General features: G+C 43.9%; 1 protein-coding gene and 1 pseudogene across 4 annotated transcripts; one reads left to right on the plus strand and one right to left on the minus strand.

Moving 5' to 3' along the window:
- Positions 1-6,250: 6,250 nt before the first annotated feature.
- Positions 6,251-191,981, plus strand: MTHFD1L (methylenetetrahydrofolate dehydrogenase (NADP+ dependent) 1 like). 4 transcript variants are annotated; one of them, XM_034991005.1, is made up of 28 exons: positions 6,356-6,800; positions 14,400-14,484; positions 15,617-15,667; positions 15,757-15,810; positions 18,905-19,029; positions 20,134-20,234; positions 23,153-23,289; positions 38,601-38,712; positions 45,419-45,510; positions 47,090-47,187; positions 49,976-50,149; positions 57,666-57,802; positions 59,280-59,326; positions 63,990-64,097; positions 64,963-65,037; positions 66,490-66,592; positions 71,226-71,302; positions 76,758-76,898; positions 79,767-79,835; positions 85,532-85,643; positions 115,112-115,251; positions 121,084-121,125; positions 121,928-122,028; positions 122,573-122,750; positions 140,783-140,890; positions 143,667-143,819; positions 187,219-187,339; positions 191,614-191,981. In XM_034991005.1, exons 1-27 carry the CDS (start codon positions 6,577-6,579, stop codon positions 187,306-187,308), a joined length of 2,934 nt encoding a protein of 977 aa, XP_034846896.1. In that variant the 5' UTR covers positions 6,356-6,576; the 3' UTR covers positions 187,309-187,339; positions 191,614-191,981. The 4 variants fall into 4 exon arrangements, with proteins under 4 accessions (XP_034846899.1, XP_034846897.1, XP_034846896.1 ...); XM_034991006.1 differs by lacking the exons at positions 187,219-187,339; positions 191,614-191,981 and adding an exon at positions 146,061-147,085 and having other exon boundaries at positions 6,351-6,800; XM_034991007.1 differs by lacking the exon at positions 14,400-14,484 and having other exon boundaries at positions 6,762-6,800.
- On the minus strand, positions 182,117-183,480 carry LOC118000881 (annotated as a pseudogene).
- Positions 191,982-288,358: the final 96,377 nt, after the last annotated feature.

Below are 288,358 nucleotides of genomic sequence, written 5' to 3' on the forward strand. Positions count from 1 at the left end.
GTGCCCCAGAAGGTGCCTCTTTGTGGTACTCTTAAAAGACTTTGAACTATCATACTTGTAATTTTCCATTCACATGCCTGTGTTCTAGTGGATAGTTGTGCACGATAAACTCAGTGAGACCGGTTCACAGCTGACTCCTTAATTATGTGCCTAGCATAGAACCTGGTATAGAGCAAATGCACTCTTATGTATAAAAATTATTTTAATTTCAAGTGCATATTCCTTATGCTGAAAATGAAATTTCTTTGACTTATGTCCAAACGTCATCTCAAAGTGCACCGAAATGATCTCCATCCACTAGGGGAAGAACATTAGTGAGTGAATTTTTAAAGGCTTCAACATAATGGAGTCCCTTCCTTTGAGCGTGGTTGACTTTTGCTAAGCAGACTAATACATATTTGAGTTTTGGGTAAATGGATTCCAATGTATCTGTCAAAATGAGATAATGATCCCTATGAAACAAACCTGGGATGAAGTATCCTAAATTTAGTTTCATAAATCTTTCTCTCCTATTCTTTGGTCACACAAGTGTGCATTATGAGCATGCAAGAACCCAAATCCCTTTCTTCAGGAATGTGAGCACCTTGGGCTCAGGTTGTGTTGACTTCAGGATCAGGCTCATGAGGAAGTGAAAGTGAACAGAAGACAAGGCCTGCATATCATACACATCAGGATTCAAAGAAGTCAACGCAAATAGTTTAACTGGCTTGATCAGCACAGACATTTGTTGTCCTAGGCCTTTTAAAGAAATTTTTTTTAATTACATATTAAGGTCACAATCATAATAGATTTTTTTTTTTTTTAAGATTTTATTTATTTATTCATGACAGACAGAGAGGCAGAGGGAGAAGCAGGCTCCCAAGGAGCAGGGAGCCCGATGTGGGACTCGATCCCAGGACCCTGAGATCATGACCTGAGCCGAAGGCAGACGCTTAACCATCTGAGCCACCCAGGTGCCCTTTTTTTTTTTTTTGACAGAGAAAGAGAGCACAAGCAGACAGAGCGACAGGCAGAGAGAGATGGAGAAGCAGGCCCCCTGCTGAGCAAGAAGCCCGATGCCTAACTGACTGAGCCACCCAGGTGCCCCTAATAGAGTTTAATTAAGCAGCAACTATTATAAAGAAATCATGTGCTATTAAATGGTCCTACATGTCATATACATAATGTCCCCCCCTTGTTTTGTTTCACTATTTCACGGTCAAAGCAAAGTGGAAGATCTAACTCCTTTAATAGCACTTATTACAACTCATGGTTCTCTGATTCAAAAAGTGTTTTATTACCTCAATGTTAAAAATAGCAACTCATTTTCACCTAAAATTATTTAAGATTAGAAAGTAGAATATTAGTTCAATTCGGGGCATCTGGGTGGCTCAGTCAGTTAAACATCTGCCTTCGGCTCAGGTCATGATCCTGGGATTCTGGGATCCTGGGATCCTGGGATCGAGCCCAGCATCAGGCTCCCGGCTCAGTGGAGAGCCTGCTTCTCCCTCTCCCTCTGCTACTCCCCCTGCTTGTACTCTCTCTCTCTGTCAAATGAGTAAGTAAATAAAATCTTTAAAAAATATATTAGTTCAGTTAAAAAAAACAATGTGTCTCTAGGTACGGGACATTATGACACTTGAACATATCTACTTTACAGATACAGAGTGTCACCTCAGCGGTATGGATCGCCATAGGCTTCTTTTTTTTTTTTTTTTAAGATTTTATTTATTTATTTGAGAGAGAGAGAATGAGAGAGAGCACATGAGAGGGGGGAGGGTCAGAGGGAGAAGCAGACTCCCTGCCGAGCAGGGAGCCCGATGCGGGACTCGATCCAGGGACTCCAGGATCATGACCTGAGCCGAAGGCAGTCGCTTAACCAACTGAGCCACCCAGGCGCCCTGGATTGCCATAGGCTTCTGCTGATGACTGAGAACAGTCTCCAAAGTGCCTTATCCAAAATGGCTTTGCTGCACATACATAGAGTCTAAGTGATTTCAATATCCGGGATTTCCAATAACAAGTTAGTTTTGTGGTTCCTCATTAGTTTGGCTTCGGTGTGACCTTTTTAACTTAATCTTTTCTATTCAAATTTTCACCCATACAGATTATTTAATTAAATGTTGAGAAGTCTTCTTTGGAAATTACTGTGCCATGCGGAGCCATGGAATTCCTAAAACTGCTGTAATTTCCTTGCAATTCAGGATGATCAGGAGGGTTGCCCTTTACTATGAAGATGTTATGTTATTGTCCACTTCTCTGTACTGTACTATTTCTTTCTCAGTTTAACAACTACTAGTTCTGAGTTTTCTGAGAACTGCTTCAGCAAAGGATGACTGAGAGGTCAGTGACACCCCCCACCCTCCACCCCCTTCCTGTCAACCTTCTTCCCATTCTTCCCTAGCGCACAGAAGGATCTCATTACAGAGCTACTGACAAATGAATAAAAGGATATTCACAGCAGCACTGTCACATCGAAAACTGGAAATAATACAACCAGCAACAGGGAGAGGTAAAATAAATCATGGCCTACCCACAAAATAGGTTATAATATATAACCATTTTTTCAAATGTTCTCCTTTCTAACATCATTAAATCAGATATATAGTAAGTGAAGAAGAGACATATATATATGTATATATATATATACACACACACACACATACACATACATATACATATATATAGTATGGTTGCAATTTTATAAAATAATTTCAAATAAGATCGAAATTATTGTTATGTTTCAGTGATAGTGTTATGAGTGATTCTATTTTTTACTTTATGCTCCTCTGTAGATTATAAATAAATAGTATATTTATATATATATGTTTTAAAGATTTTTATTTTTATTTATTTGAGAAAGAGAGCGCACAAGAGGGGGTAGGGTCAGAGGGAGAAGCAGACTCCCTGACGAGCAGGGAGCCCGATGCGGGACTCGATCCCAGGACTCCGGGATCATGACCTGAGCCGAAGACAGTCGCTTAGCCACCCAGGGGCCCAATAGTATATATATTTTTAAAGACCACTCAGCTCAAGCATCAGATCCTTTGTTGTCTCCAATTCTCCTCCAGAACAGTTAAACCCCAGCACTCCCAACACCTTATCTCACAAGCCTTTTTTTTTTTTTGGGCGGGGGGGACAGCTTTATTGACATAGAATTCACATATCATACAATTCACCCATTAAAGTGTACAATTCAGGGGCGCCTGGGTGGCTCAGTCAGTTAAGCATCTGTCTTCGCATCAGGTCATGATCCCAGGGTCCTGGGATCGAGCCCTGCCTCAGGTTCCTGGCTTAGCAGGGAGCCTGCTTCTCCCTCTCCCTTTGCCCCTCTCTCCCCACTCGTATTCTCTCTTGCACGCTCTGCTCTATTTCTCAAATAAATAAATAATTTTGGGGGTTAAAGATTTTATTTATTTATTTGACACAGAGGGAGAGAGAGCACAAGCGGGGGTGGGGGAGGGGCAGAGGGAGAGGGAGAAGCAGGCTCCCTGGTGTGGGACTGGATCCCAGGACCCTGGGATCATGACCTGAGCCAAAGACAGATGCTTAACTGACTGGGCCACCCAGGCACCCCTAAAAAATCTTTTTTTTTAAGTGTACAATTCAATGATTTCAGAATATTAATGAATTTGTGCAACCATCACCACCATTAATTTTAGAACATTTTCATCAACTGTACCCATTAGCTATCACCTCCCCATTCCCCCTACTCCTAGCTCTAAGCAACCACTAATGTATTTTCTGTCTCTACAGATTTGCCTATTCTGGGCATTTCTTGTAATTAGGATCATACAATATATGGTCTCCACTGTGATTTTATTTTATTTATTTTATTTATTTTATTTTTTTTTTAATTTATTTATTAGAGAGAGAGAGAGTGAGTGTGCAAGAGGGGGAAGGGTTAGAGGGAGAAGCAGGCTCCCCGCCGAGCAGGGAGCCCGATGTGGGACTCGATCCCGGGACTCCGGGATCATGACCTGAGCCGAAGGCAGTCTCTTAACCAACTGAGCCACCCAGGCACCCTCCACTGTGATTTTAAATATCACTATTGTCAGCACTCATTAGGTGGAGTAGCTAATTGTCACTATTTTTTTTTTTTTAAGATTTTATTTATTTATTTGACAGAGAGAGACACAGCGAGAGAAGGAACACAAGCAGGGGGAGTGGGAGAGGGAGAAGCAGGCTTCCCGCTGAGCAGGGAGCCCGATGTGGGGCTCGATCCCGGGACTCCAGGATTATGACCTGAGCCGAAGGCAGACGCTTAACAATTGAGCCACCCAGGCGCCCCGCTAATTGTCACTATTGTGGCGGAGCTACCATTGGAACTTCCTGAGAACAGAGACTGGGTAATTTTTTTTAAGACTTTATTTTTTAGAGTAGTTTTAGATTCACAGCAAAATTAAGAGGAAGATGCAGATATCTCCCATATACTCCCCATGGACTGGGTGATTTTCATCTTGGTGACCAGTTGTGCATGTTCACTAGTGTCCAATGAATGTCTGCTAAATGAATGGCCGCCAATTTATAATGAGACAAGCCTCCAAAGGGTTTATGATTTGCCCAAGATCATCACTGGCAGCAGGTGAATGAACCACTCAAGTCTCCTTTCCAATATTCATATGCTTGTGCAAGGCATAACTTCTGTGATTTTGTTTCCTCCAATATAAAATGGTAGTAATACCCACCTCACAGGGTTGTGGCAATGTTAAGTATTCCTCTACCCTACAAAGTCAAATTGTGTCAAATGAGGCCATCACCCTGTAATGAAAACTGCAGGCAATAGTATAAGATTAAGAACATGACCAGGGGCGCCTAGGTGGCTCAGTTGGTTGGTTGTCTGCCTTCAGCTCAGGTCATGATCCTGGAGTCCTGGGATCAAGCCCCGAATGGGGCTCCCTGCTCAGCAGGAATCTACTTCTCTGTCTTCCCCCTGCTCATTCTCTCTCTCTCAAATAAATAAAGGGGATTTAAAAAAAAGGATTAAGAACATGATCATTTGACTCAGGCAAACCTCCATACAACTGACCTCTCTGGATCCATTTCCCCCAGGTTGAAAGTCAGGACAATATTCAACACATTACAGACAGTCTCTGACTTACAACTGTTCAACTTACGATTTTTCCACTTCATGATGGTGTGAAAGCAATAAGCATTCAGTAGATATGGAACTGCAACCAGACTTTTTCTTTTCTTGGGCTATCAATACACAGCAGTATGCTCTCCTCATTCTGGGGAGTTTTGTAGCCAGAGGAGGCTCCCAGTCAGCCACGTGGTCACAGGGGTAAACAACCCATATACTGACAACCAATCTGTACCCATATAACCACTCTTTCTTCCACTTTCAGTGCAACATTCAATAAATTACATGAGATACTCAACACTTTATTATTATTATTATTATTTTAAAGATTTTATTTATTTATTTGAGAGAGAGAGAATGAGAGAGAGAGCACATGAGAGGGGGGAGGCTCAGAGGGAGAAGCAGACTCCCCGCCAAGCAGGGTGCCCGATGTGGGACTCGATCCAGGGACTGCAGGATCATGACCTAAGCCGAAGGCAATCGCCCAACCAATTGAGCCACCCAGGCGCCCCTCAACACTTTATTATAAAACAAGCTCTGTGTTAGATGATTTTGCCCAACTATAGGCTACAGTAAGTGTTCTGAGCACTTTTAGGGTAGGCTAGGCTAACAACCTATGATGTTCAGTAGGTTAGGAGTATTCGATGCAGTTTCAATTTACATAGTTTCAATTTTAGGATCGGTTTATCAGAGGGTAACCTCATCATGACTCCAGAAAGATCTATACATTTATTAGGATTAAATGAAATGGCACTCCAGTACTTCGTACAGTGTTTAGCTACTGGAAAACCGGTGTTTGGGGTTTGCACTAGTTTTATTCCCGCTTTACTTGGGAATTATCATCCTGATAAGATTATAAACAAAGTATCGATAATCTCGTTTTAACTGTGCAGGCAGCTGAGGTTCACAGAAGATTAACTCGCCCAAGGCTACAAGTCAGCCTCTGAACTCCAAGACCCACGCATCCTTCACTGCTAGACCACCTCCAGCCTGAACAAATCCAAGCCCGGGTATCTAAGCCGGGGGTAGGCCAAGTGGCCTTCCGGGAAGCAAACTCCCACCTGGGGCAGGGTTTTTCAGCATCGTGGGCAGAGGGAGGATGTACCCTCTCTCTGGGCTGGACCAGAGGCCGCCCTGCCGCCCCACCCTCCTGCGATTTTCTTCGCTCGTCAGATTCCCAGCAGCGACGGAGGGCCCGAAAGCCTGCCTCCGAGGGCCAGGCCACTAGGAGCAGCCCGCGTCCCGCAGGCCCCCGCCCTCTTCACGTCACGGCCTCTAGGTGCAGGGCCCCCTAGGGGCTCCCGCTCCGGCTGAGGAGGAAGGTGCCGGTCCTTCCTGCCACACCGGCCCGTTACCCGCCAGCCGGTTCCCTGGCCCGGCGCCCGCCCCGCCGCCCTCCGGAGGAGCCTGCCGCCGCCGCCTCTCTGCGCTCCGCAGCCACATCCCCGCCCGGACGGAGGGCCCGCCGCCCCTCGCTCTCGCCGCCTCGCGGCGCCCGCCTGCGCCCCGGCGCCATGAGCGCGCGCCTGCCGCTCTTCCTGCGCGGGCTCCGCCGTCCGCAGCAGCCCCCGGGCCCGCCGCTCCGCCTCCGAGCGCCCTGCCGCGCCAGCAGCGGCGGCGGCGGCGGCTGTGGCGGCGGGGAGGGCCTGCTCGGGCAGCGGCGGCTGCGGGACGCCCAAGTCGGAAGCAGCCGCGGCCAGGGCAGCCGGGCGCCCCCGGCGCGGGACTCGATCGTCAGGTGAGTGTCCGGCGCTCGCCGCCGCTCCGGCGCCGGGGGGCGGCGGCCGGGGCCGCAGGAGGTGGGGCGGCCGGGGCGCTCGGGTCTCGGTGAGGTCCCGGCCCCCCCATCTCCCCGCGGGTGTTTCGCCGGGCTCCGGCTCGGAGTGCTTGGTGCTAACTTGCTAGGGGCGCCCGGCGGCTGACGGGGGGAGCGTGGGCATCGCGGGGCGGGAGTTTGTGCGGGGCGGGGGACGGCGGCGCCCGGGCCGGCGCGGGCGCGGGCATCCCCGGCGGGTGCCGCGCCCCCGGCCCGCGCGCCCCGCTCCACGTGCGCCACCCCGGCCGGCTCTGATGCAACGGCGCCGGGCGCGGCGGGGCGGGGAAGGGGCGGCGCGGCGGAGGGCGGGAGCGCGGCGGAGGCGGGGCGCCGCGGGCGGGGCCGGGCGGGGCCGGGCGGGGGACGGGAGGCGGCCCCGGGCGCGGGAGAGGCGGCCTTGGCCGGGCGCGCGCGCCTACCTGCGCGGTCCTCCGCGGCCCGCAACGCCGCAGCCTCCTGCGGGTGGGGAAGCGTGCTTTCTTGAGTTACATGATCATTTTCTGGGCGCGTTAACGTGGAGCCGGGCCCACCTGACAACAGGCAGAATGCGGCCGAGGAGTCGGGCCCACTCGTGCCCCCCATCGCTGCACGGGTGGGCCGGGAGTCCCCAGCGCAGCTGCGTATAGAAAGTTCTCGCCCGATACAGAGATGACCTGCGGGAGTTCTGGGCCCAGCCTTTTCCTGCCCGCCCCCCACCGGAGACGCCACTTGTGCCCCTCCTCCCCCCCCCCGCACCCCCTCCTTGTTCCTCAGTGGGAGAGAGGGCAGGAAGAGCCTTGAATGGCCCTTCCTGGAGAAGTGGGTTCACTGGGGAACTAAACCTGTGGAGCGAGGCACTCAGGACAAACCTGGACGTGCCGGGAAAGCCCTTACCTGCCTCTCCACCCCCAGGGAGGATTCCTGGTTCCAGGTTGCCTTGTCACTGAGTAGGCTGTTCTCCATCCATTCACATCCTCTTCCTTTTTCCTTCTGTCCCTCCTTGTGAAAGTAATTGCCTTTCCCTCCTCCGTTCCCAAAGCCCTTTATGGTGTAGCCGATGACTCTAAGGAGCCTTCTGCTTAAACTATCTTGTCTTCTTTCGGAATGTAGGAGTACTTAAGGCCTCTCTTCGGGTCATTAGAATTTCACCAGGGTACAGCTGAGCTCCCCTTAGTGGGTCAGGGTTTGAAGACCGTATGGGAGGCAGAAATCACCACCCCATCCCCCTCTTATTTTCTGGGTAGCTCTTACGGCTACCTGACACTTTCTTCTTCATTTATTGTCTGTCTCCCCCAACCTCCCCGGAATGAAAGCTCTGTGGGGCCACGGCCTTGTCTCTTGTTCACTGCTAGATGCTTCCTCCTGGAAAGAGTGCCATGTGTAGGGTGGCCACTTGGGGCATGATGGTGAATGCATCGCTCAAGATTTGGGTTCATTTGTAGATTGTATTCATGAATGTTCTTTTCATTGCCTGACTTAGAGATGAGCAGAATGGTCATTTGGGGACCTGGGTCAGGATCCTGCTGGCCCTGGCGGCAGTCTCAATTCCTGCACTCCCGTGGGGGAGTGGTAGTCTACCTCACAGGGTTCCGGAAAGGAACGCGTGAGAGAACACGTACAAAATGCATAACCCAGGAACTGTCATAGCAAGACCTCCACAAATATTGGCTATTTATTTATTTATTTTAGAGCATTCTAAGCCAGGGGTTAGCAATTCTGCCAAGGACTAGATAGTAAATAGTGTAGGTTTTGCAGGGCAGTAGGCAAAATAGAAGCTATTTATGTAGGCACTTTTATGTGAGGAAAAAAACATTTTCATAATTTTTTTAATGACAAAGGCCAATTTTATTTATGGATACTGACATTTGAATTGCACATGATATTCACATGCTACAAAATATTATTTTGATTTTTCTAACCATTTATTTATTTATTTAAAGATTTTATTTATTCATTCATGAGAGAGAGAGAGAGGCGCAGAGGGAGAAGCAGGCTCCCAAGGAGCAGGGAGCCCGATGTGGGACTCGATCCCAGGACTCTGGGATCATGACCTGAGCCGAAGGCAGACGCTTAACCATCTGAGCCACCCAGGTGCCCCTTTTCTAACCATTTAAAAGTGCAAAAAGCTGTTTTTAACCTGGTGTGTCAAAGTTTGCTGGCCCTTCTGTTCTAAACTAAGAAGAGAAAGTGTTGTACAATGAATTACTGCTTCATGGGATTATGGTTAAGGAATAGGTGCTTTGCTTTGCAATATGACTCCAGTACTTCCTAGGTGTGAGAATTGGGGCAAGCTGTTTGATCTCTGTTCATATACAAAATGGGAACCATTATCACCAGTTTCAAAAGTTGTTGTGGACATCACTATACTCTGCTAATCCTAAAAGGCATATTTTTTAATATCTCCAAAACTAGGCTTTAATTGATTGTCTGACAATTGCTGTTGGTCACGTGACAGTCATCGCCTATTTGTCATTGCCTGTACCTGTGGGAACCTGGCCGTGCATATTGTTGTAACTTAATTGACTTATGTGCATCATCTAACAAAACTTTCCTCCAAGAGATTCCCCGAGGACTGGAGGAAATAGGGAGGTGGGCCTAGCTAGGAGTCACCTAGGATAGACATCCACAAATCTGTGTATGTTAGGTTTTGTTTTGTTTTTTAATTTCATGAAATATGCCAGAAAAGTGAATGAATAAGCTCCCTCAAAAGCGTAGTGACCTCTAATTTCTCCATTAATCCCCAACATTTCCATCAACAAGTCATGGAAGGGCTATTTTAGGAAATGAAATGATTTCTGTTTTTTTCTGATAACTGCCCAGTGATACCTGGTAGAATTGAGAAAGCTCTAACAAGAAAACTTGCAGAATGGGTGTCAGGAATTTAAGGAAAACCTCAGGGACAAGAGTGATAGGGTTTTTCAAAAAATGCCACATCACTAACACCTTTGATGGCACAGAGGGTGATATTGAATGGAGGGAAAAAAAGAAACTGCCGTCAAGGACTCTTGAATCAAAAAAGTCACTTGGGGTGCCTGGCTGGCTCAGTCCAAGGAACGCACGTCTCTTGATCTCAGGGTCATGAGTTCGAGCCCCCACGCTGAGTATACAGATTACTTAAATACTTTTTTTTTTTTAAGTCACTCAGAAGAGTCATATCCTGAATGTGAAGAAGTTTTAGGAATGTTTCAGTTTGGTAGTTTTACTTTTTATGCTCATACGAGTGGTTTATGGCAAACAAAATATCTATGTCTAAATCAGTCTTAAAAATTCTTTTCATACTTACAGAATACACCATTTGTGAAGAAAAGATTGTGCCATAGTTTAACTGCCAGCTTGTTTTTCTTTCTTAGGGGTTTGTAAAACGGTGACATGTCTTTCATTCTGTATCTGAAATTGGGTGAAACACAGCAAATAAGATTCGAGCTCCCAGATCAGCCCTGTGCATGAGTAGGAAGCAGGCTAGGCTGCTTTAATCAAGATACCGCCAAGTGTTGTGGACCTTAGCGTCCAGAGGGAGGCAGACAGGGAAGGTAGGATGATGACCCTATGATGCCTGCTTACTGCTCCAGCACCTGCCTCCCAGCCAGCACGAGGGAAAGGGGGCCAGGGTGCTGGTGGATCTTTCTCTTAGCCGCACGTTCCTCGCCTCCGTCTGGCCAGTGCTCACAACCTTGTTGGCCAGCAGTTAATGTCATGAGCCCATCCAGTCACAGGTGAACCGGGAAATGCGCTCTCTAGCCGATGCCATGTGCAGCTCACGCTCTGAATTCTCTTAAAGAGGAAAATGAGTGGAAGTGTTCATAGGAAGTACCCAGTCATCCAAACCATCCTCAGTTGTGTCCATACTACTGTTACTATTATATTGAATGTATCCACGAAATTACCAGTGCTGTAGGTTTATTAAACGGCTCTGTGGTGCTTTCAGCCTGGGCTATTTCTCCGAATACTGATGGCTGTCCTTAGAAGACACTGTTTTGGAAATTTTAACCCTGTGTGTGCGCTGGTACCTCTTTTGCCTTTGAAATCAATAAAGGGGCTCTGCATTCAGGGATGTCCTTAAATTGGTAGTTTTAAATAACCTTGTCAGCGGCTGCCTCTGAGACTCTGGCGTGGCCACAGCTAGCTGCAAGGGAGACTGAGAAATGAGGTCATTATTCCAGCAGGCTTATGCCCAGTGGACACATTATTTCCCAGCCAAAGGGAGACCAACTTGTTGTAGAGTGAGTGCTAGTGTAACTTGGGCGCCGGCATGCGAGAGCACCTGCCTCTAAGGTCCCAGACCAGCAGGTTCAGCTACTCACCGCTGACAAAATCCAAAGGCAGAGAGACAAGGGGTGAGACAAGAAGGAAATTTATTTCAGTGAGGCCAACACCAGGAAGATAGTGGACTAATATCTCAAAAACTGTCTCCCAAGTGCTGAAAATACTTCTAGGTTTATATAAGGAAAATGTGGGACTCAGGTTGGTGGGTACAGGCAGGTGGGTGGTCAAGGTCGGGTCATTGTCTTGGGGTCAATCACTGGTGGGGTCTTGCTGGCCCAGGGCAGTCCTTATTGCTTGAGGGGGTGGTTTGTGTCCCCCCCCCCGCCCCCCATCTAGGGATGCTTTGCCTTCCAAGTCTTTTGCCTGAGTTAAGAGATAAGCTGGAAGAAAGAATTTCATCAATTAGAAAGTTAAAGGTCAGGGGCGCCTGGGTGGCTCAGTCGTTAAGCGTCTGCCTTCAGCTCAGGTCATGATCCCAGGATCCTGGGATCGAGCCCCGCATCGGGCTCCCTGCTGGGCAGGAAGCCTGCTTCTCCCTCTCCCGCTCCCCTTGTTTGTGTTCCCTCTCTCGCTGTCTCTCTCTCTCTCTCTGTCAAATAAATAAATAAAATCTTAAAAAAAAAAAAGTTAAAGGTCAAAATGGAGGTAATTGAAGTCTTTTCCAGTAGTAGATACTTTAATCTACCAGTTACATTATAAATTCTTAAAATCTTCTTCAGTAATGACACATGACAGCCTGGCTGGAGAGTCACACATTCCTTCTAGCTGGAAATTGACAAGGCAGCTTTTGTCCCAGGAGTGAGAAAATCTCTGATTAGAAACATTTATGCTACTTTTTAGATCTGTTAAGCCTGGTGACTGCTTTCGTGCTTACTTTACTTGTCACTGTAGGAATCATGAATAACCCCAAAGAATGAAACCTCACACTTACAAGAGGTGGGGAGAACTGGCCAGCTTTATTTGCTTTGTTGGTGACAGGTTTGTGCTTTTATAGAAGTGTTTGGTCCCTTCACGCTATTGAGGGTGGTGGTCAAGGCTATGAACAGTTTTTTGGGGAAACTGTTGGTGTCAAATGAGTATTTTTTAGTGTCCTAGGGTAGCCATAGGACACCTGTTTCACGGATGAGGCTACTGGAGTTGATTAGAGATTCAGTAAACTGATCATGCAGGTTCGTTGGAGGCCCACGTCCTGGTGCATGGCTGTTTTGCCTCTACCCAAGCCTAAGAGTCCCCTGGCTCCCTTGTTGAAAATGCACGTTCCTGGGCCTCACCCAGCCCTGTCGAATCTGACTTTCTGGGGTGAGACACAGAAACCTTGCTTCTTACAAGCTGCCCAGGTGATCCTCAAGCACATTGCCAAAAACCACTTGGGTCCTACGCTCCAGTGACTTCCAGAACCAGGCAGGAGGACCCACTCAGCCCAAATTAACAGTCATGAAAGGCAGGGCAACAGTGTGGCATGTGGCCCTCAGCCACACATTATTGGACAGGAGATTTTAGTGTTCATTTATAAGGCAATTTTTTTTTTTTTAAGATTTTATTTATTTATTTGAGAGAGAGAATGAGATAGAGAGAGCATGAGAGGGGGGAGGGTCAGAGGGAGAAGCAGACTCCCTGCCGAGCAGGGAGCCCGATGCGGGACTCGATCCCGGGACTCCAGGATCACGACCTGAGCCGAAGGCAGTCGCTTAACCGACTGAGCCACCCAGGCGCCCAAGATTTTATTTATTTATTTGAGAGAGAGAATGAGAGAGAGAGAGCATGAGAGGGAGGAGGGTAAGAGGGAGAAGCAGACTCCCTGCTGAGCAGGGAGCCCGATGCGGGACTCGATCCCGGGACTCCAGGATCATGACCTGAGCCGAAGGCAGTCGCTTCACCAACTGAGCCACCCAGGCGCCCCTATAAGGCAATTTGTAAACTTTCACATAGTCTCAGTTATTCAACACAATAATACAGTTTTTTCTTGGAGAATTAAGTTGCTTCAGCCAACTGTTTAGAAACAAAACAGATGAAAATCTTCACAGGCCACGTACAGTTGCGTGCCTCCCTATTCTGCCTCGGGTAGCCCAGTGGCAGGTGGGAAGGCTCATCCTGGTTGAGTTTTGAAGCCTTTCTGTCTCCTGAGCACCCCTCTCTTTTCCTCTGCCTACGGAAGAGCAACTTCCTCCAGGGTGCTCAGCAGCTTCTTTGACAACTGGGCGAAACTGAGCAATGCCCTTGTGCCCTCAGCCATGTACTACTGATACTGTGTGGCCGGAACGTCACCTTGTAGGTTTTGGAAGCTGTTCGGTGCACGTTAAGACCCTGTCAGACAGAAAACAAAACTTAGAGACGGTCTTAACACAGGGCCTGGGTACTGCCTCGGCTGAACCTTTTGTCTGTTATCATGAGAGAAGAAAAGCCAACTTCGTATGCAGGTGAGGACCACGTCACAGTGATGGGGGTGAAGGAGTCTGCAACCGCTCGTCCCAGAAGACTGCAGAAGGAGCATGTGACTTGTACCACATCATCTAGGGCTGCCCTGCCTAGGCTGGCACCCCTTGTCCTCCTCCCACCGGTGGTACTCAGGTGGTGATGGCACCTGCTGGGACTTTTAGGAAGTCCAAATGCAGACTTGGGTGGCGGGGCGCCCCGAGGACTGACGGGCTCTCTCCGTAAGAGGCCTGGGGAGAGTATCATATTCTGATGCAGCCCTAGTGTTTCCGTTCCCATCCACCCTTCTCTTCCCCCACTGCCCTTTTCCTCTCCCTTCCTCCAACCTCCCCCTCCCTTCCCCTCTGTTTTCTTCCCCACCCTCTCCCTTCACATTCCTTTGAATTCTGGGACCTAGGATTTATCCGTGACCCACCCGTTTATCTGACAGCAAGCCCCCTCCCCAGTCTCTGTTACCCTCCCCCCACCAATGTTTGCAGTCCCCATGGGACCCCCTAGGGATGGATGTGGGTGGAGGAAGGGGATTATTTAAAAAGAAACGCAACGGTTTTATTATAGCCAACTTGGAAAATACAAGAGAATTCACCCCTGGAAAATAATTGTTTACATCTAGTTTGCACGCCTCTGCTTATTTTTAAAATCAGATGGTCACAGTTTACTCTGTGTTGTACTTCAAGATGGTTATCCTGCCCCTCCTCGCCACACTTCCCACGCTTGGAGCGCATCCTTATGTCATCTAACTATTTTCACTTACAGGGACGAACTTTCTAGGAATATGTGTTGGATCGGTCCTTTCTAGTCATTAACAAAGACATGACTATGTGTTGGTTTTCTTTCTCAATGCAGAGAAGTCATTCAGAATTCAAAAGAGGTTCTGAATTTATTGCAAGAAAAAAACCCTACCTTTAAGCCGGTGCTTGCTATTATTCAGGTAAGCTGAGACCATGGTTCCGTACTCCTCTTTTAGGATGCCTTTCAATGTAGAAGAGAATTGTCTGCAGAAGACCAGGGCATTTCTTGTCACAAAAGTGGTCTTCACAGGGAGGAGAGGGCAGAGATGAAAATATGGTCATGTCCCTCTTCCTTTGGTCATTTTGCTTCTACCAGGTCACTGGTTAGTTACCTCCCTGCCTGAATGGGTCTTTTGTGAGTTGCTTTGAGAGGTTAGGAGGTAGGCACCCACATCAGTTGTGTTACATAGGACATTATTGTGTCCATATGTGCTCAGAGATGCTTATCAGATGTGACTTGAACGTGATAAGGGGAAAAGTTCCCCCTTTGTTTCTGTGGAAGAAGGAGGCTTGATGATCTTACTACGAAACCTGGTAAAGCCTGCCATAAGCCTGAAGGGCCACACGTCAATACATGTCAGAAGGACTTGGCATTTCATGTACATCTCTTGACTGCGGCCCCTTCGTTCCCAACTGTAGTTGGTGCTGTTTGCCCTCCTTCTTGGCACCCCTATGGGGTAACAGGTGCAGAGCAGTCAGGAGATGAGCCAAGCCTGGAAGCTCACACAGCACAGCAGGTGGGCCGCCACCTCATTTTGGCACGCATGTAATGTGTCAGAATAGCAGCCTGGAATGCCATCAGCGCTGTGATTTTCAAGACTGTGGAGCTATGCTCAAGTCACTTGCGTTCTTGGGGTCTGTCTCCACATCCCCTACAAAGCTAGGCAAGCCAGAAGGTTGAAAGAAAAGTGATCTGAGCCTGGACCTCCTGGGATTCTGCTTGCTGATGGGTTTCCAGGTACGGACAAGTCACCTAAAGCCCTGTCCGTGGTGTCCAAACACCCTTTAGAAAGGGTGCTGGCTGGGTGGCTACATGAGCCTTAGGAGGGCTATTACTTTTTAAAAGTAACATAATTTGAAAGCTGAGAATTGATATGTCAATAAATACCAGCTATTAGTCTCCTTCTGTGAGCAATAAGATTCTGCATTTCCTTCTCTTTCTAATAAATTGGATAATTTATAATCACAAAATTAGCCTCTGTATTACGTTTTGTGCTTTGTCAAGATGTTTTTGTTGCTGTTACATTCTCCTTCTTACTCCCATCTCCAAAGGCAGGTGATGATAACTTGATGCAGGAAATAAACCAGAATTTGGCAGAGGAGGTGAGGATTGTCGAATTCTACAAATTCATCTAATTTTTTGATGTTACATTCTCTCACAGTGACAGAACAACTTTGTGTTCCTTTTGCAGGCTGGTCTGAACATCACTCACATTTGCCTTCCTCCGGATAGCAGTGAAGCCGAGGTAACTACCACGGGCACTTGAACAGAGGGTGCTTTCCTCTTTAGACATAATATACCTGTTAGCATCTCTTAGTTGTCATTCGAAAAGATCAGTCTTGTCTTTGTGGCTGAATTCTTAGAGGGAAGAGTTCACTTTTCCCTCTAGTATAAATGCTTCTTGATCTGTTTGTCCCTTAATACGTGTTTCTGTTGAAGACTTGAGTTAGACTTGGTGACTTGGGTTGTGTTTTTTGGCTGCCGCAGCAGTGTCTAGTGGAAACTGTCTGGCTGTCGGGGTCTGGAGGACTAGTTCTGGTTTCGCCCTGTCGTGACGGGTTGTTGGTCCTTGGCCATTCCTTTGGCTTCCCTGTGGCGCAGTTGCCTTATTAAGAAAACAAAGGAATAGAAGGAGATAGTCATCAGCGTCCTTTCCAGGCAGATGTTCCGGGAGTAACAGCCTTTGCAATTGTCATCTCAAGCCTGGGAGAAGCAGCCACCCCCATAAGTAGTGGTGAGGAAATTGGCCCACGGGCCATGCTAGCATTTGGCCCTTCTGTGACTAGCCTTTCTTCACACGGGCTGTGGCAGTGAAGATTTGATTTGACTGTCCATGATGGAAAACGTCAAGTAACAGAATATGAAATAACACAGAAGTTTATTTTTCTCATACATAAGTAAAGTTTAGAAGCGGGCTGGTATTGTGGCATCACAGGGTCACCAGAAACTTAGGCTCCTTCGATCTTGCTGCTTTATTGTCTGTTGGACTATCTCGTATCCAAATGGCAGATTCAACTCTGCAGATCACATCCACATTCTAGCCAGTGTCAAATAAATCCAGACTTAGTAAGGAGAGACATAATTGAAAAGGATTATTGCAGTAGGGAGTATACTCTGACCATAAGATCTGTAATCCTCTGAGAGGTAGGCCAAAGGGTTTTTCTTTTACAGGGAGGGGTAGAGAAGGCCAGAAAGAACCCAGTGTGAGAAAGTGGGATGAGAGAGGACCTTGATGGGATGGCAGGTCAGAAGATGTTTTACCCTGAGGCCAGACTCTTCTCAGAAGGGATTGTCTGCTAACCAAGTGAAGGGTGGGTCAAAGTTTAGCAACCTAGGGGAAGGAAGGAAACTTAACATTTTCAGCATTTTGTTCAGATGGAGGCAAGTAGCTCACCTCATCATTTATGAGACAGTGAATGGGCATTTTTAGGGCCTGTACTTGGTTCTTTGCAGTACATAGAGGGTGGGGGTGCTTTTTTAGCCTTCCTTGTTTTCCCAGATCATGGGGCTCAGTTCAACAACTTCTTGTCACCAGCAAGAAAAAGAAAGGACAACGACAAAAGACAGGCCCCCAGTCTCTTCCCTTCAGGAGCAGTTTCCTGAAAGTCACAGTTATGCTTCAATTATGCTTCCATGCCAGTGGCCTGAGCCTCATTGCTTGGCCACGAAGCAAGGAAGGCTGGGAAATAATAGTCTTTCCACCAGGTGGAAATCATCAAATGATCTAACATCTATTACAGCGCCTAAAAACCAAGAGTCTATTGCTGAAGAAGAAGGGAAACTGTATCTGGGCAAATCGTTTCTGCCACACTTGTCTTTGTAATATATTACAGATATTGACCCCTGACGTACCAGCCTTAACAAATGCAGAGACATTTGTTGCCCCTTTGCAGAAGGACACCCATTGTCTGCATTTGGGTTGTTTGCCCCTGGTATTGCTAGCCCTTCACCTTTTTTATTCCCTGACTTATTTTTTGATGGAGTCATCTATTCCCTATTTTTCTCTGACATTCTAGTAAATGTAAATTTGTATGGTGGTGGTATTATTATGTTGGAAAAGAGTAAGGATCTTAATTTATTAATTAAGATTTCATTGTTGCGTCTGCCACATCCTAGGTACGGGTAACCACAGACCCCTCACTTCATTCTGGGCTCTCGTTCGATGTCACTCCCTCCAACCACCCCCAACCTGCCATTACTCCATTAGCCCTTTACCTTGCTTAATCTGCTTTAGTTTTCTTTACCATCATTTACCATTTCCAGAGATTATACCATTATTATTTTTCGTTTTCCCTCATGTCTTCCCCACTGGAATATAAGCTCTCGGGGGGCAGGCACTTTATTCACAACTGTATTTCCTGTCTTAGAACTGGCACAGAATAGGTACTCAAAACATGCAATATCTGTTGAATGAATGAAAGCATGGTGAATAAATGAAACAAAGTTTTTTTTCTGGTTTTTGTGTATCAAACAGCGTTTTCCTCTCTTACCAGGTAGAAATACCACAGTGATTTTTGCTGGACAGTGAAACAGAGGTGGTAACGCAATACTTCTCACAGTGAGACCCATATCCGTGGGCTGGTATCTCTTTTACTTATGAACGAATAATATTGTGAAGTGAAATGAATCCATATATTATCTCCTGGCATAAAATAGAGATAGAGAGATAGAGCATTTCTTATTGAAAGATACACCTAGCCATTCATTAGCTTTTACATTTTTACATTACCTTCCCAAGCTGCACTTTGGTCTTTTTCAGAAATAGTGAATTATTTTAGTGTTTCCTATAAAAAGGAGGTATCTGTGCTTCGAATTTATCAATCACAAGCCTTTGGAAATGCTTTCTGGGTCCATTCAGATCCAGGGAACATGAGGACTTGAGTGATGGCTTCTTGGGGTTGACAGTTGGGAAGGTTTTGTTGAACACGTTGCGTTTGAAACACAGGGTTGTCTGGGCCAGTTTGGAACTCTTGAGATTCGTGCCTCCTGGTCTCCCTGAAGCTGGCAGTGTGTTTCACTCAAGTATAATCGTGGAATTATCTTTTGCCTAACTCAACGTTTGGTTTGGTTTGGTTTGGTTCTGTTGTGGCAGGGAGTAGCGCAATAAGAAAGATTGAGAAGTCACTAAAATTCTGCGCTGCTTTTGAAAGCTTTTATAAACATGATGAGAAGAGGAAATAGACTTTCTTCATTCTGCTTTACAGCAAGTCTTCAACAAGGAGTGAAAAAGAAATGATGCATTTTTATGAATCTATTTTTTTTTTTAATGTAAAGCTTCTTCTGTTGGGTCTTATTTTTGTAATACTGATTTTAGGGTTGTTTTTTTTTTTTCTCTGTAGATTATAGATGAAATCTTGAAGATTAACGAAGACACCAGAGTACATGGCCTTGCCCTTCAGATCTCCGAGAACTCGTTTAGCAACAAAGTCCTCAATGCCTTGAAACCAGAAAAAGATGTGGATGGGTGAGAAAATATAAAAGAAAAAATCAAGTCTTATTGCTAAATGAGCTTTTCTACTGTGACTTTTTTTCCTTTTAGTTCCACTGTTTCAGCTGTGTCCGTAATTAAGAGTGGAAGAAATCCTTTAACTAGTTCAGGAATTTGAGGGCTTTTTAAATTCCGTATAAGAAAGTTACATATTTTGCAATGGGTACTTGCCCTTGGCTTGGGTGCCTTTCTGGAAGTAACGTCCTTCACATTGTCACATTCATTTCGTAACCTGCTGCCTGACTTATGGAGTCCTTGACCAGCCTTCCTCTTCTAAATAAGGTTTTCCTTGAAAATTCTGCCAGACCAAAGAAATACCCCAGAGTCCTGAGTCACCAGCAGTACCCCATGCTTCCTTAGTCCCAGGCCGGTTGAGAAAAACAAAACAAGCACTTTTATTCATAACACAAGGTTTTATTTGAAATTAGAGGGGAAGAACTATAAATATGTGGTGTGCTAATATTGTGTCTTTGATTCACATCTGGCGTGACACCTGCTTCACGAGACAAGGAGTACTGCCCATTCATGTGGGCGATTTGATGGAGAGTAAAAACCTCATTTTCCTACAAGGAAATAGGAAATGTTTTGTACTGCGACCAAAAAGAACATCAGGTATTTAGTGTTACGAGGTTATAAGCAAATTGAAAAATTAGACTCCCAATCCAGTGTGTCTCATGGGAGCTGGATTGGAAGGCTGCTGCCTGGCGGACACACCCAGGCTCCTTCCGTTACTCTAGCCTCTGTGGGCCCTCAGACCGAGGATAGACCCAAACACAGGTTGAAATGTTGTCATGAAAACCTCTGATCCAGTACTAGACTAACTAGAAAGGAGAAGAAGCCCTAATCAGTGAGAAAACATCCAGAACCTGAAGGTATCAAAGTGTAATTTCAAATCTTTTGTGAAAACTTTTCTGTCCCCATTTTGTTACTAACTTGTATTGTAATTTATATTTAATGATTTAATATAGCCTATCTGTCCAACATTGATGGGGATATTATTTGGGATTGATACTTGTGAGTTATAGATGAGTGAGTTTTGACAAAGTTTTGACTTACAACTTTCCTTTTTTTCAAATTCAGAGTAACAGACATAAACCTGGGGAGGCTGGTCCGTGGAGATGCCCATGAATGTTACATCTCACCTGTGGCCAGAGCTGTGATTGAACTTCTTGAAAAGTCAGGTATGATTGCTCCTTCAGAAATGCTGCAATTTTCTCTTTTTTGGGACTTAACTTGATTTGTTTTATTTTATTTATTTACTTATTTACTTATTTACTTATTTATTTAAAGATTTTATTTATTTATTTGACAGAGACACAGCAAGAGAGGGAACACAAGCAGGGGGAGTAGGAGAGGGAGAAGCACGCTTCCTGCTGAGCAGGGAGCCCTATGTGGGGCTCGATCCCAGGACCCTGGGATCATGACCAGAGCCGAAGGCAGTTGCTTAACCGACTGAGCCACCCAGGCGCCCTCCACCCAGGCGCCCCTTAACGTGATTTTTAAATAAGGATTTCTTTCCAGAAGATTCTAACTGAAACATAGATAATACAAGTGATACTCAACATAGAAACAAGTGATATTCACAAAGTCGGCTCTTTTTCTCATCGTCTGGGAGATACAAATGACTATGACAAATTTTTCTAACAAGATTAACTGTATTATAGTTTTAAAAAGAAACTGGTAAAAGGCGAAAGATTTATGCGATCTGAAGAGAAACCAGAGTACCTGGGATCGAGCCCCGCATCGGGCTCCCTGCTCAGCCAGGAGCCTACTTCTCCCTCTCCCACTTCCCCTGCTTGTGTTCCCTCTCTAGCTATCTCTCTCTGTGTCAAATAAATAAATAAAAAATCTTTAAAAAAGAAAAAAAGAAACTGGTAAAGATGAGTGGCCTGTTGTGAACAAAGGCTTGGCTTCTCTCAGGAAACACTCAAAATAACCACAATGAAAAATGTTCCAAGTTTCAACTTCTCAAATCTGTCAATATGTAAATGTAAATAAAACTTACATTTAACATTTAAATGAGGAAGCTGTCAGATAGAGTTCAGGGTGTGGAAACCTTGATTGGGATTTATCAGTGAGCAGTATCTCTTTCAATAATCTGTATTTAATTTCCATAATTTCCATTGTTCTCCCCTTGACCTTTCTCTTTTATGTCAGTGACATAGAAATGAACAATTTCTTTTTCTTGGTTATCAGATTGATGAGTAAATTGTTACTGTGTGTTTTATATATTTTAAGGACTTTCTAGCTGAGTATATAAAAATTTAACTAACTAAATTTTTCTCTATTCCAGCTTAGTAAAAGAGAAGCAAATGTCCCTCCTCCATACCAAAACATACAACCATCAAACAAAAATTGCAAAATATTTAATATGCCAAATATATAAAGAACTTTTACAACTCAATACCCAATAATAATAATAATAATCCAATTAAAATATTAGAAATGTCTGGGGTACCTGGCTGGCTGTCGGTTAAGCATCTGCCTTCGGCTCAGGTCATGATCCCAGGGTCCTGGGATCGAGCCCCATGTCCGGCTCCCTGCTCGGTGGGGAGCCTGCTTCTCCCTCTCCCTCTGCCTGCCGCTTCCCCTGCTTGTGCTCTCTCTCTATCTCCCTGTCAGATAAATAAATAAAATCTTTAAAAAAAAATATTAGAAATGTCTGAATAGACATTTTCCCAAAGAAGACATACAGATGGCCTACAAGCACATGAAAGAGTGCTCAATATCACTCCTCATCAGGGAAATGCAAATAAAAACCACAATGAGCTATCACCTCACACCAATCAGAATGGCTAGAATCAAAAACAAAAGAAGTAACAAGTGTTGATGAAGATGGGGAGAAAAAAGAACCCTCGTGCACTGTTGGTGGAATTGCAAACTGGTGCAGCCACTTTGGAAAACAGTATGGAGGTTCCTCAAAAAATTAAAAATAGAAATACCATATGATCCAGTAATTCCACTCCCTGGGTGTTTACCCAAAGAAAATGAAAACAGTAATTCCAAGAGATAACATGCTCCCCTATGTTTACTGCAGCATTATTTACAATAGCCAAGATATGGAAGCAAGCTAAGTATCTACTGATAGATGAATGGATAGAGAAGACGTGGTATACATATACAATGGAATATTATTCAGCTTTAAAAAAGAGTGAGGTTTTGGGGTACCTGGGTGGCTCAGTCGTTAAGCATCTGCCTTCGGCTCAGGTCATGATCCCAGGGTCCTGGGATCGAGCCCCACATCGGGCTCCCTGCTCAGCGGGAAGCCTGCTTCTCCCTCCCCCACTTCCCCTGCTTGTGTTCCCTCTCTAGCTGTGTCTCTCTCTGTCAAATAAATAAATAAGAAATCTTAAAAAAAAAAAAAATGCGGTTTTGCCATTTGTGACAACACGGATGGACCTAGAGGGTATTATGCTAAGTGAAATAAGTCAGAGAAAGACAAATATCATATGATTTCACTTATATGTGGAATCTAAAAAACAAACAAAGGCAGAAACAGACCCATAAACATAGAGAACAAACTGGTGGTTGCCATGCAGGGTTTGTGGGCAAAATGGGTGAAGGGGCATAGGAAGTACAGGCTTCTAGTTATGGAATGAATAAGTCATAGGAATAAAAGGTACAGCAAAAGGAATATAGTCAGTGGTATTGAAATAGCGTTTATGTGACAGTACCATGCTTATAGTGGGCACAGTGTGACATATAGATTCGACATATAGTCGAATCACTTTGTTGTACACCTGAAACTAATGTAACATTGTGTGTCAACTCTACTTCAGTAAAAAAACTCCTCCAAAATATATACCAAAGTTCCATTAGAAGATTAATTTTTAATACATGCCTCTAAGACATTAGCCATTAAGCTGAGATAAGCCATGTAGACACTTTCTCCATTTTGTGAATGATCAGGATGATGATTCTCAGTCACTCAGCCATAACATTCACAAAGAAAGAGTAAATCATGGCTGATAGTCATTATAGGCTCTAACTTGGCTCAGAGGGCCAAGTTTTAAAAGGTTCTTTTTCCTAACGCTAAAGCTGCATGGGAGAAAGGCTCTGAAGTTTTGATTATAATACTGAATTTCCATTTGGTGGATAGGTGTCAACTTAGATGGAAAGAAGATCTTGGTAATAGGAGCCCATGGGTCTTTGGAAGCTGCCGTGCAATGCCTATTCCAGAGGAGAGGGTCCATGACAATGAGCTCCCAGTGGAAAACACCTCAACTTCAAAGCAAGGTAAGCATCTTTCATGGGGGAAACATAATTTTAAGTGCTTATATTGGAAAAGGACTAGAAATGTATAAGCTAATCATTGAACATAAGAAGTGAGAGAAAGAACAGCAGAAAATCTCAAAGGATGAAAACAATAAAAAGCAGAGATTAATGAAATAGAAAGCAAATATATGTCAGAGATTATCAACTAAGCCAAAAGTCGGCTTTTGGAAGAGTCTAGTAAAATGGAAACACCACTAGCCCAAATAATCAAAACCAAAAGAGAACACCAACAATGTTAGGAATGAACAAAGGGACATAACTGCAGAACAAAAACTATTTTCTAAAAAGGAGGCTATGAACTATTTAGACTGGTAAATTTGAAAATTTGTATGAAATGAAAACATCTAAAAAAATGTAACTTACAAAATGGATCTAAGTAAAATTGATTAGACTTATATACATTAAAGATACTGGATCAGTCTACCCACCAAACATGCAAACAAAAGGAGTTCTACCATCATCAAAAAACAGATCATAATCTTTTCTCCAAAGAATAGAAAAAGAACACTTTCTAACCCATTTTATGAGTGTCCAAACCAGAGGACAGGATGCTTAAGGACAATTACAGACTCATTCCATCTGTGAACATAGATAAAATAATCATTATCAGAATGTTAGCAAACCAAATCCAGCACCAGGTTTGGGTCATCATAGGATTGCAAGCATGGTTTAATATCAGAAAATTCCATTAAAATCTACTGACATAATTCACAACATTATCAGATTAAAAACTATGCTGTCACCATCATAGATACAGAAAAGTCATTTGATAAAATCTTTTATGATTTTTTTCCTAAAAAACCTCTTAGTCTAGGAAATTAAAGGAATTCCTTAACCCAGTAAATATCTATAAAAAGTTAGAGCAAGTATTTCATTTAATAATGAAATATTAGATACATTTCTTTTAAAATTTGGAAAGATATAAGGGTGCCTGTTATCAGTACTCCTAATCAGCTCTGTATGGGAATTACTAGACAGTGCCATAATGTGAAGAAAGGGAGAATTTATAATGATTGGAAAGGAAGACACCAGATTGTCATCAATCCTAGATGATACCATTACCTACATTAAAAACTCAAAAGAATCTAGGGCGCCTGGGTGGCTCAGTCGGTTAAGCGACTGCCTTCGGCTCAGGTCATGATCCAGGAGTCCCGGGATCGAGTCCCACATTGGGCTCCCTGCTCAGCGGGGAGTCTGCTTCTCCCTCTGACCCTCCTCCCTCTCGTGCTGTCTCTCATTCTCTCTCGCAAATAAATAAATAAAATCTTTAAAAAAAAAAAACTCAGAAGAATCTAAAAAAATATGAGAATGAGTAAGAATTCACTTGGGTTCTTGGATATAAGATCAACATGCAAAAACCGAATGCATTTCTAAACACCACACCCGTAGTTAAAAGATTAATCATTTTTTAAAGATTTATTTCTTTGAGAGAAAGAGAGCACACGTGTGAGTAGTAGAGGGAGAGGGAGAGAAAGTCCTAAACAGACTCTGCACTGAGTACAGAGCCTGACTCGGGGCTCGGGTTCGATCTCACAACCTGGAAACCTCGACCTGAGCTCAACCAACTGTGCCACCCAGGCTCCCTGTAATTTTTTTATTAATTTTTTTAAATTAATTTTTAAATTAGAGTTTATAATAGCAATGAGAATATAAGGCCCTTAGGAATATATTTAACAGAAGTTATTTCTGATCTTTTGAAAGAAATGTAATTTTGATGAAGGTCATTAAGAAGACTCAAAAACAGAGATACCATGTTCATGGATAAGAGGACTCAATTTCAAGAGAAGCGAACATGGCAGCATGTTGGTGGCTTTGCAATAAAGAGACTTGGCCTTGTTTAAAAAAAAAAGGACTCAATATCTTAAAGATACTGATTCTGCCCAAATCAATCTGTAAATTTGAGTCAAAGTCCTGACTTTTATTGTTTTGGAGAGTTTGACAAACTGATTCTAAAATTTAACAGAAGGGGTGCCTGGGTGGCTCTGTCGGTTAAGCGTCTGCCCCTGCTTGTGCTCTCTCTCTCTCTCTGTTAAATAAATAAAATCTTTAAAAAATAAAATAGAGGGCGCCTGGGTGGCTCAGTTGGTTAGGCGACTGCCTTCGGCTCAGGTCATGATCCTGGAGTCCCTGGATCGAGTCCCGCATCGGGCTCTCTGCTCGGCAGGGAGCCTGCTTCTCCCTCTGACACTCCCCCCTCTCATGTGCTCTCTCTCTCATTCTCTCTGTCTCAAATAAATAAATAAAAATCTTTTAAAAAAATAAATAAATAAAATAAAATAAAATAGAATTTACACAGAGGTAGAAGGGCAAAAACAAGACAATGTTGAAGAGATCTTGAGCTGTAAATATCAATGTGAAAGAATCTTTTAATATAGTACTGCTGGAAAAAAACCATTTGCGAAAGGGTATATTGCATGTGACACCATTTATTTAAGGTCTAAAAGCAATACCATATATATCTATGCTTTAGGGCTACATATATAAAGTAAAAGACTAAAGAAATGTATGGTCCTTGAACCAAATCAGGAAACCATTTACCAGGACAAAGATGTGGATGTAGGTGGAAAGGATTACTAGTATTGGTCATGCCTTTTTTCTGGGCAGTGGGCTGGGTGTCCAGGTGCATTCTATCATCCTTTTACATTTTCATGGCTGGAACAGTTAATAAAGCTTTTAATTTCCAAAAATGGCAATGAATTTTTACAAATTTCATGCGAAGTGAAGTTAAATTAAAAGTGTGTTAAAGACAATAAAGTAACTGCAGAACAGCATCGAAAAATACATGTTCTCATGTTGCGCCATGAGAACAGATGCGAGCAGTTGTAGTCCTGCCCAGGGAAGGCAGGTGTCTCAACGACAGAGAAGTGTAATATTTGAGCGGCAGCTGGATCTAATCAATGTAACTCTCCCATTAAGACAGCTCAGAAACGTGGTCTCCCAACTAAGCTCAAAACCTATGTGCCTTTTTAGTGGTCACCACATGGTGGCAGCCTATTCAAGAAAATTCAAGGACTGTGCTTTGTAATTCAGAGCGAGAATTTTTGTTTTGGAAGCTTAGCAGCAGAAGAAAACAAACCCTGCTCTCAACTGAACAGCTGTGGTGAAAAAGAGAAAAATACCTTCATTGGCAACTGAATGTTTTCACAGCTGTCACAGATACTTTGCTGGTTGTATCTGTATTTTGGTAAAACAAAGACATCTTTCAAAGTACTTTTTTATTATGGAAATAAATCACCTTGACTCTTCTTTGGGATGGATAAATCTCATCCTACCTTTGAGACCGATCTAGTGGCTTTACTCTCTAGAGAATCTAGGAATTGGGTAACTTTCCTGTTTTCCAATATCCAGGAAGGTTCTCTTGAATAGTTCTAGTTCTTGTTGCACACACATTCTGCTTCCTGAGTCCTGGGTACTTACAGTGGCACCACCGTGAATCTCAGAGACTGTGGCCTTTCTCCTTATTGCTTCATCTTTGTAGCCAAAAATACGGAAAGGCAGGTTCAGGGCTCCTCATACTGGTCTTTGAAATTTATTTGGCTTCTGGCATTTGGCCCCCCCTCTACCTGGCCTACTTACTGCTTGTCGCACCGCAAGACAAAGCCTTATTCTTTCCATTTTTCATGCCACCAGCTAGCACTCCACTAGCCAACTACCTCCCTGCAGACGAGCCTCCATGCTTCTGCCTGACATTTGACTTTTCACTCCTCCTGTATTTTATTTCTAAAACACAAGCCACTGCTGGGCCTTGTTTCAAAGAATTCAGACTGCAGACCTCTGCAGACTACAGTGGTAACAGGTAATGTGGTACCAACAGCACCAGGGCACGGGGTTGGCACTCTGGGGCACCTGTCCGGGTCAGGGTGTGTGTCCACCCTTGCTTGCCACGCCCTTAGCAAACCTTCCCTGTGAAAAACAGTGAACGTGGAAGTTTAACAAGAGTTTGGGATTCTTGTTTTCTCATTTCATCAACAACGAATAGTGCAATGTAAGATTATAGTACATTTAGATTCTCCTTATCAGCAGTGCTAAGTGTTGGGGAAAGAAAAGGGAAAACAAAGGATTATGGCTATTAGGTCGAAGGGAATCATCTTTGCAAAGTATTTCTTACAGGCTGATTTGTACCTGACGTGAAGCAAGCTCCCCCTGTTGGCTGTCTGGTTGGGGATTTCCATCATGAAAGGTTTCGGGATCAGGAGGTGACCATGTAACATTAGAGACCTGCCTACCACCTCCTACACTACATGTAGGCTCTCAAGTTTGGGATGACGTGTAGACAGTCACGGCCGACTGTGACCAGTAGGAACTGCCTGGGAGCATTCGGGGTCAGACACGTTTGTGTTCTCGGTAAGCGGTAGGACGTAGGCTTTGGTGACAAACAGCTCTGGGTTCAAGCCTTAGCTGTCACTTAACTTTTCTGAACCTTGTCTCTTCATGTGTAGAGTGGGGATCATACTCCTGCCCCCCTCATAGGGCTGCTGCGGGGGGGTTCAGTCGTACAAGTGTGCTTAGCACAAAACTTGGCACCTACGAACATCCACATTAATAGCTTGGCTGCTATTAATGGTGAGTCAGGAGAGACACTGGCCAGTTTCACAATGTGGAAAAGTCAGTGGGTCAATGAAATCATAAGGAGATAAGCTAATAAAATAGCGGGACCTGGGTCCCTCACTGGAAGCCCAGTAGACATGCTTCCAATGTATGGCTGGCAGAAGGAGTCGCTGTGGGAGGGCCTTGCAACATCTGGAGGTGGAAAGGATGAAACCAAAGCAAGACTAAGGGAGAGTGTCTGGGAGAGTGGGTGCCCAGCTTTGGCCTTTATCACTCCCCCCGCCCCCGCACCAGTATTACCAACTTTAAGTAATGTGGACCTCTTCCTTCCCGCAAGCTCTGTGTCCCTCAGAAGCCACTCTACTTCAAGTCCAGTCTGGTGGGGGTTCCTTGTTTATTAATTACTTCTTATGGGAATATATTCCTTCCTACAATGTTGAGGGATGTTTACATGGAGTTAGTTGAATAGAAACGGATTCTGATTATGCATAAAATCTCCATGGAGCCTAAGCATGAAGAATTGAGATTTGCCTTTTCAGAGTTTTGTGGAAAATAGACTTCTGTAATTTTCAACTTTACCGCTTTATGCCCATCTGAGTGTGTCACTGAAAATTAAGAATAAGTTTCCTGCTTTGTTTCTGAGCTTCACTTCTGGGTTTGCTAGAAGTTACGCATTTATACGTGGGGGAGGGGAAGAATGTCTGGGCATTTGTCCAAATTAGCTGCATGCAATGGAGGATCATGGGCTGTCAGTAAGCAAAAGCACGAAGTATGATGTTTTTGGGTAGGGTTCCTTCCACCATCAGAACACAGGCCCCACACTTATCTTCCCAGGCCCCTGGAGTAGAAGGTCTCCCCAGGCGGGGACTGGACAGAGCCCCGCCCAGTGAGAACTGGCTTCTCTCTGCCTCACCTTGATGAGTTCACCCTGATGCCAAAAGCAGTTTAAGGTGAGAGAATGTTCTGCATTTAGTATTTATGAAGTGGAGTGGTGCCCCTCTCCAGGGAAGAGAGGCTCACAGATTCCTTGGGGCCCGGCGTGCACACCCCCTTACTCACACTGCTAGCAGGAGAGCCTCTTCTGAATTTGTGGTTAGACACGGCTGGAGGACGGGGTGAAATGGCCTCCAGCTGTGACAAATCGGGTCAGTCCCAGCTGTGTGTAGAAGAAATAACCCAGAAATAAGAGAACCGTTTTATTTTGTTTTTCTCAGAGGATCTCATTTCTCCTCCTTCTGAGCACAGAGACCCTCAAAACTAGTACTAACACAAGAAGGGAAAAATACAAGTCTTTCCCATTTGAAGGATCAAAGGGTGTCTTTTTTTTTTGAGCAAAGCTAAGTGATTACAAAATCATTTCCAGTTTAAATTCACTACATAGCGTGGCTTATAGAAGGCTTTTAAAAGTGAATTGGAAAATTCTAAATAGACTTGTATGGTACATATGAAATCTTGAAAAAATAATAATCTTTTTTCCAAAGATTGGGGAAAAAATTCCAGCTTTTAAACTGGATGAGATTAGTGAGTTTACATGATTGGGTTTTTTTTTTAATATATTTTAATTTTTAATGCATTTGCCTTTTAAATGCTGTGGGAAGAAAACGTATAGTTACAAACCCAAAATACAATAATACTGGTTTTTCTGGAGATCTTTATGTCTTCATAAGGCTTGGAGTTAATGTTAAGTGACTTGCCATTTCTACCCGGAGGGCTCCTTTTTGCATTTCCTGGTAGGGCAGGTCTAGTGATAATGTAGTCCTTTAGCTTTTGTTAATATGCAAATATACTAATCTCTCCCTTGTTTTTGAAGTACCTTTTTGCTGGATGGAGAATTTTCAGTTGACAGATATTTTTTCTTCAGCACTTTAAATATGTCACCCCACAGGTCTTCTGGCCTTCAAGGTTTCTGGTGAGCATAATCACTCTTTTTCACAAGAAGAGGCCACAAACCAGTGGCCTTATTATAATGGCAGGAACGGTACCTCACATTAATTGAGTCAGTGAGTCCTGTGAACCAGGCTCAGCGCTTTGCTCATGTTGTGTCCTTGATTCTGCCCAGATTTCCTGTTCGGCAAGACCCTCATTCTCCCCATCGCACAGAGGAGGAAACTGAGACTCAGAAGTAAAGAGACTTTCCAAATCTAATTTTAAAATAATGGAGGTGGCATTACAGCCTGAATTTTTAGCCACTGTCCTGAGTCAGCTCTCATTCCAGACAATCACAAAACCCAGTCTTTAAAAGTACCTTTACAGTCTTATCTTTTACACCCGAAAGCACCTGACAGCTCAGATGTGAAACGTCGGAGAGACCAAGGCCCAAGACGTTAGACTTGCGTTGAGTTCACTCTTGTTTTATTCCAACAGTTTATCACCCCACAGACATCCTTTTAAGAGAGGAAGCCGAAGTAGACTCAGTACTGTTCCCTCCCTGAGGCCTTGGACTTGTCACCAGCCCTCCAGGGAGGGTGTCCACCCTATTGAGAGGGTGTGTGGGGGCACGCTGGTCACATGTGGGGGCGCGCAGGATGGCGCCTCGACAGGGGTCTCTCTTCGCCCCCCACCTGCACCGGTTACAGGTGGCAAGGAGACTGCCCCGGGTCTCGGGGCACCACGGATCTTGTGCCAAGCAAATACCAAGGTTATTCAGTAACGTGTGACTAAGTGACCTGAGTCATGTAGGGCCCTGAGCGTTCTTTGACAGATTTGTCCATGTTCCTGGACTGAAAATGCCTTTGGATGTCACCTCCCATTCTTTTCACTCTTGCCACTCTCTGATCATTGCATTACTTAAGAACAGCAGATAAGGAGGTGAATGGGACTTTTTTAAAAGTCCCCAAATCAGGCTGATTATATCTAGCACTGGTGAGAAGAGAATTTGTGAGAGAACCTGCTGGAACTGACGGGCATGCCCTCCAGGGGACCACGTATGGTGACACACCTGTTAGTCGTACATAGTTTGAGGTGTATACTGCACAAAAGACGGGCTCCCTCCCTATGTCCTGTGGCGAACAGGCCGGTGACATCCCCTCCAGCGCACCTAGTGTTATCCCTATTGGCCCTTCTGCCCATTGGCAGAGCCTGGCTCCACCTTTCACCCCTTTTTCCCCAGTGTAAATGATGTTTAAGGAATTAAAATCTAATTTAAGGAATTAGAATACTTTAATGGGTAGGTATTAAACGTAATCCACAACAGTAAAGCACCTTACGTTTGGGTAAAGATTTCCTTCTCAAAGCTTTTTTCCTCTATCACCTCATTAATGTTACACATGCAAATGAAGTGTGGCGAGCCTAGTCACCCATGAGAAGCAGCGGAGCCTGCACTTGAACCGAGGTCTTGTAACCCCAGAGCATTCTTCCCACTGCACCTCAGTCCCCTTCCATCGAGTGCAACTTCTTCACTTTGCAGAGGAGGTGACTGAGGCCGGAGAGTGACTCGGAGGAAGTGGAATGCAAAAACGGCCCGACGTGTAATCCAAGGTTCAGAATTGGAAAATGCGAGCGTGTTGGGAAATGCAAAGTTCAATTTCCCACAGCTGCCTCACCTTGCATTAACTCCACCAGGCTGCAGCTATTGAGGTTCGGGGTTAACAAAATAAAGGTAGATCGTCCTGCCTCTGTGAGGCCTGGCTGGCCAAGTGCTGCTTTGAGAACTGTAACTTGGGCCTTTTCCTCATTTTTGTGCCATGTGGTTCTGAGTCTTTGTCATACCAGATTCTCTCTCACCACCCACAGACTCTCTTCTTTCTCTCTGTGTCTCTTAGCCATCCTTTTTAATTTTCTCCCTGGAGTGGGAGGAAGGGAATTATTTTTGATGAATCAAAGAATACCCATTACCAGATGTGAGGTTGTGTTTGCCTTCTCTCGTGTGTTATAACCCACGTCAGCAGCAGGCGCCCCTGAAGATGGAGTAACTATCTTTTCTATCATTCTGGACACAGCTGAATCTCTTTGGTATTCTTCTCAAATACGGAGCAGTTAAGTATGTCGAATGGTGAAGTAAGAGGTGAACTTAGGAACATGTAGAAAAAGGAAGGTCATTTATTATCCTTTGGGGGAAAATGTTGGTAAATGAGTGCTGTAATCATAATCCCTAGCTGTCCATTTGGCTTGTAGTCATTCTGATTTATGAAATAAGCACAAGATAGGTCTTCATTTTAAAAGCCAATGATCGGGGCGCCTGGGTGGCTCAGTCGTTGGGCGTCTGCCTTCGTCTCAGGTCATGATCCCAGAATTCTGGGATCGAGCCCCACATCGGGCTCCCTGCACAGCGGGAAGCCTGCTTCTCCCTCTCCCACTCCCCCTGCTTGTGTTCCCTCTCTTGCTGTGTCTCTCTCTGTCAAATAAATAAAATCTTTTTTTAAAAAAATAAAATAAAATAAAAGCCAATGATCTGGGTGCCTGGGTGGCTCAGTCAGTGAAGCGTCTGCCTTGGGCTCAGGTCATGATCCCAGGGTCCTGGGATTGAGCCCCGAGTCGGGCTCCCTGCTCAGCGGGGAGCTTGCTTCTGCTACTCCTGCTTCTCATGCTCTCTCTCTGTCTCAGGTAAATAAATAAAATCTTAAAAAAAAGAAAAGCCAATGATCTGTTCTGATCGCAGAGGAGAGTGGAAAAAAGACGCACACGCAATTTATGAAAGGAAAAGAATTCTCCCAGGATGAGATCACTTGGTGTGCGGGGAAGAGGGTAAGGGAATACCTTTTGCTGAAATCGTCGTTCTCTCATCTTGCCAAAGTATTACAGTATCTGAGTGAAAATGGGTTGGTGTTCTTATATCAGAGTACTTACACAATCAGTTATTTTAATATTTCTATTTGATAGCATGCTTAATATTTCGGTAAAGCGTGGATATCGATCCATAGGTACAAAGCCGTAATCCTATGGTAGAGGTTCAGTTAATTCAAATAAAAAGTTAGACGTCCTAAGTTAAAATAACGCATGAATAAACAGGGACTCTGCTCATGAGACACTCGGCCTGAATGAAGTCTCCATCTGCAGGGAACACACTTGACTCCAATGGCAGGGATTTGCCAGGCACAGGTGCGAATGCCCATTTCTACAGGAAAGTCACACATAGATTCCTAATTGCCAAAAATGGGTTTTGTTGCTTTTAGTTTGGCCATTGGGTGTCATTCAAACCTGTCTACTGTGCCCTTTCCCCTTCACCTGTCTGACTACACCACACTTCCTACGGGGCCACACCAGAGTCACCATTTGCTTCTCTTCTCTTTCCTGGAATCTGAGTTCTCCCAGGGGTGACTTAGGCCCCTTTCCTTCCCATTCTATCCGTTTCTCTCAGATCTCCAAGGTTCTGAGTCTAACTCCATCTGTCTGCTGACGAGTCCCAGCCTACCTCCCCTCCTCCCTGGCCATCCTGAGTTCCAAACCCCTGCATCCAGCTTCCCACCAAATGTCTCCTCCTCTTGCATGTTTCCCTCCCACTCCCTCCAACCCATTCTCAGTCCAGCTTCCAGAGTAACCTTCTTCCTAAAACACGTCTGGTGGCCTGAGGGCAACCAGAGTAGCCCAGTCTAACAGATACTTGTCAGTCAGCAAGAAAAGGTCAGCACATTTGGGAATTTGGCACTTACAGAAAGAAAAGTGACATTCCATTAAAACTTAAAAAAGGGGGCAATGGGGGGATGGGTTAGGAAAAAAAAAACCTTTGTTTTCTGTTTGTGGATTTCGTTAAATATCTGTGTTCCTAAAAAAAAAAGAAGAAGAAGAACCTAACTCTTTTTAGGACTTTTTTTTTTTTTTTTTAAAGATTTTATTTATTTATTTGAGAGAGAGAGAATGAGAGACAGAGAGCATGAGAGGGAGGAGGGTCAGAAGGATAAGCAGACTCCCTGCCGAGCAGGGAGCCCGATGCGGGACTCGATCCAGGGACTCCAGGATCATGACCTGAGCCGAAGGCAGTCGCTTCACCGACTGAGCCACCCAGGCGCCCTCTTTTTAGGACTTTGCCATGAGATCGTCAAGGAGCCTCTGTGCCCTGTAAGACTTCACAGACTCTCCTTGTTGTTGCAAAGCACCATGAGGAATCTGCTGTGGAAGATGTGATCTGTAAAGTCACGTGGCCGGGCTCACCCAGACGACAGTGTGTCCCAGTTCATTGAAAATGGAAGAATGAGGGGCGCCTGGGTGGCTCAGTCCGTTAAGCATCGGACTCTTGGTTTCAGCACTGGTCATGATCTCACAGGTTGTGGGATCGAGCCCCGCATCAGTCTGCACACTCAGTGCGGAGTCTGCTTGAGGTTCTCTCCCCTGCCTCTCCCACCAGTCAAATGAATCTTTTCTTTTTTTTCCCAAGGAGTAGAGAACATTTATTTGTAACTCATTTTATGAGGCCAGCATAACCCCGATACAAAAATATAACAAGAAAATTAGTCGTTCTTTTAACAGACACACAAATCAGAGCAAAATATTAGAAAACCAAACCCAGAGAATATGTTAAAAGGATAATATGTCATGATCAAATTGGCTTATTCTAGGAATTTAAAAAATGGTTTGAATCAAAGAAATTTCTTTAAAAACAAAAAGTGGAAGAACAAGCTCAGGGTACCCTTCCCTCAAGACCCCTCTCTGTACTTAGTGTGATGCCCCAGCTCGTGTGCAGAGACGGATCAAGAACGCCGATGTCCGTGTGGGCAAAATGACTAGAAATGGGGCGCTTAATCATTTCTTTCCCTCTCCCAGTGGTTTGTCCTATGCCCCCCTCCACCCCTCCATCTAGAAGATCCTAGTTCTAAAATCTTGTAAGCAGGGATGTCTTTTCTTCAGCTCCTCAGCGACCTCAGTGTCTGCCCCCAAGTAGCCCTTGAGGGTCTGAGGGGTGGCCGCTGAGGCTGTTCACTACGGAATTCTGGACCTTTTTTATTCTCTTTAAGTTACTATAATTTTAGAAGCACAGCTTTCCTGGAGAAAGGACCCATTGGTTTATTTTTCTGGAACTCTTTTCTGAACTGTGTTGATAACTTCTGAAGAATATAGAAACAGGTTGTATAGGTCTCGGGTAATATAATCACGATTCATCAAAACCTCTCTCTCGACCTTGGTTTTTTTTACTCATCCCAGCTTTTAGTATATATGTATATCTCATACCTGAGATTCCCATATGTGCCCACCCTTTCTTTCTTTTTTTTTTTTGAAAGATTTTATTTATTTGACAGAGAGAGAGAGTGAGAGAGGGAGCACAAGCAAGGGGAGTGGGAGAGGGAGAAGCAGGCTTCCCGCGGAGCAGGGAGCCCGATGCAGGGCTCGATCCCAGGACCCTGGATCATGACCTGAGCCGAAGGCAGACGCTTAACGACTGAGCCACCCAGGCGCCCCTGCCCATATGTGCCCTTTTAAAACACATTGATAGCAAAAGATAAATTCTGTCTTCTAGTCAAGTGGGGTGGGGGGGCTGTACTTCCTGTAATTTGAATTTTAAGTTGCTTTTTTTTTTTTGCTAAATACAAAACCATGATGTTCCTTATGATCTTGAAATCACATCTGTCCTCCATCTCCCTCTGTCCATTTTCTGATGCTTGCCCCCCGCTCTTAAAAATCAATGACGTAGAGAAAGATAGTTTTCATGATATCTGAACTATACGTTACTCCCACATGCCCCACATTAAACGTCAGCATTTCTGTGTCTTGCTATTGTTTTAACATTTGGTCTTCTGCCTGGGGAGTGGGCGGTGCTCTGTAAGCTGCTTCTACTCAAGCCTCAGCAGAGAAAAGCAATATTTTGTTACGAGGTAGAGTTTCAAGCCAGGCTTTGGCCAGGGTCTTTCCCATTTGGGAGGAGGAAAGTAGAAACAGCCAGCGAGACGATAATTCTCCTTGAATTTTAGCTCATTAAAATCTTCCTTGCTCCTCAGTTGAGTTACTTATTGATTTAAGCATCTAGCAGTTTTCCTCTCCAGAAAGAATTAGCATCTCCAATGTGATCATTGCTAATGGCGGAGACTTTTGTCTTTTCTCTGTGGGATCAACTGTCCTCCAGTTGCTTATTAGCACAGCCCACTTTGGGGTTGTGTTTAAACACAGAGTTGCGGAGTCGGAATGAGATCCTGAGATTTATAGGTAATGAAAAGAACAGGTTGTATCAAAGGCACCACGTGTAGGAAACTAAGTGTTCTTAGGGGACTTGTGTGAACCTCTGATCCTTGGCTTTTTCCAAAATGAATGTTTCAGTCTTGTACATATTAACTTCCTCTTTATAGAAGTTTTAACATGTTCTGTTTTTGCTGCTATTGTGCGTGAAAATGTAGCACCATGGCGTTTCTTATCTGCTGATCATTTCCAACAAGAGTTAAACACAGAGTTTCTCTTGAGGCTTAAACTGTGGTTGAGGATCTGCAGTATCAGTACATGAAGAAGTACATGTTTTTATTCAGATGTTTGAAATCCTCTTTCCTTAAGAACACTTTTCGCCCCTAAATACGACATCACCCAAAAATCTCGCTGCTTTTCACATCTGTCTGTGGAGAACGTGTGACATGAACTGCACCAGGGTGCTGGTGATGTTAGCGGTAAACTTCTGAATTCTGTTTCATAGTGTTGTGGTCCCACAGCATAAAAAAAAAGATGGTTGTTTTGGTAGGGACTTCTCTTCTTTTTAATGTGATTAGTGCAGTTGATTTACTGTGACACCATTTCAGTGTGTTCTTCCTGGGCCTTAATGAAGTACGATAGAGAAAAGCAGTGAGCACTGTTTGGCTCATTAGTGGGACCCAGCAAATGTTAATTCCCTTTTCCCTGTTGGCGTGATCAAACTGATCAGTGTTCCCGGGATGTTAACTTTAAAGGTTGGCTTCATCGGCTCTTTGAAAAAAAGCCATGCCGGGCGCCTGGGTGGCTCAGTTGGTTAAGCGACTGCCTTCGGCTCAGGTCATGAGCCTGGAGTCCTGGGATCGAGTCCCACATCGGGCTTCCGGCCCAGCGGGGAGCCTGCTTCTCCCTCTGACCCTCCCCCTTCTCATGCTGTTTCTCTCTCACTCGCTCTCTAATAAATAAATAAAATCTTTAAAAAGAAAGAAAGAAAGAAAGAAGCCAATTGTTACCATGTTCCTCTATCAGGACACTTGGAGCTTTTCTAGATCCTGGCGTTTTTTTCTTCATAATCCAGGTAGGACCGTCATGGATTTGCTTTGCCTCGCTGCCATCTCTTGTTCCGAGATTTCTAAGAGACGTTAGCTGATGCAGCCTCTTGCCCAGACTGTGTTACAGACTCTTAGGTTGAGTTGCTCACCTGGTGCTTCCCTGGGCTCTTCAGCGATCAGCCTGTCCAAGCTAAGAACGGTTGAGGGCACGTGGAGCACGTTCACTGATGGGGTGGTTGGGTGGTGGTCACGGCAGTGGGGCTGTTTTCATGTTTTGTCTGCCACTCCTTTGTCTGATTCTAAAGAATCTGCAATCAGTTGCAGGGCACTGAAGTGTATGGAAAAAGCAATGGGGGAAGGAAAGCATTGTGGGAGAGTGGAGGCCGGGCAGCTGTCTCTTTCTCCCCTGATTGAGTGTTCTAAGACTGGCTCCTCTAGGGGAAACAGGACTTACCAGAGAGGTGCTTACACTCTCTGAGCCTCAGTTTCCTTGTCTATTAAATGGGTGTAGTAGCACCAACCCACATAGCTGACAAGGGCAGTCATAGCTCTTTTCCCCCACGGAGTCTCAGATTCCTCCTTTACTTTTCTGGCTCTTCACGTATGGATCCAGTTTGTGATCGTCGGTTGCTTAGTTGGGATGGTATGGGGACAGGTGGCCATTCTTTGGTTGAGGTCAGAGCCAATCTCTTCTAAATGTTACCTTCCTACCAGACATGTTCCTCCAGCACTGTTATCAAAATTGGACAGGACGGTTGTGATGAATGTGTTTTGTGCTAATAGTTGCATTCTTTTCCTCGAAAAAACAAAAAAACAAAAACGAGCAGTTTGACAAGAGACTAAGCAGAGCCTCCAGGAAAATGAGATTCTTTCTTGAGCTCTTGAAAATCCTCCCATAGATCCAGTAAAAGTTCCATATGGGCCTAATTTGGATTGTGTAGTTGAACAAGCCAGCAGCGCCGCCCCCCGCCCCCCCCCCGACCCTGCGCCAAACTGGCCAGATCTTAGAGTGGCTCCCCTCCAACCCCCCCCGTCTTCCTCCTGAGCTGCTGCATGAATCCAGATGCCACCCACCCCATACACCTTTCAGTCTCCTGCTTCCATCTGTGCAGTTTTCGTGGCCCCATCCTTTTTCTTGATACTGCAGTTAGTGGTGAAGACGTGTGGATGGCGATAACTGCCCACGGTGGAGGCCCTGAACTGACTGCTCCTTTTCCTTTTCTTTCTGGGATGTGATAGTCACGCCCTGTGCTGATTTGTGCTGCATTAGAAAGTCAGTGATGTGGGCGCCTGGGTGGCTCAGTTGGTTGAGCGACTGCCTTCGGCTCCGGTCATGATCCTGGAGTCCCGGGATCGAGTCCCGCATCGGGCTTTCCTGCTCGGCGGGGAGTCTGCTTCTCCCTCTGACCCTCCCCCCTCTCATGCTCTCTCTATCTCATTCTCTCTGTCTCAAATAAATAAATAAAATCTTTAAAAAAAAAAAAAAGTCAGTGATGTGAGTCTGTCCATGTCATCCGTGTGGCACCAACCTCTGGATGGTCATCTACTGCATCGGAAGCTAGTTGACACGGATCGCTAGTCACGTGTCCCTGCCACAGATTAAAACGTGTGTGGTGTTCTTCTTTTTCTTTCTAGCTTCTTGAGGCTGATATTGTGGTCTTGGGCTCTCCCAAGCCAGAAGAGATTCCCCTTTCTTGGATACAACCAGGAACTACAGTTCTCAACTGTTCCAATGACTTCCTATCAGGTGGGTAAATGTCTTAAAATTGGTGTTGGGCTGCTGAAGAAAGGAGGTGAGATTGTTATGAGAAACGTGAACCTTATTCAGAAGAGAGGACATCCCTGAAAGGTTGGTCATCGTCAACATCCGTGCACAGGACAGGAAACTCAGAATGTTGATGTGCCTACCTTTTGGGTTACCTGATATTGAAACCATATTGTCAGGCAAAGAGAAGCCAAGATGCCAACCACAGTAGCCACCTCCTGCGCCCACATGCAGACGTGCCCCTGTTGGCCTCTCACGTTGAGCAGTCCAGTCACCTGTGACCTGAAGTAGATAATTTGTCCATGTGTGAGGTACACTAGAAATAGTGGTTTTCAGTCTCACACAACGAAGCAGAATCTGTTTTCCCAAAGAAACCTTAGGTGAATTTCCACATGTCAAGCAGATGAAAACAGTTGCTGGAAGGGATGGGAACGGAGACCAGCCCTTCTGCGTCTCCCCGATTGCCTCCTCAGAAACTTCCCTGGAGCCCCAGAGTTACCTCAGAGCAGTGTGAAAGTCACCATCAGAAGCAGAGGTGGGGGCACCTGGGTGGCTCAGTCGGTTAAGCGGCTGCCTTCGGCTCAGGCCATGATCCCAGGGTCCTGGGATCGAGCCCCACATCGGGCTTCTTGCTCAGCAGGGAGCCTACTTCTCCCTCTGCCTGCCACTCCCCCTGCTTGTGCCCTCTCTCTCTCTCTGTCAAATAAATAAAATCTTTAAAAAAAAGAAAAGAAAGAAACAGAGGTGGTCTGAGGATGGTATTTCACCAAGGGATCCAGGAGTGCCTGGGACCACACGAGACCCACCTTCAAAGGAGCTCAGGCCGTGCCCACAGCAGGGCGCTCAGGCGAGGGGCCAGTAGAGCGGGCCCAGAGGGATGCCCTTTTCTCACTCACTGAAAGACACTCTTGAGGCTCAGAAAGCTTTCCACTGTACCTAGCCCACCTTTACAAGTCCCTGAGTAACATGTGTGCAAGAGACCCTCCCTCCCCATTACCTGCAGCCTTCAGATTTCAGCATTGGAGAGGACTCTGCTGAGCTGGCGTGGTGTGCGGCATTTTTCCCCAAAGATGGTCAGAAGTGGAGCCAAAGTGGGTGGAGGCCTCGCCCCTCTTCCACTTCTGCCAGGACCACACTGGGGTTCTAGATCTTGAAACCTAGACTGCTCTATAGGAGAGTGAAAGAGAGAATAGTATCAGATTGTGTGTGTGTATGTAAAACTTTGATCCAGTCACCTTGAGATAACTATTTTACATTTTTCCACCAAAAATGCACTAAACTTAATTTGATTGGAATGTAATAGAAGGAAAAGAAAACAATGTGATTATAAATGTTACTGAAATTCATATAATAACTGTTTCTTCAAAAAGAAAAATAATGGACCCACCCCTCTAGGAAATGTCCCGCCTCCCATAATTAACCAATCAGATTAAAAACCCTCTGGGGCTGCAGGGGGTGGGGTGGATTGGAGGATGCAAGGGATGATGCTCAGGAATTTCCCAGAATGCTCAGGTAGTTGGCTCTTGGATGAAGAGCACACAGATGAATGAAGGAATTAGAGGTATAATATAATGTGAATATAGGATTCATTGCTCCTTTTAGCAAATAGAAGGCTTGCACTGAATGACCTCTTTGAAGTATATGTAGTTTTGGGGTATAACTTTCTTTTCCCTCCTGAAAAAACCAGTGCCTAACCCATAAATGATGGGCATGGCAGATTTGCTCCTCTGCTTAGAATTTAGATTAGGAAAGCCAGTTCTGACTTTATGTTCTTTTAAATGAACGCTTCTTTGCTGTTATATTTACTTGCTGTTTTTTTAAATTAGAGTTTATATATTTAGGACAATTTTGGCATAACCCTGGCTGGTGGGAGAAGCTACTTTTTGGAATCCCTTTGAGCCCTATGCTTCAATATATGAAGGTGACAAAATTTTTTTAGTGAAACTGCCTTATTTTAATACATTTGTTTTGAGGACCTTTAGTTTTTTAAAGGCATTCATAAAAACATTCGATTTCAATGCAGTGATCCTTCTAGGGGAACAAAAAAGACCAAGGCATTATATTTTGACAGAACAATTATGTAGACTGACTATGGTTAGTTTATTTTAAATGTGTCTGGTCCCGTACTAGTAGTTTTCTTCTTGATTTTTGAATGCCTAATGCCCAAAATAGTACGTGACACAGAGTACATGCTCAGTTAATACTGAGTGTTGAATGAATGAATAAACTTGGACTCAGAATTGTACTGTGATTGCAGTTTTAAGTTAGTTGCAAATATAGAGACATCTCCTTGAACTTGTCTCCTCAAAAATAGGGCTGAGAGGCAAAGAGAAAGATGAAAAATGCTCTACTGATGAAATAGATTAAAAATGAACATTTTACAGTCAGCATTATTCATAAGAGCACGATATTTCCTGATAGTCAGTTTTAATTTTATTTATTTTTTTTTTTTTATAGAGATTCCCCCCCCCCCCCCTTTTTTTTCAAGATTTTAGTTTTGAGTAATCTCTAAACCCAACATGGGGCTTGAATTTACAACTGTGAGATCAAAAGTCCCACACTATACGGACTGAGCCAGCCGGGTACCCCAGTCAGTTTTAATTTTAACAAGTTTGATTAGTATGAAAATTTGATCTCTAAATAGATTGAAGAAAGGCTTTTCTCCCTTCTTTTTTGCATAACCTTGCCATCTTAAACAAAGAGACTTTTTAAAGCATTATTAAAAGGAAAGGTGCTTTTATTTCAAAAGAATTCTTAATAAACTGGTGATTGGGTAAAGGCAGGGTTTATAATGAAATTTTCACACTCATCTTAATGGTACAGGGATTCCCGCCCCCCGCCCCCGCCATAAAAATAGATGGGATGCGGTGATTTATAATGAGGTAATTCTATAGAGGCATTTTATTGAATACCTAATCCAGGAGAGGTTTTTCAGGTGGCTGATATCCCAGAAGCAGTGCTCAGAAAACAATTACACCTACCTTGTTGGATCTGTTCACTCTTCTGTGGCATGAGTCTAATGTTTAGATTTAAAAGAGGGACATGTATCTTCCCCAAATAGCACTGAATGATACTATGGTGCTTTACTCTGGCATATGAAAATCTGTGAGATGCCAAAGGGAAAATCTGATCTATTGGAAGTGAGTTGAGAAAGTGAATGACTTAATGATTAGGTAATAAATCCTTACCAAGTAAAAATAACTAACTGAAGAGGGATATGTTAATGTTCAGTTTTCTAGCTATAAGAATAATATTTTATTATTAAGTTTCAAATCACAGAAGCTGTGATTTTGTAATGCTCTGCTTGCTAAAGAGCAGAATTCATCCTAAGCAAGACCATTTCACACTCTTAATATTAAGACTTATTTCCTGGGGTGCCTGGGTGGCTCAGTCGTCAGGCGTCTGCCTTCGGCTCAGGTCATGATCCCAGGGTCCTGGGATGGAGCCCCGCATCGGGCTCCCTGCTCAGTGGGAAGCCTGCTTCTCCCTCTCCCACTCCCCCTGCTTGTGTTCCCTCTCTCGCTGTGTCTCTCTCTGTCAAATAAATGAATAAAATCTTTAGAAAAAAAAACTTATTTCCTGATGTGCCAAATGGGACAAAGGAGAAGCTGGTCTTAAGTCTTGGGCCCAGAGAAGAGTATCAAAACAGCAATTTGTGGGTCAGAGTATTTGACAGCATCATTTTAAGTGAGCATAGGTGTATTTAGTGTGGGGTGCATCTCGGGGTTCATGCTAATGATCTGGGGGATCCTGGGAGGCCTCCAGCTTTCTCTCTTATGGTCCCAAAGGGAGGTAGTATAATTAATGTAGTGGGAAAAGCATGGAATTTAGGTCAGATTGATCTTACTCAAAGAGAAGAGGGAGGTTTTGGTTTTGGTTTTGGTTTTCTCTTAATTGCATCGTATTTACAAGCTGTGTGACTTTAAGCAAATAACTTAAGCTCTCTGATCTTCAGTTTCCTTGTGGGTAAGGTGGGAACAAGGCTCTTGAGAGGAATAAATGAACTTTGCCTCACAGCACCTCTTTCTTAGGATCTGCCACCCAGTGGCTCTCCTCCCCCCTCCCTCCACTTCATTGTCCTCACACCTCTAGCATACAGAATAGCTGTAGACTTCATATTAGCAAAATGTTAAGTCTGTATTTGAAAATCAAGCCCAGGGAAGGACTCTTCCCAGTGAGTTTCTGAGAATGTAAGAAGGTTAGAGACCTTAGACACGCATGTAATATGGTTGTTCTCTTCGTGCACTTGGAATAAACTAAGGGTATTTGCTTATAAATTTTGAACTCCAATTATTCTAAAATCTGTTATATCTATTACCTGTTTCCCTTACCTTTTTTTTCCAGGAAATTCTGGAAGATTTGGACTTAGATGTTATTGCCGGGTTTCATTTCAAATTTTAACTAGTTCTCAGTATAACACATTTAATGTTCTGACTTTTTAAAAAAGTCTCAAGCTGTTTAGAATATACAGCTATGTGTTCATTCCTTCCTACTTCGGTATCAGTGATTTCAAAAGGGCTGTTTATATAAGTTGATACTAATATTTTAATTATATTTCTTTTTTGGAAGATTCTTACCTTATATTCTGTTTAAAAAGTAGTAAGACATTGTTATTTGATAGTGGAATTCAGATGTTTTAAGCTAGGAGTTCAATCCTTGCGAGCATTATTACAAACATTATATTAAGATTTCATTTACTGCATTTTACTGTTATCCTGTAAGATGAATATATTTAACTTAAAACTAATGGCCAGTGATTTTGAAAGTGTTATCTGTACTGATTTGTAATTTTTTAGCTTTTCCTGTTTTCAAAATTTCACATAAAGTTTTTTTGAGTTCCTTGTTCTCCCAGAGGATGAGAAAATATTTGAGAGTTCAATCTATGGGTTCATACAGCACTTTTGTGATAAGAAGGGTACCCTGGGCCAGACTGCAGAAAGCTGAAACGTTTCCATATAGCAGAGATAGCAGGAAGACCGAAGAAGAATTTGCGTTGGTCCCTCCCATTTCATTTCTGGCAAAATTCCCAGGGTGGTCTCAAAACAGCTCCTGTCAGGGAAAGCACGGTTCTGATTTCCAGGGAAAGCAATATGACACGTTAGCCTTAAATTTTCTTGTTGTAGCAAGTTTGGTTAGCAAGAAAAAATTATAAATGAAAGGCCATCTTTTAAAGTGATTCATTGACCTGTGCTTGGAAGAACCACAAGTTAATGAGGAGTGTTTAGTGGGAAGTGAAAAGACCCATTTGGTTTGGGACGGGACCCCTGGGACCCCTGCCGGACTCGCAGGCTGAGTGCAGACAGCCTTGGCAGGCCGAGTGTAGACAGCCTCCGGGTGGAGCCCTGCCTGTACACAGGCAGAGGGGTGAGGTAATGATTTCCTTTCTAGATTCTCTTTAGCCATGAAATTTGTTAAGAATGTTATTCCTGATGCACTGAGTTACCATCTTCATTGCTTCAAGTTCTCTGGGTTCAGAACTTTTTAACCAGGTCATCCCTAATATTAATATCGTAAAATACAGTTTCTCAGTTTCTATGGAAGAATGGTCATATCACTTTGATGGCAGGGTACTTGTGATTCTGTCCTGGGAATGTGCATTGATAAATTGATACCAGCTCCTGGCATATAGCTTTTTCTTATTTCCTCATCATTTAAAGATAGAGATAAAAATGAGAGAAGCATATTTCTTTTCCATAATGGTTGGACAAGACCTTTAGATCAGATCTCTAGTGGTTCAAACAAAACAAAACAAATCTCATTCTCTAGACTCTTGGCTTTTGCCTAAATATGATTTATAAAACTGTGAAGTGTTGCTAATCTTGAAATGATACCGGAGGGATATGATTTTCCAACACCCTTAATACATTTGACTATGGAACATCGCAAAACACTTACTCTTAAGTGTTTTGTGCTCTTTCTTGCAAAGGACTGTCAGCAAAATGGATAATTTAAAAATAGCGTGGTCCAAACTAGAGGAAAACAGTTTCTTAATTCAAAAAAGTTGCTGTTAGAAATGTTTCTTTTCTCTAAGGGAGGATGTAAACTAAAGCATTTCACATGTGTGCTTACTTTTCATAACCTCTGTAAGTGCCAACTGAAGAAAGGGGTAGAATCCTTCCACATGCCTCTGTAGTTTGAAAACCAGGTCATCCCTAAAATTAATGTCCTAAAACACAATCTCTCAGTTCCTATGGAAAATTGGTCTTTTCACTTTTATGATGGGGATTTTTAAAGTTATCAAAGACAGCCTGATCTTTCACACAGCACTTTGCGATTATGCTGTGTTTGAGTCCCCCTTCCTATACTTTATATACATAAGTGAAACTGCTTTTATTTCATATGAATCATTTAAACATAGACGTTAGATGCCCAGGACTTTGGTGTCACATTCAATTCTCACAGACTTGTGTGGGGTTGTAACTACTTACAGTAGTTAACAGGCCCAAAGTCACAGTCGCCGGTTAGAAGTAGAAGCACGATTTTTACCCAGTCTTGACTCTAAAGTCAGTCAAGAGCCCCAAGGCTGTGCCGGGGACTGGTGACCCACCTGGAGCTGTGCATGACAGCCTAAGTCCCTTGGCTGAAAAGGAGAACATCACTCAGTGTGCTGGCTTTTTACTAGGAGCAACTGGTTGTAAATGACAGTATCCTGAAAGTCTGTTGTTTTTTCCCCTCAAATTTTTTCTAGGGAAGCTTGGACATGGTTCTCTTGGGGTACATCTTCATGGTCTCATTGCAGAGAATGATGTCAGTCTCCTTGCTGCAGCTCTGCGGATTCAGGTTGGTTTGACACAGCTCTTTGAGAATTTTTGAGTTGAGAACTTTGATGAATAGTTGCCAACATTTTGCAAGTGTTTTCTGTTGAGCAGACACAGTATTAAGCACCTTACACACATAATGTCATTTAATTCTTACAACAGCCCTGAAAGATAATGTCATTCCCATTTGGTAGATAAGGCCTTTGGTGACATGACAAGTGTGGGACGGGGACCCAAATCAGGGGCTGTTGTTAGTTATCGATTGCTGTGGAATAAATTATCCCTCAAATTTTGCAACCTAGGACAATAAACATTTATTATCTCACAGTGTTTGTGGATCAGAGATTTGGGAACAGCTCAGCTGTATGGTTTTGGCTCAGGGTCTCTCATGCAGTTGAAATCAGGAGGTCAGCAGAAGGCTTTACTGGGGCCAGAGCCTCCCGCTTCCAAGATGGCTCACTCACATGGCTGTTGGGAAGATGCCTTAGACCCTCACCATGCAGACTTCTCAGTAGAGCTGCTCATGATAGGAGCAGCTAACCTCCCCCAGAATGAGTGATCCAAAGGAGAAGGCAAGGAGGAAGCCGCAGTAGGTTTTATGACCTAGCTGTCAAAGTCAGCCACCACCATTTACCTGTTTCCTCTTTGCTAGAAGCGAGCCACCAATCTAGTTCACATTCAGGGGAAAGGGAATCGGGCTCACCTTTCAAAGACAGGAGTATTAAAGATTGCGGACTGCTTTTTAAACCACAACCATCTATATGACCCAAAGCCCGAGATCTCCAGCTCGCCACCGTGCGAGCTATGCATTCTGCTGGCAGTGACCTTGACTATCAGGAGAGAAACCGGAGCCTATAATTCCAGCCACACTGGAATTAAGCAAAAGCACGTTTTAGTTTCTTTCTTACGGACATGGTATATACGATGAAAACTTCTCACTTCCAGGGGCGTCTGGCTGGCTCATTCGGTAGAGCATGCGACTCTTGATCTCAGGGCCGTGAGTTCAAGCCCCACGATGGGCATGGCGCTCACTAAAAATAAAGAAATAAATAAACTGACCCCCCCCTTTAAAAAAATAAAAATAAATAAAACTTGTTACTTCCAAATGGGATATGATACCTTTCTGTAAGGACTGTGTCGCATTTCAACCTAAGCCAAATTTTATTTCTCTGGCTCTCTTTGTGTATCACCATTTAACAATTCAGTGCTCTTGTTCTATTACATCAACTGTAAAAGGATCATACTTGAAATGGTGTTGCAGAGTTTGGAAGCTGGGCATCCAAGCTGATCATTCATGCATTCTCACATTTCCCTTATTTTTTCTCTTCTGAGATGGAGAACCCACTTTTATTCTAGTACTTGACGACTTTAGTGAACACTTAACCTATTTTAAAAGTACCTATGTCTCACATTTTCCTTTTTAAGACAAACCTACAACGCTAATTACATGTGAACAAAAGTGTTCCTGATACTCACTTGGGTTATTTTGCAACTCTAATCCTTTTCATGACATAACATCCCTGAACAGTATCTTCATAGTTTAGATACATACCCTGTCAGCCTTTACTTGGATAACATGCTTTCCTTTCTGTCCCTTGAAGAACATGGTCAGCAGTGGAAGGAGATGGCTACGCGAACAGCAGCATGCAAGGTGGAGACTTCACTGCTTGAAACTCCAGCCTCTCTCCCCCGTGCCAAGGTATCCGCCAGAATTGTTTGTCGTGACATCAGGGCACCAAAGGGCCTCAGATATCCAAAGTTACCCATTGGGTGGGGGCACACTTCATGGTATTATGGCTTTGATGGTGGATAATTTTCTCTAATCACATTGCTGCACTATTTATTCTATTGTTTAAGCCCTAAAGATTAAATAGTAATGAACATGTGTACCATATTCTGTCAGTTCTAGGGTGTATATTTCTTTCATTTCTGAAGTCAGGATGTCCCTTACTGTTGATGTATCCTGCATTAAATGGCATTGTTTTTTCTTCTTAGTGGTCTATAACATAATGCTGTCTTCTATTTGACAAAATACAGTAATATGATGTTTGGAATATGCTTTCCAGTGTTAGAAATGCCCAACTCATCTGTCAGCTTGGTCTTCACAGCCACGTAGTGGGGGCATATGGGGGCATATGACCAGCCAAACCAAACCCCATTCTATGTGGGAAGTGAGTTTAGCTTTCCTCAGAACATAGTAATATCTAATATCTGACAGGGTATGCTGTGATATTCCAGATGGATATTTTCTTCAGAGTAGCATTTAATGAAGTGCAAGCTATATATTCTCTGCATAAATTTGGAAATATATACTGCAGGAATAATTCATTAGATAAGATATCAGAGCCAGAGGCAAACTGAGGGTTTTAGAGGGGAGGGGAGTGGGGGGATGGGTTAGCCTGGTGATGGGTATTAAAGAGGGCACGTCTTGAATGGAGCACTGGGTGTTATATGCAAACAATGAATCGTGGAACACTACATCAAAAACTGATGATGTAGTGTATGGTGATTAACATAATAAAATAAAATTTTTTAAAACATGCTATTAGGGCCAGAGAAATGCATTTTCTAGCCTCATCGTGGGTCCCTCTGGCTGCCCCCCACTCCAGTGAATTGGCCCCACCCTCTTCGTCCAGGCATGCACAAATGCCATTGGAAAACAATGCACTGAAAACAACACATCATCAGTAGATAAAACCTCCAGGAATTGATGAATTTTTCATTTGATAACAACTTGCTTTTTAGATTTGATCCGTTTCCTTATGCCACAGCTGAACACTCATGGTTCCATTCTACCCACCTGGCTATGTTTTCACCCCTGAAATAGACTGAACATCATAGTCCCCTTCTGTGTTCATTAATACATAAATTCTAGGGAATGTGTGTTTTGTAATGTCACCCCTCTTGTTGTGTAATCTGTTTCATCAAATATCTTAAGTTACTTACGTTGTTAAAAGACTTTAATTTTTAAAAGTAAATGAGTACGTTCTACTTACAGAGAGCGAAAAAAAAATGAGGTGGACTCTGCCAAATTGTGTACCAAAGTCTTTGCATAAATCTAAATAAATTCCACTTGGGGGAAGAAATGTTTTATTTGCTGAACCAAATTTGACTTCTGAGGTATGGGCGGGGGGGAGAAAGACAGGCTGAGTAGTTTATAAATTCCTCAAAAATCAGAACGATATCACTGTCACTCTTTAGCTAGTGAGGAGAAAACTTTGGAGGTTTTCTTAGAGTCGGCGTTTCCATTTAGGAGACTTGGGGAGGAGAGAAAGAGAAAACAGGTGTAGACAGGAAGGCAAAATGAAGTGGGAGCACAGGCAGTGAAGCAAGAGGGGGAGAACTGGAAATGAAAATGCAGGTGTAGCCGGGGAAGGAAGCATAGAGCTCAGCCGTCATCTGCATCCGGGCTGAGCTGCACTGACCCTCTCTGAGCTGCCGTACTTCGCGCACTTTAGAGAAGTTCGGGTTGGAAGTGGGTTCACCGTTACCTCGTGCCCCAGGGTCAGACTTCCGTGGGGTCGTGGAGGAGAACACAGAGCAGCGTGAGGGCCTCAAGTCGAGGATCAGCAGGAGCGAGAGAAAGAAAAATCAGAGCAGGGGGCCGCCTGCCAGTGGAGACTACGGGGCCCCCAAAAAAGGGCCCCAGCGTGAGGCAGGGCACTGCTGTCTCCCCAAGTGTCAACCCTGATGACCTGCTGTCCCCAGCTCTGTCTTGTGCCTGCTACGTCTTCCTCTCAAACAGGTGCTCAGTCCAGCAGATGGATGGCCTGAACCCCCATTAAAACAAGTAGCTGAGCTCAGGAGCCCCAAAAGACTCCTCTGAGAAGCGCCGCACCTGCCAATTTCATAGCACTCCTATAAGCTGAACAGTGGTGTTCTCATCTTGCGAGGAAAATAGAATAAACAATTTGCCCAGTGACACTCAGGAGTTCCTAAACTTAACTGTGTCTGAACTTGAGCTTCGAGTGCTAGGTCCTTTTACTGACGGTTATGCGATTAATAAAATCTTTTGAAATGTGATTTTGGATTCGACGTAGGAAAAAGAGAGGGAAAAGTATGGGCACAGATGAAACAAAATAGCATTTCCACATTTTTGAATAGCCAAGAGACACAAGCAGCTAGCCTAGTAACAGTAAGAGCATTATGCAGTGACCCATCTATTCCTGGTTAGTGAAGACGGTGATGACCCACAGAGAGCACTGTACTCTACAAGCAATATACAGTTCTCTCCTGTAGTATCGCTGTTATCTTTGTACCTGGGCGAGTTCTGCGATCTTCTTGAGTTTTTAAGAGTTGCTTCCCTAAAGAAATGTACCATTTTTTCATGCACATTAATTATTAGCACTTGTACTTCATACTGTTTGGGAGAGAGGACCACAGAGCAATTGCTTTGATTGAATTCTTGGCGCGGCGTATGACTTTTCACTCTAGCAGTGACCACCTAAGCTGAGGAGACTCTCGCCTCTTATGTGTTTCCCCCACAGTGATCTTGAGATTTCAAAAGCACAGACTCCAAAAGCCGTGGATGTCCTTGCCAAGGAGATAGGATTGCTTGCAGATGAAATTGAAATCTATGGCAAAAGCAAAGCCAAAGTACGTTTGTCCCTGCTGGAAAGGTTAAAGGATCAAGCAGATGGCAAATACGTTTTAGTAGCTGGGTAAGACTACTTTTAAAATCTATTTTACTAAGAAAGCATGTTTATAAAACTTTCTTCCCTATTTCTATCTGTCGTCACGCCCCTCACATCCGTCGTTTTCTCAAGCTTGACATTTTTGTCCATTTCACTTGGTATTCCTTCATTTGACATGAGGTAAGTTTTCATTTTCAGTGCAAAACAAATTAGTCTCCTCCACATAATATAAAGTGTAACGAGTTGCTAATCCAGTATTTTATTTTTTTGTTTCTCATATTATGTTTTGATTATCCTTGTTCTGTCTTGGATTTTTCATTTAGTTTTTCTTTGTGATAAAAATCAAAATAAGAGTTAAAAGTAAAATATTTTGAACTGAGCAGGGGGGTATTTGTGTTCTACTCAGAAATAACATCTTAATGGAAAATGTATAGGTGATTTTCCTGTTAATATCCTTAATGTTTATTTATGTATTTGCATTATAAAAGTTCATTATTTCTCTTTTCTTGCATTTTAAAATTAATATTGGGCCATTTTCATTTGTGTTGGTCATTTTATAAAAGATAAATGCAGAGCTTTTGTGAAAAGGAGTGTTTATTTTCCCTCTTTTTAAAAGAAGAAATACGTTCACGGGCTGAAAAATGATAGAAAACAAGGGATTTAAAATATTTTTTCAGTGTGACCTGAGGGAACATCAGGAGACCATATAAATTCCTTTGTTGTCTTGAAATTTCATTGTGACTTAGTGATGATATATAGGCCAAGGCTTAAGGCACAAAAACCTGTTTGTTAACAGGCAGAGACATCTCTTACAACTGGACTCGTACTTAGCGCACTTGGTTAACTTTATTTTTACAGATATTATTATTAATGTAAACGCCTTGTTTCTTTTTCCGGTTATAAAGTCACACATCCTCATAAAGCCATTCCAAAATGCAGGAAAGTATCAACAAGGAAGTAAAACATCCCAAATCCTACCACCCGGAAGAAGGGGCTGGTAACCTTTGAGATCATCTTGACACAGGGAGTCTTTCATAAATGAGCTCATCTTCCCCACGCTGTTCTGTAAACAGTGTGGTTATTCAACAGTGTGTCGTGTACCTAGCTCACTCCGTGTGGGCCAGTGTAGAGCTGGCGATCATTTTGCATGACTGTGTATCATTCCACTGCTCCCATCCTAGATTCTGGCACAGGGGGCAGTAAAAATGCCTGGGATGCGGGTGGACTCCATGTCACACATCTTCCCAGCACCGTGAAGCCCCCGGGTGGCTCAGTGGCCGACAGGTCAGCATGTTTCTAATTCCTCAAGGATATTCAGGCCAAAAAATGATTTGAAAATACCATAAGGATGTGCCACGATTTATTTAGCCCACTCTCTGTTGATGGGCACTCAAATTGTTTCCCATGTTTGGCCACTATAAATGATGATAAAATCAACAGCCCTGTGTGTGCTCACTTGTATACTTGCCTAATGACCTCCTTAGGAAAAGTCCCTAGAGGTTTTAAATTCAGTGTTTTAAAACTATTTAAAATAAAGATAAAACTACAATCTATAATTTCACCTCCTTAATGGCCAAATAATTTCTTCATATTTCTTTCCCTCCCCTTCTCTCTTCTCTTTCTCCAGCTCCTCTGTCACTCTTTTGGAAGGATAGACAGCTAGGGCTCTCAGAGTCACTCAGTGCCTGTGGTTTTAAGGAATTTATACCATGCCTGTGGCTTAAATCTCCCTCAGGCTTTCAGGCTCACTACAGTTGGACTCCCAGTCCTACCGGGGTCCTTTCCAAGCTAGGACCCCACCCCTGATGTCTCCGTAACTGAGCTGCAGGAAAGCTCCATGTTGAGAGGAAAGGCTGGCCTCACCTACAGGAGCCCCCAGGGCCAGATCTGCGAAAGGAGCCAGCTGACTTGGGGAGTGGGTTGGGGGACCACTGGGTCCCAGGGTATGGAGCACACATGGAATCAGTGTTGCTTTTCTGGAATGTGCTTGATACAAGTTTATTTTCAGAAGTAAACTCTGGGACATTCAGAACTTCAAAAGTAAATTTAGTATTTTATCCACAAATTTGCTTCCCTTTTTCCAGGCCCTGAGTGATTTTGGTAGGTGGATTTGTTGGTTTTCTCCCCGTGCTTAAGGTGAGAAGATTTGAGGAAAACCCAGGAGGATGGGCTCTCCGTATACCAAGGAAGAATCAAGCAGTAATTTTTCATATGGAGTGGCTGTGATTTACTCTTTTGGGCACTTGTTAATACTGGAAATAAAAACAAATCTATACGTGGCCCTGCCCTTAGCTGGGAACACAGAAGTGGTATTTCTGAAACAGAAGCTCTGATGGTATTGTTATCGGATTCTTAACTTGAAGCCTACCCTCAAGGGCTGGCCGCATGCTGGAGAGTGACAGCTAGCCTGGTTTCCCAGGATTATGGCTGTGTGTCGGCCCATGCCCAGTAGAACATTGCTTCTTGTCCCACCCTGTCTCTTTGCTGGCATTGGTACGTGCATCTGAGCTGAAGAAGCCAGGTTGTCGTATTGTCGATAGAAATGAAGTGAAACTTCAATTCTCAAGTACAGATTTAACCCCAAGAGATAAACAGTTCTTTTTCTGAAATTGTGGTATATGTTCCTTTTAAAACAAAGATCTATGAAGGAACAAAAATTAAATTGTGTTCCTTTCAACTGCATCAGGAAAAAAAGCTGTGGGGGTAGGAATTTGAGACGTACCTGCATCTGCAGGAAAGCCTGAAGAGTTTTAGAAAATATATACCACACTGTGTAAACCACACAAACAACGAATGATGTATTTTTTAAGTGTGTAAGCTGCCTTTTTAATCTAACTTTTTAATAGCTGGATATTTGAGATCAGTTTAAAACACCAGACAGTCATTTTATTTATAATCTAAAATGAAAAGTTCATTTGCGATAAAGGCCGCCTCCATAGTTTTACTTTTGGTCACATCAGTTATGGAAAGTGACAATTGTCAAACCATTACACATGCTGTCCCTGCTTCTTCAGAAATAGAAAGGACCCCTCCATTAAATGGAGAATTATTTCCTTCTCCTGCAAGATTTTTTTTTATATTCTGGAAATAAGACTGGCTTACAGTATAAAATATTTAACATAATGAGAAGCAAAAAGGAGAAAACAAAATCTCTCATGACTCGGAAGTGTTAAAAATTTTTTATATTTCCTTCCAGGATTTTCTCTCTATATCTATCCTTTTTACACGTTGAGATCATGCTATAAATACCATTTGGTGTCCTGCTTTTATTTCTGAATACTGTAACATGAGTCTTTCCCCACGCTTTACTCAAGTAATTCTTCAGGAAACCTAAATAATATATTCGTGGTTGCACATTTGAACTTACGCATAAATGTGATTTAAATGTGTCAACAGTAGAAATAAAATATAAAACAATGGGATTTAAAAAAATCTTCTGTTAATAACCCAAATGCAGCACAGATTAATTCGCTTTAAAAGCTATTCTTCAAACTTCAGAATTTCTCATTCCGTCAGAATCATCTGTATTCCATCAGCTACACATCGCGTGGTATTTACACCTATACGTCACTGTATTTTCTTTGCCTGACAAAATGAAAAGTATTGGGACTTGTTCAGGGAAATATGCCAAAAGAATCTTAGGGGCTCTTGAGTTTTACATATTTTCCCAGTTACACTAATGAAAAGGAATTTGTTTGAGAACTTGCCTCGGAGTGCAGCTGTAGGGCATTGGATGTGTGTGTAGGCTCGGGCTCCGTTGGCCCTTCACCGATCTCTGTGCAGAAGTTTGTAGAACTTCTCTGAATTGCTCAGACAGAGCAGGTCAAAAAGAAGCCCAAATTTGTCTGTGAACAGACTGAATTTCACATTAAAGAGTAATTAAGGGCGCCTGGGTGGCTCAGTTGGTTAAGCGACTGCCTTCAGCTCAGGTCATGATCCCAGGGTCCATGGACTGAGCCCTGCATCGGGGTCCCTGCTCTGCGGGGAGCCTGCTTCTCCCTCTCCCACTCCCCCTGCTTGTGTTCCCTCTCTCGCTGTGTCTCTCTCTGTCAAATAAATAAATAAAATCTTTAAAAAAAAAAAAAGAGTAATTAAAATCATTCGCATCACTTTCTTTCATGTGTAGCATGCCAAATACCTCATTTGATTTTTTTTTTCTTTTAATATTCCTTTTGGTAAGTGTAAAAATAACCTTTACTGACTTTTTTAAGATTTTGTTTTTCTGCCTTGGAAAGCTATTTAAATATCCGTTGAGTTTTTTGCTACATGTATTTAGAAGAAACCACTGAGGATGGGGCCTTTGAACTGCTCACATCAGTCAAGTGCAATGGGAAACACAAGCCAGTGGACTATAAAGTTTGTTGTCAGGCATAAAAGCCTTTAAAAACTTCCCAGTCAGGAAGATACCTGGGATGAGTGATATATATTCACACGCTGCTTGAGCGTGTAGTTTTGGAGTGCCTGGTTAGACCCATGGCTCATGACAATGATACTGTTCTCGAGTCTAGATTTTGAGAACCATGCAGTTTTACCACTCTAATCTGCATAAGCAGTCTCTTTGACCTTGGAGTAAATGGTAAACTTCTTTTAGTATGTGTCTAAACTGTCACGGAGTACTTCAGTACATTGTTACTGTAGTCGACAGTAAACGTATTTGTCTTAGAAAAGACATCATTGCTTTGTCAAGCGTTTTTTGCTCACGTGTGCCTGGACAGGTGACAGAAATGCAATGAGAATAGGCATAGTCCTTCCCCTCAGCAAGCTTGTGGGCTGGTAGGCAGGACATCCATGTCAGGAAGCTCGTCATGATACCCTCAGAAAATTTACATAATAAATACACAATAAATGCTGTGGGACATAGAGAGGAGCAGATAAAGCTGCAGGGAGATGTTGAGGAAGAGAATGAACAAAAACCACAGTTCCCACTCCATAAACTCTAAGCTCTTATAGAAAAAAGAAATTAGGTTAACATGGTGCTCATTGTTTTCTGAATCAACTTGATAATTTGCAGTCAGAGTTAAGGATAGTGGGACAACAATTAATAAACCCAAGTCTGCAATCAAGTGTAGGAATGAGGTAAAATAAAATTTTCATTGTAGCTCTCCTTTTATTGCTCCCAATAAATACTTCCTGCTTTTTTGATTTTCTGAATTGTATTAGTTGGCAGGAAGCTAAGCGGTCCTGTGTTTCTAATTAAGAATTGGATGGTTAGCCGAAGTTTTGAGGAGGTCACTTCTGGGTGTGTCTGCTTTGGGCGGTCTCCAGCAGCTATGTTAGCCCATCCTTGGGAATGAAAATGTAATTCTTCATGTGACACACTGAAGCCAACCACCTATTCCTTTGCAGACAGTAAATGGTCAGTACGGTGCTTAATCTACCCTGTCTTTGATACCACACTTTTTTTCAGGCTGTCATAAGATTCTGATGCCTGTGGCTGACCAACTGCTTTTTTTCCTGTTGTACTAAGAAAATTCAAAGTTTACTCAAAGTGTAAACACTCACTTGTAACGGACTTCGTGATGACCAAGTGTCGTGTGGCTTGAGGAGTTTCGAGGTTGACTTCACCCAGCGAGTTCGGGTTGGCGCCCCAGCTCCCTACCGCCAGCCTTGTCCCTACTCGCAGTGATGGCTGCCGGGCCCTCACCTGGTGTCAGGCGTCTCTGCGTCACGTGATTCTGTGCGTACTTCCGTGGTTCCCTTCAGAGACTCCCCTGTCACACCCCTGCCTCACCCTCAAGGTTTCTCTCTCCTGCTCCTTCTGAGTTTCCTTTTGCTTTCTTCTGACCGTTCCTTACGAGAACATGTTCTGGACAGTTCTGTCCTTACCCCTCTTTGTACTGTGTTTACTCTCACTGAGGGACCTTTCCTGTTGCCATGCTTTAAATTGCTAATTAGTATGGTTAACAGCAGTTAGACACTTTCTATCCATACAAGTAACCTGGAATTTCTTCTGTTTCCATAGAAGTGACCTGGGGAAGTCCGGTGGCTTGCCTGGGTTTGACGGCCCCCTGTGCTGTTTACTGTTGCGCGGCCCCGGGCGAGTTACTGAACCTTCTCATTCCTCAGTTTCCTCATCAATCAAATGAGGATAAAAAAGAACCCAATAAATGTAAAGCACAGAGCCTCACATACTACCTACCCCAAACCTACCCTCAATTTTATCTGGCTAACGTTTATTCATTTGCCGGGTCTCAGCTTCGGTGTTACTTTCTCTCTGAAGACTTCCCTAATGCTCCAATCTCATCAGATCCTCCTGCCACGTGCTCTCGTAACACAGTCTCGTTGCCAAGTTTCTGTCCTATGTGTTTATCCCTTTCATTTTAATTGCCAGTGGATCTGTCCATATGTCCCATCAGCTGTACGCTCTAGGAGGGCAGTGATGGAGTCCAACTTGGACTTGCATCCCCTGGATCTAGGGGCCTGGCACATAGTAGTACTTAATAAATGCTTAATAAAAGAAGGATTGATTGTATTGCCATGGTGGGTCTGAGGTCGTTGGGGACGGGATGATGTATCTAAGGACGTTAGTTCATTGTGGTCACATCACTAGGTTTCGTAGGTCAAAAAAACTCTGATTATCAGTTTTGTTGTGATGGAGCATCCTGGACAACCTGATTCATGCCATCTAACTCACTGAGACCAAGTTGTAAGCCACAAGGACAGTTTTTAAATCTTGGAACACTGGTTAGAGTATGCTAAGGAACAGTTTTATGGGTCCTGACTTGGGAATATAATACACGCTGGTCCTCTTACTTGATGCCGTGATGGTGTAACTGTGGTGTGATGTTTGGTTTTGTAGGGTGTTGTGGTCAACAAGCTCCTCCAGAGTAGTTCTGCTCTCCTTAGTGTGCTGAGGAGTGTTGGGCAAATTCTTTCCCAATATTTGAGGGGCTGTTGGATGAGAAGGAATGGAGTTGAGTATGTCTGACTCCAGGAGATAGGAGCTGCTGGAATGCAGACGTCTCTTCTCTAGGACCAAAAAACTCTCTAACTGTAAAAACTATCTGGAAATGAATGGGCTGCCCTAGAGGTCATGAGCCTCCATCACTGTGTTGGAACATGGCAAAGACAAGCCCTGAACACTAATATCTAGAAGGAGATGGAAGAGTGGGGACGACGGGATGCCTTCCAATCCTGAGAATCTGGCCATGGATCACTGAGTAGGCCTTGTGCCCGCCCACATTGTGCTTCCAGTAAATGGCCCTAGAAGAGAGAATGAGACACAACATTGTCTTGATTACTTAAACCATTTGATGGATAATTCTATGCCATTTCTTGAAGCTGAGAATGTTATCACTGCTGAATAACTTTTCTTTTTTGATCTCTTGCTGAAGGTGTGTCTGTATCTTGGCTTTAGCGTAAGCGTGGCCTGTGTCATGTGGGTAGACTATAAAGGTCCATGAAAATTGAAACACTTAAGTGAATTTTGGGATGATGTGTTCTCTTCCAGTCTCCTCTGATTTGGTTCTGGTACCTTAGGTTGATTTTGCATAGGTTGTTCAGGAAATATTATGAAATTCACTTTTCCTCCTCTCCAAACCAGGATCACACCCACCCCTCTTGGGGAAGGGAAAAGCACAGTGACAGTTGGGCTCGTACAAGCAATGACTGCACACCTGAACATCAACTCCTTTGCCTGTCTCAGGCAGCCTTCTCAAGGACCAACTTTTGGAGTTAAAGGTATGTGATTTAACAACTGGTACATTTTTCAGAGCAAAATTTGGGGCAGAGAAAAGTTGTGAAAGAACATTATCAACAGATAGGGAGTTAAAACTTGTCGGAGGAACTGGTACATTTCATCCCCACGGGCACCCCCCCACACACACACTCAGTACGTGGTGGTCACCCCAAGGTGTTCCTCCCGCAGACGGGGCTGCAGTGCGGGGGGTTCAGCCGAGCCCCCCAGGAAGCCCATTTCCCTGGTTCCCTGGAGCAGTCGCTGGGCCCGTGCTCACCACTCCAGCCTTGGGCAGAAGCCTTCGATCTCATCAGGACCTTCTTTGCCAAGCCATTTTGCAATTCTGCCATTCATATTGGTGTTTTATCATCCCTGCCACAGAGAAAGGCCTTTCCCTCCAAACAGTTAAAGAGCCTTTCAGTTGGGCCTGAAGGCTCATCCTGTCAAAGCTGCTGTCAGGCCTGCCGAGCTCTGGAAACTGACTGGCCATGGCCAGAGATGTGGTGAAATTTCTGCCGTCTGTGCTGGGCCCACATCCGGCACCTTCACACTCACTACTCCTCCGCTGATTTATCGTGAGGTCATCCTTCAGCTCACATTACAATAGCATTTATTGCTGCGATTACTATTTGTTCTTGGCACTTTGTGGTTTTTAACAGGATAATATTTATGTTACTGTCACAGCTGTTAATAAGCCCTAGCTCATTAAATACTGATAACTCATAGGATATCATACATTATGCGGCGGAATGAGCACTAAACTCGGAGCAAGAAGGCTGTGGTTTAAATCGTGGCTGTGTCGTTTATCGCTGTGTGGCCATTAGCCAGTTGTCACCTCTCTTGAGCCACATCTGTGATCGCGCAAAATGGTTTATAGTATCTGGCTTACTGGGTTGTGAGGACCAAATGAGAGAGCATATAAAAAACATGGCACACTGTAAAAAGGACAAGACACGGAAGGTATCACTCTTGTTTAAAGAAAGCTCAATCTTTTTAATGTAGTAACTGAACTATTTCGAGCAATAGTCAGCATACCAAACCTTACATACTATTATCTAAAATCAATTGACTGAATTTTATAATGTGTTAGTCTGAGTTCACCAGATGGATCTTTCTGAACAAGGTTTTTTGGTACTTCAAGCACGTGCAATTTAGATAACACAGAGCTGCATAGATCTGAGAATAAATGAATAAAATAATCTCATGTTTGCTGTAATGACATTTGCTGTATTATTTTTACCTTTTTTTTTTTTTTTTTAAACCAAGAAACTGAAGTCCTTCCATTGCATAGTTGGACAGTCGGGACTTTTTTCCCCTTTTATTCTGCTTTGAAAGACAGTTAATGTTTTTTACTACCTGTTGTTTCATCTTGGGGGTGGCCTTCCTGCTGGGTTTGGGGAGCTGTGTCCCTCGGACCCCGTTCATCCTGTGTCGCTGTACTTGGTAAATGATTTCAATGGTACCTGCTCTATTGTTCAGGAGGCGCTGCAGGTGGCGGATACGCCCAGGTCATCCCCATGGAGGAGGTAAGATCTCAGCGAAAAACATGTCATGTGTCATTGTTTTCCCTTCCTGGAAACTTTTTTCTGGGCCCCATAAGCCCAGGCCCACAATCCTTTATCCTCTGTCCCAGAATCCTGAAGGCTCTGAAAACCAAAAACATTTGCATGACTTACAGTGGCGAAACCTGACATTTACTGTTACGAGCTATTTATGTCTATGGCATTTGGTATAAATATTCATATATTTTGCTGCAGATTTGATTAATAGATGCGGACCTAGACCCTGCTTCGGTGTATTATTAAAAAATTAGAGGTATATCACACTATGTTTCTAAATTACCAAAAATTCTGAATCCCAAACCCCACGTGACTTCAAGGCTTCTGGGTAAGACAGTGGAGACGTATCTCCTCCTCAGTCATCAGTTATACTACCCAATTCAGGAGGACTTGGACTCCTCCCTTGGGCAAAGTGAGACTCCAAAATAGTTCTGAAGAGGGGCGCCTGGGTGGCTCAGATGGTTAAGCGTCTGCCTTCGGCTCAGGTCATCATCCCAGGGTCCTGGGATCGAGCCCCACATTGGGCTCCCTGCTCACCAGGGAGCCTGCTTCTCCCTCTCCCTCTGCTGCTCCCCCTGCTTGTGCTCTGTCTGTCTTTCTGTCTCTCTCAAATGAATAAATTTTTAAAAAATCTTTATAGAAAACAAAACAAAATAGTTCCTAAGAAAAATGGGCAAGAAGGGCCAAAGGTGTCCATTCTTGTTTCTGTAAGAACTCCAACTCCCGCATAACCACCCCCTTGTGCCCTGCATCTGACCATCTATCCAGGTCTCATCACTTCTGCTCTCTGCACTGGCCTCTAAGTTCTGGTCCCAAGAAGTCTTCCCCAAACCCGAGTCTGAGCCGGTTGCTTTCCTGTTGAGTGTATTTCAGTAGTTACTCCATCACTGTCTGCAGTATAGCGAGGCAGGTCCTCATGTGCTGCTCCAGCCTATCCCTCCAGCCTCCTGTCTCAGGTCCCCACGAGCCACCCTCCCTCTCCCCACCTCGTCAGACTCCCTGCTGACTCCTGCCCTGTTGTCTCTTGATTCCAAGCTTGGAGCGTTCTTCCCTTCCTGTCCTGCCCTCCCTGCCCCAGCCTGTCCTTCTCTAAGTTTTGTTCTACCCCCCAGGTCCCCTCCTGTTCTGTTGCTCTCATCCGGTTCAGTGGGCCATGGTGAGTTAGCGGCCGTAGACCCAGCACTCAGCCCAGCGCCCAGCGCCCAGTAGAGGCTCACCAGGAAATGTCCGTTGGTTTCGTTGAATGAATAGGAAAGGTGTTTACCTGTGAAGGCCTGAGTGTCAGGGAAGCTACAGGGAAAATCTGGACACTTTTCAAGTACTGGGGGTGGGGTGAGAAAGAATAGTGCGGGGCATTGCCGAAAAGATAGCCCCGAGCCTCCCATCTGAAAGGCGGTGAGTAATATTCACAAGCCAGGACGACCCAGAGCCAGGAGGCCAGGTTGGGGATATGGAGTACAAGGAACATGCCCAGGGGAATGGCTCGAGAATTTCTGCGCAGATATTCAAAGGGCATTGGTGTCCTCCTGTCACATGGCATCAGCTGCATGGCTCAGACTGGGGGCAAACTTGAGGCATATGATAGTTGCAACTGCCTTATGATCATTAAATAAGCCAGAAACAATCAGGCAGTTTGTTCCTTGAGTTCCAAGACCTCCCGTATCTTCTTCATCTCTCTGTCCCCAGTTCTGAGCACAATGCCCGGCACTCAGACCACATTTGTTGACCGACTGCATGAATAGACAATGTGTACCAAAAGAACTTTAATAAATAATCATGGGGAAATGTTTGAATAAATTCCAGATGGGTTGAGGAATTGAAGGTGAAAATACTAAGACTTGAAGGGTGAGAAGGAGCCAGGGTTGTGCAGAATGGTGGGGGGGAAGTATCCCAGGGAGTGGCACCTGCTCGGGGGACAGCACTGAGGGGCAGGAAGGGGTTTGGTCTCTTCAGGGAACAAGAGGCCACCAGCATGTGTCCATGGGCCAGCAGGGGTGGAGGGAGTGAGGTATAGAAATGGACGGGGACCAGCTCTTCCAGGCTACGGAGTTCATGGCCGAGAGCCTGGATATTATTTGAATATCATGGTCCGCCATGGAAGGGATCTTGACAGAGTAATAATATTGATATAAACTGAGTTTTTTAAGAAGAGGGCTGGCTTCTGTGCAGAGAATAGACTGCTAGGAGTCCAGAGCAGATGCTAGGAGTCTAGTAAGGAGGCCCAGGGGTAAGATGGTGCTGTGGCATTGAGGACAGAGAAAGGATGGTAGTGATGTAAGACATGTTTGCTGGGTTTGCAGAATTAGATGTGGGGAGTTAGAAAGGGGGAGGGCATCCAAGATAGTGGGCTGAGCAACTCCATTTATTGAATTGGAGGATGGGGGGCAGCGCGGCTGGGTGGCTTAGTCAGCTAATTGTACCACTCTTGATCTTGGCTCAGGGTCATGAGTTCAAGCCCCCCATTGGCTCCACACTGGTCATGGAGCCTACTAAAAAAAAAAGGATCAGAAATGGAGGATGGGTCAGCGGGGAGTCTGCTTCTCCCTCTGACCCTTCCCCCTCTCAGGCTCTCTCACTCTCTCTCCCTCAAATAAAAAATAAAAAACCAAAATCTTTAGGACGCCTGGGTGGCTCAGTTGTTTAAGAAATGGAGGATGGGGTGGTAATGGCCATGTGGCTGGAGATGCAGGGGCAAAGGGGTTGTGGTCAGAAGAAGAAGAGAAGCCTGTTTGGGGCCAGTGGACACCCCAGTGGATATCAAATAGGCAGCAGGGAAGAAAAACAAGCCAGTTGTAACATGACGGAGGGATTCAATAGAAACATCAGAAGAGAAATATTAACTAGCCAATGATTGTTTATTTTCACTAATAATCAAATTAATCTACATTAAAACTTCTACCAGGTATTTGACTTACCAAATTGACAGAGTTGGATTTTTTTATAATAATAATAATAATTAATAATAATAAATTTTAGCAGTGAGAGATTGAAATATACTTTCATACACTGCTGGGAAGCAGATGTTGGTAAAGCTCTCCTGGAAGGCAAGTAAAAATATGTATCAAGTGCCTTAAAAACAGTATCATACCTTCTGGCCCAAATAAATCCATTCTTAGTTTATCCTGAGCAAAAACTGGCTGTGTGTGCAAAGATTTAATTTTAAGCTATTTTCACACAGCTTGTAGCATTAAAAAAAAAATGGGGAGACAATCTTAAATGTCTAATAATAGGATATCATATTAACTATATTTTGAAGACTATTTAATGATGTAAAAATGCTAGTAATATTAACACTAAGTATAAAAGTTAAGGTGTAAGGGCACCTGGGTGGCTCAGTCTGTTGAGTGACTGACTCTTGATCTCAGCTCAGGTCTTGATCTCATGGTTGTGAGTTCGAGCCCTGTCTTGGGCTCGCACTAGGTGTGGAACCTACTTAAGGAAAAAAAAAAAAAAGCCAAGGTGTAAACTCTTATGGTGTTATGATCTTGATATTAAAAATGACAAATTTTAGGGGCTCCTGGGTGGCTCAGTCGTTAAGCTTCTGCCTTCGGCTCAGGTCATGATCCTAGGGTCCTGGGATCGAGCCCCACATTGGGCTCCCTGCTCAGCAGGAAGCCTGCTTCTCCCTCTCCCACTCCCCCTGCTTGTGTTCCTTCTCTTGCTTTGTCTCTCTCAGTCAAATAAATAAATAAAATCTTTAAAAAAAAATGACAAATTTTATAAAATATACATATGTAATTTTTCATATTTTCTACTGATCATATACTTTATTTTATAAAATGAGGTTTTAACTGATCAGCTGGTGTTTCGGGGTGGTATTTCAATTCTTTCAAAAAGCAATTTTGGTGGTATTATCAAGGTCTTTTAACCACACTGCTGGAAATATATGGCTTATTAGCAACTAATTTAAAAATATTATTTGCATGTATTCTTTGTAATTGTAGCCTTCTTTGCAAAGGTGAAAATTTGGTAGCAATTTAAATGTCTGGACATAGGAGACTGAAAACTTTTGGTACATCTACTCTATTATACAGACCCTATGAACTGTAACTACATATAAACAAGATTATTACATTAAAATACGTAGTAATAAGTTCTTAAACAAAAAGTTACCAAATGTATTATAAGTATTCTGAGTCTACAAATAATTAACATGCATGCACATAAGACTGGAAGGAAAATAACAGAATAGAGTCTCGAGGGTGATACATGTTTTTTACTTCTCAGACTGTCATATTTTATATTATTCTATTGTTACTGTTTGTTTTATTCCCTGCCTCATTTTAAAGTATATCTGATATGACACCATTTTCTAAATCATAAAAACAATGCATGAAAAACAAGGGCCACAACATACTTTATATGAGGATCATTAAGGCCATCAGAACGTCTCACCCTTAACCCAAGAACGAAAGACGAAAGAATCTGTGGTGAGCCAGTCCGCTTAAGAGTTCTCTGGTGTCAAGTGGAAAACTCTGACATTGATTTTTTTATTTAGGCTGTTTTGTGGACTTAGCTCATTATAAGGGTATGTGTAATTAGTGCAATAGTTTATTTGTTCAGAAAGTCCCTGGAATTACTGCCGTGCTTGTCGGAGACAAGTAGAAAGATGTTTTCATGTCATTTATAGTTCAACCTTCACTTGACCGGGGACATCCACGCCATCACCGCTGCCAATAACCTGCTGGCCGCCGCTGTTGACACAAGGATTCTGCATGAAAACACTCAAACCAATAAGGTGAGGAAGTTTCCTTGTTGGCCCTTCTGGGCATCTTATCCTGGGATTTCTGGATTCTTAAGAAGTTCATGGGAAAGCTTTAGAGTCTGTAAACTGCCTGAAATTGTATTAAACATTTTGTGAACTCTCTATGTCCTTATTTCTTGGGGAGAAGATCCATACTTTTGGTCGGATTCTCAAATGAGTTTATGACCCCTGCCACGTTGTTGGGTGAATTATGTTGTGCGTTTTAAGGCAAATATTCTTTGAGACAGGACTTCAGTTTTAAAGGCAGTTGGTAGGCCAGTTCTCTTCATTCCGTCCAAAGGTCCAGTCTCTGCTCTGTACTAAGGGGATTGGAAAGATACCTTTTTAAGCCTGTAATGTAGCCATTCTAGATGTGCTGTGAAAGAGATTAGACCCCCTTGTTGGGCTTCAGGTGCATGCAGCTGATGTAAACACACACCTGATGGGGATAGAGTACAAGTGCTAATTCCTCATAGACATAGGACATGGATAAAAGTGGGACTTTCTGGCCTATTTACAAGGGTCCTGACTTCCTCCAATGAAAGTAATCCCTTGTGAGTTTTGGAAGCCAAAGACAGATAAATATTAATTTGATGGTTGTGAGGCTATGTAGATAAAGAAATATTTATATTTATGCAAAGTCTTTTGCAATGTTCCTTATTTCAGATCTAGTCAGATTTATTAAAAACGATAGAACTTAAGGCTACATTGCTTATATTAGCCAAGAATTTTAATAGGGTCTCTAATCTAAACAGTTTGGTTATAAATGTAATGAACTTTGTCATATCCTGTGAATTATCCAAGTTCATAGTTGGCTCTTAAGCTTATGTGGTATTTTATTTTTGTTTTGTGTTTTTAGGCGCTGTATAATCGACTTGTTCCTTCAGTGAATGGCGTCCGAGAGTTTTCAAGCATTCAGCTTGCTCGGCTGAAAGTAAGTTTGCAGTTAGTGGCTCTTCAACAAGAAAATAATCCTAGAGACAAATAAGAAAAATGATCAAAGCCAGCAGTTTCGAACGTGATTTGATTTTTCAGACACTCTTTGGGGAGTTACACTCTAGAGACAGAACAGTGTTAACAGAAGAGAACCCAAAGCCTCAGACCTGACTATGCCAAAGAGCAGGTGGACAAATTAGTTCCCCTCTAGAGGTCCTAGTTCCTTCAACTATAAACTGAGAGGACTGCTTGCAGATCTAGAGTACCGTAGTCAATGGACAAATCAAATTTCCGAGAGTTCTTCTCTTTCATGAATTTTCTTTGATTTCTAGGAAGTAAGATCTAGCCTCCGAAAATGTATCTCTGTGAGGTTTTATTGCAGGAAGATGCAAAGGTTGTACTAGTAGAAGCTGTCTTGATTCTCACCCATATTATCATTTCCTAGTTCTGTTCGTTGCTGTCCTACTTATCACATTGACTCCCCCCTTGCTCTTTTCAGAGACTAAAAACTAACTTTAATGGTATAATAAGTAGCAGCCACTGATGAGTGATAATTGGTTTTAAAAACTCATCCCCCTGGGTGCCTGGGTGGCTCAGTCGTTAAGCGTCTGCCTTTGGCTCAGGTCATGATCCCAGGGTCCTGGGATCGAGTCCCACATCGGGCTCCCTGCTCGGCGGGAAGCCTGCTTCTCCCTCTCCCACTCCCCCTGCTTGTGTTCCTGCTCTCGCTATCTCTCTCTCTGTCAAAAAAAAAAAAAAAAAAAAAAAAAACCTCACCCCCCCCTGCTTCTTCCTGAACCACGTTTGGTTTGTTTGAGAATACTGTACAATATACCAACCTCAGCAATCACAACATACATCATTTCTGTTGGCATTTGTATTTTCAGGTTACTTTCTTACACTTCATTATGAACTTTCTTAGAATGTTTCCTTTACAGAAAGAGATGCACTGAGAGTTTTAATCCTTTTTTTTTCCCCCACAGTGAATTAGAGATAACTTGTTTTAAAAAAAAAATAGGTATCAACTTGGCCTGAGTTATTGGTATTTATGTTTCAAAGAAGAGCTAATGAGCTGGAACATCAATTATGTGGACAGCAGTCGATGTCCCTTCTGAGTAGAGCACGTGTGACCACGTCGTAGCACAGTCCCGAGAGTCTCTGTGTCCTAGCAACCATACCTCATTTTCATGTCATTTTAGGGTATATTGCAAATATCCATGTCCTCCATTTCAGGGATATTTGGGCATCTGTTTAGGAATTGGCCTAATCTACAATTTACTCAAAGTTCAGTGTAGTTTTGGTGTTTTGTTTTGTTTTTGGTTTGGTTTGGTTTTTAGTTCAGTGTAGTTTTAAAAAGACTTTCCAGTCATGGAAGAAATAAAATAAGAGGGATAATTTGGGTTACATTTTGCTTTCTCTTCCTCACATTTTTTCCCCTCTTCATCGTTAGAAACTGGGAATAAATAAGACCGATCCAAACGCACTGACGGAAGAGGAAATGGGTAAATTCGCCCGTCTCAACATCGACCCCTCCACCATCACGTGGCAGAGAGGTGGGTGCTGGCTGCGGGTCGGGATGACATTTATTCATCACTTTCCCAAGCGCCCGGTTTCATTTCTTCCCCTCGAGCTCCCAGCCTGGGATCTGGAATCCCGCCATGGGCCTCAAGCACTGCTCTCCCCTCAGCCTCACCTCCTGCTGTGGAGGCAACGTCACTGCCCATCTTGCCCCAGCTGCCCCGCCTGGCTCTGTCCCATTCACTCACCCTGACACGCATCCAAGGAAGATGACTTAGTTTTCTCCTCCGTGGCTAGGAGCGCGTGACGATGCTCAGAGTGTCTCGGGTGGGTTAGGAGGTGGCCTGGGTTCCTGACCCTTCTGTCTGTTCTCAGACCTGCCCACTTGCTTTCCTCCTTTCTGCCCGCTTCCAGAACCTTTTTTATCAGATGCCTGATGGATTGCAGTTACTTTGTAATAGAAGTTCTTGTGAGCACTGCCATCTCCCACTTCAGTAGGTTTATAACGTAGAGATGTTGTTCTGTCACCTCTTTGCTCAGAAGCCCCCAGTGTGTTGATAAGATCCTGTGTGGGGCACAAGGGCCACCACAAAACTTGTCCGGAAGCACCACCGCGGTGTGGCCCCAGGGGCTTTTCCTCCCTGTCTGCTTTCCAGACAGCTGGGCCTAGCCTCGTCCTTCCACCTGTCCTCCCACCGGACACAGCCCGGGTCCACCCCATCATGAAGCTTCCCTTCTGAGAATCCACTTCACCAGTTCATTAAGAACTTAGTGTTTTCCCGCAAGCCGTGAGGTGGAGAGACAAAGGCCAGAGACGGAGTCTTGGCTCCACCATGTATGAGCTGTGCAGCTTTTAATGAACGACTTACTCTGTCTTCTCATCTGTAAAATGGAGTAATAATTACCAGCGTCTGCCTTGCGTGGCCTCCCTGTAGCACAGAGTGCTTTGCAAATTCGCTGGCGCTGCCCAAGCCATCAGTAGGTGCCACCGAGGGAGTAGTTGCAGGAGGGGGTTTTCTGAGTGTGGGTCTCCCAAACTGAAGGAGAGTAACATCATTTTGGAAACTCAAAAACAATGTTTCATTTAGGTCCATAGGTTTTAGATCCTACCAGCTTCATTTTTAAGTAGCATGTTCCATTTAGTTGGCTCTTTGTTGTGATGGTAATTTTAAATGGATCTAGAATATTCCTTTGTGGATGAACCACAATTTCCTCTGCTATTTAACAGACATACATTAATTGTAGTAATGGATATGAACATTATCAGCATCTTATTGGGAAGCCTACTGACTTTTTTAAATAACGGAGTGGCCACTTTTATCTTTTTAAAATTTTTTAAAATTATTTATTTATTTATTTATTATTAGAGAGAGAACCAGTAGGGAGAGAGGGAGAGGGAGAGGGAGAAGCAGACTCCCCACTGAGCAGGGAGCCCAATGTGGGTGATCCCAGGACCCCAGGATCGTGACCTGAGCTGAAGGCAGATGCTTAACCAACTGAGCCAGCCAGGCGCCCCTGGAAGTGACAACTTTTAAAAAGTTATTCCAGATAAATACTAGAATTATATGATTGTTTATGGCATGAAAGTGAAGAAAATGTTATTGGTGTAGACAGGCAACCTGGATTGGAGGAGTTTAGAATGACATTTGCTAAGTAGTTTGGCTCTCACTCTCAAGAATTAATATAAAAAAATGGAACTCTTTATCATGTGAATTGAGGACATTTAATGTAGGGTCTTTTTCCTTTTTTTTTTAAGGCAGTATGAGATTTGACCTAGAAATAGTGTAACCCTTGTGATGAGGTTAGGTCCTTATATGATTTGGTAACTAGGGGGGACGCTCAGGGACAGCGTGGTGCTGAACACCTCCTCTCAGAGTATATGAATGGTGTGTATTTATGTAATGGCCACCCTTTCTGTCTCTGTAAGAAATGTAACTGGTGGTTCTTTCATCCTGTGCCTGCTATCAGACTATCAGTAGCTTATATAAGACCTCACTGGGGTGCCTGGGTGGCTCAGATGGTTAGGCGTCTGCCTTCGGCTCAGGTCATGATCCCAGGGTCCTGGGGTCGAGTCCCACATCGGGCTCCCTGCTCCTTGGGAGCCTGCTTCTCCCTCTGCCTCTCTCTCTCTCTGTCTCTCATGAATAAATAAATAAAATCTTTAAAAAAAAAAAAAAAAAGACCTCACTGCCTGGCAACCACGTGGGACCAGAGCCCATAGACTATTCCAGAAACAATTAACATAGAAAGAAGGAACAGTAGCCATCGAGTCATTTTGCGGTTCCTAGAGGAGCATGAGCCCCTGCCTGTCTGAGCACCGTCCCAACCCCAGCCTTCCCTTCCCCCTGTCTCATTGGTTCATCCACCTCCAGGCCATTAGCCAAGGTCCCGCAAGCCTCAGTCACCCTCAGTGAGGTGACATCAGTGACTGGTTCCCAGCACTGCCCGGACAGTCTTGCAGGGAATCATGACAGTTCTTCCACCGAAGCCAAAACAGCGGCCCTGCCCCTGACGGAGTACCTTGTACCGCCCAGAACCTGAACCTCTATTGTTGTTCAGGAAGCTGCTAGGCGTGCCCTGGGTGTTCCTCAAGACCCGGGCAGCATGGTAGTGCCCAAGGCCCCCTTCAGACCCACACTCCCTTGCACCTTCCTCATCTCCCCTGTGCGAGTCAACGCCTCCGATCAGAGATTGACGTCTTGTCATCTTTGCATCCCTGTCCAGCTTGCATGGGACCTGCCACAAAATTGGCCCTCAGTAACTATTCCTGGAATGAATATGTGCATTTCGCATTCCACCTTTAGGTCTATCATTGAGAGGCCAGGAATTAAGCATCACTAACTTAGGGTTCCTTTCTGGCATCTATGTTGTGTGTAGGAATTTAATTTTCATGCCTCTTCCGTAGCCCTGACACACCCACATGCCTCCCCCCAACGAACATCCGAAGCCCGCTGGACTGTGAGGCGCCCCACTCTGCCAGGACCCCACTAAATGCACACGCGGGCTTCCGATGCCCGTGCTTCGGGCGGATCCTGCCAGCCTTTTTTATTTTTTTCTTTTTGGTTTGTTTGTGTTCTCTTTGCTAAATAACAGCAGCTGCTTTTCCATTGCAAACATCATACCCATCTTATGCCAAGATTGTGTACCCCGCACATAAGAGTGGGAAGTGTTTTTATGGTGACTGCTCCATGGGTCTTGGGAATAAGTACTAGCTAGTGAGAGTTTTGGAAAGTGTTCCTTTCTCTGTATAGACTCTGCTTGGACCTTAAAATCATCAAGGCTTCTGTGTGTTTGATGCGTGATGTTTGGATGTGCGCTTGAGTGTGTTAGCGTGTCTGAGTGCGTGCGGGAGAGAGGGCGTGTTGTATGGGGAGTGGGACCAGCTGAGTCAGGGAACAATGGGTGGGCGAGGTGGGCAGGCCAGCTGGTGCTTCGTGTGTGAAAGAAAAGGTTAACATTTTTCATCCTACAGATGCTCTCAGTCCCAAAATGCAGAATTCTTGTCATCATTTTTGCCAGTGCTGTATAATGCGTTTAGGAAATTGGCTCTAAGTGTCAGGGTGGGAGCTTGTTGTTTGAAGCTACATGAATTATTAGTGAAACCTACGTCCTTCTCACTGATTTCCTGCCATCGTAATTTCGGTTTTCACTCAACAAACCTAGTCTTTACAAACAAATACAAATCAGTGCAGTTCAGACCAACCAGTGAAAGCCATACAAAGAATTAGTGCCTGCTTTGATCAGAATTGACTTCTCCCCCCCACCCCCCCACATTACTACTTTATTTATTGTATTGGGGTAAAATGTACGTATCATGACATTTTAACCATTGATGAGTGTGCAGTCCGTGGCATTAAATACGTTCACAAGGCTTATGGCGGTTGCTATACCATCCCCAGTGTCTATACCCGAAACCTTTCATCATCCCCAAGAAAAACTATGTACCCATTAAACAGTAACTCCCCACTCCCCCTCAGCCCCTGATAACCACTGTTCCACTCTCTCTCTGAATTTGGTAGTTCATCTAAGTGGGATCATACGACATTTGTCCTTCTCCATCTGGCTTATTCCACTATGCATAATATTTTCAATGTCTGTCCGTGTTGTTGTTCATTCCCTTGGTTTTGGCTGTGTAATTTCTACAGACCACATTTTGTTTATCTGTTCACCTATTGGTGGACGCTTGGTTGTCCCACCTTTGGGTGCTGGGAATAATGCTGCAGTGAACATGAATGCTCAAAGACGTGTTCAAGTCCCTGCTTTTGGTTCTGTTGGTTATATACCTAGGAGTGTCATTGCTGGATCTTAACAGTTGTTCAGTGTTTAACCCTTTCAGAAACGAATTGGCTTCTTCTTGTGACTCAGGTTCAATGTAAAATGTGACCACTCCAGAAATGGTTTTCCTTTACTACCTAGTCAAAAAATGGCACCCCACGCTGACACACTCTATCATATCACTGCCTTTATTTTCTTGCGGCACTTACCCCGGACTGATATTTTCTTGTTTATTCGATCCCTCTCTATGTCTGTTCACTGGAATGTCAGCTGCAGCATAGCCAGACCTTGTCTCTTGATCCCCACTGCCTCCTTGGCACTCAAAACAGCTCTAGACACATGGAGGCAGCCAGTCCATACTTGTGGATTGAAGACACTTTTTCTCTTTTTCAGTATTGGATACAAATGACCGATTTCTACGAAAAATAACGATTGGGCAGGCACCCACAGAGAAGGGGTATTCCCGGCAGGTATGTGACATTTCTTCATGGGAATGGCTTTGTTCTTGCTAGCATTGGTTTATACCAACCCTGAAGCTGGTTCTCTGCTTCTCTCTTCTCGGTCGTCCACCTGCAGTGGCCAGTGGGTTTCTCATCATTTCAAGGTGTTGCTTCCCATCCCTCAGCAGGACTGGGAGAGGATCAGGAGGCAGGAAGGCCATGGTATTTTCTTACCATCCTTTTCCTGGGTGACTTTAGTTGTAGTTCTGGGAAGAACCACTCAGGGTGTCTTTTGAATATAAATTTTTACATATTTTATTGCAAATCCACCAAGTTAATACTACATCTGCTTAACAGCTGAAAAAAGAAAATCTCAGGGACACCTGGGTGGCTCAGTTGGTTAAGCGGCTGCCTTTGGTTCGGGTCATGATCTCAAGGTCCTGGGATCGAGCCCCGTGTTGGGCTCCTTGCTCAGTGGGGAACCTGCTTCTCCCTCTCCCTCTGTCTGCTGCTCCCCCTGCTTGTGCTCTCTCTGTGTCAAATAAAGAAAATCTTAAAAAAAAAAAAAAAAGAAAATCTCAAACACATTACTCAAGTCTCATAAACCAAAGAATAAACACCCCATTATTTAATAGCCTGAAGTGTTTTTAAGGATTATATCTTATTACCCAAATGCAGAAAATGCAGAAGGTAAATTATGATGCTCACCTTCATTTCATGTGGAGAAGGATGCTTAGGGAACATAAAATCATTCTGTGATTTTTCAATCAGGTCCAACAAGCCTCTAGATTATAATAAACCTTATATTTTAAGATGGTATTAGATTTATGGCCTTTACGTTGTCAAATTTTTATTAGTGAAAAAATAATCACTTTTACTATAATATTCAGTTCTCATACCTAATAGACTTTTGGACCATTGGAAATTTTGAATTAAGCAGCGAATATGAGAACTGAATCAAGACAAACTAAGCCCATGTACCTTCCCTCCCTGCTCCTCTGTATCCTGGAACTTGGACCCATGAACTGATTTCCAACAGTTAGTCCAAATCCATGCTAGAAAACCAGAATCATTGCCATATAATTTCGGGAAGCTTCTGAAAGCTGGGAAGATGGAGTTGGATTCGTGGAGGAAAGCACAGCCCCAAACATGATGGGAGTGTTCTAGGGGTCTCTACATTCAAAGGCAAGAGATGTCCTACTTCTGAGTTAGAGTGGGCCCGCACATCCTTCAGCGTCAGTGGATGGGGACAGCTCCCGAGAGGGAAACAGGCACCGTTCCGTGACCCCTATGCTGGGCTGCAGCACGGGAACCTGAGTGTGGTCCTGAGGCCCGTGCCTCAGTGTACCGCCCAGCCCGGGGACCCCTCACGTCCCAGTCACAGACTTGCATGTGTACTGTGCCTCCTATAGGCAGTGAAAAGCATCTTTCTCAAAGGAAAGCAGTATATTGTGGCACTTTTTTTTTTTTTTAAGATTGATTGATTTATTCGAGAGAGAGCACGAACAGGAGGGGCAGAGGAAAAGGAAGAGAGAATTTCAGGCAGCTCCCACTGAGCCTGGAGCCTGACGTGGGGCTTGATCTCACCACCCTGAGATCACGACTGAGCCAAAACCAAGAGTTGGACGCTCAACCGACTGTGCCACCCAGGTGCCCCGATTGCAGCACTTTTTTTAAGGAAAGGGCAACCTTTTCTCACCTCGTGGATGGCATCCGAAGGACTAGCCATGTCCCTGTGAGTGTGCACAGGCCTGGTAGTGGAACATCGGCGAGTCCTGGGTCCTGCCCTCTCTGATCTCTGCAGGTAAGCTGGGGTCGTCAGAAATCAGGGTCACTGACAGGTAAAAATGAGGATCAAAGCCAGGCATCACCAGCGTCAAAAGTAAACGTGCATCACGAAACGTGACACCAAAGCCAGCAAAGGGACGCTCACGATGGCCAAGGAAAACAATATGGCAAGTCCTGTGGGAGGAGTCTTTACAAAGAATACCATCGGTATCCTCAGAAGACTGAGAGAGCCTTCATACAAGGAAAAATGCCTGCTGTGAAAAAAGAGATGAAAATCTTGGAAGGAAAACCATGATGTGAAAATAAAAATCGAGTTCGTGGACTGGATAAGAGAATAAGCCTTAAGTGAATTAGAGAGGGCAGGGCAAGCCTAGGAATTCTGTCTGAACACGGTACCAAAGGGAAAGCTGTAAGTGTAAAGAAAAAGATGGAAGACACGGGAAACCCATCAAGAAGTTCTAATATGCATCGCATAGGAGGTCCAGGTGAGAGCAAGAGAAGGGAGGGAAGAATGTGTTCAGGGAAATAATAGAAAGCAAATGCACCGGCTTGATGGAAAACATGAATTTGCACATTTGAGACTCTGACAAGGGCCACGCAGGATGAGTGTAACACTCACACCAACACTAAGGGTACAACAAAATTCCGAAGAGCTGCCGCAGACAAAGAAGTCCTGGCTGGTCCCTCAGGAGCGAGCCCCGGGTGGGCATCAGAGTGCTCACCGGCAGCACTCAATGCGAAGTGGCCCTGGGAAATGGATTCCGACTCCTGAAGGAAAAGGAGTTTTCAGACTCCTTGAGGAGAAGAAAAGCAACAACAGTCGGGCGTGCTGAGTAGAAGATGCAAAAGCATCCGGACAAGTCAGACACGTCAGCGACCGCTGCAGGTGTGGACGTCACGGACATGAAATGCAGAGCCCCGAAAAAAGAGACCACTTTGACATCGTAAAAAGTTAAGCTCTTGAACATGAGAAGTGGACACATACAAAAACATCAAAAGACCAGCAACAGAGTGGGAGGGAATGTTTGCATTGGCTATAACGGAGGAGTAATACACCAGACTTAAAAAGAGCTTCCACGATGTGCTACTCACATACTCTGCTCCCGGTGCGGCCTTCACTGCTCACCTTTGCCGCCGGGGCTGCCTGGGGGCGCCTGGGGGGCTCAGGCGGTGGGGCATCTGCCTTTGGCTGGGGTCATGATCTCAGGGTCCTGGATGGAGCCCCGCATCGGCCCCGCTCAGCGGGGAGTCTGCTGCTCCCTCTCCCTCTGCCCCTCCTCCTGCTCGTGCACATGCTCTCTGTAATAAATAAAATCTTAAAAAAGCAAAAAACCGGGACTGCGTGTCCCACAACTCCCTCTTTCCTTTGCCTGCGCTCTTTCTCTTGCATATTTTCTGCCTCTCCCTCCTCAAACGTGAGTTTTATAAGGGCAGGGGTTGTATTGTCAGAGCTGCGAACTTTGTTATAGAGCAGCATAGGTATTCAATAATTGCTAAATAAATGCATAGAATAAGAGCAGTTTGTAAACACAAATAAAATGCCAACAAGTGATCGTAAAACTGCAAGTTAAAACAATGAGGTACTATTTACCCGTGCGCTTATAAAAACAAATAAATTAGTATTGAATGTTACTGAGTTTACAAAGAAGTAGAGGCATTTATACAGTGTTCGTTGGAGTTTAAATTAAGTGTCTTGGATGATTGTTTGTACTAAGATTTGAAATGACCTAAGAATTCAGCGTTAGGATATAGAAAAAGTAAAGGTGGAGGAATTTTTGCCCATGTGCAAGAAAAAAAAAAATCTATGTATAGGGGTATTAACTGCAGCATTATTTGTAATGGTGAAATTTGAAACAGTCTAAACATCCATCAGGAGGGGCAGTTTCATATCTTCCGTACATCATTCTGTACCGTAGACATGGCAGGTCCCACATCCGGCTCCCTGCTCAGCAGGAAGTCTGCTTTTCCCTCTCCCACTCCCCCTGCTTCTTTTCCCTCTCTCGCCGTGTATCTGTCAAATAAATGAATAAAATCTTTAAAAAAATAAAATTAATAATTATTTCTTTTTTAAAGATTTTGTTTGTCAGAGAAAGAGCGAGCAGAGAGAGAGATAGCACAAGCAGGGGGAACGGCGGGTAGAGGGAGAAGCAGGCTCCCCGCTGAGCAAGGAGCCCGATGTGGGACTCGATCCCAGGACCCTGAGATCATGAACTGAGCCGAAGGCAGATGCTTAACCCACTGAGCCACCCAGGGGTCCCAATAAGTGATATTTAAATTGACCTAATTTGTTTCATTTTTGATGTTTTTCAAGGTACAAAATTTTGAAGTTATAATGACTACAAATGTAGAGCTTATGTGTGTATTATAAATGCTACTTAATTACTTACATAGTTAATATTTTAAGAGTATCTCTAGTTTCATGTTTTGCATAGAAAGCCTCAAAATTTTCAGGCATTTTTAATGTGCACCGTTTATAATGGAATAGTAGTATAGAGGATCCTAAATATCATACAATGAAAAGTCACTGATGTTTAGAATGTGTTATATTGAAAATGTAATAATTGAGCATAGTTGTATTTGACTTTCAGGTAATATTTTTTCACTACATCCGTGACTAATGAAATCTCAACCTGGAAGTAGCCAGAAAGCTCCTTATTTCCTTCATTTCCTTTCTTGTCAGTGACAGAAAGGGACAATAAAATGTTTTCAAAGGTGACCCCTGCCCATTTCCTCTCTATGTAAGCTTGCATTTGGCTGCCGCACAGGCCCCTTGGGAAGAAGAGAATTCAGGCAGAGCCGAATGAAGTGATTTTGTCCAGTGGCTGAACTATGAGGAGGAGGAAGGCATGTTCCTCGTTTCTCTTGTGGTTCCTGTTGGACCGCGTACAGCCTGCAGGGAGAGCCAGGAGAGGGACTAGCAAGGCCCAGACATATTTCACAGAAAGTTGCTTCTGTCCAGTGTTCATTGCTGGGCACTTCAAGGTCTGATGGGGCCAAGCCCCCATGGGCAGCATAAATTTGATTCTGTGTCACCTTTTGACTTGGGGGGACTATACATGATGGGGTGTCCACACTGCTGTGTGAAGCTCTAACTCTGGGAAACCGGCCCCAGCCACCATCTCTCACTGTCTGCTCCTCATCTCTTTGCTGGACAGACAAATGCCACCCCTTGGACACACCAACGATAACAGTGGAGCAGCCAGCAGGTGTTTATTTAGGGGACATGTACTGAGTGCCTGCTGGGTTTCACACCCCGTCCTCCACGCTGGGGACTCAGGAGTAAAGCCTTCCCAAGGTTCTTGCCTTCGTGGCACCACTTTCGGTCGTGGAGAGACGTGCGTCAGACAGACAGTTGCGTTAATCATTAATTACAAGTCTGAGACATGCTGCAAAAGCCAACCACAGAGTGCCACGGGTGGGGGTCGCAGCGGTCCAGCCAGGCTGAGTCCTGCTCAGCAGAACAAAATCAAAGAAGTGCCTGGTCATCAGTAGAGAGCCCGCCCCAGAGGGCACCAAGCACAAGACCGTGCATGTTTCCAGCAGTGCAAACACTTGCGAATGTGAGATTGGCGCTTTGAGGCTGGACGCCCCGCCCCCCCAGGCCTTCAGGAAATTAATTGCTGAAATACCGCTCCTGGTGCAAATGGACGTCCAGATGGCACTGTCGCTGACCAGTACTTCTGCTTTGCCTTTTCAGGCACAGTTTGACATCGCAGTGGCCAGCGAGATCATGGCGGTGCTGGCCTTGACTGACAGCCTGGCGGACATGAAGGAGCGGCTGGGAAGAATGGTGGTGGCCAGTGACAAAAATGGGCAGCCCGTGACAGCCGAAGATTTGGTGAGTGTGTCCATCTCAGGAGCTCGAGAGAGCTCGCCGTGGCCCTGTCCTGTGTTCAGGAGAATGGAGGTCTTCTTACCAGCATGTGTCATAGAAATCCCAGGCCATGTCTACACTCAGGTTTTCCCCTCACAAGCCTGTTTGTTTTACAGCGTCTATAATGTGCTCGTCCCTGGCTGCAACCAGAGCACATGACATTTATTTCCTAAGCCTTCCAGGACTTGGCAGCCCCGATCTGCGCTCTCTGCGCTGGGCGGGGCAACCTGTTAGCTCACGGCTTTTTCACAAAGGGCGATCATGCCTGCTTTAAATGGAGGACAGATTGCCTTTCCAAAGAATAAGAAGAAAGTGACTCCACCTGTATGAAAGGGAAGATAGAGTGAAAATTGGCCCTGGCTTGTTTAATTCTGTGTTTTATATTCGGGTGTCCCGTTACGACACCAGATCTTCCTCTTAATCCGTTTTACTCATCTAGCTCCCTTTTGAGTGCAATGATGCCTTCTATTAGCTTCCTGGGTATCCTGGCGCGTCACTGCGTCTTGTGAGCGCTCATTCTAATTTAGCATGCTCATCTTTTTTCCTCTTCGTAATTACTTTGCTGTTAACTTAAACCCTGTTGGTGGTATAGCTGTTTCATGTGCTTGTGCGTAGATAGGACGTAGGCATTAGGAAAGCCATTAAGCACTCTGATCTTCAGCTAACTTTCCCACATACGGCTCACGTACCGTGATGGCAGCTAAAATGCACGCTGATAGTTGGAAACGGAAAAGGCAAATTAATATTTTAATTCTGAGGGCTTAGGATGTAATTGGAATCCTTTGCCAGAGTGTCTTGATTACTTTTTGGCCACTTTTGGAGAGATGAATCTGACCGACTCATTTCGTAGGTCTTGTCAACTCAATTAGGTATTTTTATTAGCAGCCCCTAGGATGCTTCGTGTAAAGCTTGACAAGAAAACCCAAATCCAGCTTGCTGTAAAGGTACTGTTTTTTAAACATTACGAACATTGCGACATTTCTACGGAAACTAACATATTATGGTTTCTGTATCAGTATATTTCCCTGTATCCTCTTAATCTTAGGTATCAATAAATAGGCATCCGAAATAGTTTGAAACTTAATCTGCAAATATGATTTCTCTACATTTATTTTTGCGTGTGTGTGATAAAAACCTCAGATCTGAAAATAAACCCCAAGTTTACTCTTTTTAGTCATCTTTTGTGTCTCTTGTTTACAAAAAGCTCCTAACTTCTTCCGATTATGTTTTATGCAGCTGGAACTATCAATAGCTGGTCTTTCATGGAAAATTGAGGGAGGATTTTAGGAGCTTCTGTCTTTTGGTTTCACTATTTTATAATTTTTTTATATACTCTGATTTGGCCAAAAGGACTTACGTATTGCCATGAGAATTCGAGTAGATGGCTTCTAAACGTTTCTCCTACGATGATCAATTTTGGCAGCCCTTGAAGAATGTATCCAGACTCTCTCCCCCTGGACTCGGGATATGGAACAGGTGCAGGGTTCAGAGTGACCATGACAGCCTCAGAGCTACTCTCTCTTCATGGGCTCGAGGATAGTCAATGTGTTAGGAGCAACATAAGATGAGAGATGTCCCAGGAAAATAAGGAGGTGCACACTACCTGAGGCAGTCCAATCGAAATGTCCACCTTCCATCCTTCTCTAGTTTCTTGCTTATACTGGGAAGTATAAGCAAGCACAGCATCCAGAAAGCTCAGCAGACATCTACTTTTGCTGTCTGCTTTGTGTAAAGAATAGAGAACTAATTTCTTTGAGCCCTTCCTGGCCAGCAGCTCTCACAGTAAAACATCCTAATATTATTTGTAACAGGTAGGTGACATTTCTTATGCTTTGTACAGGAAAGCAGAAAATAAATTGGATTTTCCTGTAAACCTTACACCCTCAAGATTCTGCCACCTGATGTGTTGAGATCTGTGACGTGCCATGTTTATCTTTTCAAGGCGATGTTCCCACGGCGTTTACTCATGGTTGCCTTACGGTCTCGGTGTTTTGAAGGCACTTGGCCAATGTCTGTCGAAAAGGTGGAAGGGTTTTGTATTGTGGGTTTTGTTTTTCTAAAGCTTTCCTTGTGGACTTTTTTTGGCCCACTTCTTCCAACAGTTCTCAGATTTCTCCCGTTTCGTCCTTCTCCCGTCTGTCTTTTCCAGGAATGGGAAACTGGGGCGCAGCGAGAGCCCCACCCAGAGCTTTGTGGGCTTGGGAGGAGGCAGCTGCATTTTATGTGCAGGTGACATCAGCTCTGTTCCAGGCAGACAGACAGCCGGAGGCACAGAAAACGAGAAGCTTTTCCAATGTAGCCGCTTCCTGAGTGCCTTCTCTCTCTGTGGGATGATGCATTGGGAAACCAGTGGTTTCTTCGTTGCTTTTAGAAAAATGGGTGCTTTTAGACTTTCCCCTTTATCCCTCTCCGTTTCCTGCTCAGTCAACAGCCTGATTTTCCTACTTTATCTGATTTCTTCAGGCAATAGCATAATCTCTGGTAATGAAAAAATAATGTGCGTAATTGCCAGAAGACACTTTTAGGCAGACTGAAAGATCTGCTTTATGGCAAGCCTCGTAAACACCATCAAGGAAGGTTTTCTTAAAAAAGGCGAGGACTGCCAGTTCCCCATCACATCACATCTTAGAATGGTTGACATCCATTCAGGTGGGGGAGAGAAGATTCCAGCCTGTGTTCCCTGCAGCTCGGAGGTGAGCGCAGCCTGTGGGAATGCCCACCTGTGAGGCAGGCTGCTCAGAAATGGCCACAAGATTCACCTTGGCACAGATGATCTTTTGTCAGCAATCTAAAGCAGGTTTTGTTTTGTTTTGTTTTGTTTCTCTCCTTTAGGGGGTCACAGGTGCCTTGACAGTTTTGATGAAAGATGCAATAAAACCAAATCTGATGCAGACCCTAGAAGTAAGTGATTTTCTTTTTATAGAAATTGTTGACGTCAGAGAAAGACAATTATCATATGATCTCACTGATACGCGGAATTTAAGAAACAAGGCAGAGGATCATAGGGGAATAGAGGAAAAAATGAAACAAGGCGAAACCAGAGACAAAACCATAAGAGACTCTTAATCTTAGGAAACAAATTGAGGGTTGCTGGAGGGGAGAGGGGTGGGGGGATGGGGTGGCCGGGTGATGGACTTTGGGGAGGGTATGTGTTGTGGTGAGCACTGGGTGTTGTGTAAGACTGATGAACCACAGACCACTACTCCTGAAACAAACAATACATTCTATGTTAATAATTTAAAAAAATATTTATTGTGATAAAGGTCATAATAGCTGCTAGTATTGAATTAAGTCTACAATTATTTTTTACATATTAAAAAACATTTAAATGTTTAAAAAAAGAAATTGTTGACATTGCATTCATTGCATTGTGTGTGCATCCCCACACAACGTGAGCATTTCCAGCCAATGTGAGCCCACAGGGAGTATCAGAATAAGTCCTTGGACCTCCGAAAAAGTTAAAAGTGTATGTATAGGTTCTTTCCTTGGGTAATGCAGTAGAAACATAAAAATTCTGTATCTAATATGTCGGTAAGTTGTGGAGTGATGTTTACGTGATGTTTTCTGTTTTGCCTTTTTTGGACTTAGCTTCTCATAATCATTAGGTTTAGGGTTTTTTGGTTTGTTTTTCCCAAACAAAACACAGAGTGTATGCTAAGAAATGCTTCCCAGGAAAACATGCTGTACCCCCCTTTCATAAGATTTACCCTGCTCTTGCCCAGAGGACAAGTAGGTTGGAGGAAGACAAGCAGAATCTCCATCCATTTATTCATTCAGCCGATAGAAAGCTCAGTTTGAATGTACCCTCTGCCATTTACTGACTGTGACCTTGGCCAAGTGTTTACTAATCTCAGCCTCTATTTTCCCCCATGTAAAATGGTGATAGTAAGGAAGACTAACTTAGCAGGGCTATTGTGAAGATTCAGTATTCACTGAACCCATGACTTGGGCAGGCCTTGCGGTAGGAGCTTAGGACAACAAAGTCCCGCCCTCTTGGAGCTTGTCCCTTGGTGGGGGAGACAGAGGATAGAGAAATGAGTCAGTACATAGCATGTCAGCTGGTGGCGAGGACTGAATTAGAAAAATAAGAGGGAATGAGAGAACAGAGAGCAAGGTGGGTGGCGTCTGATGACCAGAGATGTGAACAAACCAGGAGACTGAGCTGCGTGTGAGGAAGAGCTTTCTGGGCAGAGGGTAACATGTAACGCAAAGGCCTGTGGGCAGGGATTTGCTCTATAGTCAGAAAGGCTCCAGTAGAGAACAAGAATCCAGATGCAAGGCAACATGACAGAAATGGCAGAACCAGCCAGACCTGGAAGGTCCGAGGTGAGGGTGCAGTGCTGAGCCGGGGGCTAAGAGCACAAGCACCTTCTTAGTGGGGCCTCTCCTTCCTGCAGCATGAGCTCCTTCCTCTCTCCTGCCAGTCCATCGGCATGCAAGCAGGCTCTGATATAAGTCATCTTAAAACAAAACAGTCCCCAAAATTCCCAGTACCCAGTGTCCCCACCTAGCTACTGCTCCATTTCTCTGCTCTCTGTCACAGTCAGATACTAATGTCTATGACCTGGGTCTCCCCTTTGTCACCTGCCTCTCCTCAGTAACTTCAGCCTGACCTGAGCTTCCACATCTCCTGGATGCTCCTGTCATGGTCACCTGCCCCTCCGTATGACCAAGTCTTTGTTTCTCTGTCCTTCTCTGTGTGGCCTCTTCACAGAGTCCGACCCAGCTGATGTTTCTTCTTTCTGGAGCCCTTGGTTCTTCTGGCTTCTGGGACACCTCGTGGCCCTGGGCCTCCCACTGTCTTCCCCTCCATCTTGTTTGCTGGCCTGGCCTTGGCTCAGCTTCTAAATGTCAGAGGGTCTGAGCCCTCACTTCTCCAGCTGTACTTACCCCCCCATCAGCCACGTGCTGACCCCCAAACTTTTTCTTTTTTTAAGATTTCATTTATTTATTTGAGAGAGAGAGAGAGAGTGAGCACCAGCAAATGGAGCAGCAGAGGGAGAGGGAAAAGCAGGCTCCCCACTGAGCAGAGAGCCCGATGTGGGGCTCCATCCCAGGACCTGGGAACACAACCTGAGCCGAAGGCAGATGCTTAACCGACTGAGCCACCCAGGCGCCCCATGACCCCTGAACTCTTGTTCTGAATCTCGTGACCTCAGAATTTCAGAGTTGTGGATGTACTTGCTGAGAGCCATTGCATATCAAACTTGGTTATAAAATAGGGTCTTTGATTTCAAACCTAGTCAGTGGTTCCAGCCAAAATCCTAGAAGTTGTCCTGGAGCCTGGTTCCCTCTCCCTGGCACCCCCCCCATCTTCATCCCTGCGGAGCCTCCCTCCCTCCCTGAAGCGTCTCCAACCTGTCCACTTCTCTCGCTGCCCTGGCCTCCAGCGTACCCTCCCACCTTGCCACAGTGGCTACTGCTAACACTCTTTCTTCCAGAATCCTTTCTCTGCTCAGCCACCCGAGAGCTCTGAAACTGAATCAGGTCCTGTTGCCCTCCTGCTTAGAGCTCTTGGGTGGTTTACCCTGATCCTCATTCTGGCTGGAAACCCTGCAGGATCTGGCCCTTCCCTGCCTCTTCCCTCATTCTCTCTCTCCCTGCCTCCCAATTTCATGTGTCTGGCTCCTTCTTGTCCATTAGGACTCATGTCCTTTAAATCTCAGCACCCTGGAGAGGCCTTCCCAGGCCACTGAGTCCAACACAGCCCCAGTCATGAGTCCTACCACTGTCTTGTCATTCTGGGCGTGGCACAGAGTATCATCCAAGAGTTTCCTACTTCTTTGTCCATCCATCCACCAGGATGGGAGCAGGACCTTTTCCACCTGGCTCACCACCAGATCGCAGCTGCTAGAAAGTGCTTCGCACATATTAGGTGCTCAGCAAACATTTGTTGAATAATTAAATGAATACTTACTATTTTTACTATATGGCTCCTAAAAATATATATTTGTTTAATAAGTAAGTGAATGAAAATAAAAAACTTATAAAGAAACATGCTTTGCTTCCTCATAACACTTCTCCCTTAAAAATGAACATGTTATTATCATCATTATTGGGGATAATCAGCTTACTGTTTTAAATACTTACCTTTCTTTTATTTTTTTAAGATTTTATTTATTTATTTGACAGAGAGAGACACAGCGAGAGGGAACACAAGCAGGGGGAGTGGGAGAGGGAGAAGCAGGCTTCCCACTGAGCAGGGAGCCCGATGCGGGACTTGATCCCAGGACCCTGGGATCAGGACCTGAGCCTAAGGCAGACGCTTAACGACTGAGCCACCCAGGAGCCTTTCTTTCTTATCTTTCTTAAATTAAAAATTACCTACACCTTGGGCACAAGCACAATCTTGTGCTCTAGTGCTCATGTTCGGATACACTTGATTATTACTCCCATAGTGGACTTTCAAGGGTTACTGTGCTGCAGGTTGCCGGGAGACTGGTAGTTCTCAGTTCTGCACGTTAAAATCTCCTGGAAAGATTTTTTTTTTTTTTAAGATGTTATTTATTTATTTTAGAGAGAGAGAGAGAGAGAGCAGGAGTGCAAGCCGGGGGAGGACCACAGGCAGAGGGAGAGGGAATCTCAAGCAGACTCCGCACTCAGTGCAGAGCCCAACACGGGGCTCGATCTCAGGACCCTACCATCATGATCTGAGCCCAAATCAAAAGAGTTGGCCACTCAGTCGACTGAGCCACCAAGATGCCCCATCATAGTTTTTTAACTAAGTACTTAACTCTGTGTACCGTATCGTAGCCATAAATATTAGGTGAGCATGTGTGTCTCTGTGTTTCAGTGTCTAATAATGATGTTCGACAAATTTGTCCATTCAGACTCCAGACTAGGAGTTTGAAAAACAGGGCTCTAATACTGCTTTAGTGACTAATTCACGGTGAGGCCGTTAATTTTAAATTAAAACGCTGCTGACCTAGTCCTTAGAGTGGTTATCTCAGGAACAGTGAGGTGTTTGTGCTGATCTGGCCACACCCTGTCACCTGTCCCTCACCAGAGACCAGTGTTTGGTGCTTCTCAGACCGAGGGCCTCACTGAATGCCACAGTGTGTAGACCCAGGGACGGAGGCTGTGACCTTGTCCTCACAATACTGTCCCCAGCTCCACTAGCTTACCACAGGCAGCCACGTTCCCGGACTGCAAGGGGAGGTGATGGAGACTTGAAGTTCTTCTAAACAGTGTTTTCTTCAGAGCTTTTAAAAGGTTTATCTGGACAGAAGTGAGAAGTTAAAGAGAGGTATACAGATCTAGACACTAGACACACACGTGAAAATATCCATAGGCACCTACGTTTGGATTTCCTATTGCCAGCTTTATTTCCACAGACATTTGTGTGACCTCATCAGGACCCTGTCATTGTGCCTCCTGAGGACTCTGGGAAGAAAAGTAAATAGAGAACTCACAGAATGGCTTTGATAAACTCTGTCTTTTTCATTCTCAGAGATGATTTTCTTTCACTGCCTTTCTTCCTGCTTTTGTTCAGCTCTCTCGTCTTTGAAATATGTTCGGTTAGCAGCCCATCATGGTTCGTGGGAATTTTCCATGGCTCCCAGCCTTCCCCCCACCCCCACTCCCTGCCTCCCCCTGTCAGTAAGAGGGCAGCCTCTGTTTTCACAGGTGGAACCAAGGCCTCACAGACACACCCCAGTGGCCCCGGCTGGGCTCGGAATAAAACCCCAACATTGCAACGCATGTGGATAAATTCCCTTAGATAGGGCTACAGTCTGTTCTCACTGATAAAGGAAAACTATAGAAATGGCATTTAAAATGAAAATATCGACCGATTTTCTTTAATGAATTAAATCTAAAAGTTTTGATAATTCCTTTATATTGAGGTTGATTTGGTGTTTTATTATTGTTTTTGCCTTTTTAGTAAGAATTACTCTAGCATTGTACCAAGAGTGAAAATTTTCTTTGCTTTTATTGTCTCAATACTTACCAGATTTTTAATATGTAAGCCAGTTAAACAATGAGAAAGACTTAAAACAGAATTTGTAAAAATCAGAAGAACAAGTTTATTATTGTAGATATAAAAACGAGCTATAATGAACGTAAACCTTATGGGATTGTCCTTCCATACTACACAGGTCATTAATTTTATTGATTTTTTTTTTTTTTTTTTTTGCTTTCTTTAGATTTTTCTTGAAGTGATTGATTTCTCAATGGAGGAAAAAAAATAAATTTAAATAAGCCTCTTAGACCATTGGGGTTCAATTCTATTCTTTAAAAAATAAATATATATAAAATGCAAAATACTGTCAAGTGAGGTAAATAGTTTACTTCATAGTCAGTGAGGCAGCTAATGAGTGCTTTATCAAAATTATAGTAGGAAATAATCAATCCTTATAGGTTTTTCTCCCTAGTTCAGCATTTAGTGTAGAATGACACTGTTGTAGAATATACCAGGAATTTGGTCCTTTGAGAGAGTCAAGGTGTTTTCTTTTTCTTTGAGAGAAGTTGCACACTGAATATGCAGTATTAATAAAAGCAGAATGGCTTCAGTGAGTCTTTAAATACCAAGACTCACCATCTTGGTTCATTCCTCCCTTTGTCTTTGAGGGTTTTAATTTGTTCTTCAATTTCTGTAGGGGACACCTGTCTTTGTGCATGCTGGCCCCTTTGCTAACATCGCCCACGGCAACTCTTCAGTGTTGGCTGATAAAATAGCCCTGAAACTGGTTGGTCAAGAAGGATTTGTAGGTAAGTCATTTCTGTTAAATTTAGTTGTAGAATATGGAAGAAATCTAAAAGTTGATGACTGAACAAGAGCGCTGTCCATTCTGACTCAAAATATATTCTTTTAGACCGACCTTTCAAAGATGGTCTCAATATTGGAAAAGCACTATGGTCTCGTCTAGACTAGTAAAATGATGTTGTGTTTGAACTGTTGATTCGATGTCAAGTACCCATGGGTTTGCATATGAGCTCGGACACTTGCTGCTAGAGTGATTTTGGACACATTTTAATGACCTCTGAGCCTCAGTCTTCTCATCTATAAAATGGTGACTACAATATTGTAGCAAACCTTATGGAGTTATTGTGAAAACCAAATGAGATTATTTATTGATTCAGCCAATATTTACTGAGGACCTACTATGCACAAGGCATGCTACTCAGAGCTGGAGATACACAGTGAGGAAAACAGACCCAGCCCTGCCTTCATGGAGCATACTGCCTAATGCTGTATGTCATTAATAGAAGAAGTGCTCGTTAACTGTTAGCTGTTATTAGCAGTCGAAATCAGTTTGCTCTTCCTCAAATTGGAGTATGTTTTTGTGTCGAATGGAGGGGAGATTCCCAGCCATTAGACTTGGAAATTTTAATTGGTAGGACTTCAGATGTTGTGCTGCAAAGGTGTCCTTTGGTGGCACCTGCTGGTCTTCGGTTTTCGATGGAAATTCCAGTCAGGAAGAAGGGGTAGCTGCCATAGAGTTTGCTCTGTCAGGGCTAGTCCCAGTCCCACCCGTGAGGTGGAAGCAACAAAGGGCAAACAAATAAGGATTCTTGGAATAACACCATCATTTGACATCATACAGACCACAGTGGCAGATTTTTCACATGCCACCAGGTAATTTCCACTCGCCACATTCGTGCCTGTAATCATCAAGTCTAGCAGTTGCTTCTTTCACACTAATCATCAGCCTTGTAATCAAACTCAGAAGTGAGTTATTTTACTAGAAAAGATTCTACTGGGCTAAAGAACTTAGCACTGCACTTTTATGCTCAGCCATTATAAAGTTCACTCAGGGTTATTGAGACCGTTTTTAAGAATTCCCTATAGACATGCAGTCAGGATCCAATGAGAATTTATGTAGTTCATTCCTCAAGGTCTGTATTGTATAGTTCTTGTGCACTTTGCTGCTTTGGTACGGAATCTCCTATGAGAGCGGCTAGACTTGCCATCTAAATGGATTTGCTCCATTGATCACAGCATAACTGTAGAGCTAATGGACCAGGAGTCTGGGAAGGGCAGGCACTGAAAAGTTGGGTGCTTATGTGAAGTGGTGGTTCTAATGCATCAACTCCACAAATGAAAGAGCTTCTAGAAGAAAACACTCTATTATGTGCTGACAGAGCTCTCTGCTCCTGTGCCAATCCTTACTTTGTCCGTATACATTTACAGAATATGTGTTATCGTGGCAAAGCATCTTTAAAGGTATAGGCTGATGATGTTTGCAAAACATACTGGCTTTCTGTGTGACCTTGGACCATCCATTAGCCTTTCTGGGAGTGTCCCTGGTAGACATTCTCATGTGAAAAAGGTGAAATGAGGAATTGCGTATGGATGGGCAGCCCTGACCCTGAGATCAAAGCTGTGGGATCATAACCCTACCTGGTAGTGTGACCTGAAGTAAGTTACCTAGCTTCTCTAGGTTTCAATTCCCTCCTTTCATAACTGCAGTATTTTAATGAGTAGTATCAAGTGAGAAATGGCTGTGTAAACCATGGCAAACCAGTCAAATGTCAGTCATTTTGCTAATGTTTTCTATGATCTCTTCTAGTCTAAGAGGGTGTAGGTGGGGGGGGATTCAGTGACAGAAGTCTGCCCACTGCTGGATGGGTTAGGGTGCTAGCTCTAGAGTCAGAGTAACTGGCTCTACTCCTTTCAAGTTGTGTGACATTAGGCAACTTAACCCTTCTTAGCCTCAATTTCCTTATCTGTAGAATGGGGCTTTAAATAGAACCCTATTTAAACCCCATAGGTTTGAATGAGGTTTGAATGAGACTGCTTGCTAAGTCCTGGCACAGCATCTGACACATGGCAAGACTTGGTGATAATTCTTAGCCACTTCTCATTATTACTCTCCCCATCATTGATCCTTGACTAATAAAGGTTAAATTTCCCCTTTTTCATTTAGGGTTTTGGGGTGGTTCTTTTTTTTGTGGGGGGAGTGATTTTATTTTTAACTGTGGTAGAATACATCGAACAAAGTTTATCATTTTAACCATTTTTAAGCACACCATTCAGTAGTCAAATACTTTTGCGTTGGTGTGCAACCATCACCACCATTCATCTTGCAAAACTGAAACTCTGTACCCATTAAACAATAACTCCCCATTCCCCATTCCCCCAGCCCCTGGCAACCACCCTTCTACTTTCTGTCTCTGAGTTTTTGACTATTCCTCATATCGGTATTTGTGCCCTCCTGTGACTGGCTTATTTCACGTAGCATAATACCCTCAGAGTTCACCCATGTTGGATCATCTGTTCAAATTTCCTTGGTTTTCAAGGCTGAATAATGCTCCAATTTATGTATGCCATGTTTTGTTTATCCACTCATCTGTCTGTGAACACTTGGGTTGCTTTCACCTTTCGGCTTTTGTGCATAATGCTGCTATGAACGTGGTACGCAAATAACTCATGTTAGTTTTAATACAACTAAAGATTGCGCTTCATTATGTATAACTGTGTGACAGCAGTGACTTGCAACATATGTGTAGACTCAAGACCCATAATGTTAAACTCTCACGAAGGAGGTACCCTAATGCCATGGCTGCACTGGAATGTGGGAAGCAAAGCCAAGGTGTTGAACTGTGGGAGCAGGGCATGCCTGGAAACAGTGCTCTTACCCCCCTTGCCTGGTCAAGCCTGGTCTGTGGGCTACATTGGATGAAATTTCAATTAATAGCTGGTTCCTCTAAACATTGTTTTAAATTCTTCTAATCACTTTCTGTCATAAGAATGGTCTCATTCTAATAAAAAATGTGGGTGTAGTCTTATATGAAATAACTCCAAATCTCATTCCAGTTTAAGTCTCTCCCATCTTGGGCCTGCATTTGGCTGATAATGAGAAGGGAACGGTAGCTTTTTCTCTGGCCCCCGTTACCGTGCACTTAGTCTGCCTCTGGCCCCTCTAGGGTTGAAGCTTGGACATTCAATGGTACCCGTCCAGCCTCTTCCAGCAGAGGACCCACACTCTTGGCAGAAACCCTCTGGGCAGTATCCCTTTGAGAAAGTCCTACTGCTAATTCAGTACCTGATCGCCAGGCACCACAGACCTTTGACCTGTGACCTTACCATTGGTGAGAGTGCAGTTACAACTCTCACCTGAGTCTCTGCTCCACTGCAGGGGCTGTTTCTCTTCAGCCTGCAGACTTGTAGTCATCCCCAACCCACCACTGTGCCCCTGCCTTAGAGGGACCTCCAGTTGTGCATTTAGAGCCTTACTCGTTAGCTCCATATCCTTTCCACTGGGATGTGGGCAGTGGGATTCTGCACATTGATAACTTGCTTTGAAGAAATCCTTTCCTGGCTTCTAACTTGATCAACGCTTTGAAAACTCAAGGTAGCTGTTGGGCTCAAGGATACAGAATCTATTTTCAAATAATGTCTTTGCAAATGCTGCTAGGTTTAGCTTCACCCTTTAGCATGAGAACAATTGACACTGTTTTAGGGCTTCAGACAAAAGTGAAACCAAAAGAGCCCCATTTTAACATCCTCCCACAGAAGTTAAATGCAGTAGACATAGGTTTATCTGAAGTCTGTGAGAGAATTTATGTCCTCAGAAAAGTCATTGTTTATAGAAGTCTGTGCCTCTTAAGATATAAAAAGCCCAAATCCAAAAGAAGATTGATAATTTGGGTTACGTTAAAAGATAAATTCTGTATGATAAAAGATACAGGATTTCAAAAACAAGTGACAGACTAGGAGAAACCTTTGTAGAGGTAACAGACAAATGACTAACATTTGGAATGTATATAAACCACCAAGAATTATGGATTGATTTTTTAAGACAAGTAAGCCAATAGAAAAATGGGCAAAGGATTTGAAAGGGTAATTTACAGAAAAAGAGCACCCTGACAGAATTTCTGGGTCAAACTGAAAATGTGCAAACAATCTAGCAACTTCAGTTCTATGTCATACCTTGGAAAAGAAGTAACTGAAGATTTATTTAAGTCCTTTGAAATAATTGACTTCAGTACACATATATTGAGCTTCTGCTGTTATGTCAAGTAATATACGGTGGGAGCTGGGAATCAAAGATACAGGACATGTTTCTTAGCCTCCAGTCATTTATAAGGTGGTGTGAGGGATAAGCCCATAAACAGAACCTCAGTGGTAAGTGCAATGCACTTATGAGATTAAGTATCCTACTGATTAACGAAGAACCTTAAGAGATGATAGGCATCTCTTAGATAGAATTTTCCCAATACTATGGGTTTTGTGAGATATATTTAGTCTAATTTTTTGTTCTATCCCAACACACACAGGGAAGGAATTATTTTGTCTACTCTGCAATAATTATTCCAAGATAATGGGATCAATATTCCGTTTAGACTAAAAATAGAGTGAAATTTATTTAATTACAGTTGACCCTTGAACAGTTTGATGGTTGGGGCACTGATCCCCATCCTGTGTAGTTGAAAATCCCCATATAACTTTTGACTCCCCCACAACTTAACTACTAATAGTCTATAGTTGATTAGAGCCCAATCAATGACATAAACAGTCAGTTAACACATATTTTGTATGTTATGTATATTATATACCGTAACCTTAAGATAAAGCAAGCTAGATAAAAGAAAATAGTATTTTTGTTTTTTAAAGATTGTGGTGGTAGAGGGAGAGAGAGAATCTCAAGCAGACTCCCCAGTGAGCGCAGAGCCGGACGTGGGGCTCCATCCCAGGACCCTGAGATCATGACCCGAGCCAAAATCAAAGAGTCAGCTACTGAACTTACTGAGCCACCCAGGAGCCCCAAGAGAATATAGTATTAAGAAAATCATAAGGAAAAGAAAATACATTTACAGTACTATACTGTATTTATCAAAAAGAAAATCTGAGGGCGCCTGGGTGCCTCAATCGGCTAAGCGTCTGCCTTCAGCTCAGGTCATGATCCCAGAGTCCAGAGAATGAGCACCGCATCAGGCTCCCTGCTCAGCAGGGAGCCTGCTTCTCCCTCTCCTCCGCACTGTGCTGTCTCGCTCTCTCTGTCTCTCTCTCTCTCTCTCTCTAATAGATAAATCTTAAAAATATATACACACACACACGTATATATAAAGAAAGAAAATTTGTATATAAGTGGACCTATCCAGTTCATACCCATGTTGTTCAGTTAACTGTAATTGCACAAATTTGTCAGTCTAGACCAAAATAGCCCCTGAGAATTTGGGGGTAAAATGCTGTGGTCCCCGTGATAGCTATTTCTATTCCTCCTTTAGCCAACAGTCCTCATGGGAGTCCACTTAACCTCCATTCACTGCTGTAAAAGCAAACATTTCTTTGGCATCAAATCCTAATCATGTGTTATTTTTTAAAAAATAAGAAGAAAGAAAAGGAAAACAACATTGAGTTTCTAGGCTTTAATAAATTATCTCATTTTTAAACTATTTGTAAGGATTTCAAACTTACACATGATCCTTGGTTTTTTAAATTTGCTTTCTGTTTTCTTAATTTGGTTTGGATTCCCATTTCAAATGAATACCTTTCCTTCACTCTGGTATTCAGCATACACTTGTACGCGTTTAAGCTAGGAGTTCTTAACTGGTAGCTACCAGCCACCCCTCCCATGATTAAATACAGAATTCTATACGTACCTATATGGTTGGTTGGTTGTGTTTTTTTTCTTTTTTTAACAAGAGAAGGGCTCCATGACTCTCGTTAGATTTTTCAAAAGGGTCCATGATCCAAAAAAGATCAAGACTCAGGGTCTCCTCATAGCCTAAGGGATGCTGTGTGGCATTTCCCCATACTTCCTTTATAGTGACCTATACGAAGCTTTGGTGGCTTTTAACGTTCCACTTACATTTGACATTTAGCATCCTCTTCCAAAGTGCTGGGCAAGACGTTGCCTGAATTGAGTGAGTCTTCTCCTTGGCATCTGCAGAGAGCGCCACTGACCTGCCCTGGGTTCTCCCCAGGCTGCCTGGGTACATAAGCAGAGCAGACTGTGGGTCAGGAGAAAATGTTAGACCAGTGCCTGGTGGTTAAATCATGCACTGAGCTTCGCCCTGAATGTTTCAGGATTAGGGTTTCGAGATCAGAATAAATAACCATGGTCATTCTAAGACAAACTGAGGGGGATTGGGATGCAAAGGCTCGTTAATATTTTCATTACAAATGCTGCCATTCTCTGAGCGGTTCCCGAGCTACAGACCTGTGTTCCAAACCAGCCATCACCTGCATTCTCACCGAAGCCTGAAACAGTTCTGGGGGGTGGGGTTGTTATCCTCGTTTTTACAGATGACCCAACTGAAGCCTAGAGAGATTACAACATGTGTCCTCTGTCACCCAGCCAGTAAGTGGCAGAGGGTGCAACCTCAGGGCCCCCTCCTGCCAAAACCTGTGCAGACGGTCAGTTGACCACTGTGCCTACAGTGATTTTCTCGTTTCTCTTTAGCTGGTTCCCACCCACTCCCATGAAAAAACACCAAGTTTCAGATGACCTGTCTACAGGGGATGGCCACAACTTAAAATCGTACCAATATAATTATACTCTGCCGAACTGTAATAATGTCTGCCAACAGTGGTGGGATACTTTTGGGTTTTCTTTCATTTCTTTTTTTTTTGTAAATTATTATTATTATTATTTTAATTTTAATTCCAGTGTAGGGGCTTTTTTTCTTCTTCTTCTTTTCTCCTGACTACTTTAAGAGATGTTTCTCCCTAATACAGTACTAATTAGAAGGTTATCTTGTTGAGTCACAACATCTTACTGCTCCCCTTACTTATCCACTGTCCTTTTGCAAAACGTTTAAATCTTGCTCCTTGGGCTTCAGGAAACCCTGCTCGCAGCTTCAACCAGTCACTGGCTTGTTGTCTGTTTCCATTTTTTATTGCCATCAAATTTTAAATATCCTTTCATTTCAGTAGAAGAGAACCAGACCAAACTAAACATTCCTACCATTTCACCCACCCTTTAAAAAAATCTGACGTCAAGTGGTCTCCCAGCTTTCTAAGCTGAAATTCTCCCAGACCGCACTCTGTTTACATTATTTAGAAGCACAGATCTCAGCCTAGGCTCTATTTTTGTTAGGATACTTCCAATTTTTTTTCCTCCAGTGATTGTATCCGTAATTAAATCAAGGACAAGAAGTGCGGAGGTGTCCGTCATGTGCTAATCTTCGGGGAAACTACTCATCGCCAGTGATGTTCTTTTTTTTTTTTTTTTTAAGATTTTATTTATTTATTTGACACAGAGAGAGAGACAGCAAGAGAGGGAACACAAGCAGGGGGAGTGGAGGAGGGAGAAGCAGGCTTCCCGCCAAGCAGGGAGCCCGATGCGAGGCTCCATCTCAGGACCCTGGGATCATGACCTGAGCCGAAGGCAGACGCTTAACAACTGAGCCACCCAGGCGCCCCACCAGTGGTGTTCTTTAAGCCTGGTATTCAGAAGCCCAGTCAGAGAAGGTGGTTTTCACTATCCTGGGAGTTCTGACATCTCTAATGTAGCTTGAGACCTGATCACATTCTCCCTCATTCTCGAGGCTGGTCCTTATTCCACCCACCTTTCTCTGCCCGTGCTTCTGTATAAAGTCACCCTCCCCTCTTTCATCAGCTAGTCTTCTGCCCTTAAAAAACGTAAGTGGGGAAAAAAAGGTGAAATATACTGAGTATACAGTTTCCAGGAAAATATGCAGATTAATATAATAAATGCCTGTATTCCCATCATTCACTGAGTTGTGTTAAAATCATAACATCGCTATGTGCGCTTTAGTTTGTTGGGGTTTTTTTGTTTTTTTTTTTTTTTAATTTTATTTATTTGTTTGAGAGAGAGAGAATGAGAGACAGAGAGCATGAGAGGGAGGAGGGTCAGAGGGAGAAGCAGACTCCCTGCCGAGCAGGGAGCCCGATGCGGGACTCGATCCCAGGACTCCAGGATCATGACCTGAGCTGAAGGCAGTCGCTTAACCAACTGAGCCACCCAGGCGCCCTGTTGTTTTGTTTTTTAAATAAAACATTCAACACAGAGTTGAGGTCCCTGTGAATCCCTCCCTGATCTCCTTCCCTTTTCTGCTTCTCTAGAGGAAGCCACTCTCCCAATTTAGGGATTATCATTTCCAGGCGTGGTTTATACTTTTATTCCATAAGTACGTATCCGCAAAAGATCTACAACAGAGATTCCTGGACCTTCTCGTTTCATGTAGTGTCTCAGCAGTTTTTTCCTAAGGCATATGAGGCCAACAGAAATACCTAACACATCCATTTATTAAGTAGTTAGGTCCAAACAACTTAATGGATATTTATGTCTTGACACCTTAGTAGCTGCCTGAAAAAAAGAATACATACAAATTGAAAGGAAAGATATTATTTCATTTTTTTTTAAAGATTTTATTTATTTATTTGAGAGAGAGAGAGAGCACATGAGAGGGGGAAGGGTCAGAGGGAGAAGCAGACTCCCCGCCGAGCAGGGAGCCCGATGCGGGACTCGATCCCGGGACTCCAGGATCATGACCTGAGCTGAAGGCAGTCGCCCAATCAAGTGAGCCACCCAGGTGCCCGATATTATTTCATTTTTAAATAGCCACCATAACTTATTATTGAGATGTGTGTCTTTGTTGGGCACTGAACAACTTCTCGGTCCTTGAGATCGGTGGACGCTTCAGAGTTCATTTCCTGTTCCCCAGTGGCTTTCACACCGTTCGTGCTCTTACTGCAGCAACAGTCAAAAATTTGGCTTCACAAACATATGTCACTGAAAGGAGTGTAGGGCGATAAAGTGGAAACCAGGAACTACCTCAGAGTAGAACTTGCAGGGCTCAACAGATGTCAAGTATTACCGAGCTTCCCTGCAAACTTGAAAACACCCCATGGCTCCTCCAAGTTCAGTGCAGTGGCTCAGGACAGCCCAGCACGTCAATTTCGGAACCGCAGATATGCAGCATGTTTCTGTAGCATTTTATAGGTTTGAAAATTTTATGCATTAATAAATCTTACTATCTGCATTGCGCTACAAGAGAGATCAGCCAACTTTTTATATAGGCTTTGTGTGTCATAGCATCTCTGTGCAAATATTCAGTTGCAAAAGGCAGCCACAGGGAGCCCCGAAAAATGCAGGAAGGAAGCCGTGTTCCAACAGATTGATTTATTCATAGACTCTGACATTTGAATTTCACCTAATTCTCACATGCAATGAAGTATTATTCCTCTTTTGGTTTTTTCCCCCAAACATTAAAAAATGTAAAAAAAAAAAAAATTGAAGACTATAAAAAAGTTGCAGGCCACCTAAAAGCAGAAGGCAGGCTATTTTTGTTCAAACTGACATTCCTGTGTTTATCCGAGTAGCTGTGATCAAAGAAGCCTCATCCAACCTGTAGTGAAGTCTTCCTTGGCATGAACATAGGCACATGCATTTGTGCGCTCTTCCTTCAGGGGCACTGAGATTCCTTTCTGGTGTTCTGTTGCAAATAATGCTACCGGGAACATTCTAGTTTGTATCTCTGAGAGTACGAACACAAGTCTCCGTGCAGCAGTCTTCGAGGGTCTGTTCCCAGGAGTGAGGTGTTAGGTCTGAATATGACCACTTGGCCATTATGTGTTACAAGTATCTTCTCCTGTCTGTGCCTTGTCTTTTAAATGTGTTCATTGTACCTTTTCTTTTTCCATCCTTTCTGTTCATGATTTCTGCTTTTGGAGTCACAAAGATCATCGATATTGGCTTATAAAATGCTGCCTCTTACATGTAGGCCTTTAAATATCTCAAGGTTTCTGTTCGTTTAGGGTGGCCCTTTTCCCGAAGTCATAACATTTGTGAAATTTTTTCCTCCTTGGTGACTCTTTCGGAGGTGGCTGTCAGCCCCAGCCCTTAAAAACAAACAAAAAAGGCCCAAGCAGGTTCCGTAGATTTAAATCAATCAGGAGCTCAGCTCCCCTCGTTCCATGCCCCCGTTCAAGGTCACTGCTGGTGGTGGGACCTGCACTTGGAACTGCTCTCTAAGCCACCTACTCTGGCCAAGTGAGGGTCTCCCTCCTACTCCGCCTCCCCAGGGAAGAGCAGCGACCAGTTAGATGGTCTCCGACACTGCTTGCCAGGCGCAGAGCCCAGGCTTTCTGCAAGGAGATCCACGCATCATCTCCCCCTCCCCCTGACTAGTCACCTCTTGATGCTGGATTTGCCTTGGCAGTGGTACCTGGTTTTTGGAGAATTGAAAAGCTATCCTACTGCCTCTTCTAATTCTATGTTGTCCAGTTCTGAACATTTGTCATAAACGGTCCCGTGGGCCTTTGAAAAGAAGGTTTAATTTTATGGCCTATTTACTTTTCTGTTTGACAAGATACTTTGAATAAAACTATCTTAACTTTTGCAATACTGTCAGTTCATCTATTTGGTTATTATTTGTATTGCTGATATGGTCTCTAAATATAAATCAATCCAAAAGTGTTTTTGAGATAAGGAAGAAATAACTTTCACTATAGAAGATGTCAAAAACTTCAGGTCTTTATGATCTAGCTCAGCAAAAAAAGGAGTATGTGATGATACCAGTTTTCTAGAATTGATTTGCAGAAGAAGAATACAAAACATTTATCCCCTTTCTTGTGGGAAAGTAGTTGAAGAGTTTTTAATTAGAAGCCTAGTTTCTGTTTGTCTTTTTCCATGGTGCACATGGGATAGTAAATTATGAGAAGTCATGCCCCCCACCCCATTTCTCTGCCTCTCCACGAAGTGCCCACCATCCTGAATTTTGTGTATTGATGATAAGACTTTTTAGTTATTGCTGCCGACTTACATATATTTTGTATGTATCAACTCTGTCATAAATTTTTTTAAAAAATTTAGAAACAGGATTTGTTAATTAACAATCACCAGATTTTACAACCTGATCTTTCAGAGTTTTGGTGGAATTAAGTTAGAGTAATATTAAGTTACACTAATATTTTTTGTTTCCTGTTTTGGCTGATAACAGTTTTTAGGTCATTTTCTGCTACATATGCTGAAAATCAAGATAATGGAGATGATTTTCCATAGAGCAGCCAAATATAATAGATTGCCAGCTCCAGCTGCCTAGGTTTTTTATTTATTTTTTATTCAAGTAGAGTTAACATACAGTGTTGTATTAATTTCAGGTGTACAATATAGCGATTCAACAATTGTACGCGTTGCTCAGTGCTCCTCAAGATAAGTGCACTTCTTAATCCCCGTCACCCATTTAACCCATCCCCCCACCCCCCTCCCCTCTGGTAACCACCAGTTTGTTCTCTATAGTTAAGAGTCTGTTTCTTTGTTTGTCTTTTTTTCCCCCCTTTGTTTTGCTTCTTAAATTCCACTTATGAGTGAAATCATATGATATTTGTCTTTCTCTGGCTTATTTCACTTAGCATTATACCCTCTAGGTCCATCCACTGTTGTTGCAAATGGCAAGATTTCATTCTTTTTTATGGCGGAGTAATATTGCATTGTATATATATCCCATCTTCTCTACCCATTCATCTATCGATGGACACTTGAGTTGCTTCCATTATCTTTGCAACTGTAAATAATGCTGCAGTAAACCTAGGGGTGCATGTATCTTTTCGATAAATATCCAAAGAAAACTAAAATACTAATCCAGCTGCCTAGGTTTGAATTGCCCTCTGCCATGTGCTGGACGTGTCCTTGGGTAGGTCACTTAACTTACCCAAATCACAGTTTCTCCAGTACCTATCACAAGGCTTATTCTGCAGATGACATGCAGTAATGTTGGAAAAAGTACAGACCCAGACCCACACGGAACAGTGGATGCCAGCTACCATTTCCACCTTAAGATGCTAAGGATCTTTACTTTTTAGATAACTCTTCACAAATACTAATTCAGTTTTCAAGTGAAGAATAGCTTTGTGAGTACACTTGATGAAACTCCTATGAAACTCATAGAGGGATTTGAGTTCTGCCAGTGGGAAACACTGTTGCTTGTATCTCTTCTTATACAAAGGCATCCAGGACTATCCACACCAGGGATCTAAGAGATCTAAGGGGATTGGATTGCTTCAAATACCCTCCTTTCGGGTTAGGGAAATCCTTCTAGAAGGCCTTGTTCAAAATACTCTGTGGTTACCAGGGAGAATGACGGATGCCCTGGAGCCCAGTGGATTCACAGGTGCATGATATCATTCCAGCATATCCCTGTCTTGCCTAAGCCTTGCACTATGGAATGCAAAAGAGCTCAAGAAACTGAAACTCAAAAATTGTTGAGAAACAATGCAGAGAGTCTTTGCAATGGCATTAAACATGAAAATTAAAAACATACGGTCTGAAATTCAACTGGCATATTTAACATCTCAAATATACTCTGGTGCCAAAAGGGATGCTAATCAAAACATGAGGGATTCAGCTTCTTATTTGGGAAAGACCATCACTGCCAAGGGGAGAGAGGCAGGAAGCAAATCATTTTGCAATCTGAAAAAATAGAGTAGCTAAGTCACGTAGGATATGCTACTTTTACCCGTCTTGCAGAGCCAATAGGTCCAATACTCTTGCTTTTATTTCCCGGTGCACTTGTGTAAGAATTTCACCTAGGGGAAATGTAAGTATCTTGGGAACATCCCACATGTATGTAATATAAAACAAGTACCTTTTGTTTGTTAAAGTAATGTTCTAATCATTATAGAGGACTCAGAAACTTTTCATAAGAAGAAAATTCAAGTCCTATCCAGTATGTCCATACAGATATTTCACATTTTGTTCTAATCCTGCCCTTCTTCTATGCAGGCTTCCTTGTAAAGGACGTTGTAATCCTACTGAGATGAGTTACTCACTTTTATCTATTTATGTAGACCTTGTAGAGTCTATAGGTCCAACACTCTTCTGAAAAAAGGCCATTCTCCAAACTGTTTCTCTCTTTCTGCTGCACCCACCCCCACCGTTCCCCACCGTGTAATCTCTTATTGGGGAATTTTCTTTCCGACATTCTGCTGGTCAGTTCTGAGTTTCATCCTGCTCAGCTCTTAGCCACATCGGGTGGGGCTTCTCTCCTCTTCCTTAAAGCTCTTTCTAAATGTCAGCCTCTCCTGGCTCTCCTCCCAGCTGCTATTTCCAGGGCTGTCCCTTTGTGGGAGCGCCCCATCTATATACAGCTGTATCCCTAGCTTCTCCATAAAAAGTCATTAAATGTCTTCCCAATTCAGAGAACTTTATAGAGGCAGGGAAGGGAACAGTTCGTAACTTTTTCATCAATATTTCAATTACATTAGAAGATGTTCCGAGTGGTCAGGTGTTTGCACACATATGTAAGACTGAGTGCACAGGGTAGGCATGAATGCAGAAGGATTAGGTGTTCTTGGCCACTCAGATGTCACAAGTGGTTATTGGCATTGGTGACATGATCTTCTGAAAAAGCACACAACTCGTGGCAAAGTTAAGGCTAACCTTTCTTCAGTGTTCACTGTTGTTTGCATTCGTTGAAAAATGGGCATATATTGATAGCTTGAAAAATATTATATTTCTATGTAAAACAAACTAGGGGGAAGGTTCTAGCCCCCTATAATCATAAGCAGGTTTTTCAACTACAAGAGTGTCTGGAGGGAAGATCCTGTGGGCAGGGGACAAATTTCTGTGGGACCACCCTGCATGTTGCAAGATGTCCAGCATCCTGGCCCCACCCACAGCTCCTCCCACTCACTAGGAGAACCAGATAGACCCCCAGGTGGTACCCCTCTGTTGGGCACTGACAATCCTTCTGCACCTCTGTTCTTTCATCTATAAAGCCAGGGAAAACCATGCATCTAAAGCACATAGAGAAGTTCCTGGCATGGATAAGTTTTACTCCTAGGGACAAGAGTTTACCTTCCTTGAGGACCTGCTGTGTGCTGGGCACCCTCCTGGGGGCTTTATAGGTGTTATATATGTTCATATGTTTTATAACAACCCTAGGAGATAGTTACCAGGATAACCTCCTGTTCTAGGAGAGGAAATGGAACATCAGGGTGAACTATTAGTTTGTCTGAAGGCAAACAGGTAGTGCAACGAGGATCAGGGATTTGAACCTAAGTCCTTGGCCCCAGAGCCTTTGCTCTTCCCGCTGTGCCTTACTGTTTCCTCAGTGGTCGCTGTCATTCCATATCATCATCATAGGGCCTATGCAGAGCTCCTAATGGGCACTAAATGTTTTTTGAATGAAAAATTATTAATGCACATGAGTTGGCTGAATGACTTACCTGCTGGTAAATGTGTCCAAATTTCCACTAGGCTTTTAATGGTGAATATGGACATATTTGCCAGGTAGTTTGTTGAAGCAGTATTTAAATAAAGAGCAATTAAATAAAAACAGTAAAATGTTTGGGGAAAGTTTTGAAAGAAGTTTTGAACTTTAGGAATATCTAACCTAACCTCAACTGTTTACATTTACAAAATGCCAGTTTATTTTCAATGAGATATCTAGCCTATCCCTCGTTAAGATTTATGCATATTCTGGGGCGCCTGAGTGGTTCAGTCCTTAAGCGTCTGCCTTCTGCTCAGGTCATGGTCCCAGGGTCCTGGGATCGAGCCCCGCATCGGGCTCCCTGCTCGGCGGGAAGCCTGCTTCTCCCTCTTCAACTCCCCCTGCTTGTGTTCTCTCTCTTGCTGTGTCTCTCTCTGTCAAATAAATAAAATAAAATCTTAAAAAAAAAAAAAAGATTTATGCATATTCTAAATAATGTTCTTAATGTAATTGTGCTTACCATCATAAAACGTGGAGTTAAAGTAGACCTTTATCAGGTTTTACGGAGATTAGTACTATGAAAGTTAACATAAAATGATTTTAAAATGTGATCAAGATTAAACTTGAGGTTTGAAATTCACAAAATGCAAGGCTTTTTAAGGAGGTTATTAAGATCCAGTGTTCAGTGAATGACTTCTAAATTTCCATTGTGTGACTGTTATTTTACCCTATCTTGGCTGAGAACTTTCAACCTAAAAAGACTCAAATTACCCTAACCTAATATGTGAATTGTAGTTTAGAAAATTATAATTCCATGAGGTTGTTTTAAACTTTTAGCAATGTTTGGTATAATTACAATATTGTACTGTTCTTATTCGAAGAAAGCAGTAGAATTTCTGGCAAGGAATATTAGGAAACTGGTAACTGTTAAAGGAACAGTGGAGCCTTTTGTGGACCTCTTTACATCTTTTGGGGGGCAGAGAAAGAAACATTAATTATTAGTGTTTTCTAAAACCCTCCTCTCTTCCCAGATTCAACCATAAAGTTGTTTGGGTTTTTTTTAAAGATTTTATTTATTTATTTGACAGAGAGAGAGAGATCACAAGTAGGCAGACAGGCAGGCAGAGGGAGAGGGAGAAGCAGGCTCCCTGCTGAGCACAGAGCCCGATGTGGGGCTCCATCCCAGGACCCTGGGATCATGACCTGAGCCGAAGGCAGATGCTTAACCATCTGAGCCACCCAGGCGTCCCAACCATAAAGTTGTTTTATCTATTAATACTTTGGGGGGGTTTTGTGGCTTTTTAAAAGATTTTATTTATTTAGGAAGAATGACAGAGCACAAGCAGGGAGAGGGAGAAGCAGGCTCTCTACTGAGGGCTTCCAGAATGATATTGTAGAATTACTGTTGCCAGGACTCCCGTGAAGATGGTGTTTCTTTCCACCCCCACCTCCCTCACATAAGTCATTCCCGCTTCCCGAAGGGGAACAGTTGGGGGGTGGGGAAGGGCAAGAATCCTATCCAAGGGTGCTCCCTCCCTAGGAAAGGGCTCTGTCAGCAGGTAAAAATGTGGGTGCTGTAAGACCTGCAAGACTATCTCCATGTATTTCCACAAACACAAGATCACAGAAATACAATGTCCAGTGAAAAAGCAGGTTGTGGGATTGTAAGTACAGTCTAGCATGTTCATAAGATACAAAAATAGCACTGTCTTTTGTTTATGCCTTTGTATGTATGTACAAGTAGGAACGCAAGACCTGGATAAGCACCAAGTTAGTAAGAGTTTCCCTCTGGGGATGTGGGGAGGAGGGAGCTCAACTGGGGGCCCAGGCACAGGAGATGGCAGGGGGACCTCAGCTCTCTCTATGTTGTTTACCTTCTTTGTAAAAGGAAAATAGGCAATTGTGGCAAGATGTTAATGTTTGTTAGTTATGCTTTGGGGGAAGGGTGGAGAGGAAATTCAGGTCTGTAATTTAGGACAGAGGCTGAGACCAGAGCCTCTGATTGGCAGTCCTCATTAGAATGTGGTCAAGTATTTAGCATTTTTGAGCTAAATCTAGATGTTAATAGTCATGCTTAGAGGGTCAGGGCTTTACATTACTTTCTAGCGGAAGTGATGGATGAATGCCAATAGCTGATGTAGTCAGGCCGGCCCAGCCAGGTGGTGAGGCTTCCTCTACACACTGAACTGGGAGAAACTGAGGCTGTGTGCGCTGCTTTCCAGGGGCATCAAGGATGGCTTATTCGGGGGCGCCTGGGTGGCTCAGTCGTTAAGCGTCTGCCTTCGGCTCAGGTCATGATCTCAGGGTCCTGGGATCGAGCCCCGCATCGGGCTCCCTGCTCAGTGGGAAGCCTGCTTCTCCCTCTCCCACTCCCCACTGCTTGTGTCCCCTCTCTTGCTGTGTCTCTGTCAAATAAATAAATAAAATATTAAAAAAAAAAAAAAAAGGATGGCTTATTCGTCCACGAAGTGCTCCTTATTCCACACTGAGATGTTCAGTTATATTCGAACGAATGAGGTTCTTAGAAAATTTTCCATATTTTCGGGGCACTTGGGTGGCTCAGTCGTTAAGCGTCTGCCTTCAGCTCAGGTCAAGATCCCGGGGTCCTGGGATCAAGCCCCGCATTGGGCTCCCTGCTCCTCGGGAAGCCTGCTTCTCCCTCTCCCACTCCCCCTGCTTGTGTTCCCTCTCTCGCTGTCTCTCTATCTCTCTCTGTCAAAATAAATAAATAAAATCTTAAAAAAAAAAGATCCTGGGATCCTGGGATCAAGCCCGCATCAGGGTCCCTGCTCAGCGGGAGTCTCCTTGCCCCTCTCCCCTTCCCCCTCCCCCCTGCTCATGCTCTCTCTCTCTCTCTCAAATGAATAAATAAAATCCTTTAAAAAATGTCCATATTTTCAAGTGTTGAGGCACACGAACATTCTGAATGTCAAACACCAACAATCTGAGTACCTTCTCTTGATTTCCCCCCATCTTGTTTAGTCCTTTTTTGTTTTATAAAATTGCATGAATGCTTTGGTTGAGTATGGATTTTTATTACTTTTTAGGGTTAGGCAATAATTTAATGATGTAACTTCTAAAAATATTCAAAACAACTACAAAAACAGTTTTTTGCCTCCAAAAAGCATTTCTTTGTTTAGTACATAACACACACAAAGGAGATAGCATTGAGAGCAAGAACTGTTCTTGAAGTCAGATGAGCAGGAAACCCTTTGGAGTTCCACATGTATAGCCTGTCCTTCTGCATCCTGGCATACATACTTGTTCCTGCTTTCCTGCCTGAATTCTGGAGCTTGTGATCAGACCCTCTTCTAACAGTTACTTTGCATCGCATAGCTGTGGGGAATTTATGGGCACATCTCAACCTCTAAAATGTCAGCTCTTTCATCAGCAAAACTTTAAACAAATCTCACACATCTTTTCTAAATTAGAAATGTAACCTTGACCGCAGTCCCAGAGTTACTATTGTGCACAGAAAGAAAACACTGCGTAATGTTGAAATAATGTGCAAACTGAAATGATAGAAATGAAAAATGCTTTAATGTTTCTGCATAGGCTTTGTTTTCACAAATGCATCAGTTATAATTAGGTTCACTCACAAATAACAGCAACAGCGAAAGAAAGGGGCCCAAAGCAAATGCAAGTTTATTTCTCTGTCACATAAAAGAAATCCAGTCGACGGGAATGGCAGCTCCTCAATCATCAGGGGCTCTATGCTACCTAGTAGTCCAAGATGGTTACCCAAGCCCCTGCCATCACATCTGTATCCCAGCCAACAGGAAGAAGGAAGAAAGGCACACACCCTTTTTAGGAGCCTTCCTGGAAGTTACACCCTACATTTCTGTTAATTAATTACCTTAGTCACGCTTAACTACAGCTAAGCCATACTTAGCTACAAGAGAAGCTAAGACATTTTCTGATTCTACATGGTCTCCTTCAAATAGAAAGGTGGGTTGATAACCCACGGTCAGCATGACATAGCTCCAGAGGTTTTCCAAACATATATAGTTGAGTTAATGCCACATCACCCATGTCACCATCTCCTTTTTGACAACACCTGCCAGGTGGCCAGGCTGGATGGAGGAGAGGCAGACTTTTGGCTTCTCTACATAACCATGCTTAGGATTATTTTTAAGTCAGCCAAACCGACCGGCTCACTTTCATTCTTAAGTACATCACAGATCATTTTTGAAGAAGAGTTTAGAACATGGCCAAAAGTAAGACCGGTTTTATAAATCATGACTCCTTATAATGGGATATTATATAATAAAATATTATCTGGCAGATGTTAATATCTGCCATAATGAAGCCTTGTATAAACGCTTACCTTTACCAGTATAATAATAATATTTCTATACACTTAGCATTTCCCTGTATAATACAAATAATCCTATTTTAATCAGCAGCTTTACCCAAGTCAGACTCACTTGTAGAGGAAAGGCCAAGCTAGGGACATACCAAAGAGAAGTAGAGGAGAAAGAAGTGGCAAATTGAGGGTTCACTCTTCGTTTATACAAAATGAGAAGTAAGGCAAACTGTGGTTTCAGCACCTTTGGGGCTTAGGGATAGGGTAGAGGTCAGGAGGTGGGAACATTAGAATTATTCCTCATTATTTGTTACCTTTTACCTAGAAAATATGCTACCAGACATCTCAAGGGTATCTTTCCTCTGTCAACAGTAGAGTGATAGCCAGGAACATAGATTCTAGTGAAAATAGTTAAAAGTGCCTGATTTGTTTTTTTTCTTCACATCAAATTTTCCAATAATGTATCACTAATAATATATCCATTTTTTTTAAAGATTTTATTTATTTATTAGAGAGAGAGAGTGAGAGAGAGAAAGAGCACAAGAGGGGGGAGCGGCAGAGGGAGAAGCACACTCCCTGCTGAGCAGGGAGCCCGATGCGGGACTCGATCCCAGGACTCCAGGATCATGACCTGAGCCGAAGGCAGTCGCTTAACCAACTGAGCCACCCAGGCGCCCAATATATCCATTTTTTAAACAGAAAAAGCCTATACTGAAAATAAGCCAAAGAAAAAATTTGTGCATGCCTCCTTTTCAAGGTTGTTTTCTTAACTTGGAGCTTTTTATAAATGTAAACATGAATTACTGGTCTTTTCAGCGTGTTCTCATTTTATTGTCTTAAAATTGGATCCTTTCAAGGTCCAGTCCTGTTGGACAGGCATGGGGTAGGGGGGGCTAGTCTTACGCTCCTGTCTGTGTCACAACTACCACAGGAAACGTAGAAAGCAGGACCGTGCGGACCATTCCTGCCTCCACGCCCAGCAGTAGAGCCTCAGGATCAGTGAGAGGAACATTGCACCTGCCATCCTAAATATAAAGATCATTGTTGATAACACTGAGCTTGCGGTCATTGTTCCTTGTGAGCTCCCTGTGCTGACTGCACGAACGCTGAGCAGAATGGAGCCAGGCTTGAATAATCATGACATTGATCTTTCAGGAAACGAGTAGGACTAGACATGAATGTAAAAACAGCAGGTCTAGCCTCCTCCCTTCTTAGATAAGAAACCTGCAAAGTAGAGTCTGGGCCAGTGACCCTTGGATGTTTTGACCAAAATTGAGAGCCTCAAGTACATTTTTTATCACACATGCATGTGCGCACACATGTGTGCATGTACAAAAAAACTGAATCACGCCTTCTGAAACAATACTACTTACTCTTGTGTGATGTATCTTAATAATTCCTATACTGTTTCTTTTTCTCTTTTTAATTCTGGGTGCAACCCCATACGTTAATTTTGTGACCCACTAATGGGTCTCTGCCTTCAGTTTGGATAATCCCAGCTCTGCCTGTTTGTTGAATACATTGTCATCTTCCAGCTTTCAAGTTTAAAATGTTTTCTTCTGTCTGTCTTAGTTTCCTCTATTAGAAGTTGCCCTGCTAGGAATGTTGATGTATTTCATTTGTTCTCAAGCTCCATGATCATAGTTTCACTTGCTGGGTTTCTTGTACTTGCAGAAAAAGCTATTACAGGTTTTTTTATGTTCCCCCCCCCCCGCCCCGGGAAGCTTTCAGATAAAATATATTTCTCTTTTGACCTCTTTACTTTTTTCCTCCTTGTGTTTGTTTTCATAAAATGCTCCATGAAAATTGTCCTATTTCATCTTTTGATTATTGTAGGGTGAGACAGGTTAGAAGCAAATCCTTTCCGAATTGGCCTCTCTTTTGAGTTATTTTCCTTGTGTCCAGTTCTTGGGAGCAGCAAGAGAACAGCTCTGCCCCCATGCAGTCATCCGAAATCCCAGGCCTCTAGCCAGAACTCTGGGACGCCATTGTTTGCTAAAAACAGAAGGGTTAAAACCCTGGTCATGGCGATGACAGTGTACAAATGCTCATGATTGCAACAAGAAGACGGGAACTATTTGGATAATGGATTCATGAATTTAATTCAGTTGGATTTTTATAAGGGAGGTAAAAATAACATGTATAATTTAATTTTCATCTTCAACATTTTTTTCCAAAATTAAATTTCACTTTGGTCAAAATTATTTTATAAAATAGGATGATTAATGACGGTTTCAAATAATGGGAACCAGCATCTGTAACTAATTAATTCCAGAGGAAGGAAATTCTGGGTCCTGACACCAAAGCGCATCTTAGTGGCATTACTGGTATTTCCAACGTTTTTTTTTTTTTGTCATTACTGAAAACTTATGGTTCAAGTTGATCTATGTCCTTTTTATACTTTGCTTATCTTTTTCTTTCCTTTCCCCAGATACATCCTCTATAACTTTCTCATGCATTCTATACTACTACCAAAATTCTCTAATATATGTATATAAGCATTGCCATCACCAAAAGGGTAAGTGGAAAGGCTCAGGCTAGTATGAATACTGTTTAATTACTGATTTCTTTATGTGGGTCTCCTAATATGTGCCTGGTTGGTTCTACATATTCTTAGGGAAATTTCACCTTAAGACATTGAATAAGGGCGCCTGGGTGGCTCAGTCGTTAAGTGTCTGCCTTCGGCTCAGGTCATGATCCCAGGGTCCTGGGATCGAGTCCCACATCGGGCGCTCTGCTCAGCGGGAAGCCTGCTTCTCCCTCTCCCACTCCCCCTGCTTGTGTTCCTGCTCTCGCTATGTCTCTCTCTGTCAAATAAATAAATAAATAATCTTTAAAAAAAAAGAGAAAAAAAAAAGACATTGAATAAAAGCAAAGAAGAACACAGATTAAATAGACAAATCCAAAAGAGCAGAAGGGATTTGATTTTTTATAAAATTTCATAGACTTAAGATGATTTGGATCCTCAAAATTAATATGTGACTTTGAATGGAGTCTTCCCTGAGTTTATCTGCAAACAGCTGCAGCTGGATAGACATGTTTACATAGGGCAGAAAGAGTCGGTTTGAAGAGTCTAGTTTCCACTTGCTTTAGCACTATTCAGGAATTACAGCCCATGATGCTTCAGAAGGAAGTCTAGTCCAGCATATTCCTTGCTTCCTCCTGTACAAAGGTTTTATTTTTATTTCTGATTTGTTGGGAGAAAATAAGTGCTGACTACATGGAGGCTACAGTTTCATTCCTCCCTCTGTTGAGAAGAAATTCTTCCGAGGATCCAGTTAGCAGAGTCGGCCCTGTGCAGACATATTTCTTACCTCAACCCCTTTTGAGCCAAGTGGATTTGCAAGGACTAGTTCTTCCATGAGCCCTCTCACAGTCCATAAACTCAAGTTCATGTCCAAAAGGAATGGGGTACTCAGTATGTCATCTATTTGATACCTATGTTTTTGCATGTATCATAAAGAAAAAAAACTATTGCCGTGATAAATTGGCTATGAAATCTGAAAGTTTTGATATTCTGAGGACACATGGAATCAAGGGCTCCTTAGTTACCCAGCAGGTGGAAATTCCACTAGTAATTCTCAGGACAGCATCAGGCATATCAAGTAGCCAGAAACTCAGGGAAAAATGGTCTTGGTGCCTCAGTTTAACTTTGTCTCAGAGCCAAGGAGGGGTTTCCCCAAGGTAAAAACAAACATGAGAATTTAGATCTAAAACAGTTGTTGCCTTTTCTCCCACTGCGTATGTGGTGATAACGGGAACATGCAAGAGAATGGGCATTGTTCGTTTCCGCAACCAGTCATGGGAAGGCAGATGCCTGGCTGGAGGAGGCTGGGAAGTCAAGTTTTGGGGGCTGACTCTCCCAGTGGAAGGGGGCCATTGGTTTTCGGGAGGCCAGGTGGCCGAGTGAGTGTTCTCTGCTGTGGCCCACTGCTGCGTTGGGTACCAAGCCCAATGGAACTGGTCTGGGGAGCTTCGTCTCTGGGAGCTCTTTCCTTGTTCTCTCGTAAACTCCCCGCTGCTGCCCAGGACTTGGCCCTGTTGGCACACAGACCAAAAAGTAAGAGAGGATTGTGATTCACAATCCCTAGATTATTTGCTCCAAAAGAGAAAACAAATTTATGGATTCCGTTTAAAAAAGAAAGAAAGGCGTATCATAATGAACAAGACTCCAGGTTACATGCTTTCTGTTACCACAGCAGACCCATATTGCAATGAGAAAACAAGTCACCAATCAGAGTTCAGGAAAAGAATTCAGAGCTACGTTTCCTGTACCAAAATATTGAAGTACATGGTATCAAGATTTTTGCTGGAAGCACCACCTACCAAGCAGTTCAGCTGGAGAAATGTGGCGTGATTAATTGGCTCGTGGACAGGACGGCAGGGCCCGGACCCTGGCATAGACCGCAGTCAGATGGGCCTTGGTTTCAGCCTGAGCTCCATCCGTCAGGGCAGTGTGAGCTTGGGAAGAATGGTTTATCCTTAGCCTTACAAGCCGTATGTGACAGGTCAAGGTCCCTCGCAGGTACTGAAGGGTGAAACGAGACAGACGCCGTCTAGTATGTTGCCTGACACACAGGCAGTGCTTAGTGAATGTTAGTCTCTGTGCTCTCTCTGTGCCCAGTCTCTAATTAGAATAGCTTTCCCCATCGTATATGTTTCTTCTTGGCAGGAAGACCGACCACTGCTCCCACCTGTGTTGTTCCATATTGATTTTGTTCTGTCCATCCTTCCTTTCTTTCTCGGTGAGGGGAGTGCAGCATCCCCCAGTGAGGCGCTCACTACTTTTCATCTCCAGGAACTGCCGTGGTGTAGTGAGCATGCAGAGATTATACTGCCATTATCCTATTTCAGGAACTTCTGGTATATACAGGTATCGTTAGCATAACAATTTTATATAATTTTTTTTATTCCGGCGTCTAATGGATTTGTAACATTCTCAGGAAGAGTATCTAGAAAGTATAAGACTCCTTCGTCATGCTTGAACCACAGCAATAACAACCTCTGTTGTTATTTTGGTAGATAATTCTAGTTTGGGGGTTTTTTTAGAAGGGGGTTGGTGAGAATGCTGTGCATTGTAGGATATCTGGCAGCATCCCTGGCCTCTACTTCCTAGATGCCAATTACGACAACCAAAAATGACTGCAGACATTACCAAATGTCTCGTGGAGGGGGAGGGGGAGGAGGTGGGCAGAATCAGCCCCATTAGAGAACTACTGATCTATCCTTAAGGTTTGTGATTCCATAGTAATGGGTTCAGTAAATGTACCAAAGCATGAGCCATTCAGAAGTCAGTGTGCTACCCCTGAAGCTAATAATGCAGCGTATGTTCACTAAATTGAGTTTAAATTTAAATTTTTTTTTTAAAAAGAAGTAAATGTGAAACAGACTTGAATTCAAATTTGCTATGTAGTGGCAAATAAATAAAAATTTTGAAATACCAGAGGGAATTCAAGCAAGAAAAAGTACAATGGGGAAAAGTCAGAAAGATGTTCCTTTTTTTAATGAGGTGATTCGTATTTCTGATCTTGGTCATGTTAAAAATGTACTCTGTTTCCTCCCTAAATGAAGACATGAGTACATACATGAGTGCTTAAGGGCCAGGCAATATAATAGAGGTTCAGTAATTGTTAGATGAGAAAAAATGGAGGTTTTTCCTTAATGCTGAGATGCATGTGTTTAATTAAAAGTGCAGAAAGCGTGTAGTGCAGAAGAGAGCTCTGAGCTGAGCATCCGAGGGACCCGGGACACCATCTCAGGAAGGTAACTGGCCAGGCACTTGGGAGCCCCGAGGAAGTTCGTTCCTCAGAACTCTAGAATTTTGTGAACCCCTAATTTTTAGGTCCCCCCTATGAGGTAGTGATGTAAATGCTTTTTTTTTTTTTTTGTAAGTTAGCTGATTGGTACTTGCTTATCTGAGTCCTCATTGTGATGAAAATCTTCAATGCATTGTGTACTGCACATTGGACACATGATAGGATAATTTGACGTAGAAAAATCATCCCTCTGCCTCATCGAAGAATTTCATGGACACGGTATGTGCCTGCCAGTCGTGTTTTATTGCCGTTTCTGTTCAGTTTGTCCGGTGTGACTTAGGGCGCCCTCGCAGAGCCTCACGGAAAGCAGGAGCCTGGTTGTGCAGGATCGGTTGTCACTTTCCACCTGAACCTTGAGCTCTGTTTCCTGCGAAAGTGCTAACAGTCTTTGTCCAAACAGCTAGTCCCTTCCCAGCGCAGACCCACCGACACTTCCTTTCTGAACAGATTATGGGTTATAAAGTTTGAGTCAAGCCTTGCTACCAAATCATGACCTAGCAGCTTCTGTGCTTACACAGAAGAGTATCAGTCAGTTTCCTGTTTTCCGTCATGTTGTAAGGTGAATAGCTGTGACCTCCGCCCCCCCCCAAAAGAGATTGCCAAGACAAATAATTGTTGTGGCACACGCAAACATTTCCCTGTGAGCCTTTTTAAATATGCAGCTTTCAGAAAAGCATATTACATGCTTTTCAAGAATGCAAAGTCATAGTAAGTACCCCTGCTTCATGACTCAAGAACAGCTAGCTGTCTATTAAAGTCAACATTAAGTAACTCTTTAGCATGTACGTCTTTTAAAATTTATCAATAGCAGCAAATAGGGTAAGTGACTAAATTGCTTATTTCAGATCACTAGGAAAACTTAACTTACAGGTTGCTCTGTTGACCATTCTCAGGAAGCGTCTGGGAACTGGAACCTGCCGGTGGGAGTGGCTTGTCCCCTGCTCACGTCAATACACAGATACACAGCAGTGCGCGCTGTCCATTTCCAAGCTGATACGTGTGGATGTCGCCTTAGGAAGTGGTGCTTCCTTGTGTGACTAGCGACTCTGCTCCAGCACACCTTTTCCACACTGTCTTCCTTAGCAGCCAGCTATTCAAAAACAAGTAACCTAGAAAATGATTCCATGCCATATTTCAGAGCCGTCTGCAAAGTGTGAGAATCTGGCACTTTCTTCTGTTTTCTACACATTATGTGCCTCCATATTTCCTTTGCATTGGGAAGCCACAGCCCCTGGACCTTTATTACTGTATCCTGTTTCCTTCCCCAACTGCAGTTCTCTTTGTTGCTGCTTTTTTTTTTTTTTTTTTCAGTTTGTCTCTTAAAATACGAAATTAAGCTTAGCTGGCCCACGTAGACATCTGCATGGTCATACCTTTATCAGATATGACATTTACACCTTTTATTAAGCCTATTTTGCTCCTGTAAGGGAAAAAGGAAGCATGATAGGGAGATATAAGAACATTGTTAATTATTTAATTTTATTTTTTGTATCTTCCTGTCTCCACTGAACAATGGCCCTGACTCGATCACCACTGGCTCTGAATCCCACCCCGCTAGTTTCTTCACATCTCTGATAACTCGTTCATTTGTGTGCGCCAGGTACCGTGACAGGTAGCAGACCTACAGAGATGAGGAGGACATGGTCCCTGTCCTCTGAGTGGGAGATGCCACCTAAGTCTAATTGGGATGCCGCATGCAGAGATAGGTATGGGCCTGGTGAAGGAGCAAACCAGAGGGCCGGGAGGGACAGGAGGGCTGACCATCTCCCCTGAGAGGATTGGGGCAAACTTCTGGAGCATCTGGGCCGAGGCTTGGACAATGAGTTAAAGAAGAGAGGTGGGAGAGAGGAACATTCCAGTTGTTCCCATCTGGAGGAGGGTCAGAGGTAACAAACATAGTATGTGTGGGCTCTGCAGGAAGCTTGATATTAGTAAAGCACAAGATTTCAGGCAGAGTGAACATGGACATAGGCGCGTGCTTGAGGTTACATCGGGGTGGCCTTAGTTTTTATGATAAGGAACTTGAATGTTTTCCTTGAGGCAGTAGTGAGCAGATGAAGGAAAGAGAGCATGGCGACTACATGGCGAAGTTGAAGGAAGAGAAGAGATGGTTTTTGAAGTGAATTTGAGCTTGCAGCTTTTCAGGGGAATGAAAGGATTATAAATGAACTGTGCTATTAATACATTTGTGACCAAGTGTTAGAAAACTGCTATTCTCCTGCTCCCTTTTTGTTTGTTTTAGAGATACACACATTCATCCAGTGCCCACTGTATGCCTTGCAGTGTCAGTCTCTCAAACAGACATGACCCCTTTCCTCTTGGAGCTTAGTCTAATAGGGGAGCATCAAGTGGAAAAGGCATCCAACTGGAAAGGCCTTGGCCAAATGCTGCACACATTCGTCTACTTCCAACTACAGGGCAACACAGAGCAGTTTTTCCAATATAACAACATTGGGAAAAAAACACACACGCCACTCTGTTACTTGTATCCCTACTCCTCAGAGCTGATCAGACCAGAGAACAGGTCATGTTGGCTGAAGTAACGGACTTCTCCGGTCATCATGGATCATTTCTCTTCATCTTCCCAAGCTGATTTCTGCTCTTGCTCTCTCCTTTACCTGTGAATCCCTACACTCCTCCCTAACCTCCCTCCACCCCCAACTCCTTACTTCTCTGCCTGGAGAAATCCTATTGTCCCCCAGAGCCTGACTCCATCATCCCCATTCTCCAACCCTACCCTGCAACATCCCCATGCACCACGTCCCCCTTCTCTGCAGTCCAATAGCAGACAGTCTCTCCCCCTCACCTCCCTGAAATGCTTGATGTTAGGGACCCTAATCCTGGGCCATTACCCTGAGCAAAATGCCTGGACGTAGCAGGAATTCAACAAATGCTTAAGAATTGAGTATGATTTCTAGCAAGTGGGAGAATTGTTCTCTTGGTAATAATGATGCGGACCATTTCTGTAAGCTCCCACTGTGCACCATAAAGCAGTAACAGAGTACTTGACATGTGCTATCTCGCTTAATTCCCCCAACAAGTCAAATGAGGACATTGAGATTCTAATAGGTTAAGTAACTCACCAGCATTCGCTTGTTGGTTGTCACTGTTCAGTTGACAGCTCATATGCACAGCTGTCCAGACTGGACACGGTCTGTCTAATACTCACCAGGAGGATGGTCACCTTTCCCCTACTGGGAGCCCACTCTGTAAGGACCACTGACAAAACTAACTGAACATTCCTCTTCTGGGGGCCACTATACCACTACCATATGCTAAAATCACCACTGCTTTTCCCAGAGGATACCACTGAGATAGGGATTGTTACTGTCCATGATCTCTCGTTTTGACCACCACTAATCAAATCACTAGAGTTGTCCCAAATAGTGGTAAAAAGGAATGTCTTTTGCTTCTTTAGCTCATTCTGCTATATTACTTATTCAAAGAAAACAAAGGACAAAGTGACTTTATAGCTAAATTCATTCCAAATTGAATATTTTTAAAGAAATACTTTTCAACTTGTCAAAAGCATATCAACAGTCATAAAAATTTTTTACATCCTCTGGCACCATGCTCTCACCCTTGGGAATTTATTCCAAGAATATGATTTGAAAGAGGTTAAATCTCATATGCACAGATATTTTGCAGCATTATTCATATTGGAAACAACCCAAATGTCTAATAACAGGGGGAACAATTTTGTAAATCTTGATACATCAACCTAACAGAATTATAAGCTGCCACTTAAGATCATAAACTTTGAAAGTTTGTAGTACAGGGAGAAAACTCTGAAAATTTTAAAGTAAAGGAGCAAACTACAAAATTCTACCTATTCTGTAAAAATTATACAGGCATATGAAGTACTTAAAACCATAAAGAATTAGAATGACGGGTTGATGTATTTAGAATTTGAAATTATATGTGACACTTCATGATTTTATTTTCTGAATTCTTGTTAAAATGTGTGCATTCAGTGACTGCTCAAAACAAATACCTTCGTTCATTCACATTTTAAATGTTTTGATTTTATCTTAGTAATTTTTTTACTGCCAATTCCTGTCTCTTCCATAAATTATGGCCTTGGTTGGACAGTCAATATATAGTGCATATTTCATAAATGTTTACTTCCTATTGCATTTAGATTATTCTTTTCCTAGAGTGTGCGTCTCAAATTTTAGTGGGCATTCATCTCACCTGGGGATCTCATTAAAATGCTTCTTCTGATTCGCTGGGTCTGGGGTACCTAAAATCTGTGTTTCTCATAAGCCCCCTGGTGGTGCTGGTGCTGGTGCTGCCCATCCCAGAGCTCTCCTCTGTGTGTGGAAATGATGCTGCTGACCACATGCCAGTCAATAGTCATATCTTGGAGGGCAATGTTAGGTATTCTCTCAGTTACATCCACAGTAACATTTCTAGCAATTTGGGGGCAGAGGAGGGGATGGCTAAAGATGAATGTCGTCTGTGCTTATGGAAGAAAGATGCTATCTTATCAAGCCTGATGATTAATCTTCTTAAGCCACTCAACTAACTTTGAATTTTGTCAATCGACAGAAATGACCAGGTGGCATTAAATAAATGATTCTATGCATGCTGTAAAAAAGTAAGAAGGGTCTTCTATGGTAATCATGCTAGCAATGTCCTTTGATGCAGTCTGGAACCCAATTAAAAAGTTGACACCATCTGTGGTAAGAAATGCTTTGCTTTGGGTGTCCATACTGGAAGAAGAATCTTGGCCTTGGCAATGAATCCTTAAGGCATGGTGGTCTAAAGCAGAGTGGAGAGCCATCTTTTTAGAGAACGGAGAGAAGAGGAACATTTTCTATGACTGTGGGAAAATCGGTGTCCCATTGCATAGGAACAAGATGCAATGTATAGGAACAAGGTGATGGGGAATTTCAGCTGTCCTTTGAACCCGAGTCATACCGACGATGGCCAGAACTTACTCTTGTTTTGAGAAGATGATAGCAAGTTTCCACCTTGATTCTCCACAGTAACTGAAGCTGGCTTTGGCGCTGATATTGGAATGGAGAAATTTTTCAACATCAAGTGCCGAGCATCTGGCTTGGTGCCCAACGCAGTCGTGCTGGTGGCCACGGTGCGTGCTCTGAAGATGCACGGAGGCGGGCCAAGCGTAAGTCTCCTACTTCCTTCCCAGCAAAACACGTTTTATGTATTTATTTTTTTTAAGATTTTATTTATTCATTTGATAGAGAGATAGAAAGCACAAGTAGGCAGAGTGGCAGGCAGAGGCAGAGGGAGAAGCAGGCTATCCGCTGAGCGGGGAGCTGGACGCAGGGCTCGATCCCAGTACCCCAGGATCATGACCTGAGCCAAAGGCAGCTGCTTAACCGACTGAGCCACCCAGGCACCCTGCAAAACACGTTTTAAAATTAAGAGGAAACAGAATTTCACATCTGAAACCTTCAAACCCGCTCCATAGCTGCGGTATTTTTATTTTTTTTTATTTTATTTTTTTTAAGATTTTATTTATTTATTTGAGAGAGAGAATGAGAGAGAGAGAGCATGAGAGGAGGGAGGGTCAGAGGGAGAAGCAGACTCCCTGCCGAGCAGGGAGCCCGATGCGGGACTCGATCCTGGGACTCCAGGATCAATAACCTGAGCCGAAGGCAGTCGCTTAACCAACTGAGCCACCCAGGCGCCCAGCTGCGGTATTTTTATACGTCTCCTTTTTCACATGTCACCATTTTGAGGCACTTACCATTTGGTAAATTCCAGTAAATGGTGACACTCACAAAGTCATTTCTAAGCAGTATTTTGGGAAGGAGCATAATGTGAGCACTTTTGAGTCCCAAGATTTATACCTGAACCTCAGGTCAACATTTTATAACCCTATGGTGATGGGAGGATGGAAGCTCTTGTTCCTGAGCAGAGAACATAAGGATTAGAGTGATTGCTTTTGTGGGTGAGGTTTTTAGTGTTTGTACAGATAGTTTCTTGGTTCACTGATGCAGTGTCTCATCAGATTTCATCTAGAACTATTTTCCTTCTGTTTCTGCTTATTCTGATTTCACTTTATAGCTCTGTTATAGCACTGAATTATTTCTAAAAGAGCTTTGCTTGGAAAAGATGCCCTATTTTAACATTTTTTACAGACTTTTGGTATTAACCTGTCATATATGTAATTCACATACATCTGAAAGAAAATTTTTTCCTTTTTCATTTTGAGGTTTCTTTCAAAGGGAGAATAAGAAATGTTATACTGAGTAACATACTTCATCTTTGAAATAAAATTAAGTTGGAGTGTCATTATCATTTATAATATTGTTATATTAGACAAACTACCAAATCTGATTGCTTAATTGGTAATACTGTGTATACAGAAATCACATAATCAATGATTATTACATAGCAAATAACATTTTTGCCATCATGAAATACATCTCTGATGGGCATTGTATAATCATGTTAGCAATTCTTTGTCCTAGGAGAGGCTGACATTATTTTATCCCATTTTATAGAGAAGGGATTTGAGGTTCAAACCAGTTTGGGGAATGTGAGCAGTGTGACCTGGCCTGCTGAGAGCCAGATCTGAAGTCTGAGGTTTAGATCCAAATTCCTTTCTCTGTCCACCAGGCAGAGCTGAGCATTAATGAAGGTTAAACATTTTCTGAATCCCAAGTCCACTAGTAAAACCAAACACTTCAGTAGTTCATTGTAGCCGAAAGCTTCATCATTAATTCAGGTATAAGACTGACACATGTATTATTAAGCAGTAGATCCTAAAGAATTCTGATTTTGTTCAAAACACCATTTGTTGCTACAATGACTCCTTAACTTTAGATTTTGAATCTGTATACCAATTTCCATTTCTCCCTCACTGTTTTGCACCCTGAACGTTATAAAATCAAAAGACTTTGATACTGGAAAGGGCTTAGAGATTGTCTGAGTCTGGCTCAGTCCTTGTAAAGATGAAATGACTAAGCTAACAGAAGGATTCAGTGATTTGCTTCCTATCATCCATCTTCTTAAGGGACTCTTGAGTTCTAGTCGAGTGTTTTTCCATAGTCTCCTTTCTGTCCCATAAAAATTCTCTATGTGATTTATAATCCTATTTTAGTTCCTCTTAATGTATGTACTTGTTTTACAGTGGTTGCTTTTCCCTCTGACCTTACTCTTGTACGTCTTCCACTTCACATCATGGTTCCAGCCCCAGTGATTGTTAACAGGGCTCACGATTGGTAGGCACAGATCTGGGTGGAGAATGATAGAAGGAAAGGATCGGGAATCCTGGGAAAGCTTAGTATCCCTCTCCTGAGCTCCAGAAGAGCCTTCCACATCACATTGGTTTATGACTGTCTCTGTGTGTCTCCCTTCTCTACTCTGAATTCTTTGAGATCAGGGACTATGTCTTATTAATGTGCGTATCCCTAATAGAGCTATAAAGTCTGTATCCAGGAAGTGTTTTCAACAACTAAATGATAAATGAACTTTCATCTTCTTAATCCTATACTCTGTATTAGCCATCTCAGTGTCTTTCCTTCTTACTTGAAACAACTCTGTGGTAATGTTTTTGATCCATTATAATTTCTACTTCCTTTGGGTATCGTTACACAAATAACCATGGCGGCCTCTTATGTTTATTCAGCTTGTTTTTTTTCCATAATCTGTGCAGTGGAAAATCCTGTCACCCTTGAACTTGCCCATTTTAGCCCCAATAATTCTAAATCATATCCTGTCTTCCAAAGTGCTGACCATTCATGCTGCAATGTAAGAACGAACATTGTTATACTTATGGATCTTGACATCCTTTACCATTAATTCTTTAAAATACATTGTATTAAGAACCAGTATGCTGTGTATTTATGCAAAAAGAGATGTATTATAAGGAATTGGCTCACACATCTTTGGAGGCTATCAAGTCCAAAATCTACAGAGTCGGTCAGCAGGCTGGAGATTTAGGAGGGCTCATGTTCCAGTTCCAGTCCCACTGTGAAGGCAGTCTGCTGGAGAATTTTTCTTGCACAGAATCTTTTTGTTCTACTAGGGCCTTCAACTGATTGGGTACAGACCACCCACATGGTGTGCGTGGAGTAGGAGGCAGGGCACGGATCTGTTTTACTCAGAGTCCACGAGTTTAAATGTTATTCTCACCCCAAAGAGACCCCACAGAAACACTCAGAATAATGTTTGACCAACTATCTGCTACCCTGTGGCACAAACTGATACCTAAAATTAACCATCACACCCATTGCTACTGATTTTCTTGCATGGTGCAATCACCAGATCTTCTTTTCTTTCTTTTTTTTTTTTTTTATATTAATAACCAATTGGTCTAGTACTATTTATTTAAATAGTCCCTCCTTCTGTCTTATCTTTAGGCCTACTTTGTGATACATGTGTAGGTTTTTTTCTGGAATCTCTCTTCGGTTCTGCTGGTCTATTTACATATAATTGTGTCTGTGCTGCCTTGATACCTTTATGGCAAACTCCACACCAGGGTGTTCTGTTTCTTCATGCGTGCCCGGCCTGGTATTGGTCCTTTTGACTTCCATATGTATTTTAGAATTAGCTCATAAAGTTCCATAAAGAATCTTTTCAGGATTTTTATTGGAAGGGCATCGTATCAATAGATCAATTTAGGGAAATTTGACAGGTTGTCGTCTAAGATGATGGGAATGCCTCTTCACTGATTTGGGTCTTTTTAAGTGTATTTTAATAACGATTTACAGTTTATTCCACAAACGGCTTCTTCATCTTTTTATGGATTTGCTACTGTGTACTTTACATTCTTGTATAGTTTAACAGGTTACTTCTGGATTCTTATATGTTACTTTTATGTCCACTGACTTTTTAAAGTATAAGGTCTAATGGACACAAAACTTTATATTAGTTTTAAGTGTGAAATAGAATGATTGGACATTTGTATACATTACAAAAGGATCACAAATCTAGTTAGCATCTGTCGCCATGCATAGTTAAAAATTTTTCTTGCAGTGAGGGCTTTTAAGATCTACTCTCGGGGTGCCTGAGTGGCTCATTGGTTAAGCATCTGCCATCAGCTCAGGTCATATCTCAGAGTCCTGGGATCAAGCCCCGCATCATCAGGTTCCCTGCTCAGCAGGGAGTCTGCTTCTCCCTCCTTCTGCCCCTCTCCCTGCTTGTGCACATGCGCACGCGCGCTCTCTCTCTCTCTATCTCAAATAAATAAATAAAATCTTTAAAAAAATCTACTCTCAGCAACTTTCAAGTATGCAATACAGTATTATTAACTACAGTCACAGGCTATACATTACATCCCTGTGACTTTAGAATTGTCTTAGTAATTGTACTAATTTATCTGTAGACATTTGAGAGTTCCATGTGGGCAGTCATGTCTGAAAATAATGACAGTTCTGTTTCTTCCTTTCTAATCTTTATACTTTTTTCTTGTCGCTAACTAGGTCTTTCTAGTTAGCAGTGCAGTTATTAGATAGGGGTGGTAATAGTAAGCCTCCTTTTATTATCCTGATCTGGAAGAGAATATGTTTAATACTTCTTCACTACATATGATTTTTCTGTAGGTTTGTAGTATATATTTTTTATCAAATTAAGGAAACTGGCTTCTATTCTTATTTTGCCAAGATTTTATTCTAAATAAATATTGAATAACTTTCTTTGTCTATTGAGATATGTTTTTTCTCTTTAATCTATTAATATTACAAATTATATTACTTACTCAACTTTAATATTTCATCTTTAAACTGCCCTTGCCACCCCCTACATTGTTGTGAGAAATAGGCCCCAAAACGGGGAAAGTAATGGCAATTACCTTAACATTATTTAGAATTACTTTAACATGATTTAGAATTTATTGAGAATGATGGTACACCTTATATAAGTCAGGTTTCACTCAAATTATAAGTTCCATTTTATGCTAGGATAATGGGCACCAGTAAGAAAGTTCTCAATGTTGGTTCAAGTTAGAATCACCTATACTGATCCTGGGTCTCACTCCCAGAAATCCTGGTTAAATTGGTCTGGACATCAGTGGGGGTTTTTTTAAAGATTTTATTTATTTATTTGACAGAAAGATAGCAAGAGCAGGAACACAAGCAGGGGGAGCGGGAGAGGGAGAAGCAGGCTTCCTGCCGAGCAGGGAGCCCGATGCGGGACTCGATCCCAGGACCCTGGGATCATGACCTGAGCCAAAGGCAGACACTTAACGACTGAGCCACCCAGGCGCCCACATCAGTGTTTTTTAAAAGCTTCCAATAAGACTTATGTTCAGCTAGGGCTGCCAGTTGTTGGTTTAAAAGCACATTTTGTGCTTTTAAATGCACCTTTTCAAAAAGTGACCATGATTTGTTTTTCCTTTAGATCTTTATCAGAGTAAGCTTTTTTTTTTTTTTTTAACAGCAACAACAACAAAAAAGGACAGGATAAAGTGGTCAAGATTCCCAGTAACAATAAATAAATCTTCCTCCCTTCAGTGTTTAGTACGATGCCAATTAACCACCATTTATTTTTTTAAAGAGAAGAAAACCAAGCCCCCAGAATGGCAAACACATTGGCAAGTTGCTGATTTCCAAGCGAGTTACCCTTGTCAAATCCACTCAAATCTTTTCAATAGATTTGGGCTTTTCAACACGCCCAGCCTGCTGGGTACAGTTAAGTAAAAGGCATTTGCTCTAAGAGTTCCCTGCTACCGTTCTGTACCCTTGTGGATGTATTTGGCTTCCATGGAAGTGGGTACAGGAGATGAAGTGGGGGTTGTGCATCTGCTGGGTGGTGGCGTGCACAGGATTGGAGGTGGGTGCAGATGTGCAGGCAAAAGGTAGGGTGGGAGAAAGGAAGTCCTTCAGCCCCTACAGAAACAAACACTGCAGTCCAGTAGGGCTCATTCGGATGCATTTTCCATGAAGCTGCTAGAAATTCAACCTACCTGGCTACTCTTAAATGCAACAAGTATCAGAATAAGCATTCTAATGGGTTTTTTCTTCATTTCTGCCTTTTCTTGTCTCAGGTAACTGCTGGTGTCCCGCTAAAGAAAGAATATACAGAGGAGGTAAGAGCAGGTGTCTTGAAGGCTTATGTGCAGAACCATTTAAATCCAGTTAACCATTGTCTAGCAACTGAATCTCAATCAGTCAATGAGTCCTCCACCAGTGGCCTCTTGGGAAACTGCTTTTCTCATGATCCCGGAGGAAATGGGTGGGGGCGAGGGATCAAGTCCATTCATTTAATTCTTCATTCTTAAGAAATGATGGATGTAGGAGTCACATATGTACTGTTTCCTACCCTCTGAGCAGCCATCAGACAGGAGCCCAGTCTCCAGCACAGAAACAAATAGGAAGCTTACACCCGTGTATTCTTCTGCTAAGGAAAAAACTGACTTTTGGAGCATATACATTTGGCTTTAATCACTCACTTGAGCTGCTTGACTCTTGGGTAAATAGACTTTGATTTACTGGCAACAGAACCTCTTAGCTCCTACAGATGGCACCTGGGATTTGAGCCGGGAATGGCCGGGCCACGCTCCCCACCCTCCCCGGGGCCTTGTACCAACCTACAAGAGAACGAGCACATTGCTTGTGCCTTGGCCACCAGTCAGCAGCAGAAATAGCCGCCTGGCTCAAGACCTCGATACACCATTGGACCCAGACTGATTTCAGAAATTATTTTGAAAATGAGCCTTCTCCTTCTGTAAGCCACCTTTTCTTGGAGGAAAAAGTGTTTTATGGGCTTGTTTAATAGCTTCTAGGACAGTAAAGGGAGCAAGATGGAAGCAAAACCCGCCAGAGTGGACTGGCCAGTTAAGTTTGGCAGCATTGGTGGGAGGCGTACATGGGGGTCTGGTTTTCTTCCAGAACATCCAGCTGGTGGCAGACGGCTGCTGTAACCTTCAGAAGCAGATTCAGATTGCTCAGCTCTTTGGGGTTCCCGTTATTGTGGCTCTGAATGTCTTCAAGTAAGTGAAGCCCCCCCACTTAAAATATGTTCCTCTTGCTGGGCCACCGTGTGAACTCTGTGTCTCGAGGGTGTTTGGTCTTTCCCGGCTTCATCTAAAACTATATAGAAATATTCTGCTCCTTCTGTTTGTTTGTTTGGTTTGGGTTGGGTTGGTTTCATTTTAACAGAAGTTTCCCAAATGTTTATGGGAAATGAAATCTATATAGTGAGTTAACATTTCCTTGGCTTTTATTTATTTATTTTTTTTAAATTCCACCCGGCATTTCTGTCTGAAAGACTATGGATGATCAAAGGGTTATGTTATGGGATTTTCTCAATAAAACCCTTAACAACTTGAAATATTTGAGTCCTGTTGGAGAGGTTTTTTTTTTCCCGCCAATGCTTTTCTTTAAGTCTGATTTATCTAAACACAATGTAACCACTTCTGATGTTGAGAATATATTCAGTGTTAGGGAGCAAAGTTCTGTATGAACGGTTAGTCTTTCTTTAAAAACATCACTAAATGAATACAGATGCAAAACCACAAATGTTTTCATCACTAGGACTGACACCCGTGCTGAGATTGACTTAGTTTGTGAGCTCGCGAAGCGGGCTGGCGCCTTTGATGCGGTCCCCTGCTATCACTGGTCCGTCGGTGGGAAAGGGACGGTGCAGCTGGCTCGGGCTGTGAGAGATGCTGCCAATAAGGGAAGCCGTTTCCGGTTCCTGTATGATGTTCAGGTAAGCTCCACCTCCCCTGTGCATCGGTCCAGTGGCGGGGTGGCGGTGGGGGAGGGGGGTGAGGCACACAGCTTGTCCCGTCCAGATATGGAAAGTGCAGGGGAAAGAGGTTGAACCACCTGACCAAGGCCCATGGCCACGGGCAGAAGCTATCCTTGCCCCAGGGCCTGTGCTCCCAAAGCTACCCTCTACTTCCCAGGAGCAGGCCTGAGTGAGGAGGGGCTTTGGGGAACAGGATTCTACAGCTGACACATTCAGGGCTTGCTCTTTTGAGCAACTTATGTTTTTTTCCTTTTTTTTTTTTTTTTTAAAGATTTTTATTTATTTGACAGAGAGACGCACAACAAGAGAGGGAACATAAGCAGGGGGAGTGGGAGAGGGAGAAGCAGGCTTCCCGCCAAGCAGGGAGCCCGATGCGGGGCTCGATCCCAGGACCCTGGGACCATGACCTGAGCCGAAGGCAGACGCTTAACAACTGAGCCACCCAGGCGCCCCATCTTTTGAGCAACTTCTTAAGGCTTGTGAAACCATGAGCAGTATCTTCCTCGTCTGTTTCTGCCATAGTTCTCATCCTTCATTGTGGTTTTCTGGAGCTATATGTATGATATTTGTGAAATATGTTTAATTGTATAATCCACATAACCTGACACTTACCATCTCTACCATGTTGGGGTGTACAGTTCAAAAGTGTTAAGGACAGGGCGCCTGGGTGGCTCAGTTGGTTAAGCGACTGCCTTCGGCTCAGGTCATGATCCTGGAGTCCCGGGATCGAGTCCCGCATCAGGCTCCCTGCTCGGCAGGGAGCCTGCTTCTCCCTCTGACCCTCCCCCCTCTCATGTGCTCTCTGTCTCTCTCATTCTCTCTGTCTCAAATAAATAAATAAATAAATAAATAAATAAATAAATAAATATCTTAAAAAAAAAAAGTGTTAAGGACATTCACATTGTGGTGCAAGCACCACCCATCTCCAGAGTTCTTTCTGTCTTCCAAAACCTAAACTCTGCACCCATTAAACCCCAGCTCCCCATTCCCACCCCCACCCCCAGCCCCACCCCTGGTAGCCACCCTTCCCCCTTCTGTCTCTACGAATCTGATTGGTCTGTATATCTCATATAAGTGAAACCATCCAGTTCTGGTCTCTTTCATGATGGGCTTATTCTCCATCTCAGCCCTTTCAGGCTGCTGGAAGGAACAGCACAGACTGGGTCGCTAATGAACAACAAAGTTCAGTTTTGGAGGCTGGGGCATCCAAGATCAGGGCTCAGGCAGGCGTCTGGTGGGGCCGGCTTCCTTTGTCATGCACGGCTGTGTTCTCATTGTATCCTCAGGTGGAAGAGAACTGGGGTCTCACTAGGGTCTGTTTTAGGAGGGCACTGATCCCATTCCTGAGGCTTCCCGTCTCCTGACCTAATCACCCTGAAAGCCCCGCCTCCTCCTAATTCCATCAACCTAGTTGTCCCCAAAGTCCCCATGTCCCCTAACACTGATCACATTGATGATTAGTCTTTAACATATGAATGGCAAGGAGAGGGTACAAACACTCGGTCTGTATCATTTACTTAGAGTAATGTCAGGGTTCATCCATGTTCTTGCATATGTCAGAATTTTCTTCCTTCCACTGTATGTATATGTCACATTTTGTTGATTCATTCATCTGTCAGTGACCATTTTGGCTAATTACACTTCCTGACTCACATAAACAATGCTGCTATGAACATGTGTATAAAAATATCTCTTTAAGACTCTGCTTTCAATTCTTTGGGGTATACACCCAGAAGTAGAGTTGCTGGGTTGTCTAATGCATTTCTTTTTTTTTTTTTTTTAAGATTTTTTATTTATTTATTTGACAGAGAGAGGGAACACAAGCAGGGAGAGTGGGAGAGGGAGAAGCAGGCTTCCCGCCGAGCGGGGAGCCCAATGTGGGGCTCGATCCCAGGACCCTGAGATCATGACCTGAGCCGAAGGCAGACGCCCAACGACTGAGCCACCCAGGCGCCCCTGTCTAATGCATCTCTAAACAGCTGGATAATGAGCCTTCAGTCAGAAAACCTGAACTTCCCAGGACCTCACTCAGTTCATCTTGACACCCAGCTGCACATCTCTATTTTGAATTCTGCGGCTTCAGCCCTGGCTACTGGATTTGTCCCCATTGATAGCCCATGATTGTCAGGGTGCTCAGCCTTTAAGCTGGTTGCTTCTTCTCCCATTCCTTCATCCCTCGCACATTCTGTGGGTCTCTCAAATGTCACAGACAGTAACATCGCTCCTCCTTCCAGATCAGATGCATAAACCAACAGTATACGTGGAGAGAGGACATAGCAGAGTCACATCATCCAAGAGCTTGACGTTAATCTTACTGCTAAGCCTCATGCTTACCTAGGGCTTTCTGTGTGCCAGGCATGCAGTCACCTCGTGCCTGTTAACTGCTTTAGTCTCGGCATCCCTGTTAGGTAGGAACTGATGGTATTCGCCCCATTTTATACACATGGAAACTAAAGTACGAGGACATTACATAGCTTCCCAGTGTCCCATATCCTGAAAGAAGCAGAGCTGGGAGAGTATCTGGAATGATGGAGGTGATCTTCCTGCTCTGTTCTTCAGAATTCAGTACTGTGTTCGAAAGTGGGGATGAGGGTGGGGAACTACTCCTTAAAGGGGGGACCCACCTACAGAGGAAGGACGGCGGTGACAGGCACAGGATGGACGTTGTGGGCCCTCCGTAAATGTGTGTGAACGGATGAATTTCAGGACCGAATTGGGATAGTTAGGCCACAAAAGGTTTGTCATGTTGAAAGGCCATGTCATGAACAAGAGACGAGCATGTTCTGGGATACAGAGTGGGTGGAGATCAGTAAAGGGAGGAGACCCAGGTTCGACATAAAGAAAAATGGTCTAGTTAGAAGAGGTGAGTTCTCTGACCCTGGAGATCTGAAACAGAAGGTAGATGCGGCCCTGTGTTCCTTGCCACACCTTCCTGCCCGGGCGAGCCTGCCCGACTGTCTGCAGCGCCTGTCCCCGCCCTGGGCCCTCTCACACAGACCACTGTCAGGGGCCTCACTCTCCCTGGCCTGCTCCAGGAGCCTCAGACCACTGCCATCTGATCTGGAACCACCCCACTCTGAGTGGCAAAGGCAGGTTCTGAATGACTGATTTCACAAAGTAGGGCTGTTTTCAAGGAAACCTTCCCAAGTAAAAAGAAGGTGGGTAAAAGAGAAGAAATGTTCCTGAGTTAACGCTGTCTCACACATGCACTACCCTAACGATGAACCCCTTTCCTTTCCGATATTTTATTTTTCTTTCTGAATTCCCATTCTTCATGGAGATAATGCTGTTAAAATGTCTGCTTCCCTATAAATAGGGGGGAGATTTATAGTACTGTGGACTAAAGTCCTGCGTTTCCTAGGATTCTTGCCTCCTTTGCCAGCATACTCTTCTCCCTTTTCTTATAACACAGAAATTAGATGTGGATTGCATAATTATTTATTAGAGAACCAACAACATCTCAGCGTATTGCCGCACAACGAGAAGAGCAGTTGCTGCTTCTGGCTCACTGCGTGCTGCCTCCCTCATCGCTGTGTTCCTCACTTTGGCAGGATGATTCTAGATAATAGAAGACCATTTACAGTCTTCTCTAGAAATCTGTATCCCTTGGTGCAGTCTAACACAGCTCAAACGTTTCTTCCCTCCTCGTTTCTTGTATATCATGTTGGTGAACCTTTACAGGCTAATTCAGGGTTTTCCTGAAACTCCATTCCCCCACAACTAACCCTTTAGCGCTTGGCAGGTTGATATGTGTGGGATTACCCTACAGGAAAAAAAGAAGTAATAAAGTACTTTGGATAAGTCACCCTGCTGCCTTTGCTTCTGAGCACAGACTGAGCTCCTGTGTGCCTTTTGCTATCTCCCCAGACTGTGTTCCACCAGGAATGCATCCCGTGCAGGGTTGATGGCGTCTCATTTCTGCCCCAGTTCTGCATTACAGAAGAAAGTCACCTGAGACCATTCAGAAGCATTTGACATAGTATAGGAGGGCAGGACATGATTGCTTTTGTATGGGAAGGAGGAATCATCTCAAAACCCTATTGGAAGGAGGAACAGCTAGGGAGCATAAGAAACACTTGACCTCAGAAACACTGTGGGGCCGGACAGCTCCCAGAGCAAGAGGCTTGACGATGGTGAGCCTGGAGTTAAAGCAGGAAACAGGCTGCACTTCTGACTTGGGGGTCTGTGCTGAACTTGATAGAAAATTGAGTTAAGCAGCCACTGTTCTTCAGAGAACAATTCTGCACCTCTTTTATCAGAGTAGCTTCTTTTTTTAAAAGATGTTCTTCTTAGGGTTAGTGGCTCAGTCGGTTAAGCGTCTGCCTTCAGCTCAGGTCATGATCTCGGGGTCCTGGGATTGAGTCCTGCATGGGGCTCCCTGCTCAGTGGGGAGTCTGCTTCTCCCTCTCTCTCTACTCCTCCCCCCACCCCCACTCATGTTCTCTGTTGCTCTCTCTCTCAAATAAATAAGTAAAATATTTTTTTAAATAAATAAAATAAAAGATTTTGTTTTTAGATTATCTCCACACCCAACATGGGGCTCTAACTCACAACCCCGAGATCAGGAGTCACACGCTCCACACACTGAGGCAGCCAGGTACCCCCAGAGTAGCCTCTAATTCAAGAGTAGACAACTTCCTTTTTTTTAAGTAGGCAACTTTTCATTATGGAACTGGGGGCAGCTGGTGATTAATTCTGAATAATAACTTTTTAGAACAGGGAATAAGAGGGGCCCCTGGCTGGCTGGCTCAGTCGGTGGAGCACGCGACTCTTGATCTCAAGGGTAGTGAGTTTCAGCCCCACATTGGGTGTAGAGATTACTTAAAAATAAAATCTTTTTAAAAAATGTTTTAATAAAAAATGGACCAGGAAATAAGATGCAGTGGCCGAATTGCTCAAAGGAAGTTTATCCGGTGAGAATAAATATGTTTAAACTTAAGTTCATGGTTTCCTTACAGCCCTTTGGGATGATCACAGTCCCCTAGAAGTCATCTTCTCTGTAACTTTTCCTTTTGTAGTAGGACTTTTGACAGATCTTTACAGTTGACCAATATCTCCATTCCCGCAAGCGCGTAGGAAAATAGTATAGCAGAAAGAAAAACGAATCTCTTTTTACGGTTCATTAGCTTTCAAATCCCTGTTCCATGCATTACCTCAAGCACATCTCACCCAGTGCCTTGGGGTGTGTGGGCTCAACTCTGCGTTTCAAACCAGAAGCAGAAGCTTGGAGAAGGTGAGGGACTTGCCCCATAGCAAATGGGCAATTGAAAACATAGTATGGTTGAAAGAAGAAAGCTTTGAGGTCATGCAGAATTAAGTTTAAATCTTGACTGGGCCTCCTACGATGGAGACAGAGTTGAGCAAGTTAACTCACCTCTCTGAGCCTCAGCTTCTTTATCTAGAAAATTGTGTCTGATATGAAATCAGCACCTGTGAGTTGCTGTGAAGACCAAATGAAAAGCCTCAGAGTAAAATGCAGGAACACAGGAAGCTGGCAGTCAAGGTCAGCTGTCCCTCTCTCCTCACACTCACTTCTGGAGGAGAGAGGGCTTCCTGAATTGACCTTCAAGAATTGTCTTGCAACGCAGGTGACTGTGTTGGGCTCTAGGATTGGTTTCCTGTTCAAGTGGGTTGAAACCAGGAATTAGAAGCCCAGTTTCCTATTGCACCAAGAATGAAAGGCGCCAAGTTAAAGGAAGATGTTCAGCATTCTTTCTGCATTAGAACTGGGAGCCATAAGGGATAGAATAAAAAGTCAGTCACTTTTGCAGAGGCCTTGGGGCCCCGAAAGTCAGCTTACAATCCGACTCTGAATCTTGTGGGTTAAATCAGGAGTTAAGGTTGAAAATCATCTTCGTATCCTTCCTCTAACCTTGCAAACATTTCGAGGTGTAACCTTGACAGCGAGAGAGGACAGTGTTTGTTTTTATTAGAAGGTCTTTCCTGTGCTTTGTGTGAAGCCACTCTCTTGATCGCAGCAGGGACTGGATGGAGGGAGATCAAAACAGACCTGCTGGGAGGGAAGACTCAGCCCAGGGCAGCCAGCGTCCCTGATTTCTGAGCTACTGCACTCTCACTGCCCACACGCGTGTTGAGGAGAGTTTGCTCTCCTGCTGGTCTGTTTAAGGCAGGGGGATTGGGAGCGTGGTATTTAGGTTGGTTATTGAGGAACTGTTTTCTCTTTCTTAACGATTCAAACTTAAACATACGTCAGTTGTTAGGGTTGCTTTGGGAGCTCTCTTCTAACTGGCCTGCAGGCATTTGCATCTAGAACCTCAAATTTGAAATAAATATATAAAGATAAGTGTAAGTACTTCCCTATATGTATATGTAGTTTTTAAAATTGTGGTACAGACACACATAATGTGAAATTTCCCATTTTAACCATTTTTAAACATACAGTTCTGGGGCATTAAGTCCATTCACATTGTATATATAGTTATAAATTTTTTTTTAAAGATTTTATTTATTTATTCATGAGAGACAGAGAGAGAGAGAGAGAGAGGCAGAGGGAGAAGCAGGCTCCCAAGGAGCAGGGAGCCCGATGCGGGACTCGATCCCAGGACCCCGGGATCACGACCTGAGCCGAAGGCAGACGCCTAACCATCTGAGCCACCCAGGCGCCCTATATAGTTATAATTAATAGGATTTTAAAACCTAAAATGATATTTATGCACATCTCTGTATGTCTTTTATATTTCCCAGTAATTGGAAAAAAAAGAAAGAAAGAAAAGAAAAGAAACCCCACTGTAAGGAGAAGGGATGTGCTTTGTTTTTGTTGCCCTGGTCCTTGTACCATTATCTCCCCCCTCAGGCCCTTTGACCTCGTCTGGCTCCTTCCTCCCTTTTTCAGACTTGCCCTTGGCCTGCCTGCTCCCAGTGTCCCTTTGAGCTCTCCCCGCTTGCTGTGCAACAGAATGCTTGGAGTATTCTATTAGAAAGCGGCCCCTTCTATTTTCCAGACAGTTCGGTATCTCATTCAGAAATCCTACACTCTCTCATGTTCTGCTTTCTATTATGATCCAGCTCTGGTCTTTTAAGTCCATCATCAGCCTCTTGTCCCTGGCCTCCTTTCCACAATTCAGCTGCAAATTCCCACATTGCCTTCCCTTAACCAAACCACACCCTTCTGCAGACACACCTCAAATCTCCATCAAACTAAGATTCTGTTTCAGCCCTGGCTTCTGTGTTTTCTGTCAAGTCTCATTTGGCCTGCAATGTATCGCTTCCTCGTCAGCCTACTAGCTGCCTCACCCTTCTGTCTTTGGTAGGTTTCATCAGATCAGAGCCTATTGTTAGAACCCGCCCAGCTTCCTCAATGCGGTCTACTCTGCCCCACGTGATTTTGGCGGGCACGTCCCAGCTTTGCTTCCTTGGTGCTAGAAATAGCACCTGACAGGAAAGAAAGCGTGGTCTGTATCTGTTTCACTTGGGCATTCCACAGCGCTTCCTGTAATTTCATTTAAATGCTCTCTTGTCACTAAGATAGAAGTTTCCAGAAATGCATTCTTGGATCTAAAATCATGGGCCAATTAAGAAAGGCTGAGGAATGTACAGTGGACCATCAGGGTCCCCCCTCATTAGCCAGCCACCTTCTACCACCACTCCATCCATTCCCCGGACATTCTGACTTAAATTTAGGTGACAGGAGACCATTGTGTAGGGACAGTATCCTTATCCACTTAAGGAACGTTACTTAATATTATCACAGATACTATCCTTAAAGGTACCACATACAACATACCACTTTAAAAGAAAAACCTTCAACTTTAGGGTTTTAGGGAAAAAACACTCAAAACAGCATAGGTTTTCAGTCACTCCAGTATCGGAGAGTTTGGGGACTTGTTTTAGGAATAATTTTTTATCAAAAAATGATTTCTGTTTCCTTTCATGAAAGGAGAGTTGACCCTTGAACAACACAGGTTTGAACCTTGCAGGTCCACTCATGCGGATCTTTTCCAGTAAATGCAGTACAGTCCTGTAAATGTATTTTCTTTCTTATGATTTTCTTAATAACATTTTCTTTTCTCTAGCTTACTTCATTGTAAGAATACAGTCTGTAAGACATGTAACATACAAAATATGTGTTAATCAACTATTTATGTTATGGGCAAGGCTTCCAGTCAGCAGTAAGCGATCAGTCGTTAGGTTGGGGGTGGGGGGGCAGTCAAAAGTTATTCATGGATTTTTGACTATGGGTGAGGGTGGTCAGTGCCCCAGCTCTCACATTGTTCAAAGGTCACCTGTAGTTTACTGTGCTCTTCAGTGAGACTGTTACACCCAGAGTTTTTTCTTTGGACGCACATCTCCAGGAGATCCATGAGGGAAATTATGACTCCTGCTGAACAGCCAAGAAAAAGAGACACTTGTAAAAACAAGGGCTCCTTGCACGTGAGAATAGAACCCAAACCACACCTTGCATTCATTTGTATTAGTCTTAGAACACATCGAGGTTTATAAGCAAGGTTTGTGGAAAGAGAATCAACACATATGCCATCAAAATACATTATGTGTTAGTTAGCAAAGCCACATGCTCAGGCCACAATCATCCTTTCCTCGTTTGGATGGGAAGAGATCATTAAAATCACCTAAAGGGGGGGGAATCGGGGGCGGGGGGAGACGAACCATGAGAGATTATGGACTCCAGGTAACAAACTGAGGGTTTTAGAGGGGAGGGGATGGGGGAATGGGTTAGCCAGGTGATGGGTATTAAGGAGGGCACGTATCGCATGGAGCACTGGGTGTTATGCTCAAACAATGAATCATGGAACACTACATCAAAAACTAATGATGTAATGTATGGTGATTAACGTAACATAATAATAAAAAAAAAAGAAAAAGGAAAAAGACTATCCCAAAATTAATAATACACTATATGTTAACTAACTTGAATCTAAATAAAACCAAAAAAAATTTAATTTAAAAAAAAAAATCACCTATTCCTAATGTTCCTTCCTTGACATTGCTGTTATGTTCTATTTGAGAATATAAAAGATCACCCATGTGAATTCCTTATGGTCCTCATTTGATGTAGACAAATAGAGATTCATTGGCGATGAGCATTTTTTCTATTCCCGGACCCCAGCTATATCCACCACACATCCCGGTTGCCTTAGGAGAACGAGATTCCTCTGGGAGTCTTCTGGGTTAACCTGTTGCTCAGAGCAAACGAGCCAGCAGGGATAGCTGCTCAGTGAGCTGGCTCATGGAAGTCAGCACGTCCACCTTTAGTAGCTCAGATGTGCTGGTTTTCAGCCAGGGACAAGCTTTTTCAAAGATACAAGGGTCCATTGTTCTCAGTAAGAGCACTGCCCCCGTGACACTGAAGTATGTTGCAATGAACCCCTGATACCTTCTGTGTGCTCGGGATAAATTAACATCGATGGTTTCACGTTATACTTTCATTTGAAGTACCAGAGAGGCTATTTATACCAAACTGCACTTGTAGATCACTTAAAATTCATGCCTCGGGCGCCTGGGTGGCTCAGTTGGTTAAGCGACTGCCTTCGGCTCAGGTCATGATCCTGGAGTCCCTGGATCGAGTCCTGCATCGGGCTCCCTGCTCGGCAGGGAGTCTGCTTCTCCCTCTGACCCTCCCCCTTCTTATGTGCTCTCTCTCTCATTCTCTCAAATAAATAAATAAAATCTTTAAAAATAAATAAATAAATAAATAAATAAATAAATAAAATTCATGCCTCATTTAAAATACAAAATAGGAATTGACATACTTACTGTGGGTCCAGAGATTTCTGTTCAACTAACAAGTTTATTAATTGATCCTTCTCTTTAAACATTTTATGGGCATTGGAATACATTTTGCTGGTATCACAGCATAGGATTGCTTAACTTAATTTTTAAATTTTTATTTAAATTCCAGTTAGTTAACAGACAGTGTAAGATTAGTTTCAGATGTATTCAGTGATTCAACACTTCCATCCAACACCCGGTGCTCATTGCAACAAATGCACTCCTTAATCCCCAGGATCGCTTAACTTGTATGAATTTCAGTCTATGGCCTTGATAAAACAATAGAACTTCCAGTGTGGCTGCAGAATGTGTTCCAGTACTTCAACAGTTGTGGGCTTGAGAAATTCTGGGTTATTGATAGTAGAGTATTATTGCTTAGTGTTTTCATGGGTCTCCTAAGAGACCCTCAGGGCTGGTGACTTTAGAACTTGACCTCCCAGTAAAATGAGATGCAACTATGTTGTAATACCTTCACACTTCATTTTCTTTGATTCTAGAAGCTTTTTAACTCTTCTTTTAAATTTTGTTCTATTTTAGTTTTATCCTGTTTCACTTTCTTCTTGTGCATTTTCTTCTTATGAAAAAATACTTTAAAAATTTAAGTAATTGCTTTTCTGGAATTTGTAGACCAATTTTATTTCACTACAAAACAGGTCTTAAATAATTTAATAGGGGCGCCTGGGTGGCTTGGTCGGTTAAGCGTCTGCCTTCAACTCCGGTCATGATCCCAGGGTCTTGGGATCAAATCCCGCATCAGGCTCCTTGCTGAGCAGGGAGCCTGCTTCTCCCTCTCCCTCTGCTGCTCCCCCTGCTCATTCTCTCTCTCTCTCAAATAAATAAAAATTTAAAAAAGAGAGAGAGAACATTCCCACCATCACAGAAAGTTGCCATTGGACACCTCTGTTCTAGAGTGCTTCCATTACTTAAATATGCATTTAAGAGGTCTGGGAGGGAATAAATGTAGAATATGTTCAGAGTTATGATCTTGGTGAAGATGAAGATTTAACATGACATTAGTTCAAAAATGATCAAAGATACTAGCATCAACACCAGACTTTGTGAAGGGGCTTATTAACATGTTAAGCAATTGTGCATAATACACGTAGAACAGTCCTATTTCCAGAAGACACTTTGTGTTGCCATTCACACCTTGACACGTGCCTTTCCCTTTGTGTAGAATCACCTTTCCTTTCCTTGCTTAATTAAAACCTTTCCCGTCCTTCAAGCGTGACTCGACTTCCTTTATACATGTCACCCACTTTTGCTGATTCCTGTGCCTTCCCCTCTGCCCTGAAATTTTCTGTCTTCTTCCGTCTTTAGTAGTAATGCTTATGCAGAGCCTTTATCACACACTCTCTTCTGTCACGTTTGTGTGATGTGTCACTGTCCCCACCCCATCAGAAGTGCTTTGTTCAAGAGGTGCCCAAAGTCCTTTGCTTATCATGACATCTTGAAAATACTTGCCCTCGGTGGTAATTTATTCATTCAGCAGATGTTTGTGGAACGCCTACTGCGTGCAAGCCACTCTCCTAGACCTTAGGGAGAGGAGGGTAAACGATGTGGTGCACAAAGAAATTAGTAAATATTTATAGAGTCGGGGAAAGCCAGGAGTGATTAATGCATAAACATTCATAATTTATTTTACCATTTTATTTGTTTTCTAAAAATTGCCATTTAGAACAAAGCAGTGTAAATGAATATCAAGTTAAGATCAAGATCATTGGAATGAGCTTGGCTCTTTTTTTTTCTTTTTCCTTTAACGGTTGCACTTCTCCCCCAAAGTGAGCAGAGGTACAACAGGAAGTCCCTTGCCTACGGACATAATATAAATAGGTTGTATGCAATGGGAACTACCTTATCAGCATGGTTTTTTGTTTTCATATTAAACCCAAAAGATATATGAACCGAGATCATCTTTTTATTTTATTTATTCACTTGTACATGTGAGTGAAAAAGAAGAATTGTAGTAGGGTCCTGGAAGGATTCTGGTCTTGGGATACATAGCTCCATCTGCTGATCACTCGATTCATTCAGCGTGGGGCTGCAGGACACACGCCAGGCAGGGGACGGGTGGGGTGAGGTGGGGGGGAGGGGGTGCATTCTCTTCGGCTCACGTTGGACAGCATTGCACGTGTCAGAGCTCTCAGGGGAGCACCCTCACCTTCTCCAGGCATAGCAAGACTGGGGGCAGGGCATCAAAAATGTGGACTTGCCGGGGGCAGGTATCAGTACTTGTTGGGAAGCATAGAGGTCTGGCATCTGAGGGTAAGGAGGGGAAATAAAGCACCCAACTAGGACTCATGCAGCTGGCCCTTTCCTGCTTTTCTACACGTTGTGTTTGGGTCATCTGTCATGTTTGGGTGGTAGCAATTTTCCTATAGGAATTTAAAAAACCGTAATTACACAACTCACAAAGTCAGTCTGGCACCTGCTTGAAATTCGCAAAATACTTTCAAGTAAACATTAGAAAGGAAGGCGGTTTAGTCGTAGACCAACAATATGTATCTCTGAATGCCCAAAAGAATTGAAAGCTGGGTGTCAAGGAGGTATTTGTCCAGCTGTGCTCATCACAGCATCATTCCCAACCGTGAAAATGTAGAAGCAACACAAGTGCCCAATGGTGGATGAATGGGTAAGAAAAAATGTGGTGGATGCATACAATGGAATAGGAAGGAAATTCAGACACAGGCTACAGCATGAATGAACCTTGAGGTTCATGCTAATTGAAATAACCCAAGTGTAAAAGGACAAGTGTTGTCTGATTCCACTTGCACGAGGTCGGTGGCATAGCCAAAATTCAGAGACGGAAGGTACAAGAGCAGTTGCCAGGAGCTGAGGGCAGGGAGTTAGTGTTTAATGGAGCCACGGTTTTAGTTTTGGAAAATGAAAATAGTTCTGGAGATTGGTTTTACAACATGAATGTACTTAATATGGAACTATGTACTTCAGAATGCTTAAGATGGGGGCGCCTGGGTGGCTCAGTGAGTTAAGTGTCTGTGTTAGGGCTCCGGTCATGATTTCGGGCGTCGGGCTCCCTGCTTAGTAGCCATGTGGGGCTGGCAGCTACTAGACTGGGAAGCATGTATATAGAACATTCCCACCATCACAGAAAGTTGCCATTGGACACCTCTGTTCTAGAGTGTTTCCATTTCTGCTTCTCCCTCTGCCCTTCACCCTGCTCGTGCTCTCTCTCTCAAATAAATAAATAAAATCTTCCTTAAAAAATAAATTAAAAAAACAAAATGGTTAAGATAGTTAACTTCCTATTATGTATATTTTACTCTCACTGAAAATTAAATATACATCTATTTCTTGAAATGACATATATTCCTGTTTAAAAACCTGTAATGCATCAGCTAAATACCCACTCACACTAATTCTTCACTAATCATCCTTCTACTATTACCCTGTTCACATGTGAGCTCTTTAATTATTATCTTAATAGAAATTGCTGACCTTTTCGGGCACCTGGGTGGCTCAGTTGGTTAAGCATCTGCCTTCGGCTCAGGTCATGGTCCCGGGGTCCTGGGATCAAGCCTCTCGTTGGGCTCCCTGCCCAGCGGGGAGTCTGCTTCTCCCTCTCCCTCTGCCTGCTGCTCTACCAGCTTGTGCGCGCGCTCTCTCTCTCTCTCTCTCAAATAAATATTCTTAAAAAAATTGGCTGACCTTTTAATTTCAAATCATAACCTAGAGCTCAGTAAACAGTGCACTGTGTTCCTTAAGTATGTTATAAGTAGTACTATCTGTTTTGTTGTCATTTTGTTTTACTTCCGGAGCAAACGTAATTCTCTTTGTCAACCCTGTGGCCCTTGCTCCATAATGATAGCGCTTAGGGTTGGTGCGGAGTGACGTGCACAGCTCCCCTTCTCCACGTTGCTTCAATGGTGGTAGCAGAACAGTACACAGGTCCTACCTGCCCATCGGAGGGAGGCGGGAACCTAAAAAGGGGCCGTGTTCTTTCTTAGGCCCCTCGCCCCGGAGAGGCCACCCAGCGGTGCTGTTGTGCCCATGGGGACACTGCCTGTGGCCCAGGACCCGCTCTTACACTACTTGGGGAACACAGTACCCTGAGATCGGACTCCCCCCGACCAAGCATGGTCATTGTGCTTGCTCTGTGTGATGCTAGAAATATTTTCCAGCATCCTCTTAACTTCTGTTTCTTAAAAAGGTTTGCTACTTGCAAAGCATTTATTGACCAGCAGAGGAGATCATATTAGCTTAAGCGCAGGGTCGAAAGCAAGCACTTCAGTGCCCATCAATATGTTATGCTAATGAGTGAGATCGGAGGTTCAGTAAAAAGTCCCTTCTCGTTGCTGTCTTCCGCACATCAGTACCTGAACTTTCTTGTAATCCTTACAAACGTTGGACCACATGGAATCCTTGTGTGGTCAACGGGTGATACTCATTCTCCAGGCGGCTGTATTACATCCCACCTCTAGCTGGTCCTTGACCTCCAAGAGTTTATGGGCTGGGCGTTCTTCCCACCTAATATGAATGTGGTGTCATTCACAGTAGAAATCACTCTAAGGCTCTCTCTGTAGCCCATCCTCAACTTTGCACTCATGCAGTAACTCTTTCTACAACATTCCTTATACTGATCTCTCCTGGAGTGGACAGGTCACTGTTTAGGGAGGCAGCTCTGGTTATTACAGCTTTTCCTTAAACATTGGGCTGAGAATGACTTCACTCTCATTTCTGCCCATACAACACATTCTGCCTTCCTGGAAAATAATGATCATTTCTTTCTGGAGTTGTTCCTACTAGAGGTGCAGATTATTTGCTGATTTCTTCCGTGACGTGGTTTACAAAAGGCCCCTTTGCCATCTAGTAGATTTCAGTGTCATAGTTTGATCCTGGGACCATTACCATCTGATGTCCATCAGTGCACCCTAAAATAGCCTGAACTTCGCCAGCAGCCCCTCACTGCCAGGCCCTATTGAACCCCTGGTCCTGTGTAGCACCCATATATGTTAAGAGCATTCCAGGGCCATCTGGACAGACGAGAAGAGAAGGCCTACATGTGCTTTGGGAGGCTCAGTAAAGGCTTCCTGGAGAAGCTGACCTTGGATATGGACCTTACAGAGCTCAGGCAGTCTTAGCCCAGACTGAGCTTGCAGGATTACAAAGAGGCTTTATGTGTAAGGGCCCAGAAGCAAGAAGACATGGGGAAAAGTTAAGAGATGCAGACCTATCCTAGGTATGCTTCAGAGCACATATTGTGCAGATCCTTAAATGTCACAACCAGATTGTGTTCTTCAGTAGGCCATGGCAAGCTGAAGATTTTTTAGTTTTTCTTAGTTAGTTACCTTCTAGGGAGGTTAGACTGTGGTAGAGTGGACGGTGTATTGAAAGGGAAGAGACGGGGCGCCTGGGTGGCTCAGTTGGTTGAGCGACTGCCTTCGGCTCAGGTCATGATCCTGGAGTCCCGGGATCGAGTCGCACCTTGGGCTCCCTGCTCAGCGGGGAGTCTGCTTCTCCCTCTGACCCTCTCCCCTCTCATGCTCTCTCTATCTCATTCTCTCTCTCAAATAAATAAATAAAATCTTTAAAAAAAAAAAAAAGAAAGGGAAGAGACCAGTTAGGAAGCTTCATGATGGGCTAGACCATGAGCATCTCAACCAAGGCAGGAGTACTTAGAAGGATTATTGCCCCCACATCCTCACCTCTACTTGATATTCTCATGCTTTTTGTTCTTGCTAATCTAATGAGTGTGAATTGGATTTTCATCACTTTAGTTTGCCTTTCATTGATTATTAATGAGATTGGGCATTTTTTCATATGGTTATTAGTCACTCCTTATGCCCAGAATTAAATATTTGTTTGTCTTTTTCTTCATTTGTAGGAGGTTTTTTTTAATTCATTCCAGTAGCTAATCTTTTTTTTTATTCTTATGTTAATCCCCATACATTACATCATTAGTTTTAGATGAAGTGTTCCATGATTCATTGTTTGTGCATAACACCCAGTGCTCCATGCAGAATGTGCCCTCCTCAATACCCACCACCAGGCTAACCCATCCTCCCACCCCCCTCCCCTCCAGAACCCTGTTTGTTTTTCAGAGTCCATCGTCTCTCATGGTTCGTCTACCCCTCCGATTTCCCCCGCTTCATTCTTCCCCTCCCACTACCTTCTTCTTCTTTTTAATCTTTTGACTTTTAAATATTTGCATGTATCTACCTTCTCCCAGACTGTTCCTTAACCCCTACCCTTATTTATGGTCTTTTTTTTAATACAAGAAATTTTAAATTTTGATGTCATATCTATAAATCATTTCTTTTAGGGTGTATCCTGTTCTTGTTTAAGAAATCCTTCCCTACCTCATGACCGTAAAGAGAGTTCCCAATGTTTTGTTCCCATTATTTAGTTTTTTAATTTCAAAAGTTTTGCCTTTGTTCTGTATTGGGTTTATTTGGGTACCAGTTGTGAGGTAGGAATCTTAATTTTATTTCTCTCCAGCCAAAAGTCAGTTGGATAGTCAGCCCTTTCCCTGTTTTGTGTCATTTCTACTATATACTATCCCACACCTGCTGTGGTATCCTTCTGGGTTCTTTCTTATCTTCCATTGATTGATTTGTCTAGTCGTGTGCCAATACCATATGGAATTAATTACCATAGTTTTGTAGTATGATTGATACCTGGAAAGGCCAGTCCCCTATCTTTCTTCTTTTTTTATTTATCTTTGAAGTTATCTTACCTAACTATGCTCTTACTCTTTGTTGTGAATTTAAGAATTGGTTGGCCAAGCATCCCAGAGTGCTCTTGGGATTTTTATTGGAATTGCATTGAGCTAATAGGTTATGTTTAAGAGAACTGACATCTTTATAGTATTAAGTCTTCTCACCAATGAACAAAGTATTCCTCTCCATTGATTCAGACCATCTTTTATTTCCTTCAGTGAAAGGGTATAATGACTTGCACCTTCATTTATTATTTGTTGAAACGTCCAATATTTCAGTTCCAGACTACAGAATAACTCTATAGTAATAAATGCTAGAATAGTGAAAAACACATTTTAAAGCAGTTTGGGGTTCTATCAGATTGAGGGGATAGAGCTAGCTTTTATTTTCTCCTGTTGGATAACTCTCCTTCCTGTGTGTATCAACAGTAATTCATACAAATGTACCATTTGCCATTGCCGAGCAAAGTTTTGGAACAGGCCATGAAAGACTTCTGCCCCTTGGTTGACATTCATTCCACCAGTGGGCACTTGGCCCAATAGCTATTCACCAGACAGTAAATCCACTAACTGCATGACGCCTGTGTATGTTCTCTGCACAGTAAAATTATGAATGATTTTGTCAAATGATTGGCGTAAATAAGGGTCACTTTATCTATAGCATATTCCTTTCCTAATGAACCATTGTTTTTTCTCCAGATCACTTTCAGTATTTTACCAGCCATCGGCATCCGAGCTTCCCATCCAGCATTATGGAAGGTTGTTTCTCTGCACCCCACACACTCATTTGCCCATACCTAGCCTTCTTGGATTCTTTCCCAGCCTCCATGATTTCCCATAATTTGCTAAACTGACACTAGTTTCAACCTCTTATTTCCCAATTAAGTGATCACATCAGCATTTAAAATATCAGCCCATTCTGGGGTGCCTGGGTGGCTCAGTCAGTTAAGCATCTGACTCTTGATTTCAGCTCAGGTCATGATCTCAGGGTCATGAGATTAAGCCCCGCATTGTGCTCCACGTCTGCTCCTCTCAAGTCTGTTTGAGAGTCCCTCTCCTCCCTCTCCCGCTGCCCCTCCCCACCCCCGCTCGTGCTCTTGCAATAAATAAATAAATAAATAAATAAATAAACAAATAAAATATTTAAAAATATGTATCAGCCCATTCCTACTCACAAAAAAACGTACTTGTTTTTAATATTGCTGTGTTCTCTGTCATATAACCTGAGTTCAGAGGCACTTAAACACCAGCATTAAGTATTTGTTCAGGAGACTCCTGTTCTGACTTATAAGACCGTAGTATAAGGTACATTTTTTTAAAACAATGCAATGGATAAAAATGATTAACTAGATAAGCAGCCTTGGTTGGCTCAAAATCTAAAGCTTATTGATGCTTCTTCATACTCTAAGGGTGATAGAGGAAAGAGTATTTGCTTCAAATGCCACGGCTCTTGAGGGGGAAATCTGGTAGGAAATTTTAGGCGACTGCAGAAAAGCTCACTCAGCTTTCCTTCAGTTCTTTAACCGGATTAACATTAACGATTTCATTGTCATTTGTGTTTCTCCAGCTTCCAATTGTAGAAAAGATAAGAACCATTGCGCAGGCTGTGTATGGAGCCAAAGATATCGAACTGTCTCCTGAGGCACAATCCAAAATAGATCGTTACACGCAACAGGTAAAAGTTACACTTTTAAGGGGAAAAAAATCCGCCTTAGGCTCTTAAAATACTCACCTTGACGTAAGGACTGTTATAAGTCTCACCAGCCGAACATGATTTAATCTACGTGGTCTACAAAAATTGAATTAATATCCGTGGGTTGTTTGTTGACTATAAACAGAACAGTCGGGCGAGGGTGTATACCCTCTGATAGATACATCATTGACTTTCGTGGTTATCAGGTGGCTGATATGGGTGGTGTCATATCTGTGATAAGAGGTGGTTAGTCCCTCCTGCTCAGCCAGAAACACTGAAACTTCTTGGATGTGTGGCTGTGTGTCAGAGCTGGATGATGTGTCGCACCCCCTCTTCATTGCAGGGCTCTTCCTATCTTAAAAATGTTACACGGTGCTAGGTAAGGCAAGTCGTCATGCAGCTTTTAAATATGGGGGTGTTTGGTGTTCCTTTTTTACGCAAGTGGTTCACTGGCTTGGTGCTGAGATTTTCCACCCAAGTTGAAGGTCCTGTCACCGTCTACCTCTAGAGAGTGACAAAGGCAAATCAGCAAGTGGCTGTGAAGGTGGTGGGGACTCAGCCGCCTGAGTCTGGTCCTAAAAATGATCATGTTTCATGGATTCCATCCACTGCAGCTCATTCAGCCACCCCGACCAAAATGACCCTAAGCCCCGGATGCCCCCTCCGGTTTGCTATGATATGATAGAAATCAAAGCACTTCCAAGAGCTTCATCATGAGCATCACGGATCTCCTTTTTTCAATTCCCAACTCCTAAATCCTATTTGTAAATCGTATTTGACATTATGCTGAATATACCAGTGCTGACCAGAGTATTCTCCCAGGTTTGGTAAGATAGTCAGCAACTTGTTTGTTCGTAGAATTTTCCAAGTATGACCTCGGCTTGTGCTTTTAAAAAATAAATAATTCCCTTGGGGCACCTGGATGGCTCAGTCGGTTAAGCGTCCAACTCTTGATTTTAGCTCAGGTCATGATCTCAGGGTCCTGGGGTCGAGTGCTGCATCAGGCTCCACGTTCAGTGGGGAGTCTGCTTGAAATTCTCTCTTTCTCCCACTGCTGCTTCCTTGCATGCTCTCTCTCTCTCTCTCAAATAAATAAATAAATCTTTAAAAAATAAATAATTCCCCAGAATTATTCTACACACCGGCATGGATCTGCAGTGAAATTTCACTAGTATATAATGAAATGAGTAAAGTGAGGTCATTGTCATGAGTCTTTTTTTTTCACAAGTTTTTAATAATATTTAAGGACTATTATTTATTCTAACATTAGTTCCTTCCCTTTTTTTCAGTCTAAAAAACTTCTTTTTTATATGAACTAATGTGGTGCTAGTATATACCATATTGGTTTTTTTCTTTTTTTAAAATATCTGTACTGGCGGGGCGCCTGGGTGGCTCAGTTGGTTAAGCAACTGCCTTCGGCTCAGGTCATGATCCTGGAGTCCCGGGATCCAGTCCCGCATCGGGCTCCCTGCTTGGCAGGGAGTCTGCTTCTCCCTCTGATCCTCCCCCTCTCATGCTCTCTGTCTCCCATTCTCTCTCAGATAAATAAATAAAAAATCTTTAAAAAAATATATATATCTGTACTGGCAAAATGTTAAATTGGAAACCTACATCAGTTCAAATTATTTCACTAGTTGAATGATCTCTAAGACCCAAAATTCCTACCAGAACAATTGTGATTGTCCCCCAGCAGAATTCTGATCATTGTATGAGAGTATTCCAGCATTTCAAAAAAGAAAGGCCCCACCCCACAAATGAAAATACCCTAAAATCGTCCAAATACTTTTAAATTGAATCATAAGAAAGTCTGCATGCGTTACCTCTGAAGACTGCATTCCTTTTATCCCTGTCTACTGAGGGAATATTCCGTAAAAGTTATGTGTTCAGTATGTGGTTGCCATTAATTAGCAAAGTCTCTAAAGGGACACTATGTACCCTTTAATCGGAACCAGGCTGCGAGGACACTGTCCTTTTTGTGAGACCCACATGTGACTTCCTGCCCTTTCACCTTTGGAACTCTGGGTCAGGCATTGCCTTTGGTCCTTAAAAATAAGAGGCTTAAAAAGTGACCTCATCTTAGTTCATATAATGTAATCGCAGATCAAATAGCCATGATTCATAAACCAACACAAAGGGACCCTTTGCTTCCTGACAGCCTCCAAGAATGAAGGAACAACAGGACTGAGAGCCTCATTACAGAGCCTTTCTCCAGATTACCTTTCTGAGCCCCAGATATTAATATCCTTGGAAATAGTTTCAACAGCTGCTATTGCTTCTACTTTGCCTGAAAATAGCCACACTTTCTCCCAAACACACACGTCATGGCGCCTTCCTTAAGGAGATTTCTCCGAGATAAATAATAGACACCCTCGGGCACCTGGGTGGCTCAGTTGGTTAAGCGGCTGCCTTCGGCTCAGGTCATGATCCTGGAGTCCCGGGATCGAGTCCCGCATCAGGCTTCCTGCTCGGCAGGGAGTCTGCTTCTCCCTCTGACCCTCCTCCCTCTCATGCTCTCTGTCTCTCATTCTCTCTCTCTCAAATAAATAAATAAAATCTTTAAAAAAAATAATAATAATAATAGACACCCTCAACCACGTGACGGTCACTTGGAAATGAGGGTTCATCCCATCTTCTTGCCCAGTGAACCGGCACCTGCCGTGTGCCTGATCTGAGCCTCGGGGATGGTGTGTAGTCAAGTTGAACACACACAGGAGCCTAATTTGTACTCAGTGAACACCTTTCCTTTCCTTTCTTACAGGGTTTTGGAAATCTGCCCATCTGCATGGCAAAGACCCACCTTTCTCTATCTCACGAACCTGACAAGAAAGGTGTACCCAGAGATTTCATTTTGCCCATTAGTGATGTTCGGGCCAGCATAGGTGCTGGGTTCATCTACCCTTTGGTTGGAACGGTGAGTAGCATTCTCCAGAAGCCTCCCCCAGGCTGTGTGTCCTGATGCCTTCAATCCTTATGTTCTGCCTACACTTTGCAAGCCAGGTGTTAGGAAATAATAGGACTTGCTATTTTTCTAAACATTCTCTTCCACCATGTAAAACTCCTCTGCCGTCATGGTTTGGATTTTTCTTTTTCTTTTCTTTAAGATCAGGTGTTCAGGATCTCTTGAGTCATAAAACTGATTCCACTCACAGAACTCGGAAGAGAGTAACTTGGTACAGTTCGGTCTGATGTTTAAACAGTGGAATGGCTTAGCATAGTGTCTCTGGACCTTTTTCACATTATTGTATTCAAAATGATAAGATTTTACTCTATTCAGATAAATGGAGGTGCCTGCTCATGCCAGGCTCATGCTATGTTAAGAATATAGATGAAAGCAGATGTTGAACAGGGGAGAAGCAAGGATAAACATGACAGAAGTGAGAAGAGGGTGAAGGACCATACTCTAGAAATGTCTACATTTACAGAGCCCTGCAAGGAGTCTGGGGGGACCCGTTGAAGGTCTGGGGGGTGTAAGGAGACCAGGGCTTCTTTATAGCCAACACAGTGATAGACCTTCCGTTGGTAACCATCAGTGGCCAAAATCCGACTTCTCATGCTTGGAGTGCTCCTGGATTAGATTTAGAACAAAAAAAGTCTAAGTCGCCATTATCCTTATTGTTGTTGTTACAGATTGATCCAAGTCCAAGCAGGAAACATTATAACAATTTTTTTAATAAGCCCATATGGCTCTGTTGTGCTGTAAATAAGCAGTGGATAGGCAAAAGTACATAAAAAATGCAAGATTTTTGCCTTGATGTTTATACATTTCATCTGATGTTGGGCAAAATGTTTTCAGTAGGCATCTCTTGAATTCTTTATTGCATCTGAGGCGTAGAGTTACCAGTAGGGGTGTCAGGAGCACAAGAGCACCTAGAAAGCGTGGAATTGGCATTCTGAATGCCCTCAGCCAGGGGTAGCAAGAGCAGCTTCCGACTGAGGTGGGTGAGAGAGGAGGGTACGTGGAAGAAGAGAGTCACGAGTACTTCACAAAAGCCGCAACCTCCGACCCGGGGAAACAGTGAATTTCAACTCAAGGGCACAATGTACATGACAGGCCCAGAGAAGTCCAGTGTGGCTGGGGTTGGACGGGATGGGGAGGCTGAGAAATGGCATTGGGATAGCAAGACGGGGCCAAGCTATTACAAAGCTTGATTACATCAACGGGAACTTGGGTTTTTCTCCTGTGCACACTGGGGAGTCACTTCAGGATGGTTTCTGCGTTTGTTTTGGGTTTTTGTATTTTTTATAAGAAGAAGAAGAAGGTGATCTGATTTTTATTTTAGAAAAAGAGCTCTGACAGCCAATGGAGAATGTTCAGAGGGCCAAGGGCCAGAGCCAGGGAAATATCAGTTGAGGCCAGAGTTCATCAAGGTCAACACTGCAATCACTGAAGCTAACGTGGAGAGAGAGGCGACTTTGAGACATATTTAAGGGTAGCCACCTACACATGGGGTCATGGGGTGGGCCACTTGCAGCTTGACTGGGATGGTGGTGCCGTCAGTCCTGGAAGGAACACGGTGGGAGGCAGATGGGCAGAGCCAGAAATGAGTCTGGCTTAGATGTGGAGGACTGCGAGGGTTAACAGGATATATAAAGTGGTCTGTGGATCTATTAGAAATACAGACACAGCACTCAGAGGGAAGGAATAGAAAGGAAGGCCTTGAGAGTTTTAAGAATATAGATGAAAGCAGATGTTGAACAGGGGAGAAGCAAGGATAAGCATGACAGAAGTGAGAAGAGGGTGAAGGACCATACTCTAGAAATGTCTACATTTACAGAGCCCTGCGAGGAGTCTGGGGGGACCCGTTGAAGGTCTGGGGGGTGTGAGGAGACCAGGGAATCCCACAGGAGTCCGCGGGAGGGTAGCAACAGTGTTGGTACAGGGAGAAGGGTTGAAATTTTATGGGTGCCGAATGACCTTTCCAGAAGGGAGGAGGGGCGTGATTGCAGAGGGGCACAAGGGAACTTTCTGGGGTGATGGAAATACTCTGTATTTTGATTATTTTGATTGTGGTGATAGTTCCATGACTATATACCTTTGTCAGAACTCATAGACCTACACAATAAAAAAGATGAATTTTATTGAGTATAACTTAACTATACCTCAATTAACAAAAATGGATAGTGAGAAGAGTTTGCTTTTTATGCTCCCTAGAATGGCCTCAATGATGGCAGCTCCTCAGTGCTAAAAGTCTCCTGAGCGTTGGTCAGTGAAGGCCTTTGCTTAGGAATAAGAGCACAGCCTGGGAGAGCAGCCCAGAGAGACTGGAAGACCGAGAGACGAGGGGCTGTGCTGCGGAGCGGGGGGCGGGGGGGCAGAACTGAGGAGAAAGTCAGCCTCCTTCAGAATCTATCCTGTCTTGCCCAGATTAAAACCCCGCAGTATCTCACCCAACAAATTCGTTCATTCATTCATTCATTCATTCAGCCAGTGTGCATAAGGCACTGTGTTCAGCGCTCTGGGTAATCCCCCAAATAAAGAAGCTTTCAGTTCTAGCAGCTTACAGCTAATAGAGGTAGATAGAACTGAATTAGAAAGACAGTGGTTTGGTATAAAAATTAGGAACCAATAATTGATAGCCTTAATAGTTCTGAGCATTTGATAGTCATTAAATAAAAATCATCATATAATCTAAAATCCTGTGGTCACTAATAAGCAAATGTATGCTATGCATCCTTGCCCGTCCCGCCACCACCACGTGTGAGAGCAGTTCTGACATCAGAATTCTAGAACCGCCGCTGCTCCACTCATAGGACAACGACTGTGTGGATTCGACCCCGGGGGGGTGGCCGTGGGCTCACTGGGTGTCCTGAGGAGAGCCTTCTGCCACCGTGTGGCGCCCCCACCTCAGGGCAAGGCGGGGAGCATCAGTGAAACAATCCAGCCTGAGGAACCAGGAAGGAAGTGGTGTCTGACTAAAGAAGTTCCTGGAAGTCAGGGAACGGTCACGGTCACATGGAGGCGGTGGCCTTAGAGGTCCGCTTTCCATGCCGGCAGGAAGTTGCGCGTGGATCAGGGCAAACGCACCGCTGGGAGGCCAGGATCGCCTAATAAGGGCTGGTATTTACTTTTACTTGATCCCATTTTGGCCCCTGCCCCAGTCTGCTGAAATGCTTCCAACATTCATCACCCTTGCAGGAGACACGGTGTAGTAATTTCCTGCCGAGATGACCGAGAGAAAGGGGAATGGGGACACCGGAGGGGCTGGTTCCTGCAGGTGGGAAAATTCTAGCATCGTGAGTCACTCTTACTCTTAATCACAAAACGTGCTTATTTGAGTACTTGTGAAACACATATCCGTCTATCCACTCCGGAAGGAAAGCCCAAACTCAGACCTCAAAAATCAGAAAGCTTCTCATTTTTTCTGCAGTGTTCATTCATTCTCTCAGTCTCTCATACAACCACGTGGAGGTGAACAAGATCAAGTCCTTCCCTAATGGGTCTTATGATGTACCCTAGTAAAAGAAAACATAACAAGTACAGAAAGCTGTGGACTTGAGAACAAAGGAGAAGCACCCTCTGACTACGTAGTAGGTCTAAAAGGGGAGAATGTCAATAAAGCAAGTCTGTCCTCAAAACAATAAACATCTCCAGCCCTGCTGACTTTGAGCAATCACGCGGTAAAATGCTGGGGAGTTCAGTTTTCCCCTCCAGATTTAGCTTTGTAAATATTTACTGCCTAACCTCCCCTCCCCCACTGTCTTTACTTATAGGCCGATGTTTTTTGCCATTTAATTTTTTCATCATGTTCTATTTACTTATTACACAATACAAAAATAATGGTAGTAAATACCATTAACTGCCGTAGACCCTTCACCAGTACATTTCACTTTTCCCCAAGCCGTTTGTATAGAAACACCCAATACAAGGATTACGCAGCTTATGGACATCTGAGGCCTTTATTACCACTCTAACGTGCATTCACAGAGTTTCCCATCTGGCTGTAGCTAATTTTTCCTTTGTAAAATAAGTCTTCATTCCTACTAAGCACCGTATGTATTCTTGTTTCTCTTTAGTGACATACTTACGTATTATTTCTGGCATATTATTGAAAGCTCCAAAATAGTACAAGATTCTTGCTCAGCTCCTCACTACTTAATGAATCTCCCTGTAAGAAACAGTTTAACAAATACAGATCTTTGATGTGGGAAGAAAAGAGCAAATTGTTTTCAAGATTTTCCTACCCTGTATTCTACAGATTACCCTGTTACGTTATGTTTCCAAAATTCTTTCAAAGCTCATGGTTTATGGTGTTCAATAAACCGAATAGCTTATAAAATTTCTCCAAAACAGTCTTGGGCCAAAAGAAATCTACTAGGTGGTCTTTGTCTTCTGGTCACATTGTTTTGATATTGTCTTTAAGTTTCTATAATTTACAAGGGCTCTTTAATCATGTGGCGTAAATTTCACGACATAAAAATATTAGCCTGTAAGTGAAGTATGTGCCATGATAGAATTGAGAAGTAAATTACACCCCACATAGAGAAAGACTATGAAAGACACCAAAATGGTAACACTGGGCTGCTATATTATAAATAGCTTTTTTTCTTTACTTTTCTGCTTACTTCAATATCTGCATGGAGCATGTGGCCCTTTTATAACATGAAAATACAATAAATAGTGGCACCTGGGTGGCTCAGTCGGTTAAGCGTCTGCCTTCAGCTCAAGTCATGATCTCAGGGTCCTGGGATCGAGCCCCGAGTCGTGCTCCCTGCTCAACAGGGAGCCTGCTTCTCCCTCTCCCTCTGCCCCTCCCCCTGTTCATGCTCTCTCTCTCTGCCTCAAATAAATAAATAAAATCTTAAAAGAAAAGAAAATACACTAAATAGGCAGGTGATTAACTAAAAGCACTTGGAAACAATGTTTATATAAGGCCAGTCGGTTGCCAGGGAGTCAGGACACATGTGCAGCAGGTGGAATCTGGCAGGTTGCATCACCTTGCCCATCGCAGCTGCCCTGCAGGGTTTAAACACCTGTAAAGTTGAGACACTGAAGGAAGCACAGAGGACTTAGGATGTTCCCATAAGAAATGCACCCCTGAGTGTGGTTCGTCTGGTTCTGTCTAATGTCTGCTGGCCCCAGATCTGCTATGGAAGCACAAGACTGTGTTTTCTCTGCTCACTTGTCCAGGGGCTCTTCTTGGCCACCGTCATGGGGTAGAGAGCAGATGAGTATGTCCTCCCTTCTCAGGCGCTCTCACACAGCTCTGCATGGAGCTCACAGCTGCATGGAGAGGTGTCCAGCTACCTGTGAATTCCACCAAAGGTCCATTTGATGTTAGTGTTCAGTGTATCTGACTATTCTCTTTCAAACACGCACCGAGCCTCCCAAAGAACTTAGAAAGAAGTCCTCATGTAGTGAGGCCCTCTTGAATCTGAAATCTTCTTTATTGACAAACATGGGGCATAAAATGAGGACATGACGACTCTCAGGGACAAGAATATGGGCTAGAATCTTGGGGTTAAGCAGCCTCCTGGTTCACACCTAAGGGATTATGTTGTCCTAGGCTGCTGATATGGGGATCACTGCCAGGTAGAGCATTTCTGGGAGGCAGAGCTGCCCCTTGAAACCGTACAGAAATAGACTGAGTGCTTTCGCCTCACAGACTGACAAGCAGAGAAAGACATCTTGGCTGGGGACTAGACAATGCAGCGGGTCAAAGCTCCCTCCTCCCTTCCCACGCCCTTCACTTTGGTCCCTGCACTCTTCCTGGAGCAGAGCAGTGTTGGTGTGTTTTTTGCTCCTGCCATGATTGGCCTGGCCTGGACCCATCATGGTGTGCGGGTCTATCCAAGGAAGAGGGGCCGAAAGATCAGTGGTAAAGCAAGCAGTTTATGGAGCGAACAAACGAACGAGCACTGGTGTGGCCTTCATTTCCACTCTGACCTGACCCGGCTCCATCTCTGCCCAGGTCTGACCTGGTCAGCCGCTGACTGCATTGCTTGGCCGGGCTCTGGAAAGCAGGAAACTGCTGGAGTGTAGTTGGGAAGTGAGTGATGTCATCCACAACTCATGCTGGGTGGAGACTTAGTGGACTGGGGGGCAGGGGGTGGGGGGAGTGAAAAAGTAGACTGTGGCCCCACCCCGCTAAGTCATGGCCGGTTTGTTCTTTCTCATGTTTTGGTTAAGCTCACTTTGTAAAAGTATGTCCTGAATGTTTAGTTTCTACTGGATCTGATTCAGGTCAGCGACGTTATTCTCAGGCTCCGTGGGGATATGTTCTCTCCTCTGTGTGCCGGCCCCACTTAGGGACATGTGGTTATAAACTTGCTTCACTCGGTTAAGCATGAAGGTGAATTAATTCAGACCTTGTAGGTTCAAATCAAATGCATCACTCCCCACATTTTCCAAAGATTTATGGCCAGTTACGTAGTGAAAAAATTAAACATTCACTCTCTGGGCTGCACTTTAAGATTTTATTTATTTATTTGACAGAAAGAGAGAGAGAGAGCACAAGTAGGCAGAGCGGCAGGCAGAGGGAGAGGGAGAAGCAGGCTCTCCGCTGAGCAGGGAGCCCGACGTGGGGCTCGATCCCAGGACCCTGGGATCATGACCTGAGCTGAAGACAGCCACTTAACCGACTGAGCCACCCAGGCGGCTCCCCCCACCGGGGGTGTACTTTAAATGCAGTGGATAAGCAGTCACGTAGTAAAGGGCTCACTGTCCCATGAGATCATGCGGAACTCCCTTGGCCATGGAGCATCCCTCAGACCCTCAGAAACTACAAAATCACCCCCTCCTTTTTACTCCTTGCCCTCCCTCTCTTGCTTTCCCTGCCTTCCCACCCCAATCCTCCCAAGTAAACAAAGAATTCTAAGCTGATTTCTTTTGAGTCCTGCGAATAGCCTTTCTGTCTCCCCTGCTCCTTGGCCCTGGTTACCCCAACCACCTGAAATGAACCAGCCTTCCGCCCTGTTCATGGCTCTCCCTCTGCAGCTGGGCTCTGTTTCTTCATACCATGTCCTTTCACTCCGTTCCTGGGGATCTGCTTGGTTTCCTCTGCCCACCCAGCTTGGGACCCCTGCCCGCTGCTCTTCCTCATCTCTGCATCAGAATTTCCTGCTTTCTCCCCAACATGCCTTCCTCTGGCTCAGGCATCCACTTGGCCCCTCCCCCCGACGTCCCTGCAGCAGGCTGCCTGGTTGCTTTGTGACCACATCTTCCTCCCCAGTGTCCAGAGGCCAGCTACACGTGTGTCTGTCCAGCAGGAGAGAAGTCGTCCCTGTCTTCCGGTGTGACATGTTTTAGGGGAAAGGAAGGTGACCAGCAGCACTCTCGAGTTCCAGAAACCGTTTATCAGATTGACGAGCCAGGGGAAGCTCTGTGACTCATGAAAATGACATTTGTTCTCTATTGCAGAAGGTTGCCTAGGTCCAAGTCCATTTGCTTACAGGATCTTTTTTCGCCCCTAGTTTGATGCTGATTTATTTTTAGCATAAATATAAAATTACTTTAAATGAAATTGGCCTTGGCTGGGGTAATAGGCTGAGAAATAACATTTTCAGATATCTCTGTCATTGAGTTTAAGTTTTCACCTATGGTTATCAATCCCCATGTGTTGGTTCTTTCTTACTTTTCTACAAACCGAGAAGAGGGTGCTTACAGTGCTTAGGCATCCAGCCCTACAATCGGTATATTGATCTTTTGTTTTCTCTAGGGATTGGTGAAGTATTGGCCCGTTTCTCCTCCACTTCCATCTACAGCCTACTTGTTTTCTCCCTGTGTTTGGTTTGGATTTAGAGCATAACATTGATAATGGAAGCATTCCCCAGTCCAGAACTTCTGAAAGACACCCATAGAATTATCTGGTACTCCTGGAGCTTCTCTTTAATTCTGTGCCTCTTTGTTGTATACTTGGATATCCCAGTCTTTAGTAATATGCATATAATCAGAAGCAGCTCAGTAATTTATGTGAGAGAAATAAAATTAATACAAACGAGAATACCGGTTTTCCCAACTAAAGGGCCCAGCAGTCCTCAGAGTCAGTTTGAGGGCGTGGTGGGAATGGATGAATAGAAAGAGAAGCTAGATTTATCGGAAAATATCACACTTTAAACCTACAATTATAATTTTTGAGGAAAATATAATTGATAATATCTGAATTCAGGGCAGTTTACAGGCCTAAATATATGTGTTCATTCATGTATCCACCCATGGATATCAGATTTTTAAATGTTAAAATACATAATTGACATATTATGTGTCTCCATAAAATATCTGCTGTATATCACTTTTGAAAGAATTGGTTGTCCTTTAGTCTTTACTAGGTATCACTGAAAATTCAAAATATTTTATACCAGTGAGTATCACAGATCTAATTTAATCAGGGAACAAATGTAAAGCTCTTAGGTATTGGGGATATAACTTATGTTAGATTAAGTGATCAAATGGAGGTATTTATTTATAAGTCCCTGGACGACCCGTAAAGAAAATTCATAGACATATTGCCAACCCCTTGTAAGAATTTGCTGGGGTGACTGCATTAAGTATTAGTAATAAAGGCACCACAGTCTGCCAACGAGGAGACCTAGGGCTGGCAACAGAAGTTGCTGCATCAATCATGGACATCATTCTTCTGTTGGAGACTCATTCCAACCCCAAGAATCAGCTCTAGAGACTGTAGGACCCATAAAACTATCTTCCTTACACTTTCCAAAATCCATCATCCCATTCCCAAATTTATCTGTGTTTCTCCTCTGAATACAGACTTCCCCAAACTCCAGACCTTCTCCCCAGGACTGGCGTTGGGGAGACGGTCCCCTGCGACACCTGCTCACGTCCAACCAGTCCATCTCTCACTTGAGTGTGCCCTTGACCTTGTGCCGCCAGCTCCACCCAGCTAAGAGGTGGGGTGTCTGTGTCTTTCCCACGCCGCCTTGCCCAGCATCTCCTGTTCATCCAGACCCTCCTGGTAAGGACCATGTCTTCAGTTCTCTTGACCTTTCCACCCTTGGAAGCCCAGTGTAGAACATACATTTTGAGCCGCCTGTGTGTGTTGGTAGCCTGCCAATTCCACAGAACTCTCTGCCGGTGTGAACTCACCCTTCGTATGATCCCAAAGTGAAGTTCCAGTTGGGAAAAGCAGTCTTCTGGGAAGTTCATAGCAGTGGCTTTAGTGCCCACCAGCCGTATCTGCTCATAACCCCAGCCTTTCCCAATCAGTGCCCTAGCCTTTCTTCTTGAGCCCGTTACTGACTATAAACCAGGTCCAAATATATATATATATATTTTAAATATTTTATTTATTTATTTGACGGAGAGAGAGAGACAGTGAGAGAGGGAGCACAAGCAGGGGGAGCGGGAGAGGGAGAAGCAGGCTTCCCGCGGAGCAGGGAGCCCGATGTGGGACTCGATCCCAGGACCCTGGGATCATGACCTGAGCCGAAGGCAGACACTTAACGGCTGAGCCACCCAGGTGCCCCTAAGCGTTCTTGATAGATGGGCTTATTAATATCTTGCAGCTCTATGTACATGTGGTGGTGGGGTCCTGTACAGTCTCTTTCTTGTAGCAGGATAACTTGCCTTTGCTACCTGAGGGTCAAACCAACTAGGATCCCCAGGCAGGAGAGCCTGCATCTCTTGAGTCATTGTTTCCTTATGTCCAAGTCTGTGCCCAGGCTCTGGCCATCTTTTTTTTTTTTTTTTTTTAAGATTTTATTTATTTGACAATGAGAGAGGGAACACAAGCAGGGAGAGTGGGAGAGGGAGACGCAGGCTTCCCGCAGAGCAGGGAGCCCGATGTGAGGCTCGATCCCAGGACCCTGGGATCATGAGCTGAGCTGAAGGCAGACGCTTAACCTACTGAGCCACCCAGGTGCCCCCCAAATATATTTTTATTACTGTGCTTACATACGGACTCGCAGACCAAGTATCCCACCAAATGGTACGGCTTGGCAGTCTGGCCATTTGTGTGGAAACTGCTTATCCACATTTTGCATGGATGTATCCAGTCCTCCTCCTGTGTGCTGCATCTTCCATCCCTCCTTCTCCTCCTCCACACAACAGTATTTTAACCACAGGTCAGACACTGTTCCCAGTGCTTTATACAGATGAGCTCATTACTCTCCATACCAGCCCTCAGAGCATGGTTGATGATAAATGGCAAGGGAGAGTGCTAGTGTTCTGAATATTAAAGCTTATGAGGTCTTTACTCAAGAATAACTTAGATTGTAAATGTCTTGATGTTTTCTTTTCGTGGATCAATCAGTGTGTTTTCATCGTGCCAGGTGTGTTAAGCCCTGACACACATAACAAAGCATAAAATGTGATGTCACCCTAAGGGGGTTGGAGAATATTTGGATTAATAAGGCGTCAACATTTTCAAAATCGCAACAAATAGCTTGTGCGTTTGCTTGCCGAACGAAAGATGTAAATGATAAATGCAATAGAACTTCAAAGAAAGCAAAGGCCACTTGGGAAGATTGGTTCAAGATGATGGCTTTGAATGACATACTGAGGTGTACTAGGGCTTTTGAGATTTTGTGGGCAGAGAACCACCCTGGTCGTGATCTCCTGAAGGAGAGACTGAGGCCAAGAGCCTTTGAGGGGCCTGTGCCAAGGTCTGAGTGAATGTCATGGGCCGGTGACGGGGAAAGGACAAGGGACGTGGAGAGGAATGTGTGTGTGCTGGGAGACCAGTAGAAGTCACAGGAGCCAACAAGGGATGGAATGTGAGGAAGGAGTGTCAGGTGCCTCCTGGGACCTAGAAGGCTATACCTGGAAAGAGCAAAGATGGCAAGCTGCTGTGGCCGTGAACGTGGAGACTTACATGTTGTCTGAGGTGCCCACTGAACTTCCTGCCGAGTCATCTGTGAGACAGAAATTAGTTTCCTGCACTGCCAGGAGTGACACTTGGAGAGTTTTTTACAATGGAGTGATGTACAATTTCTAAATTTTGTTCCAATTAAAAACATTTTTGCGTGTCCGATTTGCACGGTGCACTGAGGTTACCAAGACCAGAAACACCCAGCCCCTGCCCCAGATGCCTTATGCTAGGGGGAGGCGCTAAACACATGCATGCCAGCAACGTGCTGATGGTGCCAAGGTGCAGAGGGATACTGAGGACTCACGTCGCTTGTGAGAAGGAGCAGCAGTGCAGAGAGCCTCCCGGCTGTGCCCTCGAGGTGTCCTGAAAAAGCAATGCTTACGGGGGTGGGGGGCTCAGGTGAAGCGTTCCAGACACAGCAGTGGGCAGGAGCCCCACCATGGACGGCCTTAGTGGCCATAGCTGGGAGTTGAATACAGGGAGAGTGAGCCATCAGAAGACCTTAGCCAGTGGACTGATGTGAGCAGACCATTTCAAAAGCTAGCAGTCTCTGAATGGTGGCCCCCGGGGGGGGGTGCTGCATGCCCACAATGCGCGCTCTCCGGGCCATTCTTTATTGTCTTTTTTTTTTTTTAAGATTTTATTTATTTGACACAGAGAGAGAGCACAAGTAGGCAGAGAGGCAGACAGAGGGAGAGGGAGAAGCAGGCTCCCCGCTGAGCAGGGAGCCCGATGTGGGGCTCGATCCCAGGACTCCGGGATCACGACCTGAGCCAAAGGCAGCCGCTCAACTGACTGAGCCACCCAGGCGCCCCTCTTTATTGTCTTTAAAACAGAGAAACAAAACCTCTAGCAGTTTCCATCACCCAGGCTGTGTGAGTCCTTTTACAGGATGGATCTTGTACCAGGTAACCAAGGAGGCTCGAAGTGTCAAAACGGACAACTCCGGGCTGGGTCAGGGGACAAATGGGGTGCTTCTGCACTGTAGGGCTGCCTGTGAGGACAGTGGAGAAATACTCTTTCTATATCCATTTAGTCATTAAGCCTCAATTATCTGGTTTCTGAGTGAGCTGTTATTTGCTACGAATCAAAAGCTTTTAAAGTTGCTTCAAACTACATTACACAAATAAAGAGAATTGGCCTACAAATAAAGGAAGCAATCTCTTCTGTGAGGCGCCATGCATTATTTGTCTGACTTGCACAGATATCGCCGATCCATTAGAATCCTCCACTTCCATCTTCTTTGCTGCTCTATCACAGTTATTGTAAGTCCACTGGGACCAATAACCTGAGTTTCCCTTAGCTTTGCTCTCTTTTTTTATGGCATGGTTGAAAGCTATTTCCAAATGGCAAAGAGTTAGCTTGTCATCAAACCTATAAAATCACAATGATATGTGAAAGGCTCCCTTTGAGCAGTGAAAAATCCTGAGTACCGCTCGTATTAAGAGACAGTTTTTAGTTTGGGCCTGCAAATACTTGTTACAAGGACTGGTCTGCTAAAGGTCAGTTTGAGGATGGGCAGTCCAGCTCCCAGATCCACACTGGTATTGGCCTTCTGTCCCTAATGAATTTAGCAGATTACTCCTTTGGAGTCCTTCATGCTGATTAAAAACTATTTACTTACCAGTACTTTTCACGTGGGTAAAATCATTACATAGATGGCTGTAAGTTCTCTGTTATTTATAATAACCATCACTGACTTTTTCTTCAAGCTGTTTTGACAGCTGGAGGTCATTTTATTTTTGATAAGTTTGTCATAAAGAATGGAATGTGCTCGATTTTAGAAATGGAATCGTTTTGGCAGGAAGGCGCAGAAGAGACACCAAACCACCTAACAATGGGATTCCAACAGGACATCCATTCGGCTTCTTTGAAGCCCTTTTAGTTTTCATTCAAGGCATAAATTGGAACCTTATATCTTTCTGTTGAGTAGGAAGTATTTCAGACGGGGGGGAAAAAAGATGGCCACCACCACATCACTGGAAAAAGAACAGAAGTTTTAGGAAGAATACATTAGGTTCACAGATGACGGCTTCAGATAGATTCTTCTTCTATTTGGACAGTAGGCAGTTAATAGGACGTGGAAGCTTTGGTGGGGAATATCTGCAGCCCTGAAAGAACATTTGCCCATAAATCCTACTCTAGTGCTTCTTTGTGATCACAGATTCAGGCTCCCCAGCTTGATGGAGTGTCCAGTTCATCTCAAGTGCCCCAGCCTACTCTGCATCTCTCCCTGACACCCCAGTCCTCCCTCCTGGGTTATTATCCACATGCAGACACTGCTCCCCGTGTATCATAACTCTAAAAACAAAAACTCTGCCTACACTCGTTCAGTAAATGTTGACAGATCTGCAGTTGTTAACTCTCTTTTTTTCTGTATCTCGACAATGAGCACATGAGCAGACATCTTCCTAGCCCCAAAAGAATCCATTCTTTTCTCCTGAGTGGATTATGTAATTTTTAAAAAGATTCACTGAAGGGAGGGTTAAAGATACTAATGTCTGGATAGTTTCAGGACCAGAATGATTGTCTCTAAATATATTCCATGTTTGTATGTTTATGCTGTTTAATGACTTGGAGAAATAATTGATTTGCTTAGTGGAAAACTAAATGAGATTCATAGCCCATAATTCAACAATGTGAAAATGCATAGAAAAACAGCTAGAAAGAAAGGGATGCTTATATAAATTATAAAGGTAATAAAAATTAAAACTGTAATCAGAGCGAACATTTACTGAGCACTCGCTGGGGGTCAGGTGGTCTTTTGGGCAATTTGTATGTATTGGTTGATTTAATGCTCACAGCGCCTTTTCCAGGTAGGTAATATCATTGTCCTTGTTTTACACACAGGGAAACCAAGGCACAGAGAGGTTAAGTAACTTTCCCTGATCGAAGAGCTAGTAAGGGGCAGAACCACCATTCAACCCTCGCATTGCCCCGTAAGAAATAGTATACCATCTTTGTACTGTTTGTACTGATTATATGGTCTTATTTTCACATCCTCGGAGTTACTGAAAGTGACCCTTGGTTCTGGTAACCATCTAATTAGAAAGAGTGGTTCAAATGATCTACTCCAAAACCAATCCCATTATGGGAGCATATGGTATCCAAAACCATATTGCTTGATATTCATTAATTTCAATATAATCTTTAAAATTGTAGTAAGTCAGGATAAACTTTCTGAATAATTTTTCTACTTGGTTAGCAGAAGGCTATGTCACTCAAAAGGTGAACTTTTACTTGTGACGTGTTGAGATTTTCCTGTGACTTTCTCTAGTTGGAACCTTTGCTTTGAGTATCTTTGAATATCAGCCAGAATAACACCAGCCACTTTTTAGGGTGCAGATCTTAGCATTTCTGTCCCGCATTAATTAATGTGCTTGGAGCAGGTCCAGAACTGTTTTCAAAGCCGAGTCCTGGCCTCTGTGTCTTTGGGATGGATTGATCATCTCTTTAGGTGAGAGACTTGATTCGGTTCCCTGATTTCACAGATACATTGTCAACCCTGCCAGCCGCATGGTTGATCTGCCAGGCATAAGAACACATTGTGGTCAAAGAGATTCACTCCATGCCATTGCCAGAGATTATAATCTTGAACTATCAGCTGCCTGGCTTTTTATCAGGCCTGCTTGGAAATGGTGATTCTGAAAGACTATGAAGTCTGTCTGTCCCTCTGGAACAGTGTCCTCTTTTGAGGACTTTACCAACTTGCTAATGCGGGACACTCCTCTGACCTGGGGCCCCTTCTAGATAGCTCCCAGGAAAGGGTCCTCTGGGTTCAATAACTTCTTTGCATTCCTTTTATACCATGACTTCTGTTGCGGTGTTCACAGCTCCAAGCTATGAGACCCGTGTGCTTGTCTTTTTCTTAGAAAGTAATGGGTTGTAGTTCTGTGGTGAGTCCTGGGAGGGTGGGGACTTCCTATTTGTCCCTGAGTCTTAAATGCCAGGCCTCGCGCTTAACACACAGTAAGTTCCAGGTATTGAATGACTTTCTTCCAGTCCTAAGTGTCAATAACATTTGGAGGTTTTTTACTTTGTTTTCTCTGCTTCTTTCCCTGGAGAATGAAAATACATGTTCAAGGCACATCCTAGGCCTGAGCGTTTTCCCCTTTCTGCTTTGGTTTTTGAGAAGGTCTAAAACTATTAAACAGCTGAGCCCTAATAATTTTAGGATGTCTGGACCACACACCTACTGCCTTGACTTCTATTCAGTTTATATTTTCTGCGATCCTGATTTCTGTCAATCTAATTTTTAAATTTTATTGAAAGGTAAGCTCCCTCACGTTCTTTGCTGAAAACCTTCATCTCCTGGAACAGATATACGGAAGGTTAGGGAGCAAAACATAAGTAATGATACCACGTCAGCACGTTCTAAGACCAAAGAGATCTAGACTTAAAATAGACACATCCATACACACGAAGATGTATTGCCACCTTATCTTTCTCAATTAAAACACGCCAAGGGGGCGCCTGGGTGGCTCAGTTGGTTAAGCGTCTGCCTTCGGCTCAGGTCATGGTCCCAGGGTCCTGGGATCGAGCCCCGCATTGGGCTCCCTGCTCAGCAGAGAGTCTGCTTCTCCCTCTCCCATTCCCCCTGCTTGTGTTCCCTCTCTCGCTGTGTCTCGCTTTGTCAAATAAATAAATAAAATCTTTATTTTTTTTTAAAGATTTTATTTATTTATTTGTGTGAGAGAGAATGAGAGAGAGCACATGAGAGGGGGGAGGGTCAGAGGGAGAAGCAGACTCCCTGCGGAGCAGGGAGCCCGATGTGTGACTTGATCCCGGGACTCCAGGATCATGACCTGAGCCGAAGGCAGTCGCTCAACCAACTGAGCCACCCAGGCGCCCCAATAAATAAAATATTAAAAAAAAAAATGACATGCCAGGAAATAGTCTTCTCCTTGAGGAAAGCGGTACACAGAATCCTTACTCTCGCTGCCCTTCAGTGACAACCCATGGCTTATGTACTGAGCGTTTCACTTTCTTCTTTTCTTGTTTCATTTCGGCACCTAGTAAGAGCTTAGGCTGACTTCCCATGTTGCTATTTTGATAAAGTAGAAACAGCTTCACACAGAGAGTTAAGCAAGGCGTGCACCTGGTGCAGCTTGACCCCCTGGGAGGGTTGGGGCCATGTTAAGGTTCATGGAGGAGCAGGACGTATGGGAGCATTGAGTGTTGGGGTCTGTCGCATCTGTTTCTGGCCTGTGCACTGGTGGGGGAGGCTGCATTTCTGGTCTTCCGGAAAGCTCCTTCAGCACGCTTTGCCGAATTGTGTTTTGCTGGCTGGCTTATAAGGGTGACCTATAGGCTGACCGCCATCAAAAGTCATTCATTCCCTTATATGTTTGTAAATTTTTCAATATGATAGATGGTAATTAGCCTACAGAAACCCATTGACCCCCCCGAGATAGAGCTGTATCATGAAAGTTAGGGTTTAGGGGGAGAGGTACGATTTGTCCCCCAAGAAGGAAAGGCTGTGGCTCATGCGCACCCTTGACCCCACGCCTTCCAAAAGCCCTGGTCCCCTCCTTTCCGAGGACTCCTGACCCCACCTGCATGGCTGGGTGGGCGTGGCCTGGCCAAGCAAGTTGGGGGTGGGACATCTGCACATGTGCACCAAGGGTTGTTTTTTTTACTGTTTTAACTTATTTGATAGCAGTTCACCAATATTATACATTTCACAGTACTTCTAAAGAACGTTTATTTTTAAACCAAAAGACAGCTAATCAGTGAAGGGCAGGATGGTGCAGTGGTGAGTGCACTGAATTTGGACACCTGGACTGAAAGTCTTGCCTCTGCCACAGAGCAAGTCCCTATACCACTTAGGTGGGATCATATCCCCAGGTCCCTGGTAGCTGTAAGCCTCTGTAGTTATAAAATTTAAGAATGTTCTTCTTTTTTTATGAGAAATGACAACTACAAAAGGATGCAAATGTGTAAAACCTATCCCTGAGTACTGAGGCTCTTCTCTTACCATTTTGTTAAATAGTGTTAAATTCGTTCCTGGGAACTGTTAGAGATGTTGCGTATTTCTTGCTAACCAGACTACATGGAGATTGGCATGCCCCAGAATGGTTCCTTGGGTGTCCTTGACAGGGCATTCAGAACCCTCACCCTGGAGACTGGCAGTGCTCTGTGTCCTGTGGGCAGGTATAGATCAGCCACGAGATGGTAAGGAAAGGCTCCTCCTTGGTGTATTACATAATGCACCAGGGAATCATCCGTTTTATTTATGAGGAAGTCAGTGCTTCCAGTAGATTTTGGCTTTGCTTGGTTCCAGACTCAAATCCTTCATGTGATGTAGGGAGGGAACAGTAGAGACTTGGAGAAAGATATTAGGATTTAAATGAAGGGCAAAACAGGCCAAGGTCAGTAAGCGGACATCTCTAAGATAAACAGCTCTGAATTTGTGGGAAGCGATTCAGAAAAATCTGATCAAAACAACTCCGTTAATATTTACGTAGTGAAGAATTAAATTCATTACCCCAGGGTGGAATGTGGACAGCAGAAGGTATAAGACCACCTGGAATTGAGAAAGGGGGACCCTGAGGAATACGGTTTTATTGCTGTCACCAAGAGAATCCAGGTGACCAAGTTCTCTCATTGAAACTAATTTTCTCATTGACTAATCCACTTCCTTTAGATACACTTTAGATACTCAGGCAAACAGTGATGATTCATTAGGCCATTCTAGCTGAATGAATGCATCGCTGTGCAACCACACAAATTCCTTATTTCTGATTCACTCCTTCGATATTTATGGAAGAGTGCTGTGTACTAGGCCATGAGAAAGAACAAGACAACAAAGGCCTGGACCCTAACCTCAAGGAGTTCAAAGGCTGGTGAGGGACAGCAGTTAAATATACAGATGCTTGAAAAGCCGAGAGCTCTTCCCTTCTGAGAGACCAAGCACGTTAACATGCTCCAAAGCCCATGGGAGCAGGTGACACTGAGGGCTGGCAGGGCTAGGGAGGGCAGCAGGCAGGACACGGGGTTGCCTGATTGTGAAGGATGAGAACAAGTTAGCCAGGTGATATGGGACAGGCATATAAAGCATCAAGGCATTAGAAAGCATGGCTAAAATTCTGTGTGATAGTGATCGTGTGTGCAAGCAACAAGATTCTGAGTGAGTGTCAGCAATGACGGTGGGCAGGAAGGCAGCATCCAGGGCCAGGGGATTTTAAACAGAGCAATATCATGATTGTGTTCACATTTTAGAAAGATTCCCTCAGACAACGGTCTGGAAGGTGGAGTGGAGAGAAGAGAGATTAGAAGCATGAAAACCTAGTTAGGAGGTGGTAGTAGGGGGATACACGGGTCTAGACGGAGGCCTAGGGAGATGAGAGGAGGAGGCAGGTGTGAGAGATACGACAGGGGTCAAATAAACTGGGCTGTATGAACAGGAGAGGGGAGGAGAGAATTCAAGACGGACTCACATTTCTGACTTGTTCCTCCAGTAGGTCTGTTTGTCCTTTATTCAGATAAGCAATAAAAGAGGAACATACAGCTTTGGGGGGAAGATAGCAGAACCCAAGACTACCCCCAGGTTCAGTGAGTCACTAGAGTCACAGACTGCATATAGTCACACTCGGGGCTATGACTCTTAGAACAAAATCAGCAGAGGGAAAAGGCACGTGTGGTGAAATCCCCAGGAGGCCAGGCTCAAACTTCCAAGAGCCCTCTTCCAGGGAAGTCACACTGGACATGTTTAATCCCTCTGGCATCGAATTGTGACAACACATATGAAAGGTGGTCTGCCAGGGAAGCTCATTAGAGACTCAGCACCAAGGACTTTTCTGGGGGGGCTGATTGCGTAGGCCCCCTCTGCCTGGCACATACCAATTCCAGACTGCAAAAAACAAAGCATCCTCAGTATAAACTATGCTGCTAGGGGCGCCTGGGTGGCTCAGTCATTAAGCGTCTGCCTTCAGCTTCAGGTCATGATCGCAGGGTCCTGGGATCAAGCCCTGCATTGGGCTCCCTGCTCGGCGGGAAGCCTGCTTCCCACTCCCCCTGCTTCTCCCTCTCCCACTCCCCCTGCTTGTGTTCCCTCTCTCGCTGTATCTCTCTCTGTGTCAAATAAATAAATAAAATCTTTAAAAATAAATAAATAAATAGAATAACCTTTAAAAAATAAAATAAATAAACCATGTTGCTAGCCCCCATTGGGAGTTAGAGAATGGAAGGAACCCTCCCAGAATCCAAGTTGTAGACACCAGCCTTGCAAGCAGGTCCAAGGATAGCATTCTCGGGCCTGTTATGTTAACTCTTTTCTGCACAATAATGAATTCCGCCTCGAACATGTTGAGTGACGCATCTGTCATTAGTTCAAGTGAAGATATTCACTGGACAGCTGGGTATTGGATCTAGGGTTCGATGAAGAAATCTGTGCTATAAATTCTGGAGTCGTTAGCACCTCAAAATAGTTATTAAAACCAAAGTCAGACAGTGAGAAAGCCCAACGTTGTGTTTCTCCAGATCCTCATGCTAGAGGTCACCTGGTCCAACTGTCCCAATACATAAAAGAGAAAATGGAGGCCCTTCAACGTGCCCCTGGTTGCACGTTCTTCTGTTCCACATCTGTTGCTGTCCCATCATTCCACACTGTCTCTCAAAATGGCAAAGTCATGCATTGTCCGTAAGTGAATAAAATGGCATAGAATGGCATTTATATTACAAAACGGGCCCTTTGTAAGTTTGCTTACTGCAACTTATTTCACCAAAAGCCTGATTCTTAGAACCTGAAAAGTCAAGTTGATCACATCAAGGCCTCCACCTGGATGGAATTTCTAAGCAGCTGCTAAGCCAGTCACGATGTTCAGTCAACCTGGGGTATCAAAGGGCAATACGTGACTAAGACCTGTTTCTTCTCTTTACTCTCGTGTCTATTCATATTTTTATGTTTCCAGGCACTTTGTTAGCTACCACGAATAAAAAAATAAATCTGACAAAGTCTTTGCCATCACATTACTTATATTCTAGGGCCAGGAGCAAGATTTAAAAAATGCATTTTGTATATTTAGTGTATGTTGGGGGCAAGAGGGAGCAGGGTGACCCCTTGGATATGGGAAATGAAAATAAGTCAAACTCAAAACAAGTTAATTATTTGCTTGAAGCTCTGATAGAGGATAAGGTGGAACTTGAAGACTGTAAAATGAGGTTGCTGCATATTTATTCAGTTTTGGATTTCATTCTTGGGTGGCCTTAAGCTTAGCTAGAGCAGACAAGAAAGCAGTAAGATTGCTGTTCTGTGAGACATCATTTAGCTCAGCACATGTAATTTGGCTTTGGTTCTAGGAGGTAACCTTGGTGCCTAAACACTTAACCTTCTCTGATGGCCACTCTGGCCTTTTTGTGGCTAGACTGGGTGCATTTACCGGTGTGTGCTGCTTTCTGTGTGGTTATTAACAGGCAGTTTTGCATTATTCTCAGTTGTCTCAGGGGATATGGTAAAACATGTACAAAGTCAAACTCAATGGTAGAATGTAGATTCTAAACCAAGTTTCAATCATTTGTATCATCTGAGCGTATATACTGAAAAAGAATCAAAATACCTCCCTCTCGAATCTTTATTCCTCTCTCAGCTTCATTTACTGTCTCATTTGTCATCAGAACAGTCTTTGCTCTTTCAGCTTCCCAACATGATTAATTGACATTGTGCAGCATAGCATAGGAAAAGGGGTGAATATTTTGCAAGATGGGTAATCCAGTTAAACGCCCATCTCTCTCTTCCTTTCTGTTTTACCAACGAATATGTCTCGTATAGATGTAAGAGCAGTTTGCTTATTTCCCTGTTCAGAATTCTGTGCTTTTAGCATAGCATGTTTCCTTTCCATGAAGCAAGCCAAAAGTAATATTGACAAATTCATGAAGTCCTCCATTTGATACTGCTGCAAACTTATGCAAATGTGTTTAGACATTTAAGCAAACAGAATAATTAAACACCCAAAGCCAAGGATGGGAAGGGAGAAAGTAACGGCAGTTGTCATATTACATTACCTGGCCTCACGTTGGAAATTAACGTAGGGTTTGAAAGCATACCTTTAAAACCAAAGATCTGAATTGTGTTCCAGTTTTTGGTTTTGTTTTGTTTTGTTTTTTTCCAAGGGGGCAATAATTTGAATAGAGTACAGTGTAATATTATAGTTGCTGCAAGGAGTTGTGAGCATTTGGGGGAGTTTAAAAGATAATCAGTGTATCTTTGTCATGAATCTTTCCACTGGGACCCGGCCACTCCTGGATGAACTCACAGATTGAGAGTTCCTCAAAATATATAATCAAATTGTTTGTCTTAAAAGTACACTATCTTAAAGTCCTGGAAAATCAGAGAATGAAAATAAGGTAAATATTTGGCAAAAATAGTCAGTTTGAGGAGTTGTCTCTTAAAAACCACTGATTTCACTTACAGAGTTCACTTGCAAAGAAATTCACTTTGTTTTCGTAAATCTAAAATTTGTCTCTTTATGCCATTTCTTACATTCCTGAAACATTCCCTTAAAGTGTTAAATTTTTTTTTAACTTGTCAGAAATAGGGGTTTGATTTTTTTTTTTTGCCATTTTAATGAAGATTGGCTTAATACCATTCTTCAAAAAATATATATATATGTATAAAATATTAAACCAAATCATAGCTTATAACTTTTCAAGATTAGCAAACATGTTAATATTCTTAAACGACCTCCTGCACATTTATTTACAGTTTTGCGCCTATGGTGTGATTTAATTTAGGAGTATCTGAAATTCCACTCCAGGCTAACAGCAAGGACAGGTTAGGGAAAGGAGGAGCTTCTAAGGCAGGCAAGTGAGCATGCAAGCCTTCCTTCCCTTGTCTGTGGGAAGGAGGGCCTGCCCGGGGACTCGGGCGCCACAGCCCCACCCCCACCCCCGCCCCTGGCGGCTTCTGGCTGGGCTCCTGCCTCCCTCCAGCACCTCCCTTCCCCAGAGGCCGAGGCCCTGGGCAGGGGCCTGTGGTGGAATCATTCCTAGCCAGTGAGTCCTGATGCTCACTGTCAGAACGCTGTTCTAGTTGCAAATAAGAGAAACTCAACTCAAACTTAGACACAAAGAAGGAAGGCGTTAACCCAGAAAACAAACAAGTTCTAGGGTCATGTGGCTCTAGCCACAGCTGAGGTCAGGATTCTGTCTTTTGCTCTCCCGTTCTCAGCCCGGCCTCCCTCGGAGCAATGCCCTTCCTGTCACCGAATGACCTACTTCACACTTAAAACTCACTTATCTCGGAGGAAGAGGAACCCTCTCTGTCCTGTCATCTGCTGCATCGCAGGATTCAGGAATCCCCCGACAGGCCCTGTTTGCTTCATGTCCCAGTGCTGACCCCATCACTGCAGGCAAGGCAGGCCCACCCACACCACAGGGAGTGGCCTCTGGTTACAAGAAAACCGCGATAATCGTGCTGGGCAGGCAAGACCCCAAAGGCTGTGCCTGGTCTGTGGAGCAAATAAATCAAGCATCTCCCATAAGGCAGAAACTACGATCTGTTTAGTTACGGGCAGAGGGATAGCATACATGAACTACAAAGCATTATCACTTTAAAAGCATTAACACTCAGTGTTAACACTCAGTGTCCTTCTCATGACACATTTCCATGCTCAACGGATTCTGCCCACAGGAACTTAATTTCTACTTTGAAAAGAAGTCCCCATACTCATAAAGGTTGGATAGCATTCGGTGTTTTTTAAACATAATGATTTGGCTTAAAAAGAACCACAGGAAAAGGGGGTCGATCCTTTGTCTATGGCTGGCCCTTCCAGAAAGTCAGCGACCAGACTGCGTCCTTGTTGGGATGATTAAGGCCCCTCCCCCCGCCAGCCCCCTAAGAAGGGTCCTCTCAAACTTAAGGTTTCTCATCTTATTCCCCCAAAATTCCTACTGTTGCCCATCTCATTCCTTTCATGCTCAGTGTGAAAGCGGCGTATGCAGGTCTTTGTTGTACATATGTTAAAACCATATCCATTTCGTTATTATAAAATCAACTTCTGTTAGTTTCACCACTGAACAATATCGCAAATTATCTCATCCCTCTTTTAAATCACAATTTTTATTAGCTTCATAAGGAATAGATAACAGCTTCTTGCCTGCGAACCCTGGAAATAAGATTGCATGTGAACTATAAGTAAGGTAGATGACTGTATGTAAGCACGTATCTCTGTGCACTTGGGGAGTGAAATCTCTCAAACCCCATGACCCAGGCCCACCACGTGGTCAGTTCTCCAGGAACTGGAACAGAAGTAGCAGCCTGGCAGCTTGACATCACCATTAATTCCTTCCTTTCTGCCGATGTCCCGCGGACACGGTGTCCCACGTATTGCATGGGGCTGCAGTGCCTGTAAACCCCGGGCGGTTACTTTTGATTGCACGTTCATAGTTTTTAGCAAGGCACCAAGGGACATCCAAGATGACTTGAAAGTAGCATTTGAATAACAAGTTGACTCTCAGGCATGGCTACATGAAAGAGATGATTAATGCTAAACAGATAACACAATTCTGATTCACTCCATTGGCAGCAGAGGAGACTTCTGGGTAAACAAACCGAAATAGCAGCTAGAATACAGATCTGATAGCAGCCCTGTGTTTTGATTAAATCAAAAGATGACAAAGGGGAGTTTATGCTGCCCTCCTGTCTGCAGCCACGGAGGCATGGCTGCCTGACCGCACCGTAATAAGAAGCCACATTGTGATTTTGCGGACCACCAGTGCCTTTTGCCTAGTGACCCATTGAGAGGAACTTGAGCCAAGATCTTATCAGGGATGAAGATGGAGACACCTCAGGATTTTCCAGTATCATTTTTCACTTTTTACTCTTGGACGCGGTTAATAACACTACCGGGGCTTTCAAATCCTGAGGCATTTCCTCATGGCTCCCAGTAGCCGCTGCGGGTCAGCTTCGTCTTGAACTGAGGATTCAGTTACAACATCCATATGCTTCCCAGCCCACTCTCTGACCTTTCTTCTCTTTCAGGACTTTTGCAGGCTTTTAATGTTTCCATTCACAAATCCCAGGAGACTCTCTCGATACTCTGAGTATCCAGCCCAAATTATTTTTTTCCAAAGTTAAATAGAAATTTCTTAAGCTTCTTAGGAATCGCATAAATTTTTGAACCTAGAAATCATTTACTTACAACATAAGACAAACTTGACAGAATGTAAAAGCTAAAAATTCAAGAACTTTCTTACGTGGGCCAGAAAGGAACCATTGTCACCACACCTAGCATTGTCAACAGTGATACATTCATGGGACCGACCGTCAGTATTCTTAAGAATGGCGTCAGTACTTGTCCACAGCCTTATTTCTTTTGAACTCAGCTCATTTCTTTGAAGCAGTGGTCATGGTATCCAGCTTTGATTCCTTTCGTGTGGACTTCTGCCAGTGTGCCTGATTTCATTAAATTTTTGGAAGGGACTAAAACTATGGTATCGTTTTATTGCAGTCCGTACATCAATCATAATTTGGGACGGTCTTGGTGAAAGATGAGGAATTCAGCCTGGGATGCTGGGAAAGGCGGGTCCAGGGGCAGGGGGTTGGGGGGATGGGGTACCTTGAGTACTGACTTCATGTTTTAAGTTCAGCCACCTCTACCCTATGATATTTTAGCTGTGGCTTCATTCCAAAATGAGTGCAGTCATAAGGCCCAAACCCAGGTACACGGAGATCACAATGTTTTTAATTAGGTACTTTTTTTTTTTTTTTTTAGTGGGGTGCCCCTAGCCCTCCCGGTTATGTAGCCAAGAGGAGTAAGGGATGGTCAGAAACAAGCCAGGTGCTCTCTTGCTGGCTTGATAGGCCACAGGACTTTTGGATGTTGGCCATTCGTGGCAAAGGCTAAATACAAAATCCATCCAGTAGAGTCTAGCTTACTCTGTGCTTCTTCCCTTTACCACTCCTCACCCTCGATCAAATTCGCCACTGTATTATCCTCCTATTGCAGTCCCTTACCCGGGATTTATAACTTGGGTTTTTCATTTAGGAAAGTGCCCCTTTCCACTGTTAGCTAAACCGCTCCGCCGTAGCAGCTTCCCTTCTTCCAGCAGGCCTCGGTGTTTCTGGAGTAAGCATCGTGTCCTTGGTTCTGCTTAACTGCCTATCCAGGGATCACTTCCCTCCTAAGTTCCCTCTGGTGACCCTCCTGTCTCAGAGCCAATCCAGGCCTTTGGGCCCACTTGCCAGACAGTCCTACATGACAAAGGGCCAGGTCTAAAAGGACAGTAACAAATGCTAGATCACTCCAACTGCCATCTCAGAATTCTGAGATCATAGATCCCTCAACAATTCCCACTGATAATCTGAACACGCCATAGAACCCTTGTTTTCTATTTCAATGCAGAGTAGAACACTAACCTCTCCCACATCGAGTAAGCACTCTCTTATATTGACATAGGACCTGGTTCCATTGACTCTTAGCAAGAGTTAAGTGTCATTCTTTCAGCCTTCAGATGACACAGAGACAGATAGACTTCCCACCTCTGGCCCAGGTGGAACAGAATGTTATAGCCTTAGGTGCAAGAAGAGGTCACATCTCCAAGAAGTGAGGAGATTAAAATTAAAGAAAATCAGGTTCCAAGTAAAACTTTTATCTACAATCTACAAATCAGGTTTTATGAAGTAGATTCTAAATTTTAAAAAATGCTACACATTAATACTACCACTTATAATTAAGTATCTTTTTTTTTAAAAGATTTTATTTATTTATTTGAGACAGAGAGAATGAGAGAGAGAGAGCACATGAGAGGGGGGAGGGTCAGAGGCAGAAGCAGGCTCCCTGCCGAGCAGGGAGCCCAATGCGGGACTCGATCCAGGGACTCCAGGATCATGACCTGAGCCGAAGGCAGTCGCTTAACCAACTGAGCCACCCAGGCGCCCTATAATTAAGTATCTTTTAACTTGAGAATGATTCCACCCCACCAATCCCCTAAAACACTGAGAATATACCAGGTTAATGCCCCTTTTGAAAAATGTGTTTATTGTTCAACCAGTAATCTAGATTCTAAGACTGTCACCAGCCTGTCTCATTCAGTTGACATCTGCACTTCACTAGTTACAAAATGTTTTTGATGTCTTTAAGGAAAGTTGTAGAATACCCACATTCTTCTCAAGTTCTCTTTTAGAATGGAAGTCAACAAACATTGTCCATAAAGGGCCAGATGGTAAATACTTTAGGCTTTTCAGACTGTACAGTGTCTGTCCCGATTCATCTCTACTACCCTAGTGCCAAAGCAGCCATAGACAATATATAAACAAATGAGTGTTGCTATATTCCAATAAAACTTTATTTACAAAAATAGGAGGCCAGCTAGATTTGGCATGTGGGCCATTGTTTTTCAACCTGTGATTTATAAGAAGAGAGGTCCATGCAATTTTATGTTTGGGTAATAAATACATCATACTGTCTTAGGACCCCCTAACCTCTTTTCCATGGGGAACTATTTTTACTTTCCCAGTGTCCCCAAGTACTGGCGGGAATGAAATGAAAAGGGCCTGAGGCAGAGAGCCAGTCCTCATCCTTTCCCCTATGGAAATCCCCACTGACTGCAGGGAGGGAAGCAGCTGGTTGGGAAGCCCCCCACTAGTCCCAGTTCATTTAGGAAAATTGGAGCCCTGCTCCAGTCACTTCTGAAACATAACAGCATGTGAAACAAATCTAGGAGATGTTTGTGCTTGAAATTATATTTTCACATAAGCACCAGATTGACTTTTGGCTTCCAGAAAATTACATTACAATAGGTGTAATGGTTGGGGGGAGAGAATGAGGAAGAAGGAAAAGTGAGATTTTAGTGAAAACGAAACTAGGCTGGGAGACAGATGGTGCTGATATAACTGTTTGCTGATGGAAAGTGCATCTACATTGATAATTTGTGTTCTATATATACATACACATATATGTTACGTTACATATATGTGTATGTATATGAAATATCCAGGCTTTATTGGCTTGGTTTCTGTGGGAAAATAGCTAATGGGCTGATGGTATCACTGTACTTCAACATGCTAGTGAATTACTCAGACACTTGTCAGATGCCTGAGCCACAGATTTATTTGAGAATGTGCCATCATGAGAAGCTTTCATTCACCAAGGTCACTGAGAGGCCAGCTGACAGAGGCACACTGAACTTCAAATGGTTCTTGCGTCTTGTGTTGGTAGCAAAGCAAGAAAGTAAGGAGCTGACTTGCCAAAAAAAGAAAAGTTCAGAGAAAACCAGTTTGTTCTGATTGAGAAAAGCAGATAACTAAAGAATCCTCTTCTTTTAATATTGGTTTTCAATTTGTAAACTTAAACGTAAAAGTATGTTGCTTTATTCCTAATCATTTCTACAGTTTGCTTTTTTTTTTTTTAAAGTACACATTTTAATCTGAATCACGAGTATAGAATTTCTCATGTTCCCTTTTAAAGACTGCAAGCTTTTTACTCACACACACACAGAGAATTCCTGTATTTATTTTACATGTTAATAAATGAATGGAATTTTGGCTCTGGGTTTAAGAAAGTGATTTAATTTTTAGTCCTTTGTATTGTGCCATTGGACCTTAATTTTGTGAATATAATTTTATTCTTGGACTACATATCTTAGAGTCCAATTCTGTTATTATATGTAAAAATACCATGTTTCCAATAACCTTACCTAGTAGGTAGAGTGAGTGGCATAATAGTAACCTTTAAAACCTCCATCAGCCTATAAAATTCATACTCAACATTTATAACATAATAATATCTCCCCCAATGACATATAACAGTCTTAAAAGTAAATTGCATTCTAGTGAAGATAGAAAAAGAGGGACCAGATTTACCCTTCCATTTGAAACAACTAAAAAACTAGGCGACGTATTTGAGAAAATATCACACAAGACTTCAGACATCAGGCAGCAAAGGATATTGATCCCTGAGAAATGGGAAACAAACAAGATGAGTCCAACAAGTGGCCTCCACTGTTGTCTAGAGAAGAGAGACTCCATGCTGCTGTGTAGCAAGAGGAAACCCAGAAGGCTTCAGCTGTCTCATGGAGTTGAAGGCATGGAGCTGGGGGTCCAAAGCATCTGGAGTTTGCAGGGCAGATGGCAGAGACACAGAGAGAGAGCGAGAGCTCTGAAGTCCTGCTGAGGGTCGTCCTTGAGTTTTCAAGTGAACAGTTCCTGTGTGTAGAGAAAGCCAAGAAAGAATCACCCAAAAGAATGAGAGGTACCAGTGCATGGCTCCCACAGAGAGCCAGGAAGAGGTGCCTGCTTCCGGTGCTTTAACCTCATAATCAGGGGACCCTGGTTAGAATACTAAGGATCTTGCCTCAGTAGGGAAAAAGATAATCCTAGACTAGATACAGTTCCGGCCCCACCCAACAACACTGTAAAACAAAATTCCAGAAGATAAACTTGTTTCTAAGTAACTAAATGTGTCCCAGAACTAAATATAAAAATACAAAAATATCCTGGATCCAACGAGATCAAATATCTGACAGCCAATCCAAAATTACCAGGCATGCAAACAAGTAGGAAAATACAACCTATGATGAGAAAAGTCTATCAAAATTAACCTGTAAATGACACAGATGATAGAATTAGTAGACAGGGACATTAGAACAGTTATTATGATGGTAGTCCATATATATGTTCAAGAAACCAGAGGAAGGACTTAACATGTTAAATGGAGCCAGAAGACATAAAAATGACAAATCAGACTTCTAGAGATAAAAACTATAGTGTTTGAGGTGAAAAAAATATTCTAATTAGTAACAGATTAGATATTGCAGAAGAAAAGATTAGTCAACTTGAAGACATAACAGTAGAAACTACCTAAAATGAGACAAAAAAGGCTAAAAAAAGTGAAAAGAGCATCAGTGAACTTTGGGACAATTTCAGGTGATGAAAAATACATATGATTAGAGTCCCACAGGAGAAAAAGAAGAGGAGTGAAAATATTTTAAGAAATAATGGCCAAGGGGCGCCTAGGTGGCTTAGTCGTTAAGCATCTGCCTTCGGCTCAGGTCATGATCCCAGGGTCCTGGGATCGAGCCCCGCATCGGGCTTCCTGCTCTGCGGGAATAAAAAGGTAATGTCAAAGGATGTAGTGTACAGCATGATGATTATAATTAATACTGTATTGCACATTTGAACATTGAGAAGAGAGTAGGTCTTAAAAGTTCTCATCACAAGAAAAAATGTTTTGTAACTATTCATGGTGACAGATGTTAACTAGACTCTGTGGTGATCATTTCTCAATATATACAAATATCAAACCATTATGATGTACACCTGAAACTAATATAAAGTTATAGGGCAATTATACCTCAATAAAAAATATTTTTAATATAAAAAATTGCTTAGGGCCAATGATAAAGAGAAAATCATAAAAATAAGCAAAGGATAAAAGACACATTATGTACAGAGGAAAAAAAGATAAATTGGCAGCTGGTTTCTTGTCAGAAAAAATGCAGACCAGAAGACAGTTGGGTGACATCTTTAAAGCACTGAAAGAAAATTCTCAACCTAGGTTTCCTTACCCAGTTAAAATGTCTTTCAAATACTATGGTGAAATAAGGACCTTTATTAGATAAGCAAAAGCTGAAAGAATTGATCACCAGCCAACCTGAAGTATAAGAGATATTAAAAGAAGTCCTTCAGGCAGAATGAAAATTAGACCAGACAGGAACCTGGATTTACTCAAAGGGCTGAAGAGCACCAGAAATAGTAACCACATGGGTAAACATAAAGACTTCTGTTCTTAGTATTTAAGTCTCTTTGAAAGATAAATGACTGTATTAAACAAAAATAATAGAAATGTGGGGTTTATAAAATATATAGAAGCAAAATATATGACCACAATAGCACAAGGTCCCTATATGAAGTAGAGTAATATCACTCGATGGTGCACTGTGAAAAATTAAATGTGTGTAGCATAAACACTAAGGAAACCACTAAAATAATATAGCAAAGAGTTGGAGTTAATAAACCAACCGAAGAAGAAAATGAAATCGTTAAAAATACTCAATCCAAAGAAGGCAGAGAAAGAGGAGACAAGGAACAAAGAGCAGATGGACAAAGAGAAAAAGAATAGCAAGACAGTAGATTTAAACCGAACCATATCAATAGTCACACTAAATATAAATAGTCTAAATGACAGAGAGTTGTCAGATTGACTACAAAGGCAAGTCTCAAATATATAACAAGAAACCCACGTTAAATGTAAAGACATTAAGTAGTTTAGAAAGAAAAGAGCTGGGAAAATGCTAATAGCAATCAGAAGAAAACTAGAGTGGTATCAAAACAGAACTAGAGCAAAGAACATCTCCAAGGATATTAAGGGTGGTTTCATAATTGTAAAAGGGCCATTTCATTAGCAGGACATAATAATCCTATGTGTTTGTGTCTCTAATAACAAAGCTTCAGCACACACGGAGCAAAGCTGTAAGGGAAAATCGACAAAGCCACAAATATAGTCAGAGATTTTAAAACCCCTCAGAACAAATAAACAGAAAATTAATAAAGATATAGAGGACCTGGACAATACTACAGTCCAACTTGACCTAGCCGACATTAATAGAACACTCCATCTAACAACAGAATACACATTCTTTTCAAACATACACAGAATATTTGCCAAGATAGATCGTATCCCGGGCCACAAACTAAGTGTCAATAAATTTTAAAGGATTCAAATCATACTAAATAGGTTCTCTAACTACAATGGAATTAACTTAGAAATCAACACTGGGGGAAAAAAAAAATCGACACTGAAAGACATCTGGAAAAACCCCAAATACTTGGAAACTAAATAAGCCACAGAGGGGAGAGAACATTTGCAAATCATCTATCTGATAAGGACTTGTAGCCAGAATATAGAAAGAAGTCTCAAAACCCTATAATGAGAAATCAAACAACTCCTTTAAAAAAATGAATAAAAGATTTGAATGGATACTGCTACCCAGGCAAATATATGGGTAATAAGCACAGGAAAATTAGGGAAATGCACATGAAAGCCCCAGGGAGATACTAGTACATGGCTATCAGAATGTCTAGAATTAAAGAGACTGACTATATAGGGGAAGGAAGGGAAAACTGAATGGGAAGAAATCAGAGAGGGAGATAAACCGTAAGAGACTCTTAACTCTAGGAAACAAACTGAGGGTTCCTGTAGGGGAGGTGGGTTGGGGGGTGGGCATGAAGGAGGACACATGATGTGATGAGCACTGGGTGTTATATGCAACTGATGAATCACTGACCTCTCCATCTGAAACTAATGATGTACTATATGTTGACTAATAGAATTTAAATTAAAAAAATTTAAAAAGACTGACCATACCAAATATGGGTGAGGATGTGGAGCAACTGGAACTCTCCTAAGCTGCTAGAAGGAATTCATGACAGCACTACCCTTTAGAAAATAAGTCGATAGTTTATTAAAGTAAAATAAATAAATAAATAAATAAAGTTAAATGTACCTACCATATGACCAAAAAAAAAAAATTCCTTTCCTAATTATTTACTCAAAAGAAATGAAACCTATAAAGACCCATATAAAGATCTGTATATAAATGCTTATAGCAGCCTGTTTTGCAAATAGCATACCGTAAACTTTACCCTTGAACATGTGCAGCTTATTGTATGCCAAGTTACTAAATAATGCAGTTTTTTTTTTAAGGATTTTTATTTTTTTATTGAGAGAGAGAGAATGATAGAGAGCACGAGAGGGAGAAGGGTCAGAGGGAAAAGCAGGCTCCCTGCTGAGCAGGGAGCCCAATGCGGGACTCAATCCCAGGACTCCAGGATCATGACCTGAGCCGAAGGCAGTCGCTCAACCAACTGAGCCACCCAGGCGCCCTAAATAATGCAGTTTTTAAAATAAAGTTGCGGTGGGTCGCCTGGGTGGCTCAGTCAGTTAAGCATCCAACTCTTGATTCCGGCTCAGGTCATGATCTCTGGGTCGTGGGATCGAGCCCTTCGTAGGGCTCCATGCTGAGCATGGAGGCTGCTTGAGATTCTCTGTCTCCCTCTCCCTCTGCCCCTCACTATCCGCCCCCCACGCACACGTGCACACACACTCTCTCTCTCTAATAAATAATAATAAAATAAAAGTTGCAGTAAGTAGAAAAACAAGAGAAAAGGTGTTTAAAAGAGGAAGATACATGTGTTGATTTTCTATTTTCTATGCTGTGTAACAAATTCCCACAAATTTACCAACTGAAAATAATACACATTTGTTATGTCACGGTTGTGGATCAGGAGTCCAGGTACAGATTAGCCAAGTTTTCTCCTTCAGGCTGCAGTAATGGCTTCAGCTGGGCCTGTGGTCTCATCTGAGCGTGGCGCTCCTCTCACAGCGTTGTTGGCAGATTGGAGCTCCTTGCAGTTGTAGGACTGAAGGCCCAGCTTTTCGATGGCCATCAGCTGGAGGCTACATGTGGGTTTTGTGGCCTTCTCAGCCCGTTCATAACGTGGTACTCACTGAAAGCCAGCAGGCGGGACAGGCGAAGCGCTATCCCATCACCTCCACCATATTCTGTTGGTTAAGGGCGAGCGACAGGTCTCAGCATGAAGAAGCAGTTCCTAGAAGTCACGTGAGGGTGTATCTACCACAAGGTGGGTTCCGCAAATGGAAACAGACAATAGAAAGGACTAGCAGGGAATCCCCAGGATCGTGGCAAAGAGAGACCCCCCACACACACACACACGGTGGTTTCGTTGGGCTGCAGGAAAGGCCACAGAGGGCACTGGCAGGCTGCAGGGGGGGCTCATGTCATGCTTGGCCACAGGACGCGGGCCTGGAGTGCCGTCCCAGGGTTCTGGTGCGTGAGTGATGGGCACGCCGCAAGCTGAGCTCATGACCACGCAAGACCGTTTCTAACTCTAGGAGAGGCGGGAGCTGCACCAGAATGGCAGCGTGTTCAGAATACGTGTGGTAGCCTCACTCCGGGTCCTATTTATAGCCCGGTAAATCCTGACCTCACCGGAGGTAATGATAGGTATGTCTTTGAGAGAGGGAAAGAGGAGGGGAGGGGAGCGCGAGTGGTAGGATGTTAGAACTAAGTCCTCATCTTCGGTCAGAGAAAGCCAACAGATAATAACTGACGTTGCAAAATCCAGAGCAGCGAACAGGAAAAAGCAAAACTGGGAGTGGGGAGAGGCTTCCTCTGTGGAGTGGGAAGGCCGTCGGAGGGCCAGCGGGCAGCGGCAGGTGGGGAACTGTCCCCTCGTACGGGACGCCTTGAGGAGCCATGTACATGATTCACTTTGATAAAAATTAAATTTAAACGAAGAGCATCTGCCATCGTGCTCTGTTAGCCTGTTGCCTTGTTTTGAATGTATTCATTCTCTGTGTGAGAAACAGAAGGGGGAGGGCCGTGAATGGTGAATGATGCAGGTAAGTGGTCCACAGTGTTCTCTTTCTTCCAGGGCGTTAACCCAGAGGAAGCAGGTCTGGGCAGCTGCTGTGCCCCCAAGTGTTAGAGGCCCCGGGGATCAGGGGTGAAGAGGGAGGGGAGAAATCCAGGAGGGGTGGCTGGCTGCATCCACGCAGTCCTGTAATTATCGTCTGGCCCTGCCATGAGAAAAAAGGTTCTGTTCAGAGAAGCCTTGGCGAGGAGCGGAGTTAGGACTCTTTCAGTCCAGGCATCGGGGAAAGTGACGGAAGAAAAACATGTTCTGTTGACCTGCAGGAAAGGGTGTCGAGGGAAGGAATTACCCACATGAGGACGGTGTGTCCGCTCGCTTGGGCCACCACCACAAAGTACCACGGACCGGGGGGCTGGAGCAGCAGGGGTCATTTCCTCACAGCTCTGGAGGCCAGAAGTCCAAGACCGAGGTGTCTGAAGGGTTGGTTTCTCCTGAGGCCCCTCTCCTTGGCTTCCGGGTAGCCTCGTCCTCACTGAGCCTTCCCTATGTATGCATGCGTCTGGTGGCTCTTCCTCTTACAGGGACACCAGTCCTATCGGATCGGGGCCCAGCTCTTAGGACCTCATTTACTCAAAGCCCTGGCTCCATCTCGTCCTGTTGGAGTGGAGGACTTCACCACTTGGAGGGGGGGTGCATAATTCAGTCCATCATGTGCCTTACAGAGACCCCCGCGTCTGAGGTCCTGGGCCCTCCCCAGCATCTGATCTGAACCCCCTTACAAAAAACATTGCAGAACAAAGTAGAACTCTAGTATTTAAAATAGTTAAATTAGGTGGCATGGTAGGGCCTTGGAGGAGGCAGCTCCCACCGCTCTCCTCCTCCGGGCAGGCTCCCTGGACCACCTCTCTGCCTCGGTCCCAAGAGCAGCATAAAGGAGACATTAAAGAAATGGGTACCATTTCCCTCCAGCTTGGTGTGTGTTCCTGCTGCAGGAGCTTCTTATCCCTGGGGAGGAGCACCGCAAGGGTTGGAGGGGCCAGGCTGGGCGAAGACAAAAGGGAAAGAGTGAATGATGGGGCAGCTCTGTCGCTGTAACAAGCACCTTGGGGAGAAAGAGCAGATCAGCTAAGTAAAAGCAGTTTTCATCCCCCACTCCTGCCTTCCTCCTTCCGGTTCTCCCCTTCCCCTGCCTCTTCTCTCCCCTTTAAGTAGGTTACAGAAAAATGATTTAATTGCCATTAGGACCTTGGGATGAAATCCATGCCCAGAACATCTCAGTTAATTTTCAGATGACGAGCTTCCCAGAAACCAGAATTTGATTACTTAATATCAAGTTTCCAAACGGTGAAGCATTATTCAGTTGGTTTGTTTTGCCAGCGCTGCTGGGGGTGCTCGCGGCTTGCCATTTGTCCGGCGGCTGGCTGATGACTGAACGTGCCCCTGCCCCCCCCACACACAGGGGTCTTCATCTCCTCCCCACTCAGCCCAGGTTAGAGTCACGCCTGCTTTCCGGTCATCATCACGCTTCTAGAGGCTTCTCCTTGGAAAAGATTTGTCCTCAATAAGAGCAGTCCCTGTTTGCTTGAGTACTTGAGGGCTGGACTATTGTGGGGTTAGCTTCAGATTTGATTATCATAAGTAGGAAGACCAGAAAGCCTGGCTTTTAAAATTGTTTGTAGGGCCAGAAAAGTTACGGGAGAATCTCACCAGACCACCGAACATTTTTTTCTTAGAAAAGAAATCTATAATTCATTTTAGATCAGAATTGTTCTCAAATTTCCTTTTCCCGTGTCTACCGTAAGTAACTTACAACACACTCACTTCAAGACACGGTTACGGTTGTCCATTCTGTAATAAAATGATAGTAGCATCGATTGTGGGTGAAGTACTAAACTAGGATCCTTTCTTTACCTCGTTTGAGTTTTGAAATAGACCCTGTAATGTAGATATTTTGATACTCAGACTGTATTTCCAGGTAAGGAACCAAGGTTCAGTGAAGTAACTTACTCAAGGACACACAAGTCCTACAGGCGTGGAGCCTGTCCCACCCCAGCTTGGTCCTGAGTGGGTTACTGCCGCCCCACCCCCACACGTCCCCTGAGAGCCTTTGCACTGGTGATTCCTGTCCTCATGGGCCCCAGGGAAGGCCACACAACTGCCTAGAGCCCGTTGCTGCATCTTGTAAGTGTGGCTTTCATGGATCTTTTTGGTAATGAATAAAAACAAAGGCCTGTAAGTGACAGAGAAACCAACTGGTTGGTCCAAGGTTAGCACTGTTTTAGATTTGTCTATTTTAGATTTTGCCGTCCCTCTAAAATTAGCTACCAGAACAAATTCCAAACATAGTTATGAAATAGTTTCCCTGGAATTTTTAAGTAAAAAATTGATGTGGCTCTTCATTTATTTCAGTGGATTATGGTATTTACACATTTCAGAGGGGAGTAAATAATCCATGTCTCACAGAGGATCTTTAAAGAGTAGCAAGCCTGTTATTTTTAAGAAAAAAACTCTTGGTGTTGTTGTATGTGTATCATTTTGGAGATTTTTTTTTTTTAACAGTCATAAGGTATTTACTCACTGCTAACTGCTCTGACTAGATTTTTAAGATGTAATTTGGAAAGATACGACCCCAAGCACAAGCCATGTAACATGTCCTTAAATAAATGTTATAGTTTAGAAGGAATCCAGGCTAAAGTTGTAAAGTAGCTGAGTTTACTTTACAAATCCATGTAAATTTATTTACCTGAATGCCGTAGCTGAGAAGTCAGTAGCTTGATAAGACGGGGTGATATCCAGCCGTGGGGACACCCTCCTGCCCCTCCGGGGCTCTGGCACACTTCCTGCCACCCAGGGGCAGTGAACTCAATGCCATGACAGCGGGGGCGTAGTGCTCCGTGGGCATGGGTAGGGCCGGCTCTCGGGAGTCACACTGCATTTGAATTCCAGCTCCATCAGGTCTGGGCTGTGTGATCTGAGGCACATGATTATGCGTTTCCATGTCTTGTTTTCCTTATGTGCAAAGTGGGGATAATAGCAGCAGGATAACATTGGCCTTGGAGGGTTGTAGGAAGTACTGGGATACAGTGCATGTTAAGTGCTGGTATGTATATGTCACTAGAGGTGTTACCATTGGAGTTGCCAGGGCACCAAGTTATTAGTTTGAAATTGATAAATGAAAGAAAGAAATCCAGGAAAAAAAAGAAGAAGAAGACATCCTTACTTGCTTGGATGTCTTGGGGTATGAGTCTCTGGCCTAGAGCTGCCCACATAGCAGGAAGCCTGAGGATGAGGCCAACACCCACAGGACAGCAGAGAGAAACCTGAGGGCTGCAGGACCCAGCCAAGCCAAGCCCTCAGTGTGCCGCCCCTGAGCTTCCAGGCACGGGGACTGGAAGGACGTTGTCTTACTGAGCAAGCCAACGTGAGGGCGTTCCCGATACCCACAGATAAAAGCGGACTAAGGAGTACCATCCCTACAATCAGAACAAATAAAGGAAAAAATTCTGGAGTGGAGGGAGACTTCTCAAAGTCTTTCAACTCCAAACTGTTAGTCCTTTATAAAACATGTGAATTTTTTAGCTGATGCTTGAGGCACTGCAAAAAAGTTGCAGAATTTCTTCATTTCCTTTGTGTACGTCTGGTCAGTCAGACCCTGCATCACATTTATCTTTGTTTCTCTCTAAAAGGACTCCTGCCATCTCTCCTTTTCCAAAAGGCAGGCCCGTGGACCTCACGCATTGAATGCGTTAGTGACAACTCTTGACTCACACACGCCGGCGAGCATTCCCTTGTTTAAGGGGAGTTTTACCAGTTACCTCTTTCCAATGTTAATCTCCCTGAAAATCAGATTTCAGAATTGTCCACGTGGAATTATCCGATTTCTGTACAAAATGATAGAAGTATACGTTATAGAGACACTTGGCTTGAATAGGAAGAGAAACTTACCCAGGAGTTGACACAAGAAATTGTTTACAGGGCTTCCGTCTGGGAAGCGTATAAGGACAGGAGGACTCTGCCTTTTACTTCTACTGTTTTTTGCTTTTATGTTTAAAATATTTTTTTAAGTAGATTTTTATAAATGGAAAGAAAAGTTAGTTAGGGACTAGCTTCCTACCACTAAAAGAAAATGATAATCATCCCTCACAGAAGATGAGAAGAATAACTGTGCTTGCTCGTTCTTTCATTCAAGGCCATTGACATAAATCAGAATAATCTCAGCTGTGTAATACTGACAGGATATGTGAGCACAATATGGTAATGTTTATAATAATCGAACATGACTTAGTCTTAGAAAGTCGTAAGTTAAGAATTTATTACAGGGCGCCTGGGTGGCTCAGTTGGTTAAGCGACTGCCTTCGGCTCAGGTCATGATCCCGGAGTCTCAGGATCGAGCTCCGCATCGGGCTCCCTGCTCAGCAGGGAGTCTGCTTCTCCCTCTGACCCTCGCCCCCCTCATGTGTCCTCTCTCTCTCAAATAAATAAATAAAATCTTTAAAAAAAAAAAGTATTTATTACATAAATTCTTGTTATATAAAAATCATAGAATGAAAAAAAAATTTTTTTAACTAAAAAAGTAAGGTGACTTGGTCCAAATAGCCCAGTGGACTGCTTTATTGGTCTGTCCATCTGGAAGCGGGGACCAGGTCCTGGTCACCTTCGTGTCCCCATAGTGAGCCCTCAGCAAAGGTTGCTGAGTTGAATGAAACATCACCGCGTCCCTTCACACAGGAACAGGATCTCATCAGCCACCAGGAAAGATAAGGGCACTCCAACAGGACACACCCCCATGCTCTCAAGAGTATCGCTAGCCAGTAACCAGAGATCGCCTTTGGAATGTGGTCACAAGCTGTGCAGGTGAATGTTACCTAACTGCCCAGGTAGAAATCCCAGAACATCCCTCTCTGCTAAGTCAGGCAAATGGAAATTCCAGTGGTAGCAGCAATATCTGTTTTTATTAGAATGATTTTTCATATCCTTCTCTTTCAGTCATTGGACATCTATACTTGGCCATTTTTCCTTATACATCATCTTAGAGTAGCTTATTTTGTATTCAGAGAAGAAGGGAAGAAACAAAGAAAAAGCCCCATCCTCAAGAAAGTTTCTTTTTTTTTCTTCCACTTTCCTGAACTTTATTAAAGAAAAAGCAGTGATGGTAAATCTCGAGAACATAGTCAATTTTCTAGGATTCTTCCCTTGAAAATGTGACATTTGATTTCCAAACACATGCCAGAGCGTACATGGTTCCCAATTGTATTAAGTAGATGAGAAGCTGAAATCCTAAAATGTTCATCTTCCAACTTTCCCCAGTCTGTGGTCTGTCTTTGGATCAGCAATAAGTGCCTGAACAGCTACTATGGCTTCATGAATTTTTGTCCGTGGCTCTCTGAGCTCTTCTATGTGCAGCAATCGCAGAATTTGAGCAGCTTCATTAAGAACTGCATCTCCCGTGTCAAAACCAAGAATATGTTTGTCTAAAGCAACAGGCAAGCCCTCTTTCGTTTGATTTGCTTTAGCAACTGCATCCTGGCTCAGGCGCTCCTGGACCAAAATGCGAATTGCCTTAAGCCTTACCAGGTAATCATCATGACGCTGAATCTGAAGAAGGTCGGCCAAAGCCATTACACCAGCCTTAAAATCGGGATTATTTACATCCAAGTTGATCAATGGCTCTGCATTTTTAGCTGCATTGTCAGCATTTTTTGTATTACCAGGTACCAAGTCCTTGTATTTTTCAGCATTATCTCCATGTTCAAGTCTAACAGCTAAACCAAGAAGCCAGTCAATTGCTTCTTGTCAATCTTGAATCTTGAAAGGACAGTTAACGTCTTTGAGATACTTTTCAAAGAACTTGGATCAGTCACTGCTGTGGATGTTTCTTAAATTACCTCTGTCTTCAGTCTTGTAGTGTCTGATTTTCTGGTCCTCAAGCCAAACAATAAAGTTTCTAAATTCTGTTTCATCTTTGCAGTTGAAACCAGCTGGGTTGTGGTAGTCGAGGGCCGTCAGCTTGTGTCGACCATGGTCCCCGCGTCTTGCTCTGGTCCCCCGGGCTTCGGCCGGGAGAGGACAGACGAGAAGAAAGTTTCTTTCTGTTTGTTTCCTAATTCACTAATTATCCTAATTTCCTAATTATCCTCCATTTTTACTCATCTCTTTTAAAAAGTATTTATTGAGGCCTAATATTGCTAGGCACTGTATTTAAGCTTGATCTTAGCCAAAAGGTTGAGAAGCAGGACTATAGTTATAACTCAGAAAATACTTTCGCTTAATGAGGAATGTACATTTTTGAGTTATTATTTCATAAGAATCTTTTTATTTAAGTTATATCATAATGTAGTTAACCACTGCAGTCTTTTTCAATTCTTAGAACCAAGATGATATATATCAACTGTGCTCTATCATCTCTTGGAGGGAGGAAGGAAGTGTGCAGAGGGAGTCCACCTCGGATCATGAGCTGCAAGAATAAAGTAGTGCATAAAAATACTTGTTTCTGAACCAAAATAAAACTGGGTGATTTATTCAGTATGAAAAGTAGTAGATTGAAGGAGAAGTCAAAAAATTACACAAATACAACAAAACTACAACGATATGTTGGCTAAATAGAAATTATGATTCCATCACTTTAAGAAACAGAAGTTTTAGTAATTTTTCTACTCATGCTAAGAATATTCTTTTACTTACAATGACTACTTTGAAGTATATGAATATTTTCTCTTGAACTAGGTTTAATATATGTTTATATCATAGAACTCATCGTTTCTCCAAAATAAGCTTAACCAGAAATCAGTAAAGATTTGGAAGATTCATTGTAGTTAAAATGGGGGTCATGAAGGGCAAAAGCCCATGTTTTTCAGCCTTTGTGAAAGAATCCATTAATGCAGCGTGACAAGTAAGTACAATTTAGTGGCTCCCCTGTTATTTTAAGCAGGGGGCCTTCTTAGAGGACATACAAATAAAGTCAACACAGATCACCTCTGACCCCAGGCGTGGGGCCAGAGGTCAACTCCCAAGGGCTGTCCAAAGTCTTTCTTCCCCGTAGTGCAGTTCTGACTCTTGTCTGGGGCCACAATCCCTTGATAACAGAGTTTTTTATTGGAGAGAATTTGATGTGAGTGTATTAGGTCTTGCTACCATAATTCCATATTGTGTCTGCTCAGCAGGAGAACTTTTATTTTAAAAGGAGATTTACTGGGGGATGGCTCTCTGTCCACGGGGCAGGGAGTCCCTTGGCTCTTCAGACTCTGTGTGCTTTCCCGTCTGCTGTTGCCGGTCCTGACTCTTGGAAGTGACGATTGCATAATTGGAGAGGAACGTGGGAGTCTTCTGACGGAACTACTTTTCCCCCATTTGAGAGAAATAGGTTGAAAATAGAGGAAACACATTTCACACCTCCCAGCATTTAATATCTTGGCTCCTTTTAGTTCCCAGTTTTGCTCCGAAGGCATCGGAATGACCAAAAGATGCATGCTCGGCTCTACTGCAGCCAGTAGACCAGCTCCTGGATCGACACGAACCACACTCTCCCTTTGTCAGCCTCCGTCCTGCCTCAGCTAAAAAAGTTAATGATGAAGCGTTGAATTTTCACGTCGGTAAACTAGATAAACGAGCAGGCAGGGGAGTGGTGTTCTCTATAGTAGAAGCTGCCACCGTGGCTTTGGTCGGACGGGCCGAGATGCACAGCGTTCTTCCTCGGCCTTCTCACCGTGTGTGGAGGCAGGCCTGCCTGGCACTGAAGTCGGCTCTGGGGCCCATAGCGTGGCGGCCCCCAAAGCAGCAAAGTCTGGGTAACGTTCTTCCAACTAAATGTGCCTTCGACCCCCAAAGCTGATTCAAGGGATGGGGCAACATGGCTGTGGCTGAATGTGATCAGACATCTCTTCTACTACAAGATGCTGGTTCCTTTTCCCAAATCCACGTCCCCCCGCACACACACATTATGAAGGCATCGCCACATGCCCACGTCAGAATGTAGTCAGGCAGGGAAACTGCTATAAAGTACCACTGTGGGTTATACACAGGCAACTGGCGAAAAAATGGCAGCAGGTGCCACCACTGGCCTTGTGTTTGGGGTCCCAGGGCCAGAAGAGTAAGCGTGGGCTTCTTCCTGGGGTCCCTCGGTTATGTGCAGCCACTGTAGTAACCAGAGAAAAATGTCACTGCTCTGCTAGGAACAGAGCCTTAACAGGGCTAAGTAGGCGTCCACATAAGTGAAGTCTGAAAACACAGGAAGTCGTACCCCCCGCCCCCCCGCACAAGCAGGCTGTGTGCCGAAACTTTATTTGCAGTTAATTGTTTGGAACGCAGAGCACGTTTTCTCCAAGACACGTTACAAATGGTAGCTATATTCCAGCAGGCCTCAGAAGCCTTTTTAGCCCATAATATACCTAAAGTACCGTCCTGTGCAATTAGCAAGACAGGACCTAGCCGTGCCTCACAGTGGGAGAGCGTACCCGTGGCCCCCTCACCACACTCTTGGGGAGCAGGTGGTTAGTGAGGCCAACGGGTGGACGGATGTCCCCCACCTACGGCTGTCAGGGGTGCAGCGGGCTTTCCGGTCCCCTTCCTCCTCACCGCCTCTACCGGGCGAGCCCCCTTGCCAGTGCGAAAGGAGGCCTCCTCGGCCACGTTGTCCAAGCGGCGAGTCTCAAGCGGTCACATGCACACGAATCACGTGGGAATTGCTAAAATTGCAGATTCTGATTCAGCAGGCCTGAGGCAGGTTCTGAGATTTGAGATTTCAAACAGGCTGCCAGTGATACCGATGCTCCTGGTCCACAGACCCATGTAGGAGAAGAGCATCGTGGACGGGTCGGGGGCGGGGGGGCGGGGGGGGGGGCGGCGCACAGCAGAGGGGGAAATGCCAAGTCGGTGCCGAAGCAAGTGAGAGAGCTGAGCTCTGTTGCCAGGTGGGAAGAAGTGGGCAGACCGTGGAGCTCATAAGTGCTAGCTGTTTCACAGCCTCATCTCACTAGAGTGTTCTCTGGCCAGGACAGGCAGGAGTTTTGCAAGACACAGCACTTAATCCTCGAAGAAGAGCGAACCCAGGCACAGTCCCAGGTGTCTTTCTTCCACGCGACTGCATGCACCATTGCTTTACAAGCATCCTTTTTGTGCAAAGTGCAATATTAAAGCATAGTAGGAAATACTAAAATAATCAATAAAGAGTAGATCATCCAGGAGCCTCACAATGTAGGTCCTAGACCGTGTTTTAGTGTGTGAGTCACCGGGGGAGTCAGCAGTTTTCCCCAGGATACCAAGGGTTTCTGGTGCAAGTGGGCAGAGACGCACTTTGATAAACTGATCTGGACACACTGCAGCAAAGCAGTGAGGAGTGGGGGCCTGGTTTTAATCAGGTCTCCCCCACCGACTTGCTGGATGTCCTTGAGCACATGCCTTTGTGCCTGAATGCGCTCTGTGCTATCCAGAAAGTGGGGCTGAAATTAGTACCCACCTCTCAGGGTGGCGGGGGACTTAATTAAGTTATCCGTGTAAAACCCATAACCCCCAGAGTGCCCCAGCGGTCGTGGTGGTGGTTCAATGAGTCATTTGAGGTTATAGGCCCGGAGTCCAATTTCCCATTTTGCTACTTATTACCTGTGTGACCTTGGGCAAGTGGCTTAACCTCCGTAAACCTCCGTGTCCTTCCTCATAGCATGGAGATAATAAAAGCACCTACCTCACGGGGTTGTCGGGAGGGTCAAAAAAGGGAAACTTGGCACAGCATCTGGGGCGTAGTAAGCAGTCAGCAAACATCAGTTACTGTTCCTACGGCAGGGCAGAGCAGCTGGTTCCAGACTGTCCTCCGAGAGCTGTAGATTTTACAAAAACGTATCTTGGGGGTGAGGAAAAGGCTATTGTCCACTTCACCCACCCCCGCTGGCCCCTTCAAGCAAAGGGGCTCAACTTTTTTAAAGCTGTCATTTAGAAAGAAAGGGTTTGAAAATCAGTCTCGGAGCTATGATGTGCTGTGGGGCCGTGGAGGGAGGTAAGTGGTCTCCATTTTCAGGAAGCTGACATCTGCCTTTTCTATTTCATTTCCTAAACAAAGATTGAAATAGCAGATGGCGAATTTAGAGAGCTACAGGTATATAGGACCTAAAGTTACGGGAGGCTGAATTGAATTATGTAGGTAGTTCTGGTCATTAGATGTACCGTGTTTGGAGTGATCGCTTGGCAGCATCTGCTAATAGCTCATGTTCTGTTTTCTCCTCTAGATGAGCACCATGCCGGGACTGCCGACCCGGCCCTGCTTCTATGATATAGATCTTGATACAGAAACAGAGCAAGTTAAAGGCTTATTCTAAATGAACGCAACTTCCACAGGACCCAATTCAGGTAGGCTACTGTGCTTTCTACTGTTTTTTTCTCCCCACCCCCCCACCGCCCCCGCCCCACCAAATGTTTTTTAGTTTTATTTTGTTTTGGTTTTCTGATATGTACTACAAAATATGGCCTGATAAGTAATTTCCTGACTTGGTGGACTGTGAATTCCTACCTGATAAGGGCCTGTGGCTTGGGCCACTCCTAGACGTGGATGTACAGTTAGATGGGCTCCTGTCCAGTGAAAGTCAAATCATGTCCCCTCTGAGTATAGATTTGTCTAAGGCACCTCTTGCCACAAAAAAGGAACCCTGTGGGGGCTCTTTCCCTTGCTTGGCCCTGCCTCTCCTTCCGTAGCTGGCACGAGTCGCTTTGCCATCCCTGTCCCACGTCATGCTGGCGTCAACCCAGCGAGGTGAGCAGTTTTATTTCGGCGCCACGAAAACTCTGGCCCAGGAAGGCCAGCAGCGTGCTCAAGTCGCACGGCTAATAAACACAAATGCCGAGGCTCCACCAGGACCTGCTCACTGTCTCTCACCCCATCCTTGATGCCCAAGCCAAAGGATGCCCTTTGCATTTCAGTCACAGAGTAAGTGAACTTTGGCCCGTTCTAGAAGATGGTAACCAGTTATTTGAGCAGACCTATAATTTGGGGACCGCCGGGTGATTTTTTTTTTGTATAACAAAAGATACTTATTTGGGTATTAAAAGCTATGACTTTGTCCAAGCTCTTTTTCGTCCAGGTATAATAGGCCTATCTCTCGCTGAACTCTCTCATCGAATGTCATTTTCCCTTCCCACTCATTCATCCAAGGCTCCTTTCTGCTTCGTGAACTGCCCAATCCCGTTTCTAGGCTTGCTGGGCAGTCGTTCAAAGCCCATCACTTGACCCTTGCATGCACAACTGGAAATGGATCCGGTGTTGCAGGAGAAAACCACTATACAAAGCAAACGTTCCTTCTCGGGAACTCCTCAATGTATTTTTTGCTGTTTTGTTGTTGTTGTTGCTGTTTTTTAAGATTTTATTTATTTATATGAGAGAGAGAGCAAGACAGCACAAGCAGGGGGAGCGGCAGGCAGAGGGAGAAGCAGGCTCCCCGCTGAGCAAGGAGCCCGATGCGGGACTCGATCCCAGGACCCGAGGATCATGACCTGAGAAATTAACCGGCTGAGCCACCCAGGCCCCCCCTGGACTCCTCAGTATAATGACCCCACAAACAGTCTCTCTGTTTCCTGTGCCCTCACGCATACGGCAGTCAGGGACCAGCCAAAGGTCTGTGGTTATTAAAAGTACAAAATATAAAAATGTGAACGTTCGGATGACAGTCAACTTAGACAAATTTGGGCATCGGAAGAGGAAATGTCCCATAGCAGTCAGACTCCAGATGGTTCCGTGCACTCGGCTGCAGTGGGCTTTGTGGTACCTGCTGCCGACGCCTACCACATGGGAGACTGCACTTGCTGATGTCTGTTTCTCTCCTTTCCTGCTCACCTCACCCTCTAGGAAATCGCATGAGACTTAATATGAACAGGAGATGCCAAGAAGTCACCAGAGTTCTTGCTCCTTTCCAGGGCTCCCCTGTGGTGCTTTCACTGTTGTCAGAAAAAGGGCCTGATTCATTCTTCTGGACGGCATCAGACAGAACTAATTAGAATAAGCTCTTCAGTCTTTGGTTCTGATTTTTTCCTTCCCCTTTTGATATCTCATCCTGAACCTTTATCATACTTCTGAGTCTCAGCAGGTTTCAAGTGGACACAATAAAGTCTGGCGGATTTCCTGAAGAATTCAGATACTCCCTTCATCCCCATGTGCAGTTAGGCTGAGTACAGCATCAGACTGACTCCAGTCCTGCTCTAGATGTTAGTTATTTACCAAAAAAGCTTTTTCTTGAAGCTCATCTCTTCCTTGAACAACTGCCTTTAGAGCAGAAATGTTCGATGATATTTAATAATCATAAATTCATCTCGAGTGTGGTTGCTGCCCAGCACTTCTATGGGCAGGGTTTGTCATCCCCAGTTTATAAACCACAAGGTTTCGGGGCTCCCAAGGGGAGCACCTGGGCTCTGTGCTGTGGGTCTTTTTTTTTTTTTTTAATTTAAATTTTAGTTAGTGAACATACAATGCAATATTGGTTTCTGGAATTCAGTGATTCATCACTTACATATAACACTCAGTGCTCGTTGAAACGATCTTTCCAAGGAACCGCTCAAAAACTGTTGATCACCATTATGCTCCAAGAGAAAGGTCAGTGAGTGCATCATCCCGAGCCGTCCTTGGAGTACACAGTTGGGAGCCCAAGCCACTTAAATAAAAGCTGCTGGGGACTAGGTCCTCCATCCTGTCTTTACCATCTCATTGACATCTGTCTAGCTAAAATAGAATATTTGGAAGCTTAATAGGTGGGAAGTTCTTAACTCTTTTTGGGGACGCCTGAGTGGCTCAGTCAGTTAGCATCCAACTGGATTTCGGCTCAGGTTATGATCTCAGGGTCCTGAGATCGAGCCCCAAGTTGGGCTTCGCCCTGGGTATGGAGCCTGATTAAGATTCTCCCTCCCTTGGGTGCCTGGGTGGCTCATTCGTTAAGCGTCTCCCTTCGGCTCAGGTCATGATCCCAGGGGCCTGGGATCGAGCCCCTCATCAGGCTTCCTGCTTTGCAGGAAGCCTGCTTCTCCCTCTCCCGCTCCCCCTGCTTGTGTTCCCTCTCTCGCTGTGTCTCTCTCTGTCAAATAAATAAATAAAATCTTTAAAAAAAAAAAAAAAAAGATTCTCCCTCCCTCTGTCCCTGCTTCCGCTCACACACTGTCTCTCTCTCTCTCTCTCGCACGCTCCTCCCCCACGCCCCAAAAAAAGAAGAAGAAAAGAAACTTGTCTGGGCACTCTTTGATTACTTATCAGTCCCATACCAAGATAGAATGTTTCATATATTCTGTCTTCATAAAATTCTGAAACTGGTTTTGGTTTTCTGAATAACAGGATAACACTGAATAGCTGATTCCGTTTTAAATTCTCACCGTAGCTATTGCCTTTCCAATTCGTAAAATCTATATTCAGACTTTCTGTACTTCTGCCAACACTCTCCCTTTTCTTAAAACATGGAACCACCTACTCTAAGCCCCTTTAAACACAAAACCACTGGATACTGAGGTCACGTGGCTAATCAGCTGGTCTTCCACCACGCATCTCAAGTTTGGAAGGTCTTTCCAGACTTGCCCTTCTTGGGTTATTTCCAGTCCATGGAGCACCCCCCCCCCACCTTCCTCCACAGGAGTCACTGAACCTCAGGTAAAGGAGCAGCACCAAAGTGACTGAATGAGGCCGGCCCCCTCTCTGGGTGGGGGGGGTTGGGGGCTACACCAGGCAAACCTCCCTTCCTCACCTCAAAAATATTTCCTTTTTGTTAATGATGATTATGCTTGCAGTACTTGTTTTCTGTTTACTTCCCTGACTTGAGTCAGATGCTAGGGGGGTATTCCAAGTTCCTGGTCCCCTGTCTTCATCCCTGTCTTCTCTTCTGAAGCTAAGCAAGCATCCTTTCTGGCTCCAGACCCCTCCCTCATCTGTGGGAGGCCTACTCGCTATATTCCAGCCAAGTGTGAACTCCTGGCCCCACAGATAAATTCTTGCATGTATAAATTCAGATTAAAGGCCCAATACCTGCCTTTACATTTCTTCTGCAGTGGTGGCCACGTATTTTCTGGAACTGAGGTGTTTGCTTTGTTTGTTCTCTCTAAAATGTAGTTTGATCACTTCTATTTCAGAAAAGATGGCAGGCTCCAGCAGCATCCGAGAGTCTTAATATTCTTTGAGAGAAAACAGCAAAGCTTTAACATCAGTAAGAAGGGCCAGATCTCCTCCCTTCCATTCACGCCCTAAATGCATTTTTCAGACCTCGCTTTCTGTGCCGACCAGAAAAGAGAAACCGAAATCCGAGGCGACAGGATCCCTAATCTAAAATCCTGAGCGTTCTCACTCAGCAGGATCTTAGAGACTGTAGAGCCCAAATTTAGAATTTTGGGGTTTCTGCCTGATCTTCTAGGGGGTTCCGATCGCTGCCTGCGGTATTTACGCGGACTCGGTCACAGGGCGGTGCAGCATCCGATTTTCCACGGCTCTCAGGTAAAAAGATTCCAAACAGGGATTCCAGCCTCGGCCTCGTCTTGTGAAGAGAATCACTTATCTGCTGTTGAATTTTCTTTCGGTCTCCGGCTTTTTAGAGCCCTATTAACAGTTTAACACCACAGGGTAAAGAGCTGTTCTTCAACCCCGGAAACATGTTTTTGTCTTCCAGGCTCGGGAAACAGACTACTCCTTGCCTTTTTGCTGCCGTTGGAGAAGAAAGTGAACTTGAAATATGCCTCTTACGCAACGTGGGAGAAATGGGGAAATAGGCCAAAGATTTTTTCTTTGTTCAAGACTGAATTCTGTGTGCAACCGAGGACAGTGTCCAGTAAAAAGGACCTCCACCGAGTTTGAAAGAAACTAATTTATTTTCCGTTTCTGCAGAGTTTACATTATTTCCCACTGCTTACACTTCAGAAAGTTTATTTTATGGGGATGGAAGGATTAAAAGAGTGTGAACTAAAAGGTAGCATTTTCCACTCTGGAGTTTTCTATTTTGTCTTTGGACTGCAAATAAACATGTATCTAGAAAACCAACCAGCAAGTTTTCCATGCCAGATAAAACTCTGCTCTCTAGAGGTAACTGTTCACGCTGGGGTTGTGACCTGACACCAATCTTCTGGAAAATTGGGACTACAACCAGGGCTTTGGAAACCTAACAAAGAAATCACACACACACACTCACACGCACACAGAAATATCTGGTCTGTTGTAAAATCTTCTGACTGCCAGAGAGTTGTAATACCCTGGAAAACAAAGTACATTTTATATCCAGAACTGTTCTCAGTGCCAGTGAAGTTTGCATCACTTACCTAAAAACTAATAGGTTGATGCTTATTTCTTCCCCCAGCGAAGGAATCTCAATGGCCATTAAGCTCTCCAGGCCCATAGGGCAAAGGAAGGCGACTCTTAAAGGTCAGGTGTTTGGCAAATGTTTGTCCATTTGTCCAACCCTTCATTTGTAGGAAAGAATGTTCTATGGCCTGGACCCCCTTCCCGGGAGTTGCTGACCCTTTTTTGTTTCCATGTCTCCCTACAATAACATAAAATTACATAAAAGTTAAGACAAAACCAAGGATTCAGGAGCAAACAAGAAGTGATTGTCCTCGAAGCAGTATAAGTAAAATAGTCACCATAAATGTCTTACATGTCCTGCAGGCACATCCTGCAGGAGACCTTGCCATCGGATCTTTCCTGCGTCTTCTTGCACTACACCCTTCAGTGACCCTGCTCAGTAGTTGCTCTGCCCATAATGTGTCTTTATGCACAATTTAATTTGTTCCAAAACATAGCTTAATAACTAGAAAGCCTCGGGGCACCTGGGTGGCTCAGTTGGTTAAGCGTCTGCCTTCGGCTGGGGTCATGATCCCAGGGTCCTGGGATCGAGCCCCACATTGGGCTCCCTGCTCAGCGGGGAAGTCTGCTTCTCCCTCTCCCTCTGCCGCTCCCCCTGCTTATACTCTCTTGCTCACTCTCTCTCAAATAAATAAAATAAATCTTAAAAATTAAAAAATAAATTTAAAAAATAAGAAAGCCTCCCCACACCAAGCCTGTGTCTCAAGAACGATTTTGCTGGTTCCGAAGGGTGTGTGTGGCGCTCCCCGTCCCCGTCCTTTATCAGGGAGTACACCTCTGCAAACATACAACCAACTCGTCTAACACTTTGAAGGTCTGAAGGGTCCACAGTAAACTTGTTCTCCATGGGATGCCCTCAGGAAGCAGTCTTGCTCAGAAATTCATTTTTAAGCAGTCGCCTTCTGTTATTTGACTTTTCATAATTTTCCTCTGCTATTCAGTTTCATTTTCTGTTTTTTAAAGTGTTTTTACAAAACATTTTTAGAAATCTATATTCCACGGGCTTTAGACCAGAGACTTCTTCCCTTACCTCCTTTCACCAGGCAGTTGGCCAATAAATAAACAAACAAACAAATAAATAAAAGCATCCTGAACACAGATGTGGGAGAGCTTTTCAAACGCTCACGATGAACGGCCTGTAGCCCAGGTGTTGCTGGGCATCCCAAACTGTTTTCCGCTTGTGTGGCCTCATTTACCTCCCCTAGCTGTCCTAAGGCGAGCTCTGATGGATTTGTTTTCTCCCATTCACTAACCTGCTACAATACACTCCTGCCAAGTGATAAGGAAGGTCTCTAGCAGGTTCATCAACGGGCTTATCAACTCAATGACTTGAGGCCTTCTTAGACTGGAGAAGGTGTTATTTTAGGGAAGAGCTCGTTATCTACCATCTCTTCGGAGGCCAAGGCCTAAGGGAAAGAAATCATACAACCTTGGACATGGTGGGTTGTTTTGGTTTTTTTTTAAGATTTTATTTATTTGAGAGAGAGAGAATGAGAGACAGAGAGCATGAGAGGGAGGAGGGTCAGAGGGAGAAGCAGACTCCCTGCTGAGCAGGGAGCCCGATGCGGGACTCGATCCCGGGACTCCAGGATCATGACCTGAGCCGAAGACACTCGCTTAACCAACTGAGCCACCCAGGCGCCCCGACATGGTGGTTTTAAGTGAGAAATCTTCCCAAGAAGTGTAGATCCTGATCTCTCTCGGCCTCTATAATTGAAATGGGAGAAAGCACCAACAGACCCAAAATGGCGGGGGACCCCGGTGACCCACCCCCCCACCCTCGATGAGTGGGGGCTTGCTCCCACCCTGCTCGCAGTCCTGTAGCATCCACCCTGGCAAAGGTTAAGACCCAGACCAGAAGAAGCCTCTGAGAGCTCCCAGGGAAACACACCATGGGGATTAACTGATAACAAGGGAGAGATGAATGCAGACTCAGGAAAGTAGCAGTCAGGCCCTTAGCCAACCCATTCATTACTATTCTTTTTATTCTTCTATTTCTGGGGTTATTTTGTTTGTTTTAACTGGAATGTGCTGACCCCGTTAAAACAATATTTGAGTATTCTTCACACTAGATATTTAAAAAGAATCCTCAGGTCTGACATTAGCCAGGTGGGTTGGTTGGTCTGTTTATAATTTGCACATTCCCATAAATAAGAGGATATACGAAACTTACCTTATTTATTCCAGAAAAATCTGCATACACATATTCATCCATTGCTTTTGTATAAATGTGTATGTACGTGGGGGTACAAGTTAACTAATAATAATAAGTGCATTTTTGTAGCATTTGTTACAAACCTATAATACATATCCATTGAAGAAGTTAACTACTGTGGCAGACCAGTTGGTTAGTAAACAGACCTTCATGTGGTTCCTTAAACTCTAATAGACAGACTGACCAGCCCCTCCCCAAAAAGCTCTTCTATAGCTACACTTCAAACAAGGGAGAATACACTAGCATTCAGGAGTCCATGAACTTGAATGGGGGGGGGGAACTCCCATTTTTGTTTTTAGTAACCTCTAACCGTAATGTAGCAATTCCTTCAATTATGTATGTCAGCAACAAACCACAGCAGTAAAACAGTCCCTGGGTCTGCCACCGAAAGAAACCACTGGTGTGTTTTTTTTAATTTCTAAATTTTTCATTGTTATGTTAATCCCCATACATTACATCATTAGTTCTAGATGAAGTGTTCCATGATTCATTGTTTGTGCATAACACCCAGTGCTCCATGCACAATGTGCCCTCCTCAATACCCACCACCAGGCTAACCCATCCTCCCACCGCCTCCCCTCCAGAACCCTCAGTTTGTTTTTCAGAGTCCATCGTCTCTCATGGTTCGTCTCCCCCTCCGATTTCCCCCCCTTCATTCTTCCCCTCCTGCTATCTTCTTCTTTTTTTTTTTCTTAACATATATTACATTATTTGTTTCAGAGGTACAGATCTGAAACAGTCTTGCAAAATTCACAGCGCTTACCAGAGCACATATCCTCCCCAGTGTCTATCACCCAGTCACCCCATCCCTCCCACCCCACCCCCCACTCCAGCAACCCTCAGTTTGTTTCCTGCGATTAAGAATTCCTCATATCAGTGAGGTCAGATGATACATGTCTTTCTCTGTTTGACTTATTTCGCTCAGCATAATACCCTCCAGTTCCATCCACGTCGTTGCAAATGAAACCACTGGCATTTTAATAGGACATTGCAGTTTCTGCAGCGATTCTGAGTAGCACTGATGCGCATCATGGCCTCAAAAGGACAGCTATTAGACCAGCCACCTCGTCACCTCACCTGCAAGGAAAGAGCCACGTATATTGCTATCATCAAATTTGATTACCTTTCAGTATTTTAATAATCACATTCCACTCTCACATTGGCTTGCTTTAAATTCATACGTGGCATTTAAAAACCTGATTCCAGGGAGCAGTGTACAGATTTCACCACACTGGGAATGGGATCCGTGGCACAAAAAAGGTTATGGTGGAATTCTAGCAGCCTACATCCTGCTTCTGTGGTAGCATTGCGTGGCTCTGGGGTGTTGGCATGTCTACATTTGTGCCCCAGGTCACTCCTGAGGGTCCCTGCTCCATCCAGGGCTCCTGCTCTGAATCTTAAGATTCTTGTTCTGGGAGAAGCACAGGCAGGCAACATAAAAGAAGCCTAACTCAGACGGTATGAGAGAAGCTCTGGAAAGTGCAGAGTGTGTCAGTGTAGGGAAAGGAAATCAACCTATGGGTTCCATGACTGAAGGGCTCGTGTTGAGGTGTTCCCCACTGAACCCCCAACCCCCAGAATGGTGGACGGGAGAGGGTGGCCGTTGATCGTAGGTATTTTCTGAGCGCATTCACCCATCCATTCGTTGAGCCTATGTCAGCCCACTTGAGACTGGCGTCAGAAGTGAGGCAGAGGCAGTCTTGTTGGGGACCCTGCCCTTTAATCTGTGGGGTCCCCACTAACTCCATGTAGTGGGTGTCAGGACTGAATTGAATTGAGTCGCAGGAAACCCAGCCAGGTGGTGTAGGAGACTTGGTGTCAGACCGTACACCGATGGAGGAATTCAAAACAAAAGGTCTCAGTTCATGTCATGAGAAAATATTGAGATACAGAAGCGTCAAAAGTGTCAGGGGGAGGGGCGCCTGGGTGGCTCAGTTGGTTAAGCGACTGCCTTTGGCTCAGGTCATGATCCTGGAGTCCCGGGATCGAGTCCCACATCGGGCTCCCTGCTCGGCAGGGAGTCTGCTTCTCCCTCTGACCCTCCTCCCTCTCAGGCTCTCTGTCTCTCATTCTCTCTGTCTCAAATAAATAAATAAAATCTTTAAAAAAAAAAAAAGTGTCAGGGGGAAAAAAAAGTTTCAGAAATCATGGGGCAGATTTCATGGCCTCAAAGGATTGCCCTGAGACCCCAGATCACACTTAGAACCACTCTTAAAGGGAGGCCTTCATTTTCAGATTTGGTGAATTGGTCAGTTAAGTTTGGTTTGACTTCAAGCCCTTATCCAACAAGAGACTGGCAACATTTCTGCTAAAGCTTCCTGAGAGCAAGCCAGTGTCTAGAACCCTGGGCGGATACCATTGGTGATTGGAGATGAGACAGAGCTAAATAGCCAGTGTCCCCCTATTGGGCAGTTTTTCATGCAATATGAACTACAGATGCATCATGTTCTGAGCATACATTGAAATAACCATAGATTCAGGCGCCTGGGTGGCTCAGTTGGTTAAGCGACTGCCTTCGGCTCAGGTCATGATCCTGGAGTCCCGGGATCGAGTCCCGCATCGGGCTCCCTGCTCGGCAGGGAGCCTGCTTCTCCCTCTGACCCTCCCCCCTCTCATGTACTCTCTCTCATTCTCGCTCTCTCAAATAAATAAATAAATCTTTAAAAAAATAAAATAAAATAAAATAACCGTAGATTCAAGAGACTATCCAAAGAACCATTCTTAATGATTACTGCTGGGCCTTCCTACAGACCACAGTAAGATGTTGGTTCTAGGACAGAAGGTGGATGTCACAAACCAAAAAGAATGGAGAAAATACTGAAGAAGTCAGACCACGTCATTGAGCCTTTGGCATGAGACAAAACAGAATGAAATTCTTCCTGTGATCTCAGCCTTACCATTGCAGGAAGTCATCCCAAGTCATCTAATGCACATTCCTCTCTGCTGTGTAAGCTCTGGGGTAGGCACTCTTCCCGGGTCCAAAGTACGGTCTCCTGACCTAGCATTGTTTTCTAGAGTCCCAGGCTATGGGTGTGTCATTTCAGCTATAATTTTTCATGGACCAGCACTGACTGGCCACAACTGGTGTATTCAATGTAAGCTAAGTGCATATGAGCCAGTTGAACATAGAAATAAATCCTCTCTGGGCAATTAACAGACTCCCAAGCATTTAGGCTAGTTTTATATGTTTTGTTTTGTTTTGTTTTTTAACTGATCCCAGGACTATCTGCATTAGAATTACCTGAGATGCTTATTAAAAATGCAGCTCCCCATCTCCATTTAGACCTAATAAATTGGATTCTCTGGAATCCTGGGAATCTGTATTTTGACAAGTTCACTAAATTTTTCTCCTGCATACTAAAGTTTAAAAATTAACCCCAAATCCACTTTTGTATAACCATTGTGCCTAATGCAGTGTATAACAGGTAGACGGGGCTAAAGAAAGACTCGTTGGAAGAATGAGTACACATTTGTAGCCTTCGAGGCCCCGCCTGTATGTTAGGCATCACCACCGTACCTTCTCACTTCCTGATACCTCTTCAGACCCAAAGAATTAAATGCTTTTTCACACATTTTCACCCTGCCTTATCAGCTCTGCCCTCTCTAGACTCCAAAGGCTCTCAAGTGTAATCCTTATGCCATCTTGGCAACCACAGATCCTTAGGCAGGCTCAATGGACAATGAAGAAGTGTATGGGGTCAGTGAAATTCAGATCTCCCACCCCAGAATCTTGTCTAATAGTCCAGGATGAGTTGAGTGCCTTCCCAGGCAAGGCTCACACTAAGCTCCGTATGTTGAGGAGGACAGTCGGGCTGAGGGAGGGGAGCTGGTGAAAGGATCCCAGAAGCCGCTGGAAGGATCCTGGAGGGACGGGCTGGGCTGGTGGGGGCACCTGCAAGCCACTTGGGCTGGCCCTGGAGCAATGGCTTTTCACCCATGTGCCCTGCGTGCATATGTACATGCATGCTTTGAGTTCATTTTCATAAAATCCCACTGAGTGGTGGGCTTCCCTTCTCTTCAGCACCCTAGGTTTGTATTTTTGTCTCCTGAAATGCTTTGCAAATCAAATCTTGCAGAAACTTTGTCAAACCATATTTCATCGCAGGATTAGTAGGAGACTACGGGCAGGTTTGTTCTGTTATGGCAGGGCAGAGCCCAGAGGAGAGGGACTGAGTTTGAGGTTGGAGTGTTTATGTAACAAATCAGCTAACTTTAAATATTTCTCATGGTGGCTTAGTGCCGCAAACTCTTGCCCGGCACACCACCCTGAATGTCCAATGTTTACTCAGCCCTGTGTGGGTACCTCTATTTATGTGAAAGGACCCTGCTCGTTTAAAGCCAGTTAATATTTTCAATCACACATCATGTTGCTGATGTATCTTACAGTAAGGATTGCAAGGACAATTTTTCAAAACAATCAGACCCCTTAAATTCCTGTGCACACTGATGAACAGATATATTTAATGCATGTTCATTTGGCAAAGTCATGCAATTAAGGAATTTTTCTTCTCCAGATAATTCCATGAGCCCTGATAATTTTCCTCCAAGTCAGCCTCTTGATTACCTCCCCACTCGACAGAGACAGTGTGTACCAGACAAATAGCTGAACAGACACCCTGAAGGGACTGGAAAGGCTCTCCTGGGTCCAGAACAAGCCAACTATATGAGAAGTGATGCTTTCCAACTTCATCATAGAGTTGAGAGCCAGAAAATATTTCAGGGGCTAGAGGAAAAAGTGCTGAATAACTCCCCCATTCCTCCCAAGGCATTCTATACTTTGGCTTCATTACCAAGTTTGACATGTGAATTCCCAGAGTATCAGACAAGCCCCCACACCCAAAGTGTGAGTACAGAAATGCATTCCAGAGGCAAACGTAAATCACTTTAAATTATTCATGCTGCCACGCTCACCATTAGAACGGATAATTGACCAACTGTAAATATGTAGAAACAGAAGCGACCGACACAGAAACATCGGCCCCAAACCACAGCTGAACAGAAAACATTCGGAGGTGCCGAATAATTAGGGCGAAGGGAAGCCAAGGAAAGTGGGAGGCCCTGGTTCTGAAGTGACAAGCAAGCTGGGACTGAAAATTGGAACCAGCCACAGAGACAGGAGGTGACTGAAGAGGAGGGATGGTGTTTGGCGGGAGAAGGAGGGAGCGGGGACGAGCTAGGCTGGCAGGGAAAGACAGAGCTGGGGTGGGTGCTGGTTTCTGACAGATCTGAGCTCAGCGAGGCCAAAGTGACAGATGGAGCCGTGGCCAACATGAAAAAGAAAGTATGCAATGCAGAAGATGTTTGAGGGCCTCCTGGAACCACGAGACCACGCACATGGACATACCATCTCACCTACAGCCTTCCACCCCAAGACACCCCGCTCCTATGCCCAGTGAGCGAGGGGGGCAAATGCTCCTGCAGCCAGCGGCAAGCTGGGAGCAAGAATATGCTAACGTAAGTAGTTTGGGATTCCTCCGTTTTAAAAAAATGTAGAGGGTTCAAAGCAGCTGGTTAGAACACACAGGTTTGAGGAGGAAAAGACTGTGATGGCGTCCCCCCAAAACAGCCCCATTCACCACTACGGTGGGTTCCCGTTTAAATACACGAAAGTCATCGACAATAAGAAACTCCATCCAACTCCATCCAAACCTAATGAGGTTGGCATGCAACCTGAGAATTCGAGCCCAAAATTAGCTGGCGACGTTGAGAGTTGCTAAGGAAAAATCAAGCATGAAGAGTTCAGTTCTTAGCAGATTTTGGAAGTGGGAGCAGAAATGTGAGCAGATGTCCCTCATCCATGCAGGCACCTAATGGCGGCTGGTAGCTCTCGGACCGAGCCAGTCAACAGCCTGGGGACTAAAGTAGAGCAGCCCCTGCTCCCCACCCCCCTGCCAGGGAGGGGAAGGAACCGTCTACAAGAAGGCTCAAGGCAACCCAAACTGCAGGAACAGGGAATCTGTCAGTAAAGGCAGAGGTCTATTTATTTAACTGCCAGAGAGATTGTCTCCAACATGTGGAAGAAGAGAGTAACTTGAACCCGGAGCTCGTGCCCTGTCTTACAAGGCCAACAAGCTCTCCCGACCAGGACTTTAATATCAGTGTGACCCAAGTGGGCAAATGTCCTGGGAGGCAAACCCTTCTTCCTACCAGGTGAACCAGGCCCCCACAGAGAGGATGCAAAGAAGCATTGTTTGTACAAACTTACCAATTCCACACCAACTCCACGTAGAAATTGCAGGCCCTGACCATACACTGATTCTGGACCTAAGTTAGGCGATCAAAACAGGGAAATTAACGTTATCATTGGTAATATTTCCACCTAGATAATTTTAGGATAATGTTATTTAAAAATCTGTGGTCTTGGGGCCCCTGGGGGGCTCAGCTGATTAAGCATCTGCCTTCTGCTCAGGTCGTGTGGTCCCTGGGTCCTGGGATCAGGCATAAGGCAGGATAAGGCAGCTTAGCAGGGAGTCTGCCTCTCCCTCTGCCCCTTCCCCTACTCACGCGTGTGCTCTCTCTCAAATAAAATCTTTAAAAATAAATAAATACAAATTAAAATAAATAAAATTCTGTGGTCTTATGGAATCACCTCTGAATAACCATATCTGAGAGGTAAATATCATCTTTCATGGAGTATTTGATTCAACCTAAGAAACATTTTTCAGCGGAAGCTAGGTGGCTTACTCAGTTGAGTGTCCAACTCGTGATTTCAGCTCAGGTCATGATCTCAGGGTCTTAGGATTGAGCTCCACGTCAGGCTTCATGCTCAGCGGGGAGTCTGCTTGTCTCTCTCTCCCTCTGCCCCTTCCCCCACTCAAGTGTTCGCTCTCTCTCTCTCTCTCCCTCTCACATAAATCTTTAAAAAAAAGCGACCCAAGCTAATGTCACCTCCATTGCAGGATAAGCTAAACTAGCTTTTGCTTCCAGGGCTTAAATGGTTTTGTCAAGGGATTTTCAAGTCTGGTTTCCACACTGTATTTTGTTTTAACACTGTTTAGTAGCCAACAGTAGTAATTACTCAATTGAATGAATGAGGTAACCAATTCATTATCAACATGATGTTACAATCACCCAAGATGGCAGCAGGAAGCTGGACAAGAACTTCTGAGTCAGGGGCCATTGGAAAAAGTATAGGCTTGCCCTGGTGGAAAATGGCATGAAGGATGGATACACTCACCTCACATGGGCCGAAGCATGTCCAGGGGTCAACGGTAATGCAAAGTAAATAATTTATAAAGCTAGAGGAATTAGACATTTTCCTTAAAGACGTTCTCCATCTGCTTAAATACTGTATCCTGGTTGAGACTGCAAGCCTGACAGGCAGAATCAGGTAACGTGCTAGAGTCTGAGTGGTGGGAAAGGGGTCTGGAGGGAGGAGGGGGGACCCAGAAAGCCCTGGAAATTGCTCGCCTGCTCAGGAACCCCACCAGAGGTTGCCATGAGTGCAAATACACTCCAGGGCCTCAGTGGACAAGAAACCCCCAACATGTAGCTAACCCCTGAGGAAAAAACCCCATCTGCCTCCAAAGAGGCCTCACCTTTTAGACGCGATGCCCACAGTGAAGGACCTGTGTGAGGGACGGGCCTGGGCTCTGAGGAAAACTGATGACACAAAGCCTTCCCCTGAGGCAGCCACTCTAGAACAATCTCTTCCTCCTCCTCTCAAGGTACCCTTGGAAAAGGACTGGAGAGAAAATACAGTCATTGGTGTGCTTTATGGATGGGGATGGGGTCACTTTATTACCTGTTTGCTAAGGGTGTTTCGGTTTTAAGATGACCTTGTGAGAGCCATTCAGGGCAGACAGTAAGGCATCAAAATAACCAGGAGGGCATTTCCAAAGTCAGAGCTGCGTCCCCCTGCCCGCACCGGCCTGCCTCCCCAAAGACCCGTCCCCCCACCCACACAGAGTCGTCACACGCAGAAAAAGTGCTCAAACCTGAACAAGAGCAAAGCTTTGACGGGATATTTCAGAGGAAACAGAAATTCGAGGAGCCGTCAGCCCTCCTGGTTTCTCCAAGACTGCTCTTAGGCACTTTCAGGGTGGGACCCAGGGCGTTCGTGACATCCCTGCCTTCTCAGACTCCAGGTCACCTGCCGCTCTGAACCTGTCTCTGATTCACTGGCAGCCTGCTGGTGGCCAAAGAGTAACGTCCCGCAGAACTCAGTGCCCCTGGTCCCCACCACCATCCATCCCAGTCACTGCCTTAGAGGAGCCCTTTCCTTCAGGCCCCCGGTCTCCCAAGCTTACAGCCCCCCTGCCCGGGGCCCCGGGGTCTTTGTATAGAACTGCTGATGGCAAACAGGGCCAATTCTCCCCACCGTCTCAAATGTCACCTCAAGAATGGAGAGATCCAGGGTTTCCTGGGTGGCTCAGTCGTTTAGCGTCTGCCTTCGGCTCAGGTCATGATCCCAGGGTCCTGGGATCGAGCCCCGCATCGGGCTCCTGCTCAGTGGGGAGTCTGCTTCTCCCTCTCCTACTCCCCCTGCTTGTGTTCCCTCTCTCACTGTGTCTCTGTCAAATAAATAAGTAAAATCTTTAAAAAAAAAAAAAAAAGAATGGAGAGATTCAGATTCTTAGGATGAAACCACAGATTCACTCTAATACGGCTGAACTTTTAATACAGTTTTCACAATAATCCAACTGTTTTTATCTCTGCCTTATCAAATTAAAAATACATGGTCAAGGGGGTGCTTGGCTGGCTCAGTTGGTAGACCATGGGATTCTTGATCTCAGGGTCGTGAGTTCAAGCCCCAAGTGGGGTGTGGAGCTTACTTAAAAAATAATAATAGTTAAAAGTTTTTTTAAAAATACATCATGAAGAATATCATCGTCATTCTAAAGCACAGATGGGATTGTTTGGTTGGGTTGTTACCGTAGCAATGAAATTGACTCCATGCAATTGCAGTTTATCCCCTTTTTTAAGCCTGCTTATTTACATAACGAAAAAGAATTCCTCAAAAAGTTACAAATAGAATTACCCTACAATCAGGCGCCTGGGTGGCTCAGTTGGTTAAGCGACTGCCTTTGGTTCAGGTCATGGTCCCGGAGTCCTGGGATCGAGTCCCACATCGGGCTCCCGGCTCAGCGGGGAGCCTGCTTCTCCCTCAGACCCTCTCCCTTCTCATGCTGTTTCTCTCTCTCTCTCTCTCTCAAATAAATAAATAAATAAAATCTTTAAAAAAAAAAAAAACCCTATAACCCAGCTATTCCACTCCTAGGTATATGCCCAAAGAATCGAAAACAGGGACTCAAACAGAATCTTGGTAACCCATGTTCATGGCAGCATTGTTCATAACAGCCTAAAGGTGGAAACAACCCAAGCGTCCATCAGCTGGTGACTGGATAAACAAAACGTGGTCTATCCACACAATGCATGTAGCTGGGACGTGTGCTATGGCGTGGATGGACTGTGGAAACATCATGCTGAGGGAAAGAAGCCAGACATAATAGGACGAATATTGTCTGACCTCACTTCTGTGAAACTATCCAGAATAGGCAAATTCCTAGAGACAAAAAGTGAATTGAAGGTTAACAGGCCGGGACTGGGTGATGAAAAAGTTTGGAATTAGGTAGTGGTGATGCTTACACAATGTTGTGAATGTAATTAATACCATCGAATTGTATGTATTTTAGCACAAAACATTTTGAAAAAAATCAGGCTTTTTATTAGTATGACAGTTTCTGGCTCCTAGAGCAATTATAATTCTTACTGGCTTGTATTTAAAGTCTTCGTAATTACATTTTCTCCAACACACAACTCCAATTCTGAATGTCCTTAGAACTCAGCCGGCATGACCGGCGTCTAACTGCGGACGGCCTGGAAGTGCCCTTGGCTGGCAGATGGGTCCAGAGTGAGCCACCGAGCCACAGCCGCCTGGCCTTGTACCCAGCTCTCTGCTTCTTGCCGGTGCAAGCGGGCAAGGCGCTCACCCTAGACATCCTCGGTTTCCACATCGTGCAATAATGACAACTATTTTACAGAGCTGTGGTGGAGAGAAAGTGTGTTGTGCCATGTGCTTATACAGTGCAGGCACATGCAAGTGCTCACAATTAAGCTATTATTCTTCTTCCTGTTATCACGACAGAATTCAGTAGTTCTTAATGAGTCATTGCAATGTAAAGGGGAAAGGATGAAGATGTACTCACAGCTCCCGAGAGGAGCAGTGGAGAAGGGCTCCCCGGCTGATGACGGCACTCAGTCCTGGGAGTCGAGAAGGGGCATGAAGCTCGCCTGAACATTCCCCCAATGGCCAGGCTGAGTCTGCGGGTGGCTCCTTGGGGAAGCAGGACGAGCGCCGGCTGAGACATTCTCGGGGTCCCTCGGCCTGACACGGAGGGAGCCCCTGGTCCCCGGCAGGTGTGAGTCACAGCCATGGGCAGTGGACCTGGCGTGTCCTGTCAGCGTAGTTCTGGTGGCCCTGGTCACTGGCACATCGTCGGCTCTGCTCCTGGGGTGCATCAACCCGCTGAGACCCTTTAACGACTCCCCAGGCCCTCCACAACCATGCCACTCCAGACCCCAGACTCCCAGAGCGGTGTTTGACATGGCCGCTGGCTCAATCTGGATTCACGTCCGGCTTTGACATCAGGTGCCGGGCCTGGAGAGAAGAGAGTGCTTGGGCAGGGTAACAGGATCTCTCTCATCAACAGGCCAGGTTCCCGGCTGTTCTTCGTCTGTGCCTATAACATAGGATCAGCCCTCTCCCGTAGGAAAGAGCTCATGTCTTGCTTCCCTTCACTACAGTGGTAGCAACACCAGAACTCTACGAGGGACCACAGGGACTGAAGGATCCTGGACAGATGGGAGGCCAGTGGCCGGAAGCCCAAGTCCACACTGTAAAACCAAGTCCTGGAGAGTCAGGGGGCTCCTCTCCACCTGGCCCTCACACCCAGGGATGGAGAGCAAGTAACAGACAGCACCCGCACACCCAAAACGAACAGTGTTCCTGAGGAAAAGCTACGGAAAATAATGCGATGCTCTATTCATAGCTGAAGATAAGGGGGAGAGCTCGAGATTTTACGTCGTAACTATAAGTGAGGATACCCTGGAAATTTACTTTCCCAATTCAAAATCTTTTTTGTTGTTGTTGTTTTTTTCTGATCCAAAAGTACACTTATCTGGCACCTGGATGGCTCAGTTGGTTAGGCCTCCAACCCTTGATCTCAGCTCAGGTCTTGATCTCAGGGTTGTCTACAACCTGGGCTGGGCTGGGTTGGGCTCCATGCCCAGCGTGACGCCTACTTTAAAAAAAAAAAAAAAGAAAGTACACTAATCATTGGTTAATGGGGACGAGGTTCAGTCTGGGCAGACGGAAGATGCTCTGGAGGTGGATGGTGGTGATGGTTGCCCACCAGTGTGAATGCTCACTGAGCCGTGTGCTTAACGGTGGCTAGAGAGGTGAATTTCATGTTGCGTATATTTTGCCACATGAGAACAGTTTCTTCAAGTACATTCATTATCGGGCACCTATAAAACTTTTCACCCATTTTATACAAATTTTGTCTCCTCATTTTTGTTTTTGTTTTTTTTAAGATTTTATTTATTTGACAGAGAGAAAGCACAAGCAGGGGGAGTGGCAGGCAGAGGGAGAAGCAGGCTCCCCACCGAGCAAGGAGCCTGATGTGGAACTCGATCCCAGGACCCCGGGATCAGGACCTGAGCTGAAGGCAGTCGCTTAACCGACTGAGCCACCCTGGTGCCCCTTGTCTCCTCATTCTTACCCATTTTATCTCTGGGGTTTAGGTAAGCACCAGTTCAGATTACCAAATTCTACTCTAATTATGTGACCTTGAACAAGTCATCTCACTTGTCTGATCTTTAGTGGCCTCAGTTATAAAATGAGCAGTTTGGAAAGAATTGTCTGTTACAGTCTCTGACAGCTCTGACCGTCGAGAATCAAGAACAACCACCATTTATTGAGAGCGTGCCACGTACCAGGCTCTTGGCTACACATTTTACCAGCATGACCTCATTCAAGCCTCACTGGCTCCCCTGAGGCTGTCTGATTATCTTCAGCAAACTGAGGCTTAGAAGGTTTGGTGAGTTGTCCATGAACAAGTGAGCGAGCGGGAGGAGCGGGATTGGGTCGTAGTTGTGCGGGACCCCGAGTCCAGGCTGCTGCTTAGTCCCACAGCAGGAAGAACGTCCAAGCCAAGCCACCAAGGAGCTTTCTCCCTGGAAAAACTATTAGCCTGGAAAATAAGACCTATGTCCAGCCAGGAGCCGTTTCTTCAATGCTTTTTTCTTCCACTTGGTGAGGAGGCATCAGGGGATGGCAGGCTGCAGGGCGTGGGCAGGGAGCCGGACAGACAAGCCGGTCAGTACGCTGGCTCTTGCGAAGTCTGGTCCTCACAGTACGTCTCATTATTTCACCCTAAGCTAATTGAAATCCCCCCAAATTAGATACATTCCTATTTCAGTGTAATTAAACTATGTATGAGAAAACAAGCATTATTTTTAGATTATGTTTGCTCCTAGTCCCACCACTAATACATTCAAGAGTTGATCTCCTGGGCACCTGGGTGGCTCAGGTCCTGATCCCAGGACCCTGGGATCGAGTCCTGCATCAGGCTCCCCCCATCAGCAAGGAGTCTGCTTCTCCCTCTCCCTCTACCCCTCTCCCCTGCGCTCTCTTTCTCTCTCACATATAAATAAATACAATCTTAAAAAAAAAGAGTTGATCTGATGAGCAACCCAGCTCTGAAGCAGGCATTAGCTAACTCTCATTTGTGCAGTGAAGATTCACTGACCTTCACATCTTCTCCATTTTAACCATGATCTTTTCTCTCACCTTGTCCCCAGCAATAACTAGAGCTCTTAGCAAGAAGCACAGTGGGCATGTCCATGCGTTGCCCAGTGACCCTCAGCCAGAGGAGCAGGAAGAAAGGCAAGAAAAGGCAGCACAAGCAGGGGGAGTGGCAGGCAGAGGGAGCGGGAGAAGCAGGCTCCCCACTAAGCAAGGACCCCGACTGGGGGCTCGATCCCAGGACCCTGGGACCATGACCTGAACTGAGCTTTGGCTGCCATGGGATATAGAAAACCAGGCAATATTTAATTTGTTGACTAAAATCATGGAAAATTAACCCAGGAATTAGATAACAAAAATTAAAAATAAAAAACATTGGAACATCCATGCAATGACACTATGGAGACGTGAACAATAGTAAGTCAGGTCTCTAATGGAGCAAATCGTCATTCAAGTCAACAGACGAAGCTTGGAATTTGAAGGCAAGTTGAGCAAACATCCTTGCAGACATGGAGAGAGATCTGAAAACAGTACGAAGATCCTTAAACAAGAAGCAACCAATGCTACAGCCAATAGCCTGGAAAAAGAATCCCATATGACACAACAGAAGAATAACGCAGGGGCAAATAACAGAAATCGAAACCCCAGTGCACCTTTCTCCTCAATACTTCAGTGGCTATGCTCACCAGGGCTCAGTGGAGAGGAACTTCACTGCAGCCAGGACTCCAGTGACTAACGTTTCTATCCCGTTGGATTTATTCACGCTTAAGATACCACATACAGGGCTTAAGCGTGGCTCAGTCGGTTAAATGGCTGCCTTCAGTTCAGGTCATGATCCCAGGGTCCTGGGATCGAGCCCCCAGTCGGGGTCCTTGCTTAGTGGGGAGCCTGCTTCTCCCACTCCCTCTGCCTGCCACTCCCCCTGCTTGTGCTCTCTCTCTCTGTCAAATAAAGAAATAAAATCCTTAAGAAAAAAAAAAGATACTACATATATATATATACACACGCATGCACACACACACATCCCTCATTTCTTAGTCAGAATTCAAATATTCTCTTTGTTTTTCCTATCAAGGTCATCATTAAAAGGGCCTTGGGTGATACCTTTGTATACAGACTTCTGCAACCAAAATCTGTTGCCTGGTGTGGGTATAAACCAAGTGAGCAGCACTGTATTAGTTAGTTGTGGCCGCATAACAAATTACCCCAAACCTTAGCGACTTAAAGTAAGGGTTATCGTTTATTATCTCTCCTGGCTCCTGTGGGTCAGAAATGTGGGTCACAGAGGGCGCACGGTTTTATCTCTGCTCCATCAGGACTGGGCCTCAGCTGGAAGGCTTGCAGGGTGCGAGCTGAAATCACCTGAGGGTTCACATTGTGACACTTGATGCTGGTTATCAGCTGAGGGCCTGACTGGGACTGTTGGTTGAAACCCCCACACATGGCCTCTCCATGTGGACTGGGCTTCTTCCCAATATGGTCGCTGGGATCCAAGAGAGAGAGCCAGACAGATGCTGTGTCTGTGTTATAAGCTAGCCTGGAAGTCACATGGCTTTATTCCCACCATCTATCCACTTCCCTGCCCTTATAGAATTCTGCTTTCAAGCTGATTGCTGTAGACATGTTCTCCATGGTACAAAGACGTCATGAAGGAGAGAGTCTTAGGTGAATCCAAACAAATAAAGCAGGAATATTTGGTGTCTGGTGACATGATGGGACATAGCATTAGAGAGGCGTGTTGGGGCCAGATTTCAGATTATTAAATGACATATTAAAAGTGTGGTCTTTTTTTTTTTTTTTAAGATTTTATTTATTTATTTGACAGAGAGAGAGATAGCGAGAGCAGGAACACAAGCAGGGGGAATGGGAGAGCGAGAAGCAGGCTTCCTGCTGAGCAGGGAGCCCGATGTGGGACTCGATCCCAGGACCCTGGGATCAAGACCTGAGCCGAAGGCAGACGCTTAACGACTGAGCCACCCAGGCGCCCAAAAGTGTGGTCTTTATTTGAGGGATGCCAAGGAGCCATAAACGTATTTTCAGCAAGGGTCATCCTCATGGCTCTGGAGAGGATGGATTACAGAAAAGAGAGGCAACAGACAGGGGGGCCAATTGGGAGCTAATTAAGGTGTTGCAGGTGAAATATGTCAGGAGTCTGGACAATTATATTTATCTATGTCTCTGAGCCACCAATCTATACCATCTGTCCATTATGTTCCTAATTATAAATTCCACGAGAACCCTAAATAGTTCCAGTATCCAATATTAATAGATTACAGGTCTTAAAGATATATATTTGATATGTAAGTTTGTATCTGTAATCATACGCATAGAACAAGTTGCCTTAAAATTACATTTACTTAACATGTGGCTATGAAATCTTACAAAGCATTGCTGTTAGTTTATAAACCCCACAGACTTCCTCCTATAGCCTCTTGGACTTGTTTTTAATATATTACTTGAATATATTACTTTGGTCTATCTGTCCTTTTCTGACTTTGCTTAACGCTTAGCATAAGCCAAAATCATTGAACAAATTACATCCCTGGTTCTCTAGAAAACGTGAGTGATGGTTGAACTGTGATTTAGGAGTTCTAGGTATTCATGGGGTAGCGTAGGGGACAGGGGCATGTCGCAGACCTCTCTAAGAAATATGATGAAAACTCACAGCCAATTTACGCACTCCCACTCAAGGTTACTGTCTCATGAGATGGGAAATAGCTTTAGGGTACTGGCCTGAGTCAATAGGGTCACATGAATCAGCTGTAAATTGTCACCTGCATTAGGTCAGAGTGGTCACGGGTATTCCTGGCCCTGAAATGAGGGCTTGGTCTGACTTGAGGCAGTGGCTCATCTCTTTGAACTTGAGTTTCTCAAGATGAGAATGGTGATGATGAAACTTACCCCCTGGGAGTAGCATCCTGACGTGCTGGCCATCTGCTTGGAAATCTGTATTCCCTTTTGTGCAAGATCAAGGCAACTGTAACCTGTCCTTTCAACGGACCCTGTGGAGGTTGCTTTTACAGCTCTGACTGGTAGTTTAGTTTACTCTTAGATTGCTTTATTTAAACTCTTATGTAGTTATATAAACACACCTCAGCACAATTTATAGGCTTGCGATTCTTTCTATCATAGCTGGCTTGTTTTTCTTTTTGAAACAAACTCTTGAGTCTAGACTTTGTCAGGTTGATACATGAGTTTAGGGACTGTTTATACGGAAACCATATACACATTCCAGAAATACACTTTGTTACCGATCTGAAATAAAGATGATGAACCTTAAACTCGTAAAGAGATGCCCAAGAAATCGTTTGAAGTGCAAACTCTGATCTATTACTAAGAAGAGAAACAAAGAGGTCCTCACAACTGGCTTTGCTGTTTTAAGAAGAGCCCGGTATTAGGGAGAGAGCAACTTTAGATCAATATGGGAGAGAACTTTCTCATGACACAAAGCGTGCACAATGAAGGGGGCTGGGGAATCTCTACATGGTGACTTACCTCTGGAGAAGGGCTGAAACAGAGCTGATTGACCATCTTCAAGAAATTGTAGGAAAGCAGTCAATCAACTAATGGGAAAGAAGATGGATCTCCTGGAGGTACTTTTCAATTCAAATATTCCATCTTAGATTTCTCCAATGAGCCTATGAAGATGAAGACGGGATTGTGTTAATGACTCAGCCCTAAAGAACAGATCTTTGTAAAGAGTGAACTGTGGGTGGGCGCCTGGGTGGCTCGGTTGGTTAAGCGACTGCCTTCGGCTCAGGTCATGATCCTGGAGTCCCGGGATCGAGTCCCGCATTGGGCACCCTGCTTGGCAGGGAGTCTGCTTCCCCTCTGACCCTCCTCCCTCTCATAGGCTTTCTCTCTCGCGCAAATAAATAAAATCTTAAAAAAAAAAAAAAAAAGAGTGAACTGTGGGTAATGTGTGGGGTGAGTGGTGTGGTGTGGGGGGGGGGTAGTACATAGGGTGTTTTAGGCCAAGTGTGTGGTCCAAAGAACACATTTCTAAGCTTTTAAAACATGGACAAATTGTACTCAATAAGTCGGTGTTCAGTGACTTCTCTTTTCTAGGGCTGAGAGAGCAAATCTAGAAATGGCAGTTTACTTTGCCAACCTGGCATGGACTGGACTGTCAGGAGGCGGGATTCCAATCAAGGCCAAGCCTACAGAAGAAGCAGGAAGAGGAGCACCTGGGTGGCTCAGTCGGTTAAGAGGCAGGAAGAGGAGTTCACTGGTCTGCAGAAGCAACTGACCTTCCCAGCACACTGATGATCAGACTCGCGCTGTTGTGCATGAGAAGCCAGCCAGTCCCCGAAGCTTGAGGGTACATACTCATCACAAATATCCTGGACATCATCACCTGGTCTCTCTAGAACCTCCTGTGGATCAGCACATGAAGAGTGATAAAGTTCAGAAGCTGTGTCTTTTCATAAAAAGGGCAACGTGTACCTATCTTGGTACATATGAACGAGTTCTTTCTCTGGGTGCTGCGAGGGGGTAAAGATACCAAGGTGGAGCTGCGCTCCCATTGCTTTCTTCTATGGACTGCCAACTCACTTCCTGGTACGTGGAGGACAGATTTTCATTTGCCTGCCCAGTATTCAATCACCTATTTCTAGAAAGAAAGAAGAAACAAAACAAAACAAAACATTTCCTCTTCCTTTGGAAAAACCTTGGGTGATTCTGATGGAGCAAAGCTCATCACCAGCTCCAGATATGAGCTAGTGACCCGGGTGTGCCAGTCACTAGGATTGGGAATGTGACCAAAATTAGGTTCCTAGGACTTTGGGGGAGGGAGTTTGCAGAGGAACAAAGTTTTTCCACTGACATTGCTGAGTTGGTAGGAAGTGAGCCTGGAGCTGCCAGGTACCTCCTGGAGATTGGCATCTGCAGAAGGAAACAACAGAAAAGAGAGCGGAAGAAGGAGAGAGGGATGCATCTGGAAGACATGTGTTTCAGCCACTGGATTCAACGGACAAAACCATTCCTTACCCTTTTTAGTGACCGAGCCAATAGAAGCACTCTGTTAAATGACACCCATTTGAGTTAAATTTCTATCACTTTCTATCTCAAGAGGCTCCATAAATCAGAACAAAACTGAGTCATACTGACACACTGTGAAGAGCCCAAGCCTGTCCCCCAGACTGGCACCTGCCAGGGTGTCTGGCTGGGCTACCTTCAACAGGGCCAGTGAGAGTTTCTGATTCATGTCTGAGATCTTTATTGTCTGGGCTTTGGAGATACGATTATATTTTTTAAAATATGATTTGCTGTCCATTAGGGAAGTCTCATGAATCATTGGGAGTTTGGTCTGTGGAGTGATTTTGGAAATATAAGTGGCCCAGCAGGTGACTCCCCATGCATCCTTGAGGATTAACATTTATAAGGAGCACTGAGATATAGTCATCTTAAAAAAACATTGCTCATTTTAACTTGACTTTTCGCATTTGCTGAAGTAAGGCAGGTTCGCATGGTCTCAAGTGAGTTAGGTTTGGGCCTGGGCAATCCGTTTCTTCATCCTGTGCTAGCTCACGTATAGGGGAGTTCTGTGTTCTCAATTTACGATGAAGTGGGGGCGCCTGGGTGGCTCAGTCGTTAAGCGTCTGCCTTCGGCTCAGGTCATGATCCCAGGGTCCTGGGATCGAGCCCCACATCGGGCTCCCTGCTCAGTGGGAAGCCTGCTTCTCCCTCTCCCACTCCCGCTGCTTGTGTTCCCTCTCTCGCTGTGTCTCTCTCTGTCAAATAAATAAAAAAATCTTAAAAAAAAAAAAATTTACGATGAATTGTGGAAAACTTAAGAAAATTATCTCATGCTAGAGTCTAAGGGAACGGGTTGGCCATACTGAACATTTGGAAATTTGTTTTCTCTGAGGGATTATGGAGTTTCCAAATTCACTTTACTAAGTATACATGTTTAATTTGCATCCAATTAGATAAAGCAGCTGGAGAAAACATGGAGCACGTATTAATTCATTAATTCAGGCGTCAGAGTGGGAGGTTAGGCACAGCCCTCACTCAGATGAATGCGTTTAAATTGCTCTAATCTACAAATTGGAGCCAATTTTCTGTGGTTTGAAAGCTTTTCCAAGCTTTAAGTGTCTCCTTTATAATGTGTTTTCTGCAACACTCAGAAAGCTAGTGCTGAGGCAGTCCCACTTTTTAGAAGCAGGCTTTTGAAGCGGGGGGTGACAGGATGGGGTTTACATTTTAAAAAGATCATTTTGGGGCGCCTAGGTGGCTCAGTTGGTTAAGCGACTGCCTTCAGCTCAGGTCATGATCCCAGGGTCCTGGGATCGAGCCCCGCATCGGGCTCCCTGCTCCGCGGAAAGCCTGCTTCTCCCTCTCCCACTCCCCCTGCTTGTGTTCCCTCTCTCGCTGTGTCTCTCTCTGTCAAATAAATAAATAAAATCTTTAAAAAAAAATAAAATAAAAAGATCATTTTGGGGCTGCCCGTGGGAGGGACTGGAGGAAAGCAGGTGGGGCAAGAAGGCGAGTTTTATGATAGTTCGGTCAAGAAATGACAAGGAGGTGACCCAGGGTAATGGCAGAGGGTATCTGAGAGGCAACTGTTTAGTAGGGCACTGGTCAGAGGTGTAAGAGCGCCCCCCTAACATTCACACGCTGAAAAGATACATCCATCCAGAACCCGTGAACGTGGCCTTATATAGAAAAAGGGGTCTTTGCAATGTAACTAAGTTAAGGATCTTGACACGAGATCATCTTGGATTAGCCAGGTGTATTTGTGTATTTGGCATCTGTTCATCATAGGGCCAAATACATTAAGTGTATTTTCTTATCTGCTCTATTCTCGAAGCTCTGACATTTGGGGGCCTCACAGAGAAGGGGAGAGACCCCAACCCCCAGGGCAAGCTAATTGCTAAAGATGATAACAACCTGCCCAGGATTATATACACCTTTATATGCAAAGCCATCCTGAGTCCCCAGCCCCAACCACCTCCTTATCCATCCCACACACCAAGCCAATATTTCTCCTGCCCTAAATCATCCCGGGCCAGGTGCCAGGCATCTAGGGACCATCCTATAGCCCACAGCCTGCCCAAATCATTCAAATGAGCCAATCCTAAAACATTTACTATGCCTGCCTGGGCTTTCCCAGAGAAACTCCACTAAAGGCTGGACCTAGGATTTCCTCTCCTGCTTTTCCCTCCTGCTTTTGCCTCCTAACCAAACCTGGTGCTCCCCATGTGGCCTGAGTAGCATGGTGCCCCCCTTCTCTTGGGAGATGTGAGCAATAAATTCTTCTTTCAATGGCATTGACCAAACTATGTGATCACTCAGTCTCCACAAATAAAAATATCAGTGCAAAGAAGACAAGGGGCCCCGAATCCAGTGCTGGGTGTCCTTACAAGAGACAGAAGGGGAGAAGATGCAGAGACACACCCAGAGAAGAAGCCACAAGAACATGGAGGCAGAGACCGGAGTGATGCTGCCTCAGCCAAAGAGCACCAACCTGGAGTCACCAGAGCAGGGCCGTTGGAAGGAGCATGGCCCTACCTACCTTCTAGAATGAAGAGAGAATAAATTTCTGTTGTTTCAAGCCACCAAATTTGTAGTGATGTGTTGCAGGAGCCACAAGAAACTGATCTTGCACCCTACTGAGAGACACTTCCAGAAATTTTATCTTGTTTTTCCTTGTGTTAAAAGAGGGTATTACCACGAGTTTTAGAGACTAAAAATCACCACCTTAAAGCAGATCTGCCTTATTCTACAAAGAATTACTAACTGCAAAGAAAAGTCTCTCCTGCTGACATAGAAAAAGACTGTAATAAAAGGCTTTCATCGCGGAAAGGGAGAAGCTTCTCAAATGTCTCTTTAGAGATGTGGTTTATATATACAAGGGAATATTACTCAGCCACCAGAAAGGACGAATACCCATCATTTTCATCAACATGGGTGGAACTGGAGGGTATTGTGCTAAGTGAAATAAGTCAAGCAGAGAAAGACAATTATCTATGGTTTCATTCATATGTGGAATATGAGAAATAGTGCGGAGGACCGTAGGGGAAGGGAGGGAAAACAGAATGGAAAGAAATCAGAGAGGGAGACAAACCATGAGACTAGGAAACAAACTGAGGGTTGCTGGAGGGGAGGTGGGTGGGGGATGGGGTAACTGAGTGATGGGCATTAAGGAGGGCATGTGATGTGATGAACACTGGGTATTATACACAACTGATGAATTACTGAACTCTCCGTCTGAAACCAACATATATGTTGGCTAATCGAATTTAAATTTAAAAAATAAATTAAATAAAATGTCTCTTTAGGAGTAGGAAGGGGTGGGAAAGCACTTACTGAGAAAGATAGGGAGGCAGTTGACAACATGAGAGTCCAGCTGAGGTTTGGAATTAAAAATAATAATAATAATAAAGCTAAAATATATTGATCTGCTATTTGCCAGATACGTTAAACACCTTTTGGCCTTATCTCATTCAGTCCTTCCAATAATCTTATGAGCACTATTATTATCCCCATTTTATAGATGAGGAGCGTGAAGTGATACCAGTATACCACGCTGAATCAGTTTTCCAGCTGTGCACATCAGTCAGGCGTAGAAGCAAAAACAGGGAAGATGGTAGGACTGATTCACAGCTGTGCATCTGTTGGTCAAGATGCAGGGGAAAGACAAGGACACAAAAATCCTAAGGGATATTCATTTACTCAACAGGATGCTAGTGCATGAAAAATTAGTTCAAGGGACAACTGAGAGAACTAGAGTGATATCATCCATAGAACTTTTTGCTGTTCTGCCACTAGCCACATGAGCCCATTGTGCACTTGAAATATGGTTAGTATGACCAAGGAACTGAATTTTTAAATTTTATTTAAATTTAAATAACCCGATGTGGCTAGTGGTGACTGTATTGGACAGCATATAGGTATAGAATGTGGGAGAAGGAGCTAGAAGGGAGCTGAGAAATGAGAAATGGGCGGAGGGAGGGGCTGGTCAGCCCCAAGAGCAGGTTTGATGGGTGTGTGGGAGGGAGAGCTGAGAGTGCTGTCGGAATTCGTTATTGGTCTTCAAGATTTCAGAGGTGGGTAGTAGCTTCATGCAATTGCCAAGGTCCACACCGTATCCGGGGAGCAGATTACAGAGTGGAAGAGAAACAAAGGTGAAGATCACCGTGGTGCAGAGAAAGTCAAAGAAGTGATAGGTTCCGGTACAGCATGGGCTGTCCACACAGGGGGAGTCATCCAGGACGGTGGCAGAAATGAACATGGAGAGGAAATCTGAGAACGACTATAAAACTCCATATGGCGTCGTAATCTCTGTGGACGGAAGGAGAGATGCAGGGCTGGAGGCTGGGCAGTGGGGAGAAGGGGACATTGGCATAAGGCAGCAAGAGTAAACCCATGGAGTGAATAGTGGGGTGTGGGAGGACGCTATGGGTAGATCCGTGTCCCCCCACATTCCTACGTTGAAGTGCTAACCCCCAGTACCTCAGAATGTGACCCTTTTCAGAGTCTGGGCCTTTCCAGAGGTAATCAAGGTAAAATGAGGTCATGAGAGTGGGCTCTAATCCAATATAACTGGTGTCCTCACAAGAGGGGAAGCTTAGAGACAGACGTACATAGAGGGAAGACTAAGTGAAGAGACTCAGAGAGGAGGCAGCCACATTCAAGCCAAGGAGAGAGGCCTGGAACAGACGCTCCCTCACAGCCCTCAGAAGGAACCGCCCACATCTTGATCTCCACCTTCTAGCCTCCCTAACTGTGAGGCCATCAATCTGTTCTCTAAGCTGGCCCTTTTGTGATGATTTCTTAAGGTAGCCCCAACAAACTAATACAGGGGACCCACAGAGCAAGCTTCTTTCTCTCAATCCCTGGAATTCTTTCAGAAACAGTGGGGCTCCTCACCTCCCTCGTTAAAAGAATTAGCTTGAGGCGAGTAATTGATCTGCTTCTCACACTTCGACATTTTCCTTTTTCCCTCCTGACAAATAAAGACTTGTGTGCAGCCAGCCAGCGGTCTAATAATTAAGGGGGTGGGGAGGAGACACATCAAAGTGGCAGATTGCACACTGTCCCATATGCCGCCTAAGCCACGCCTACCCTGGGGGCCAGGGGAGTAAAGGCCTGCAGTTGTCTTTGGGGAGGGTTTGGGGGGGGAGGGGGAGGAGGGGGAGGAGGATCTGCCCATTTGGCTAATAAGCATCCTGAGTACTGATGTCCAGGCGCCACGCCTCTGGTGTTTTTATTCCCATGAGCCCGGCTGCCTCGCTCTTTCCCCCCCACTTTCCCCCACCACCCCCCCTTCGAATCAACCATACTTTGTGTGGGTCTTTGGGCAAAGGGAATGTAGGAGCCCCAGATCCCTGGCAGAGTTTGCCCTCTCCCCAGTCCTGACCTCTCTTCCAGTCTTTGGATCTCCGCTTTAACGGAAGGTCCCTGAGAGCTCGAAGACCACTTTAGATCTCAGAGGAAGGCGTCATGACAGCACTGTTAGAACACAAAGCCATCACCTCTAGGTGAAAGCAGGAACATTTAAAATCTCTATCAATAGGGGCGCCTGGGGGGCTCAGTCGTTAAGTGTCTGCCTTCGGCTCAGGTCATGATCGGGTCCTGGGGATCGAGCCCCACATCAGGCTCCCTGCTCTGCGGGAAGCCTGCTTCTCCCTCTCCCACTCCCCCTGCTTGTGTTCCTGCTCTCGCTATGTCTCTCTCAAATAAATAAATAAAATCTTTAAAAAAAAAAATAAAATAAAATCTCTATCAATATAGCACCAGGAAACAAGCTTCAGCCTGACATCACAGCTTAGCATCTACTTAACCTTTTTTATTTCATTGATTTTTCTATAGTTAACACAGACCATCAAGGAGTTACGGGAAAATTGATAAAAGGGAATTAAACTACACTTGGAAAATGTGAAGTTCCATACAGATTGTAAACCACCTTTCTTAGCTGGGGTTGCTCTTCATCCTCTGTACCGCTCATGTCTCCACTGTCACTGAACGCAGCAGAGGGTTCAATTCTGTGTTCTCTCCATCAGCCTTTAAGCCGTGGATATCAGGACCGTACGGCTGAAGGAGCCTATTTTGCAGGAGAGTGAGAGAGGCTTTGTGATTATCTGCTTTGATAAAACCCTTTGCGGGATGAGGGAGGGGATAGCTAGCTAGATATAAATGCTCTGGTTCAAGGATTTTACATATGTATATAATATATATAAATATTGACCAGGGCTCAGCAATCTTTTCCTGTAAATATATGTTTTACAAGCCACCTACTGTCTCTGTCGCATCTTCTTGGTTTTTATTACAACCCTTATAAATGTAACGACCATTCCTAGCTCTCAAGCTGTACAAAAACAGGCCACAGGCCATGGTTTGCCAATCCTTGAGATGAACAATTTAGATGGAAAAGTTTATTGGTATTTGGAGTTTCATAGAAAATGTTACCAAGATAATAATGTGTCGTAAGAAATAGGAAAATAGAAATGTTTAAAATCTGATGAATAATAATAATTAGGAATAATCTGATCTGAGCAACTCAGGGCCAATTTTTTTAAGAAAATGCTTTAAATATTAGGTGTTTAATATTTACATATACCAATGTTAGTCTTTTTTTTTTTCAAGATTTTATTTATTTATTTGAGAGAGACAGAGAGCATGAGTGGGGGGAGGAGCAGAAGGAGAGGGACACCCAGACTCCCCATTAAGCACAGAGACCAATGTGGGGCTCAATCGCAGGACCCTGGGATCATGACCTGAGCCGAAGGCAGCAGCTTAACCGACTAAGCCACCCAGGCGCCGCTCTAGTGTTAGCCTTTAGCTTAGAGAGGGAAAACAAAAAACCGTCATTTGGCTTTCCCGTGTCAAACCAGAATTTTAGTTTCTTGTTTTCAAGTGTATCTTTCTGTCATTTTCAAAGAGAAATGTGGCCTTTTCTTCCTCATTGAAATTTCTTCCACAATAGACAGGGTTGAGTATATGAGGAAGGACTGGGTTTCATCAAAACCTGCTTGTTGAAATCAGAGAGGGCTCGAAGCCTAACAGGAGCAAGGACATCTGAGTTCTAAGCAGCCAATCTTAGCCCCATGAACTTGAGCAAGGACCTTGGGCTGAGCTTCTCTCTCAAGGATGCATCAGATTAAATCATGTACAAAAGGGCTTTATGAATGTTAAAAGCATTTATACATGTAAGTTATTATCTTTCTCACTTACCATTCTTTTTTTGTTTTTTTTTTTTTCTTTAGGTAAGCTCCACATCCAGGTGGAGCCCAACACAGGGCTTGAGCTCACAACCCTGAAATCAAGATCTGAGCTGAGATCAAGACTCCGACGCTTAACTTACTGGGTACCCAGGCACCCTTCATTTACCATTCTTTCTGCCTAAATATGCCAGTACTCAAAATGATTTTCAAAAGGCATTAAAATCTTAAAAATAGGGGCGCCTGGGTGGCTCAGTTGGTAAGCGTCTGCCTTCGGCTCAGGTCATGATCCCAGGGTCCTGGGATCGAGCCCCGCATCGGGCTCCCTGCTCCGCCAGAAGCCTGCTTCTCCGTCTCCCACTCCCCCTGCTTATGTTCCCTCTCTCACTGTGTCTCTCTGTCAAATAAATAAATAAAATCTTAAAAAAAAATCTTAGAAATATATTCATCCCTTCCCATACACGTATTCATTCTTTAACAAACACTGACTGAGAGCCAGATGCTGGAGTTGCACTGGTCAGGAAACAGAGGGAATCCCGCCCCTAAGAGTTTAAGGCCTTAGAAATTACTGCAATTATGGCCCAAAGAGAAGGGGAGGCAGTATCGGAGTGGAACACCTGGTTCTTGATGCTGTGCTTTGCTTTAGGGATTTTGAATCTTCTGCAATTAAATAAGGTCAAGATATATGCATCAAATAGGCATCAGGTGCCTAGTGAGTGGCTAGTAATACATTTAACATGCACGATTCAAAAGATACAGAAGAATTTGTAGCCAAAAGTCACTGCACTGAGTTAAATAGTTTCCTCCAAAAAAATTCCTGTCCACCTGGAACCTACGTGCGTGACCTTATTTGGAAATAGGGTCTTTGCAGATGTAATTGAGTTAAGATGAGGTCCGGCTGGGGCGCCTGGGTGGCTCAGTCGTTAAGCGTCTGCCTTCGGCTCAGGTCATGATCCCAGGGTCCTGGGATCGAGCCCCGCATCGGGCTCCCTGCTCGGCGGGAAGCCTGCTTCTCCCTCCCCCACTCCCTCCGCTTGTGTTCCCTCTCTCACTGTGTCTCTCTCTGTCAAATAAATAAATAAAATCTTAAAAAAAAAAAAAAAAAGATGAGGTCCAGCTGGATTAGGGTGGTCTCTAATCCAATATGACGGTGTCCTTATAAGAAAAGGAAAATTTGGACACAGACACCCAGGGAGAACATCATGTGATGATGACGGCAAAGATCAGATTGGAGTAAGGCACCTTCGAGCCATGGAATGCTGAAGATGGCCAGCAACCACCAGAGCTGGCAAGAGGCAAAGAAGGATCCTGCCCTAGAACCTTCAGAGAGACCCCAGCACTGTTGATACATTGATTTCCGGAGGCCAAAGGCCTGAAATCAAGGTGTGACAGTCCATGCTCCCTTTGAACACTCTAGGGGAGGATCCCTCCTTGCCTCCTCTCACCTCTGATGGCGTCAGCAATCCCTGGCGGTCCTTGGCTTAAAGCCACACAACCTCAGTCTCTGCCTCCACTGTCACACGGGGTTCTCCCTGTGTCTGTCTCTGTGTCTTTTTTCCCCTTTTTATAAGAACACCACCCTACTGCAGTATGAGCTCCCCTTAACTAATTATAGCAGCAACAGCCTTATTTCCAAATAAGGTCACACTCTGAGGTTCCCGGAAGGGACAAATTTGGTGGCAAAACTATTTATCCCAGTACAGATGGCAACTGTCACATGGAAGGAGAGATCCCCAAAGCAGGGTGCGTAGAGTGAGAACAAGTCTGAACACAGACTCCCGGTCCTCCGCTCCCCCCCCACCACTTCCCTCCTCCTCCTCGCCTTCCCTCCCCCTCATCCTTTTCTCCTCCTCCCCCCTTGCCCTCCCCCATCTCAGCCCCTCCCCCTCCTCCCCTAAACCTCTCCTCCTGCCCCTTCCCCTCCCCATCCCTCTTCCTTTCCTTCTTCACATCATGGAACTGATATTTGATGAATGACCGTCATCTGCCAGGCCTGTGCTGAGCTAGGGATGCAGGGTGAACAAGGCAGGCACTCATCCAGGCGCATGGATCTCAAGAGGCCAACAGGTGGGCGGGGAGCGGCAGGGCGCTGTGCCCTCAGGCCTGAGCCACAGAAGCACAGGGGACAAGAGGGCACCAGTCAGTGCAGCCAACCCAGACCTGGATGGGCAGGAAAGTCTCCCACAAGAAGGCACATCTGGACCGAAGGGTAAACAGTGAGTGTCAGCCGGGGGCAGGAACACATGCACACACACACACACTCGGGGTCCCACACCCTCCAGCTCAGGATCTCCATGGTTTTCTCACCAGCCTCTTCCTCAGGCAGCTCCATCCATCAGAGCACCACGCAGCTGGGAAGACCAGTGGCCTGGGCCTGCAGCACCTGTGTGGTTGCTAACTTCTCACATTTCCCTGCCCCGTCGGGGAGCGACAAGAGGGCTGGGAGAGCCTCCTCCTTGTCAGAGCTGGACCCGCAGTGCCCAGGAAAGGGCCTGGCAGAGGCGGCACCCAAATTACCCAAAAAGGAGTTGAGTTGGACTGATGCACATTCCCTGGAAGACTGCCCATTCCACTCCTGAGGAGGAGAGTCGGGGAGCAGTCTGGGGGAAGCAAAGCTCCTGTACAGAAGGCTTTTTACAAGTGAGAAGTACACTCAGCAGATGCTCAGGATCGCTCATCTGCTTTGATCACCAGCCCGCACTTGGCACTTGGTGAAGGTGCCTCACAAACTGGAAAGCGCCTCCCCAGAAGAGAGTCCATTTTTTTAAATGTATTATTTGTTTCAGGGGTACAGGTCTGTGATTCATCAGTCTTATATAATATCCAGTGCTCATTACAACACATACCCTCCCCAATGTCCATCACCCAGTTACCCCATCCCTCCACTCCCCGAAGAGAGCCCATTTAAATGAAATTCAGTCAACAGTAAATGGGGGTATTTGGGCAAATTCAACTCAAACAGAGTACTCTCTACGTTGCTCATCCACTATACGGAGCTTCTACTATCAAAATTACTCTTGTTCTTGGTATGAAAATAGTGCACAAAGCCTGCTAATCAGTAACTTGCTGATTGGCTGTGAGTCGCAGGGAACATCAGGGGCCCCCAAGAGAAATGTTAAAACCAACTTCCTTTAATCTTTGGAAGATCTCAAATGAAAAGGGTCCTCGGTGTTCTCTACGTTGGTCTCCCCATGATGCCCGGTCTTTCCTGCTGTATATCTATTTATTTTGTCCCAAGCTGATTGCCAAGATTGCTCTGGTTGGGACAGAACTTGAGAGTGGTGTTTGTCCAAACCTAAAGCTGTTTCCAGCTGGCCCTGAACCTCCAGATGTTTCTCTACAACAGCTGAACACAGATAGGAGGTTGGCCTACACACTGCCGAGGCTCCTGACGAGACTGCGGGTCTCCACGTGATCATGACCTTGCCATGAGGGTCCCCATTGGTAGGAATATTTACTGAGCACTTACTATGTACCAGGCATAGTCATTTATCCCTCTATCACCGATGCGGAGACTGAAGCACAGAGAGCTTAAATAACTTGTCCAGAATGTAGCAGGCCGGGGACATAATGGCGGTTAGGCCGCTGAGGCGCTATGATTAGCCACTGGGTCACATAGCTCTTGTCCAGGTCTTGTCTTTATTGTTGTGGTGGCCCTTTTGAAAAAATGCTTAACACTTGAAAGGTGTCCAAAGTCACTCAGATGCTGCAGGAAGTCTTCAGAGGAGGTCAGAGGCAAGGAGGGGGCAGCTCACAGAGAGCTCACACACAGAGAGGGCGTACATCCAGCTGGTGGCGGCATGCCTATCTCCTGACATAATTATTCACCGTGTCCCTTTCACTCACCAAAGTATCCCAACTTGGATAATCAGTTCCAGGGACATCCTAGTTATATACTCTAAACTAAGGATGTGGGCTTTATCCACCCAGTTGCATCAGCATGAAGAGGACCCAGTTGAAAACTATTGAGATGATCAACTAAACAGACTTAGATGTGAGCAGGTATGAGGGGGTCTCTAGGGCTCCAGCTGGGCCAGCAAGTGCCTGACAGTCTGCTGTGGGTGGTTCTACACTGCAAATTACTTGGGTTTTGTTTTTTTTTTTTAATGCAGATTCACCCCAGTTTAGACTCTCCCAATCAGTGTGTGGGTGAGGGGGGGAAGCTGCAGGGTTAACAGGCTGTCCACGTAATTTTCCTGTACACTAACATGTGCTGAGCGAGCAGACAGGGGTAGGGAGGGGGAGCAGCTTTGCTCTGGGGCTGGGGCTGCAGAAGGCCATCGGCTTCTGGGTGGGTGGGAGAGAACATAACGTAAGAGCCATAAAAAACTCAACAGCAGCTTCCCAAAGGCATGTGGGGAGGCCCCTCATACCAAATGTCTTGTACCAAGAGAAAGCAACAAACTAGCCGAGGAAAGAACAGCAGGAAGGAGAAAGGCGACCCCAGCCAGGACTCCGCAGAGAACATGGGGTGTTTGGTCGGCCAGGGCAGGAAGTGAAAATCCAGGAATGTTGTCCCGACGCAGGCTGTCCCCTCACATGCCATTCTCTCCAGGGTCTCCTGCATCCTGTGCAGGTTGGGGAGCGACCCTCCCAGCCCCCTGCCAACCTGGGTCGGGCTGCAAATAGAATTCAGGCCTCTGGGTTCTTAAGGGAGCATTCTGAGGGGGGTAGAAAAGAATGAAGGGGGCTGGAGGGAGAAAGAAAGAGAAAAGAATAGTCAAATGTAGTACTGTTTGTCAATGTGGGCAGGAAAAAGAAGACCAGGTGAGTGCCCCTGACATGGGGACAGCAGTCTGTAAAGGGCACTCTGGGAAGGGCACCTCCTCCATGCTGAGCTGAGCACTTGCCTCCCTCATTCTGGCAGGAGCTGCTTTTCTCCCCTCCCATCAGCACAAGGAAGAGGTTTGCTGGCAGCTTTCTTTTATGTACACTAACCCTCGGACACCGATGATGTGTGTCCATTTGGGCTCTCCCTCGCACGTAATGTGACTGCCTCTTATACAATTGCTGGAATTCTCAGGACCCTCTCTCACATTCTAAAATGCGGAGCCCAAAGAGCTGGGAGGATCCAATCTGCTCTGTGCTCCTGGTTCTTATTTGCCAGACTTTTAATATTGTTTTAGGACATTGCTGCTTGTGTTCAATTTATGGCTCATGGGGAGCAGCCAGTCTTTCTCAGCAATATATAAACTGGAAACATTCTTCCTTCTTTCGTATCTGGGTAGTTTGCTCTTCACTCAGTTGAACTGTTTTTTGTCAAATAGCGTTCCAAACTTTTCCCCACTGTGTTTCTCAGGGAAGGAGTACTATCAGATGTTCCTGTCTCGGTGATCAAATAATGTGGGAGGGAAAATGTCATCCCACGGGTCTCTTGGAGATTTGCCATGGCGTTAGCATGTAGAAGGTTCTGACAAGTCCTGCAGTTGTCTAGTTTAGCATTCCCCTGCTTCCTAGCTTGCTCCTGGCCCGGCATCATTCTGACCTCCCAGGAATGAAGGCTCCCCCGGTGCTGGATTGACCCCTTCCCGTGCCCATTTTCCTAAATCCTCCACAGGAAAATAACATTTCCTACTGTGTGGCTGATGACAAGTTTCACGGTTTTTGTTTCCTCCGGATGAAATAAATGCCTTTCATTGCTTTTGTTGATGTTCTTGTTGTTGTTTTTACAAATACTTTGCACTATTATTATAAATTACATCTTAATTACAGACAACTCAGAGAAGCAAAAGAACCTAAAACACCCACTCTCTTAAGAAAAACCACTGTTGACATTCCAGTCTAGATTTTTCTATGTATTCATACATAATATATAGACTTATGTATTTTTTAAATGAGATCATACCGTAATGTGTTTTTCTACAAGTCAGTTGGCAACATCTTTCCACATCAGTAGCTACATTTCTGTAATGTTATTTTAATGGTTGCATGGGATTCTCTAAATGGCTGCCCCATAATTTATTTAATTGATCCCCTCTGGTGAGACATTCCGATTGGTTCCAACTTTTCCCAAACTGCACTCTGATGAACATATTTAAATTTTTCCACCTTTTCTTATTTATTTCAGGATAGACTCCCAGAAGTTGATTTATAATATTTCCTTTACCACGACACAGACCCTGAGCTACACGGAACGTGTCCCGGTCCTTGTGATGGTTCTATTAGCTTCCTGCAGTGGATGCAACAAATAACCACACACTTGGTGGCTTAGAGCAGCAGAAGTTTCTTACCTCAGGTTTGGAGGCTGGAAGTCTGAAATTGCGGGTTCCGCAGGGCCACACTCCCTCCAAAGGCTCTAGAACAGAATCCATTCCTAGTCTTTTCCAGCTTCTGGGGATCAGGCATTCCTTGGCTGCTGGCTGCATAACTCACATCGCTGCTTCGGTCTTCTCATGGCTTTCTCTCCTTTTCTCAGAGTCTGTGTCTTCTCTTCTTTTATAAAGACACTTGTTACTGGATTTAGGGCCCACCCAGATAATCCAGGATGATTTCAGCTCAAGATTCTTTTTTTTTTTTTAAGATTTTATTTATTTGTCAGAGAAAGAGAGCAAGAGAACACAAGCCGGGGGAGCGACAGAGGGAGAGGGAGAAGCAGGCTCCCCGCTGAGCAAGGGGCCCGGTGCGGAACTCGATCCCAGGACCCCGGGATCATGACCTGAGCCGAAGGCAGTTGCTTAACCGACTGAGCCACCCAGGTGTCCCCTCGAGATTCTTAATTACATCTCTCAAGAACGCTTTCTCCAAATAAAGTCACATTACAAGTTGCAGGGGTGAAGGCAAGGGTGTATCTTCTGGGGGACCACTATTCAACCCACTGTAATGTTCTTCCAGACCACGAGGAGTGGGTTTCAGCACACACATCTACATACGTCAGCCGTGGGCTGTCTTTTCAAGTGCGATCTTATGTGGAAGCCCAATATGCAAAGGGATGACCTTGAGCTGTGTGGCTGGGCGCGAGGAGACAGGCATGCAGAAGCACACACTAGATCAAGGCCACAGAGGGTCGTAGGGACTCCAGGACTCGAGCCCCTGCTGTCTCTTTTAGGAGGTCAGAGGGAGGCCCAAGGTGTACTTGCCGTCCCGGGGTTGGGGGGAAGGACTTCTCCTTACCCTCCCTTTTTGGATCGGGGCTCGGCCTACACGGGGCCTGTTTGCTTCACCACGAGGAGAATCAGGCACCCAGACAAGGTCGGCACATGATCAGCTGGACTTGGGCGGGAATCACATGGAGGTCCTGATTTACGGTTTTTTAAAAACCAAATCATTCACATGCTCAGCAAAAGTCCTCAAAGGACATTCCTGAGTTTCAGTGGGAGGAAAAATGAGTTGCTTTATGAGCTCTTTCAGCATGTTTCTGGACTGTTGAAGGTTTCAATCTGCTGCAATGTTACAACCTTATCTAGAAACCAGGCCTGAGCGTCAAACAGGCTGTCCCTGAACTCACAAACGACCGTGTTCCAAAAGTTCATTTGTAGGTGAGTTATTTGCAACTCTGAGTGCCTTTTTCCATATATTCCCAAAGCCTGTTTATTCCTACTGTAAGCAAGAGAGAGCCCTGCCCTTGATCCTGGCCTCACAGAGCTTCCCTGAGCTTCTCTGAGCCCTGGGCTTTCCCAGGCCCGAAAGCAGTGGAGGAAGGGGAAGGAGAAATGTGTCCTAGGATCTCCCAGGGCTTCAGCAGCCAGGGGCATTGCTGGGGGGAGGCACCCAGGACGAGAGGGTCAGGGGCTAGGGCTGTCACCCGCGGGGGAGGGCGCCCGAAGGGTGCCGAGAGCCGCAGGTATATCCCTCCACACAGATACGAGGCCCGCAAGGCCAGCCTGCCTGTGTTGTCGCTCTCTGGTCAGTGAGGGTTCAGAGGCTCTGAATGGATTTTCAAGGTCTATTAAACTACTTAAGGCTGCTGTCGCAAGGACCACAAACTGGGCGGCTTAAAACCACAGGATTTTCTTCCCTTGCAGTTCTGAAGGCTGAAAGATTGAGAGCGGGGCATCAGCTTCTGGATGTTGCCTGCCATGCTTGGCATTCCTTGGCTCGGGCAGCTACACTCTGATCTCTGTCTCCGTTGTCACAGGGCCGGCTTCCCTCCCTGCCTCTGTGTCTGCACTGACCTCCTCACTGTTTGTCTCTGGTCCGTTCTTACCAGCACAGCAGTCATACTGGATGATGTTTCACCCGAAGGACCTCCTCTTCATGTGGATACAGCCGCAAAGAACCTATTTCCAGGGGCGCCTGGGTGGCTCAGACGGTTAATCGTCTGCCTTCAGCTGATCCCAGGATCCTGGGATCGAGCCCCACATCAGGCTCCCTGCTCCAGCGGGGATCCTGCTTCTCCGTCTCCCTGTGCTCCTCCCCCCGTGACTTGTTCTCTCTCTCTCTCAAATAAATAGTTAAAATCTTTAAAAAAAAAAAAAAGAGAGAAAGAAAGAAAGAAAGAAAGAAAGAAAGAAAGAAAGAAAGAAAGAAAGAAAGAAAGAAAGAAAGAAAGAAAGAAAGAAAGAAAAGACAAGACCCTATTTCCAAACAAAATCACATTCCCAAGACCAGGAATTAGGACTTCAGCACAACTTTTGGGGGAAGACAATTGAACCCATAACAGAAGGCATACAACTTCATCCCACCCAAAATAAATATAATCTCCAATGGCTCTAACGCACAACCATAGAGCCTCTGCCTAAATACTGCCAGTGACGGATGGGAAATCGATACTATTTCCAAGACACTACAGTCATGAGCTACCTCCTTCCTTAATAGGATCCAAAATCTAGACTTTCATTTACTGAGTCCAGTTTTCCTTTACGAGGCTGCACAGAATAATTCTAACTTTTGACAAAATCCTTTCTATATACGAAGCCCTCCCAGTCACCCTCCATATATTTTCTTAAAGCTAAATTCTCCAGCTCTTCCTATGACATGGTTTTAAGCCCCTCTTAGGATCCTAGCCACTGAACTTTGTACCCGGTCACTGGTCTAGACCCATCCTAAGAGGCTTCCATGACTGAATGCTCCCAATATAGATGTGGTCTGACAGATCCTGCAATCAGGGGGTTCATTTACCTCCTGGGAGTTGAGTATCACACATCTATCGAAACCTAAAGTTGTGTTGAGATTTCTGTTTTGTTCTGGTTGGATTTGGTTTCTGTTTGCTTGTTTGTTTTGCGATGGCCATAGAGCTTAGTGGCCAAGCTAGACTGTTGAGGAAAATCAAGTTTGCAGTCAGCTGAAATCTCGGCTTTTTCATAATGATCCTCTTACAGCACACCTTCCACTCGTTACTGCACTTTTTCCTTTTGGACATTCTGTATACTGATTCCTATTGCATTTTTATCTACTGCCCTCAGTCCTCCTGTAAAACATCTAGGCTCTGTGAATCTCAATCCATCGTTCCTGCATTGGTCATCCGATCCAATCCTGGTCATCTGCCCTCCGACAGGAAAAGAAAAGGGGGTAAGATATATAATATTTGTAAGACCCTATTAGGCTGGACTAGTTATTTCTAATTTTTTCATTGACGTCAACACACAGAAAAGTGCACAAACATAAATATACAGGTCAACGAACTCTCACAAGCAAATGCCTGTGTAACCACCCATGTCAGGAAAGAGCACATTAAGCTGAGAATGTTTTAATAAGCATTTTTTTTAAATCCTCAGACCCATTTGGTAATTATTTTTTAAAGCTGGTTCACCAATGATAAAACAGACTCAGAAAAGTGAAGTGATATGTCCAGCATTCCATAGCCAGGAAGTAACAAAGCACAGAATGACCCCCCGACAAAGTGCTCTTCCCACCTGCTGACCCTGGACTTGAAGGATGAGGGATATGGCCAGTACCCAGATGAGGTGGGTAGAAGGGCATCCCGAAGGGGCACCTGGGTAGCTCAGTCAGTTAAGCATCTGCCTTCGGCTCAGGTCATGATCCCGGGGTCCTGGGATTGAGCCCTGCATTGGGTTCCTTGCTCAGCGGGGAGCCTGCTTCTCCCTCTCTCTCTGCCTGCCACTCCCCCTGCTTATGCTCTCTCTCTCTCTGACAAATAAATAAATAAAATCTTTAAAAAAAAAAGAAGAAGAAGAGGTCATCCCGAGCAGGACAAACCAGGAGAACGAAGGCCAGCAGGCAGGAGGCATGAATGGGGATCAGGTAGTTCAGGGTTCCTAGAGCACAGGATCCTGGCAGAAGAAGAATGTCGGGAAACCAAACCAGACATGGTTGATAGGCTCACAGATCTGCATGGTATTCTGTACCACTGGAAAAGCTTTTTTTTTTTTTTTAAGATTTTTATTTATTTGAGAGAGAGAGAGCATGAGAGGTGGGAGGGTCAGAGGGAGAATCAGGTTAAAGGGGGCAGAAGGAAATGATGGGCTAAGCCCTTAGGAAGCTGGCCCAAGAGGCTGCCTAAGGACCTAGAGAGGCTGGCTGCGAGGTCCAAGCCGCCTGCCAGGAGCATCCCTCCTACAGCTAAAGATACCACGTGCCGTCCAAGCCTTCAGATAAATGAGTCAAGTGGTTCTAGTAAAATAAAATGTTAACCTTGAGCTAAGTAACTTCAAAGCATTATTAATAGTCTGACTCACTAAACAACCAAGACTTATTCTAGCATGTTTGGATAAAACCAAGCAAAAGGGGCTAGAAGATTCCCACAGTGATGTGGGACCTCTAACCATTTCTCCTCCGGCTAGTGTGGAGATGAGTCATTTTCTATACAGAGTACGGAACAGCTTTCACAAAGGAAAGAAATAAATGGACCTTTCTTTGATGATCCAACGAATAGAGACCAGCGATACAATTGTTTTATTTTCAACAGTTTTACAAACTGTGGGAATAGGTAAAGACCAACCAAATGAGAAGAGGCAAAGGCTACTTCCTCAGAGGTTGCTACAGCAAGTGAGTCAGCTACCGTCACTTGTGTTTGGCAGAGACTCCAGAGCAGAGAGGTGGGGAAGCTTCGGGTGAGCCTCGACGACAGCCTTTGGTGTGGGGAAGCTGTGGGCAGCTAACCAGAAGGGGGGCGGTCTGTGCGATTGGTGAGGGTGCATATCTGGCTTTCTGTGGTTGGTCCTAAGTTGGAAACAGGGTGAAAATTAAGAAAGCTGTCAGTTATTAATCAAGTCCTGGCCATTTGGGGCTTATTGGTATGGCAGTTGCTATTTAGCCTTCTGGATTGTTACTAGAGATAGCAGTTTGATTTCTTACAAGTCTGACTTCCAGCCAGCTAGTTTCCCGGGCTGTGTATTGTACATCCAGGACTGGTTCCCTTGGCAGGTTACTACAAGTTTTGGAGCAGAGTTCCAGTTTTACAGCTAGTCTGGCCATCATCCATTTGTATATCCAGTTTCTTGAAATGAACGAGGTGAAGAAATAAACTTTGAAAAATGGGAATGAGCAAGGCATAAAAGCAGAGGCATGGGGCGGGGAGAGACATGCAGGAGGATGGATGGGAACGGTCTTAGAGAAGTGAGAACACAGCTTTTTAAAAGAAGAGTCAATAATGCATGTGACCAAGGGCACCTGGATGGCTCAGTCGGTTAAGCGTCTGCCTTCGGCTCAGGTCATGATCCCAGGGTCCTGGGATCGAGTCCCACATCGGGCTCCCGGCTCAGCGGGGAGCCTGCTTCTCCCTCTGACCCTCTCCCCTCTCATGCTGTTTCTCTCTCGCTAGCTCTCTAAAAAATAAATAAAATCTTTAAAAAAATAATAATAATAGGGCGCCTGGGTGGCTCAGTTGGTTAAGCGACTGCCTTCAGCTCAGGTCATGATCCCGGAGTCCCTGGATCGAGTCCCGCATCGGGCTCCCTGCTCAGCAGGGAGTCTGCTTCTCCCTCTGACCCTCCCCCCTCTCATGTGCTCTCTCTCTCTCTCAAATAAATAAATAAAAAATCTTTAAAAAAATTTTCCTATTTCTAAAAATAAAAAATAAAAATAAATAATAATAATAATAATGCATGTGACCAGAGCACAGGAAGGGAGGTGATTGGTGAGGATAACAGAGATGGTCTGGGTCACAAAGGGCCTCGAATACAAGTTGGAAGAGTTAATCGCTGATGCTGCAGACAGTGGGGAGCCCCCCCAAAAAACTTGCAAACAGCCTAACAGAGAGTCCAACGTGTGATGTAAGTCTAGAGATAAATCTAAAGCCCCAATCTAATCATATTATTATTCCCCTGCTTAAAACCATCTGGAATGTTCTCTCCCCTCCAGCCCTTCTCTGTCTGATAAACTCATCTTCATCCTAAATTCAGCATCACTTCTGGGAAGCTCTCTGAAACCTTCTAAGGCTTCTAAGGGAGTTCATCACTCCCCCTTTGAGGACCTTGGGGTTTTTCCTAGTCTCCTAAACATAGCACTCAGGAGTAGGATTCAGTTTCCTGGATTACCTCCCCCACTAAGGCGTTGTCCTGAGAGGGCGATTCTGCTTGATTCATCTTTGTATGTCCGCTGTTTGGCAAAGTGCCTGGAAAAAAGAGACATTTAAATGCATGTGTTGTCGGAGCTGTCAGATAGATAGAGGATAACCTGGCGAGTGAAGACACTGGATGCAGAGGTGGGGCTGGAAGTGCTGGGGGCTGTGGGAATGGAGATATTCGGGGCAGTGGCTCCTAAGCCACAAGGCGGAGGGATGGGGTGGCGGCGGGCGGGGGGGCTGCTGCTTTACATGCAGATCCTTGGGCCACTTCTAGATCTACGGACTCGGAATCTCCAGGACTGGGACCTCAAATCTGAAGTCATTGACAATTTCCTCAGGTGGCCCTCAGCCAAGTTTGGGAACCACTGACAGAGGTAGCACCATGGATAATATTTGGATATTTCACAGAAGGCGGGGATAAAGGGAAAAAGAGAGTTGTGTAGGCCTGAGAATTGATCATCAAGGAAGATGGACACGCCATCCGGAGAGGGAGTCCTGGAGAAGGCAGGTGTTCAGTTGCTTTCACACAAGTTGGGTGTGGGGTGCCCACCTGAATCTGGATGAAGATGTCACTTTGGCAGCTGGAGACTGGACCTGATGCTCAGCAGTCTGCTCCTATGACCTTGAGAATTTAACGTTTGGGTACGAAAAAAAATCAAGCTTCCATAATCACTCTGTCCTCTGTAGTTTAGCAGAGAGAAGCAAAAATTGCATTTACTTTCTGTAATTGATTTAGGCAAGTAATTAGTAGTGATAATGTAGAAATAGCTAACTACATTAAATGCACTCCCTATAGTCCTGGAGTGAGTCAGTGTTTGCATAGTTGCTTATTTATCAGTTACACGATTGCCTTAAAAGAAATTAAAGGAAAGATACCTTTGCTAAAATATGAACTTTAAAAATGACCACTTTTCAGGGCGCTTGGGTGGCTCAGTCATTAAGCGTCTGCCTTCAGCTCGGGACATGATCCCAGGTCCTGGGATCAAGCCCCACATCGGGCTCCTTGCTCAGTGGGGAGCCTGCTTCTCCCTCCCCCACTCCCCCTGCTTGTGTTCCCTCTCTCGCTGTGTCTCTCTCTGTCAAATAAATAAAATCTTAAAAAATAAAAATAAAAATGACCACTTTTTAACTCTAGGGAATGTTCCTAATTGACTTGAACATCTGTTTGTACAAATAAATCCTGGCTTCATAAATTGATACTGGACAGCCCACACACCCCCCAAAAGGACAAAAACCATGTATGCAAAACATCTGACCTAATCAATTTTCAGATTAATCTGAAATTACTATTTGAATTCGGATTTAGCAAATGTCATGGATCACTGCACTGGGGCACAGATATAAACCTGATCTACTAAATGACATAAAATAGAGAACAGAGTAATTTCTCCAGTGAATATGAACAAGCTCTGGAACCCATATGGGTTATTTACATAAAAATTGGATTTTCCTCTCTGAGTTATCTTTTTCTAGTGGACGTCTGCAATACGGTCTGTTGAGTTCCCTGCTCCACTGTCCTTATCTATGTGGCCACCATAGTAACTCCCTTGTTCTTTCGGGAGTCCATCCCACTGGCCAAAATTTAGGTCCATGGCCTGGCACCCCTATCCCCATGGGCTGCTAGTTCTCTCCTGCAGGGTGTATGACCCTAGTGCTGGGAAGCTTAAAGGTAAGACTTGGGAACTGACAGTAGCCACATCCCCTACCCTTAGGAGAACTCCTTTTAACAGAGAATGAAGCCCGAAGAAGAGAATGGGAGAAATCCTGACTCACTCTACTCCTTGTTCCAGTAGTTTCTGTGGCCGAGTTGGAATGCTCACATCTCACAGTCTGATTGGTTCATTCTTCTTCTGACCCTATCATCCAAGAATTCTTTTCAGCCTAATCTAGAGGAAGATGGGTTTCTAGTCTCTTGAAACCAATGCACAATTTCGTACAAATGTACAGTCAGCTCACCCTCTGAGATCCTAACTTTCCTTAGAGACAAATAGCTGGAACAGGAATCAGTGGGATGAGATGATCTCTGGTTGCACTGGGTCTCTCCAAAAGATATGCTGAAGTCCTAACTCCCACTACCTCAGCATTTGACATTCTTTGGAAATAGGGTCACTGCAGGTGTAATTAGTTAAGATGAGGTCATAGTGAAGTAAGAGAGCCCTTAATCAATGTAGCTGGTGTTCCCATAAGAAGAGAAGACAAAACAGAGACAGAGATGCTAGAGGGAGGAGCCGCCATGTGACCGGGGGGGCAGCGAGTGGAGCCGGGCGTCTAGAACTCCAAGGAATGCCAAGGATTGCTGGTTGTCCCCAGAAGGTAGAAGAGACGCAAGGAAGGATTCTTCCCTCACAGGTTCCACGGGGAGCATAGCCGAAACTTTAATTTCCAAATTCTCGCCTCCAGCACTGGGAGACAATACATTGCTCTTATTTTAAGCCCCCCAGTTTGTGGTACTCTGTTTGGCAGCCCCAGGAAACGAACAGCCTCTAATATACTTTCTACCTAGAAATTGCAGGGCTTCGGTGCTCCGGTGAGGTTGAGAAGGGGCAAAAAATACCGAGCTCTTTTTCTTCCTGCGTTCAGGAAATGAACACCTAAATTCCCGGGGCTGGAGGCATCCATCCGCGAAAGGAGGCAAGACTGAGGGGATAGAGACTTGCCCTACAATGCTTTCTACCCTATAGGTGTCAGTAGAGGTTGGAGACAGACGCTTCTCTAGGGGAGCTCTTCAGACACTACCTGACATAGAACAGACCCTCAGAGAAGGTTATTCTCCTAGCTAGGTTATGCAAGGAACAGAAAAAAATACATCCAAGAGGTTTGTGATGAACTTACCTGCCCTGAGCTTTCCTGTCAACACCGCACCCCAGCTCCGTGGTGTTTGCTTCCACTCCTTCTTCAGATTTTTGCCAAAGCACCAGAATATTAAGGGCTCTTCTTTAAGGAACATTAATTCAGCAGCCATCAAAAAAATGAAATCTTGCCATTTGCAACGACATGGATGGAACTACAGGGTATTATGCTAAGCAAAATAAGTCAATCAGAGAAAGACAAGTATCATATGATCTCACTGATCCGTAGAATTTGAGAAACAAGGCAGAGGATCACAGGGGAAGGGAGGGAAAAATGAAACAAGAGGAAACCAGAGAGGGAGACAAACCATAAGAGACTCTTAATCTTAGGAAACAAACTGAGGGTTGCTGGAGGGGAGTGGGGTGGGCGAATGGGGTAACTGGGGAATGGACATTGGGGAGGGAGGGTATGTGTTGTAATGAGCACTGGGTATTATATAAAACTGATGAATCACAGGCCTGTACCTCTGAAACCAATAATAACATTTTATGTTAGTAATTAAAAAAGGAAACATTTATTTAGAATGTCTTGCTTTACCCAAAAACACAAATCCTTCTCAGTTTGTGCTGTGTTGTCTTCACCAAAAGAAAACCTAGTTGGCAGGGAAAAAAAACAAAAACAACAAACCCACCTTTGGCCTCCATGGCTGCCCTCCCCCTTACGCCAAGGGGGCAATGTCTCACACATTTTCTAGTGTTTGAAGACCGTGTACGATCACAAGTAGATTTTCACACAAACGTAAGGTGAGAACACTGTGCTTTATTGTCCTGTGAGTGAATCTTCAAATCCATGCCTTTTAACTCACTCTAATATAAGAAGTTAATTGTATTTGCACAACATAAATCTGGGTATTTCCCTAAACTTTAAATCATTCACACTAAACAGAAGTGGGCATGTCAGGAATACGGATCTCCAGAAAAAACTGGGGAAGAGATTAGCAAGGGTATTTAAAGCTTTATTTTTTTAAATTGTGTTTACCTATTTCCAAAGTAACCAGGAAACCAGTATGCTCATTGATTTACCTGATCTTCCTTTAGAGAGACTGTATTCATTTTCTAGGGCTGCATAACAGAAAGACCCACAGAGCGCGTGACTTAAACAAGAGAGATTTATTTTCTCACAGTTCTGGAGGCTACAAGTCCATGATCAAGGTGTCGGCAGGATTGGTTTCTGCTGAGGCCCCTCCCTTGGGCTGACAGCTGACTATCTTCTTGTCTTCGTGGCGTCCCTTCTGTGTCTGTATCCTAAATGTCCTCATTTTTAACCCACTCACCTCTTCTAAGACGCTGTCTCCAAATGCAGTCACATTCCGAGGTATTGGGAGTTAGCATTTCAGCTTATGAATTTGGGCAGCACTGAATTCAGCCCCTCACAGAGATCTTGCATCAGTTAGAATTAAGTTCAACCTCACTGAACAACAACACTAGAATTAAATAATGGTAGTTTAAACAAATACAACTCTTTTTCGGTCTCATGAAAGACTGGGGGTAAGCAGTGGAGAGCCAATATGCCAACTCCATGATCGTCAGAGACCCCAGATCCTGCTGTCCTACCATAGCTGAGCACCCACCCTGAGCACCACTTTATGATGCAAGATAGGTTTTCAAGCTTCAGCATCTGTATTTTTGTTTGCATTCCAGCCAGCAGAAAGGAGGAAGGGCAGAAGGAGACTGCCCCTTCCTTTCGAGTGAGATTCCTTAAAAATACTACATCATACTTCTGCTTTTATATAATTTTATATAATTTATTATACATATAATTTATATACATTGCATATGTACGTGCTTATATAATTTTATATATATAATGCTGCAACAGAAAACAAAGAAACAAATATCCTATAAAAATATAGGAGTTGTTTGGGGCAGATCCAACCACTTTGGTCTGTAGAGCCTCAGCCCAGTGATCTCCATTTGGTGAACTGGCCAAGGTCAGAGCTGCCTTTGGAACGGAACCATGGAGTTGGACTCCGGCCTCACTGGCCTGGGCTCTGAATCGACCACACTCACAGAAATCTAGGACCTGTAAGAGCTGGTTCTCACCCCAGCCATGGTGCCCTTTTCAGAGTTCATTGGTCTCACACCTCCATGCCATGGCTCAATTTGTTCACTCTACGAGTTCACTCTTCCCTCCACCTACATTTGCCTGGGAAACACTTGTTCAGTCTCCATGATTCAGCCACTTCCTCCTTCCAGAGGCCTTTTCTGACTTCTGCCTCCACTATAAGCTCCTTTGAAATTCATAGCCCTACGCTCAAGAAGTCCACAGCCCTATTTCCCATCTGGGCTGTGAATTTCTTGAGATCAGGGACCACATCTTATTCATCTTTATATCCTCAGGCATGGAATATCTGATGAATGAGTAACTCTCAGAACTGGAAGGGATGTGGACGTGAATCTACCACATCTGTCACAAGCAGTCACCCAGGGCTACTTGAATGCCAGCATCGCTGGGGAGCTCATTATGCATAGACACCCGCTGTATCCGTTAGGCTAGTGAATGCTAATGAATGAGGAAACAAATTATGTTACATCTTCAGTGGGCATTTCATTTGTATTCAGATATAAAGTTTACTTACACCAGAACACTAACAAATGCTTTAATTGCACTTTCACAGGATCAAAACAAACAAGGAAACAAATACATTTCTAATTCTGTGCTTGCCATTTCTACATTTAATAGGTATTTAAAGAATGCATACAATGTATATTGTATGTTATTGGGGTGCCTGGCTGGCTGTATTATTGGGGTGTTATTGGGGTGCCTGGCTGGCTCAGTTGGAAGAGCTTACAACTCTTGATCTTGGAGTCATGAGTTTGAGCCCCACGCTGGGTGTAGAGATTACTTAGAAAAATAAAATCTTAAAAAAAACCCACAACACCGTGTTGTTGTCATAGGTGGAAATTTATGGTTCTTGCTCTCAAAGTATGTATATTCGAACTGAAAAGTCAAGACAAGACTTGGGTGGTCAGAGACAATATATGACTAAGTGCCAAGGAGTGGAGAGCCCATCAGTCCTGGGCCTGGGTAGAAGGAAGAGAGGATGAGAGATGTAGGCTGGGTTGTCAGCAATGGTTCAGCTCAGGTCTGGAGGGGAGTCCACTGCAGGTAGGAAAGCACAGTGCTAGGGAAGGGCAGGGACGAGGTAGTACCATATGCTTAGGACATAATAGAATCCAGACTTTGAGCAGTGGAAGGGGTCTTCACAGATTGACTAATCCAGTGATTTTTCCAATCACGTTAAGCCACGCAACCTTTTATTCCACTGAACAATTACTTAGAGACAATAAATAAAATAAACAAAAGTGGAACTCATCTGGCTGAGGATTCAGTCTTGAAAGATGTGAGAAACTCAGGCATAGCCTTTATAAGAGAAATGTAGAATGAGGTAAATATAAGAATTTGTTAACATACATAGCAGCAGAATTGGGTAAGAGGAGAAATGCCCATTGTTAACAAATTAATTTATCACTTTTATGCCATTTCTTTTTGTTTGTTTTATTATGTTATGTTAATCACCATACATTACATCATTAGTTTTTGATGTAGTGTTCCATGATTCATTGTTTGCATATAACACCCAGTGCTCCATGCAGAACGTGCCCTCTTTAATACCCATCACCAGGCTAACCCATCCCCCCAACCCCTTCCCTTCTAGAACCCTCAGTTCGTTTCTCAGAGTCCATAGTCTTTTTATGCTATTTCAACTCAAATCCCAATGCAGGCTTTACAGACCATTTTTCAGAAGATGAGTTTAGAGTTAGGGGAATAACTCTAACATTTAAAAATATATTCTAAAGCTGAACAATTTGCATTCTATACACTTTATAATACTATAATACCTTGTAATACACTGCTACTAGATTTTATTACATAGAACAGTACAATTAGGATATTCAACTAGACAGATCAAAGGAATATTACATAAAGTCCAGAGATAAACTTTATTTATGTAAGAAAATTAAATATATGATAAAAATTCCTCACAAAAATAAATAGGAAAGATAAAGAAAAGCTGAATTTTCTTTGGGAATAATTGGTAGGTTATTTGGGAAGAAACTATTAGCTATTCACTACAAGTCTACACCAAAATAAATTCCAAATGATTTAAGATTTTAGTACGTTTTTAAATGCAAAAAATAAATAAAATATAATTAAATAGGTAATAAACATCTGGATAGAAAAAAATGACATTCTATACCAAGGAGGAGTCGAAGAAATCAAAAGATGAACAGATTTTCCTGAATACGATGTTAAATTGCTCTCGGTCAAAAATAAAAAAAACCAATAACCAAAAATAAAATGCCAACAGACTGAAAATGCAAATGACAAATATGACACAAAGTTAACAGGCTATTTATAAAAGATCATAAAGTACATAAGAAAAATCACTAAGACCTCACCCCTAAAAATAGATAATCAAGCAAATAAAATTAGTAAGTACATATATGGAAAAATGATCAAATATATTAGTAGTCAAGACCTACAGACAAACTTGTTTGTCTCTCTAGCCAATTAACCTATTTAGACAAAATAATATGAGATTCCTAAATTCAAGATATTTTTAGATATCTATCTTAAAAATAAGATAATGTGGGGGCGGCCTGGGTGGCTCAGTCAGTTAAGCCTTTGCCTTTAGTTCAGGTCATGACCTTGGGGTCTGGGCTCAGTGGGGAGTCTGCTTCTACCTCTCCCTTTGCCCCTCCCCCTGCTTGTGCTTTCTCTCTCTCTCTCAAATAAATAAATAAAATCTTAAAAATAAAATAAAATAATGCTGCAACTTGAGAAAAGCTTGATACACAAAGACATTCTGGGCAGTATTATTTATAATAGCAAAGAGCCAGCGTGTAAATGAGTGAATGAGTTAACCCACAACAGAAGATTGGTTAAGTAATATGGAATACGCCAACTCAATGGCAGATTATGCATTCATTTAAGTTGTTTTATATATAAAACATGTAATAAAAAAGTGATTTGATGTTAGGGGAGGCAAAGTCAATGATGTGTTACCCCTGGGGTATTCTCAATTCTTAGCCAGCCCAGTGCCTAATCCATACATAACAGAGACACAACACAAACCTGGTAAATGAATGAAAATAGTACACACACGGTATGATTTTTGACCATGTGAAACAAAACCTACTTATAGAAAAAAGAATGAAAAGAAATATAAATTAGAGTAGGAGTATTGCCACTTTTTTCTACTTTTCTGTAGAAGGTGAGAGGCGAGATCCCAAATGTTGCATGGTAAATATTTAGCATTGTCTATCACACTTCAGATTTAACTGTGTATCCTGTATTTTTATTTGCTAAATCTCGCAACCCTACTGGACATCAGAGTTGATATCTTTACACTTAAATTTTAAAGTCTGTGGAACAGAGATGTTCCCTTTGATGAGCCCTTCATTGGAAGTATATGGTTGTTTTTTTCCTCACATATAATACATGTGTATGCGCATATTTTTCCGTGTAGAAAAAGTATAAAGGGAGAAAAAAAATCACCCCAAATTCCACCACCCAGAGATAACCACCACTTACATTGTATTTAAGACATTCCATACATACAGACTTACATATGTAATATTGTATGCACAGAGAATCACAGTATATATGCTTTCCTGTAATCCCGCTTTTTTTCGGTTTTTGTTTTTTGACTGCCAATTTCGCTGCCTCTCCAGAGGTCTGACTTCCATGAAATCTCATTTACTTCTATTCCCAGGGGGCCACCAGGACGTGGGCTACATATGCAGATGATTAACTAGTAGTTTGTTATTTTTATGGCAAACCACATAGGGCCGGCTTACCGAGGGGGCCTTGCTGGAGAGGGTGGAGCCAGAACCCATGATCCAAGCCCTCGAGGAGTCTGGAAAAAGGCACACCATTTTGGAAGAAATACATTCGTGTTGATTGCTATTTACTAAGCTTTGCTTATTTCATCTCACTTTACCTATTTTGTTCCAGAAACTTCCTTAATAGTTGTGAAAACATGGCACAATAAAAACGGATATTTGGGAGAGAGGCTCAGCCACAGCAATCCTAACAGCTGAGATGAACATTTACTGAGCAGATACTCTCAGCCAGGCACAGGATTAGGCACACAAAGATTATGAAGACCAGGAAAACGTGCCCCAGTCCTCGAGGAAGCTTAAATTTACAGAACATAAAATTAAATAGACACACCCATGAGTCTACCACCCAGAAATACTACTATTAATATTTTAGTGTATGTCTTTTCAGATTTAATAGTTATAATAGCTAATACTTACGGAGCACTTACTGTGTGTGGACTTTGTTCTCAAAAGTTTTGCTCTTCACTCATGTAATCCTCAGAATCGTGTTACAAGGTACTATTCTTAATTATATTGTACCAATGAAGGCATGGAGACAAAGATTTCAACTTGCCTGAAATTACACAGCTACAACGTAGCAAGACCCAGAGTTTCTCTGTAGATGATGATTGATAGAGAGATTGATAGATCAGATCCCATTGTTTTGGAGACCAGATTTTGAAACAAATAGCACACAGCATTTATTATGTGCCAGTTGCCATTCTAAGTGTTGTACATGGGTTGATTTCTTCTATCCGTAAAGCCAGCACGCACAAGTTATCTTTATCCAGACTTTTTTAGGGACCACAGGTGACTCTGAGGACTGAAAGGGTGGCAGAATGCCAGGCAGACCTGGGATCACCCTAGATGTCATCAGAGCATCTGTCCATAAGTTCACGGAATTCTGGCTCACCTGAAACACAAGGGAGCTTAAGAGGAGCTTTTCAAGCCTGCTTTCTCAGCCTCGAATTTCATGGTCATGTCTGAATGAGTTTATCTCTGAACCCATCTCCAGGAAGGCTCAGGCAGGAGTGATAAATGCCCACGCACAGGTGAGCCACAGTCCCCGACCTTTTGATGTATAATTTCATCCCTAGAGCTGAAAAATGTAAACAATTTTGCTCCAAGCTATCAGGTGGTTTCGTGGTAACAGATTCTCAATTGACAAGGAGTGGGAACCTTTTAAAATGCGATCCTCTGCCTGGGGAGAAATGAGCACGCCCTCAAAGAAAGGCTGTCCCTCGGTGGGGCATGGTCCGACTGCTGGGATCCCCGTCCCTCGGTGGTGTCTCGTGAGGCTCTACCCCAGGGAATGCGCCAGGGTACAGTTTTAATTTCCTCTCATCCTTTCCTTCCTCTTGGGCAAAATAAATCTTAAAGCTTATATTCACTTTAGTATATATACATTTTAAATATACCCTATAAAGCCATAGGCGTAATGAATTCAAGATGCCCACATCAGAGTAATTCTGCCTACTAGCTGTGTTTTATAATTTGGATTCAGCATTCTTAGGATTTTTTTTTTTTTAAGATTTTTTTTTTTAAGTCATCTCTATACCTAACGTGGGGCTCAAACTCACAACCCTGAGATCAAGATTCACACGTTCTATCGACTGAGCCAGCCAGGTGCCCCCAGCTTTCTTAGGACTTTTGATAGGAACTGACTTCCAGGAATATGAAAAGAAGGATAATGATAAGAGGTTTCAAACGGCTGCTCAGTCTCAAACATTATTTTTCTTGGAGCCTGAAAGTGATCAAAGGTGAGTAAAAAGCAGAAATACATTCCTCTTGAGGTGGGGGGATGGCTCCGGGGTGAGATGCACAGGGAGGAGGGACACTTGAACTTCCTGCGCTCCTCTCCCTGACCCCCTTGTGCCCTGTGACTTATGACGGGTCACTGAGCCCGTGGCCCTGTGCAATTTCTGCATTTCTGGGGTAGCCCCACCTTGCAGATGCCAAGAGAAACACATTCCACTGGAGGGGTCGGAATGGTCAGTCATCTGTGCTCCTTGTTGAAGAAAGAGGAGCAACCTTCCCGAAGAGTTCAGACATGCCAAGGTGCGTTCAAAACGCAGTGAGCTCTGGTTCCCCAGAGCAGTTATCACAACTTTTTGGGTTGACCCCTCCCCCCCCCACCCCCCAATTCCACTTCTGGGAAAAGCCTCCACGGGGCAGGCACAGTCTGCTCACTGGGAGCCCCAACTAGCTCACTGACCATCAAAATCTACTCACTCACCCCAAAGAGGGGTTTACTGCATTTCAAGGGGCAGGACAGTCTCTCCAATCTAGGGGAGCCTTTAGAAGTGGGGGCAGCAAAGGGCCACCCTTTAGCCTGGCTCACACCCTGCAGCTTTCTCGTGAATGCAGACCAGTTGTGCACGAATGTGACCAGGGCACATGCTTTCGCCCAGAATGCTCACCAGGAAATGTAAGGATCTCTTGTTCCTTGTAACATTAGACGAAGTTTCAGAACACAGAATCCCAGGCCAGGTCAGCAGTGGGGAGGCGCGCTATCTTAGAAGCAGATGGAACAAAAGATTGGGTCCCTAGTTCCTAGGGTGAGACAAAAGGGCAAGATGTCAGCCCAGGACCACCCAGAGAAAATTAAATACAGATCAACTTTTGATGGCTTATGTTCACAGAGGGGAGATAGAGTTTTGATCTTGGGAAACACAAACACCGCAAACTTTACCCATAATCACTGTTTATCACACTCCTATCCTGGAGTAGCAAGGACAGCTAAGTAGCCACAAATACGCCGTGGAACCGGAGCTTCTGTTTCCTGCCACTCAGCCCGTCCTCTGTGGGCTGGCGTCCTCCGTGGGCTGGGAGCTGGGTGTGATGCCAAAAGAAAGAGCCTCGGGTTTTCCCAGCCATTGAGTAAAGAGGAGAAAATGGGTCCTACGGGGGTCAGCTCCCCTTCTCAACTCCAGGTTATGACCACAGACCACCCTGGCTCTGCCTTGGAATGAAGGGCACTCCACCCACCTCCACCACCCACCCTGCCACCCAGCCTACCTGCCCACCTGCCAGGTGTGCGCCTGGGCTCGTGCCCACCTGGGATCACAGGTGGGATGACTCTAACTATACTCCCGACCCCAATCTTTTTTTTTTAAGATTTTATTTATTTATTCGTCAGGAAGGGGGAAAGAGAGAGAACACACAAGCAGGGCAAGCGGCAGGCAGAGGGAGAAGCAGGCTCCCCACTGAGCAGGGAGCCCGTTGTGGGACTTGATCCCAGGACCACAGGATCCTGTCCTGAGCTGAAGGCAGACGCTTAACCAACTGAGCCATCCAGGCATCCCATCGACCCCAATCTTGTTCAGTTGTTATTTTTTTTAATTTATTATTTTTTTAAAGATTTTATTTATTTATTTGAGAGAGAGAGAATGAGAGAGTACATGAGAGGGGGGAGGGTCAGAGGGAGAAGCAGACTCCCTGCCGAGCAGGGAGCCCGATGCGGGACTCGATCCCGGGACTCCAGGATCATGACCTGAGCCGAAGGCAGTCACTTAACCAACTGAGCCACCCAGGCGCCCCCAGTTGTTATTTTTTAAAATTTAGTATGAAAATTTACAAACATACTCAGAAGTAGAGAGCATGTTACAACAAACCCCAGATTCAGCAATTATCCAGATTTCCACCTTTCTTCATCTATATCCTGTATTTTGCTCTTTCTTACAGCAAATCCCAGATATCGTGTCATTCCAGTCCCTCATACTGCAGGAAGCATCTCTAAAAACACAGAGGTTTTCTACATAACTGGAGTTTCACTGTCACTCCTAAAAAAAAAAGTTATTCCTCAATATTATCTAAATCACAGTCCATTTCAGATTTCCCCTATTTCCCAAAACTATCATTTTTGGTTGGTTGGCTTGAGTCAACAGGCAAAAAAGAGCCACATATTTCATTTGGTTGTTAATGGTCTTACACCCTAGAGCAGCATCTCTTACTTTCTTCTTAACGCCACTGACCTGCTGCAGAAACCAGGATAGTTGTCCATCAACCCAAATCTTTCAGTCTACCCCAGCGACCTCCAGCCTAACCTCCACCCTCTGATAGTGTGGCAAGATTTCTTTTCCATTGGTGCCCATGGTTCTTGGTCACGCTGCTTTGAAGAATGAAGGGGTAGACCAGACAAACAGTGGCGGGCAGCAAAGCAAAGTTTATTGAACGACAGTATTAAAAAAACCCCAAGAGGGAGGGGAGCCTAGAGGTTTGCCGATTTGGCAATTAAATCTAGAGGGTTTTATGGGCCCCTTGGTGTGGGCTGTTTTAACCAGACTAACCCTCCCTGCGCCTGTCACCCAATCAGGTTTGTGTCCACATGCTCATCTACCAACCAGGTAGTTGTTCACATGGGAAAGGGTAGAGGGCTCCTTCCTGGGTGGTGTTTTGTAGTCTCAGGACCCAAGAGGGCAGGTGATCGCCACTGCCCTAAGGTATGCTGGCCAGCCACAGGCCGCCAGATCCAGCTCTTTGTTTAAATATCCCACTGTCGGGCGCCTGGGTGGCTCAGTTGGTTAAGCGACTGCCTTTGGCTCAGGTCATGATCCTGGAGTCCCAGGATCGAGTCCCACATCAGGCTTCCTGCTCAACAGGGAGTCGGCTTCTCCCTCTGACCCTCCCCCCTCTCATGAGCTCTCTCTCTCTCAAATAAATAAATAAAATCTTTTAAAAAAATAAATAAATAAATAAAAATCCCACTGGCTGTCGAGCTGGGTTAGGACACCCAACGCCATTCCCTTCTTTCTGTCACATAGAAGTTATAAGTCCTCCCAGTAGGAAAACTTAAAGCTGGGGCATGGAGTAAAGCCTAGAATAACAGGATGGAGTCTTCTTCCTTTTATTCCTTTTAAGGGTAGTTTCCTCTAAGGGGGGGGGGGGGGGGGGGCGCTTGTCCCCACTGCCTTTCTTCCCACTATCCTCCATCAATAGGAAGTTGGGCTTGAACAAGAAGATGTTATTTGCACCGTGTGCAGACACAAAACCAGAAACTTGGTCCCATCTGGCCCCAACTTATCTTTTCCAATATATGCACAACAATCCATCCGTAGATCTTCCATTGTAACCAAACAGGATTATGTAACATTTCTCAACCACCCTTTATTTCCCATCTCTTTACCTCTGCTTTTCCCATTTATTTTAATGTTAAGAGCTACTTAACATCGTGTGAATGTACCAAGTTTATTAAGGCATGGCCCTCAAATCTCACACTTGGAGAGCCCACACTTTGACCAGACCCGGAATTTCATACCGATGCCCTTCCACCAAATCCAGAGCCAACCCCTCGGGCCCTTCCTTGCCTGCAGCACTGAGCCCCACCTCGGTTTATTGAATTCCCCTCCTTGCTTCCACTTCCCTTGACTGCTCTGCCCTCAACACCCAGAACGCTTAGTCCATCCATCCCACTCACTGTCCAAGTCCAGGATCAATCCACCCTGGTGTCTTTACTCCTACTACAGGCTGCTTCGAGGAAAAAAAAAGAAGCACACAGATCACAGTCACTGGACATGTAGAGTTGCCCACCACAGCCGCATGCCATTGTTACCCACCGATCTGGGTGCTTCTCACTCACTAGTCAGCAATTTCCATCCTTTGCTCATTAGCTCCTTCTTTGAAATATACGGACGAGTATTGCTCAGGTATTTTGTAGAAAATCCCTCTCTTGGGATTTGTCTGATGTTTTTGTCATGGTTACACTGAGGTTATGGGTTTTGGGGGGAAGAAGAGGTAAAGTGTTGGGCGCCTGGGTGGCTCAGTTGGTTAAGCGACTGCCTTCGGCTCAGGTCATGATCCTGGAGTCCCGGGATCGAGTCCCGCATCGGGCTCCCTGCTCGGCAGGGAGTCTGCTTCTCCCTCTGACCCTCCCCCTCTCATGTGCTCTCTGTCTCTCTCATTCTCTCTGTCTCAAATAAATAAATAAAATCTTTAAAAAAAAAAAGAGGTAAAGTGCCGTTTTTATCACGTCATGTCAAGTGTATGTACTGTCAACATAACTCATCACTGTTGGCATTGACCGCGACCACCTAGCCCTGATGCTATGTGCCAGGTTTCTCCACTCTGAAGTTACTCCTCACCCCTTTCCATATGGTACTCTCCACAAGGAAATCATCATGTGCAGCCCACACTTAAGATGTTGGTCACGATGCTACATCAGTGTGGACTCATGGGTATTTATTTTAGGTGATAATCCAACAGTTTTATTTACTTTGTTGGTCAGATTGTTCAAGCTTTGGAAACTCTTTCCATTGACTCCTTTTTGTCTCTTTGATTCTAAATTTTGGTGAATACATGGCTTTTCCATAAATGTTGTTCTCATGTAGATTCCCACCAGTTATACCTGTGATCGTGTCTTTTCCCCAACCCCTTGCCAACACAGTAGTTACGGGATTTTTTACCTTTGTCAATCAAATAGGTAAGCAATGCAATTTCATTTTAGTTATACTTTGTATATCTCATATTATGAATTAGGTAAAGCAAAGTTTCATGGTTAAGGATCATGTGCATTTTGTGTGTGTATGAGGCTCATGCCTTAATATCCTTTGCCACCTTTTCACTGAGAAGTTAGTCTTTAATATTGATTCTTAGGAACTCAAATAAAGTAAGAAAATCATGCATTTACATATATATCTGTTTTCCCTACTCAAGTATTAAACCCTGGAATCAAGAACTGTATTCCATACATATTTATGGCCTCAGTCAAGGCAGAGAGGCTGGCAAGTGATATATATTCAAGAAATATTCCCCCACCGGGGTGCCTGGGTGGCTCAGTAGGTTGAGCATCTGACTCTTGGTTTTGGCTCAGGTCATGATGTCAGGGTCGTGAGATCGAGTCTCATGTGGGGCTCAGCATTCAGTGCAGAGTCTGCTTGAGATTCTCTCTCCTTCTCCCTCTGCCCTCCTCCCCACCCCACACACTCTTGCTCTCTCTCTAAAAATAAATAAATCTTAAAAAAAAATATTCCTCTACTAAGGAGCTTTCACGTATTTTAGGCTTTTATTCTGAGAGAAACAAAGTTATATGCATTTTTGCATTTAGACACCAAAGGGAAAAGAAATATTATGTCTCAGCCTTCTGAGGAGAACAGAGGACAGAACTCCGTGCCCTTGAGAATAGTTACATTACATGTTGGTTCTCAGGGGAGAGATGTAATTTTAAAAAGCATCTTCAACTTACCAATGGTTTTTCTTTTTCCTTACACATACTGAAGAAAGTAAAGCTCAAAATGGTCTTTTTCTTGGTGAGTAGGTTAGTATTAGATTAGATGCAACCCTTCCTCTCTTCAGAAAAGCATAAAAACTGCTCTAGACCAAATGATAATCTTTTGTCCTTTCCTTTCTCCTCCATCTTCCTGATCCTTAATTTTTCAAGGTCACACTCCCTTAGAAAATCTGATGAGAATTGTAGACCCGCTCTCTACAAATATTTGCATATGGTGAAATTTTTCACATATAATTCCATGGAGCTCATGAGAGCCTGGGTCCATGGACAACATGTTGTTCATGAAAAGGCAGCTACTTCCCTCCTACATGACCTTGAGCAAGTTACTCATCCTCTCTATGACTTGGCGTCCTCTGCTGTAAAATGGAAGCTAAGAATATCATTGTCTCATAGGACTGGTGATCTTGGTGAGAATCAGATGAGATGATAAGCACAGATGCTTACCCCAGTGCCTGCATCTGGTCGGTGTTCAATAACTCCCTGACCATCTGCTGGGAGTGTCTAGGTCCACAGGACCAGAGACTACAGTTCACTAGAGAATCCCAGGCTAGGAAAATCATCATTGTCCTCAGAGAATCCCAGGCTAGGAAAATCATCATTGTCCAAGCAGGAGTCTTCTATTACACTGCCATGCTCACCAACTACCACAAATTACCCATCCTATTTAACCTAATGGGGATTTATTTCCTCTTTATTATTTGGCAGGACCCAGACAGACATCATCAGTCTTTTCCAGGGCCTGGTATTTCAGATTCTGATATTCACTGTTCATTTTCTCTATCACTCCCTCTTGGTTTCACCAAACAAATAAGAATGGTTTAAAGTTCCCTTGAGGGGCGCCTGGGTGGCTTAGTCATTGTCTGCCTTCGGCTCAGGTCATGATCCCAGGGTCCTGGCATCGAGCCCCGCATCGGGCTCCCTGCTCAGCAGGAAGCCTGTTTCTCCCTCTCCCACCCCCCCTGCTTGTGTACCCTCTCTCACTGTTTCTCTGTCAAATAAATAAATAAAATCTTTAAAAAAAGTAAAACAAAGTTCCCTTGAAAAAGAAACATTTCCAAACCAGTCCTGGGGTGGTTTACCTCAACAGCTTCCTAAAAAGGTTGATGAGATGATTTCAAGTTCCGAGACACCAGCCAGCAGGGAGAGCATCGAAGATGAGGTTTTTGAGTCATAATTCTACAGAAGATCCTTCTTTGTGAGTTTCATCACAACGAGCGTTTTAGACATAGAGGCTCAGCAGGCCACCAGCCTTGCCTACTCTACCTCACCAAGGAAAAGGGCACATAAACTTCAAAACCACTGCATGAACATTCATGTATATTCTATCTGTTGTGCCCCTCTGGGATCCTGAGACGCTCTGCTTGCCTAGGCTGCTGACTCCAACACAGACCTGGGCGTCCGCACAATGCCAGGTGATGGAAAGCCTACGACAATGAGCTATGTATCTCTTAAAGTAGAAAATTATTCATTCATTTATTCATTTATAGATCTTTATTAAGCATCTACCAAGCTCCAGGCATGTTTTCATCATTAGGGATATAGCAGTAAACAGGACAGATAACATCCTTGGTCACATGGAACTTATATTCTGATTGGAGAAAATAAACTTAAAAACACAGTACAGATAGTACACAAGATTATTGCAGGTAATGATGAATTCTAAGAAAATGAAAGAGCGTGATACAATAGGAAAGTGGGGGGAGCATGATGTTAGGCTGGAAGGTAATGCAGGTCTTCTCTAAAGAGATGTCATTTGAGCAGTGACTTAAAGGACAAGAAAGAATCCATTGCAGATACCCTGGGAAAGGGCCTTCCGGGCAGTGAAAATAGCTGGTACAAAGGCAGGACTGAGCTCAATGCGGCCTAGGGACAGAGAGGCCCACCAGGGAGCACACTGAGAGAAGGTGAACCTTGTCACAGGTGGACACGGGCCCCTTCATCTGCCTCACAGACTCTGTCTGGAGTGAGTCATTTATTCTGATGGCAAGAAGAAGCCATGGGAGGGTTTGAAGCAGATTTCAGATCTGTAGGATTTTGGTTTGGGCCCCTGAGTGGATGGCGGCCACATTAACTAAGATGAGAAAGATAAAGGAAGAGTGTGTTTGTGAGCAGGAAGGTTAGGATGGATTAAAAATTCCATTTTAGGGGCACCTGGGTGGCTCAGTTGGTTGAGCATCTGACTCTTGGTTTCGGCTCAGATCATGATCTTGGGTCATGGGATCGAGCCCTGTGTCAGACTCCTCACTGAGCAGCGAGTCTGCTTGAGATTCTCTCTCCCTCGGCCCCTCCCCCTCCTTCTGCCTCACTTTCTCTCTCTCAAATCAATCAATAAGTAAGTAAATCTTTTTTTAAAATTCCATTTTAGACCTTTTAAATTTGAGATGCCTGTCAAACAGTCTTGGAGAAGTCCAGAAGGCTATTGAATTGATGAGTCTGATGTTCAAGAGAGAGGTCAGAACTAGACATACAAATTTGGAAGTCATCAGCTTTCAAATGGCATTTATAGCCATGAAACAGGGTGAGATCACTGAGGGCAAAAACAGAGAGAAGAAAAGGGGCTTCGAACTGTAGAGCCCAGCAGAGAGAGAGGAGACCAAGAAGGAAGAGTCAATGTAAAATGTAATAGGAGTAAAACCAGGAGAGAGTGGAGAAAAAACAAAAACAAAAACCAGAAAAGATGGTGTTTCAGGAGGAAGTGGTCCACCACTAAATCCTACTGTGAGGCCGAGGAAGATGAGGCCCCACCCCTGGTTTTGGGCCAGTGGGAATCACTGGTCATCTTGACACCAGTCATTTCAGTTGTGTGGTGGAGAAGGAGGCCAGCTGGTAGGAATTGAGGACAGGGCTGTGGTTAAACAGATGGGCAATTTCGAAGAACTTTTGCTGTGAGTGAGAGCAAAGAATCGAGGCAGTTGCTAGAGAGCAACACGGACTCAGGATTTTTTGTTTGGTTGGTCGGTTGGTTGTTTTTAATGACGGGGCACTCATGGGTCTATTGATGGGAATGAGCTAGTAGAAAAGGAGACATTGATGACGCCAGGGACAGAAAGGAAGCTACTGGAATGAAGTCCTACAACTACTCTGCAACCCCTTTTGAGGATGTTTAAGAACAGCTTCCTCTGAGGTAAGATTAAATGGAATATGTGGAGTGTCCCAGAGTATGACACTACACTGAGAGCTCTGCGTGGGGGAAGGTGGGGAGGTTGGGAAGGTGGGGGAGAAGAAGCAAGAGAGAAGAAAGAGAAATTAGCATTCACTGGGCAGTATCCCTGTGATGGGCAAGCATAGGAACTATGTGGTGCTTTTGTCCTTTTTTTTTTTTTTTAAGGTTTTGAGTATTTATTGCCTTTGTTTTCACTTTGATTATGGTAAAATGTACACAATATAAATTTTAGCATTTTAACTATTTTCAGGTACAAATGCCGTGGCATTTAATACTTCACATTGTTGTGCAACCATCACCACCGTCCATCTCCAGAACTTTTTCATCAACCCAAACAGAAGCTCGGTCACCGTTAAACAGTAACTCCCATTTCCTCCTCCTCCCAGTCCCTAGTGATCTCTACTTTCTACCACTGTGAACTTGGACCCTCAGAAAAGTGCAATCATGCAGTATTTATCCTTTTACGTTTGGCTTATTCCATGTAGCGCGTTTTCAAGGTTCATCCACAATGTAGCCTGGATCTGAATTTCATTCTTTTTCATGGCTGGATAACATTCCGTCGTGTGTATCTACCATAATTTGTTTATCCATTCATCTGCTGGTGGACATTTGGACTGTGTCCACCTTTTGGCTCCTGTGAAGAGTACCACTATGAACATCGGTGTACAAATATTCGAGTCCCTCCCTGCTTTCTGTACTTTTGGGCACGTATCTAGATGTTGTCCCATTTATTTTTTGCTTGATGCTCATAGCCATCCATAGTCAGATATTCTCCAGGAGGGGGCTGGCTTCCTTCCTTCTTCCCTCAATGGGGATTTGTATGCTTCCAGCTTCCAAGACATTCCCCAAACTGGATATTGTCCATTGCTTTTGCTCTCAGCCAGGCTCAGCGTCCAGATGAGCCTCTAGCCCTCAGCCTCCAGCCACCCAGCTCCTGCTTCTACAGAAGGGAATACATTCACAGGCTCTGATGGACAGGGGAGAAGACAGGGAGGCAGACCATTTCTCTTCCTCGCCCGGTGACCCCAGTGACAGGCCCTGATATACTGCCTAGGGGTGGTTGAGTGTAAACGCTTAATGCATTTGGCTCGTAGGTGAACTTCATCCCATTCTTCGGCTCTTTTGGCGTTGGAACAGAGCTTTCTCTCCTAAATTGTGCTGTTTCTGGAAGGAGCTAAAATCTGAATTTTCCAGGCAAAATAAGTCCTCTGATAGCAAGTGACAAAACCATGGCCATGGATATTTCGGATGTGCCAAAACTTAACACTTTAAATGCCAGAAGTTATCATGTTAGCATGATAATAGGTGGAGCTAGGAAAATTATTTGCAGAAAGCAAGTAAAACAATATGCGACCACTTTTTAATAGCAAAAATTTTCAGGCGCCTGGGTGGCTCAATCGGTTAAATGTCTGCCTTTGGCTCAGGTCATAATCCCAGGGTCCTGGGATCCAGCCCCACATTGGGCTCCCTGCTCAACAGAGTGTCTACTTCTCCCTCTCCCTTCTGCCCCTCCCCACTCTGCCCTCCATGCCCCCCCCCATGCTCGCACGTGGGAGCTTTCTCTCTCTCAAATAAAATAAAATCTTAAAAAAATTTTTTTTTAAACAGTGAAAATTATCTGTATCCTGCTCTACAGGAAACAAGATAGTCCCTCCTTTAAGATATAAAAGTATCTTGTGGTTCAAAAATAACTGGTCTCTGGGGCACCTGGGTGGCTCAGTCGTTCAGCATCTGCCTTCGGCTCAGGTCATGATCCCAGCGTCCTGGGATCAAGCCCCACATCGGGCTCCCTGCTCGGTGGGAAGCCCGCTTCTCCCTCTCCCACCCTCCCTGCTTGTGTTCTTTCTCTCTGTCAAATAAATAAAATAAAATCTTAAAAAAAATTTTTTTATTAAAAAAAGAGAAAATAGCTGGTTTCAGCATTGTTTCAGCAGTTTCTCTCAAAATAGGATTTTACTTTCTTTTTAAAATGTTCTGATCTGCATGATTCTACAGAACTTGGTTCTGTTTACACAAATCATCCTAGAATAAAAGGCAAGTTAATGGCTCAAGGCGCGAGGGGGTGGGGGGGTACATTCTTTCTTAGTATTTCTGGCTCCCTTCTGGATTGCAAGAAGCTATCAGGACCCCAGGATAAGTCCCAGTGGCAGGGGGAGGGGGGAGGGAAGAGCAGGAGTTGGGACTTGCATCAGACACACAGGCCATCGATGTACCAGAACGTCCCCCCCCCCCCCCCCCCCCCCCGCCAGCCGCCGCGCAGCCGCAAATGTGGTCACACGCACAGTTCATTTTTGTGGGGGCGGCAAAGCCCGTTTTTCTTTCTCATTTTCTGTCTTGACTTTCGCTCTGTTCTTATAAACTTTGAACTGATCTTAAATGTATCTTACTTTCCTAACACAGTTTTGATATATTCTGTTTCTTAATCATTAACACAGGAGATATTTTTCCTGGAATTTTATGAGGTTTTGCTGTTTTTATTGTTGTTTTGCTTGTTTGTTTACTCTTTGACTCTGTCTAGAACTTTTTCCGAAATGGGGTTTTTGTTTGTTTTGTGTTTTAGTTTCCCCAATGTCCTTCTGGAGTACTTTATTGCAGTTATATTTGTCAACTTACCCTTTTTCCCCATTCCTCTTCAGTAAATATTTTCATTATAGCTTTCAGGTTATGTTTTCTTGAACTTATTTTATAAAACTAATTCTTCCACGTGTAGTTAAATGAAACTTAAATCAGTCTTTGGATGATTATTGACTTCCTATATCCAGTTTCACTTGTGTATCCTCTGGAAAATCAGTGGGGCAGACTATAACCATAAAGTAGTTTGTATTATACCCTTGTTTGGATCCTTTTACTTGGAAAGATCCTTTATCTATCGCATTTAAATTCCTATATGGTATACATAAAAAATTACAAAAGCTTCAAGAACTAATATTCATATAATTTTTAATTCTATAAATGCGTTCATTCCTACTGAAGTCAGGAAAAAGTAAGAATGATTCCTATCATATTATTACTCAATACTCTCTTGTAAGCCCAGCAAATGAAATCAGACCTGGGAAACAAAGATGCATAAATATTAGAAAGGAAGGGACAGAAAAGATGACGAGTTAAAGATGGTATCTTGGATTACCCAGAACATCCAAGAGAAGCCTGTTCTTTTCTTTTCTTTAAGATTTTGTTTTTAAGTGATCTTTACACCCAGTGTAGGGCTCAAACTCACAACCCTGAGATCAAGAGTCTCATGCTCCATGGACTGAGCCAGCAAGGCACCCCAAGAAAATGAGATGTTTAAAGCAGAAACTTCAAAAACACAGAAAAACACAGAGAAAATAACAAAACTCATTCATAATCCCTCTACCTGCAGAACACTATCATTAAAACTAACAATGTGGTTTATATCTTCCATTATGTTTTTGCACATGTGTGTGTATGTTCATGTGTGCATCTGTGTGTGTAATATCTTTATTCCAAACATCTACTATCTATTTATACTGCCATTGGATTTTTTTTTTTAAGATTTTATTTATTTATTTGAGACAGAGAGAATGAGAGAGAGAGAGCACATGAGGGGGGGAGGGTCAGAGGCAGAAGCAGGCTCCCTGCCAAGCAGGGAGCCCAATGTGGGACTCGATCCCGGGACTCCAGGATCATGACCTGAGCCAAAGGCAGTTGCTTAACCACCTGAGCCACCCAGGCGCCCTGCCATTGAATTTTAGGTAAAATATAAAATGATCCTCAGGAGAGGCTTCTTGGTATCACCCTGGCCAGAATTTAGTCTTTGCTCTGAGAAGGATAATGAGGGCAAAGCACAGGGACATACACCCTGACCCACAATTCTAAAACCCGAAAGCTCCAAAGCACAAAAATATTTCTTTTCTTTTCTTTTTTAAGATTTTATTTATTTGACAGAGAGAGAGAGTGCACACAAGCAGGGAGAGGGCCAGAGGGAGAGGGAGAAGCAGGCTCCCTGCTGAGCAGGGAGCCCCATGTGGGACTCGATCCCAGGATGCTGGGATCATGACCTGAGCCGAAGGCAGACACTTAACCAACTGAGCCACCCAGGCGCCCCGCACAAAAACATTTCAAGTTCATTTGGTAACAAACCTTGACCTGCAATGACATGAGCCTGGTCAGTCAGCCTGGTCAGTGCAAATAGGTTGCTGCACGGCAATGGGAACTTCCTTGAGGCCCCACTGGGGAGTTTTATACTCGGTGTCACCTTCTTAAAATCCAAAATATTCTGAATTCTGAAACACAGATGGCCTCCAGGGCTTTGGGATAGGGATTTTGTACTTGCCATATGCTGGGCAGTCTCCAGGCATGCCAAAAACATAAACACATGCATGCTACCATCCATGAGTTCACAAAATTGAAATGGCAATACACACGCAGAAGAAAAACTTTCAACCTTTCAAATAAGCCTCTAAACAAAGAGGTAGTCCTGGTCTGCATTGAAGTGAAGAGAGATACGCCCTACAGCCTATGAATATTCCATATGTGTGTGTCCCAAGTAATACAGGATCATGTTTGATGGAGAGAGACTTGGCCTAAAATACAGAAGAGATGTGCTTGACAAAGGGAGAAGGAAAAATAAAGATTATCTGTAAGTCCTATATATTAGACACTTCCCATCATAAGCAGCAGCAACCTGCGTATGAATTAAGCATAAAACAAATCTCTTGTCTCCCATTTATGAAAAGTCCAGATGTGGATGAGCCACCTGTTGGGCACTGGGCTCTCCCTCAGTCTGTTCTCTTTACTGTTCCATGCTCAGGCAGGCTTTTTCTGCACGGTGGGAGAGATGGCCACTGGCATGTTCAGTTTATGGTCCCTCCAGGCTGCAGTCCCGGAAGGGACGAGAGAAATCGTCTCTCCTCCTGCATCCATCTCAGTCCCTTAAAATGATCCAGCCTGGCATCTCAGCTCGTACCTGTTGTAAGGAATGGGGGACGTCGGCCAGCCTGAGTCACATCTTGGACTTTGTCACTGACAACCATACTAGAGTCACATGGGTTGGGAGAAGGGCAATCATAAAAGCCAAAGGTGGCAGGGCAGATGAATTAAAAAAAATAAAATAAAGGATTAGATGTGTCTAGCCCAACCCGAGACTCTTCCTCCTCAGAGAGACCCTTCGCTTTGCTGAGGAGGCTCTGCAGGCAGGAAGGGGAGCTGAATCGTGCCAGGAGTCACAGAGGATCAGAGAAGCCTCCAGGTGCCCAGGCACTCTTGGGTCACAAATGTTAATGTTTCTGCACATGAAAGAGTGACAATAATCACGGGAGGAATTTCAGAGGGATGGTGTAGGAAAGAGCTTTCAAAGTGCCTCCTGCTAAATTAGGCGCGTCTTAAGATGTTTAAAGGAAAGAAGAGAAGTGCGTTGCTGGAAGGAATGACAGAGTATTACGGGCAAAGATGCAGCATTTATCTGTATAAACGATCTTGCCCCTGGCGAGTTGGAATATCCATCTTGTGAGTAGTTCCCTTCTTCTAAACATGAGAAATGTTTGGATCTCTTCTGAACGGAGACGAGCTTGTGAGGACAGGCTCATGTTTGATGAATATAGCCCTGCTCTAAAATACAGAAAAGAGATGCTTGACTAGGGGAGGGCGGGGGTGGGGGAGAGAGCATTTATAATCTCTGGGTATAAACCTGACTTAATATGAATTAAGCAAAAAATTAATCTGTTGGCTCGTTTAGAGAAACGTTTAGAAGAAGGAGAAAATTTTCTGACGAAGGGTTAATCCTTTTGTAATTCTGACATTTGGAGACCAAGAGCATCCTATATTCAAGCTTCAGTAGCTTTCTAACTAACTTGTTGAGGGTTGCCTGGGAAATGATGTGTTGATGTTCCAGCAGAGGTGGATACAAAGGCCACAGGACTATGTCTGCAACTTTTTGCAAAGTTAAGTTACAGTTGCTGTTTGCAAATCATGGCAGAAGAAATCTTCCAATAGATGCTACTTACTCAGTCACGTGCCCACACCCTGATACTTCTTATGTTAACATTGTGATTATATTTTGGGCCATCCTTTGTTTTGCCCTTGAAGGACAAAGATTAAGTCTTAAATGCAGAAGTCAGAAAAAGAGATGACACATTTCGCCTGGCCTAGAATATTCATTTTGCCTGGACTAGAATACTCCAGATCTGCTGAGTTAGGTGCATGCGAAGCTGGATAGCCTCCAGCTACAGACCAACCCCCAATCCATTATCACTTACTGCAGATTAAAGAAGAGAGTAGATGAACCCCATAATGTGCTGGGCATTTACACAAATTGTCTTTGGATTTCTCACAACACTGAATAGAAGGTATTAGCCCTGTTTTAATAAATAAGCAAAATAAGGCTCAAAGAGCTTTACTTGCTTTCCCATGACCATCGGCTCAAAGGAAGTAAAGCCAGGGTTCTAGAACTGAACTGTGTGATTTCAAAGCCTGAGCAAGACTCTGGTCCTGGCTTCATGCTGGGTGGTGTCTTTGGGGGAAATAATTAAGCTGTATAACACCTAGCTTTTGATTTCCTGTTACAAAGCCTCCTCTCCTTACCAAATATAGACTTATGATCATGAAGATAGAACATAAAAAGCACAGTCCAAGGAGCTGAGAAAGCAGAAGAATTGAATACAACTTTTGCCCACCAGCGCTTCACAGACTATCTGGGGAAAGAGAACCCAAATATGAAACAATAAACAACAACCTAAGAATGGTGTTGGGCTGAGCAACCAGAGAGCAGAAAAGACTCAGAGGACAGTGACAGAGACTCTCAGCAACCCCCTTGTCCATTTCCCCATCCTTAGTAAGACAACTCCCCCTGCCCCTCCTAGCTGGGACTACAGCCACCTGGAATCTAGACTACATTTCCCAGCATGTCTTGCAGCTCAGTGTGACTAAACGCTGTCCAATGGGATGAAAGCAGATATGACAAATGCAACTTCTGGGGAGGATTCTTAAAGGAAAAGAACAATACCATACGTCATCCCTTCCACTTTCCTGCCTGTTGGCGCTTTGGCATCCTTCTGGAATCATGAAGCTGGACTGGGAGTGGAGGTCGCTCAGGGCAGAACTACAAGATGAAGGGAGCCCAGAGATCTGACTCTGTGTGGCACAGTTCTGCTCTGGACTGCAATCTCCATTCTTTTATGTGAAAGAGAAATAAATGTCTATTTAATTTAAGCCATTGTTATTGTGGGATTTTGTCATATTTAATCTTAACTACTAAAAGGGCACAGTTCTATTGCTCCTCCTCCTTTCCCCCCAGATCCTACTGTGTGTCTTTTAGCAAGTCACTTAACCTTTTCCAGGGTGGCTGGAAGAACCCAACGAGACAAACCAGTGAGAGAGCAGAAGAAAGCACTTGGAGATTTTAGATGGCCTGTTGTGATACAGTCTGGTGGGCCGGAGAGGGGTGTGGGGGTGCTCTCAGGGAGTCTGGGGGGTGAGGAAAACAAAAGAGCTATATAAACAAGACTATTCAACGCACAAACTTAACATTCTTTGAGAGTTCAGAGAAAAGAAAATCTGTGTGCTGGAGGAAGTGGTTAAAGATTTGATTTAGGAGATGAGTATGAGGTGGACATTAAGGAATGAATCCAATTTAGTTTGTAAGTTGTGACTCTTTTTTTTTTTAAGCTTTTATTTTCATTCCAGTTAATTAACATACAGTGTTATATTAGTTTCAAGTGTACAATATAGTGATTCAACCCTTCCATACATCACCCAGTGCTCATCACAACAAGTGCACGTCTTCATCCCCATCACCTATTTCACCCATCCCCCCACCCCGCTCCCCTTTCGTAACCATTAGTTTGTTCTCTAAAATCAAGAGTCTGTTTCTTGATTTCTCTCTCTCTCTTATTTTTTCCCTTTGCTTGTTTGCTTTGTCCCTTAAATTCCACATATGAGTGAAATCATATAGTATTTGTCTTTCTCTGACTAACTTTGCTTAGCATTATACACTACACCTCCATCCAGGTCATTGCAAGTGGCAAGATTTCATTCTTTTTTATGGCCAAGTAATTTTCCATATATCAAAAAACACTAATAAATATGCAAAGAATAAAGAGAAAGGCATCCAAATACAGCACTAAAGTAAGTCAGCAGCACATCAAAGAAAGACAAGAAAGGATCAGAGAAAATCTTCAGAAACAACCACAAAACAAGTAATAACGTGGCAATAAATATACATCTATCGATAGTTACTTTGAATGTAAATGGACTAAATGCTCCAATCGAAAGACATGGGGTGACAGAACGGATAAAAATAACCAAGACCCATCTATATGCTGCCTACAAGAGACCCATTTTATTTTCTTAAAGATTTATTTATTTATTTGATAGAGAGAGCACGGGGGTGGGGAGGGGGTGGTGGAGAGGTAGAGAGAAGTCCAAGCAGACTAACTTCGCTGAGTGCGGAGCCTAATGTGGGGCTCAATCTCACGACCCTAAGATCACAACCTGAGCCAAAACCAAGAGTCATCCGCTTAACCAACAGCACCACCCAGGCGCCCCCAAGAGACCCATTTTATTTATTTTTATTTTTATTTTTATTTTTTTAAAGATTTTATTTATTTGAGAGAGAGAGAGCGAAAGAGAGCACAAGCAGGGGGAGGGGCAGAGGGAGAGGGAGAAGCAGGCTCCTCACTGAGCAGAGAGCCAAATCGGGGCTCCATCCCAAGACCCCAGGATCATGACCTGAGCCAAAGGCAGATGCTTAACCAACTGCACCACCCGGGCCCCCCCGCCCAAGAGACCAATTTTAGACCTAAAAACACCTGCAGATTGAAAGTGAGAGGATGGAGGGCACCTGGGTGGCTCAGATGGTTAAGCGCCTGCCTTCAGCTCAGGTCATGATCCCAGGGTCCTGGGATTGAGTCCCGCATCGGGCTCCCTGCTCCTTGGGAGCCTGCTTCTCCCTCTGCCTCTCTCTCTCTCCGTCTCTCATGAATGAATAAATAAAATCTTTAAAAAAAAAAAAAAAGAAAGTGAGAGGATGGAGAAACATCTATTATGCAAATCATTGTCAGAAGAAAGCTGAAGTGGCAATACTTAAGCTGTGACTCAGCTACAAGTTATAGAAACTCAATCTAACCCTCCATTAAAAAAAAAAAAAACAACAGTGGGCAGGGAGGGTGCGTTGATGGTTGGGTCATGTGATTAAGAAGGCAAGAATTAAACTCAGGGAAGGCTGGATTGAGACCAAATGACGTCATTGGGATGTGGTCTCAGCCCTGCTTTCCTGAGCTCACCCCATTGTCAGAAGGCAAGTGGTCCCATCTGGCAGCCGTGGATTGACAGCCCATCAGCCAGGTGGCTTGGGTGGGGACTATCTCCTTCCTTAGGGCTGCACAGAAGTCCTCAACCTACCTGAATCCCCGTAACTCTGCTTCTGCAGACCTCGGCATGTTCCCACCCCTGGCGTGGGTGGGCAGAGAGCTTCTGTGGCCCCAGTCCCTCCCCAGTGGCCCAGATTGAGATTTTACAAAGGGTGGCTGTTTGAAGGAAAAGCAAGATGCTGTTGGTGGTAGAAAGGAAATGGATGCTGGGAAGAATGTTGTGTGGATTTCAGGGCAGAGGAGAGGAAAAGCAGAGATGCAGAGTCTGGAAGGAGTGGGACAGAGTAGGCTGAATGGAAGAGAAAATTCAGGTCAGCAAGAAATGCGCTGGCAGGAAACCCCTTCTTCCTCACTGTATCAGTTTGTTAGGGCTACCATAACAAAATAGATGGCTTAAACAACTGAAATTTATTTTCTCCCAGTTCTGGAGGCTAGAATTGCAAGATCAAGGTGCTGGCAGCGTTCACTTCCCCTAAGGTCTCTCTTCTTGGCCTGCAGGTGGCCATGCTCCTGCTGGTCTCTTCACAGGCTGTCCCTCTGTTCATGTGCACCCCTGGTGTCTCTTCTGCTTCTCATAAGGACACTAGTCATATTGGAGTAGAGCCACCCACATGACCTTATTTTATTTTATTTTATTTTATTGTGGGGCTTAAACTCATGACCCCAAGATTAACAGTCATATGCTCTTTTGACTGAGCCAGTCAGGCACCCCATGATCTCATTTTAATCTAATCAGCTCCTTAAAGGCCTTATCTACAAATACAGTCACCAATACAGAGGCATTGGGGTTTAGGACTTCACCATTTGAACTGGAGGAAGGGAAACATAATTCAGTCCATAACACTCAGTGTTGTCAACAAAGGCACAAAGGAAACATATAGATCATGGATTTCTCATATAATTATAGAAAATGTAATGATTGCAGCTGAATGGTGTGGGCGCACAGTTCTCAGCAAATCTTCTGTGTTACCCTAAATCAGTAAAAGCTGCCATCTTGAATGATAAATCTGTCCTCTGTAGCCGCTAGTCTTCTAGAACCCTTAGCCTTCTGGAATGGCTCTGCAGTGGCCTGAAGGCTTCTGCCTCCTCACAATGCTTATGTTGAAACCCAATCCCCAATGTGATGGTATTTGGAGGCGGGGGATTCGGGAAGTGATTAAGATAGGAAGGCAGAACCTTCATTAATGGGACTTGTTCCTTATAAAGGAGACCCCGGAGAATTTCCTTGCCCCTTCTGCCCCATGAGGATGCAGTGGGAAGAGCCATCTATAAACCAGGAAGGGGGATCTCACCAGACACCAAATCTGCCGGCACCTTGATCTCAGACTTCCCAGCCTCCAGAACCGTGAGAAATACATTTCTGCTGTTTTGGGGTTTTTTTTAAGATTTTATTTATTTATTTGACAGAGACAGAGACAGCGAGAGCAGGAACACAAGCAGGGGGAGTGGGAGAGGGAGAAGCAGGCTTCCCGCCGAGCAGGGAGCCTGATGTGGGACTCGATCCCAGGACCCTGGGATCACGACCTGAGCCGAAGGCAGACGCTTAACGACTGAGCCACCCAGGCACCCCATTTCTGCTATTTTTAAGCCAGCCAGTCTATGGGAGTCTAACATAACATCCTGAACGGACTAAGGTTCTAAACCAGTGCATAGCCAAAACCAATCAACCAACCAAACCAAAGAAACTAAGAGACTAGCAAATCAAAGGTGTACTTCCACAAATGTTCTGCAACCAGAGGGCTACCTGTGGGAAGGACAGTGACACTCCATGCCTTCCTGGGCAATACCAAGACGTGTAGAGCTAGGGTGGAATGAAGACCCATCACCTTATACAGCGTTCTCTCCAGAGGAGGCACACAGGGAGCAATGGTTAGGTTGAATTTCTCTAAAAAGAAAGCAGAGGGATGCCTGGGTGGCTCAGTTGGTTAAGCTGAGTCTGCTTTCAGCTCAGGTCATGATCCCGGGGTCCCGGGGTGGAGCCCCACGTGGGCTCCTTGCTCAGTGGGGAACCTGCTTCTCCCTCTGCCTGCCACTCCCCCTGCTTGTGCTCTCTCTCGACAATAAATAAAAATCTTTAAATAAATTAATTAATAAAGAAAAGAAAAGAAAAAGAAAACAGAAAGAGGGAGAGGTGGTGTTACGAGTTGCCTTTGTTCTGACAACAGACATAAAGTGGAAAAACCCTCAACATCTGGGGCAGTGGGGGATGGAAGTGGAGGGTAAAGACACCTGCACTTTGACTCGGAAGCCCTTGGAGCCCTATGCATGAAAAAAGATACTTTCCAAATGTATCCCAAGAGGAGGGGAAATGGGAGGAGGAGAGGGCAATGGATTTTGTTTCTTGGTCACCAATCAAAAAACGAGAGACTCTCCCCCAGCCTCATCCTATGGTGATGATTCTCTCCCCATCCTATTTATTTTTTTCACAGCACTTATAATTGTTCAATTCCTTTCTTCTAGTCTACCCCCACCACCTCCAGAATAGAAGCTCTAAGACAGAGGGACTTTTTTGTGGTCTTTGCTATGTCTTCAGTACTCAGGACATAGTAGGTGCTCAGAAAACAGTGTTGAATGAATAAAGGAGAAAGCAAAGACTGTCAAAGACTTCTTTAATAAAATAAAGGTAACCATGCCCAAATAACCAATAACTCTACAGAGAGCTTGGCAATTCAGAACGCTTCATTCCATGAAGATCATGCATAATTAATATATGTATGTTGGTTAGAAAATTCGTGGTGGTATCATGAAAAATCAGCTTTAGTTGTTTCTCTGTTTCTTTTGCAATATTAATAGCAAAAACAGGGATGCCCAGGTGGCTCAGTCGGTTGAGCGTCTGACTCTTGATTTCATCTCAGGTCATGATCTCAGGGTCTTGAGATTGAGCCCCACGATGATGGGCTCGGTGCTGAGTGTGAAGCCTGCTTGGGGTTCTCTCTCTCCTCCTCCCTCTGCTCCCCACCCTCCCACTCACATGCACTCTCTCTCTCTTAAAAAAAAAAAAAGAGGCAAAAACATAATTTCTTGGTTGCTTTTATTAAGCTTGTGACCCTGGAAGGACTTCCCTGCCGGGGTGGTGAGCCAGTTCCTAGAGATAGTAAACAACTCACCCATGAGCATGCTTTTTTTTTTTTTTTTTTTTTTTGAGAGAGAGAGAGAAACAGCATGAGAGGGGATAGGGTCAGAGGGAGAAGCAGGCTCCCCGCCGAGCCGGGAGCCCGATGCGGGACTCAATCCCAGGACTCCGGGATCATGACCTGAGCCGAAGGCAGTCGCTTAACCAACTGAGCCACCCAGGTGCCCCTGACCATGCTTTTTAAACACAAATCAACCAATCCAGAGCCCATACCCCAATACTGCTTGATAGGGCTCTCGAAGTCTGGGTCACTCACTATCCACTGCCCTAATCACCCCAGAGCCAGGTACTGGACAACTAGGACAGACCCTATGCCCCAGAGCCCACTGAAATTATCCAAACTAGTTGATCCTAAATCTTTTTACCATGCCTCCCCATTCCTTCCCACAGAACCCACAATAAAGTATCCTGCCCACAGTTTCTCCCTTCCCTGTTGTTCTTTTTCTTTGTTTTAAAGATTTTATTTATTTATTTGACAGAGACACAGCGAGAGAGGGAACACAAGCAGGGAACACAAGCAGGGGGAGTGGGAGAGGCAGAAGCAGGCTTCCTGCAGAGCAGAGAGCCCGATGTGGGGCTCGATCCCAGGACCCTGGGATCATGACCTGAGCCGAAGGCAGTTGCTTAACAACTGAGCCACCCAGGCGCCCCTTTCCCTGTTGTTCTTAACCAACCCAGGTGCTTCAGTCTGTGGGCCCCCTGTGTGGCATGCCCCCCCTCCTTGGGAGTTGTGAGTAACAAACTATATTTTCAATGGCAATTGTCTCCTGATCTGCTGACCTTACTGTACCTCTAATTTTCTATGAATATACAACAGTTCAAAAACAACATACCAGTTATACACTCAGTGGTAAGTAACAAAAAACCCAGTTCAAATGGCCTGTTTGCCATGAAGGAGATGTGTTGTGAGTTGAGCGTCAGAACAGTTGGTTCATTTCAGTCTCCACTGATGTTGTCAAAGACCCGGTGTCTTCCAGTCCCTCATCTGCCCTTAGCAATGTCAGCTCACGCCTCCATTCCCTGACCCACAGGCTTCCTTATTCAAACTGAGGGAAAGGGACCAGGTCCCTTCTGGAAGCTGTCTCAGGAGAATGGAGCAGCTCGATCTGAAGAGATCCAGCGAACCCCTTCGCAAAATTAGGGCATCACTCCCTCCCTGGCCAACAAAGGGACTATGTGGATGAGATTGGGTTGGAGCCATATGTCTTTCCTTGAATCAGGAGGGCAGGCAGCTTGCAGGAAGCATGGGAGCTGCATAGGGGAGTGCATGGGGGAGGTGTGGACACCTGAATGGATCCTGAGCAGTAAGTTAACAGGAAAGGGGTAAGTGCACGTTGAGCGGTACCATGATGTCCATGCAGTAACATGATAGTGATACAAGTATAAAAAATAAAGAAGTAGCACAAGGCAATAACCTGTGTTGGAGTAGGTGGTGATTTAAGAGGAGGGGATGGGGGCGCCTGGGTGGCTCGGTTGGTTAAGCGTCTGCCTTTGACTCAGGTCATGATCCCAGGGTTCTGGGATTGAGCCCCATGTTGTCAGACTCCCTGCTTAGTGGGGAGCCTGCTTCTCCCTCTCCCTCTGCCCCTCCTCCCACCCCGCTCGTGCTCTTTCTCTCTCTGAAATAAACAAATAAAATCTTTTTTAAAAAAAAAGAAGAAGAGAGGATAAAACTAACAAAGCAGCTGTAGTATCTATCACATTTGCAAGTAAAACCTATCTTTGGTGGCTTTTACTAAATTAGAAGGGGGCAATTCACTTCTCATGAGATATGATCCTGATTTTGAGATGGCCATTTAAAAAAAAAAGTCATGGGGTGCCTGCATGGCTCAGTCGTTGAGCGTCTGCCTTTGGCTCAGGTCATGATCCCAGGGTCCTGGGATCGAGCCCCGCATCGGGCTCCCTGCTCGGTGGGAAGCCTGCTTCTCCCTCTCCCACTCTCCCTGCTTGTGTTCCCTCTCTCACTGTGTCTCTCTCTGTCAAAAAAAAAAAAGTCATTACAATTATATTTTTCATTTCTATCTTACATTTGCCTGTCTCATCTTTTAAGGTTGTAAACTTGGTGGGAAAAGAGGTCATACGCTTTTATAGCATTGCAGTATTTAAAATATCAAGCAGCAAAAAAATCAGGGTACCTTTTAGCCTGAGAATTTTAATGCATGTTTATTGCTTTTCTTCAACAGTTTCTCTCATTCCACACACACACAGACATTAGTCCTCCCTGACTCCCACCCCCAGACACACACACATTTAGTCCAAGGAAAGATGCGCTATCAAGCAAGAGCACAAATCTTCAGTAAAGTATCAAGGAAGGCTAATGTAATTAGTGTCTAGGGTGGAAGGAATGCAAAAAAGCATGTAATGTAGAAAGGTTATTTGTGATCTGCTTCTTGAAAAAAATGTCTGCTTGATTTGTATCTTTCTCTGGCTCTCTACAACAGAGGTTCACTCCCCTCTGCCACAGACCCATTTCCAATCACCAGGCTTGTGTGGATTTATGCTCTCTTCCTGATTTAATAGCAACTCCCAGAAGTGCTTTTCGGCATCACAAGATGGAGGATGTACTAGACATTCTGCAAACATAGATCATATTTATCACCAAATTTGAGATAATTGTGAGCAAAGAAGAATAATTATAAAATTCACATATTATGCTACTGATTAGCCCAACCATAATGATTTTTAATATATGGATCATGCCTTGATTTTTGCATTTGGTGACAGTAATACACGCTATGAAAACAAGACTAGTAAGCAACATATTATTTGTTCCTTCCAACAAAAGCAGAATGAGAAAATGGATGTGAAAGCACTTTGTGAATCCTAAAGCACTATACAAATGCAAATTATTGTTATTGATTTCATTAGTTGTTAAGCTTTATTTTTTTATTTTTATTTTTTTAGATTTTTTTTATTTATTTATTTGACAGAGAGAGACAGCAAGAGAGGGAACACAAGCAGGGGGAGTGGGAGAGGGAGAAGCAGGCTTCCTGCGGAGCAGGGAGCCCGATGCGGGGCTCGATCTCAGGACCCTGTGATCATGACCTGAGCTGAAGGCAGACGTTTAACACCTGAGCTGAAGGCAGACATTTAATGACTGAGCCACCCAGGCACCCCAGTTGTTAAGCTTTATTGAAGGGAAGAAAGATAAGAAAAGAACTGCATAGGTTAGCTCATTTTCTTCCTTTACTGTCATTCTAAGTACATTAGAGTTATCTATTTGTTTTCTAGGTATTTTAACATGTTCAGGTGGCAAATTCTACCCTGATGAATGTTTTCACAGTTCAAAAAGTGGTCTGCTTTCAATGCAAATTTTGAAATGGGCAAAAGACTTGAACAGGCATTTCACAAAAGAGGTCATGAAAAAATGTTCATGATTAATCAGCAAGAAAATGGGTGGCACCTGGGTGGCTCAGTCATTAAGCGTCTGCCTTCGGCTCAGGTCATGATCCCAGGGTCCTGGGATCGAGCCCTGCATCGGGCTTCCTGCTCTGCAGGAGGCCTGCTTCTCCCTCTCCCACTCCCCCTGCTTGTGTTCTCTCTCGCGCCGTGTATCTCGCTCTGTCAAACAAATAAAATCTTAAAAAAAAAAAAAAAATCAGCAAGAAAATGCAAATCAAACCCACTTTATTTATTATTAACTACATGCCCAACAGATTGGCTAACATTGATGAGAGCTACCAATATTGAGAACTGGCAAGTATGTGGAGCAACTAGATTCTCATAGACTGCCAATGGGGATGCAAAGTAGTACCTTTTGAAAAACTATTGAGAGTATCTGCTATGGTTGAATTTATACACCTCTTATGAGTGTATTATATATCCCAGGTATGTATCTTTGGTGGGCAGAATAAAGACCACCCCCCTTCCCCAAAGCTATCCACCTCCTAATCTTGGGAACCTATGACTTTATTATCGTACATAGTGAAAGGTAAATTGCAAATGTGATTAAGATTACAGACCTTGAGATGGGGAGAATTATCCTGAACTATCAATGGGCCCAATCTAATCACATCAATCCTTAAAAACCCAGAACCTTTCCCACTGTGGTCAGAGAGAGGAAACTATAACGAAGGAACAGACAGAGACATGTGGCCAGAGAAGGATTCGAAGGCATCTTTGCCAATTTTGAAGATAGAGACAAGGTTGTAAGCCAACAAATGCAGAGGCCACTCACTAGAAGCTGGGAATGACTCTCAGCTGAATCAGCAAGAAAATGGAACTCAGTCCTACAGCAACAAGAAACCGAACTTGCTAACAACGCAAATAGGTGAGATCATACCTGGTGAGACCGTGGCCAACTTCTCACCTACAGACCTGAGAAGTAACAAACAGGTGTTGTGTTAAGTGAGAACTTTGTGGTAATTTGTTGCAGCGGTCATAAAAAGCGAATACAATACCCAACAGAAATGTGTTTGTGCACCAGAAAATATGTACAATAGTATTCACAGCAGTATTATTTGTTAAGAGCCTCCAAGTGGAAACATCCCACGTGGCCATTTACAGAATAGGTAAATAAAGTGGCCTGGGCGTACAATGGGAATGTGGGGAGGTGAGAACAGAGGGTGGTGACAGCCCCCAGATGATGTTTGGTGGCATTTCTCACAGCATGAGTGGAGTATGGAGGACTGTGGGGGGGGACAGACTGTGTGGTTTCATGTATGTATATAAAGCTCAAAACCAGCCAAAACTTTTTCCACTGATAGAGGTCAGAACAGTGTCTTTACTGGGGGAAAGAATAGGGGAAAGGCACAAGGGGGCCTTTGGGGGTGCCAGAAACATCCTATATTTTGATCTGGGGTGTGCTTTTCTGCATATAGGTTATACTGCAGTTTAAAAGTTCATATAAAAAGTGATCTATCTGTTTAAGTTATGAAATGTTAAAAAAAAAAAAAAGGTACCCTCCAGACCACTTTGTAATGGTTATCTTTTCCCTCTCATTTACTCTTTGGCTTCCCTGATTTTGTCATGGAATATTCCCCTTAGGCCAGAGGAATAGGAAAATCCAGTGAAATGCCACTGAATATCATGACACATTTGAATGAATTTAAATGAATATACTTTCTCACATTCAGCTTTTATATTGCATTTATTTGTTTATTTTTCTTTAATCAGTTTTTTCTCCCCAGAAGCAAGTATTACAGTTACCATTCTCTTCTATTTCCTTTCAAAGATTTTTCAATCACATTGTGTGTGTGTGTGTGTGTGATTTTTTTCTTTCTTTTTTTTACATGAGTGTAAACTATACATTTGGGTCTGTACTTGCTTTTCTCACACATGAGCAGAATCATAATATTTAATAGCTGAGTAGATGTTGAACCATCAATCATTTGACTCAATTCCCTATTGATGGACATTTAGGTTGTTGCCAGTCTTTTGCTATTGTACACAACAATGCAATAAATACCTTTAAATGCCCATTATTTTGCATAATCACAGGCTACTTTTCAGTAATTTATTTCAAATCAGTAATCAGTGGTGTTAACATTTTTTTTTATTTTAAAAATGGACTACCTACTGAAGAGAATACTCTTATTAACGAATTCATTCATCCAAAGATACTTTACTACCTAACTTCAGGTTAGACAAAGCCTAAACAAAAAAAATTAATCATACATCTATAAAGGATATATTTTTTATTTTATTTTTTATTTATTTATTTTTTAAGATTTTATTTATTTATTTGAGACAGAGAGAATGAGATAGAGAGAGCATGAGAGGGGGGAGGGTCAGAGGGAGAAGCAGGCTCCCCGCCGAGCAGGGAGCCCGATGCGGGACTCGATCCCGGGACTCCAGGATCGTGACCTGAGCCGAAGGCAGTCGCCCAACCGACTGAGCCACCCAGGCGCCCAACGATATATTTTCTAAATGATGTATTAGTTTCCTGAGGCCACAGACTGGGTGCATGGCTTCAAACAGCAGAAATTTGTCATCAAATAGTTCTAGAAGCTTGAAATCCAGAATCGGAGTGCTATCAGAGCCATGCTCTCTGCAAAGTCTCTAAAGATAAATCCTTCCTTGCCTCTTCCAATGGCTTCCCACAATTCCTTGGCTTGTAGATATATCCCTACAATCTCTGCCTCCAGCTTCACCTGGCTATCTTCCTACAAGGACACAAATCGTATCATATTAGAGGCCCACTCTAGTCCAGTACAACCTCTTCTTAATTAATTATACTTGCAATGACCCTTTTTTCCAGATAAGGTCACATTCTGAAATACTGGGTGTTAGAACTTCAATATATCTTTTGGGGGTAGGGGAAGTAAGACACAATTCAACCCATGTTATGGACTGAATATTTGTGTTCCTCCAAAATTCGTATGTTGAAATAACCCCCAATGTGGTGATATAAGAATAGTACATGATTTGGTACTTTCCTGAGGAAACAAATAAATATTATATACAAGTGTTGTCAGCATTCAGCAAATATTTGAAAAGTGCCTATGAGGTGCCAGGCCTTATTCTAGGAATTGAGATAGAACTCTAAAAAAGCAGGCAAGGGGCGCCTGGGTGGCTCAGTCGTTAAGCGTCTGCCTTCGGCTCAGGTCATGATCCCAGGGTCCTGGGATCCAGCCCCAAGTCAGGCTCCCTGCTCAGCGGGAAGCCTGCTTCTCCCTCTCCCACTCCCCCTGCTTGTGTCCCTGCTCTCGCTATCTCTCTCTCTGTCAAATAAGTAAATAAAATCTTTAAAAAAAAAAATTAAAAAGCAGGCAAAATTCTCTGCTATTGGGGTCTCAGTGAGACAGACAATAAACAAATAAGTAAAATGTGTCTTATGTTTAGACATTAATAAGCACTAAGAAGAAAAAATAGAGCAAGGAAGGAAAATGTAAAGGATAGGGAGCTGAGTTAGAATCTGAGAGATTGTGGTCCTGGAAGGTCACACTGAAGAGCCTCTTGCATAAAAACCTGAAGGAAGTGAGCCTTGGGAAGGCTGCAAGAAGAGGAAGTGCAAAGGCCTGAGTCAGCAGGAGCATATCCGATCTGTTCAAGGAAGGGCCTGGGGCCAAAGAGGCTGCAGGATCGGCAGGATGGGCGAGGGACAGCAGGGAGGTCCCAGGGGAGAATGGAAGCCTGCCACACTGGGGCCATAGGAAGGACTTGATTGTCCTCTGAGTGATGTGAGAGCTTCAGGAGTGTTTAAGCAGGGGAGTCGCTCCATCTGACACAGGTTTCAATATGGCTGCTTTGTTAAGATCAGGCTGAGGGAGGGGGTCAAGGGTAGAACCAGGGAGACCAGTTTGGAGTCTACTGCAATCATCCAAGCAACAAATGATGTGGTTTGGACCGGGTTTGTGGTGATGGGGTGGGGAGGTGTAGTCCTGTTCTGACCCTATACAGAAAGTCAAATTGACAGTATCTGTGGTCAGACCAGATTCAGGATGCAAGAGGGGAAGGTGCAAGGGTAGCCCAAAGGCTGTTAATCTGAGCAATCAAAAAGACAAAGTTGTCATTAACTGAGATGGGGACACTGCAGGAGGAACAGGCTTAAGGGAGAATACAAAAAACAGTTTGGGACATACTAAGTCTGAGAAAGCAAGCATGAGTCTGGAAGTTCAGGGCAGCAGTCCAAACTCAAGAGATACACTTTGGAGTCTAGCACATGAAGGGCATTGAAAGCCGCAAGACTGTTGAAATGATGTAGGAGGTGAGTGTCGATCTCAAAAAAGGAAAATGAATCTGGTTCCTGAGTTTCAGAAGCCCATGGGACATCCAGGTGGAGACTGAAAATACTAGAAGAGCAATTTGACTTAAAAAAAAAAAAAAAAAAAGACATTTGCCAATAAGCAATAGCTAAAAAATGGAAGTGAACCCTTGGAAATGTCAATGTTTATATGGTGGTTAAAAGGCTAGCAAATACAAATTTGGGAGTGGACCAGGGAGGAGGGGAGAGGAGGGTGAGGAGGAAGGGTTGTCCCAGAGCCAGGAGATGAAAAAGTTTCAATGAGGAGAAAAGCAGAATGCCACAGAAAGGTAAGTGGGCTGAACTGAACAGGGACCACTGGATTTGGTAATTAGGAGGTTTTTGTTGCCTTTAGAAATCAGATTGCAGTAGATGGAGGAATAATTGAAGTGAGGAAGTAGGGTAATATTATCTGAAAGGAAAATAAACTCCCATTTTCTGGCCTACCCATACGCCTCAGGTTGATAAATCACGGTCTAACTTCTTTTCCCTCCTCCTGTGTGGAGATGTCTGGGTCCTCATTTAGTGCTTCCTTTTGGAGGATTCCGGACTCCCAGATCTGCCTGACAAATGCAGCATTGATGCTGATCTCTGTTCCTGAAATGCCTTGTCCTTATGGGTTCAAATGCCATCCCTGGCTCAGATCCCAGCTCAAACACTACCCCTCCTGGAAGCTTTCTCTAGTCTTTCCAGCTTCAAGCTATCTTTTTCTCCCCTGAATTTGTATAATATTTATCTGTACATCTCCTAAAGTACACTTGGCTTTAAACCCTTATTTCCTTTTATACATTTTTTGATGCTTTTTGACTTTTCTTCTCTACTAGACTAAAAGCTTCAGACAGGATCCACGGTTGATTCACCTTGATATCCCCAAGGATATCACATATCTTCACATTTACACTAGATATTAATATTAAATATATGCTGGCCATTCAATAAATATTTGTTTAGTAAATTAATATAGGGAGACTAACTGGACCCAACAGGATCACATAAAATAGAGTCCAACAATTGGCACAATGTGCATTTCTGTAAATTAAATGCTCTTTTTGGATGAAAAGAGGAATTTCAAAGTCAGCAAAGAGTTAAATGCCAAGTACCTGAGCCAACCCCAAAATCCAGAAAGTAATGTAGATGTCAGTCAAAGGTGGAAACACCATAGTAAATCATGGGCTATGGGATGAATTGTGTCCCCCCAAAATTCATATGTTGGCCCTAACCTTCACACTGCAGAATGTTACTGTTTGGGAGATGAGGCCTTTAAAGAGGTGATCAAGTTAAAATGAGTCTCTTGTGGGGGGCCCTAATCCAACCTGACTGTGTCCTAAGAAGAAAAGGAAATGAGACACACAAAGGCAATATAGGGAGGCCTTCTTTGGAGTCAGAAGTTGGAAAGTGTGATTCGGGGAGGCCATGCTTTCTGCCTGTAGACAAAGACTAGTGTAGTGAATAGGAATGAGGCCAAGGGCGGGGTCTAGAGATGGAAAGACTCTGGAAGATGTTAAATCTCCTGGCTGCAGTCGTTCCAATGGGCCAGCTGGATTCTTTTTTTTTTTTTTTTTTTTTTAAGATTTTATTTATTTGCGAGAGAGAGAATGAGAGACGGAGAGCATGAGAGGGAGGAGGGTCAGAGGGAGAAGCAGACTTCCTGCTGAGCAGGGAGCCCGATGCGGGACTCGATCCCGGGACTCCAGGATCATGACCTGAGCCGAAGGCAGTCGCCCAACCAACTGAGCCACCCAGGCGCCCAAAGCCAGGCCTTCTTAATACCACGGTGTCTTCGTCTGCTCTGGCTGCCGTAACAAAACAAATAAACAACAGATATTTATTTTTTTTTCTGTTCTCAATCAAGGCTGATGTTTCGCCCTATGCCCTGGTCATGGATTCTGACCATCATCCCCGGAATCTGGTTCAAATAACCCAGAGAAGGGAGTCACTGGTATGACCTGCTGTTCAATGGAACATAGGCAGGGGGCCAGGTAACAGAAGAGCACGGCTGCTCCCAAGAGACCTGACTCAGGAGCAGTTCTCAGAAGGAGAAGCTGCTCCTGGGCACATCAAAAAATACATGTCTACCAAATGTGTAGTTATGGCTTTTCTTTTCCAAATGTTAAAATACAGTAACTTCCGGGCGCCTGGGTGGCTCAGTCGGTTAAGCGACTGCTTTCGGCTCAGGTCATGATCCTGGAGTCCCGGGATCAAGTCCCGCATCGGGCTCCCTGCTCGGCACGGAGTCTGCTTCTCCCTCTGACCCTCCTCCCTCTCATGCTCTCTGTCTCTCATTCTCTCTCTCTCTCTCTCAAAAAAAAAAAAAAAAATATATATATATACAAAAAAAATAAAATATAGTAACTTCCAAAAGGAAAAAAAATGTTGGGGGGCGCCTGGGTGGCTCAGTCAGTTAAGCGTCTGCCTTCAGCTCAGGTCATGATCCCAGGGTCCTGGGATCGAGCCCTGCAAGGTAGGGCTCCCTGCTCGGCGGGGAGTCTGCTTCTCCCTCTGACCCTCCCCCCTCTCATGCTCTCTCTATCTCATTCTCTCAAATAAATAAATAAAATCTTTAAAAAAAAATGTAATGAATCTGTTTTAAGCTCTTGTGTAAAGTCCTTTAGAAAGAGCTTCCAAATTCCTACTCTTGAATATCCCCTGGTAGCTGGAGGAGATAATTTGACTGCTGAGATCTCATTCACAGAAGAGGCGAGAAAGAATGATTTATTTCTGGGCATGTTGAATTTCATAGAATCTTAGGGTCATAATTGAGTGGTTGATTTCCAGTTCTTCCAGGCACAACCACACCAGGGAGAAATGATTTTAAAAGACGGAGATTTAGCGAGAGCTTAATAAAGTTTTCAGGTGGCTCCCAAGGTTCTCTTAATTTCCTATGTACTATTAAAGAGCGACTCATGTCCTGTGGTTAGAATGCTCTGGTAATGCACCTGTGGACAGAAATGACTGCATAACACAATAGGATCTGCCTAAGTGTCCAAACAACAAGCAAACATAACTGAAAATGGCTAACAGCTGTGTAGAATGATCCCAGGGTAGCAGCCCTGACCCAAAGTAAAATGCTGCCGTAGGGACAAAAATCACAGAAACTTCCAGTGGGCGCTCAGGACATGTGTTCCAGCAGAAACCCCAGAGCTCTTTGTGGTTTGTTTCTTTCCTTGGCTTGTGATGCTTGCAGGGGGACTGCATTCCCAAGTTCATAGGACCAAGTACAGCAGAGAAAATACCTTATTACGTATTGTTGGTTTTAAAGGAAGGCTATCCTAATAAACAAAGAAGCAAAAGTTAGAAATCATGCCCAGTCCAACCTGCCAGAGACGTAGAACCATGAATGTAATAAAGAATGACATGTCACAGGGCACCTGGCTGACTCAGTAGGAAGAGCATGCGACTCTTGATCTCAGGGTTGTGAGTTCGGGGAGTCCCACATGGGGTATAAAGATTACTTAAAAATAAAATCTTTAAAAAAAAAGAAAGAATGATATGTCAGGGTCATTTTATAAACATTGGTTTAAAATTTTGCTCATAGAGAGCTAATTCATTATGGGTTCATTATGGTTTCTTTAATATCTATGTTTTACAGTATATGGTACCTGTCTAATTCTCCCTGGGGAAAGGTGTCTTGATCTTTCATGAGATGAAAAGCACAGCAGCATAGATTTGCAGTCAATATGCCAGAACATTGCCCCCCTCCACACTTTCATTCCCTAAATGTTTGGAAATTAAAGTCATTAATCTTTTTCTTTCTTTCTTTCTTTCTTTTAATCATAAGGGCCCTACTGGCATGGTGATTAGCAATTTTAGCCTAAAAAAAAAAAAAGAAAAGAAAAAATTCTAGCACAGCTGCAAAAAACAAAAAACAAAAAGCAGCGAACAGAACAGCTGGGAAAACCTGATCTATTTTTGCTTTCCATTTAGGTGGAAAACAAAATTCCCTTTCGGAAAGAATTCTCCCCCCCCCAACCCACTCTGCTCCATGTATCTTCTCTCTTTTCCTATAGCTTTCATTTGGTTTTTCTTTCCCTAATGCTGTTGTCTTTCCATTCAATGGGCATTTCCTTAATTTTTCATTCATTTAGCAGATACCCATTCTATGCTTGGTACAGGTGAAGTACTGGGCTGGGCACTGTGGGGCCGTATAAAGAGGAATTAAGCTGAAGTACTGATACCAAAAAGTTTATTATCCTAGTAGAGGATCTGACTGGTACATAAATGAGAATAACTGGAAGTAAAAGGTGGAAAGGGACCAAGTAAATATAAAGTGACATAGAAACTCAGAAGGAGAAAGATTCATTCCAGCTTGAGGGTTCAGTGGAAGTTCACAGAGGAGGTGTGTAGATAAAGGGCATTCCAGGCAGAGCAAAAACAGCGAGAGCAAAGGCATGGAGGCATTTTAATAATTTTTAAAAACATAGAGAGATTGAGTGACTAGAGCAGCAGTTCTCAAAGTGTGGTTTCCAGACCATCAGCATCTGCATTCCCTGAGAACTTGCTAGATAGGTCGCTCGTGGCGCCCCACCCAGATCTTCTGAACCAAAATCTCTGTGGTGGGACTCAGCAATCTATCATGTAATAAGCCTCCAGGAGATCCTGGTGCATATTCACGTTTGAGAGTCACTGAATGAGGGCATATGACATGGGGTGTCTATGAGGTGGGACATCAGCTTTAAAAGTAAGATTGGAGAAATGGGACTACATCAAAGTTAGAAACCTGTGCATCCAAGGACACATTCAACAAAGTAAAAAGGCAAGCTCCAAGATGGGAGAAGACACAGTTGACCCTAAAATGAGGAGGAACTGCACGGGTCCACTTACATGTGAATTTTTTTTTTCAATAAATATATTGGAAAAACTTTGGAGATTTGTGACATTTTGAAAAAAACTCAAAGACAAACCATGTAGCCTAGAAATATTGAAAAAAATTAACAAAAAATTAGAAGTTAGGTATCTTATAAATACATAAAATATATGTAGATTTTATCATTTATTATCATAAAATATATACAGATCTTTTACGAAAAGTTAAAATTTTTCAGGGTTCATGCACACAAGCATTTACGGACTGTACATTCGGCAGTTGAGAAAAATGTAAACAAACAAAGTTGCAGTATTAAATCATATTTGCATAAATTAACTGTAGTACATTCTGTCCTATTGTAATAATTTTGCAGCCACCTCGTGTTGCTATTATGGTGAGCTCAAGAATTGCAAGTATCAGCCGCAAGGACCTGCTTAAAATGCGGGTGATGCTAATCATCTCCCTGTGAGCAGTTTGTCTCTCCAGTAAATTGCATATAACGGTGAAGAGTGCGGGACGCCTGGGTGGCTCCGTCGTTAAGCGTCTGCCTTTGGCTCAGGTCATGATCCCGGGGTCCTGGGATCGAGCCCCGCATCGGGCTCCCTGCTCCGCGGGAAGCCTGCTTCCCCCTCTCCCACTCCCCCTGCTTGTGTTCCCTCTCTCGCTGTGTCTCTCTGTCAAATAAATAAATAAAATCTTTAAAAAAAACCAAAAAACAGTGAAGAGTGATCTCTTGTGGTTCTCCCTATTAGTAGTTAAGTTTCGGGGGAATCCAAAATTATACACAGTTTTGGAACTGCAGGGGGAGGGTGGTACTCCTAACCCCCGGGTCAACTGTATTTGCAAATCATATATCTCAGGGGTTAATATCCAGAATGTATAAAGGATTCCTATGGGGCGCCTGGCTGGCTTAGTCGGTAGCGCATGCAACTCTTAATTTCAGGGTGGTGAGTTCAAGCCCCACATTGGGCATAGAACTTACCACAAAAAAATAATAATAATTTAAAAAGGATTCTTGGGGTGCCTGGGTGGCTCAATCAGTTAAACGCCTGACTCTTGGTTTTGGCTCAGGTCATGGACTCAGCGTCCTGAGAGGGAGCCCCGCATGGGCTCTGCACTGGGCATGGAGCCTGCTTGGGATGTTCTCTCTCCCTCTCCCTCTGCCCCTCCCCCCCCAACTCCCACTCTAAAAAAAAAAAGAGGATTCCTATCACTCAAAAACAAAAAAATCAAATAACCTGATTAAAAAGTGGGCAGGACGCCTGACTGGCTCAGTGGGAGGAGCGTGAGACTCTTGATCTTGCAGTTGTGGGTTCAAGCCCATGTTGGGTGTAGAGATTACTTAAAAATAAATAAAAATTTTAAAAATAATAAAACAAAAAATAAAAAATGGGCAAAGAACTTGAATAGATACTTCTCCAAAGATGGTGTATAAATGACCAACAAGTATATGAAAAGATGCTCAACATTAGTAATTATCAGAGAAATGCAAATCAAAATCACAATAAGATATCATCTCACACCCATTAGGATAGGTACTATCAAGAGGAAAAGGGGAGCCTGGGTGGCTCAGTGGGTTAAGCTTTTGCCCTCGGCTCAGGTCATGATCCCAGAGCCCTGGGATGTAGCCCATGTTGCACTCCCTGCTACGTGGGGAGTCTGCTTCTCCCTTTCCCTCTGCCCCTTTCTCTCACTCTCTCTCTCTCTCTCTCTCTCTCTCAAAAATAAATAAATAAATCTAAGAAAAAGAAAAAACACAAAATCAGTGTGGGTGAAGATGTACAGAAACTGGAACACTTGTACACTATTGGTGGGGTTATAAAATGGTACAACCTGGGGGCGCCTGGGTGGCTCAGTCATTAAGCGTCTGCCTTTGGCTCAGGTAGTGATCCCAGGGTCCTGGGATCGAGCCCCGCATCGGGCTCCCTCCTCGGGGGGAAGCCTGCTTCTCCCTCTCCCACTCCCCCTGCTTGTGTTCCTGCTCTCCCTATCTCTGTCTCTGTCAAATAAATAAATAAAATCTTAAAAAAAAAAAATGGTACAACCTGTATGGCAGAACAGTATGGAAGTTTCTCAAAAAATTAAAAATAGAAGCACCATAGGATCCAGCAATCCCACTTCTGGGTATGTATTCAAAAGAATTAAAAGCAGAATCTCAAAGAGTTATTTTCACACTCATGTTCATAGCAGCAATGTGCACAATAGCCAAAGTGGGAGCAACCAAGTATTTATTGGTAATAGAGATATGGATAAGCAAAATGTGGTATATAAAGACGTTATTATTCAGGTATATATAAGGTATATAAAGGTTATTATTCAGCCTTAAAAATGTAGGAAATCCTATCACATGCTATGACGTGGATGAACTTTGAGGCTATTTGTTAAATGAAATAAACCAGTCACCAAAACTACCAATACTGTATGATTCCATTTGTGTGGTGTGTAAAGTAGTCAAATTCCTAGAAACAGAAAGTAGAACAGTGGTTGCCAAGGTCTGGGGGGAGGAGGAAAAAGAGGGTTGTTATTTGGTGTATATGGAGTTCCAGATTTGCAAGATGAAAAATCTGTGGAAATCTGTTTTACAACAATGTGGATATAGTTAACACTACTGAATTGCATACTTACAAATGGTTAAGATGTTAAATTTAGCCTTATGTGGTTTTTTAAATCACAATTTAAAAAGAAAAGGAAGGCTGGGGTAAGTGAGGGTTTGGAATTCTACCTCCTTTTCCTTCCTTCAGTCTATTATGAGTCTATTACTCCTTTCTTTTCTTGCATCTGGTCCTGGGGTTTTCTTTGTGGGAAATTTGTTTTGCTTTGCTTGGGGCTTTTATTGTTTTGGGGGTGGTTGTTTGCTTTTTTTTTACTACTAACTCAATCTCTTTGTTATATTTCTTTTTTTTTTTCCTTTGTTATATTTCTTTTCTTTTTACTTTTTTTTTTTTTTTTTTGCCTTTGTTATATTTCTACTCCAATTTTCTATTTCTTTTTGAACCAGTTTAGGTAGTTTGTATCTTTCTAAAATTTTTTACGTTTCATATAGATTATCTGATTTGCTAGTATGCAGTTGTTCAAAATAGTCCTTTATAATGCTGTTTATTGGAGCACCTGGGTGGCTCAGTCGGTTAAGCGTCTGGCTTGGGCTCAGGTCATGATCCCAGGGTCCTGGGATGGAGCCCTGCATCAGGCTCCCTGCTCAGAGGGGAGTCTGCTTCTCCCTCTGCCCCTCCCCTCCCCTTGCTCGTGCTCTCTCTCTCTCTCTCTCTCTGGCTCGCTCTCTCTCAAATAAATAAATAAATAAAATATTTAAAAGAATAATACTGTTTATTTCTTTTTTTTTAATTTTTTTTAAGACTTTATTTATTTGCAAGAGAGACAATGAGAGACAGAGAGCATGAGAGGGAGAAGGGTCAGAGGGAGAAGCAGACTCCCTGCTGAGCAGGGAGCCCGATGCGGGACTCGATCCCGGGACTCCAGGATCATGACCTGAGCCGAAGGCAGTCGCTTAACCGACTGAGCCACCCAGGCGCCCAAGATTTTATTTATTTATTTGAGAGAGAGAATGAGATAGAGAGAGCATGAGAGGGGGGAGGGTCAGAGGGAGAAGCAGGCTCCTCGCTGAGCAGGGAGCCCGATGCGGGACTCGATCCCGGGACTCCAGGATCATGACCTGAGCCGAAGGCAGTCGCTTAACCGACTGAGCCACCCAGGCGCCCAATACTGTTTATTTCTTTAAGTTCTGGCATAATGTTTCTTCTTTCATTCCTGACTTTAATAATTTGAAACTTCCCCCATTTCTCTTGGTCAGTCTAGCTAAAATTTTGTCAATTTTGTTGATCTTTTCAAAGATAAACTTTGGTTTTGTTGATTTTCTCTATTGTTTTCCTATTCTGTATTTCATTTATTTCCATTACAATCTTTATTATATCCTTCCTTCTATTTGCTTTGGGGTTAGTTTGCTCTTCTTTATCCTGTGTCTTAAGGTGGAAGTCTAGATTACTGATTTGAGGTCTTTTTTCTTTGTTAGTCTAGCCATTTAAACTATGAATTTCCCTCTGATCAGTGCTTTAGCTACATCCCATAAATTTTGGTATGTTGTGTTTTCATTTTCACTTATCTCAAAGTATTTTCTAACATCCACTGCTATTTTTTCTTTTATTCGTTGTTTTTTTAGGAGTGTATTGTTTAATTTCCACAGATTTGTGGATGCCCCAAATTCCTTTCTGTTACTGACTTCTAATTCCATTCCACTGCAGTCAGGGAATATATATTTTGTTTGACTTTCGTTCCTTTTAAATGTTTTAAGACTCATTTTATGGCCTGACATTATGGCCTATCCTGGAGAGCATTCCATGTATACCTGAGAAAAAGGTATATTCTGCTGCTATTGGGTGGAGTGTCCTAACATCTCTGTGCATTAGTTCTAAATGGTTTATAGTGTTGTGTATTCTCTTTCCTTGTTGATCTTTTGTCTAGTTGCTCTACCTAGTATTGAAAGTAGGGTGTGGAAGTCTCCAACTACTATTGTTGAATTGTCTATTCCTTCATTTCTGTTGGTTTTTGTTTCCTGTATTTTGCAACTCTGTTCATTGCATATATGTTTATGTGTTGGTTTGCTAGGGCTGCCAAATATCACAGAGTGGGTGGCTTAAACAATAGAAATTTATTTTCTCATGGTTCTGGAGGTTGGATGTCGAAGAGTAAGGTGCCAGCAGGGCTGGGTTTTTAGTGAGACTTTTGTCCTTGATTGCAGATGGCCCTCCTCTTGCTGCTTCTTTATATGATTGTCCCTCTGTGCACCCCTGGCGTCTCTCCATGTGTCCTAACCTTCTTTTTTCATAAGGACAGCAGTCAGATAGGATTAGGAGATACCCTACAGGTTTTATGTTAAGTTAATCGCTTTTTTAAAGTCCCTATCTCCAAGTACAGTCACATTCTGAGATGCTGGTGATGAAGGATAGCTGGAAGAAAGGTAGGCAGGGACAAGGCTCTGCACCACCCCCAAGAGGAAACCACCCTTAAGGATTTTGCACCTGCCCTGGAAGGAGCCCTCCACCCTTCCCCAGGTGATAGATAGATGACAAAAACCTGATTGGGTGACGTGTGCATGAGGGTTAATCAGATTTTTTAAAACAGCCCGCCAACAAGCCCATAAAAACCCCTAGACTTAGAAACTCAGGTGGCAACCCTCTTGAGTCCCCTCCCTCTTCAGGAGCTTTGTACTATCACTCATAAACTTTGCTTTGTTTCTCACCACTCTGTCTGGTCTACCTCTTCTTCATCCTTCAAAGCAGCGTGACCAAGAACCATGGGCATTAAAGGAGAAGGAAATCCTGCCACACTGGGAGTTTGAACTTCAATATGTAGGGACGCCTGGGTGGTTCCATTGGTTAAGTGTCTGCCTTCAGCTCAGGTCATGATCCCGGAGTCCTGGAATTGAGTTCCATATCGGGGTCCCTGCTCAGTGGGGAACCTGCTTCTCCCCTTGCCTGCTGCTCCCCTCCTGCTTGTTCTCCCTCCTTCTCTGACAAATAAATAAAGACCTTAAAAAAAAAACACTTTAATATGTAAGTGTGGGGGCGGGGCACAATTCAGTCCATAACAGTTTATAATTGTTGTATCTTCTCGATGGATGTCTTTCTTTGTCTTTATTAACATTTTTTTGTCTTAAAGTTTATTTTTGTCTGATATTAGCATAGTTATTCCACTTCTTTTTTGGTTACTGTTTGCTTCTACTTTCAATCCACCTGTGTCTTTGAATCGGAACTGTGTTGCCTGTAGATAGCAAGTAGTTGTAATATGAGCTGGTTTTTATCCATTCTGTCAATATTTACTTTTTGACTTGAGTGATTAGTCCATTTATATTTAATGTACTTACTGATAAAGTAGGATTTTTTGCTGCAATTTTGTTATTTGTTTTCTATGTCTTATGTCTTTTTGTTCCTCTATTCCTCTACTGCTACCTTCTTGTGTATTATTTTCTAGTGTGTCATCAATTCCCTAGCTGTTTCTTTTACTGTTTTTTATGGTTTTTGTTTTTATGTTATGTATGTTTATGTTTTTACTGATTTTTTTAGCTATCTTCTAGTGGCTGCCCCACGGATTAAAATTAACATCCTAATATATAACAACCTAATTTAGATTAACACCAACTTAATTTCAATCCTATATAAAAACACTGCTCCTATATATCCATTCCCTCTCCCTTCTTTGTGCTGTTATATCATACAAGTTACATTTTCACTCTGGAAAACAGTATGGAGATTCCTCAAAAAGTTAAAAATAGAACTACTCTATGATCCAGCAATTGTGCTACTGGGTATTTACCCAAAAAAGACAAAAATACTAATTCAAAAGGATACATGTACCCCAATGTTTATAGCAGCATTATCTACAATAACCAATTTATGGAAACAGCCCAAGTATCCATCGACTGATGAATGGATAAAGATATGGTGTATGTATATATATACAATATATACAATGGAAGACTCCTCAGCCATAAAAAAGAATGAAGTCTTGCCATTTGCAACCACATGGATGGAGCTAGAGAGTATTATGCTAAGCGAAATAAGCCAGCGAAAGACAAATACCATATGATTTTACTCATACGTGGAATTTGAGAAACAAAACAAATGAGCAAAGGGAAAAGCGAGAGAGGGGGGCAAACCAAGAGAGGGGGGCAAACCAAGAAAGAGACACTTAACAACAGAGAACAAACTGATGATTACCAGAGGGGAGGCAAGTGCAGAGATGGGTAAAATAGATGATGGGCATTAAGCAGGGCACCTGTGATGAGCACCAAGTGTCGTATGGAAGTGTTGAATCACTATATTGTACACCTAAAACTAGTATTACAGTTTATGGTAACTAAATGGAATTTAAATAAAAACTTAAAAAAAAGTACAGTGGTGACAATACCGCGAATGAACGGTATACCCATGAGAATGAATTGGAGCTACAACTCGAGGTAGAGACAGCTAAATGGTTGACTCTTACTACTTTATTTTTTTTTAAGATTTTATTTATTTATGTATTTGAGAGAGAGAATGAGATAGAGAGAGAGAGCATGAGAGGGGGGAAGGTCAGAAGGAGAAGCAGACTCCCCGCCGAGCAGGAGCCCGATGCGGGACTCGATCCCGGGACTCCAGGATCATGACCTGAGCCGAAGGCAGTTGCTTAACCAACTGAACCACCCAGGCGCCCAACTCTTACTACTTCAGTACCATGTGTGTGCAGGTATGTCCTTAGGTGATATCCCTTTTGTTCCCAGACTACACCGCATGATCAAATTAGCTTGCAAATTACGCTATTTCCAATATATATATATTTTATTTTGTTAGGTTAATAGAGATACTCTGGTATTTTATTCTTGGTATAGTTTACTCTTTCACATTCTTTGTTGGAAATAATTTTCTACTGTGTTGTGTAGTGTTATTTAATAAATGAACATTCTTGGAAACCAAATTGATCTTTGAATCCTAAGTGAAGAAAAAAATAAGGCTGTGTTATCTTGAGGAACTTTAATTCACATATCTGAGTCTCATTTTATTATTCATAAATTGGGGATAATAATAAAAGCATTTAAATTAATGCATGCAACAACAAGGGCACAGAGTAGGCATTCAAGAATGATGAAGTGCATCATTTTTATTGTCATTTTGTTGTATTTTGTTTCCATATTAAGAGAAGTAAAACCTGTGTATGTGCTCAAAAAATTACACTTTCATATGTTGTGTGCCCATAAACACAGGTTTACGATTATTGCTGTTTAGTTCTCCTTTAAGTCAGAAAGGAGAAAAAAAGTATTACAAAGAAAAAATAAAGTTATACTGCTTTTTCTACTTACCAGTGCCCTTTATTTCCCCAGGTGGGTTCAAGGATTTCTTAAAGGACTCCTTTTAGAATTACCTGAGGGCATTGAAATGGTACCCTAGAACACAGCCCAGTTTTTCGCTATTTTTTTTTTAAAGATTTTATTTATTTATTTGAGAGAGAGAATGAGAGAGAGAGCACATGAGAGGGGGGAGGGTCAGAGGGAGAAGCAGACTCCCTGCCGAGCAGGGAGCCCGATGTGGGACTCGATCATGGGACTCCGGGATCATGACCTGAGCCGAAGGCAGTCGCTTAAACAACTGAGCCACCCAGGCACCCTTTCGCTATTTTTATGGAGGGAAGAATTCTCGTTTGCCATTTTGGCTTATATCGTTTTTTTCCCTTGCATTTGGAACCTGGGTGGGGGCTTTGTTCCCACTGCTCAGTGTAGTCCTCCTGGCCTGGAACAAGGCCCCCTGGCCTCCTTCTCTGAGCCTCACCCTTTTCTTTCTCAGAGTAAGGATGCAAATGCAGAAAACAGTGCTCCTGACTGCTTGTAAAGCATTAAGCACAGCGTTAACATCATTTATTCAAACTAAAAGGATTTACCCTGGGGCGCCTGGGTAGCTCAGTCAGTTAAGCATCTGACTCTTGCTTTTGGCTCAGATCGTGGTCTCAGGGTCTTGAGATTGAGCCCCAAAATGAAGGGCTCGGTGCTGGGCGTGGTGCGTGCTTAAGATTCTTCTGCCACCCCCCACCCCACCCCCACCGCGTACACTCGCTCTCTCTTTCCAAAAAAATAAATAAATAAAAATAAATAAAAGGATTTACCCTGAAGGAAGAAGGTGAATGTTTCCCTTAACTTGGTGCTGGGGGCAGTACCTGGAGACTTGCTCCCCATGAGGTCACTCTTCGTCCCTCTTTCCTTCTTTCTCCTCTCCTCCCCCCCGGTCCCTAAGATAAGGCAGGGTGGGGTCCTCATGAGCTGATTTGGTCATCCCCTAGTCTAAACCAATTCAAGATCATGGATCCTACAGATACGGTGGCAGGTGTATTTTAGGGTCAAAGATAACTTGGTCTAAACCCAGCCATCCATTCATTCCATGTGTCCCCGGAAAGTCCCTAAACATCACCGAGCCGCCGTTTACTTTTCTGTAAAATGTGAGTAATAATATTCACCTTGGACATTCCTAAAACGATTGAATGGAGCAGGGAATGTATTTGAAGTGCCCAGTATACTGCCATCCATTTAGTTGGTGCTTGACAATAATTACAATAATTACACCTATATGCTGTGCATGTAGTTGGTGCTTGAGAATAATAATCATGCCTCAACATTATCCAGAAAGGGCGACTTGTATAGCCTTATTTATAATCCTTTCCTTTATTAAACACACCTTACTCCCTGAAAGTTTTTTTATTTTTTTTTACATTTAAATTTAATTTCCCTGAAAGTTTTTATATCTAAACTAAATTCCAGATTATATTCAACTCCTTTGTTTTGGCCCTAGTTGGGGAAAAAAAAAAATGGCTGTGAACTTTGTTATGACGACCCTTCCCAGCCTGTTGTAAAGTTACCATTAATCCAGATTTCTCTGGTCAGCCTCCTCAGCTCAGTCCCTCCAGTCCTCCTCTGGCGATCCTTTGCCCTCTTTTGTGCGTCTCTTTCTTCCATCTCTTCCTATGTGTATTAATTGGTGTATTTTGTAGGTCAGTGTGCTATTAAGGTCAAGGTCTGTGTCTCTGGGGCTTGGATTCAGCTGTCAGCCCTCAGCCTCTAAAACAATTCGAGACAGAGTAGAAGCCGTACACACAGACGGACAGGCTGCCGGAGAAACAAAGACTGGATTTGATGGACAGCAGGAGATGAAACCATCTCTTTGGGCCTGTTCTCCTGAGGTAAAAAAACTCGGGAAGTAGGGTAGGGTAAAGAGTGTTCAGGAATAACTATAAACACCAGGCTTGAACACACATAAAACACGGGTCAGGAAACGCTGGGCCTATTTCATTATTTTTCACAAAAGATTCCCTCAGTCTCTTTTGCTAATAGATGCTTGCCCTAAATTCTATTCATTTGGTCTTCCTTCTTTTGTTTATTTTTCATTATCTCCCCTACCCGATTTATTACACACATTTAATTGTCATATTCCTTCTTCTTGCGGGTTCCCTTGGCCTTTTGCTAAACGGTCACTCTTGTCCTCATTACAGATCTTTCAAGGTTGTTTATTTGATACAATGGAAAGAATGAAATTTGGAATCTGACTGGTCAGCCACTGGGAGATGTACAACCTTGAACAAGGAACAATGAGCTTATTTCACAATTACCTCCCTCGGTTGTTAGAAGATGAAACGTTTTTATGCATATGCAAAATCGGGACATAGTGAGAACTCTAAAAAAGTATAGCTATTATTGCTGTTTTATAAAACTCAGGCATTTATAGTTTTTATTGGACATGGTAGGGTTATTTGGCTACAAAGGACAACTAACACCTCGTGAGTGGGGCCTGTGTTTGGAGTTGTTTTTTCCAGAACAAGGATAAGGGAGACTGAGTCATTCACTCACACGCTTGATTTCCCTTTGACCAATGGCTGGCGTTTCTGAGGATGAGGATTTACACTATGTCTGTGGCAAAAATCGAGGCAGGTAACTTTCAGTATCCCTGGGCTCTGCTGCCAAACGATCCTGATACTCTAGGGTATTATCTGACTTCACATTAGAATCATCCGGGGAGTGCTTTTCTATTTTGTTTAGTTTTTTCATACATCACACTCAGAGAGTCTGTGGTTTTAGGTCTGTGGTAAGGCTCCGTTACCTGAATTCTGAAAAAGCTCCCAGATGATTCTAATTGCTTAGTCAGCTTTCCCGAGTTAGATAACTCAGCCACCCCTACTCCCACATGGTAGATTTTCATGCTGTCTGTCCTCCACTCAAACTTTTCTAGCCCCAATCTTAGCTTCAAATGAACTGGTTTTCTAAGGTAGAGTAGCGTCTACTGATGCCAAAGAGTTAAATGGCTTATCCTCCTGGTTAATATTCACATTGTAAGTGGTTCCATCTGGAGGACCACATTTTCCTCAAAGGAAAGATTTTACATCAAAGTACCTCTTCCTCCAGGAAGCCGTCCCTGATAGGTAGGCTAAGCTAAGAGTCCTTCCTGCGTACTTTGGAAATGCCACCCCTACACCTTCAGTTTAGCACTTCTCGTAGTTACGTTAAGATGATCTGCTTACAGAGCTGACGCCTCAGGGCCAGTGACTGTGTCTTTCGTCTTTGTGCCTGTGGTAATGTTCCCAAGCAGCTGTCGTTTATTGAGCATCTGCTATGTACCAGGTGCTTCACAAATTTGCATCCTCCATCAAGGCTTTTCACAGTGAGGTCAGATCTGGGTCACATGACTGGCATCATACCCGTCTTCCCGAATTCTCTATTTTGTAGTCCTGCTAGTCTTCCAAACCAGAAACCTGAGCTTCATCCTAGACTCTTTTTTCTCCTTCCAGCTCGTATCTGATTAGGCATTTATATCTTGCCCATTGTCCCTCCTGGAAATTTCCCTACCTGTCCCTTTTTATTCCGGCCTCATGACCACTATCTTAGTTTCCTGAAATAGACGTCTAACTGGTCTCCTTCTCCTCGGTCAGCTCTCTTCCCATCTCTTCTTCTGACAGCTAAAAAAAATCCTTCAATAAAATGTCCTTCAATGGGGTGGGTAAAGAAACTGTGGTATGTCCATATGATGCAACACTACCCAGTAATAAATAGGAAAAAGTACTGATACAAACAAAACTTGGAGAAACCTCAAAGGCATTGAGCTCAATAAAAGAAGCCAGTCTCAAAAGCTTATGTAATATATGATTCCATATAGGGGCGCCTGGGTAGCTCAGTCAGTTAAGTGTTCAATTCTTGATTTTGTCATGATCTCGGGGTGGTGAGATCAGGCTCCGCACATGGTGTGGAGTCTGCTTGAGATTCTCTCTCTCCCTCTGCCTCTCCCCCTGCTCTCTCTCTCTCAAATAAAATATTTATATATATATATACACACATATATATGTATGCATATATATATATGATTCCATTTGTATGACTTCTCAAAAAAAAAAAACTACAATGATGGCAAACAGATCAGTAGTTGCCACTGGTTTGGGTGGGGGAAACGTGTGACCACAAAGGGACAGCAGAATGGATTTTGGGGGTGTGTGTGTGTGATACAGAACTGTTCTGTATCCTGATAGCTACACAAAACTGTACATGTGTTGAAAGTCATAGCACTATTTGTCCCCCAAAAGGTCAGTTTGGGATATGATAATTTAGAAATTAAAATTTAAAAAATATAGTGAAAATCCTGTTTCTAAATTTAATTAATAGAATTTATTCTATTTATAAATCTTACTGATGCAAAACAAACAAAAACCCAAACCAGGGGCGCCTGGCTGGCTCAGTGGGTAGTGCGTGCGACTCTTGATCTCGGGGTTGTGAGACTGAGCCCCACGTTGGGGGTAGAGATTATTTAAAAAAATTAAAATCTTAAAAATCCCAAACCAAACCAAAAAATACCCCTTCAGTGACTCCCTAGAGGCCATCCCCAAATGTCCTAGTGCTTTTGAAGATCTGTTACCATCTGACCCGAGTTTGCCTGGGGGGGCACCCCTGTCACATTGTACTTAGCCTTCAGCACAGACACCCCCAGAACCCACACTGCTCCC

This window comes from Mirounga leonina, unplaced genomic scaffold (assembly GCF_011800145.1).
Source record: "Mirounga leonina isolate KUSES-001 unplaced genomic scaffold, KU_Mleo_1.0 Mir_53, whole genome shotgun sequence".
Lineage (NCBI taxonomy): Eukaryota > Metazoa > Chordata > Mammalia > Carnivora > Phocidae > Mirounga > Mirounga leonina.

Bases quoted from the DNA above. Each gene is read 5' to 3' on its own strand.
- MTHFD1L (XM_034991005.1), top strand. From the start codon at position 6,577: ATGAGCGCGCGCCTGCCGCTCTTCCTGCGCGGGCTCCGCCGTCCGCAG. The intron at 85,644-115,111 runs GTAAGTCATTTC...GATTCTCCACAG, and splicing joins TGGTCAAGAAGGATTTGTAG to TAACTGAAGCTGGCTTTGGC. The intron at 140,891-143,666 runs GTAAAAGTTACA...CCTTTCTTACAG, and splicing joins TAGATCGTTACACGCAACAG to GGTTTTGGAAATCTGCCCAT.